Raw genomic sequence first — 234,495 nt, 5'->3', positions numbered from 1 at the left:
CGTTGTCACCCCCCCCCCCCCCCCCCACTGAACTCGGTGGCACTCCCCCTCCCCCGGACAATGAGACTTCCATTGGTGGGTGATGCACCTTTAAGGTGGCGTCACTTTTCCTGGAAGTCGGGGTGATTATTTTTTAATTAGTGGCTCCCATATATGACACAACCGGCACCGGCTCGGCTTCTTCTGATTGTACAGAAGTCTGATCACCATGGGAACGCGGAGAGTTCTTCCACATTTCCAGACGATCTTCTCTAGAAGGCGCCCTCACCTGCCTCCTCACTTATGGAACGCACTCCTGTCCTCCTCTTCATTAGAAATGGAGTTCTGTCATCTCTCGCTCATCTGTCGCCCGCACCACATGGCTCCCGCTAAGTGCGCCTCTCATTACAATCCGGCACAATCGGTGCCGTGAATCCCCGGGATTGCCCCCCACAAGTGCAGCCTGAACCCCCTGCTTCAGACAATTCACATCTTCACCCCGGCCTTCCCTTCAGTCCTGGACTGAAACGGCTTCCTCTGATTTCCCTGCACACTGTGAGCTTCTCACCATGTGCATTAGAACATGGAGACCCGCCCCATTTCCTGGCTGGAGAGCGCTCAGCATCATCTAGCCCTTACCTCCCCAGCCTGACTTACCGCCCCTTTTATTCATTGGATTTCAGTTCTTTCAATCATGGAGGCTCAGTGTCAAAAGTGGGCGTTACCTATTCAAATACAACCTGCCTAGGTCCGCCCACTCCTCCAGACTGACACCTGCCCATCATTGGTATTTGCGTAATGACTGCGAAGACCCAGCCCACTTCTTGTATGAGGACTCCGGAGAGGAGTGCTGAGGCGATGTACCGCCCCCTGCCGGCCCCTCCCACCAGCCATGATCTGCCAGCATTGCATAGAGAAGCAGTGTGTCCTGTGTGCCTCTAGATATTGGTGCCCCCCCTCCCCCCATTTCTTCAATGTGCCCCAGATTTCCCCCCTCGGGCCTTTGGTGGTCTCAGAGCGGCGAGGCTCACATAGCGGGATAAAATCTTCTCATTCTTCATCATTCTGTGTAATGTACAGCGGCACATTACCGCCGCACTCATTGACTCTTCCGTTTTATTCCCGCGGATCAGCAGAACGCTCTGATCATTGGAATGTCAGGAAGTAATTGTCGGTGATTTGCACATGAGATCCAAGAAATGTCCCGGCATCACACATCTCCGTATTTATAGACCGAGAACATCACAAGTCCCTAGAATAGGAACCCCTTCATGGAGGCGGGGTGACGTCATCGTCCGTGTCACAGAGGCGCTTTGTTCAGGCTCATGAATGACCCTTCTTCTTATCCTGACCCTCCCCCCCAGAGCACCACCAAGTCCTCTACCATGGAATCCGGAGCAGAACTCCGACCCAATAATGTCTATGAGATGCTCCAGAGAAGGTCTGGGGGGCTCAGTCACTGGTTAGCGAGTCATTGTCATTTTTTAGTGGGGACCCCCGGTGTCACTAGGCATGCTCAGCAATTAGTGGGGATCCATGGTGTCACTAGGCATGCTCAGCGATTAGCGGGGACCCCGGTGTCACTAGGCATGCTCAGCGATTAGTGGGGACCCCCGGTGTCACCAGTGATTGTCAACGATTAGTGGGGACCCCCAGTGTCACCAACAGTAAGTTGAGTTTATCTGGAGATGCGGCGTGATTGAGGTTTTCACATTGATGTGGCATTCATCTTGTAGTTCACGCGATAAATAACCCATTATGGTGCTTGGCCCACCAGAGTTTCATCCTGGGCATCTATTCTTTTACTTCATTTTTAGACTTACGATGACAGGGCGACCATCCAATTGGTGTCTCGCATACATCGTCCATAATGGTTTAATGGGCTACTATTAAACAGAAGCCGTTCTCAATGATAGGCAAAAATCTGTTTTATTGGGGGCAAAGAATACCACTTAATGGAAGACCACTTCATGGAAATTATGGCATGGAAGACCACTTTATGGAAGCGGGGGCATGGAAGACCACTTTATGGAAGCGGGGGCATGGAAGACCACTTTATGCAAGCGGGGGCATGGAAGACCACTTTATGGAAGCGGGGGCACGGAAGACCACTTTATGGAAGCGGGGGCATGGAAGACCACTTTATGGAAGCGGGGGCATAGAAGACCACTTTATGGAAGCGGGGGCATGGAAGACCACTTTATGGAGGCATGGAAGACCACTTTATGTAGAGTGGGTGGGGGCATGGAAAACTATGTTTTATGGAAGACCACTTCACGGAGGTGGGCGCATGGAAGAATGCTTTATGGAAGCAGAGGCATGGAAGACCAATTTATAGAAGCGGGTGGGTACTGTAGATCACTTTTTGGATGCAGAGGCATTGAAGACCACTTTTATGGTACTGGGGACATGAAAGAATTTTAAAGCAGGGGTATGGAAGACCACTTTCAGTGGTTCACTATCAGGAAATTGGGGTTCCCTGGAGGCACATAGTGTACCCTGGGTTTTTATGGTTGGGACATGCTCTGGTTTATTCCACAGATGATGGCTAATGGGCAGGCAGATCACCAAGGGAGGCAATGGCTGGCGTAGGAGGTGTTCACCAAGGCAGGCAATGGTTGGGGTAGGAGGTGTCCCCAAGGCAGGCAATGGTTGGGGTAGGAGGTGTCCCCAAGGCAGGCAATGGTTGGGGTAGGAGGTGTCCCCAAGGCAGGCAATGGTTAGGGTAGGAGGTGTCCCCAAGGCAGGCAATGGTTGGGGTAGGAGGTGTCCCCAAGGCAGGCAATGGTTGGGGTAGGAGGTGTCCCCAAGGCAGGCAATGGTTGGGGTAGGAGGTGTCCCCAAGGCAGGCAATGGTTGGGGTAGGAGGTGTCCCCAAGGCAGGCAATGGTTGAGGTAGGAGGTGTCCCCAAGGCAGGCAATGGTTGGGAATCAGGCCAGCAGGGGGAGCTGTTCACGTCTCCTTATCTCAGCTTCTTGGTTTACAGAGCTCAGTAGCTGAAGGAAAATGTGAGTTTATTTGTAATATTTGTCTTCAAATCATTACTATTTCCCTTTTACCTAGGAAAGCACACACGGGGCAGTATAAGGAAGTCTCTTGTAGTACAGACAGATGCCCTCCTGTAACATAAAAATACCTACACAGTAGTCTTCTAAAACATGACATCAGTCTCTGACAGTCTCCTGCAGAATGGCAGCAGCCTCTAGCAGCCTCCTGTAGCATGGCAGCAGTCCCAGGCAGTCTCCTGTAGCATGGCAGCAGTCCCAGGCAGTCGCCCGTGGCATGACAGCAGTCTCTAGCAGTCTCCTGTGGCAGGTTGTAGTCTGTGGCCTTTCCTCTGGCAGAACTCACACTTTCTCAGCATCTGAGGTCCTGCTGTGTCCTATTATTTCCTTCTCTCTCTCCCCCAATTACAGCTAATCGGCGAGCCGGCTTTATCTCTGATCAATACTTTTATTACTCGCCATATAAAGTTTATGTGTTAATCATTATGGGGAAGAGACCTCATCCTGCACTGTGACCACAGCCTTCCCTCCTCGTCTGAATGAATGGAGGGGGAAGTGAAGTCCTCAGAGATCTCTATGTACACAACGGTCAATGATTGTATGATACGGAGAGGCGAGGAAACGGACCAGTCATGTGACTTGTAGGACGTTTTGTAGAACGCCTCCGGACCCTGGGGGGAAGGGATCACGGTTCCTTTGGGTAATGGTGGACTTTTTGTCCATAGCGCAGTTGTGGCATCTCCTGAACAGCTGGCTCACTGATTTTTGGACCCACCTGTCATTCATATCAGTGTTGGAGGTTCTGTGGGGTAAATTCTCACAATGACCACTAGATGGCGCAGCGTGATCAGGGAGTGTATGTGTCATCACAGATGGGCCCCTGCCCGGACAGAATCCTAATAAGTCATCAGTTGTCAATCTTTGTGTATAAAATGGTCAATTACTCAGATATGACCATCCAGCACAGCTATTGGTTGGATTGGATGGGATTTCCTGCCAGGACGGTTCTCGTCCACAGCAAACAACTGATCAAGATGCCCACCTGGTGCGTGGCATATGGGATGGTTGTATTGCTGTGTGTTGGGGCAGCAATCCTCTTATAGTTCAGGCAATAACCAACCCATAATGTTTGGTCCGTCGTAGATTCATCCTGGGCATCTATTTTTTTTTATTACCCTTTTCAACTTACAATTACAGGCTGACCGTAAAATCGGTGTCTCATCCGGATTGATCATAATGAAGAAATGGGCTACCATTAAACAAAAGCTGTTTTTAACGACAGGCAAAAATCTGTGTTATTTGGGGCACAGAGGACCACTTAATGGAAGTGAGGGGACGTGGAGGACCACTTAATGGAAGTGGGGGCATGGAGGACCACTTAATGGAAGTGGGGGGGCGTGGAGGACCACTTAATGGCGGTGGGAGCGTGGAGGACCACTTAATGGAAGTGGGAGCGTGGAGGACCACTTAATGGAAGTGGGGGCGTGGAGGACCACTTAATGGAGGTGGGAGCGTGGAGGACCACTTAATGGAGGTGGGAGCGTGGAGGACCACTTAATGGAAGTGGGGGGCGTGGAGGACCACTTAATGGAAGTGGGGGGCGTGGAGGACCACTTAAGGGAAGTGGGGGGCGTGGAAGACCACTTAATGGAAGTGAGGGGACGTGGAGGACCACTTAATGGAAGTGGGGGGGCGTGGAGGACCACTTAATGGAAGTGGGGGGGCGTGGAGGACCACTTAATGGAAGTGGGGGGCATGGAGGACCACTCTATAGAACTAGGAGCGTGTAGAACCACTTTATGGAAGTGGGGCCGTGGAAGTACACTATATGTAAGTGGGGGAATGGAAGACCACTTTATAGAAGAAAAATACTTTTATGGAAGCGGGGGTATGGAAAATCACTTTAAGGAAGTGAGGGCATGGAGGACCCTCTGTCAGGGCTGGGCTCTCAGCCCTCCCTTCTTAGTGCTCAGCTGCCATCTAATTGCCAGTACTCATTGTTCCACAGCGCCTCACCTGGTGATCATTTCCTGTTAGTCAGTCCAACCTACAGCCAGCCCCTTCTGGCTATTTAAACTGCCTGGTTCATCTCTTCCATGCCTTCGCCTTGGTCATACATATCTGGAGACTCTGCTGTCTTTCTGTTGAAGACTTGCCTGGCTGACATTTCTTCTGGTTCCCGATCCTGTCCTACTGCCTCTGACTATGCTGATCTCTGGCTTTCTGATTTACTGGCTTGTTCTGACTACCCGCTTTGGCTACCATACCCTGGCTATGTTTTCACTAAGTTTTACTATTTGTACCATTTGTATCATTATATTAAAAGGTGTGTTTTTTTTTTTTTTTTAACTGAATTTTCTGTCTCCATCTAATTCATGGTTCCTGACACCCACTTTTTGGAAGTGGGGGGGTGTGGAAGACCACTTTATGGAAGTGGGGGCATGGAAAAATACTTTATAGAAGCGGGGGCATTAAAGACCACTTTAGGGGAGTGGGGAGGCTGAAGTCACCTTTTATGGAAGTTGGGTCATGGAAGACCACTTTAAGCGATTGTACACACGGTCAGACATTCCGACGGAAAATGTCCGATCGGACTGTGTTGTCGGATAATCCGACCGTGTCTCAGTGAAATATGGAGGGAATGCGGGAAGGAAAAGTAGCCGTGTATCTGCCAGCAGCCAGTGCTTGTACCAAATATAGCCAGCCATTTGCACACTGTAAGGGAAAAGGATTGCTGTTGTCTGACATTATGGATATGATACATGTGATTGGCCGTGGTCCACCACAGGAGATGTGTGCTGAGAATTCAACCAGCATTCAGCCCTAGGAAAAGAGGATAAAAGAAGATCTGTTATTTTATTTTTTTTCAATGTAGTGCCTGACACTCTTCGGAGTGTTGGAGTGTCTGCCTTGGTTGAAGCCAATAAAGTTACATTATCCTCACTGCCTGAGCATCTAGCGGGCTTCTTCGTCTTATGGAAAAAAGAAAACCTAGATAACGCATAAGAATGAGCACCCAGGGTTTGTGCGTTGCCGTTAATGGAGGTTTTATGAGATGCCAGGCCTGACCAAGGTCTGGTGACTTTTCATTTACCTCTTCTGGGCTACTAGAACCCACCCCTGCCCCCCTCCATTTTCTTTCCCTTTCCAATCCATGCCCATTCATAGCCTTTTTTTATAACACCTGCATGGAGATAGGGGGAGGGGAGTGCAGATAATATTCCTCAAGGGCCATGCAGCACGGCAGCTCTTCTTTTTTTTTCTTTTTTTCTTCCTTTATGTAAGTTACACATATAGAGATGGACAAAGCACAAATGTCCCCTATCCCATATGAGATTTAGGGATGAGCAAATTTTGAGAGATTTAATTTCCCTGAAATGTATGGGAAAATTTGGGTAAAATTTTGGCAAAATGCATTGGAGTCCATGGCTGAAGGAAAAATGGAAGGAGTTTTTTTTTTTTTTTTTTTTTTTTTTATAGAGGGTAATAAGCTTTTAAATGACTTCTGAAGGTTTCATTTATCATGGACTTGTTCTTGCTAATCCAAAGAACACCACGTTTCCGAGTGTGAACAAGGCTAAGGGCAACCTTGAAGCCCACACTCAAAACAAATTTTTAGGTCAAAATGAGAAATTATGGAAGAGGTTAAAAGAAAGAAAAGGATGAGAAGGGAAAGAAGATTTACCACCGATACCCACGCTCTAGAACACCGCCACCAACCCCCACGGGGACTGAATCTATCTAATCCTGAGGTTCCAGACCTTTTCAAATCAGTATTGTTGGTCGCGAAGGATTCTAGACAATTTTTTTTTCTTTATCATGATCCAGGAGATTTCGTTTTTCACTAATGCTAGATTTATCACCTGAGATTTCCATGCTCTCACTATGGTGATCTTAGTTGCCAGGAAAATGTAAAAAAGGTGAGAATCCTGGTATGTCTTAGTAACTCACTAAATTGGAAAATAGTGCAGTCTTGACACTTTTGGGAATATTCAGTCTGGTCACTGAATATACCAAATTGAATGTTCTTGTCCAATAACATTTTTTACTTTTGGGCACGCCCAGCAAAGGTGGAGCATGCTACCCACATGGCCACAGACCCTGAGACAGAGAGGCAATGCATCCGGGTACGTTTTGGCGAACCGTGTCGGAACAAGGTACCTTGTAATTTTGCCTCCAGTATTTAAAATTCCCTTGTGCACCACGGTCGACCACTTAGACCAAGCAGCCTCATCTATAGCGTCCCCCCAGATCCGCCTCCCAAGCTGGGTTGATAAGAAAGTTTAAAGAGGAAGTAAACCCTGATGGGTTTACTTCCTCTTTGATTCCCTGCAAAGGTAAAGCATAATGGATTACTATGCATCGCATCGCATTGCATCGTAGTCCATTATGTGTCACTTACCTGACACAGGAGCCAGCGATGTCACCGCTGTCCCCTGTAGTCCGGAGCCTCCATCTTCTTGGTGGGTCTTGCTGCTCCGGCGCTGTCATTCGTCGGAGCCGCGATGACGTCACTCCCGCGCATGGGAGCCGCCACTCACGGCATATCGCCGTTAACTGTGGCGCGCTCAGTGCGCCTGCACGCCGCTGTCTACGGCGCATGCGCCATAGACAGCGGTGCCTGTCTTTCAGCAAATATCTCCTAAACCATATAGGTTTAGGAGATATTTCTTGGACCTACAGGTAGGCCTTAATCTAGGCTTACCTGTAGGTCAAAGTGGTTTGTAAGGGTTTACAACCACTTTAAAACCCAGATCCGCAAAAAAAGTGTACAACTCTACTACCTTGCGTCCCCGGGCCACTCAAACGTTTATTTTCGTAGAAAGTCTGTGTGGTCACCCTGATCTTGACACTTCGTAATCCCTAATCTCATAATCTGGTGGAGTTGAAATGTCTCCAATGGAGGCATTTGTAAAGTCTTCAGAAAGTAAGAGGGCTTTCTAATTCCTTTTATGATCTATGAAATGGGTTATCCTGTAAAGGCCCTTGTTGATGTGAACTGTTGCAGGTGTTGCCCAGGAGGGAATTGTGGGTTTCTAAAAATGGGGGCCACAGAGGAAGGTATATTATTTTTATATATATATATATATATTCAGAGAATATACATTTTACACGCCATTTCCCAGAGACTTGAGGAATGTGAGAGGGAAGGACCTAGAATGTCTCTACTACGCTCCTTAGAGGAGATCCAGAGCAGAAGCTCAATGGGGATTGAGGTACTAGCTTGTGCCTCTAGCTTTACCCAATCAGGTTGGTAGGTCGTGAAAAAAATTTGATAACGCACCCTATCACGACCCTGCCTAATTGGTTTTTCACTTCCATCCAAATTTGGTGTGATCTCAGGCCTGAAGGACAGAAGAAACCTGGCGGCTCCTATACTAATGCAAGATGTGGGGGACTCCCAGACCTCCCTGCCATTTTCATAGTTAGTAAGGTTGAATAAAGACACCAGTCCATCCAGTTCAACCTGAGTGAGTGTCTACAATTGTCCCTATCCCTGTACATTGCACACTCACATCGGTCCCTACCCTCCAGGAGCCCCAATCCAAGGTCCCCATTCATATACTAGGGCCAATTTTGGACAGAAGCCAATTAACCTACCTGCATGTCTTTGGAGTGTGGGAGGAAACCGGAGTACCCGGAGGAAACCCACGCAGGCACAGGGAGAACATGCAAACTCCAGGCAGGTAGTGTCCTGGTTGGGATTTGAACCAGCGACCCTTCTTACTGCTAGGCGAGAGTGCTAACCACTACACCACTGTGTTACCCACTACACCACTTTGAGACAAAGAAGAGCGAGCCGCTCTGCAACTTCCCAGGCTCCAAATAAATGTAAAGACTATAGATTGCGATTCCCACAACATTTATCAAAAAACTTAAATCGGCAATGACCGGAAGTAGTAGAGAATTCTGGGGAGGGTCCTCATTTTGATCGCTCCCTTCCAAGAAAGTGAGTGGTTCTGCCAGTTCTTCAGATAACCTACTGTAGAGGAGAGGAACCTAGTTTGCCTTTATGTAGGGTAGAGACATCTGGGGTAAGTTTGATTCCTAGATAAGGGAGTGCCTACGTGCACCACGTGAAAGGAAAGGAGCCACGCATAAAGGTTTAGGGTTGAGGTTAAGAGGCGAATGGCCATCGCCTCAGATTTAGATTGGTTGACCTTCGGGCCTGAGATCACACCAAATTTGGATAGAAGTGAAAACCAATTAGGCAAGGTCGTGATGGGGTGCGTGAATAAGAGATCATCCACAAATAATGCGCATTTATGATCTCTGCCCGCCGCTCAACACACCGTGGAGGTTTGGGGTCGGACCCGATAGCGAGGGCCAATGTTTCTATGGCGACGACAAAAAGACGGGACGAAAGGGGACAGCCCTGTCTAGTTCCTGTTCAGATTTTGTAGTGATTGCGACTTTTATGTCCAAAAGCTACAATGTCAGTGGAAGGATTCGTGTACAGTACATTAGGAAGTGAAAGAAAAAATAAGAATAATAAAAACAAAATCTAAGTGAAACAAAATATAAATCAAATACCTTTTTAAATACATCCTCTAAATTTAAAATCGGAGTAACTTGCACATTTTCCACTAAACCGCTTAATAAATTAAAATGAGAATTTCAATTTTGGGAAAAATTTTTCCAAAATCATTTTGTTCTCCAATTTCTTATTATAGGAGGAGTGGCAATAAAATTGGGTGAGCATCGTATTGGGGCCACAGGGGTGGGGGGATGGGGGCAGACAGAGCAATGATATGCCGTTATGGGGAATGAGTTCTGTCATGGTGACAATGGGCTCCGTATTGCATAAAAGGTGGATCTAAATGGTTCTGTGGCGTCCCGGAGAACATTCAAAGATTGTGATCATATGGAAGGAAGATTTTCTCCTAGATATCTATCTCATCAGATATCAGGCAGGAGAATGGGCAGCCTGCATCGGAAGCGTCTGGCCCTGATAATAGGGACTGGCATATGGTTTTGACAGGGATGGAAAACAAAGCGAACAAAGGCAGCACCAGCCATCCCGGAGAGATACGACTCCAGTGCTACAGCTTCAAACCTACAGATTGCCATTTATAAGAAATCAGAATCTCCACTCTTAAAATGGTACTCCAGCCAAAACTTTTGCCTGAAAAGGGGGAATTTTTTTTTTTTTTTTTTAATGACCCTTTTAATACTATTTTTGTTTATGGAAATTTCCTCTTCATTCCAACAGGAAGTGGGGGAGGGCTGGGGGCATTCAGGGTGTCCCCATCAGAGGATTTTTTTCCCTTTTTCAATTCAGCTTCAGTGACACCTTATTTTATTTTTATTTTTTTATTCTTTTTTTTTTTTTTATGTTTAAATTTGTATCAATCACCAAGGTCAGGAATTGGGTCCAGCAATGCAAACCCTTCTCCATTCTACTCAAAGATAGAAAGGAAAAGTTCTGGGTGGAGTTGCACTTTAATTGGCGTCCACCACCGCCATTTTATTTCAGTATTGATGATTCCTGAGAACATCCTGAGCCATCCCCAGACACGCGGAGAATTATCTGGCAGACGGCTGGTGACAACCCTGAACCCCAGGAAGGGACGAGAAGGCCGTCCATTCCCATATTAATGTTTCATGTGATTATCATGCTTCCATGAATAATAAAAAGGAACACGGGGGAAACGCACTGAATATTCACCGTCCACGGAGCAGAAATAAATGACATCTCCCAGCAGAATATCATCATCGGCATCTCATGTACGGCTCCATGACGAGCGCACCGCCAGTCGTATTCTAATGAGCCGCCCCCGATCTCCGGAAGGTCCTTCGTTGTCTGGAAGGTGACCATTTTTTGTTTTTCCAGGGTTATAAAATATTGTTTTCCCTCCCTGTATCCCGGCATTCCATGATAGTCACCAGGTAGATGCACAGAAAAATCAAGCATTTTAAATGCTTACTTGCAGCGTTTTGTTTTTCCTTTCCAGATTTTATTTGTCATTCGCTGTCTTGCAATGTACCTCGGGACTTACTGGAAAATGTTACTACTCCATGTGGAGTCAGTTCCTGTCAAAGCCACCACAGGGTCTCTTTTAGGTTGAAGCAGGGGCGTAACTATAGGGGGTGCAGCAGTCGCGACCGCAACTGGGCCCTGTGATGCAGGGGGCCCATACAGCCCCCTCTACATATGGCCGGCAGCAGCATAGGCAGCTAGCACACACTATTACATACCCCTTCCATATCCCCCTGGGGACAGGAACCCCTTCTCACGTGGGGACAGGGACCCCCACCTCCCCTGGGGACAGGGACCCCTTCTCACCTGGGGGCAGTAACTTCATCTGCCCTGGAGAAAAGGACCTAATCTCTTCTGGGGAGGGGGACCCAATCCTGCCTAGGGACAGTCCCCCAATGGTGCACCTAAAAATGTAAAAAAAAAAAACTACTGATACCAGTGGTGGAACTACAGGGCTCACAAAGGTCATACCTGTGACAACGCCCTGGAGTTCCACCTGCCGGACTCGGAGGGAAGGGCTCTGGCTGGGGTTCAGGGGGGCCCTTCATGGTTTCTTGCATCGGGGCCCTGAAGGTTCTAGTTACGCCACTGGGTTGAAGGTACGATAATTCTAAAGGGAACTTAACAAGAAAATTGTATAATGTATGGCCAGCTTTACACATAATATAGACTAAGCACAAAGGTCCCAATTCCAATCCCATATGAGATTTGGAGATGAGCAAATTTTTGAGGTTTGATTTCCCTGCCATTTATGTGGAAATTGGAAAATTTGGGCAAAATGCATTGGAGTCAATGAGCGAAAGAAATGGAATGTGTTTTTATTTTATTTATTTATTTTTGAGAGGGTAGAGGGCTCCTTTTATCTACTGTGGACCTGTTCTCACCACTTGTTTGCCATTTTAAGACCATTTATATGATATAACATGGATCCTGTTTATACTCCATCATACAAAGACAATGTAGACCAGCCATTCTCAACTAGGGTTCCATGGAACCCCGGGTTCCTCCAGAGGTTGCTAGGGGTTCCTCCAGAGGTTGCTAGGGGTTCCTCCAGAGATTGCTAGGGGTTCCTCCAGAGGTTGCTAGGGGTTCCTTGAGCTGTGGCTGATGAACCACCTATTTGATGATGCCTACAGAGTTCAAGGTTCAGCACCACTTGGCAACGCCAGCAGTATTACACCAAATATCTTTTTAGCGGTCTTTAAGGGTGGCATTCTGAACACCACTTTAAGGGGGGACATTCTTCCTATTGACCACCAATATCAGGAGCATTGTTCCTATTGAGCCCTGATGATTTGGTTTTAGTAAGGGTTCCTCGATACATAAAAATTTATTTTTTGGGCTTCCTCTAGCAATAAAAGGTTGAGAGAGCCTGGTGCAGACAATTGTGCTCTCCCGGCCTTGTGGTAACCGTTTGGTGAAGACCCTTCTCTGTTCCAGCAGGATTGTGCCCCCGGCCTCCTGTGTACAAAGACGGCTCCATAAAGACATGGTGTGACCAATTTGGGGTGGAGGTACTCAAGTGTTCTACACAGAGCCCTGACCTCATTCCTACTGATCACCTTTGGGATGAAGTGGAACGTTGACTGCAAGCCAGGTCTTCTCGTCCAATATCACCTGACCTTACAAATGGGCACAAATTCCCACAGACACCATCCACAATCTTGTGGAAAATGTTCCCAGAAGAGTGGAGGCTGTTATGGCCACAAAGGTGGACAACTCTATAAAGACATGGTTTAACCGCCCCGGATGTGGAGGAACTTGAGTGTCCTGCACAGAGCCTTGACCTCGTCGATACTAAACACCCTTGGAATGAACTGATTGACTAGGTGCTCAGTGTAAGGCCAAATGTGTGGGCCAGGTTTTCTCATCCAACATTCGTTCCTGACTACAAACATGGGAACAAATTCCCACAGACACTCTCCAAAATTTTGTGGAAATCCTGTCCAGAAGAGTGGAAAATGTTTAAAGCCACAAAGGGGTTCCAAGTCTATAAAGACACGGTGTGACCAGTTCTGTGTGGAGGAACTCATGTGTCCTGCACAGAGCCCTGTCTTCAACCACACTGAACGCCTTTGGGTTGAATTGGAACGCCAGTTGATAGTCAGATCTTCTTCTCATTCAACATCAGTACCTAAACTCACAAATGGACACCAATTCCCACAGATGCCCTCCAAGATCTTGTGCAAAGTCTTCACAGAAGAGGGGAGGATGTTGGACATAAATTGGGCAACTCCATAATAGTTGCCATGGGGAGAACTCAATATTAATGGCTATGGAGAGAGGACAACTCCATATTAATGACTGCAGGTTCGGAACAGAGCGTTCAAGATCCTAGAGGTGTGATGGTCAGGTCTCTACCGATGTTTAACCTTCTAGTGCAGAAGTTTAGGTCAGAACGGGAGGCAAGAATATCCCCGAGTCCTTGTCGGGGATATTCACCATCTCGTCATTTCCATGGGACAGAAAGTGATGGAGAATCCAAAAAGTTGACCCATAGGGGTTTATTTACTAATGCTAGAGAGGGCAAAATTAGTAACAATTCTGCAGAAAAATGAACCAGCTTCCAAGTTTTATTGCTTAAGCTTAATTAACCAAGCTGAGGTTAGAAGCTGATTGGTTTCTCTGCAGAATTGTGATTCATTTTGCCCTCTCTAGCGTTGTTAAATAAACTCCTTGTGGTCAGAAGAGGAGGAAGTGATCTCTCCCACAGGGGAAGTTTGAACTTTAGATATACTCTCTTTGTCAAGTCTTTGCACCACCTATGGCCATTGGTGTCATGGCAGGTTCCGAAGCAGAGTTTGGTGCCGTGGCAGGTTCCGAAGCGGAGTTTGGTGCCGTGGCAGGTTTCCGAAGCGGAGTTTGGTGCCGTGGCAGGTTTCCGAAGCAGAGTTTGGTGCTGTGGCAGGTTCCGAAGCGGAGTTTGGTGCCGTGGCAGGTTTCCGAAGCGGAGTTTGGTGCCATGGCAGGTTTCCGAAGCAGAGTTTGGTGCCGTGGCACGTTCCGAAGCGGAGTTTGGTGCCGTGGCAGGTTTCCGAAGCAGAGTTTGGTGCCATGGCAGGTTTCCGAAGCAGAGTTTGGTGCCGTGGCAGGTTTCCGAAGCAGAGTTTGGTGCCGTGGCAGGTTTCCGAAGCGGAGTTTGGTGCCGTGGCAGGTTTCCGAAGCAGAGTTTGGTGCCGTGGCAGGTTTCCGAAGCAGAGTTTGGTGCCGTGGCAGGTTTCCGAAGCAGAGTTTGGTGCCGTGGCAGGTTTCCGAAGCAGAGGTTGGAGCTGTGGCAGGTTCCGAAGCAGAGTTTGGTGCCGTGGCAGGTTCCGAAGCAGAGTTTGGTGCCGTGGCAGGTTTCCGAAGCAGAGTTTGGTGCCGTGGCAGGTTTCCGAAGCAGAGTTTGACCCAACTCAGTTGCGTCTGACCCGTCCTTGGAGGGAATATCCAAGACATTTCAGAATTTCTCTCTTCTGTCAGAGAAATTCTCTCTTCATCTGCCTGGTGTAAACAGGAGATGACAGGAGAGGCGTATCAATTATGAATGAAGCTTTAATACAGCCTGCAGTGAGATGTCCTGTGCTCCCTGTATATTGGAGGAACATCTGGGCCCCCCTGCGGTGTACAGGGAGTCGCTGACCTTCGCCGTTTTTATCGCTTTGGATGTGTCATTCTTGGCGCTGTTGTTTTTGTCTTTTTTGTTGTCGGAGAGAACGGAATCTCCCCGGTTTCATTCCTGACAACAATACATGAAGAAAAGGCGGCCCTGGAGCCCCCCGCTGTGTGCGGAATACTGCTTAAATCCTGGTTACCATGACAACATGTAAATCCCCTCCTTGCCGGGGAGACACAACATGAAAACGCTCTGTTATTGGGAGATGGGAGGGGGAGTTCTGACATGCAAGGCATCCATAATAAATCGGAGTGCCAAAGGTTGGCCTGATTTGTGGCCTGGGCTCTGGGGTTGTGTCAGGTGGAGACATAGAGGGACCCCCATAATCACTGTGCAGCAAGCCAAGCACAGCCAGGGACATGCAACCAATTATGCATGCTGGCTCTGCACCCCAGGGTCTTCCGAGTCTTTTATTGAATGGTTGGGGCATGGCAGGGCAAAGGAGCAGGGGACTGCAACGTCTCCATTCCTGGGGGGGGCCACAAGATTGATGTGTTATAATGGAGAACAGGAGGTACGAGGGTCCTGATCATTACATCTAATAGACATCGGAAAGTATGAGGGTGCGGATCACTCCATTAAATAAAGAACAGAAGGTATGAGGGTCCTGATCATTACATCTCATAGAGAACATAAGGTATGAGGGTTCTGATCATTACATCTCATAGAGAACATAAGGTATGAGGGTCCTGATCATTACATCTCATAGAGAACAGAAGGTATGAGGGTCTTGATCATTACATCTCATAGAGAACATAACGTATGAGGGTCCTGATCATTACATCTCATAGACAACATAAGGTATGAGGGTCCTGATCATTACATCTCATAGAGAACATAAGGTATGAGGATCTTGATCATTACATCTCATAGAGAACATAAGGTATGAGGGTCCTGATTATTACATCTCATAGAGAACATAAGGTATGAGGGTCCTGATCATTACATCTCATAGAGAACATAAGGTATGAGGGTCCTGATCATTACATCTCATAGAGAACATAAGGTATGAGGGTCTTGATCATTACATCTCATAGAGAACAGAAGGTATGAGGGTCCTGATCATTACATCTCATAGAGAACATAAGGTATGAGGGTCCTGATCATTACATCTCATAGAGAACAAGAGTTTTGAGGCTCCAGACCATTAGATCTTGTAGAGAACAGAAGGTATGAGGGTCCTCTTATTTCAGTTCACATCTAATAGGGGACAGGAGGTATGGGAGGCCTTCTCATTATTGCTTACATTTAATAGAGGACAGGAAGTATGAGGGTTTGGATCATTTAAGCTTACGTCTAATGGAGAACTGGAGGTATGAAGGTCCGGATCATTATTGCTTATGCTTAGTAAAGAACAGGAGGTATGAGGGTCCTGATCCTAATGGAGAACAGGAGGTATGAGGGTCCTGATCCTAATGGAGAACAGGAGGTATGAGGGGTGTTTCTCATTACAGCTCAAGAGGGTAATTGGTAGACTGAACAGCAATGGGGGGGGACTGGTGGACCAAAAGTCAGTTTGTGACTTGAGGTCCGGTTTAAAGGTCCTTTTACGCAATGACCGATTACCTATCAGACCCAACTCCTTCCTCTGTTTCCAGGTAGGAATGTTCTGAGCCTTATACGAGTCATTGTGCTTAGTGGAGCGTTCCATCGGCACCGGCGATTATAGACGTAGGAAGTGACATGGGGACATTGAAGAGAACAGGAGGGAAGAGTGCAGAGAGATGTCATTCATAAATAAGTCAGAGAAGTGGAAGGAACGGAGTGCACACTGGAGATGAATATGAAGTGACGGAGGTAAGATGACTCGGACATATATCCCGATGACGTCTGCATCAATCCAAGGACCTAAGATAGGCAAATAGCTGTTGTAATTGCTGATTGTGATTCTGAAAGACCAAGTCATTGCCAAAATGGGGGCTGGGGTCCTCTTGTAGGGTGGAGCATACTTGGCTCTAGTGTCCTCCTTGTACAGTAGAGAGGGGAGCGTATTGAGGTTGGTATCCTTGTAAAGTGGGGAGAAATGGTGTTCTTCCTGTGGAGCGTCCTGGGGGATGATGTGCTTTTTGTAGGGTGGAGTGCAACTTACTGGGAGTTGGTGTTCCTCTTGTAGGGTGAAGTGGAGTGTACTGGGGGCCAATGTCCTCCTTTTGGCATGGAGTGTACTAAGGGTGTCTTTGGGGGGGGCGGGGGTGTGAGCATACTGGGGCTAGTGGAGGGCTGAGCAAAGTGGAATGTACTAAGGGCTGGTGTTCTTCCTGTAGAGTGGGGTGGAGTGTGCTGGGGGTTGTTGTCCTTGGGAAGCATGTTACATCATGGTATCCTTCTTGTAAAGCTGAGTGGAGCATACCTGGGCCCAATATCATTCCTGTAGGGTGAAGTGGAGAGTACTGGGGCCCGGTGTCCTTCCCGTAGGGCAGAGTGGAGAGTACTGGGGCCCCACGTCCCTCCTGTAGTGCAGAGTGAAGTATACTGGGGCCCGGAGTCCTTCCTGTAGGGCACAGTGGAGAGTACTGGGCCCCGGTGTCCATCCTGTATGGCAGAGTAGAGTATACTGGGGCCCGGTGTCCCTCCTGTAGGGCAGAGTAGAGTATACTGGGGACCGGTGTCCCTCCTGTAGTGCAGAGTGGAGAATACTGGGGCCCGGTGTCCCTCCTGTAGGGCAGAGTGGAGAATACTGGGGCCCGGTGTCCATCCTGTAGGGCAGAGTAGAGTATACTGGGGACCGGTGTCCCTCCTGTAGGGCAGAGTGGAGAGTACTGGGGCCCGGTGTCCATCCTGTAGGGCAGAGTGGAGAGTACTGGGGCCCGGTGTCCATCCTGTAGGGCAGAGTGGAGAATACTGGGGCCCGGAGTCCTTCCTGTAGGGCAGAGTGGAGAGTACTGGGGCCCGGTGTCCCTCCTGTAGGGCAGAGTGGAGAGTACTGGGGCCTGGTGTCCCTCCTGTAGGGCACAGTGGAGAGTACTGGGGCCCGGTGTCCATCCTGTAGGGCAGAGTGGAGAATACTGGGGCCCGGAGTCCTTCCTGTAGGGCAGAGTGGAGAGTACTGGGGCCCGGTGTCCCTCCTGTAGGGCAGAGTGGAGAGTACTGGGGCCCGGTGTCCATCCTGTAGGGCAGAGTGGAGAATACTGGGGCCCGGAGTCCTTCCTGTAGGGCAGAGTGGAGAGTACTGGGGCCCGGTGTCCCTCCTGTAGGGCAGAGTGGAGAGTACTGGGGCCCGGTGTCCCTCCTGTAGGGCAGAGTGGAGAGTACTGGGGCCTGGTGTCCCTCCTGTAGGGCACAGTGGAGAGTACTGGGGCCCGGTGTCCATCCTGTAGGGCAGAGTGGAGAGTACTGGGGCCCGGTGTCCATCCTGTAGGGCAGAGTGGAGAATACTGGGGCCCGGAGTCCTTCCTGTAGGGCAGAGTGGAGAGTACTGGGGCCCGGTGTCCCTCCTGTAGGGCAGAGTGGAGAGTACTGGGGCCCGGTGTCCATCCTGTAGGGCAGAGTGGAGAATACTGGGGCCCGGAGTCCTTCCTGTAGGGCACAGTGGAGAGTACTGGGGCCCGGAGTCCTTCCTGTAGGGCAGAGTGGAGAGTACTGGGGCCCGGTGTCCATCCTGTAGGGCTGAGTGGAGTTTCCTGGAGGTCGGTTGAGTGCAGTGTTAGCCAGGAGAGAGGTCGGAGTGCTTCCATACTCTGGGTATAATTCAGTGATGGGTTGTGTACATCCAATGCTGGATGTTGGGAGGAGGATCTCTGTATCTACTACTACCTCAGCCATAGCAACCCATGTGTGCAAAAATCCCTCTGCTCTGTCTCCAGGAGATGCAGAGATAAAACTGTTTGCTCTGCAGGGACATTCTCTGCTCTGTGTAACCCATGAGGTGCCAGGCTGCATTGATCTTTGTGTAACCCATGAGGTGCCAGGCTCTTTTGAGCTCTGTGTAATCCTTGTGGTGCCAGGTTGTATTGAGCTTGCTGTATCTCTTGTGGTGCCAGGTTGTATTGAGCTTGCTGTATCTCTTGTGGTGTCAGGCTGTGTTGGAATTGGTGTAACCATTGAGGTGCCAGGCTTTATTGGATTTGTTGTAACCCTTGTGATGCCAGGCTGTAGTGAGCTCTGTGTAACCCCTGTGGTGCCAAGCTGCATTAATCTTAATGTAATCCTTGAAATGCCACGCGGTACTGGATTTTGTGTAACCCTTGAGATGCCAGGCTTTAGTGAGCTCTGTGTAACCCCTGTGGTGCCAGACTGTATTGAGCTTGCTGTAAGCCTTGAGGTGCCAGGATGCATTGATCTCTGTGTAACCCATGTGGTGCCAGGCTGCATTGAGCTCTGTGTAACCCTTGTGGTGCCAGGCTGCATTGAGCTCTGTGTAACCCCTGTGGTGCCAGGCTGTATTGAGCTCTGTGTAACCCTTGTGGTGCCAGGCTGCATTGATCTCTGTGTAACCCATGTGGTGCCAGGCTGCATTGATCTCTGTGTAACCCATGTGGTGCCAGGCTGCATTGAGCTCTGTGTAACCCCTGTGGTGCCAGGCTGTATTGAGCTCTGTGTAACCCTTGTGGTGCCAGGCTGCATTGATCTCTGTGTAACCCATGTGGTGCCAGGCTGTATTGAGCTCTGTGTAACCCTTGCGGTGCCAGGCTGTATTGAGCTCTGTGTAACCCTTGTGGTGCCAGGCTGCATTGATCTCTGTGTAACCCATGTGGTGCCAGGCTGCATTGATCTCTGTGTAACCCATGTGGTGCCAGGCTGCATTGAGCTCTGTGTAACCCCTGTGGTGCCAGGCTGTATTGAGCTCTGTGTAACCCTTGTGGTGCCAGGCTGCATTGATCTCTGTGTAACCCATGTGGTGCCAGGCTGTATTGAGCTCTGTGTAACCCTTGTGGTGCCAGGCTGCATTGATCTCTGTGTAACCCATGTGGTGCCAGGCTGCATTGAGCTCTGTGTAACCCCTGTGGTGCCAGGCTGTATTGAGCTCTGTGTAACCCTTGTGGTGCCAGGCTGCATTGATCTCTGTGTAACCCTTGTGGTGCCAGGCTGCATTGAGCTCTGTGTAACCCTTGCGGTGCCAGGCTGTATTGAGCTCTGTGTAACCCTTGCGGTGCCAGGCTGTATTGAGCTCTGTGTAACCCTTGCGGTGCCAGGCTGTATTGAGTTCTGTGTAATCCTTGAGGTGCAACGCTCCATTGATCTTGATGTAACCCTTAAGATACCAGGCTGTATTGCATTTGGTGTAACCCTTGTGATGCCAGGCTGTAGTGAGCTCTGTGTAACCCTTGTGGTGCCAGGCTGTAGTGAGCTCTGTGTAACCCTTGTGATGCCAGGCTGTAGTGAGCTCTGTGTAACCCTTGTGATGCCAGGCTGTAGTGAGCTCTGTGTAACCCTTGTGGTGCCAGGCTATATTGAGCTCTTTGTAACCTTTAAGCCAGGCTGTGTTGTATTTGGTGTTTTCCTTGAGATGCCAGGCTGTGTTGTATTTGGTGTTTTCCTTGAGATGCCAGGCTGTGTTGTATTTGGTGTTTTCCTTGAGATAGAGTTGCCACCTCATCCCTTTAATCCTGAACACATATGAATTACACAGGTTCAGGGGCTGATTTATTGTAGATAAGGCACCAAGTGAGTTTAATTACCACCTTAATCAGCCACTGAACTCTTGTAATGTAATATAAGTTCGGTTTTAAAGGGAGAAGATGGCAACCCTACCTTGAGATGCCAGGCTGTATTGGATTTGGTGTAACCTTTGCGATGCCAGGCTGTATTGATCTTATTGTAAGCCTTGTGGTGCCAGGCTGTATTGGATTTGGTGTAACCCTTGTGATGCCAGGCTGTATTGGATTTGGTGTAACCCTTGTGGTGCCAGGTTGTATTGGATTTGGTGTAACCCTTGTGGTGCCAGGCTGTTTTGGCTTTGGTGTAACCCTCGTGGTGCCAGGCTATATTGGATTTGATGTAAGCCTTGCAATGCCAGGCTGTATTGGATTTGGTGCAACCCTTGCAATGCCAGGCTGTAGTGGATTTGGTGTAACCCTCATGGTGCCAGGCTGTATTGGATTTGGTGTAACCCTTGCAATGCCAGGCTGTAGTGGATTTGGTGTAACCCTCATGGTGCCAGGCTGTATTGGATTTGGTGTAACCCTTGCAATGCCAGGCTGTATTGGATTTGGTGCAACCCTCATGGTGCCAGGCTGTATTGGATTTGGTGTAACCCTTGTGATGCCAGGCTGTATTGGATTTGGTGTAACCCTTGCAATGCCAGGCTGTATTGGATTTGGTGCAACCCTCATGGTGCCAGGCTGTATTGGATTTGGTGTAACCCTTGTGATGCCAGGCTGTATTGGATTTGGTGTAACCCTCGTGATGCCAGGCTGTATTGGATTTGGTGTAACCCTCGTGATGCCAGGCTGTATTGGATTTGGTGTAACCCTCGTGATGCCAGGCTGTATTGGATTTGGTGTAACCCTTGTGGGGCCAGGCTGTATTGGATTTGGTGTAACCCTTGTGGTGCCAGGCTGTATTGGATTTGGTGTAACCCTTGTGGTGCCAGGCTGTAGTGAGCTCTGTTTCTGGTGTATGCCCCGTAAAGTGTCAGGTTGTACTTTGTCCCATCCGGCCTCCCACGGAGGTCCTCAGAGCGGTTTGGTAGACGGGTCTGTAGCCTGGCTGGGGGTCATCTGTTCAATTCATCCTTCCTCCCAGCTGGAAGGTATCGGGAGGAGTGGAGAGGCTGGGATGGAGGAGGGGAGGGTAGCAGCATCTTCTCTCTCCATCTCTCTCATCCGCAGGAGATGGTGAGGAGCAGCTGCAGGAGAGCTTGGCTGTCCTCCTACGATCCTCTCTCCGTACATTGGACGGCACACGGTCTCCTCCTCGTCTCCGGTGAGTACATGGCTGCTCCCGTCCCCCATGTCGGGGGCTTTGTGTATGGAGCCGGTGGGTGGCAGGTGATGGGCTTGGTGCAGGAAGGTTATACAGATGGTGGCAGGTCAGAGAATTGGGTTATTGACATCAGTTGGGGGGTCTCCCCTCCCTCCCCCGCACGTTGCGTAACTTGTACCCCCCCGTCATGTCATGTATGACCTTCTCCGGGGTGACGCGGCGTGCTGCATTGTCTGCGCTGCGGAGACAGATGTGCCGATAGGATGATAGGTGTCACCTTCAGCGGAGTCCTTCTGGTGACAAGTGACACCAGTGTGCTGGCACCTGCAGACCCCGGAGAATGGCGGTGACACGTGCGGATTTCACTACGCCGTGTCTGTCTCGCAATAATGAGAGCCGATAATAACCGCTCGCAGTATTCGGAGCACGTTTTGGGGTCCCCGTGCAGTAGGGATGACCGTGAGATCTTCCGCCGAGTGCACAGTACCGCCGTGACGCTCCTCGTTCCTACAATGTTACACGCTGCGCGTCCAGTCCCTCGTCCTGTCATCATAACATTTCCTGTGCAGCTTAGAGGCAGCACAGACAGTTCTTATTTCAGTCACGTTCACGAGGTCCGTTGCATGGCTGATGCTTCCATGGGTTGCTGCAATAGACAATAGCGCAGCGGAAGGTTTGCGGTGGTCTTTAATTCTGCGTATCTGACATATGACTCCAATGATGGCGGTGGCGACCTAGGAAGATGGCGTCTCCGGGCCATGCTAGCGTAAAAATTAAAATTTGCGATGTTGTCTTTCATCTTTTCCTTCCTATGGATTGTTCCTTTTACATTATTGCTGATTTCACCCTCGCTTGATCCCCTCCCCCCCACATACTGGGTTCAGTTTGTCCTTTTGCCAGTTTGACGTTTTTTTCGAAAATTGCGCACACGTCCAATTTTTTCATGGCCGGCGCTTCAAGGCAGACGCTAAAAGTCTGGCTTGGATCGTGCTGTCATATACTGCTGGCGGAATTCCTCCGGGTTACCCTATGGCTGGGCAGCTGGTAGAACGGCGATATGGACTAATAGATCTGCGCAGTGCGGTCTATATTGCGGTCTGTGCCCTGAATATGGGCGGCCATAGAGAATAACTGTCTCCCCATCCCCCACCTTCACCTTGGCACTGGGGCTGATGGCTTTTCTGGGAAAAATGCCGCCTTTTATGGTCTAGTTATTTTTCGTAACATTGGCAAGAACTCCCATTGTTTCCAGCCAAATGGCAACCCTACTTGGCACGTGTGCCAGACAGACGCCGGATATTCTCTGTGGCTGCCCCACTTCGGATTTTGGCTGAACTGCATGGCATTTTCTTTAGGCCCCCATTGGCTCAGCGTGGGACAACAGCAAGGGCCAGGGGTGAAGTTGGTATGGACCAGCAGTGAGGGTTTGGGGCAGTGGGGGGTTTGTGTTGGCCAGCAGTGGCTGTTTGGGGGGGTGGCCTGTATTGGCCAGCAGTGAGGGTTTGGGGGGGCTTGTATAAGCCAGCAGTGAGGGTTTGGCGTGGTGGGGCGCTGTGTTGCCCAGCAGTGAGGGTTTGGGGGGGCTTGTATCAGCCAGCAGTGAGGGTTTGGGGGGGCTTGTATCAGCCAGCAGTGAGGGTTTGGCGTGGTGGGGCACTGTGTTGCCCAGCAGTGAGGGTTGGGGGGGGGGGGTTGTTGACCAGCAGTGGATGTTTGGGGGGGGGGGGGGTCTGTGAGGGCTTAGTGAGGCTTGTATCGGCCTACAGTGAGGGTTTGGGGGTAGGGCAGTCTGTGTTGGCCAGCAGTGAGGGTTTGGGGGGGGTCTGTGTTGGCCAGCAGTGAGGGTTTGGGGGGGCTTGTGTGGGCCAGTGCTGGTTTGAGGCGGCGGGGGGTTTGGGTTGGCCACTAGTGAGTGTTTGGGGGGGAGGGGGGTGTTGGGGGGGGGGGTCTGTGTTGGCCAGCAGTGAGGGTTTGGGGGGTTTGTGTCAGCCATCAATGAGATTTTGGGGTGGCAATGGGTTTGTGTTGGCCAGCAGTGGAGGTTTGGGGGGGGGGGGGGGTTATGCTGGCCATCAGTGAGGGTTTGGTGGGGGTTTGTGTCGGCCAGCAATGAGGGTTTGGGAATATAATGATTGGAGGGAATTTTTAAAGTGAGCCAGCACTGAGGGGGTGGCAGGTAATTATTCTGGGCAAGCAGTGGGGACCTAAGGCAAGAGGGTGTCCCTGTTAGCTAACACTGAGGACACAGGGGTTATCAGTGTGCGGCAGCAGTGGGTGAAAAGAGGGTGCCATTGCAGTGAAGGGCTGGTGGGTGGGGGTATTGGTGTGGGGCAGCAGTGAGAACACGGGGGGTATCAGTGTGGGGCAGTAGTGAGGACACAGAGGGTATCCATGTGGGGCAGCAGTGGGTAACTTAGGTAAAGGGGGTGCATTTGTTAGCAGTGAGGTGCCTGGGAAGGGGGATCATTATATGAGTGGTCTAGCAGTGAGGTGTCTGGGAAGGGGGATCATTATATGAGTGGTCTAGCAGTGAGGTGTCTGGGAAGGGGGATCATTATATGAGTGGTCTAGCAGTGAGGTGTCTGGGAAGGGGGATCATTATATGAGTGGTCTAGCAGTGAGGTGTCTGGGAAGGGGGATCATTATATGAGTGGTCTAGCAGTGAGGTGTCTGGGAAGGGGGATCATTATATGAGTGGTCTAGCAGTGAGGTGTCTGGGAAGGGGGATCATTATTTGAGTGGTCTAGCAGGGAGATGCCTGGGAAGGGGGATCATTGTATGAGTGGTCTAGCAGTGAGGTGTCTGGGAAGGGGGATCATTATTTGAGTGGTCTAGCAGGGAGATGCCTGGGAAGGGGGATCATTATATGAGTGGTCTAGCAGTGAGGTGTCTGGGAAGGGGGATCATTATTTGAGTGGTCTAGCAGTGAGGTGTCTGGGAAGGGGGATCATTATATGAGTGGTCTAGCAGTGAGGTGTCTGGGAAGGGGGATCATTATATGAGTGGTCTAGCAGTGAGGTGTCTGGGAAGGGGGATCATTATTTGAGTGGTCTAGCAGGGAGATGCCTGGGAAGGGGGATCATTGTATGAGTGGTCTAGCAGTGAGGTGTCTGGGAAGGGGGATCATTATTTGAGTGGTCTAGCAGGGAGATGCCTGGGAAGGGGGATCATTATATGAGTGGTCTAGCAGTGAGGTGTCTGGGAAGGGGGATCATTATTTGAGTGGTCTAGCAGTGAGGTGTCTGGGAAGGGGGATCATTATTTGAGTGGTCTAGCAGTGAGGTGTCTGGGAAGGGGGATCATTATATGAGTGGTCTAGCAGTGAGGTGTCTGGGAAGGGGGATCATTATATGAGTGGTCTAGCAGTGAGGTGTCTGGGAAGGGGGATCATTATTTGAGTGGTCTAGCAGTGAGGTGCCTGGGAAGGGGGATCATTGTATGAGTGGTCTAGCAGTGAGGTGCCTGGGAAGGGGGATCATTGTATGAGTGGTCTAGCAGTGAGGTGTCTGGGAAGGGGGATCATTATATGAGTGGTCTAGCAGTGAGGTGCCTGGGAAGGGGGATCATTGTATGAGTGGTCTAGCAGTGAGGTGTCTGGGAAGGGGGATCATTATATGAGTGGTCTAGCAGTGAGGTGCCTGGGAAGGGGGATCATTGTATGAGTGGTCTAGCAGTGAGGTGTCTGGGAAGGGGGATCATTATATGAGTGGTCTAGCAGTGAGGTGCCTGGGAAGGGGGATCATTGTATGAGTGGTCTAGCAGTGAGGGTCCAGTGGGTGAGCCCACCATAGTCACAGCTCCGGTGTTGTATAATGACATGCGGCATGTTCGATGGCCTCCAGCGTTCTGCGCGGTGTGTGCGGGGTCTCCGGGTCCCCCAATCTGATGCTTTCTGAAGCTGCTGTTGGTTTTGCTCAGGTTGTCTTCTCTGATTGTTGGTGTCACTCTCTCTGTTTTTACATCTTGGTTGTCCTACAGGACATTTGTAGAGTCCCCATAGAGCGTACCAGGCAGGACAGTCTATTGTGGTGGCCGAGGATCTACAATACACCTTCGTTCTTCTTGGTAAATGGTCGATGTTGGATCAGTGCTGCTGACCTCCCCTCCTCCCTTCCCACAAAATTCTTTGTGTTTTTTTTTTTTTATGGTGATAAATATTCATATCCCACCCTTCTCAGGACATGATAATGAGTCCCAACTGACACAATGGGGGAAGTGTCCCTGGAAGGTCACGTTCCATCAGCTGTGTGTGTGGGAGATCCTCACCATGGTGGATGTGTCCTTCATATATGGCCTCCTCTGTCCTCCCTCCCTGGTGTGAGGCCTTCTCCTCCATATGTGGCCTCCTATGTCCTCCCTCCCTGGTGTGAGGCCTTCTCCTCCATATGTGGCCTCCTATGTCCTCCCTCCCTGGTGGGAGGCCTTCTCCTCCATATGTGGCCTCCTCTGTCCTCCCTCCCTGGTGTGAGGCCTTCACCTCGGTGTATACATATTTTTCTCTAATATCTGAGCCACACACAGAGGGGTGCAAACTTGCCTGGACTCCATCCTGCTGGAGACCCAATGAGAACCTGTATAGACTGGGGGCTCAGAATTGCATATATGTGGGTACAGTCCTGCTCCCATCTACCGTGTTTCCCCGAAAGTAAGACAGTGTCTTACTTTCTTTTTATCCCCAAAAGCCCCACTATGTCTTACTTTCGGGGTATGTCTTATATTGGAATAAAAAGTGTCGAATTTTTTGTTTTAACCTATGGAGGACTACAAGTCCAAGCATACAAAGCTGCTATGCTCAGCAGAGGAGAACTGTAAGCACACACAGCCCGGTATGTTGGGACTTGTAGTCCTCCTCAGCTGCATCTTGCGGTTACAAGAGCTGCAGAGAATCTCTTCACACCCCCCCTCCCCCTCCCCCTCCTTGGTCTCTCTCTGTATGCACTGACCTTTTTCCGGGAGGGCACAGAGCCAGTGACACCTGCGTCGCGCCGTTCTGATCAGTCTTGGGCAGCGGCTGTCACTCACAGCCGAGCAGAGTGAAGCCGCCTCCCCCTCCTCTTGTATGGCTACAAGCCGCCTCCCCCTCCTCTTGTATGGCTACACAGTGCTGTCCATGAAGGAGAAGGAGGGGGAGGCGGCTTCACTGAAGCCGCCTCCCCCTCCTCCTCCTCCATACACAGCACTGTGTAGCCATACAAGAGGAGGGGGAGGCGGCTTCACTCTGCTCGGCCGAGACTGATCAAAACGGCGCTGTCTCTTCAGTCGGAGGGGGAGGGCGCTGGCCTGGCACCCCCCCCAGGGTGCGGCCCGCACCCCCCGCCCCACTCTTAGTACCGTACGTCACTGGAGGCGGCAATACCCCCGTGTTTCCCCGAAAGTAAGACATACGTCTTACTTTCGGGGTACGGCTTATATTAGCCGACCCCTATGAAACTCCCGATACGTCTTACAATCGGGGGTGTCTTACTATCGGGGAAACACGGTATGAGAGTCCCCAAATTGGGAGGAGTATTGTGGGAGTCCCCAAATTGGGATGAGTATTGTGGGAGTCCCCACGTTGGGATGTGTATTGTGGGAGTCCCCACGTTGGGATGTGTATTGTGGGAGTCCCCACGTTGGGATGTGTATTGTGGGAGTCCCCACGTTGGGATGTGTATTGTGGGAGTCCCCACGTTGGGATGTGTATTGTGGGAGTCCCCACGTTGGGATGTGTATTGTGGGAGTCCCCACGTTGGGATGTGTATTGTGGGAGTCCCCACGTTGGGATGAGTATTGTGGGAGTCCCCACGTTGGGATGAGTATTGTGGGAGTCCCCACGTTGGGATGAGTATTGTGGGAGTCCCCACGTTGGGATGTGTATTGTGGGAGTCCCCACGTTGGGATGTGTATTGTGGGAGTCCCCACGTTGGGATGTGTATTGTGGGAGTCCCCACGTTGGGATGTGTATTGTGGGAGTCCCCACGTTGGGATGTGTATTGTGGGAGTCCCCACGTTGGGATGTGTATTGTGGGAGTCCCCACGTTGGGATGAGTATTGTGGGAGTCCCCACGTTGGGATGAGTATTGTGGGAGTCCCCACGTTGGGATGAGTATTGTGGGAGTCCCCACGTTGGGATGAGTATTGTGGGAGTCCCCACGTTGGGATGAGTATTATGGGAGTCCCCACGTTGGGATGTGTATTGTGGGAGTCCCCACGTTGGGATGAGTATTGTGGGAGTCCCCACGTTGGGATGTGTATTGTGGGAGTCCCCACGTTGGGATGTGTATTGTGGGAGTCCCCACGTTGGGATGAGTATTGTGGGAGTCCCCACGTTGGGATGAGTATTGTGGGAGTCCCCACGTTGGGATGAGTATTGTGGGAGTCCCCACGTTGGGATGAGTATTGTGGGAGTCCCCACGTTGGGATGAGTATTGTGGGAGTCCCCACGTTGGGATGAGTATTGTGGGAGTCCCCACGTTGGGATGAGTATTGTGGGAGTCCCCACGTTGGGAGGTGTATTGTGGGAGTCCCCACGTTGGGATGTGTATTGTGGGAGTCCCCACGTTGGGATGTGTATTGTGGGAGTCCCCACATTGGAATATGAACAGCAATGAACGAAGATCGGAGCACTTGGTGGTTTCTCCGCACCTCCTTAAAGGTACAGTGACCCATTAAAGATCAGGACTTGCACGGGGCAGCTGACTCTTCTCGGAGAACCAATCATGGCACAGCGGCGTCCTCGGCTCTGGTAATTGCCGCGTGTACATGACCGGTGCTCTTGGATAAGCCGCCTCCCCCCCTCAGCTGCCGGTGAAGTTGGCGGGTTTCTCGCAGTAAAGCCTCTTCGCTGCTCCGGAGACGGAAATCCTTTAAGTTAATTTGTTGAAATCGTCTAATTAAAGGGAATAATTCTGGAGACGATCGCCCTGATTGTGGATGAGACCATCAGACAGGAACCGCTTCACCGCGCCGTGACACCCAGCAGCTGTTCCTGCTGGAATTAGAGTGTGAGCTCCTGGGAACAGTCTCCTCACCCGCATGTCTCGTGTTTTCAGTTTCCGGGATCCACCTTTTGTACAAGCAGAGTTCCCCTTCAGGAATCCCCCGCTGTCCCACCCTTCGACCGGCAAGGTCCACCAATCAGCCGAGAGGGCCAAACCTGAAAGTTACTTTTATCTGATCCTCTCAATCTGTCTTTGTATCGGCTTCATCTCTGACTGGGTCGGGGCTGCACAGTGCTGTCAGTCTAACGCTGGAAGGAGGCTGACAGGAGGAGAGAGCAGAGAGCACAGACTGTTAACTTTGTCAACGTCGTCGGCTCTCTCGTTGTCCAATCAGCAGGGTAGGGGTGTGTCCTTGCTGGGGTCAGGGACCTTGCTATACTTTGTGACAGGGGTGTCTGTATCACAAGGCTGGCTGAACAGAATTCGATCTTTTGGCAGCTCACATATTTCAGCTGTCTGTGTGGGGTTCCATTGTAATCGGAATTGTAAGGGACCGTCCCCCTTCCCCGTGATTATTCCATAATATAAATGGTACGAGTTTTGTTCGGGCGCCGGGTCTTAAAGTCAATGGCTATAGAATTCTGCAGGAATACATTCTGACCGATCGCATCATCCGGCCGCGCCAATTATAACCCCCGGACCTTCCTCCATCACTAAGAAGCCGGCCGGGGGCCCCAGGGAAGTGACAGATTTTTCTGTCCATCCAAGCCTGCAATTTGCACAGCTCTGTCAGGGGAGGAGACCTCACTTTTCAGTTTGGTAACATTATCAGTTCTTGTCCCTCCCCCAGCCTGTGATTGGACAGTGAAAGAAGCACCAGCTGACTGACGAGCTCTTCTCTATGTCGCTCTGCTCTCTCCTCCTATCAGGGTGGTCCTTGGCACGAACACTACAGCACAACTGATTGGCTCCTTGTGCTGCTTCTCCCTCTCCCAGTCTGAGCTCTGCTGTACAGGGACTGCAGACGCTGATACCAGGTCATATTCAGGGACTTGCACTGCTTGGATTAAAAAAAAAAAAGGTTTAATTCTATCCCCCTTAAAGAACTGGACCTTCTCAGTGCAGCGATTCCACATAGTCGTGGGCCCAAGACGATGGCGCACGGTCCCTGGCACAGAGAATGGTTCTCAGTCATTGTGCTTAGGACTGAGAGCAAAGGGAATATTGTCATTGGTCTGCTGCGGGCAGGAGGCATTTCCTCAGTCTCCTCCTTCTGATCACTCGCTAGGATTGTTGTACCATTTGAATGGTGAATCTGTTTTCCTGACACTCGTCTTTCCCTGAGCGTCTGTTCCTGCTGGTAATTGTTTCTTATGCTTCTTCTCCTCTGACTAGTTGCTCTCTGGGCCTCTGTTCCTTCAGGTAGTTGCTCCCTAGGCCTCTATTTCTGCAGGTAGTCACTGCATGGGCCTCTGTTCCTGCAGGTAGTTTCCCCCTAGGTTTCTGTTCAGGCAGGTACCTGCTCCCTGGGCCTTTGTTCCTGGGCTAATTTACTCCATGGGCCTTTGTCCCTGGGGTTAGTTCCTCCATTGCTGGGCTTCTGTCCCTGGGGTTAGTCCCTCTATGGGTCTCTGTTCCTGCAGGTAGTTCCTCCGTGGGCCTCTGTTCCTGCAGGTAGTTCCTCCGTGGGCCTCTGTTCCTGCAGGTAGTTCTTCCGTGGGCCTCTGTTCCTGCAGCTAGTTCCTCCGTGGGCCTCTGTTCCTGCAGCTAGTTCCTCCGTGGGCCTCTGTTCCTGCAGCTAGTTCCTCTGTGGGCCTCTGTTCCTGCAGCTAGTTCCTCCGCGGGCCTCTGTTCCTGCAGCTAGTTCCTCTGTGGGCCTCTGTTCCTGCAGCTAGTTCCTCTGAGGGCCTCTGTTCCTGCAGCTAGTTCCTCTGTGGGCCTCTGTTCCTGCAGCTAGTTCCTCCGTTGTCCTCTGTTCCTGCAGGTAGTTCCCCAATGTCTGGGTCTCTGTTCCTGCAGGTCATTCCTCCGTGGTGCTCTGTTCCTGCAGGTAGTTCCTCCGTGGGCCTCTGTTCCTGCAGGTAGTTCCTCCATGGGCCTCTGTTCCTACAGGTAGCTCCCCAATGGCTAGGCCTCTGTTCCTGCAGGTAGCTCCCCAATGGCTGGGCCTCTGTTCCTGCAGGTAGTTCCCCAATGGCTGGGCCTCTGTTCCTGCAGGTAGCTCCCCAATGGCTTGGCCTCTGTTCCTGCCGGTAGTTCCCCAATGGCTGGGCCTCTGTTCCTGCAGGTAGCTCCCCAATGGCTGGGCCTCTGTTCCTGCCGGTAGTTCCCCAATGGCTGGGCCTCTGTTCCTGCAGGTAGCTCCCCAATGGCTGGGCCTCTGTTCCTGCCGGTAGCTCACCAATGGCTGGGCCTCTGTTCCTGCAGGTAGCTCCCCAATGGCTGGGCCTCTGTTCCTGCAGGTAGCTCCCCAATGGCTGGGCCTCTGTTCCTGCAGGTAGCTCCCCAATGGCTGGGCCTCTGTTCCTGCAGGTAGCTCCCCAATGGCTGGGCCTCTGTTCCTGCAGGTAGCCCCCCAATGGCTGGGCCTCTGTTCCTGCAGGTAGCTCCCCAATGGCTGGGCCTCTGTTCCTGCAGGTAGCTCCCCAATGGCTGGGCCTCTGTTGCTGCAGGTAGCTCCCCAATGGCTGGGCCTCTGTTCCTGCAGGTAGCTCCCCAATGGCTGGGCCTCTGTTGCTGCAGGTAGCTCCCCAATGGCTGGGCCTCTGTTCCTGCAGGTAGCTCCCCAATGGCTGGGCCTCTGTTGCTGCAGGTAGCTCCCCAATGGCTGGGCCTCTGTTCCTGCAGGTAGCTCCCCAATGGTTGGGCCTCTGTTCCTGCAGGTAGCAGCTCCCCAATGGCTGGGCCTCTGTTCCTGCAGGTAGCTCCCCAATGGCTGGGCCTCTGTTGTTTGCTGCTGGTCTTTTCCCAGATGTTGGATCTTCAGAAGTCCTCCACAATTATACGCAGGCATCTCGCTGTATTCATGGGAATGTAAATCTGGGCACGGAGCCGCCATCGCGGGGCCCCGCAGGTGAATTCCTATCCTGACATGACACTTCTGAGATGGAACATTTGTATAATTACAGCCTAATAAGATTTGCCGGCAGAATTCCTATGAATATTTCACAAGGTGCCGATGTGCTGTCAGGATTTGTAATGAGAAGAGAGTTTAGGATGAAAGAGATTGCGGAGGAGAAGGCGGGGCTGGATCACCAGTCGGGGGTCCCCTTTACCTGCCCCGCTCTCGGGGAACGCCAACCCCTGTGTACCGAAGTTCCGTAATGACGGCACATCGCCTGCCGGATACTTCACATCCCGAAATGTAGAACTCTTCCAAAACCCTGCACCCGCCTTCCCCTCCCCCACCGCTCCTTCGTTTTGGAATTAGTTTTGTTGAGCATTGAACAGATGTCCATAGGAGACCCGTTGGTGTCTGTACCTCCCGTACCAGATTACACCGGGACGGGGTCTATCTGCGATTTCCTAGCACACCAACATCTCAGCGACATCAGCCCCTTCCAATCCAGACTCTATTATTGGCGGGTGTCTACCGTAGTTGGACCTTCTGCCCCAAGAAAATGCTCCTTCTACCCCCTCCTAAAATAAAACAAAAAAAAAACAGCCTTCCAATAATTAGTGCTATGGATACAACCAACCCACAGAATTCAGGGAGAATCCAGGCCTGCACCTGTCACTGCCTGTACCGCTCAGCGCCTGGGTTCTGAGTTCACTTCCCACCGGCGAGGCCCTCTGCTTGTGCGTCACCTTTTGTTAGACTGACTGCAGTGGTCTGTGTGCTCTGTAAGGGGCCTTGGTATATGTCAGCACTATAGAGAAAAATTCCCAGTTCCTATTCTATGAATGCCTCTCCTGAGATGCGGGAGACGGACCCGGCCCCCTCCTCCCCCCTCCTCCGCTTTATTCTTTATTCTCAGGATCTTTGTTCCGTCTCATCAAAGACTCGCCGTCCCGTGACTCCGCCGCCGCAAACCGCTGGAGGACTTAAAAGCAATCGGACTTCAAACGGCTGAACTGCTTTTCACCTCCCAGCTGAAGTGCCTTGTGATTGCTGCCACTGGTGGGCAGGGGAGGGTTAATCCTCAGATAGCGGATGCATGGTCATGTGACTGCAGGATGAGCGGGTCACCCCACCAACAATTTACACCTTGGTTATTGGTGGAGCCTGGTGGGCCGAGTCACCTGCTGGAGTCTTGTATGTCTTTATTACCTGTACAGTTAGAGCTCCGCCATAATTCCCAGCTCTGCTCCTGTCCAAAGGGGAGTTTTGGGTGTTCACCCCTCCTTTGGGATTTCCCTCCCACCATGGCATGTTCCTGCTCCATGGAGTGCTCCTACCCACCCCTATCAGTCCCTGTGCCCATGGGGTGCTCCTACCCACCCCTATCAGTCCCTGTGCCCATGGGGTGCTCCTACCCACCCCTATCAGTCCCTGTGCCCATGGGGTGCTCCTGCCCACCCCTATCAGTCCCTGTGCCCATGGGGTGCTCCTACCCACCCCTATCAGTCCCTGTGCCCATGGGGTGCTCCTACCCACCCCTATCAGTCCCTGTGCCCATGGGGTGCTCCTGCCCACCCCTATCAGTCCCTGTGCCCATGGGGTGCTCCTGGCCACCCCTATCAGGCCCTGTGCCCATGGGGTGCTCCTGGCCACCCCTGTCAGTCCCTGTGCCCTTGGAGTGCTCCTGGCCACCTCCGTCAGTTCCTGTGCCCATGGGGTGCTCCTGCCCACCTCCGTCAGTTCCTGTGCCCATGGGGTGCTCCTGGCCACCTCCGTCAGTTCCTGTGCCCATGGGATGCTCCTGGCCACCTCCGTCAGTTCCTGTGCCCATGGGATGCTCCTGGCCACCTCCTTCAGTTCCTGTGCCCATGGGGTGCTCCTGCCCACCTCCAACAGTTCCTGTGCCCATGGGGTGCTCCTGCCCACCTCCAACAGTTCCTGTGCCCATGGGGTGCTCCTGGCCACCTCCTTCAGTTCCTGTGCCCATGGGGTGCTCCTGGCCACCTCTGTCAGTTCCTGCGCCCATGGGGTGCTCCTGCCCACCCCCAAAAGTTCCTGTGCCCATGGGGTGCTCCTGCCCACCTCTGTGTGTGTTCTTGCTCCTCCCCAATAATATAAACTAAATGATGTGTGGGATCCTGTACTGGCTCCTCTGTAGGAAATGTTGGGGAAGGGTTGGCACATTGAGCGCTGTGTCTATAGGCTGTGAGACACTCATACAAATGTCACATATAAGACCTTCCAATCATCAGAGGTGCCAACTGAAGCTCCCGGCAATAGTCCATAGACTGGAATATCTCTTCCATGGAAACAATGTAACTGTGTGGTGGGATTGGCTGCTTTTGTTTCTCTTTATATTCTACATCAGTGTTTCTCAACCTTTTTATTCTCCAGGGACCCTCCGCATTATGGACAGTCTCGAGGGGACCCTCCACATGATGGACAGTCTCGAGGGGACCCTCCACATGATGGACAGTCTCGAGGGGACCCTCCACATGATGGACAGTCTCGAGGGACCCTCCAAATTATGGACAGTCTCAAGGGACCCTTCGCATTATGAACAGTCTCGAGGGACCCTCCACATGATGGACAGTCTCGAGGGACCCTCCACATGATGGACAGTCTCGAGGGGACCCTCCACATGATGGACAGTCTCGAGGGACCCTCCACATGATGGACAGTCTCGAGGGGACCCTCCGCATTATGGACAGTCTCGAGGGGACCCTCCGCATTATGGACAGTCTCGAGGGGACCCTCCACATGATGGACAGTCTCGAGGGACCCTCCAAATTATGGACAGTCTCAAGGGACCCTTCGCATTATGAACAGTCTCGAGGGACCCTCCACATGATGGACAGTCTCGAGGGACCCTCCACATGATGGACAGTCTCGAGGGACCCTCCACATGATGGACAGTCTCGAGGGGACCCTCCACATGATGGACAGTCTCGAGGGACCCTCCACATGATGGACAGTCTCGAGGGGACCCTCCGCATTATGGACAGTCTCGAGGGGACCCTCCGCATTATGGACAGTCTCGAGGGGACCCTCCACATGATGGACAGTCTCGAGGGGACCCTCCACATGATGGACAGTCTCGAGGGACCCTCCACATGATGGACAGTCTCGAGGGGACCCTCCGCATTATGGACAGTCTCGAGGGGACCCTCCGCATTATGGACAGTCCTGAGGGACCCTCCGCATTATGGACAGTCCTGAGGGACCCTCCGCATTATGGACAGTCCTGAGGGACCCTCCGCATTATGGACAGTCCTGAGGGACCCTCCGCATTATGGACAGTCCTGAGGGACCCTCCGCATTATGGACAGTCCTGAGGGACCCTCCGCATTATGGACAGTCCTGAGGGACCCTCCGCATTATGGACAGTCCGTAGGGACCCTCCGCATTATGGACGGTCCTGAGGGACCCTCCGCATTATGGACAGTCTCGAGGGACCCTCCACATTATGGACAGTCCTGAGGGACCCTCCGCATTATGGACAGTCCTGAGGGACCCTCCGCATTATGGACAGTCCTGAGGGACCCTCCGCATTATGGACGGTCCTGAGGGACCCTCCGCATTATGGACAGTCCTGAGGGACCCTCCACATTATGGACAGTCTTGAGGGACCCTCCACATTATGGACAGTCTTGAGGGACCCCCCGCATTATGGACAGTCCTGAGGGACCCTCCGCATTATGGACAGTCCTGAGGGACCCTCCGCATTATGGACAGTCCTGAGGGACCCTCTACATTATGGACAGTCCTGAGGGACCCTCTACATTATGGACAGTCTCAGGGACCCTCCACATTATGTACAGTCCGGAGGGACCCTCCACATTATGTACAGTCCGGAGGGACCCTCCACATTATGTACAGTCCGGAGGGACCCTCTACATTATGTACAGTCCGGAGGGACCCTTCACATTATGGGCAGTCCGGAGGGACCCTTCACATTATGGGCAGTCCGGAGGGACCCTTCACATTATGGGCAGTCCGGAGGGACCCTCCAAATTATGGACAGTCCGGAGGGAGCCTCCAAATTATGGACAGTCTCGAGGGACCCTTCACATTATGGACAGTCCGGAGGGACCCCATTCTAAAATGTAAAAAGGTTTCTAATAGTTTTAAATAATGCAGCCACCCGTGACCCCAATGCTGATGGAGAGGGGCGGGGGAGGGTCACACAAGAATGCTGTGCAGGCGACTGATAGTTGGTCATTAGAAGGTCGGCAGCTAGAAGGTTGTAATGGTGCACAATGAAAACCTCTGGCTTTGCTTAAAGTGGAGCTCCACCCTAAAGTGGACCTTCTGCTCATTGGAATCCTCCCCCCCCGACGCCACAATTGGCACCTTTCAGTGGGGAGGGGGGTGCAGGTACCTGTACAGTACAGGTATCTGCACCCATTTCCGGCGTAGATTCTGCAGAAGCTACACCCCTTTCTGTAGATATCTACGCCCCTTTCCGAAGGTCCCCCGCTGCCTGCTGGGAAACACACGGATCCCAGAGACAGCGGGGACCATCCTCATTGCGCAGCGTGACTCGCGCATGCGCAGTAGGGAACCGGGAAATGAAGCCGAAAGGCTCCACTTCCTGATTCCCATACCCAAGATGGCGGCGGCAGCACCCGAGAGACGATCGAGAGATCGGCTTCGGGTGCCGACATCGCGGGCGCGCTGGGCGGGTAAGTGTCATTATTTTAAAAGTCAGCAGCTGCAGTATTTGTAGTTGCTGGCTTTAAAAAAAAAAAAAAAAAAAAATGGCGGAATTTAACTAAAAGGCTTCATCCACCCACCGCCTGTATACAAGTTGTGGCATTTTGTCAAGGTTCCTGAAGAAGCCTCAAGGTACTCTGCTCCACATACATTTTTATCATAGCCAGGCCGGTGACTGAGCTCTGCTGTATTGAAGACGGTAGATTTCTTAGACAGTTTGGCGGTGACTAGGCAGTGGACACCCGACCAAGCACCAGCATTTGTTGTAGAGGTGATCGTCTATTACTGGCTGAGCTCTGTGCTGATGGTGGATATTATATACAGTGCCTTGCGAAAGTATTCGGCCCCCTTGAACTTTTCAACCTTTTGCCACATTTCAGGCTTCAAACATAAAGATATAAAATTGTAATTTTTTGTGAAGAATCACCAACAAGTGGGACACAATTGTGAAGTGGAACGAAATCTATTGGATAATTTAAACTTTTTTAGCAAATAAAAAACTGAAAAGTGGTGCGTGCAAAATTATTGGGCCCCTTTACTTTCAGTGCAGCAAACTCACTCCAGAAGTTCAGCGAGGATCTCTGAATGATCCAATGTTGTCCTAAATGACTGATGGTGATAAATAGAATCCACCTGTGTGTAATCAAGTCTCTGTATAAATGCACCTGCTCTGTGATAGTCTCAGGGTTCTGTTGAAAGCACAGAGAGCATCATGAAGACCAAGGAACACACCAGGCAGGTCCGTAATACTGTTGTGGGGAAGTGTAAAGCCGGATTTGGATACAAAAAGATTTCCCAAGCTTTAAACATCCCAAGGAGCACTGTGCAAGCGATCATTTTGAAATGGAAGGAGTATCAGACCACTGCAAATCTACCAAGACCTGGCCGTCCCTCTAAACTTTCAGCTCAGACAAGGAGAAGACTGATCAGAGATGCAGCCAAGAGGCCCATGATCACTCTGGATGAACTGCAGAGAACTACAGCTGAGGTGGGAGAGTCTGTCCATAGGACAACAATCAGTCGTACACTGCACAAATCTGCCCTTTATGGAAGAGTGGCAAGAAGAAAGCCATTTCTCAAAGATATCCATAAAAAGTCTTGTCTAAAGTTTGCCACAAGCCACCTGGGAGACACACCAAACATGTGGAAGAAGGTGCTCTGGTCACATGAAACCAAAATCCAACTTTTTGCCCACAATGCAAAACGATATGTTTGGCGTAAAAGCAACACAGCTCATCACCCTCAACACACCATCCCCACTGTCACACATGGTGGTGGCAGCATCATGGTTTGGGCCTGCTTTTCTTCAGCAGGGAAGATGGTTAAAATTGAGGGGAAGATGGATGCAGCCAAATACAGGACCATTCTGGATGAAAACCTGTTGGAGTCTGCAAAAGACCTGAAACTGGGACAGAGATTTATCTTCCAACAAGACAATGATCCCAAACATACAGCAAAATCTACAAAGGAATGGTTCACAAATAAACGTATCCAGGTGTTAGAATGGCCAAGTCAAAGTCCAGACCTGAATCCAATCGAGAATCTGTGGAAAGAGCTGAAAACTGCTGTTCACAAACGCTCTCCATCCAACCTCACTGAGCTCCAGCTGTTTTGCAAGGAAGAATGGGCAAGAATTTCAGTCTCTCGATGTGCAAAACTGATAGAGACACCCCAAGCGACTTGCAGCTGTAATCGCAGCAAAAGGTGGCTCTACAAAGTATTAACACAAGGGGGCCCAATCATTTTACACACCCCACTTTTCATTTTTTTTATTAGTTAAAAAAGTTTCAAAAATCCAATAGATTTCGTTCCACTTCACAATTGTGTCCCACTTGTTGGTGATTCTTCACAAAAAATAAACATTTTATATCTTTATGTTTGAAGCCTGAAATGTGGCAAAAGGTTGAAAAGTTCAAGGGGGGTGAATACTTTCACAAGGCACTGTGTATATATATATATATATATATATATATATATATATATATATATATATACAATGAGGAACTGTCACCTTCCTTCTGCTATAAGCAGTCGTTGTTCTGTTGTAATTCCCACAGTGCAGACTCCCCTCCCCCGAGACCCAGAGAGCAAAACAACTAGAAACCTCCAGGGCCTAAACTCTGACATTGCCGAGTCTAACAACCACATTATAACGTATGTGAGGCGCGGAGCGCGCGGCTGGGCTGCAGCAGGAGGTGAGTGCGCCCCACATCATCAGAACCCCCTTATTATGGGTAATTCCTTGTATCCGGAGAGCAGTGAGGTCACTTGGGAAAGTTATCTTTTTCTTCTGAGTGATGTCACTGAGCACTGTGGTGTCATCTCCCTCCCTAGTGATGTCACTGAGCAGTGTGGTGTCATCTCCCTCCCTAGTGATGTCACTGAGCAGTGTGGTGTCATCTCCCTCCCTAGTGATGTCACTGAGCAGTGTGGTGTTATCTTCCTCAGTGATGTCACTGAGCACTGTGGTGTCATCTCCCTTCCTAGTGATGTCACTGAGCACTGTGGTGTCATCTCCCTCCCTAGTGATGTCACTGAGCACTGGTGTCATCTCCCTTCCTAGTGATGTCACTGAGCACTGTGGTGTCATCTTCCTCAGTGATGTCACTGAGAACTGTGGTGTCATCTCCCTCCCTAGTGATGTCACTGAGCACTGTGGGGTCATCTCCCTCCCCAGTGATGTCACTGAGCACTGTGGTGTCATCTCCCTCCCTAGTGATGTCACCGAGCACTGTGGGGTCATCTCCCTTCCTAGTGATGTCACCGAGCACTGTGGTGTCATCTCCCTTCCTAGTGATGTCACTGAGCACTGTGGTGTCACCTCCCTCAGTGATGTCATTGGTCTCCTGAGTGAGGTCATCTCCTTCCTCCATGATGTCATCTGCCTCCTCAGTGGTGTCATCTCACTCTTTAATTATGTCACTGGAGCACTGTGATGTCTCTTGCCTCAATTATGTAATTTCTCTTGTCAGTGATGTCACTGGAGAGCTGTGATGTCATCTCTGTTCTGTCATCTGTCTCCTCAGTGATGTCCTCCTTGCTCAATGCCCTTCCCCATCTCCCTCCACTGATAGTCCGGGATAGAAGACAGCAGACATTTATGGTGAAGCACTGGTAACTGGTACTGATCACTGGCAGTGGTTGGGAGGGGGGAAGACATTTATGGTGACGCACTGGTAACTGACACTGATCACTGGCAGTGGTTGGGAGGGGGGAAGACGTTTATAGTGAAGCACTGGTAACTGGTACTGATCACTGGCAGTGGTTGGGAGGGGGGAAGACATTTATGGTGAAGCACTGGTACTGATCACTGGCAGTGGTTGGGAGGGGGGAAGACATTTATGGTGACGCACTGGTAACTGACACTGATCACTGGCAGTGGTTGGGAGGGGGGAAGATGTTTATGGTGAAGCACTGGTAACTGGTACTGATCACTGGCAGTGGTTGGGAGGGGGAAGACGTTTATAGTGAAGCACTGGTGACTGGCACTGATCACTGGCAGTGGTAGGGAGGGGGGAAGACCTTTATGGTGAAGACTTGGCTGCAGGCTCATGTGTGTGTCTGTTATATAGAGAAGATCTTCATCCTGGGGAAGTCGCCCATCCCTATCCCTGTCCTCGCCAAGGTTGGGTGCAGTTACTGTTCTGCTCACTAGATGGCGCTCCTGAATCAGGCAGAGCTGTGCAGGTAGATTGATGCTACAATATCAGTCTGTCCGGTATTGTCTGTGCCACGTCCGGGTGACCCAGAGAGGGGTCCCCCTCCAATACCCCAATCCCATCATTACCCCTACTGAGTTACATTACAAGAGAGGGCCAGGGAGAGACTGCTGAGATAGAGACTAACAGGCCAGGGAGAGACTGCTGAGATATACAGAGACACTGACCGGCCAGGGAGAGACTGCTGAGATAGAGAGAGACTGAAGGGCCAGGGAGAGACTGCTGAGATGGAGACTGTCGTCCCAGGGAGGGACTGCTGAGATGGAGACTGAAGGGCCAAGAAGATACTGCTGAGATATAGAGAGAGACTAACCGTCCAGGGAGAGACTGCTGAGATAGGGAGAGAGACTGACGGGCCAGGGAGAGACTGCTGAGATATAGAGAGAGACTGACGGGCCAGGAAGAGACTGCTGAAATAGAGAGAGACTGACGGGCCAGGGAGAGACTGCTGAGATATAGAGAGAGACTAACAGGCCAGGGAGAGACTGCTGAGATAGAGAGAGACTGACGGGCCAGGAAGAGACTGCTGAGATATAGAGAGACACTGACGGGCCAGGGAGAGACTGCTGAGATATAGAGAGACACTGACCGGCCAGGGAGAGACTGCTGAGATATAGAGAGAGACTGATGGGCCAGGGAGAGACTGCTGAGATAGAGAGAGACTGACAGGCCAGGAAGAGACTGCTGAGATATAGAGAGAGACTGACAGGCCAGGGAGAGACTGCTGAGATATAGAGAGAGACTGACAGGCCAGGGAGAGACTGCTGAGATATAGAGAGAGACTGACAGGCCAGGGAGAGACTGCTGAGATATAGAGAGAGACTGACAGGCCAGGGAGAGACTGCTGAGATATAGAGAGAGACTGACAGGCCAGGGAGAGACTGCTGAGATATAGAGAGAGACTGACAGGCCAGGGAGAGACTGCTGAGATATAGAGAGAGACTGACAGGCCAGGGAGAGACTGCTGAGATATAGAGAGAGACTGACAGGCCAGGGAGAGACTGCTGAGATATAGAGAGAGACTGATGGGCCAGGGAGAGACTGCTGAGATATAGAGAGAGACTGATGGGCCAGGGAGAGACTGCTGAGATATAGAGAGAGACTGACAGGCCAGGGAGAGACTGCTGAGATATAGAGAGACACTGACCGGCCAGGGAGAGACTGCTGAGATATAGAGAGAGACTGACCGGCCAGGGAGAGACTGCTGAGATATAGAGAGACTGACAGGCCAGGGAGAGACTGCTGAGATATAGAGAGACACTGACCGGCCAGGGAGAGACTGCTGAGATATAGAGAGAGACTGACCGGCCAGGGAGAGACTGCTGAGATATAGAGAGACTGACAGGCCAGGGAGAGACTGCTGAGATATAGAGAGAGACTTCTGGGCCGGGGGGGGGGGTGTTGAGTTAGGAATTTGTACGGACCTCGGACTTGTTTCATACTGCTGTCATGGTCAGGTGAAGGTTCTCTTGTTATCAGCTGATGGTTCTATTTGGCTGATAATTTTATATAATACTGTAGTGCTGGAACTGGCACTTGGTTAGTTGCTTGGTTGTTTGTGTGGGTGGGTGTCTGGTTGGCTGGGTGGTTGATTGGTTGGGTAGCTGGTTGGATTGGGTGGCTGGGTAGTTGGTTGATTGTTTGTGTGGGTGGGTGTCTGGTTGGCTGGGTGGTTGATTGGTTGGGTAGCTGGTTGGATTGGGTGGTTGGCTGGGTGGTTGATTGGTTGGGTAGCTGGTTGGATTGGGTGGCTGGGTAGTTGGTTGGTTGACTTGTTGGTTGAGTGTCTGGTTGGTTGTTTCCAGGGATATCCTGTGAGAAAGGAGATCTCCCAGAGAAATCTGTGAATGGGGGGTGAATGAAGTTGGTGGCTCAGCTCAGAATATGGAATCCCCCTTTAAGAAGGGGACCCCCAGATCCGCCCCCCCCCCCCCCCCCCGTGTGAATGGGTATTGGGTACTTGGTACCCCTACACATTCACCAAAAATAGTGTTAAAATAGTAACAATTACAGTAGGCAGTTTGGGACAAATCTTTTATTTAAAAAAATAGACAGAAAGTGTCCTGTGATGTAATTCATGTTCGATGGCGGCGCCAACGACCTGGAAAAAATAAATGGAAACACTCCACTCCCACCACTGCAGGATTTTGGCAATGACAGCTATTATATAGCTGAGGCGGGGCCACCTGGTGATGCCAATGGGTGAGCCCGCCCCTTCTGACGTTAGGTGACATCACATGTTAGAAGGGGGCGGGGTCACCCATTTACATCACCGGGTGGCCCCGCCCTCAGATATATAACCGCAGTCATTGCAAAAAGCCTGCAGTTGCGGGACGTCTCCCATAGAGGCACTGTTTTACCGTTTATTTTTTGTCTCCCTCTCGGGTTGTCGGCGCCGTCATCGAAGATGGAGTTACATTGCGGGACCCTTTTTTTTTTTTTTTATAAAGGTTTTGTCCAAACTGTTTACTGTAATTTTTACTATTTTGACACTGTTTTTGGTGAATGAGTAGGGGTACAGTGTACCTGATACCCATTCACATAGGGGGGCCATGATCTGGGGGTCCCCTTGTTAAAGGGGGCTTCCAAATTCCAATAAGCCCCCCACCCGCAGACCCCCACAACCACCAGGCAAGGGTTGTAGGGAAGAGGCCCCAAAACACCCCCTCATGTTGAGGACTGTGGTCTGGTTCAGGAGGGGGTGCGCTCTTTCTTCACCCCCCCCCCTCCTTTCCCTGCGACCTGCCAGGTTGTGTGCTCAAATAAGTGTCTGGTATGGATTTTGGGGAGGGAGGGATCATTGGTTGGACAGGGGGATCATTGGTTGGACAGGGGGATCATTGGTTGGACAGGGGGATCATTGGTTGGACAGGGGGATCATTGGTTGGACAGGGGGATCATTGGTTGGACAGGGGGATCATTGGTTGGACAGGGGGATCATTGGTTGGACAGGGGGATCATTGGTTGGACAGGGGGATCATTGGATGGACTGAGGGCTCATTGGTTAGACAGGGGGATCATTGGTTGAATGGAGGGAGGGATCATTGGTTGGCTGGAGGGAGGGATCATTGGTTGGACAGGGGGATCATTGGATGGACTTGAAGGCTCATTGGTTAGACAGAGGGATCATTGGTTGGATGGAGGGAGGGATCATTGGTTGGATGGAGGGAGGGATTATTGGTTGGATGGAGGGAGGGATCATTGGTGGGATGAAGGGAAAGATCATTGGTGGGATGAAGGGAGGGATCATTTGTTGGATGGAGGGAGGGATCATTGGTTGGACGGAGGGATCATTGGTTGGACAGGGGGGTCATTGGTTGAATGGAGGGAAGGATCATTGGTTGAATGGAGGGAAGGATCATTGGTTGGGCGGAGGGAGGGATCATTGGTTGGGCGGAGGGAGGGATCATTGGTTAGGGGGAGGGAGGGATCATTGGTTGGGCGGAGGGAGGGATCATTGGTTGGGCGGAGGGAGGGATCATTGGTTGGGCTGAGGGAGGGATCATTGGTTGGGCGGAGGGAGGGATCATTGGTTGGGCGGAGGGGGGGATCATTAGTTGGACGGAGGGAGGGGTCATTGGTTGGGCGGAGGGAAGGGTCATTGGTTGGGCGGAGGGAGGGGTCATTGGTTGGGGCGGAGGGAAGGGGTCATTGGTTGGACGGAGGGAGGGGTCATTGGTTGGATGGAGGGAGGGATCATTGGTTGGGCGGAGGGAGGGGTCATTGGTTGGACGGAGGGAGGGGTCATTGGTTGGGCGGAGGGAGGGGTCATTGGTTGGACGGAGGGAAGGATCATTGGTTGGACGGAGGGAAGGATCATTGGTTGGGCGGAGGGAGGGGTCATTGGTTGGGCGGAGGGAGGGGTCATTGGTTGGACGGAGGGAAGGATCATTGGTTGGACGGAGGGAAGGATCATTGGTTGGACGGAGGGAGGGGTCATTGGTTGGGCGGAGGGAGGGGTCATTGGTTGGGCGGAGGGAGGGGTCATTGGTTGGCCGGAGGGTTTATTAGACATGCTGAGTGTTATAGAGGATTGGATGTGTAGGGGGTAGGAGAATTCGTCTAGCATTCTGGGAAATGTCTGACACCTGACCCTCATACACGGAACATCCCATTATATTTGGATGGGGGGTGGCGGCTGTGCCTGGCGGCTCTTCCTGGTTGCTGTGCCCGGCGCAGAGTTTGTGAAGGCGTTGGCACTGCTTACTTTGCATGTTGGCTTTTATTTGCATTAGATATGAGAATCCGGGAAGAGGTGAATACACAGAGAGTGCCTGTGTGTGAAGCCGAGGACTGAAGAGGGACGGCATCCCCGAGGGAGAAATATGGAGGCTGCCATTACTGTGCAGGTCCGGGGACCGTCATCCTCATCCTAGGGAAGCTGCATGCAGCCAGTGAAGTCTGGGAGGAGTGATCCTAGATTCAATTATAAATAAATGATGATTCCTTCCTATGGAGGACCCAGTGCTGTGATGAGGAGGAGGAATCCTCAGGATGATCATCACACCCAGTGATGGGGAGGAATCCTCAGGATGATCATCACAGAATGAGGGTCACACGGGGGATGATGATGATCTCAGGTGGCCCCTCCCCCCAGCAGTTACAATGTATCGGTACAAATATACAAACAGGATGAGGATATCCTGCAAAGGTGACCCGCCCCCATCCAGGTGTGATGCCCATTAACCCCCCGCACTCCGCACCGCCAGGACGTCACCCAGGATAGGAGGACACAGAGCAGCTCCGCCCCTTCTCAGGATCTGATTAAAGGAATCCTCCGCTCAGAGGAAGACTGCCCATCCTGTGCCAGGCATGCGTCCTTCTCCTCTGTGCCCATCCTGTGCCAGGCATGCATCCTTGTCCTCTGTGCCCATCCTGTGCCAGGCATGCATCCTTGTCTTCTGTGCCAGGCATGCGTCGTCCTCTGTGCCCATCCTGTGCCAGGCATGCGTCCTTGTCCTCTGTGCCCATCCTGTGCCAGGCATGCGTCCTTGTCCTCTGTGCCCATCCTGTGCCAGGCATGCATCCTTGTCTTCTGTGCCCATCCTGTGCCAGGCATGCGTCCTCCTCTGTGCCCATCCTGTGCCAGGCATGCGTCCTTGTCCTCTGTGCCAGGCATGCATCCTTGTCTTCTGTGCCCATCCTGTGCCAGGCATGCGTCCTCCTCTGTGCCCATCCTGTGCCAGGCATGCGTCCTTCTCCTCTGTGCCCATCCTGTGCCAGCTAGGGTCCTTCTCTGTGCCAGGCAGGCGTCCTCTGTGCCCATCCTGTGCCAGGAATGCGTCCTCCTCTGGGCCCATCCTGTGCCAGGCAGGCGTCCTTCTCCTCTGTGGTGAAGTTTCTGATCTGCGTTGTGTTTCTGTGGCACTTCCCTTCACTGAAGTGAGGTGCATTAAATGCGGGGGTGCGATGCGGGGCCCCGGCTGTACATGTATGATTGTGGGTGTGTTAAGGTGCCATCACTCCATCACATCACCTGCATTGGCACACCTGAGGGGGAAAGGGGTCACCTGCATTGGCATACATGAGGGGGGAGGGGTCACCTACATTGGCACACCTGAGGGGGGAGGGGTCACCTGCATTGGCACACCTGAGGGGGGAGGGGTCACATGCATTGGCACACCTGAGGGGGGGAGGGGTCACCTGCATTGGCACACCTGAGGGGGGGAGGGGTCACCTGCATTGGCACACCTGAGGGGGGAAGGGGTCACCTGCATTGGCACACTTGGGGGGTCACCTGCACTGGCACATCTGAGGGGGAGGGGTCACCTGCATTGGCACACCTGAGGGGGGAGGGGTCACCTGCATTGGCACACCTGAGGGGGGAAGGGGTGACCTACATTGGCACACCTGAGGGGGGAAGGGGTGACCTACATTGTCACACCTGAGGGGGGAAGGGGTCACCTGCATTGGCACACTTGGGGGGTCACCTGCATTGACACATCTGAGGGGGGAGGGGTCACCTGCATTGGCACACCTGAGGGGGGAAGGGGTCACCTGCATTGGCACACCTGAGGGGGGAAGGGGTCACCTGAATTGGCACACCTGAGGGGGGAAGGGGTCACCTACATTGGCACACCTGAGGGGGGGTGGTGTCACCTACATTGGCACACCTGAGGGGGGGAAGGGGTCACCTACATTGGCACACCTGAGGGGGGGAAGGGGTCACCTACATTGGCACACCTGAGGGGGGAAGGGGTCACCTACATTGGCACACCTGAGGGGGGAAGGGGTGACCTACATTGGCACACCTGAGGGGGGAAGGGGTGACCTACATTGGCACACCTGAGGGGGGAAGGGGTGACCTACATTGGCACACCTGAGGGGGGAAGGGGTGACCTGCATTGGCACACCTGAGGGGGGGAGGGGGTCACATCTCGTGTTTTTGCCACATTTGTATTTTATTGGTGAGGCCTGTCCACAGGAGCCCCCGAGGGGCCGTTATCGCGTCGCAGTGGTTGCGTGCATTGTGCGTCCATCGGTGGGTGTATTGGGGCGCTGTTCACAATGAATGACCCCCGCATTGCCCCAACGCTCATCGTCCTGTGTGGTGTCATTGGCCCCCCCATACAATATCTTTCAATCTTCAGTCAACTGACTCTCCTCGCTCCCATCACCTTATCAGCCAGGCAACAGGGGGGTCCGCGGGGGCCGGCCCAAGTTTACTTCACCAATAGAATCCACCCAGAACTGAGCATCAGTCTCTTCCATCCCCCGAGGATCTCCCACCATCCCTTCTGTGTGTGCTCTTTCTTTTATATCCTGGATTCTGCAGCAAGAGAAGTGAGACCACCCCAAGGTGGGCAGGGCCAGAGCTGGGAGTTTAACCAGGGACCTCCCACCTCTGGTTGTCCTCTTCTATATGAGTCCGCCTTCAACTGAGATCGAGTTCCATATTGGTGGAGTGGCCCTTTAATGAACACTGCTCTGAGGGGCCTCCTCCAAGCGTGACTCCGCCCACCTGCAGTGATCCGCGCTGCTGGCCGCCTCCGCATCACGAGGATTTGGATCTTCCCAGCAGGGGGGGTTGGCCATTATTATTGTTATTATTATTATTATAATTATTAATAATGTCGGGGAACGCTCACATGTTATGTGTGATCTCAGGACCGGCTCCGATCGAAGCTTCTCATTACCCCACAACTTCCAACCAATGGGGAGGGTGGAGCACAAACTGGACTTTAACCCCTTCGATACCAAATACCCCCCCAAATCACCCTCCAGTACAAATACCCCCCAAATCACCCCACCCCAGTATAAATACCCCCAAATTTCCCTCTAGTACAAATACCCCCCAAATCACCCTCCAGTACAAATACCCCCCAAATCACCCTCCAGTACAAATACCCCCCAAATTACCCTCTAGTACAAATACCCCCCAAATCACTTCACCCCAGTATAAATACCCCCAAATCACCCTCCAGTACAAATACCCCCCAAATTACCTCTCAGTACAAATATCCCCCAGTACAAATACTCCCCCAAATCACCTCTCAGTACAAATACCCCCCAGTACAAATACTCCCCCAAATCACCTCTCAGTACAAATATCCCCCAGTACAAATACCCCCAAATCACTCCCCAGTACAAATCACCCCCATTACAAATACCCCCCGAATGACCCCAGTACAAATACCCCCCAAATCACCCCATCCCAGTATAAATACCCCCAAATTTCCCTCTAGTACAAATACCCCCCAAATCACCCTCCAGTACAAATACCCCCCAAATCACTTCACCCCAGTATAAATACCTCCAAATCACCCTCCAGTACAAATACCCCCCAAATCACCCTCTAGTACAAATACCCCCCAGTACAAATACTCCCCCAAATCACCCCTCAGTACAAATATCCCCCAGTACAAATACCCATCAAATCACACTCCCCATACAAATACCCCCAAATCACTCCCCAGTACAAATACCCCCCAAATCACCCCCATTACAAATACCTCCCAGTAAAAATACACCCCAAATCACACACCCTCCAGTACAAATACCCCCCCCCCAAATCACACACCCTCCAGTACAAATACCCCCCAAATCCCCCCTCAGTACAAATACCCCCCAATCACCCTCTAGTACAAATATCTCCCAAATCCCACACCCCCAGTACAAATACCCCGAGTACAAATACCCCCAAATCACCCCCCAGTACAAATACCCCCCAAATCACCCCCATTACAAATACCCCCCCCCCCCCATCACTTCTCAGTACAAATACCCCTAAAATCACCTCTTTTTGGAAAGTAGACAGTCCGAGGTATTTAGTAGGAGGCATGGCAAGTTTTTGAAAGTTGTAATTTTTTTTTGTCACAATGGAAAAATTCTGCAAAATTAAAAAATGAAAAAGTTTTTTTCCCATATTCTCAGCGGTTTGCACCCCGCATCGCTTCTAACAGAGATCCCAGAGCACAACATAAACAAATACAAGGGTTTATGGCATCTATGGTAGCTGCGTCCATATCACCGGTACTTACCGTCAGTCATGAGGTATTTTTACCATGGGCCGCTCGGGAAGTGGCTGTACAAAGGCAACATATCATTAGTTGTCCCATATTTCTTTTTTTTAACGCACTGTGACCAGAGCAATCCAGTGTTGCCATAGTGACATCATACTACTCTGGGGAAGTGATCGGGAGGGTTTCTTTACACATTATCATTGCTTATACCAGTGAACTTCACTTTTACTATGGTGGATAGCTGTGATTGTCCCTGTCTGTAGCATGTGATCGCTGCGACCAATCACAGAGAAGAGGGTGGGGGGGGGGGATTGGATCGATTTCTCGGTTTAGTTTTGGTGTATTGAGAACATGGAAATCCTTCATGATGGCGATAGGCTTTCTATGGAGATCTCGGTGTGGGCGGGGCTATGACATCACCGCGCTCCCCTCTTTGGTCACTTGACAAATCGTTCTCCTTTTAACTTCCAGGCGGTATGACGGACAGAACCAGCTCATATCATACACTGTAGATCTATCCCGAGCTAACTCCACCCCCCTCGAAAGTGCGCCGCGATTTAAGGTAAGAGCTCCCCCATATCCTGCATGGCGCACTCCCCCCCCCCCCCCTTCGCTTGCCAACGCTTTGCATGCCGATAACGCACCACGCCTGGCTTCCTGCATGTCACCTCGCATGGAGAGATTAACATTGTATCAGATGCTGTGCTTTCTCTGTATTACAATGTAACTAACAGCACCATATATAGTGTTGGATGGAGTAGGGAGGGATTGGACCCCCCGGTTTTTATCGCTGTGTCCCCATTGGGAAGATTCGCCCTCTCTGTGTGTCCTGGTGACCAAAGTCCCAAAATTTGTGTTGTCCCCGGAATGGGAATAGAGGGGAAATCTTCCAATGGGGACACTGGTACAGGGATTGCCTTGTTTTCCAAGGGATTTTCTCTCACTTCCTGTTTTGGCTGTGGAACAGGAAGTGAAGGGAAATTTCCCCAGTGGGGACACCTGCCAGGGGTTCTAACACCCCCTTACTCCATCTAAAGTGGAAAAAAATCTGTTCATTTCTCCTCTAGGACATTTTTATCTGGAAGCAGATTTTTATTGGATAGAAATCTCAGCTCTCTGTGTGACATTATTGGTTTTGCTCCCTGTGGGAGGGGCAGATAATTACCCATCCAAGTTTTAGCCAATCAGGAGCAGTCTCGCTTTTTATTTTTAGTATTGAATTTGTAGATTGGTGTATATTTGCTTAGCCTGCTGAGAAGGTCAGCTGAAGTCTCCCAGCTCCTGAGTGTGCATGGTGGCCTCCGATATCAGGGGGGGGGGGGGTGCCCGAGGTTGGTGATCTGATGCCATTATGCATTGTCAGGAGGCGGGACACAGCGAGTGAGGGAAAGCAAAGGTGAGAAGAAAGCCTTCCCAGGCAGCACGGCAGTCATCCCTCCATATCCACCACATCATCTCTACACAGGCCAGGAGGTTCCACTTATCAAAGGAAAAATTGTAGCAGAACAGACAGTTTCTATTTCATGCGCTCTCACACCATTCTTTGGTTTCTGTTTGGTTGCTATGTGAGTCTCCCTGTGCCTGAAATAGAAACTTTCTGCATTGCCCTAGTAGCCAATGGGGTTCATTCTTTAATGATAGGTGAGAGGGGGTGGAGCCAGTACCAGAGAACGCACAGACTGTGATTTCACAGGCTGACCTTCTAGCCGGCATCCAGAGTCTAATTATAACCGACTAGACATTGCAGCCAATCAGGAGGCAGGGTTAGTTTAGTGTAAGGATCTGAGTTGGGTGTACCAATAATTAATGAGCTTTTGCCCCATCACCCTGCCTGGTTGGCTAAGAAACCCCACAGCTATGATCTGTACCCATTAGTTGTGGTGTGGTGGCGACCATTGTGCCGCCGGTGGCATGAAAGACCCAACAAAGGTCCAGTATAACCTTAGTGCTGGGACACGGCATGAAAGACCCAACAAAGGTCCACTTAGTGCTGGGGCACGGCATGAAAGAGCCAACAAAGGTCCAGTATAACCTTAGTGCTGGGACACGGCATGAAAGACCCAACAAAGGTCCACTTAGTGCTGGGACACGGCATGAAAGACCCAACAAAGGTCCAGTATAACCTTAGTGCTGGGGCACGGCATGAAAGAGCCAACAAAGGTCTAGTATAACCTTAGCGCTGGGACACGGCATGAAAGACCCAACAAAGGTCCAGTATAACCTTAGCGCTGGGACACGGCATGAAAGACCCAACAAAGGTCCAGTATAACCTTGGTGCTGGGACACGGCATGAAAGACCCAACAAAGGTCCAGTATAACCTTAGCGCTGGGACACGGCATGAAAGACCCAACAAAGGTCCAGTATAACCTTGGTGCTGAGACACGGCATGAAAGACCCAACAAAGGTCCAGTATAACCTTGGTGCTGAGACACTGCATGAAAGACCCAACAAAGGTCCACTTAGCGCTGGGACACGGCATGAAAGACCCAACAAAGGTCCAGTATAACCTTGGCGCTGGGACACGGCATGAAAGACCCAACAAAGGTCCAGTATAACCTTGGTGCTGAGACACGGCATGAAAGACCCAACAAAGGTCCAGTATAACCTTAGTGCTGGGACACGGCATGAAAGACCCAACAAAGGTCCAGTATAACCTTGGTGCTGGGACACGGCATGAAAGACCCAACAAAGGTCCAGTATAACCTTGGTGCTGAGACACTGCATGAAAGACCCAACAAAGGTCCAGTATAACCTTGGTGCTGGGACACGGCATGAAAGACCCAACAAAGGTCCAGTATAACCTTGGTGCTGAGACACTGCATGAAAGACCCAACAAAGGTCCACTTAGCGCTGGGACTCGGCATGAAAGACCCAACAAAGGTCCAGTATAACCTTGGCGCTGGGACACGGCATGAAAGACCCAACAAAGGTCCAGTATAACCTTGGTGCTGAGACACTGCATGAAAGACCCAACAAAGGTCCACTTAGCGCTGGGACACGGCATGAAAGACCCAACAAAGGTCCAGTATAACCTTGGCGCTGGGACACGGCATGAAAGACCCAACAAAGGTCCAGTATAACCTTGGTGCTGAGACACTGCATGAAAGACCCAACAAAGGTCCACTTAGCGCTGGGACACGGCATGAAAGACCCAACAAAGGTCCAGTATAACCTTGGTGCTGAGACACGGTATGAAAGACCCAACAAAGGTCCAGTATAACCTTAGTGCTGGGACACGGCATGAAAGACCCAACAAAGGTCCAGTATAACCTTGGTGCTGGGACACGGCATGAAAGACCCAACAAAGGTCCAGTATAACCTTGGTGCTGAGACACGGCATGAAAGACCCAACAAAGGTCCAGTATAACCTTAGTGCTGGGACACGGCATGAAAGACCCAACAAAGGTCCAGTACAACCTTAGCGCTGGGACACGGCATGAAAGACCCAACAAAGGTCCAGTATAACCTTGGCGCTGGGACACGGCATGAAAGACCCAACAAAGGTCCAGTATAACCTTAGTGCTGGGACACGGCATGAAAGACCCAACAAAGGTCCAGTATAACCTTAGTGCTGGGACACGGCATGAAAGACCCAACAAAGGTCCAGTATAACCTTAGCGCTGGGACACGGCATGAAAGAGCCAACAAAGGTCCAGTATAACCTTAGTGCTGGGACACGGCATGAAAGAGCCAACAAAGGTCCAGTATAACCTTGGTGCTGAGACATGGCATGAAAGACCCAACAAAGGTCCACTTAGCGCTGGGACACGGCATGAAAGACCCAACAAAGGTCCAGTATAACCTTGGCGCTGGGACACGGCATGAAAGACCCAACAAAGGTCCAGTATAACCTTGGTGCTGAGACACGGCATGAAAGACCCAACAAAGGTCCAGTATAACCTTAGTGCTGGGACACGGCATGAAAGACCCAACAAAGGTCCAGTATAACCTTAGCGCTTGGACACGGCATGAAAGACCCAACAAAGGTCCAGTATAACCTTAGTGCTGGGACACGGCATGAAAGACCCAACAAAGGTCCACTTAGCGCTGGGACACGGCATGAAAGACCCAACAAAGGTCCAGTATAACCTTGGCGCTGGGACACGGCATGAAAGACCCAACAAAGGTCCAGTATAACCTTGGTGCTGAGACACGGCATGAAAGACCCAACAAAGGTCCAGTATAACCTTAGTGCTGGGACACGGCATGAAAGACCCAACAAAGGTCCAGTATAACCTTAGCGCTTGGACACGGCATGAAAGACCCAACAAAGGTCCAGTATAACCTTAGTGCTGGGACACGGCATGAAAGACCCAACAAAGGTCCACTTAGCGCTGGGACACGGCATGAAAGACCCAACAAAGGTCCAGTATAACCTTGGCGCTGGGACACGGCATGAAAGACCCAACAAAGGTCCAGTATAACCTTGGTGCTGAGACACGGCATGAAAGACCCAACAAAGGTCCAGTATAACCTTGGTGCTGAGACACGGCATGAAAGACCCAACAAAAGTCCAGTATAACCCTAGTGCTGGGACACGGCATGAAAGAGCCAACAAAGGTCCAGTATAACCTTGGTGCTGGGACACGGCATGAAAGAGCCAACAAAGGTCCAGTATAACCTTAGCGCTGGGACACGGCATGAAAGACCCAACAAAGGTCCAGTATAACCTTGGTGCTGGGACACGGCATGAAAGAGCCAACAAAGGTCCAGTATAACCTTGGTGCTGGGACACGGCATGAAAGAGCCAACAAAGGTCCAGTATAACCTTGGTGCTGGGACACGGCATGAAAAACCCAACAAAGGTCCAGTATAACCTTAGCGCTGGGACACGGCATGAAAGACCCAACAAAGGTCCAGTATAACCTTGGTGCTGGGACACGGCATGAAAGACCCAACAAAGGTCCAGTATAACCTTGACGCTGGGACACGGCATGAAAGACCCAACAAAGGTCCAGTATAACCTTAGCGCTGGGACATGGCATGAAAGAGCCAACAAAGGTCCAGTATAACCTTAGCGCTGGGACACGGCATGAAAGAGCCAACAAAGGTCCAGTATAACCTTAGCGCTGGGACACGACATGAAAGACCCAACAAAGGTCCAGTATAACCTTGACGCTGGGACACGGCATGAAAGAGCCAACAAAGGTCCAGTATAACCTTGGCGCTGGGACACGGCATGAAAGACCCAACAAAGGTCCAGTATAACCTTGGCGCTGGGACACGGCAGTCGGTGTGATGGATGGGAGGAGTAATGTGCAGAACTTATCCCGGTCTTCATCGTGTTTTGTTCAGATGGGAATTCCACCAACTCGGCACACCTACTCTGGCAACAAAATCCGAACAATCATTTTTTCCTTTGCCGCACTGTTGGATCTCATCGGCTTTCATCTCCACCTATACTGGAGGAAACGACTGGCAAGACCTGGACTGGCCGAAAATGGCTGAACAGTGGTGTCACCTGGAAGAAAACGGTCTTCCCTGGATTCACCAAAAACATGGCAGAACATCTCTCATGAATTGGTGGAATCTGTCTAGAAATAAGAGCCTTCAGAGAACAGAGGAGGGATTTTCCGGAGAAACTTTATAAATGGAAGAACCTGTTGGAGCGGCCATGGAAGAAAAAGATATCCATTTCCTGCTCACTAAATGGACTCCAGCAAAGGCTGGGAGTGTGGAAACCACCGTCCTGCCTATTGGGGCACAGAATGAGAGGTCAGGAGGTCAGTGGTGGCAGGGTGTAGTGATCAGGTGGTGGCACTATGTGGAGTTTAGGCAGTCCACCGTGGCACAGTGTGGAAGTCAGGAGATTGATGTGGGGGCATAATCTATTGGGGAGTGGGGACATGCTGTTAGGGTCAGCTGGAGGTCTGTGAAAGTCAGCTGGTCTGCGGTAATACGTTGTGAAAGTCAACTGGGCAGTGTTTGCACCGTGTAAAGGTCAAAAGATTGAAGGCCATGGCTCAGTGTTGAGGTTAGGAGGTCCATGGTGGCATGGTGTTGAGGCCAGGAGGTGGTAAGTGGTGGGGCACAATGTGGAGCTCAGGAGGTATGGATAGTGGCAGCACTGTGTGGAGGCCAGTAGATCAGTGGTGGCATGTTGTGGTAGTTACTTGTGGTGCATTGTGGAGGTCTGTGATGGCATGGTGTGGAGGACAAGTTTTGGCATGGTGTGGATATGGTCAGTGGTGGTATGATGTGGAGGTCAGTAGGTGTCCAGTGGTGGTGTGTTGTGGAGGTCAGGAGATGATTAGTTATGGTACGGTGTTGACATCGGGGGGTGGTCAGTGGTGGTATGGTGTGGAGGTCAGTATGTAGTCGGTGGTATGATGTGGAGGTCAGTAGGTGTCCAGTTGGTGGGGTGTTGTAAATGTCAATAGATGATCAGTGGTGGTACGGTGTAAAGGTCAGGAGGTAGTCTGTGGTGGTATGATGTTGGGGGTCAGTAGGTAGTCAGTGGTGGTATGTTTGCAAGTCAAGAGGTAGTCAGTGGTGGTAGTGGCATGGTGTGTAGATCAGTAAAGACCCACAGTGCTGGCACAGAATCTTTTTTACCCTGTCAATGGTGTTTAAGCGCCGTCCTCGGTGAACCCGTCTCCATGGTTGGCAGCTTCTGTCGGCACCGTTCACCTTCACACATGATTTCCTCTGTTATCAGATCAATCGGATAATGTGCCATGTTTTCCTGTGCAGCCTCCACACAATACAGAGCATCTCCCTTCCACATATTCCCCCACCCACCTCACACCACCTCCCCTTAATGTACCCCACCACCCACCTCACACCATCTCCCCTCAATGTACCCCACCACCCACCTCACACCATCTCCCCTCAATGTATCCCACCACCCACCTCACACCACCTCCCCTCAATGTACCCCACCACCCACCTCACACCACCTCCCCTCAATGTACCCCACCACCCACCTCACACCATCTCCCCTCAATGTACCCCACCACCCACCTCACACCATCTCCCCTCAATGTATCCCCCCACCCACCTCACACCATCTCCCCTCAATGTACCCCCCCACCCACCTCACACCATCTCCCCTCAATGTACCCCACCACCCACCTCACACCACCTCCCCTCAATGTACCCCACCACCCACCTCACACCATCTCCCCTCAATGTACCCCACCACCCACCTCACACCATCTCCCCTCAATGTACCCCACCACCCACCTCACACCATCTCCCCTCAATGTACCCCACCACCCACCTCACACCTTCTCCCCTCAATGTACCCCACCACCCACCTCACACCATCTCCCCTCAATGTACCCCACCACCCACCTCACACCATCTCCCCTCAATGTATCCCCCCACCCACCTCACACCATCTCCCCTCAATGTACCCCCCCACCCACCTCACACCATCTCCCCTCAATGTACCCCCCCACCCACCTCACACCATCTCCCCTCAATGTACCCCCCCCACCCACCTCACACCATCTCCCCTCAATGTACCCCCCCACCCACCTCACACCATCTCCCCTCAATGTATCCCCCCACCCACCTCACACCTTCTCCCCTCAATGTACCCCACCACCCACCTCACACCATCTCCCCTCAATGTATCCCCCCACCCACCTCACACCTTCTCCCCTCAATGTACCCCCCCACCCACCTCACACCATCTCCCCTCAATGTACCCCCCCACCCACCTCACACCATCTCCCCTCAATGTACCCCCCCCCACCCACCTCACACCATCTCCCCTCAATGTATCCCCCCACCCACCTCACACCTTCTCCCCTCAATGTACCCCACCACCCACCTCACACCATCTCCCCTCAATGTATCCCACCACCCACCTCACACCATCTCCCCTCAATGTACCCCACCACCCACCTCACACCATCTCCCCTCAATGTACCCCACCACCCACCTTAGACCTTCTCCCCTCAATGTATCCCACCACCCACCTCACACCTTCTCCCCTCAATGTATCCCACCTCACACCATCTCCCCTCAATGTACCCCACCACCCACCTCACACCATCTCCCCTCAATGTACCCCACCACCCACCTCACACCATCTCCCCTTAATATATCCCCCCACCCACCTCACACCATCTCCCCTCAATGTACCCCACCACCCACCTCACACCATCTCCCCTCAATGTATCCCACCACCCACCTCACACCATCTCCCCTCAATGTACCCCCCCACCCACCTCACACCATCTCCCCTCAATGTACCCCACCACCCACCTCACACCTTCTCCCCTCAATGTACCCCACCACCCACCTCACACCATCTCCCCTCAATGTACCCCCCCACCCACCTCAGACCATCTCCCCTCAATGTATCCCACCACCCACCTCACACCATCTCCCCTCAATGTACCCCCCCACCCACCTCACACCATCTCCCCTCAATGTACCCCCCCACCCACCTCACACCATCTCCCCTCAATGTACCCCACCACCCACCTCACACCATCTCCCCTTAATATATCCCCCCACCCACCTCACACCATCTCCCCTCAATGTACCCCACCACCCACCTCACACCATCTCCCCTCAATGTATCCCACCACCCACCTCACACCATCTCCCCTCAATGTACCCCCCCACCCACCTCACACCATCTCCCCTCAATGTACCCCACCACCCACCTCACACCTTCTCCCCTCAATGTACCCCACCACCCACCTCACACCATCTCCCCTCAATGTACCCCCCCCACCCACCTCACACCATCTCCCCTCAATGTATCCCACCACCCACCTCACACCATCTCCCCTCAATGTACCCCCCCACCCACCTCACACCATCTCCCCTCAATGTACCCCACCACCCACCTCACACCATCTCCCCTCAATGTATCCCACCACCCACCTCACACCATCTCCCCTCAATGTATCCCACCACCCACCTCACACCATCTCCCCTCAATGTACCCCCCCACCCACCTCACACCATCTCCCCTCAATGTACCCCACCACCAACCTCACACCATCTCCCCTTAATATATCCCCCCACCCACCTCACACCATCTCCCCTCAATGTACCCCACCACCCACCTCACACCATCTCCCCTTAATATATCCCCCACCCACCTCACACCATCTCCCCTCAATGTATCCCACCACCCACCTCAGACCATCTCCCCTCCACATATCCCACCTCACACCTTCTTAGGTCTACGTTTCCCACCACCCACCTCAGATTGCCTATCCTCCAAATATCTCACAATCCACTTCAAACTGTCTCCCCTTCACATATCCCACCTCAGACCCTCTTCCCTCCTCATATCCCACCACTCACATCTTTATAGGGGAACTGCTGTGTTTTTTATGTAAACATTGGACTGGGGTGACTCAGAGACGGGGCGTGGACTCTGATTGTTGCATATTTCACCTCTCAGTTAAGATGGCTGTCATTAACTGATGACACCTTCTTGGATCCCCCAGACGTGTCGTGGTCTGGTAGATGAAACGCGTCGGTGTGTTTTCTTCCTCCTTATACACGAGGAGAGCCGCTCTACTGGATGAAACCGAATCATCTGCCAAAGTAGAACAAAGCCGGAGTAATCCGTATTTCTGTTGTGATGTGGAAGGCGGCGGTGAGTGGATGGAGGTAGGTGGACACAGAGGACATTCAACAACATCATCCGGCTGTAGCATTGCTTCTGGGAATTTTCCAGCATGCAGGACATTTTCCTCACAGGACTCCAATATTCTCCAGGTTGTGCCCAGGAGGAGAATCCTCTGCCGTCTGTGGACAGATCTCATATCACCGATAATGAACTCCACCCTAAACCGAGGAGCTGGCCTCCGGGTTCCGATCTCATGACAATGTTATTTCTTTTCGCTTTTTGACACACCCGCATTTCTGTTGGCCAACCTTCAGATCCTGCAGATTGTATTATGGATGCTGCCTGCATTGCACATCGCTTCAGACCAGAAGGGGTTAAAGCGGATTTGGTTTTGGATGGAGTGGAGAAGAGTTGGGGCCTCTTCTGATTTATTGGGGAGATTTCCCCCTCACTTCCTGTCAGGACAGGAAATGTCTCCACCGTGGACACAAAACTCCAAACACGTTATTGTTGTCCCCATTCCTCCCTGTACTGACAATGCGCCTTCCTGTCCCGGTGACAACCCCATCCCTCCTTTTCTTTATGGGTGTCACGGGGACAGGAAGTAGCTCCGCCCGGCATGGTATGGTAGGTCAGGATCACGCATGGTGGTGAGTGGCTGGCTGAGTGCGTTGGAGACCGTCAGAGTTCATTTTTCCTACACTAGAAGAGCGCCGGCAAGTACCTGGAACCTTCTCCCACCTGACTACCTGGAACCTTCTCCCACCTGACTACCTGGAACCTTCTCCCACCTGAGAACCTGGAACCTTCTCCCACCTGACTACCTGGAACCTTCTCCCACCTGAGAACCTGGAACCTTCTCCCACCTGACTACCTGGAACCTTCTCCCACCTGACTACCTGGAACCTTCTCCTACCTGAGAACCTGGAACCTTCTCCCACCTGAGAACCTGGAACCTTCTCCCACCTGACTACCTGGAACCTTCTCCCACCTGAGAACCTGGAACCTTCTCCTACCTGAGAACCTGGAACCTTCTCCCACCTGAGAACCTGGAACCTTCTCCCACCTGACTACCTGGAACCTTCTCCTACCTGAGAACCTGGAACCTTCTCCCACCTGACTACCTGGAACCTTCTCCCACCTGACTACCTGGAACCTTCTCCCACCTGACTACCTGGAACCTTCTCCCACCTGAGAACCTGGAACCTTCTCCCACCTGAGAACCTGGAACCTTCTCCCACCTGAGAACCTGGAACCTTCTCCCACCTGACTACCTGGAACCTTCTCCCACCTGAGAACCTGGAACCTTCTCCCACCTGACTACCTGGAACCTTCTCCCACCTGAGAACCTGGAACCTTCTCCCACCTGACTACCTGGAACCTTCTCCCACCTGACTACCTGGAACCTTCTCCCACCTGACTACCTGGAACCTTCTCCCACCTGAGAACCTGGAACCTTCTCCCACCTGACTACCTGGAACCTTCTCCCACCTGACTACCTGGAACCTTCTCCCACCTGACTACCTGGAACCTTCTCCCACCTGAGAACCTGGAACCTTCTCCCACCTGACTACCTGGAACCTTCTCCCACCTGAGAACCTGGAACCTTCTCCCACCTGACTACCTGGAACCTTCTCCCACCTGACTACCTGGAACCTTCTCCTACCTGAGAACCTGGAACCTTCTCCCACCTGAGAACCTGGAACCTTCTCCCACCTGACTACCTGGAACCTTCTCCCACCTGAGAACCTGGAACCTTCTCCCACCTGACTACCTGGAACCTTCTCCTACCTGAGAACCTGGAACCTTCTCCCACCTGACTACCTGGAACCTTCTCCCACCTGACTACCTGGAACCTTCTCCCACCTGACTACCTGGAACCTTCTCCCACCTGAGAACCTGGAACCTTCTCCCACCTGAGAACCTGGAACCTTCTCCCACCTGAGAACCTGGAACCTTCTCCCACCTGACTACCTGGAACCTTCTCCCACCTGAGAACCTGGAACCTTCTCCCACCTGACTACCTGGAACCTTCTCCCACCTGAGAACCTGGAACCTTCTCCCACCTGACTACCTGGAACCTTCTCCCACCTGACTACCTGGAACCTTCTCCCACCTGACTACCTGGAACCTTCTCCCACCTGAGAACCTGGAACCTTCTCCCACCTGACTACCTGGAACCTTCTCCCACCTGACTACCTGGAACCTTCTCCCACCTGACTACCTGGAACCTTCTCCCACCTGACTACCTGGAACCTTCTCCCACCTGACTACCTGGAACCTTCTCCCACCTGACTACCTGGAACCTTCTCCCACCTGACTACCTGGAACCTTCTCCCACCTGACTACCTGGAACCTTCTCCCACCTGACTACCTGGAACCTTCTCCCACCTGACTACCTGGAACCTTCTCCCACCTGAGAACCTGGAACCTTCTCCCACCTGACTACCTGGAACCTTCTCCCACCTGAGAACCTGGAACCTTCTCCCACCTGACTACCTGGAACCTTCTCCCACCTGAGAACCTGGAACCTTCTCCCACCTGACTACCTGGAACCTTCTCCCACCTGACTACCTGGAACCTTCTCCCACCTGACTACCTGGAACCTTCTCCCACCTGAGAACCTGGAACCTTCTCCCACCTGACTACCTGGAACCTTCTCCCACCTGAGAACCTGGAACCTTCTCCCACCTGACTACCTGGAACCTTCTCCCACCTGACTACCTGGAACCTTCTCCCACCTGACTACCTGGAACCTTCTCCCACCTGACTACCTGGAACCTTCTCCCACCTGAGAACCTGGAACCTTCTCCCACCTGACTACCTGGAACCTTCTCCCACCTGACTACCTGGAACCTCCTCCCACCTGACTACCTGGAACCTTCTCCCACCTGAGAACCTGGAACCTTCTCCCACCTCCGGCTGCTCCGCAGGTAGGTTGTCTTCTCCAGCTGTGTGCCAGTTGGTGATTCTCCACCCGGCTTTCTCCGCACACAGTAGTGCTGTGGAAACTGCAGGGGGGAGGGGGGAGGACACCTGATCCAGAGCTGGTAAATAAATAAAGGCAGGAAATGTGATCCGACCCGAGGACCAGCCGCTTCCCACAGGCAGTGCAGTCAGCGCTTCAGATGAACGGGTTCCACCCTGATATGGGGAGCCGCCCGGAGCTCTGGGGGGGGGGGATAATTGTAAAAACTTCAAAATTCTTCATTCAATCATTGACTATCGATCTCCCGAAAATCTTTGATTATCGATCCCCCAAAATTCTTCGATTATCGATCTCCCGACAAAAGTCTTTGATTATCAATCTTCTAAGAGTCTTTGATTATTGATTTCCCAAAAGTCATTGATTATCAATCTCCCAAAAGTCATTGATTATCGATCTCCCAAAAGTCATTGATTATCAATCTCCCAAAAGTCATTGATTATCAATCTCCCAAAAGTCATTGATTATCGATCTCCCAGCAATCACTGACTCCGAATCCTCTGGATCCAGTAATCATTGAATATCGATCTCTCAAGTCTGGTAATCATTGATACCCTTTTCACACTGAGGCAGTTTTCAGGCGTTTTAGCGCTAAAAAATTGCACCTGAAAACTGCCTCCCATGCCGCCCCGGGGTGAGAACCCGAGTGCTTTCACACCGGGGCGTTACATTTGCGGGACAGGAAAAAAAAAGTCCTGCAAGCGGCATCTTTGGGGCGGTTGGGGAGCCCATTGGAATGAATGGGCATCACTTCCAAAGCGCCTGAAAAGTGCTTCAGAAGCGCCAGTACACGGGCGCTATTAACCCCTTCTCTGGCCCGTAGTGGGGGTTAAAATCGCCACTTAGACAGCGGTGAAGCTCCACGATAACTAGCGGCACTTTACCGCTAATGGACCCGCCGCCCCAGTGTGAAAGCAGCCTAATGGTAATATCCTAAATCCCTAAACAATTGACTATTAATCTTCCAGGTCCAGTAACCATTGATTATCAATCTCCCAGTCTGGAAATAATTGATTATCCATGTATCAATCTGGAAATCATTAATTGTTGATCTCTTAAAGCCGGTACCATCGACTATATATATATATATATATAATCTCCTGAGTACAGATATTATTGACTGCCGATCTGCCGAGTTCAGTAACTATTGACTATTGATCCCGGGATCTGGTATCATTGACTATTGATCTCCCGGGTCTGGTATCATTGACTATTGATCTCCCGGGTCTGGTATCATTGACTATTGATCTCCCGGGTCTGGTATCATTGACTATTGATCTCCCGGGTCTGGTATCATTGACTATTGATCTCCCGGGTCCGGTATCATTGACTATTGATCTCCCGGGTCCAGTAATCACCAGTTGTTAAACTTTTGGCTCCATATTTCCCGTTTCTGTGACCTTGCTGGATTCTTCGTGGTTTCTGTCTCCTGGATGTCTCGTGTTGGCTCAGCATCTGTCTCTTCTCTGTGTCGGGGGGTCATCTGATGTCATTGTCACCGCCAGCCCCTGAGTGACATCCTGGACAGGTGTGCCGACCCCCAGCCACAAATCAGCTGCTGACCAGACTTCTGTCACTTGTCAGCTCACCCAGCCATGGGGGGGGCTTACTTGGGGAGGTTGGTGGAGGAAGATATCCATAAGGGCTGACTGGGAAGGGTTGGTGGAGAATGATAGCCATGGGGGGCTGACTAGGGGTTGGTGGGTGAGGATAGCCATGGAGGCTTACTGGGAAGGATTGGTGGAGGAGGATAGCCAAGAGGGATTGGTGGAGGAGGATAGCTAAGGGGGCTTACTGGGGGGGGGGGGGATTGGTGGAGGCAGATAGCCAAGGGGGCTGAATGGGGGGGATTGGTGGAGGATGGCCAAGGGTGCTGACTGGGGGGGTTGGTGGAGGAGGATAGCCAAGGGGGCGGACTGAGGGGGGGATTGGTGGAAGAGGATAGCCAAGGGGGCTGACTGGGGGATTGGTGGAGGAGGATAGCCAAGGGGGCTGACTGGGAGGGGGGTTGGTGGAGGAGGATAGCTAAGGGGGCTTACTGGGGGGGGGGGGGTTGGTGGAGGCAGATAGCCAAGGGGGCTGACTGGGGGGGATTGGTGGAGGAGGATAGCCAAGGGGGCTGACTGGGGGGGATTGGTGGAGGATGGCCAAGGGAGTTGACTGGGGGGGTTGGTGGAGGAGGATAGCCAAGGGGGCTGACTGGGGGGGGGGATTGGTGGCGGAGAATAGCCAAGGGGGCTGACTGGGGGGGGTGGTAGAGGAGGATAGCCAATGGTGCTGACTGGGGGATTGGTGGAGGAGGATAGCTAAGGGGGCTGACTGGGGGGGATTGGTGGAGGATAGCCAAGGGGGTTTACTGGGGGGGTTGGTGGAGGGGGATAGCTAAGGGGGCTGATTGGGGGGGGTTGGTGGAGGAGGATAGCCAAGGGGGCTGACTGGGGGGGATTGGTGGAGGATAGCCAAGGGGGTTTACTGGGGGGGTTGGTGGAGGGGGATAGCTAAGGGGGCTGATTGGGGGGGATTGGTGGAGGAGGATAGCCAAGGGGGCTGACTGGGGGGGATTGGTGGAGGATGGCCAAGGGGATTGACTGGGGGGGTTGGTGGAGGGGGATAGCTAAGGGGGCTGACTGGGGGGGGGGGATTGGTAGAGGAGGATAGCCAAGGGGGCTGACTGGGGGGATTGGTAGAGGAGGATAGCCGTGGAGGCTGACTGGGGGGGATTGGTAGAGGAGGATAGCCGTGGAGGCTGACTGGGGGGGATTGGTAGAGGAGGATAGCCGTGGAGGCTGACTGGGGGGGGGGGATTGGTAGAGGAGGATAACCAAGGGGGCTGACTGGGGGGGGATTGGTAGAGGAGGATAGCCAAGGGGGCTGACTGGGGGGGGATTGGTAGAGGAGGATAGCCAAGGGGGCTGACTGGGAGGGGGGTTGGTGGAGGAGGATAGTCGTGGAGGATAAGGGGTTAGTAGAAAACAGCAGAAATAGTGCTTTCTGGTGAGCAATTGTGGCGATTTTGGTTGCTGGAAACAATTGTGATTGAAAGGCATCAAATTGCCCTAAAATTGCCAATAAATTGGTGGCACGTTGCGATTTTTCTCCCCCAGTGCTGGGAGTACAGACATTTAAATGTCTTTTCCTTGTTCTCTTTTTCTTTTCTTCTTTTTTTTTTTTTATTCTTTTGTAGTTTTAAACATGACGATTGTAAAGTGAGAAGAACACAAAAAGAGGAAACGTAATAAAACCCACAAGAGTCGCAGAACAGGACAAGCGGCCGGCCAGAGGACCATCTCCGGAGAAAACCCACCACAAGAGAACGATTCTCTTTTCATAATAGAACTCTTCGCCTCGTTCTCCTCCTCGGTCCGCTAACCACACGGCTGTCAGAGCCCTTGGCTGTTGAGCAGGGAACGAGGGTTAGATTGTCAGCTCTTGGGCACACGTGGGGGTGTGTGTGTCGTGGCGATGTCCCCTCCCCTCACTGTCACTCCAGGAACAGCTGCTCCTCCGTCCTCCTCGCTGTGCACACAGCCCGGGGCCCCGGTCCCTGTACCTGCCTCCTTGGCAGCTGCCGTCCTCTTCTGGCTCTCTCCACCCATTCAGCACACATGTGAAGGCATGAGAGGCAGCCGGAGCCTCGCAGGGACATCGCGGCAGCCAGGCACCACTTTGCCAAGTTTTGGGACGCTCTGGCGAGGCGGGACAGCGGCGACATGTCCGGCGGTGACGGGGGCACGCCCTGCCGGGACCCCTCGGACTCCTTGGAGGCGTATTGTGTGAGTACGATGCTCTCTGTGTTTGTTATGATCGTCGCTGGGATGTTTTATTCTGTCGCCACCGCCGCCGCGCCAGATTTTCCAGAGGACGTTATTATTACTCATCGGCCGAGGGAATTGTCCCCGATCCCACCACCTGGAAATCCTGAACACCGTCCCCCCCACCGCCTGGAAATCCTGAACACCGTCCCCGGTCCCACCACCTGGAAATCCTGAACACCGTCCCCGGTCCCACCACCTGGAAATCCTGAACACCGTCCCCGGTCCCACCGCCTGGAAATCCTGAACACCGTCCCCGGTCCCACCGCCTGGAAATCCTGAACACCGTCCCCGGTCCCGCCACCTGGAAATCCTGAACACCGTCCCCGGTCCCACCGCCTGGAAATCCTGAACACCGTCCCCGGTCCCGCCGCCTGGAAATCCTGAACACCGTCCCCGGTCCCACCGCCTGGAAATCCTGAACACCGTCCCCGGTCCCACCGCCTGGAAATCCTGAACACCGTCCCCCCCACCGCCTGGAAATCCTGAACACCGTCCCCGGTCCCACCGCCTGGAAATCCTGAACACCGTCCCCGGTCCCACCGCCTGGAAATCCTGAACACCGTCCCCGATCCCGCCGCCTGGAAATCCTGAACACCGTCCCCGATCCCGCCGCCTGGAAATCCTGAACACCGTCCCCGATCCCGCCGCCTGGAAATCCTGAACACCGTCCCCGGTCCCACCACCTGGAAATCCTGAACACCGTCCCTCGGTCCCACCGCCTGGAAATCCTGAACACCGTCCCCGGTCCCACCGCCTGGAAATCCTGAACACCGTCCCCGGTCCCACCGCCTGGAAATCCTGAACACCGTCCCCGGTCCCACCGCCTGGAAATCCTGAACACCGTCCCCGGTCCCACCGCCTGGAAATCCTGAACACCGTCCCCGGTCCCACCACCTGGAAATCCTGAACACCGTTCCCGGTCCCACCGCCTGGAAATCCTGAACACCGTCCCCGGTCCCGCCGCCTGGAAATCCTGAACACCGTCCCCGGTCCCGCAGCCTGGAAATCCTGAACACCGTCCCCGGTCCCGCAGCCTGGAAATCCTGAACACCGTCCCCGGTCCCGCCGCCTGGAAATCCTGAACACCGTCCCCGGTCCCGCCGCCTGGAAATCCTGAACACCGTCCCCGGTCCCGCCGCCTGGAAATCCTGAACACCGTCCCCGGTCCCGCCGCCTGGAAATCCTGAACACCGTCCCCGGTCCCGCCGCCTGGAAATCCTGAACACCGTCCCCGGTCCCACCGCCTGGAAATCCTGAACACCGTCCCCGGTCCCACCGCCTGAACACCGTCCCCGGTCCCACCACCGGAACACCGTCCCCGGTCCCACCGCCTGAACACCGTCCCCGGTCCCACTGCCTGAACACCGTCCCCGGTCCCACCGCCTGAACACCGCCCCCGGTCCCACCGCCTGAACACCGTCCCCGGTCCCACCGCCTGGAAATCCTGAACACCATCCCCGGTCCCACCGCCTGAACACCGTCCCCGGTCCCACCGCCTGAACACCGTCCCCGGTCCCACCGCCTGAACACCGTCCCCGGTCCCACCACCTGGAAAGCCTGAACACCGTCCCCGGTCCCACCGCCTGAACACCGTCCCCGGTCCCACCGCCTGAACACCGTCCCCGGTCCCACCGCCTGAACACCGTCCCCGGTCCCACCGCCTGAACACCGTCCCCGGTCCCACCGTCTGGTAATCCTGAACACCATCCCCGGTCCCACCGTCTGGTAATCCTGAACACCGTCCCTCATCGTCCGATGCTTTCATTCGCCTTCACCGTTAAAGCTGCGGCGTACCTGTCGCCTGCGAGGACGCCGCTTCTGCGCCTTCCTTAGGAAGTGTCAGCTCTGCGGGAGGCGTCCTGTACCTCGTGCCTCAGAGCAAACTTCCCACCTCCATCATAAAATCCGCTTTATAATCCGAAAATTCCGCTCACCTGGCTGCAGGAAGCTGGATTTTGATTGGTTGGCAAGTTTTTATTTTTGTTTGTTTTTTTTATTTTGTGGAGATTGGTAAAAATAATAATTTAATGACTCGTTTTACGATGTGCTGACAGAGTCCAGGATTTGGGACCCCTCCGGGGCCAGGAGGGGGCAGTGAAGCAAAGGGGGCAAAAAATGGCTGCAGGGTGGTACATCCATTCTACAGCATATATTAATAGTGGGGGGAGGGGGGGGGGCGCAATTCTGCATCCTTATCTTGGGCTCCTGGATGACCCTGTCCCGGGGCTGATGACACTCTCAGCTCCAGCACAGTGAGGATAAGATGCGGCCGCACACAGAGGCTAATAATTCAAATCTCCCCAGGTGTGAATGAAGGATGGATCGGGGGATGGTGTCAGTGACATGGAGGAGACTCCCTAATGATGGACCCTGGATTCCCTGGTCCCTAGACTCCTCCCTGCACCCCCGAATTCCTGGAATTGTGGGAGGAGATCTTCGTGTGTGTGGTCACATCTGACGTCGGACCCTCTGCTGACCGGCCTCATCAATCATTTCCATGCTGAGACCGATCGATGAGGAAGAGAACCTGAGAGTGGAAAAAGGTTTTTTACACTAAACAGCCAATCAGATGCTTCCCGTCATATAGCCTCTCCGAGGAGAGTGAGAGCCCAAATCTGATTGGTTGTGAACAATGGGGAGGAGCAAAAAAAATTTTCTTACAAAATGTTAGCAAAAATGGAGAGGTGTTGGGGGTGAAATTTAAGGATTTTTGTTGTTGTTGTTTTTTTTCTTTTTCAGGCTGAAATAAGCTTTATAGGATATCAAAGAAGAAAAAAGTCCTATAGAGCTTCTCATTGGTCCTTAGGTGTGGCGGCTGCATTCGTTTTCTTTTTTCTATATTTTCATCTGATGATCCTGCCAGTATTGCACTCCTTATCACAGCGCTTCTCATCTCCCGTCCTCGGGATTCACTAACAGGCCAGGTTTTCATGATAACTGAAATACATCACAGGTGAGATCATTTGCTGCTCGGTGATTGCAGGATTCTAGTCTGCTTCTCCCCGGAGGTAATACATCAAATCTGACCTGTTAGTGGGCCCCGAGGACAGGAGATGAGAACCACTGCCTTATCACTAAGTCCATGGAGGGGCAGCGTTGTCACCCTAGGACTGGACTGCAAAACACCTCCCCCTCTCCTCATCTCCATTACATGAGGGGGGGGGGGGGTTCTGTAGTTCACATGGGGATTCATTAAAACTGGAGAGTGCAGAATCTGGTGCAGCTGTGCCTAGTAGCCAATCAGCTTCTCACTTCAGCTTCTTCATTGAAGCTTTGACAACCCGGAAGCTGATTTCTATGCAGAACTGCACCAGATTCTGTGTGCTCCGGGTTTAGTAGATCTCCCCCCATAACGTAGCTAGGAAAGCCGATAACATTGTTTGCAAGTTCCGCTCATGTATGGGAAGGTGTGGGGGGCACTACATTTCTGGCAGGATCAGCGGGATTCGTCCTGTACCTTCAGAAAATGTATGCAGCCTGAGAAAAGAAAACGAATGCAGCCGCTACATCTATAGACCAGTAAATCCTGCAGAAGGTTACAGTTTTCTTCTTGGGTTTGGATACACTTTAAATGTCTCCGGGGTCCGGCCTTGGACCTGTTTCTGCGCCCCTCATTCCTCTCATTATTTCACATTTTTTCACAAAAAAGAAAACTTTGACCGAATTCGAGAAAAAAATAATCTTTGTTCCAGAGTTGGACGGGTATTGGTGGGAGAAAGCAGAGATACAGTAGATGGATGTACAGTAGATGGATACATAGTAGATGGGTGTACAGTAGATGGATACATAGTAGATGGGTGTACAGTAGATGGATACATAGTAGATGGGTGTACAGTAGATGGATACATAGTAGATGGGTGTACAGTAGGTGGAGGTACAGCAGATGTATAGGTTGTACAGTAGGTGGATACATAGTAGAAAGATGTACGGTAGATACAGAGATGGATGTACAGTAGATACATAGATGGATGTACAGTAGGTGGATGTACAGTAGATGGATACATAGGATGTACAGTAGATATATAGTAGGTGGATGTACAGTAGGTGGATGTACAGTAGGTGGATACATAGTAGATGGGTGTACAGTAGATACATAGATGGGTGTACAGTAGGTGGAGGTACAGTAGATACATAGGTTGTACAGTAGGTGGATACATAGATGGATGTACAGTAGATAGGTTGTACAGTAGGTGGATACATAGATGGATGTACAGCAGATGTATAGGTTGTACAGTAGGTGGATACATAGTAGAAAGAAGTACGGTAGATACAGAGATGGATGTACAGTAGATACATAGATGGATGTACAGTAGGTGGATGTACAGTAGATGGATACATAGGATGTACAGTAGATGGATACATAGGATGTACAGTAGATATATAGTAGGTGGATGTACAGTAGGTGGATACGTAGTAGATGGGTGTACAGTAGATACATAGATGGGTGTACAGTAGGTGGAGGTACAGTAGATACATAGGTTGTACAGTAGGTGGATACATAGATGGATGTACAGTAGATAGGTTGTACAGTAGGTGGATACATAGTAGAAAGAAGTACGGTAGATACATAGTAGATGGATGTACAGTAGATACATAGATGGATACATAGTAGGTGGATGTACAGTAGGTGGATGTACAGTAGATACATAGGTGGATGTACGGTAGGTGGATGCACGGTAGATGGGTGGATGTACAGTAGGTGGATGTACAGTAGGTGGATGCACGGTAGGTGGATGCACAGTAGATGGATACATAGTAGGTGGATGTACAGTAGAAGGATACATAGTAGGTGGATGCACAGTAGAAGGATACATAGTAGGTGGATGTACAGTAGATACATAGTAGGTGGATGTACAGTAGATACATAGGTGGATGTACGGTAGGTGGATGCACGGTAGATGAATGTACAGTAGGTGGATGCACGGTAGATGAATGTACAGTAGGTGGATGCACGGTAGATGAATGTACAGTAGGTGGATGCACGGTAGATGGATGTACAGTACATACATAGATGGATACATAGTAGGTGGATGTACAGTAGGTGGATGTACAGTAGATACATAGGTGGATGTACGGTAGGTGGATGCACGGTAGATGGGTGGATGTACAGTAGGTGGATGTACAGTAGGTGGATGCACGGTAGGTGGATGTACAGTAGAAGGATACATAGTAGGTGGATGTACAGTAGAAGGATACATAGTAGGTGGATGTACAGTAGATACATAGTAGGTGGATGTACAGTAGATACATAGGTGGATGTACGGTAGGTGGATGCACGGTAGATGAATGTACAGTAGGTGGATGCACGGTAGATGAATGTACAGTAGGTGGATGCACAGTAGATGGATACATAGTAGGTGGATGTACAGTAGATACATAGGTGGATGTACAGTAGATACATAGGTGGATGTACAGTAGGTGGATGTACAGTAGATAGATGGATGTACAGTAGGTGGATGTACAGTAGATGGATGTACAGTAGGTGGATGTACAGTAGATGGATGTACAGTAGGTGGATGTACAGTAGATGGATGTACAGTAGGTGGTTGTACGGTAGGTGGATGCACGGTAGATGAATGTACAGCAGATGGATCCATAGTAGATTGCAGTAAGAGTGGGGCACAAAACAGCTTTTTTTATTGAAAGATCTGCAAGAATTGGAAATTCAACACATTTCGGGTCCCCCACCCTCTTCATCAGGGCTTCTGTGTTCCGTCACTTCAGGAATAGTGATGGCCGAACGGTTCGCCCGGCGGTCGTTTCGCGGCGAATTTCCGACTTTCGCCGTCCGCGGGTTCGAACGCCTTTTTCCGTCGTTCGCCCCGGCGGACTTACGTGTTTAATGTATACAAGAACTTTAACCTTTCGTGACACGTTTATCATGTGTTACAGGACAACCAATTGAGACATGACAGCTCATGGACACTTGGACATTCCCCCTAACCTATAAATACACCCGATCCGGTGGCCATTTTACATTCTTTCTTCTGTCACTGTAGGGAAAGGATCCTGTGTGGAGTAGGGACAGAGAAAACGCTAGCTATTTGGTACACAAAAGTTCTTTTCAGGACTGGTATAGGTGTTAGGTCAGCAGCCTGAGTTTCTTTTGTCAGTTTAGATAAAGGGACAGAGCGCTGTATGCTGCTATTTTAGGGACAGCTCAGCCAGATTAGTCTTTCTTCATCATCATCATCATCATCATCATTAGCTGTTACTATCAGGTCCACAAAAGAGCTGTTCCAGCTAATCGTTCCAGCCTACTCTTTTTTGCCAATTTGTATAGGGACAGGCAGGAAGCAGTGTGTCAGGCAGTGAGGATAATTTTAAAGACTTGCTGTTACTATTAGTTCCACAAAGGTTCTTTTCAGGACTGGTATCAGTGGTACGGTAATAGGCTTGTACACGTATAATATTCTTTCTTCCAAATATAGAAAGAATATTATACTTGACTGCTGCCCTTCTGCTGCAGTCTGCTAATCATTCACAACTCACTTGTTCCACAAAGCTCTTTATCAGGACTGGTAACTTGGTCTGTCTAGGGTGCTACGGTACATAGGCTTGGGTGCGGTACAGTCTGCTGTTCTGTAAGGACCGCTATCGGTCCACAATACATAGGGTTGCCGTGCACTACTGCTGACCGCTGCCCTATACTGCAGCAGTCCTTCAGCGGTATAGGGACTGACGCACAGTCTGCTAAACACTAATACACAACCTGCTTGGTCCACAAAAGTTCTTATAAGGACTGGTAACTTGGTATAGGGTGCTACGGTACATAGGCCTGAGTGCAGTACAGTCTGCTGTTCTGTAAGGACCGCTATCGGTCCACAATACATAGGGTTGCCGTGCACTACTGCTGACCGCTGCCCTATACTGCAGCAGTCCTTCATTGGTATAGGGACTGACGTACAGTCTGCTAATCACTAACACACAACCTGCTTGGTCCACAAAAGTTCTTATAAGGACTGGTAACTTGGTATAGGGTGCTACGGTACATAGGCCTGAGTGCAGTACAGTCTGCTGTTCTGTAAGGACCGCTATCGGTCCACAATACATAGGGTTGCCGTGCACTACTGCTGACCGCTGCCCTATACTGCAGCAGTCCTTCATTGGTATAGGGACTGACGTACAGTCTGCTAATCACTAACACACAACCTGCTTGGTCCACAAAAGTTCTTATAAGGACTGGTAACTTGGTATAGGGTGCTACGGTACATAGGCCTGAGTGCGTTACAGTCTGCTGTTCTGTAAGGACCGCTATCGGTCCACAATACATAGGGTTGCCGTGCACTACTGCTGACCGCTGCCCTATACTGCAGCAGTCCTTCAGCGGTATAGGGACTGACGCACAGTCTGCTAAACACTAACACACAACCTGCTTGGTCCACAAAAGTTTTTATAAGGACTGGTAACTTGGTATAGGGTGCTACGGTACATAGGCCTGAGTGCAGTACAGTCTGCTGTTCTGTAAGGACCGCTATCGGTCCACAATACATAGGGTTGCCGTGCACTACTGCTGACCGCTGCCCTATACTGCAGCAGTCCTTCATTGGTATAGGGACTGACGTACAGTCTGCTAATCACTAACACACAACCTGCTTGGTCCACAAAAGTTCTTATAAGGACTGGTAACTTGGTATAGGGTGCTACGGTACATAGGCCTGAGTGCGTTACAGTCTGCTGTTCTGTAAGGACCGCTATCGGTCCACAATACATAGGGTTGCCGTGCACTACTGCTGACCGCTGCCCTATACTGCAGCAGTCCTTCATTGGTATAGGGACTGACGTACAGTCTGCTAATCACTAACACACAACCTGCTTGTTCCACAAAAGTTCTTATAAGGACTGGTAACTTGGTATAGGGTGCTACGGTACATAGGCTTGAGTGCGGTACAGTCTGCTGTTCTGTAAGGACCGCTATCGGTCCACAATAGATAGGGTTGACGTGCACCACTGCTGACCGCTGCCCTATACTGCAGCAGTCCTTCAGCGGTATAGGGACTGACGTACAGTCTGCTAAACACTAATACACAACCTGCTTGGTCCACAAAAGTTCTTATAAGGACTGGTAACTTGGTATAGGGTGCTACGGTACATAGGCTTGAGTGCGGTACAGTCTGCTGTTCTGTAAGGACCGCTATCGGTCCACAATAGATAGGGTTGACGTGCACCACTGCTGACCGCTGCCCTATACTGCAGCAGTCCTTCAGCGGTATAGGGACTGACGTACAGTCTGCTAAACACTAATACACAACCTGCTTGGTCCACAAAAGTTCTTATAAGGACTGGTAACTTGGTATAGGGTGCTACGGTACATAGGCTTGAGTGCGGTACAGTCTGCTGTTCTGTAAGGACCGCTATCGGTCCACAATAGATAGGGTTGACGTGCACCACTGCTGACCGCTGCCCTATACTGCAGCAGTCCTTCAGCGGTATAGGGACTGACGTACAGTCTGCTAAACACTAATACACAACCTGCTTGGTCCACAAAAGTTCTTATAAGGACTGGTAACTTGGTATAGGGTGCTACGGTACATAGGCTTGAGTGCGGTACAGTCTGCTGTTCTGTAAGGACCGCTATCGGTCCACAATAGATAGGGTTGACGTGCACCACTGCTGACCGCTCACCTATACTGCAGCAGTCCTTCAGCGGTATAGGGACTGACGTACAGTCTGCTAATCACTAACACACAACCTGCTTGTTCCACAAAAGTTCTTATAAGGACTGGTAACTTGGTATAGGGTGCTACGGTACATAGGCTTGAGTGCGGTACAGTCTGCTGTTCTGTAAGGACCGCTATCGGTCCACAATAGATAGGGTTGACGTGCACCACTGCTGACCGCTGCCCTATACTGCAGCAGTCCTTCATTGGTATAGGGACTGACGTACAGTCTGCTAATCACTAACACACAACCTGCTTGGTCCACAAAAGTTCTTATAAGGACTGGTAACTTGGTATAGGGTGCTACGGTACATAGGCCTGAGTGCGTTACAGTCTGCTGTTCTGTAAGGACCGCTATCGGTCCACAATACATAGGGTTGCCGTGCACTACTGCTGACCGCTGCCCTATACTGCAGCAGTCCTTCAGCGGTATAGGGACTGACGCACAGTCTGCTAAACACTAACACACAACCTGCTTGGTCCACAAAAGTTTTTATAAGGACTGGTAACTTGGTATAGGGTGCTACGGTACATAGGCCTGAGTGCAGTACAGTCTGCTGTTCTGTAAGGACCGCTATCGGTCCACAATACATAGGGTTGCCGTGCACTACTGCTGACCGCTGCCCTATACTGCAGCAGTCCTTCATTGGTATAGGGACTGACGTACAGTCTGCTAATCACTAACACACAACCTGCTTGGTCCACAAAAGTTCTTATAAGGACTGGTAACTTGGTATAGGGTGCTACGGTACATAGGCTTGAGTGCGGTACAGTCTGCTGTTCTGTAAGGACCGCTATCGGTCCACAATAGATAGGGTTGACGTGCACCACTGCTGACCGCTGCCCTATACTGCAGCAGTCCTTCAGCGGTATAGGGACTGACGTACAGTCTGCTAAACACTAATACACAACCTGCTTGGTCCACAAAAGTTCTTATAAGGACTGGTAACTTGGTATAGGGTGCTACGGTACATAGGCTTGAGTGCGGTACAGTCTGCTGTTCTGTAAGGACCGCTATCGGTCCACAATAGATAGGGTTGACGTGCACCACTGCTGACCGCTGCCCTATACTGCAGCAGTCCTTCAGCGGTATAGGGACTGACGTACAGTCTGCTAAACACTAATACACAACCTGCTTGGTCCACAAAAGTTCTTATAAGGACTGGTAACTTGGTATAGGGTGCTACGGTACATAGGCTTGAGTGCGGTACAGTCTGCTGTTCTGTAAGGACCGCTATCGGTCCACAATAGATAGGGTTGACGTGCACCACTGCTGACCGCTGCCCTATACTGCAGCAGTCCTTCAGCGGTATAGGGACTGACGTACAGTCTGCTAAACACTAATACACAACCTGCTTGGTCCACAAAAGTTCTTATAAGGACTGGTAACTTGGTATAGGGTGCTACGGTACATAGGCTTGAGTGCGGTACAGTCTGCTGTTCTGTAAGGACCGCTATCGGTCCACAATAGATAGGGTTGACGTGCACCACTGCTGACCGCTCACCTATACTGCAGCAGTCCTTCAGCGGTATAGGGACTGACGTACAGTCTGCTAATCACTAACACACAACCTGCTTGTTCCACAAAAGTTCTTATAAGGACTGGTAACTTGGTATAGGGTGCTACGGTACATAGGCTTGAGTGCGGTACAGTCTGCTGTTCTGTAAGGACCGCTATCGGTCCACAATAGATAGGGTTGACGTGCACCACTGCTGACCGCTGCCCTATACTGCAGCAGTCCTTCAGCGGTATAGGGACTGACGTACAGTCTGCTAAACACTAATACACAACCTGCTTGGTCCACAAAAGTTCTTATAAGGACTGGTAACTTGGTATAGGGTGCTACGGTACATAGGCTTGAGTGCGGTACAGTCTGCTGTTCTGTAAGGACCGCTATCGGTCCACAATAGATAGGGTTGACGTGCACCACTGCTGACCGCTGCCCTATACTGCAGCAGTCCTTCAGCGGTATAGGGACTGACGTACAGTCTGCTAAACACTAATACACAACCTGCTTGTTCCACAAAAGTTCTTATAAGGACTGGTAACTTGGTATAGGGTGCTACGGTACATAGGCTTGAGTGCGGTACAGTCTGCTGTTCTGTAAGGACCGCTATCGGTCCACAATAGATAGGGTTGACGTGCACCACTGCTGACCGCTGCCCTATACTGCAGCAGTCCTTCAGCGGTATAGGGACTGACGTACAGTCTGCTAAACACTAATACACAACCTGCTTGGTCCACAAAAGTTCTTATAAGGACTGGTAACTTGGTATAGGGTGCTACGGTACATAGGCTTGAGTGCGGTACAGTCTGCTGTTCTGTAAGGACCGCTATCGGTCCACAATAGATAGGGTTGACGTGCACCACTGCTGACCGCTGCCCTATACTGCAGCAGTCCTTCAGCGGTATAGGGACTGACGTACAGTCTGCTAAACACTAATACACAACCTGCTTGGTCCACAAAAGTTCTTATAAGGACTGGTAACTTGGTATAGGGTGCTACGGTACATAGGCTTGAGTGCGGTACAGTCTGCTGTTCTGTAAGGACCGCTATCGGTCCACAATAGATAGGGTTGACGTGCACCACTGCTGACCGCTGCCCTATACTGCAGCAGTCCTTCAGCGGTATAGGGACTGACGTACAGTCTGCTAAACACTAATACACAACCTGCTTGGTCCACAAAAGTTCTTATAAGGACTGGTAACTTGGTATAGGGTGCTACGGTACATAGGCTTGAGTGCGGTACAGTCTGCTGTTCTGTAAGGACCGCTATCGGTCCACAATAGATAGGGTTGACGTGCACCACTGCTGACCGCTGCCCTATACTGCAGCAGTCCTTCAGCGGTATAGGGACTGACGTACAGTCTGCTAAACACTAATACACAACCTGCTTGGTCCACAAAAGTTCTTATAAGGACTGGTAACTTGGTATAGGGTGCTACGGTACATAGGCTTGAGTGCGGTACAGTCTGCTGTTCTGTAAGGACCGCTATCGGTCCACAATAGATAGGGTTGACGTGCACCACTGCTGACCGCTCACCTATACTGCAGCAGTCCTTCAGCGGTATAGGGACTAAGAGTTTTGTCACAGGGTCATTTAAAAAATGACATGCAGAGGAAGAGGCAGGCCCTTCCGCAGGGGTGGTAGGGGTAGGGCAGGAGCAACAGGCTTGAGCCAAAGTGGGAAGTTGCAGAAGGTGCGTTCAATTACTTTAAAGGATGCACCAGACTTGGTTGAGTGGCTCGCTCAGCCTTACTCTTCTGCACCCTCCTCATCCTCTCGATCTGCACCCTCTTCTTCACTCTCTGCTATGTGCACCCCCAAAGACACTACCACCAACAACACGACCACCACCACCACCACCACATACCTTCCGCTTGAGTCACTGGAATTATTTTCCGATCCATATCAAGAGGACATTTCTGATGCGCAGCCACTCTTGGTATTGGATCAGGAAGAGGAGGTAGCAACAAGCGCTACTCAGCAGTCTGACGCCAGTACCCAGATCAGCCCAAGGAGGAGGTTGGTCCCCGGTGTTGCTGCCTACTCTACTTATAGCGGTGGGGAAGGTGACGTTGATGATGACGTGTCTAGTGATGTCACGTGGGTGCCCACAAGAGAGGAAGAGGAGGGGAGTTCAGAGGGAGATATGGACCAGCAGATAGGGAGGAGAAGCAGCAATGACTTACATTGCACAGCAGGGACAAAGCAGACTGCAAATGTATCAGGAGCGAGTCATCGACCATGTACGGTCACATCTGGCGCTCCCAGGACACCGGCACATGGCTCCGCAGTGTGGGCTTTTTTTAACGTGTCCGCTGCTGACAATAGCGTTGCCATCTGCAATCTTTGCAGTCAACGCGTTAGTCGCGGTAAGCCCAATACTCACCTAGGGACGACCGCCTTAAGAAGGCACATGAGCAGCCATCACCGAGCCCAGTGGGAGCAACGGAACACACAAAGCCACACTGCAGGCTCTCACCGTCCAGCCTCGTCTTCTACTTCTCCTTCTCCTCTCTCCTCACAATTGTCCTCCACTCCACCTTCCATCACGCCAAGCTCACATTTTTCTGCAAAAAGGCAGGCTTCCGTGGGCCTAATGTTTGAGCGTAAAAAAATGATGACGCCGGATAACCCTCTTGCCCAACGGTTGGCGGCTGGCTTGTCAGAACTCATAGCCCGCCAACTACTGCCATATAAACTGGTGGACTCGGAGGCCTTTCGCAAATTTGTGGCCATTGGAACACCACAATGGAAGGTCCCAGGAAGGAAGTATTTCTCAGAGAAGGGCATCCCAGAGCTATATGGCCATGTTCAGCGGCAAGTGAATGTATCTCTGGCACACAGTGTCGGTGCCAAGATACATCTGACCACAGACACGTGGTCTAGCAAACACGGGCAGGGAAGGTATATCAGTTTTACTGCCCACTGGGTGAACCTTCTGACGGCCGTCAAGCATGTAACCCGTGGCACCCGTGTAGATTTGGTTTTACCGCCACGGATTGCATGCAGGCCTGACTCTTCTTCTCCTCCTCCTACTCCATCCTCCTCCCTCTCCTCCTCAGCTGCCTCCTCCTTTTCCGCTGCTAGCGTCTCTTCCACTGCACCGCCCAAGCTCCCCAGAACCTATTCCACATGCCAGGTGAGACGTTGCCATGCCGTGCTGCGTCTGTTGTGCCTGGAAGCAAAGAGCCACACTGGCCCGGCACTCCTTTCAGCTTTGCGTTCACAGGCAGATGAGTGGCTAACACCGCTCAATTTGACAGTTGGTAAAGTGGTGTGTGACAACGGTGCCAATCTGCTTAGCGCATTGAAACAGGGCAAAATCACGCACGTGCCGTGCATGGCACACGTCTTAAACTTGGTCGTGCAGCGATTCCTTGTCAAATACCCTGGGGTCCAGGACATCTTGCGGCAGGCAAGGAAAATCTCGGCCCATTTCAGAAGATCTTACACGGCCATGGCTCGCCTTGCTGACATTCAGCGGCGACACCATCTGCCGGTCAGACGTCTTATTTGCGATTGCCCGACGCGATGGAACTCAACCTTCTATATGCTTGATAGGCTGCTCCAGCAGAAACGTGCAGTTAACGTCTACCTGTATGAACTCTGCGAAAGAAACGGTTCTGGGGAGCTGGGTTTTTTTTCACCGCGCCAGTGGCTGCTCATGCGCGACACATGCAGACTTCTGCGGCCATTTGAGGAGATCACCAAACTGGTCAGTCGCAGCCATGGCGCCATCAGTGACATGGTACCTTATGCCTTCTTTCTGGAGCGTGCATTGCGTCGTGTCATTGATCAGGCTGTGGAGGAGCAGGAGCGGGAAGATGAGGAAGTCGCAATGCTGGATGAATTCCCAGGGGGGGCTACTCTATCTGAGACAAGTCAACAACAGGAGTCTGATGAGGAGTCAGAGGAGGATGGTGCCGGGGCGGATGAGCAGGAGCAAGAAGAGCATGCTTTAAACCTTTCTGGGATCCCTGTTGTGCGAGGATGGGGAGAGGAGAATGAAGAGGACGACATTATCCTGGATGATGAGCAGGAGCCAGGCCACCACACCGCTTCCACTTTAGTGCAAATGGGGGCCTTCATGCTCCAGTGTTTTAATAGGGACCCCCGTATAAAAAGCATGAGGGTCAAGGACCAGTACTGGGTGGCAACGTACTTAGACCCCCGGTACAAACACAAAATGGCGGAAATGTTACCGCCGTCGCAGAGGGCTGTCAGAATGCAGCACTTCCAGGCCTTGCTTCGAGAAATGCTGCATTCTGCTTTTGCGTGCGCTGGCAGAGGAGCAATTCCCACTCCCAGAGAAGGATTTGCGGGTACCAATCCAACAGCGCCTGCAAGAAGAGGCCGGTTTGAAGATGTGTTGGTGACTTCGGATATGAGGTCATTCTTTCAGCCGACCCATCGACAGGTGTCATCCGGATCCAGCATCAGGGAACGCCTAGACCGTCAGGTGTCCGACTACATTGGGTTAACGGCCGATGTGGACGCTCTGAGGAGTGATGAACCCCTAGACTACTGGGTGGGCAGGCTTGACCTCTGGCCAGAGCTTGCCCAATTTGCAATCGAACTGTTGGCTTGCCCCTCATCCAGTGTCCTGTCCGAAAGGACGTTCAGCGCAGCAGGGGGGATTGTGACCGATAAGCGTACTCGCCTAGCTCACCACAGTGTTAACTACCTCACATTTCTAAAAATGAATGAGGCATGGATCTCGGAGGAATTCAACACATGTGATCAGTAGACCATGTATATGTCTATAAACAATTTTTGGAATCAAGCACACAGACCTTCTTAATTCATTTGGCTCACTTCCCTGACCCAAAAAAGCACACCGTACTATATGCCCCTACCCTCCTCTTTGAAGAGGTTGAGCGGTGTCATATTTCTACTGGGGCTGCTTATTATGAGGGGTTCCCACCATCCCTGTGCTGTGCTGACTTCCTCCTGGGTGTTCTTATTATGAGGGGCTCCCACCATCCCTGTGCTGTGCTGACTTCCTCCTGGGGGTTCTTATTATGAGGGGATCACACCATCCCTGTGCTGTGCTGACTTCCTCCTGGGGCTGCTTACGGTGCTGCTGTCAGCGCTGTATGTCACGGAGCTGCTGTCAGCGCTGTATGTCACGGAGCTGCTGTCAGCGCTGTATGTCACGGAGCTGCTGTCAGCGCTGTATGTCACGGAGCTGCTGTCAGCGCTGTATGTCACGGAGCTGCTGTCAGCGCTGTATGTCACGGAGCTGCTGTCAGCGCTGTATGTCACGGAGCTGCTGTCAGCGCTGTATGTCACGGAGCTGCTGTCAGCGCTGTATGTCACGGAGCTGCTGTCAGCGCTGTATGTCACGGAGCTGCTGTCAGCGCTGTATGTCACGGTGCTGCTGTCAGCGCTGTATGTCACGGAGCTGCTGTCAGCGCTGTATGTCACGGAGCTGCTGTCAGTGCTGTATGTCACGGAGCTGCTGTCAGCGCTGTATGTCACGGAGCTGCTGTCAGCGCTGTATGTCACGGAGCTGCTGTCAGCGCTGTATGTCACGGTGCTGCTGTCAGCGCTGTATGTCACGGAGCTGCTGTCAGCGCTGTATGTCACGGAGCTGCTGTCAGCGCTGTATGTCACGGAGCTGCTGTCAGCGCTGTATGTCACGGAGCTGCTGTCAGCGCTGTATGTCACGGAGCTGCTGTCAGCGCTGTATGTCACGGTGCTGATGTCAGTGCTCTGTATTACGGTGCTGCTGTCAGTGCTCTGTATCTCCTGCACCCTCTTGTTTGCCTACCCTGGTCCCTGACCTTCCCTCTCCTCCATTGCCTTCATTAGCTCCATAGTCCTGAATTGTCAGAACAATTTCCCAAATAAAAAAAAAATGCTTGTAGTTATCGATCCCAAATTCACCTCATACATGTATTATGCTATTGTCCAGGTGGTGGGACTACGTGCTACCCCCTAATAATTACCCCGTGGCCGCAAATTCGACCTAAAGGTTTGCGAAATTCGCCTCCCATTGAAGTCAATGGAGCCCGCGGCGAACGGTCGTTTTCGCGAACGTTTGTGTCCGTTCGCGTTTCGCGTTCGCGAAACGTCCCGTCGGAAGTTCGTCCATCACTATTCAGGAATAGCTGGACTCGGAGAGGTGGGGAAGAGTTTGTAGACATCACATTAAGCTGTATGAATGCTGAATGACCTTCTGGTGGAAACATTCGATGTTCTATCATCAAACATTTCCAAACCTCCAGTCCAGGCGTTCCTGAATTGGCAGAACATTACGGGGGGGGGGGGGGGGGGGGTAGGTGAACCCGAAATATTTTGGCTTTCTTATTCTTGTTGATTTATAAAAAAAATAAAAAAACAGCTCTGGACTCACCATTGGTGGTCACCTTACTGTTATCTCCTGGACTCCCCTCAGGACCTCCTCCTCTGGGGGTTCTTTGTTGTAGGGAAGCAGCGAATCCGCTTCATTTAGAAACTATTATTCCCAATATTGGACCATTAGGAGATCTTTGTACATCTCATGTATATAAAGTAGATATAGAGGTTATAGTGAGAGAAGGTGGATACAGTAGATGGACAGATAGACGATAGAATAAAAAGAGAGGTAATAGAGTGAGAAGATGTATAGAGTAGATAGACAGATAACTGTGAGATGGGTAAGGACAGTTGAGGGACAGGGGAGGTCCAATAATGGACAGACAGACGGATAGGTATGAGTCAGGTGAGGACAGATGATGGACAGACAGACGGATAGGTATGAGTCAGGTGAGGACAGATGATGGACAGACAGACGGATAGGTATGAGTCAGGTGAGGACAGATGATGGACAGACAGACGGATAGGTATGAGTCAGGTGAGGACAGATGATGGACAGACAGACGGATAGGTATGAGTCAGGTGAGGACAGATGATGGACAGACAGACGGATAGGTATGAGTCAGGTGAGGACAGATGATGGACAGACAGACGGATAGGTATGAGTCAGGTGAGGACAGATGATGGACAGACGGATAGGTATGAGTCAGGTGAGGACAGATGATGGACAGACGGATAGGTATGAGTCAGGTGAGGACAGATGATGGACAGACAGACGGATAGGTATGAGTCAGGTGAGGTCAGATGATGGACAGACAGACGGATAGGTATGAGTCAGGTGAGGACAGATGATGGACAGACGGATAGGTATGAGTCAGGTGAGGTCAGATGATGGACAGACGGATAGGTATGAGTCAGGTGAGGACAGATGATGGACAGACAGACGGATAGGTATGAGTCAGGTGAGGTCAGATGATGGACAGACAGACGGATAGGTATGAGTCAGGTGAGGTCAGATGATGGACAGACAGATAGGTATGAGTCAGGTGAGGACAGATGATGGACAGACGGACGGATAGGTATGAGTCAGGTGAGGTCAGATGATGGACAGACGGATAGGTATGAGTCAGGTGAGGACAGATGATGAACAGACGGACGGATAGGTATGAGTCAGGTGAGGTCAGATGATGGACAGACGGACGGATAGGTATGAGTCAGGTGAGGACAGATGATGGACAGACAGACGGATAGGTATGAGTCAGGTGAGGTCAGATGATGGACAGACGGATAGGTATGAGTCAGGTGAGGACAGATGATGGACAGACAGACGGATAGGTATGAGTCAGGTGAGGACAGATGATGGACAGACAGACGGATAGGTATGAGTCAGGTGAGGTCAGATGATGGACAGACAGACGGATAGGTATGAGTCAGGTGAGGACAGATGATGGACAGACAGACGGATAGGTATGAGTCAGGTGAGGTCAGATGATGGACAGACGGATAGGTATGAGTCAGGTGAGGACAGATGATGGACAGACAGACGGATAGGTATGAGTCAGGTGAGGACAGATGATGGACAGACAGACGGATAGGTATGAGTCAGGTGAGGTCAGATGATGGACAGACGGATAGGTATGAGTCAGGTGAGGACAGATGATGGACAGACAGACGGATAGGTATGAGTCAGGTGAGGTCAGATGATGGACAGACAGACAGATAGGTATGAGTCAGGTGAGGTCAGATGATGGACAGACGGATAGGTATGAGTCAGGTGAGGACAGATGATGGACAGACAGACGGATAGGTATGAGTCAGGTGAGGACAGATAATGGACAGACAGACGGATAGGTATGAGTTGGGTGAGGACAGATGATGGACAGACAGACGGATAGGTATGAGTCAGGTGAGGACAGACGATGGACAGACAGACGGATAGGTATGAGTCAGGTGAGGTCAGATGATGGACAGACAGACAGATAGGTATGAGTCAGGTGAGGACAGTCGATGGACAAATGGATGGATAGTTGGGTTGCCACCTCATCCCTTTAAACCTGAACACATATGAATTACTCGGGTTCTGTGGCTGATTAAGGTGGTAATTAAACTCACTTGGCACCTTATTTGCATTTAATTAGCTTCAGAACCCGTGTCATTCATATGTGTTCAGGTTAAAGGGATGAGGTGGCAATCCTAACAGATGAGTATGATATAGGTGAGGTCAGATAGATAATAGATAGGCGAGGCCATATGATGGACAGACGGACGGATAGGTATGAGATAGGTGAGGATCGACAAAGATATGAGATAGATGAGGACAGACGGATAGGTAGATGAGGACAGATGGAAGAATAGGTATGTGATAGGTGAGGTCAGACGATGGACAGTTGGATGGATAGGTGTGAGATAAGTGAGGACAGATGATGGACGGACAGACAAATAGGAATGAGATAGGTGAGGGCAGATGGACAAGTAGGTGGACAGATAGGTAATGGATAGGTAAGGACAGATGATGGACAGACTGACTGAGAGGTCATGAGATAGGATGGATAGGAATGAGATAGGTGAGGGCAGATGATGGATAGGTAATGGATAGGTGAGGGCAGATGGACGGACAGATGACAGATAGGTAATGGATAGGTGAGGACAGATGACGGATAGGTAATGGATAGGTGAGGGCAGATGAAGGACGGACAGATGACGGATAGGTGATGGATAGGTGAGGACAGATGATGGACAGATGATGGATAGGTGATGGATAGGTGAGGACAGATGACGGATAGGTGATGGATAGGTGAGGACAGATGATGGACGGATGATGGATAGGTGATGGATAGATGACGGATAGGTGATGGATAGGTGAGGACAGATGATGGACGGATGATGGATAGGTAATGGATAGGTGAGGGCAGATGAAGGACGGACAGATGACGGATAGGTAATGGATAGGTGAGGACAGATGACGGATAGGTGATGGATAGGTGAGGACAGATGATGGACAGATGATGGATAGGTGATGGATAGGTGAGGACAGATGACGGATAGGTGATGGATAGGTGAGGACAGATGATGGACGGATGATGGATAGGTGATGGATAGGTGAGGACAGATGACGGATAGGTGATGGATAGGTGAGGACAGATGATGGACGGATGATGGATAGGTGAGGACAGATGACGGATAGGTGATGGATAGGTGAGGACAGATGATGGACGGATGATGGATAGGTGAGGACAGATGATGGACGGATGACGGATAGGTGATGGATAGGTGAGGACAGATGATGGACGGATGATGGATAGGTGAGGACAGATGATGGATAGGTGAGGACAGATGATGGACGGATGATGGATAGGTGAGGACAGATGACGGATAGGTGATGGATAGGTGAGGACAGATGATGGACGGATGATGGATAGGTGAGGACAGATGATGGACGGATGACGGATAGGTGATGGATAGGTGAGGACAGATGATGGACGGATAGGTAATGGATAGGTGATGGATAGGTAATGGATAGGTGAGGACAGATGAGGACAGATGACGGATAGGTGAGGACAGATGACGGATAGGTGAGGACAGATGACGGATAGGTGAGGACAGATGACGGATAGGTGAGGACAGATGACGGATAGGTGAGGACAGATGACGGATAGGTAATGGATAGGTGAGGACAGATGACGGATAGGTGAGGACAGATGACGGATAGGTGAGGACAGATGACGGATAGGTGAGGACAGATGACGGATAGGTGAGGACAGACGACGAATAGGTAATGGATAGGTGAGGACAGATGAGGGATAGGTGAGGACAGATGACGGATAGGTGAGGACAGATGACGGATAGGTGATGGATAGGTGAGGACAGATGACGGATAGGTGAGGACAGATGACGGATAGGTGAGGACAGATGACGGCTAGGTGATGGATAGGTGAGGACAGATGACGGATAGGTGAGGACAGATGACGGATAGGTGATGGATAGGTGACGGATAGGTGAGGACAGATGACGGATAGGTGATGGATAGGTGAGGACAGATGACGGATAGGTGAGGACAGATGACGGATAGGTGAGGACAGATGACGGATAGGTGAGGACAGATGACGGATAGGTGAGGACAGATGACGGATAGGTGAGGACAGATGACGGATAGGTGAGGACAGATGATGGATAGGTGAGGACAGACGACGAATAGGTAATGGATAGGTGAGGACAGATGACGGATAGGTGAGGACAGATGAGGGATAGGTGAGGACAGATGAGGGATAGGTGAGGACAGATGAGGGATAGGTGAGGACAGATGACGGATAGGTGAGGACAGATGATGGATAGGTGAGGACAGACGACGAATAGGTAATGGATAGGTGAGGACAGATGACGGATAGGTGATGGATAGGTGAGGACAGATGACGGATAGGTGAGGACAGATGAGGGATAGGTGACGGATAGGTGAGGACAGATGACGGATAGGTGATGGATAGGTGAGGACAGGTGATGGATAGGTGAGGACAGATGACGGATAGGTGAGGACAGATGAGGGATAGGTGACGGATAGGTGAGGACAGATGACGGATAGGTGATGGATAGGTGAGGACAGGTGAGGGATAGGTGAGGACAGATGAGGGATAGGTGAGGACAGATGACGGATAGGTGAGGACAGACGACGAATAGGTAATGGATAGGTGAGGACAGATGAGGGATAGGTGAGGACAGATGACTGATAGGTGAGGACAGATGATGGATAGGTGATGGATAGGTGACGGATAGGTGAGGACAGATGACGGATAGGTGATGGATAGGTGAGGACAGATGACGGATAGGTGAGGACAGATGAGGGATAGGTGAGGACAGATGACGGATAGGTGATGGATAGGTGACGGATAGGTGAGGACAGATGACGGATAGGTGACGGATAGGTGAGGACAGATGACGGATAGGTGAGGACAGATGATGGACAGATGATGGATAGGTGAGGATAGGTGATGGATAGGTGAGGACAGATGATGGACAGATGATGGATAGGTGAGGATAGGTGATGGATAGGTGAGGATAGGTGATGGATAGGTGAGGACAGATGATGGATAGGTGATTGATAGGTGAGGACAGATGACGGACAGATGACGGATAGGTGATGGATAGGTGAGGACAGATGACGGATAGGTGATGGATAGGTGAGGACAGATGACGGATAGGTGATGGATAGGTGAGGACAGATGACGGATAGGTGATGGATAGGTGAGGACAGATGATGGATAGGTGATGGATAGGTGAGGACAGATGACGGATAGGTGATGGATAGGTGAGGACAGATGATGGATAGGTGATGGATAGGTGAGGACAGATGACGGATAGGTGATGGATAGGTGAGGACAGATGACGGATAGGTGATGGATAGGTGAGGACAGATGACGGATAGGTGATGGATAGGTGAGGACAGATGACGGATAGGTGATGGATAGGTGAGGACAGATGATGGATAGGTGATGGATAGGTGAGGACAGATGACGGATAGGTGATGGATAGGTGAGGACAGATGACGGATAGGTGATGGATAGGTGAGGACAGATGACGGATAGGTGATGGATAGGTGAGGACAGATGACGGATAGGTGATGGATAGGTGAGGACAGATGATGGATAGGTGATGGATAGGTGAGGACAGATGATGGATAGGTGAGGACAGATGACAGATAGGTGATGGATAGGTGACGGATAGGTGAGGACAGATGACGGATAGGTGAGGACAGATGACGGATAGGTGAGGACAGATGATGGACAGATGATGGATAGGTGAGGACAGATGATGGATAGGTGAGGACAGATGATGGATAGGTGAGGACAGATGATGGATAGGTGATGGATAGGTGAGGACAGATGATGGACAGATGACGGATAGGTGATAGGTGATGGACAGATGACGGATAGGTGAGGACAGATGATGGACAGATGATGGATAGGTGAGGACAGATGACGGATAGGTGAGGACAGATGATGGACAGATGACGGATAGGTGAGGACAGATGATGGACAGATGACGGATAGGTGAGGACAGATGATGGACAGATGATGGATAGGTGAGGACAGATGACGGATAGGTGAGGACAGATGATGGACAGATGACGGATAGGTGAGGACAGATGATGGACAGATGATGGATAGGTGAGGACAGATGACGGATAGGTGAGGACAGATGATGGACAGATGACGGATAGGTGAGGACAGATGATGGACAGATGATGGACAGATGATGGATAGGTGAGGACAGATGACGGATGGATAGGTGAGGACAGATGACGGATAGGTGACGGATAGGTGAGGACAGATGATGGGTTTTCTGGCGGTTTATTCGCTCGGTGAATTTCTTGTTTGGTTTGGCTGTCAGGAAGTCTCTGCACATTTGTCCTCGTTGTCGCGGTGTTATATAATGCCCCCGGGCACTGCACAGCTGGCAGAACTGGTGTCACTGGTTTGTTGGTACACATTAGACTTCATTACACGGGACAGCGCTGCCAGCTGAACTGTGCAGGAACACCCAGCATCCAATCAGAGCTCAGCTGGCAGCACTATAGTGAAGCCGGAAAGCTGCTGTTATTGGCCATCATTGTTTCCTGGGGTGTCACCTGCAGATCATAAACAGACACTGGATGGGGATTTAAAGGACTTGTCCACCCAAAACCAATGTTGTAGTTTGTAGGTGGATTGTGGTTGAATAAGTGTGAAGTCATGTGACCAGAGTGATGTAACACTGTCAGTGTCAGAGATGCCATCATACGGGGTTGGGGAACCAGCTTCTGGGTGCGTCTTTGTTGTGCCAATGGCTGACTTCTGATGATTTGTATAAAGGAGAACGCCAGGCAGAAAAAATATTCTTCATTTCTGTCTCTCTGTACTCGGGTGTGATATAAAATTCCCATCATCCCTTTTCATGCTGGAAAATCTCCGACTCCAATCACTGGTGTGTAATGAAATGTTCTACACAATGCGGTGCGCGGGGGGCTATCCTCCAATCCTGAGGTCGGGAAGTCCTGTTCTTGGATAATAATTGGGGTCTTCTCCTGTGATGATGCGGAATCGCACCCCGAATGTTCTCTATACTGAACCTCCATTGGAGGACCGCCGAGTCCAGACTGGCAGCTGAATGGTTAAGTGGAGGGAAATTCACCATGTAGAGGACATCCCCGGCATCCCTCCAGTCAGTTTTCTCCTTGTTCTTCCCTCTCATTGGTTCTGCAGCTCCAATCTGAACATCTGAAGGGATGCTGGGAAATCCGTGTGGTCCAAAACAAAAAAAAAAGCCGGGGGGGTTCAGCAGGAGGAAGGAAAGGAAATGCATCTTCAAACTTGCTTGGTTATCCTGGGTACAGTGAAGGATCTGAGGTGTATTTAAAGGGTACCTGTATTTTATCATACGAGATCTGGAGACCTGACGAAGCCCAAGGTGGGCCTTTGAAGAAATCCTGGGGGTTCCAATGATAAAAGGAGGACCTTTTCTATATAGTGACCTGTCGGGATTCTCTTGGGGGGGTTCTCTGAGTTTCGGTGGGAATGGAACCTTTGGCACAGGTCGGGGGTGGTGCAGGAGATGTTCGGAGCGGTGACCCCCATCTCCTCTTTGGCTGTTCTCGGAGACGGGGGAAGGGAGGGTCTACACTTGTCAGGGGTCAGAACTTCGCTGCCCCGGTGTGAACGAGGACTGGGCTTTCTTATGAGAAATTCGGTGACTGAAATGTCCGCTTTGTGTGTCTGGCCCTTTAAGAACATATTTTCAAGGCTGGGCCGCTGCAATCCCTGAACATCTCCACATCTCCAGTGGGCGATATTCTTGTCATTTGGGTCCTTTTATCTTCACAAAGTGGGGATTTGTAGATAATTGTGTGTCCTGGGACTCTCATTATCCGGGATTAGGCGAGTCCTTCCCTCCGTCCTCCTCGGCACATTGCACAACCCAGCACATCGTGTCTCTGGCAAGACTTCACCCGACACCCGGCTGACCCGATTCATCAGATCACAGAAATATCTCCTTAATTATACATTCCCAGCCTGAGGAACGTTAATTAGCGGTAAATCACCTGGTCCTCATAGAAATGACACGATGATGAGGATATAGATTGAGATTTGTGCAGTCACCAGCCAGGTAAGCTGAGAGAACCAACATGAAGAGATCACAGGAGGACAGATCCCCCGGAAACAGGTCCCACGGATTATTCCACATGGACATCTTCAGGGAGAACGCATCCCACCTGAGTAGATCCTCAGGCCATGGCTCCCATGGAATATTCCACAGAGAGAACACGTACCACATCAGCAGATTCCCGGGGAATCAATCCAGTCTGAGCAGATCCCCGGAGAAAGGGGGCAAACCAAATGGACCCAGTGAGAGCAGAGCCCAGGGGTCTCCATCCCAGGAGAGCAGAGCCCAGGGGTCTCCATCCCAAGAGAGCAGAGCCCAGGGGTCTCCATCCCAGGAGAGCAGAGCCCAGGGGTCTCCATCCCAGGAGAGCAGAGCCCAGGGGTCTCCATCCCAGGAGAGCAGAGCCCAGGGGTCTCCATCCCAGGAGAGCAGAGCCCAGGGGTCTCCACCCCAGGAGAGCAGAGCCCAGGAGTCTCCATCCCAGGAGAGCAGAGCCCAGGGGTCTCCACCCCAGGAGAGCAGATCTCAGGGGTCTCCATCCCAGGAGAGCAGAGCCCAGGGGTCTCCATCCCAAGAGAGCAGAGCCCAGGGGTCTCCATCCCAGGAGAGCAGAGCCCAGGGGTCTCCATCCCAGGAGAGCAGAGCCCAGGGGTCTCCATCCCAGGAGAGCAGAGCCCAGGGGTCTCCATCCCAGGAGAGCAGAGCCCAGGGGTCTCCACCCCAGGAGAGCAGAGCCCAGGGGTCTCCATCCCAGGAGAGCAGAGCCCAGGGGTCTCCACCCCAGGAGAGCAGATCTCAGGGGTCTCCACCCCAGGAGAGCAGATCTCAGGGGTCTCCATCCCAGGAGAGCAGAGCCCAGGGGTCTCCATCCCAGGAGAGCAGAGCCCAGGGGTCTCCATCCCAGGAGAGCAGAGCCCAGGGGTCTCCATCCCAGGAGAGCAGATCTCAAGGGTCTCCATTCCAGGAGAACAGGTCTCCGGATTCTCCATCCCACGAGAACAGATCCCAGGGAATATTTCACATGGACATATTCAGGCAGAACACATCCCAGGAGAGCAGAGCCCAGGGGTCTCCATCCCAGGAGAGCAGATCTCAGGGGTCTCCATCTCAGGAGAGCAGATCTCAGGGGTCTCCATTCCAGAAGAGTATATCCCAGGGGTCTCCATTCCAGAAGAGTATATCCCAGGGGTCTCCATCCCAGGAGAGCAAATCCCAGGGAATATTTCACATGGACATATTCAGGCAGAACACGTACCACATCGGCAGATCCACAGGGAATGGACCCAGTCTTAGCAGATCCTTGGAGAAAGGAGGCAAACAGAATGGGCCCAAAGAGAGCAGATCCCAGGGGTCTCCATCCCAGGAGAACAGATCCCAGGGGTCTCAATTCCAGGAGAACAGGTCTCAGGATTCTCCATCTCACGAGAACAGATCCCAGGGAATATTTCACATGGACATATTCAGGCAGAACACATACCACATGAAGAGATCCCTAGGGAATGGATCCAATCTCAGCAGATCCCTAGAGAAAGGAAGCAAACTGAATGGACCCAGCGAGAACAGATCCCAGGGGTCTCCATCCCAGGAGAAGAGATTCAAGGCTGGTGAGAAGTCCACCCAGATTGGTCCTCAGGAGAAGCGTCCCCGTGATGGAAGACCTCAGCTGAAAGGATCCATTGAGATGTGGCCCAGTGTGGACAAATCCCCAGACTGTGGATCCGTGGGGTGCCGGTCCCCGGTGAGTAGGACCCCCCTCATTCAGGGGAACGCTCAGTTTTATATTTGTTTTCTGCTACAAAAATTTTCTTGAGATTTTAAACAAATTGTCTGATATATTCTGCGTGTTTGTAAATAGAGGGCTAAAGGGAACATTAGAATCCCGACCACAAATAATATAATATAAACGTAATAATATTAATATATAATAATAATAAAATAGATCCCAAATAATAATAACATATATAATAATAATATAGATCCTGAAAAATAATAATACAATATAATTTGGTGCTGATTGCACTGGAGCGCCGCGTGTTACAAAGTATAGAGGAGAGGACGGATTCCACTGAACAATGGTACTATGTGGATCCAGAATAAAACATTTTGTATCTTAGGGTTATATTTGGCTGTTACCCTTTTACTGTGGATCCCATCCCCCGGCTGATACAAAGGTCCCCGATCCTTGAAGGATAGCAGTGATTGGCTCTGCAGTCCTCCATTAGAGGGGTCACCTCCACTACTTTCATCATGCCTCAAACAAAGGGGTCTCCAAACTGCGGCCCAGGGGCCAGATGCAGCCCTTTGCTTGTTTTTAGCCAGCCTTTTGGGCACTATTTTATTCATGAACACCAATGATGGGGCACAATTCCTACCAATGACATCAATAATGGGGCACGATTCCTACCAATGACAACGGTGTGGGGGGGGGGGGGGGGGGCGGTGCCCAATGATAGGGCATTATTGCCATCAATGAAGAGGCACATTTCCTGTCAATGAGACCAATGATGGGGCACGATTCCTACCAGTGACAACAACAATGGGGAACAATAACATCAATGAAGGGGCACATTTCCTGTCAATGAGACCAATGATGGGGCACGATTCCTACCAGTGACAACAACAATGGGGAACAATAACATCAATGAAGGGGCACAGTTCCTCCCAGTGACACCAACAATGGGGCCCAGTGACACCAACGATGGGGCACACTTCCTCCCAAAGACACCAAAGATGGGGCACAATTCCTACCAATGAGGTGGGGCCAATGACACCAACTACGGGCCCTAATTCCTACCAATGACACCAACAATGGGGCCCAGTGACACCAACGATGGGGCACACTTCCTCCCAAAGATGGGGCACAATTCCTACCAATGAGGTGGTGCCAATGACACCAACTATGGGCCCTAATTCCTACCAATGACACCAACAATGGGTCCCAATGACCCCAACAATGGGGCCCAGTGTCACCAATGAAGGTGCACACTTCCTCTCAATGACACCAGTGATGGGGCATAGTTCCTCACAATGACCCCAAAGATGGGGCACAATTCCTACCAATGACACCAGCAATGGGGCCCAATTCCTACCAATGTGGCCCAATGACACCAACCATGGGTCACAATTCCTGCCAATGACACCAACGATGGGGCATTGTTTACTCCCACTGATGCTTGGACATTTTGTATTCACACTGGCCACAGTCTGGCCCTCCTAAAGTCTGAAAGTCTGTGAACTTTCCTTTTGTTTAGAGAGTTTGGAGACCCCTGCTCCAACAGGTTCACATTGCTTTTTTGTGTCTTGCTATGCATGTCTTCGGGGTCCCATGGCCCCCATTGTACGTCAAAGTGGTAGACAACACTGACCCTTCAGTGCATCACATGTCGGTGCCAACTGTCCTGGACTTACTGGGACAGTCCCACATCTTGCCCCCTATGTTCCACCGATGCTGAGTCCAGGGCCATGTCCTGGGATCACAGATTCAATCTAGTTGCCCAGGCTCCGTATCTTAAAATATGCATGGACTGCCCACGTGTGGCCCTGATCCCCACAAATAATGATTTGGGAAATCTTGGCCGCATGTGGGCAGTCCATGCATATTTAGAGGTGTGGCCTGGGCTGGACCAGCCCTGTTCAGTGGGGGTATTGGACGTTCTTTGCATATTTGCAGAGAACGTCGTGTGAATGGTCGTGATTTGGGTGCATCCCCTCAACTGGGCCAACAATGCACAGGGTGGGTAAAAGCACCGGAGTCTCTATAAAGTTGGTAGGTCCACAATGCAGAGATGTGAGTACACACATGGTGCGGTGCGGTGCGCTGCGCTGCGTTGTGACGTGGGGGGTGTGGTTTGGCCTGTAGCCATTGAGGTCCCATAGAGGATGTAAACGGTGGAAACATGAGTATGGCGTGGTGCCTTGTGAGGTTGGACATAAGTTTTGGTTCCTAGATGTGTGTTGAGGCCCCACAGATAATACATTGATAGACAGAGAAGGTTGTAAATGGGCCCCAGTATTGGTTGTGGCCCCTGAATGGATACATTGTACATTATATTGTCAAAAGTATTGGGACACCTGCCTTTACACGCACATGAACTTCAATGGCATCCCAGTCTTAGTCCGGAGGGTTCAATATTGAGTTGGCCCTTTGCAGCTATAACAGGTTCACCTCTTCTGGGAAGGCCGTCCACAAGGTTTAGGAGGGTGTCTATGGGGATGTTTGACCAGTGCTTTGTGCAGCCATATTGGAACAGGGATGGGCCATCCCCAAACTGTTCCCAAAAAGTTGGGACCATGAAATCGTCCAAAATGTCTTGTATGCTGATGCCCTAAGAGTTCCCTTCACTGGAACTAAGGGGCCAACCCCTGAAAAACACCCCCACCATAATCCCCCCTCCCCACCAAATGATTTAGACCAGTGCACAGAGTGTAGAGATGACATGTTCTCTCAGGAGATCTTCTCCCAGGGATGTGTCTACAGAGGACAGTTGAGATTTCCTGCGCACAGCACTTCCTGCGTGCGTCAGAGCGCCGTTCCAGGCCCGCACAGGGGATGATGTTTATGTAGAAGGAAGTCGGGCACTCATTGGACCGAGGATAATTTCCTCTGTATCGCCAGAGACGCTTCTTTTGGTTTCACACTTTAGCAGGGAGATCCGCAGAGCCCGCTGCGCGCTGCTGGCAGCGAAAGGCCGAGCCGCCGCCAGTCTCTGCGCTCAGCATACGCCGCTCAGACAGGATGTCACTCCCCGGGCCCCCGGCTCGCAGGCAGCGCCGGCTGATATCAGTGCGCTGCGCAATCTGACACATTTGTTCTGACACGGCCGGGACGCTCTGCGGAGTCACCGCGCCACCCGGGGCGTCTGTCACATCCGAGCTGGCGCACGGATTCCTCCACTCCCATCTGGAAACGTTCTGCTCACAGCGCCGGGGTGCCGAGACCTCTCCCTCCACACACTGTTCAATGTCACCCAATCAGATCTGTGGGCAAAAATTCTGACCGGTCACAATACAGGAAGTACATGAGGTGCAAAACAGGGAGGGCTGCAGTGGATTGTGGGAAGGCGCGGTGTTGCGGCCGGGGGTCTTCAGTGAATTGTGGGAAGGCGCGGTGTTGCGGGGGTCTGCGGTGGATTGTGGGAAGGCGCGGTGTTGCGGGGGTCTGCGGTGGATTGTGGGAAGGCGCGGTGTTGCGGGGGTCTGCGGTGAATTGCGGGAAGGTGTGGTGGCGGGGGTCTTCGGTGAATTGTGGGAAGGCGCGGTGCTGCGGCGGGGGTCTTCTGTGAATTGTGGGAAGGCGCAGTGTTGCGGGGGTCTGCGGTGGATTGTGGGAAGGCGCGGTGTTGCGGGGGTCTGCGGTGGATTGTGGGAAGGCGCAGTGTTGCGGGGGTCTGCGGTGAATTGTGGGAAGGCGTGGTGTGGTGGCGGGGGTCTGCAGTGGATTGTGGAAAGGCGTGGTGTGGTGGCGGGGGTCTGCGGTGGATTGTGGGAAGGCGCAGTGTTGCGGGGGTCTGCGGTGAATTGTGGGAAGGCGTGGTGTGGTGGCGGGGGTCTTCTGTGAATTGTGGGAAGGCGCAGTGTTGCGGGGGTCTGCGGTGGATTGTGGGAAGGCGCGGTGTTGCGGGGGTCTGCGGTGGATTGTGGGAAGGCGCAGTGTTGCGGGGGTCTGCGGTGAATTGTGGGAAGGCGTGGTGTGGTGGCGGGGGTCTGCGGTGGATTGTGGAAAGGTGTGGCGGGGGTCTGCGGTGGATTGTGGGAAGGCGTGGTGTTGCGGGGGTCTGCGGTGAATTGTGGGAAGGCGTGGTGTGGTGGCGGTGGATTGTGGGAAGGCGCAGTGTTGCGGGGGTCTGCGGTGAATTGTGGGAAGGCGTGGTGGCGGGGGTCTGCGGTGGATTGTGGGAAAGCGCGGGGTGGCGGCGGGGGTCTGCGGTGGATTGTGGAAAGGCGCGGTGTGGCGGCGGGGGTTTGCGGGGGATTGTGGGAAAGCGCGGTGTGGCGCTGGGGGTCTGCTGTGAATTGTGGGAAAGCGCGGTGTTGCGGAGGGGTCTGCGGTGGATTGTGGGAAGGCGCGGTGTTGCGGGGGTCTGCGGTGAATTGAGGGAAGGCGTGGTGTGGTGGCGGGGGTCTGCGGTGGATTGTGGGAAAGCGTGGGGTGGCGGCGGGGGTCTGCGGTGGATTGTGGAAAGGCGCGGTGTGGCGGTGGGGGTCTGCTGTGAATTGTGGGAAAGCGCGGTGTTGCGGCGGGGTCTGCGGTGGATTGTGGGAAGGCGCGGTGTTGCGGCGGGGGTCTGCGGTGGATTCTGGGAAGGCACGGTGTTGCGGCGGGGGTCTGCGGTGGATTGTGGGAAAGCGCGGTGTTGCGGCGGGGTCTGCGGTGGATTGTGGGAAAGCGCGGTGTTGTGGCGGGGTCTGCGGTGGATTGTGGGAAGGCGCGGTGTTCCGGCGGGGGTCTGCGGTGGATTGTGGGAAGGCGCGGTGTTCCGGCGGGGGTCTACGGTGGATTGTGGGAAAGCGCGGTGTTGCGGCAGGGGTCTGTGGTGGATTGTGGGAAGGCGCGGTGTTGCGGCGGGGGTCTGCGGTGGATTGTGGGAAAGCGCGGTGTTGTGGCGGGGTCTGCGGTGGATTGTGGGAAGGTGCAGTGTTGCGGTGGGGGTCTGCGGTGGATTGTGGGAAAGCGCTGTGTTGTGGCGGGGTCTGCGGTGGATTGTGGGAAGGCGCGGTGTTGCGGCGGGGGTCTGTGGTGGATTGTGGGAAGGCGCGGTGTTGCGGCGGGGGTCTGCGGTGGATTGTGGGAAAGCGCGGTGTTGTGGCGGGGTCTGCGGTGGATTGTGGGAAGGCGCGGTGTTGCGGCGGGGGTCTGTGGTGGATTGTGGGAAGGCGCGGTGTTGCGGCGGGGGTCTGCGGTGGATTGTGGGAAAGCGCGGTGTTGTGGCGGGGGTCTGCGGTGGATTGTGGGAAAGCGCGGTGTTGTGGCGGGGTCTGCGGTGGATTGTGGGAAGGTGCGGTGTGGCGGCGGGGGTCTGTGGTGGATTGTGGGAAGGCGCGGTGTTGCGGCGGGGGTCTGCGGTGGATTGTGGGAAAGCACGGTGTTGTGGCGGGGGTCTGCGGTGGATTGTGGGAAGGTGCGGTGTGGCGGCGGGGTCTGCGGTGGATTGTGGGAAAGCGCTGTGTTGTGGCGGGGTCTGCGGTGGATTGTGGGAAAGCGTGGTGTTGTGACGGGGTCTGCGGTGGATTGTGGGAAGGTGCGGTGTGGCGGCGGGGTCTGCGGTGGATTGTGGGAAGGCGCGGTGTTGCGGCGGGGGTCTGCGGTGGATTGTGGGAAAGCGCGGTGTTGTGGCGGGGGTCTGCGGTGGATTGTGGGAAGGCGCGGTGTTGCGGCGGGGGTCTGCGGTGGATTGTGGGAAGGCGCGGTGTTGCGGCGGGGGTCTGCGGTGGATTGTGGGAAAGCGCGGTGTTGTGGCGGGGGTCTGCGGTGGATTGTGGGAAAGCGCGGTGTTGTGGCGGGGTCTGCGGTGGATTGTGGGAAGGCGCGGTGTTGCGGCGGGGGTCTGCGGTGGATTGTGGGAAGGCGCGGTGTTGCGGCGGGGGTCTGCGGTGGATTGTGGGAAAGCGCGGTGTTGTGGCGGGGGTCTGCGGTGGATTGTGGGAAAGCGCGGTGTTGTGGCGGGGTCTGCGGTGGATTGTGGGAAGGTGCGGTGTGGTGGCGGGGTCTGCGGTGGATTGTGGGAAAGCGCGGTGTTGTGGCGGGGTCTGTGGTGGATTGTGGGAAAGCGCGGTGTTGTGACGGGGTCTGCGGTGGATTGTGGGAAGGTGCGGTGTGGCGGCGGGGTCTGCGGTGGATTGTGGGAAGGCGCGGTGTTGCGGCGGGGGTCTGCGGTGGATTGTGGGAAGGCGCGGTGTTGCGGCGGGGGTCTGCGGTGGATTGTGAGAAGGCGCGGTGTTGCGGCGGGGTCTGCGGTGGATTGTGGGAAGGCGCGGTGTTGCGGCGGGGTCTGCAGTGGATTGTGGGAAGGTGCGGTGTGGCGGCGGGGTCTGCGGTGGATTGTGGGAAGGCGCGGTGTTGCGGCGGGGTCTGCGGTGGATTGTGGGAAGGCGCGGTGTTGCGGCGGGGGTCTGCGGTGGATTGTGGGAAGGTGCGGTGTGGCGGCAGGGTCTGCGGTGGATTGTGGGAAGGCGCGGTGTTGCGGCGGGGTCTGCGGTGGATTGTGGGAAGGCGCGGTGTTGCGGCGGGGGTCTGCGGTGGATTGTGGGAAGGCGTGGTGTTGCGGCGGGGGTCTGCGGTGGATTGTGGGAAGGCGCGGTGTTGCGGCGGGGGTTCTGCGGTGGATTGTGGGAAGGCGCGGTGTTGCGGCGGGGTCTGCGGTGGATTGTGGGAAGGCGCGGTGTTGCGGCGGGGTCTGCGGTGGATTGTGGGAAGGCGTGGTGTTGCGGCGGGGGTCTGCGGTGGATTGTGGGAAGGCGCGGTGTGGCGGCGGGGTCTGCGGTGGATTGTGGGAAGGCGCGGTGTTGCGGCGGGGGTCTGCGGTGGATTGTGGGAAGGCGCGGTGTTGCGGCGGGGGTCTGCGGTGGATTGTGGGAAGGCGCGGTGTTCCGGCGGGGGTCTGCGGTGGATTGTGGGAAGGCGCGGTGTGGAGGTATCGGGGTTTGCTGTGAAGATCCTGCAGGAATAACACAGCTTTGCGCATCTTGTACTTCCTGTTACACACTTCAGCGCCCCCGTCTGGGGAATCGGCAGCCTGTAGTTTTCTGAAAATAGTTTTTGCTCCTAAGATTGCAGCCGGCATTCATTTCCGGGGGGGGGGGGGGGGGGGGGGGGTCATATCAGTGCTGAATTATGGATGATATGTGTGCAGGTGGTGGATGGAGTACCTGTGTGCAGAATTGTTCCGCTCTATTAAACCCCATCCCCCCATCACCAGGAACAGAGCATTGTGGGAAAAAGGAGGAAGACTCCAATCAGAATGTTTGTTCTTTTACATCAGTGATATATAAATAGCTCTGACATATACTGTAGTGCTGTACAAGTCTCTACAGCAGAAGAGCTTACACTCTAATGTCTGTTTATTCTGTACAGATTTCGGGGAGGTGCTGGGGGTAATAATAGAGATCACTATTTGTCTATTATCACTCCTCTGTGATATTGATAATATTGATAATATTGATATTGATGATTTTCTCTTTTCTTCTCGCAGAACTCTGACCTGTTTGAAATGATTGAAAAGATGCAGGTAAGTGTCCAACCTCCTCTGCCTCCATAGGGGCCCCTCGTTGCACCACCATACAGAGGAGACCCTGTCTGACCTTCATAGACCCCTGTGCCCCTGTCCAAACTCTATGCCACCTCCATGCCCCTGTCTGACCCCCATAGCCCCCCTGTGTCCTATTCTAATCTCCATGCCGCCCTGTGCTTCTTTCTGACTGCAATGCCTACTATGATGCCTAGTCTGACCTCCATGGCCCCCCTAGGTTCCTATTTGACACCCATGCTTCTCTCGTCCCCTGTCTGATCTCTGTGCCCCCCCCACCCCCTTTGCCTCTCTGACCTCCCATTGTTCATTCTGTGACCTCTCATGCCCCCCTAAGCCCCTCTCTGACCTCCATGTTCCTCCTGTGTCACAATCTGACCCCCATGGCCCCCCTCTGACCTCGAAGTCCCCCCTGTTCCTCCGTCTAACCTCCTTGGCCCCTCTGATACCCTGAGTCCTGATATGTACACATGTTGAATTTCCAGTAATGTCGCAGACCTTTTCAGTAGCGTTGTATAATGAGTGATTGTTACCTTTTCTGGCTCCATATTTCAGGGCTGCAGAATGGATGAACAGAGATACTCTATGCCTCCACCTCTGAAGGTGAGTCCGTGTTGGTGGGATAAGGATCAGGATGATGGTAGGTTGTTGCTGTGAATATTTTTGTTCGTATTTTTGTTTTCACTGACCAGCATTGGATGGAATTCACAGAAACTGCACCCCCCGCTGGTATTTAATGCCCCTTTCTGATCCCTCTGCACCATGGACCCCGTGTATGAACTGAGCTCTGCCATAGGCCATGGCGGTGTACTGTTGTCTCCTATTCCTTGTATTAACCTTCTACTATTTTCCTTCCTACTGCAGACAGAGGAGGACTACATCCCCTACCCCAGTGTCCATGAGGTAAGAACCTGCCAGCCAAGGCCCATACACAATCTTCTCTCTCCAATATCTCACTCAGGGTAATGGGGGTCATTAAAGTGGAACTTCAGGCAAACCATTTCATAACCTTTTGAGGAGAGGGAATGAGGTATAGAGGGTATCCAATGTCAGGTTTTGGTTACTGTTCCCCCCTCTGGAGAGAACCACTCTAATGTTCTGACCTTCGTGACCATCTAGGTCCCAAGCTAACCTCCATGACGCCTCTGTGCCTCCATTTGACCTCCATGGGTCCCCCTCTGCTTTAGTCTGACCTTCATGGTCCTCCTATGCCTCAGTCTTACCTCCGTGTTCCCCCTGTGCCTCAGTCTGACCTCCGTGGTCCCCTTGTGCCTTAGTCTGACCTCGTGGTCCCCCTGTGCCTCAGTCTGACCTCTGTGGTCCCCCTGTGCCTCAGTCTGACCTCCATGGCCCCCCTGTGCCTCAGTCTTACCTCCGTGGTCCCCCTGTGCCTCAGTCTGACCTCCATGGTCCCCCTGTGCCTCAGTCTGACCTCCGTGGTCCCCCTGTGCCTCAGTCTGACCTCTGTGGTCCCCCTGACCTCCATGGTCCCCCTGTGGGTCCCCCTGACCTCCATGGCCCCCCTGTGCCTCAGTCTGACCTCTGTGGCCCCCCTGTGCCTCAGTCTGACCTCCGTGGCCCCCCTGTGCCCCAGTCTGACCTCCGTGGCCCCCCTGTGCCTCAGTCTGATCTCCGTGGCCCCCCTGTGCCTCAGTCTGACCTCCGTGGTCCCCCCGTGCCTCAGTCTGACCTCCGTGGTCCCCCCGTGCCTCAGTCTGACCTCCGTGGTCCCCCCGTGCCTCAGTCTGACCTCCGTGGTCCCCCTGTGCCTCAGTCTGACCTCCGTGGTCCCCCTGTGCCTCAGTCTGACCTCCGTGGTCCCCCCGTGCCTCAGTCTGACCTCCGTGGTCCCCTGTGCCTCAGTCTGACCTCCGTGGTCCCCCTGTGCCTCAGTCGGACCTTGGTGGCCCTCCTGTGTCTCAGTCTGGCCTCCATGGTCCCCCTGTTCCTGAGTCGGACCTCCATGCACCCCCTGTGCCTCAATATGATCTCCATGGTCTTCCTCTGCTTCAGTATGACCTCAGTGGCCATCCTGTGCCTCAGTCTGTCCTCCATGGTCCCCCTGTGCCTCAGTCTGTCCTCCATGGTCCCCCTGTGCCTCAGTCTGGCCTCCATGGTCCCCCTGTGCCTCAGTCTGTCCTCCATGGTCCCCCTGTGCCTCAGTCTGGCCTCCACGGTCCCCCTGTGCCTCAGTCTGGCCTCCACGGTCCCCCTGTGCCTCAGTCTGGCCTCCACGGTCCCCCTGTGCCTCAGTCTGGCCTCCATGGTCCCCCTGGGCCTCAGTCTGGCCTCCATGGTCCCCCTGGGCCTCAGTCTGGCCTCCATGGTCCCCCTGGGCCTCAGTCTGGCCTCCATGGTCCCCCTGTGCCTCGGTCTGGCCTCCATGGTCCCCCTGTGCCTCAGTCTGGCCTCTGTGGCCCCTTTGTGCCTCAGTCTGACCTCCGTGGCCCCCCTGTGCCCCAGTCTGACCTCCGTGGCCCCCCTGTGCCCCAGTCTGATCTCCGTGGCCCCCCTGTGCCTCAGTCTGACCTCCGTGGTCCCCCCGTGCCTCAGTCTGACCTCCGTGGTCCCCCCGTGCCTCAGTCTGACCTCCGTGGTCCCCCCGTGCCTCAGTCTGACCTCCGTGGTCCCCCTGTGCCTCAGTCTGACCTCCGTGGTCCCCCTGTGCCTCAGTCTGACCTCCGTGGTCCCCCCGTGCCTCAGTCTGACCTCCGTGGTCCCCTGTGCCTCAGTCTGACCTCCGTGGTCCCCCTGTGCCTCAGTCGGACCTTGGTGGCCCTCCTGTGTCTCAGTCTGGCCTCCATGGTCCCCCTGTTCCTGAGTCGGACCTCCATGCACCCCCTGTGCCTCAATATGATCTCCATGGTCTTCCTCTGCTTCAGTATGACCTCAGTGGCCATCCTGTGCCTCAGTCTGTCCTCCATGGTCCCCCTGTGCCTCAGTCTGTCCTCCATGGTCCCCCTGTGCCTCAGTCTGGCCTCCATGGTCCCCCTGTGCCTCAGTCTGTCCTCCATGGTCCCCCTGTGCCTCAGTCTGGCCTCCACGGTCCCCCTGTGCCTCAGTCTGGCCTCCATGGTCCCCCTGGGCCTCAGTCTGGCCTCCATGGTCCCCCTGGGCCTCAGTCTGGCCTCCATGGTCCCCCTGGGCCTCAGTCTGGCCTCCATGGTCCCCCTGGGCCTCAGTCTGGCCTCCATGGTCCCCCTGGGCCTCAGTCTGGCCTCCATGGTCCCCCTGTGCCTCGGTCTGGCCTCCATGGTCCCCCTGTGCCTCAGTCTGGCCTCTGTGGCCCCTTTGTGCTTCAGTCTGACCTCCCGGGTCCCCCTGTGTCTCAGTATGACCTCCGTGGTCCCCCCCCCCCCGGTGCCTCAATCTGATCTCCATGGCTCCCTGTGCCTCAGTCTGAGTTCCCTGCCACGTTTAGGTTTTCTTATCCCCATGCTGTGTTCTCATTAAAGGTAAAGAACGTGTATATGGTATTAAAACAGGATCTGTCCCTTGTTCTCTGCAGGTCCTGGGCCGGGAGGGGCCCTTCCCTCTTATTCTACTGCCGCAGTTTGGGGGTTACTGGATCGAAGGGACCAATCATGACCGCTCCTCGTTGCTGGATCCCGAGAACATTCAGTCTCCTGGTGGGAAGGTGAAGCTGGAAAGTAACCACATGGCACGCCTGTACCGCAAACACTTCCTAGGGAAGGTGAGTACACACCAGGAAACGGGGAATGTGATCTTGGGGTTAGGTAGGCACAAACAGCAGGGAGGCAATGGAATCTTCTAGACTGAACTTGACTGCTGCATAAGCCTTGTGTGAGGATAGAGATATGGAAGGCGCCATGTGTGAGGATAGAGATATGGAAGGCTCCATGTGTGAGGATAGAGATATGGAAGGCGCCATGTGTGAGGATAGAGATATGGAAGGCTCCATGTGTGAGGATAGAGATATGGAAGGCGCCATGTGTGAGGATAGAGATATGGAAGGCTCCATGTGTGAGGATAGCGATATGGAAGGCTCCATGTGTGAGGATAGCGATATGGAAGGCTCCATGTGTGAGGATAGAGATATGGAAGGCTCCATGTGTGAGGATAGAGATATGGAAGGCTCCATGTGTGAGGATAGAGATATGGAAGGCTCCATGTGTGAGGATAGAGATATGGAAGGCTCCATGTGTGAGGATAGAGATATGGAAGGCTCCATGTGTGAGGATAGAGATATGGAAGGCGCCATGTGTGAGGATAGAGGTATGGAAGGCGCCATGTGTGAGGGTAGAGATATGGAAGGCTCCATGTGTGAGGATAGAGATATGGAAGGCGCCATGTGTGAGGATAGAGATATGGAAGGCTCCATGTGTGAGGATAGAGATATGGAAGGCGCCATGTGTGAGGATAGAGATATGGAAGGCGCCATGTGTGAGGATAGAGATATGGAAGGTGCCATGTGTGAGGATAGAGATATGGAAGGTGCCATGTGTGAGGATAGAGATATGGAAGGCTCCATGTGTGAGGATAGCGATATGGAAGGCTCCATGTGTGAGGATAGAGATATGGAAGGCGCCATGTGTGAGGATAGAGATATGGAAGGCTCCATGTGTGAGGATAGAGATATGGAAGGCTCCATGTGTGAGGATAGAGATATGGAAGGCGCCATGTGTGAGGGTAGAGATATGGAAGGCTCCATGTTTGAGGATAGAGATATGGAAGGCGCCATGTGTGAGGATAGAGATATGGAAGGCGCCATGTGTGAGGATAGAGATATGGAAGGCGCCATGTGTGAGGATAGAGATATGGAAGGCGCCATGTGTGAGGATAGAGATATGGAAGGCTCCATGTGTGAGGAGATATGGAAGGCGCCATGTGTGAGGATAGAGATATGGAAGGCTCCATGTGTGAGGATAGAGATATGGAAGGCGCCATGTGTGAGGATAGCGATATGGAAGGCTCAGTGTGTGAGGGTATAGATCCGGAAGGCTCTATGTATGAGGATAGAGATATGGAAGGCGCCATGTGTGAGGATAGAGATATGGAAGGCTCCATGTGTGAGGATAGAGATATGGAAGGCGCCATGTGTGAGGATAGAGATATGGAAGGCGCCATGTGTGAGGATAGAGATATGGAAGGCTCCATGTGTGAGGATGGAGATATGGAAGGCGCCATGTGTGAGGATAGAGATATGGAAGGCGCCATGTGTGAGGATAGAGATATGGAAGGCTCAGTGTGTGAGGATAGCGATATGGAAGGCTCAGTGTGTGAGGATAGAGATATGGAAGGCTCGGTGTGTGAGGGTATAGATCCGGAAGGCTCCATGTGTGAGGATAGAGATATGGAAGGCTCGGTGTGTGAGGGTATAGATCCGGAAGGCTCTATGTATGAGGATAGAGTGACCCAAGGTTTTTCAGACTCTGGACCCCCATATGTGACTTTTATTTTATAGATGGACTCTGGACCCCCACCTGTACTGCATATATTGGGGGGCCACATCCCCCCCCCCATATCATGTGACCAGCAGTCATTAGTCGACTTTGCTATCAGTTTAGTTTCAGGATGTTGGATTTGGGGGTGACACGCTGATACAGAAGCTCTATGGCTGTGGTGTCATGCCGGTCCCCCGTCTTCATACAGACTCTGTGGCTTTGTCTTGCAGGAACACTTCAATTATTACTCGGTGGATTCGGCTCTGGGTCACCTCGTCTTCTCCATGAAGTATGATGTCATCGGAGACCAGGAACACCTCCGCCTGCTGCTCCGGTACCCATTACATAATGTGTCTTCCCGACTACGCCCTGCGCTGCGTGCCAGATGGGGCCCCGCTGGGGGGGGGGGGGGGGGCATATACTGTATCAGCCTTAAAGGGAACCTGTGTGAGAAGGCTCAAATGGAAGCTTTTAGCTACATACTAGTTCTGTCTGTCCTGAGGAACTACAAGTCCCAGCCTGTGGGATGATTCCAGACCGGACAATGTGGAAGGATTCTCTCGGGAGGAATATAGAGGAGCCGCCATTGCTGGATCCTTTTACAGGTTCATCATTTCGATCCTTGGCTTCCCTACTTTATATGGAAATGACCTGGAACAAGCATGCTGCCAGTGAAAGCTGGAACGTCTAAAATCCTGTTCTGTATGAGGAAGATGGGGATCAGGATGACAAACCTGGAGCCTGCACCTTTAAAATCGGAGTCGACAATGGCCCCCGCCCACATTTCAGTCCTCACAGGTTTCTTTAAAGGGGTCCTCCACCTGACTACTGCTCTGTGCTCAGCTTCCATCAATGTCTTTTAGCCTGGCTTATCGTCCATTCTTTGGTGTCTTTTGGCCATCTCATTCAGCCACGTCGTTCCCCCCCCCTCCCCCGCTCAGCCACGTCGTTCCCCCCCCTCCACTGTTCATCCACGTCGTTCCCCCCTCCACTGTTCATCCACGTCGTTCCCCCTCCACCGTTCAGCCACGTCATTCCCCCTCCACCGTTCATCCACGTCGTTCCCCCCTCCACCGTTCATCCACGTCGTTCCCCTCTCCTCCGTTCATCCACGTCCCCCCCCCTCCCCCGCTCAGCCACGTCGTTCCCCTCTCCTCCGTTCATCCACGTCCCCCCCCCTCCCCTGCTCAGCCACGTCGTTCCCCCCTCCACCGTTCATCCACGTCGTTCCCCTCTCCTCCGTTCATCCACGTCCCCCCCCTCCCCCGCTCAGCCACGTCATTCCCCCCCTCCACCGTTCATCCACGTCGTTCCCCCCCTCCACTGTTCATCCACGTCGTTCCCCCCTCCACCGTTCATCCACGTCATTCCCCCCTCCTCCGCTCAGCCACGTTGTCCCCCCCCCCCTCCACCGTTCAGCCATGTCGTTCCCCCCCTCCTCCGCTCATCTACGTCGTTCCCCCCTCCTCCGCTCATCCACGTCGTTCCCCCCTCCTCCGCTCATCCACGTCGTTCCCCCCTCCTCCGCTCATCCACGTCGTTCCCCCCTCCTCCGCTCATCCACGTCGTTCCCCCCTCCTCCGCTCATCCACGTCGTTCCCCCACTCAGCCACGTCGTTCCCCTCTCCTCCGTTCATCCACGTCGTTCCCCCCCCTCCTGCGTTCATCCACGTCGTTCCCCCCCTCCTCCATTCATCCACGTCGTTCCCCCCTCCACCGTTCATCCACTTCGTTCCCCCCCTCCTCCGTTCATCCACGTTGTTCCCCCCTCCACCGTTCATCCACTTCGTTCCCTCCCTCCTCCGTTCATCCACGTCGTTCCCCTCTCCTCCATTCAGCCACGTCGTTCCCCCCTCCACCGTTCATCCACGTCGTTCCCCCCCTCCTGCGTTCAACCACGTCGTTCCCCTCTCCTCCGTTCAGCCACGTCGTTCCCCCCTCCTCCATTCATCCACGTCGTTCCCCCCTCCACCGTTCATCCACTTCGTTCCCCCCCTCCTCCGTTCATCCACGTTGTTCCCCCCTCCTCCGTTCATCCACGTTGTTCCCCCCCTCCTCCGTTCATCCACGTTGTTCCCCCCTCCACCGTTCATCCACGTTGTCCCCCCCCCTCCTCCGTTCATCCACGTCGTTCCCCCCCCCCCTCCTCCGTTCATCCACGTCGTTCCCCCCCCCCCCCCTCCTCCGTTCATCCACGTCGTTCCCCCCTCCACTGTGCTTTACAGCCAAGGCTGTTTATCTTCTGTATAGTCATTGTCTATATTCCTGATGTCATCCCTGTCCTCGTCTTCCTTCTCCAGGACAAAGTCCCAGACGTACCACGACGTCATCCCCATCTCCTGCCTGACCGAGTTCCCCAATGTGGTGCAGATGGCCAAGGTGAGTTGTCTGATCTCTGGGGGAGGGGCTGAGATGGGAAGCTCCGCCTCTAATCAGGAGTGGGAGGGGTCAGCTGCAGGACAGGAAGTGATGGGAGATTAAAAAGATACATGTGGGGGAGGAGTCAGAACTTCTGATGTTTTACTGATCTCAGCGTCTTCCTGTCCTGGTGACCACACCCCCTCTGTTTCTATAATGGTGTCACAGGGACAGGAAGTGAGGGAAAACCTCCCCAGGGGGGTCACAGACAGACAGAAATAAAACCTGATGGAATGAGGGGATTGGTTGGTGAAGATGGGACGGGGGGGGGGGTAAAGTATGGGGGGAGGGGGTGTTGGACAGATTTTCTCACACGGCTCCATGTTTGTTTCCAGCTGGTGTGTGAAGATGTGAATGTGGATCGATTTCACCCCGTCCTCTACCCGAAGGTGAGACCACGGCGAGGTAACCCGACCGCAAGGATGAACATGATACATTGTATCACACAATGCCATCCTTTGTATCCCATTCTACACACAGGAGAACCCGACTCCCTGGAGAGACATTTCATACCTCGTGCCTCACACCCCTCCGTGACGTCATCACGCCATGTGCGAGGATTAACCCCCCGCTCACCATACCGGACACGCCAGGGGCATTCATGGGCGAGGATTAACCCCCCACTCACCATACCGGACACGCCAGGGGCATTCATGGGCGAGGATTAACCCCCCGCTCACCGTACCGGACACGCCAGGGGCATTCATGGGCGAGGATTAACCCCCCACTCACCATACCGGACACGCCCCCCCCCCCCCGCTCACCTACCGGACATGCCGGAGTCATTCATGGGCGAGAATTAACCCCCGCTCACCATACCCGACGCGCCGGGTTCATTCATTGGCGAGAATTAACCCCCGCTCACCTACCGGACATGCCGGGGTCATTCATTGGCGAGAATTAACCCCCGCTCACCTACCGGACATGCCGGGGTCATTCATTGGCGAGAATTAACCCCCGCTCACCTACCAGACATGCCGGGGTCATTCATTGGCGAGAATTAATTAACCCCTGCTCACCTACGGACACGCCGGGGTCATTCATTGGCGAGAATTAACCCCCGCTCACCTACCGGACACGCCGGGGTCATTCATTGGTGAGAATTAATTAACCCCTGCTCACCTACGGACACGCCGGGGTCATTCATTGGCGAGAATTAACCCCCGCTCACCTATCGGACACGCCGGGGTCATTCATTGGCGAGAATTAACCCCCGCTCACCTACCAGACATGCCGGGGTCATTCATTGGCGAGAATTAATTAACCCCCGCTCACCTACCAGACATGCCGGGGTCATTCATGGGCGAGAATTAACCCCCGCTCACCTACCGGACACGCCGGGGCTATTCATGACGCAGTGAATGGGACTTTCTCCGGTGGTGAATCAATCTGTCATATAATAGACATGGAAGATTCCCCTGCAGAGAATATTTGATGGATGACACATTCACTGTGTGTTAAATATGCCCTGTAGTGTCACCTATCACAACGTAGGACAGGCCAACCAATCACAGCAAGGCGATCCCCATCAGATCCCTCCCACAGAGTATTATGAGAAGACAATATGAGAATAGACCTCAGGTAGTCGTGTGTCTTTTCTTCTATCTGGATACATTGTATATAGAGAGAAATTAGGAATAAGAAGGTGTGGGGGGAGGGGAGGCCACGTGGGCTGCCATTACCCCTGCTTAGAAGTACAGTATAGTGACTGCACTTTGCTGCTCCTCTTCCCTCAGTCTCTACGGGTCGGATCAGACGGACGGAATATTGTACTGTGTATGGATCTTCATATGCTCTGATTGGTTCTTCATGAAATCCTAAATCCTCGTCTTTATCCTCCTCCCTCCAGGCCTCGCGTCTCATCGTCACATTTGATGAACACGTCATCAGCAATCACTTCAAATTTGGAGTCGTCTACCAGAAACCGGGACAGGTCAGGAGTGTGATTGTACGGTTATTGTCATGTTGGCTGGTTTGGGGGGGCAGTCAGGGATTTGTGGTCTGTGATATAATGTGCCGGTACTGTGGAGGTCACCATAGCCGGGGATTATGGGGAAGATCAAGCTTTACTCTCCAGTAGAGGTTCATTGGACTGTCTAACATTTTTAATAGCTGATTGCACAATCGGTATTTGAGGTCCACTGACATCACCAACCATCATCGTGATGGTGATAGAGGGACTGAACATCAAGTCCCATCACCCACCCAGGACCAGTCCTCATTTCTAAGGCTCAAAGTGTCCCAGTGATCATTAGATGGGTGTTGGTGATGATAATAGTGGGGATAGATGATGGATGATGGTGATGATAATGGTGGTGATAGATGTTGATGATGGTGGTGACGTGTCAGGGGTGGGTGTTGGTGATGATAATGGTGGTGATAGATGTTGATGATGGTGGTGACGTGTCAGGGGTGGGTGTTGGTGATGATAATGGTGGTGATAGATGTTGATGATGGTGGTGACGTGTCAGGGGTGGATGTTGGTGATGATAATGGTGGTGATAGATGTTGATGATGGTGGTGACGTGTCAGGGGTGGATGTTGGTGATCATAATAGTGGTGATTGATGATGGATGATGGTGGTGACGTGTCAGGGGTGGATGTTGGTGATGATAATGGTGGTGATAGATGTTGATGATGGTGGTGACGTGTCAGGGGTGGATGTTGGTGATGATAATGGTGGTGATAGATGTTGATGATGGTGGTGACGTGTCAGGGGTGGATGTTGGTGATGATAATGGTGGTGATAGATGTTGATGATGGTGGTGACGTGTCAGGGATGGATGTTGGTGATGATAATGGTGGTGATAGATGTTGATGATGGTGGTGACGTGTCAGGGGTGGGTGTTGGTGATGATAATGGTGGTGATAGATGTTGATGATGGTGGTGACGTGTCAGGGGTGGGTGTTGGTGATGATAATGGTGGTGATAGATGTTGATGATGGTGGTGACGTGTCAGGGGTGGGTGTTGGTGATGATAATGGTGGTGATAGATGTTGATGATGGTGGTGACGTGTCAGGGGTGGGTGTTGGTGATGATAATGGTGGTGATAGATGTTGATGATGGTGGTGACGTGTCAGGGGTGGGTGTTGGTGATGATAATGGTGGTGATAGATGTTGATGATGGTGGTGACGTGTCAGGGGTGGGTGTTGGTGATGATAATGGTGGGGATAGATGTTGATGATGGTGGTGACGTGTCGGGGGTGGATGTTGGTGATGATAATGGTGGTGATAGATGTTGATGATGGTGGTGACGTGTCAGGGGTGGATGTTGGTGATGATAATGGTGGTGATAGATGTTGATGATGGTGGTGACGTGTCAGGGGTGGATGTTGGTGATCATAATAGTGGTGATTGATGATGGATGATGGTGGTGACGTGTCAGGGGTGGATGTTGGTGATGATAATGGTGGTGATAGATGTTGATGATGGTGGTGACGTGTCAGGGGTGGATGTTGGTGATGATAATGGTGGTGATAGATGTTGATGATGGTGGTGACGTGTCAGGGGTGGATGTTGGTGATCATAATAGTGGTGATTGATGATGGATGATGGTGGTGACGTGTCAGGGGTGGATGTTGGTGATGATAATGGTGGTGATAGATGTTGATGATGGTGGTGACGTGTCAGGGGTGGGTGTTGGTGATGATAATGGTGGTGATAGATGTTGATGATGGTGGTGACGTGTCAGGGGTGGATGTTGGTGATGATAATGGTGGTGATAGATGTTGATGATGGTGGTGACGTGTCAGGGGTGGATGTTGGTGATGATAATGGTGGTGATAGATGTTGATGATGGTGGTGACGTGTCAGGGGTGGATGTTGGTGATGATAATGGTGGTGATAGATGTTGATGATGGTGGTGACGTGTCAGGGGTGGATGTTGGTGATGATAGATGTTTTTGGGTGATGTTGGGGATGGATGGATGTTGATTATTGCTGGTGGTAGATGTTGGTAATGATAGGTCTTAGTGATAGACGTTATTGATGGGTGGATAGATGTTGGTGGAGGTAGGTGTTAATGGTGGCTGTTGGTGATAATAGTGGTGATAGATGTTGATGATGGGTGGATAGATGTTTGTGGTGATGGATGTTGATGGTGGTAGAAGGTGGTGGGTGGATGTATGTTGGTAATGGATGTTTGATATGGGTGTTGGTGGTAATCGTTGTTGGGATGAGTGGTGGTGGTGATAGGTATTGGGATGAGTGTTGGTGGTGGGTATTGGGATGAGTGGTGGTGGTGATGGGTATTTGGATCAGTGGTGGTGGTGATGGGTATTGGGATGAGTGTTGGTGATGGGTATTGGGATGAGTGTTGGTGATGGGTATTAGGATGAGTGTTGGTGATGGGTATTAGGATGAGTGTTGGTGATGGGTATTGGGATGAGTGTTGGTGGTGATGGGTATTGGGATGAGTGTTGGTGGTGATGGGTATTGGGATGAGTGTTGGTGGTGATGGGTATTGGGATGAGTGTTGGTGGTGATGGGTATTAGGATGAGTGTTGGTGATGGGTATTAGGATGAGTGTTGGTGATGGGTATTGGGATGAGTGTTGGTGGTGATGGGTATTAGGATGAGTGTTGGTGATGGGTATTGGGATGAGTGTTGGTGGTGATGGGTATTAGGATGAGTGTTGGTGATGGGTATTGGGATGAGTGTTGGTGGTGATGGGTATTAGGATGAGTGTTGGTGATGGGTATTAGGATGAGTATTGGTGGTGATGGGTATTAGGATGAGTGTTGGTGATGGGTATTAGGATGAGTGTTGGTGGTGATGGGTATTAGGATGAGTGTTGGTGATGGGTATTAGGATGAGTGTTGGTGGTGATTGGTATTATGATGACTGATGGTGGTGGGGGGTATTGGAATGAGTGTTTGATGGTGATGGGTATTGGAATGAGTGTTGATGGTGATGGGTATTGGGATGAGTGTTGATGGTGATGGGTATTGGGATGAGTGTTGGTGGTGATGGGTGTCTGTGGTGATGGGTGTTGGGGGTGAGTAGTGGTGATGGTGGTTTGTGGTGATGGGTGTTTGGGATAAGTGGTGGTGGTGATGGGTGTTTGGGATAAGTGGTGGTGGTGATGGGTGTTGGGGATGAGTGTTGGTGATGAAGGGTGTTGGGATTTTCAAGATGGGATGGGTGTTGGTGGTGATGAGTGTTGGGGGTGAGTGTCAGTGGTGATGGGTGTTGGGGATGAGTGTTGGTGATGAAGGGTGTTGAGATTTTCAAGATGGGATGGGTGTTGGTGGTGATGAGTGTTGGGGGTGAGTGTCGGTGGTGATGGATGTTGGGGGTGAGTGTTGGTGGTGATGGATGTTGAGGAGGAGTGTTGGTGGTGATGGATGGTGGTGATGGGTGTTGGGGGTGAGTGTCGGTGGTGTTGGGGATGAGTGTTGGTGGTGATGGGTGTTTGGGATGGGTGTTGGTGGTGATGAGTGTTGGGGATGAGTGTCGGTGGTGTTGGGGATGAGTGTTGGTGGTGATGAGTGTTGGTGGTGATGGGTGTTGTGGTGATGGGTGTTGTGGTGATGGGTGTTGTGGTGATGAGTGTTGGTGGTGATGAGTGTTGGTGGTGATGGGTGTTGGTGGGTGTTGGTGGTGATGGGTGTTGGTGGTGAGTGTCGGTGGTGTTGGGGAGGAGTGTTGGTGGTGATGGATGGTGGTGTTGGGGATGAGTGTTGGTGGTGATGGGTGTTGGTGGTGATGAGTGTCGGTGGTGTTGGGGATGAGTGTTGGTGGTGATGGGTGTTGTGGTGATGGGTGTTGTGGTGATGGGTGTTGTGGTGATGAGTGTTGGTGGTGATGAGTGTTGGTGGTGATGGGTGTTGGTGAGTGTTGGTGGTGATGGGTGTTTGGGATGGGTGTTGGTGGTGATGAGTGTTGGGGATGAGTGTCGGTGGTGTTGGGGATGAGTGTTGGTGGTGATGAGTGTTGGTGGTGATGGGTGTTGTGGTGATGGGTGTTGTGGTGATGGGTGTTGTGGTGATGAGTGTTGGTGGTGATGAGTGTTGGTGGTGATGGGTGTTGGTGGGTGTTGGTGGTGATGGGTGTTGGTGGTGAGTGTCGGTGGTGTTGGGGAGGAGTGTTGGTGGTGATGGATGGTGGTGTTGGGGATGAGTGTTGGTGGTGATGGGTGTTGGTGGTGATGAGTGTCGGTGGTGTTGGGGATGAGTGTTGGTGGTGATGGGTGTTGTGGTGATGGGTGTTGTGGTGATGGGTGTTGTGGTGATGAGTGTTGGTGGTGATGAGTGTTGGTGGTGATGGGTGTTGGTGGGTGTTGGTGGTGATGGGTGTTGGTGGTGAGTGTCGGTGGTGTTGGGGAGGAGTGTTGGTGGTGATGGATGGTGGTGTTGGGGATGAGTGTTGGTGGTGATGGGTGTTGGTGGTGATGGGTGTTGGTGGTGATGAGTGTTGGTGGTGATGGGTGTTGGTGGGTGTTGGTGGTGATGGGTGTTGGTGGTGAGTGTCGGTGGTGTTGGGGAGGAGTGTTGGTGGTGATGGATGGTGGTGTTGGGGATGAGTGTTGGTGGTGATGGGTGTTGGTGGTGATGGGTGTTGGTGGTGATGGGTGTTGGTGGTGAGTGTCGGTGGTGTTGGGGAGGAGTGTTGGTGGTGATGGATGGTGGTGTTGGGGATGAGTGTTGGTGGTGATGGGTGTTGGTGGTGATGGGTGTTGGTGGTGATGGGTGTTGGTGGTGAGTGTCGGTGGTGTTGGGGAGGAGTGTTGGTGGTGATGGATGGTGGTGTTGGGGATGAGTGTTGGTGGTGATGGGTGTTGGTGGTGATGGGTGTTGGTGGTGATGAGTGTTGGTGGTGTTGGGATTTTCAAGATGTAGAAGTGCAGGCGCTGTCTTTTAATGTCTATTGGAGAGTTTGAATGTTGGTTTTCAGTGTCTGCTGTTGGTATTCTGCTGACGTTCTGGAATCTCTTTGCCTTTTAGACAACAGAAGAGGAAATATTCAGCACCATTGATGAGAGTCCAGCCTTTGCGGAGTTCCTGGAGCTGCTGGGGGAGCGGGTTCTCCTGCAGGACTTTAAGGGGTGAGCCGGAGAGGACTTGCCAGATGACTCACCAACACTGACACCCCAGAGTCAGAGATTAGATGATTGGTCAGTCACCCTTAATGGAAAATTCAACTCAAGTTGGCTCTGGGCATGGAGACATCTTCTGCAACAACCAATCAGTGTGCACGCTGGGAGGAAGGGGTGTAGGGAAAACTCAAGCCTTTAATTTTCTACTGTCTATGTGTGTAACAAATATGGTGGGTCACTGTAATGGTGGATCATGGTAATGGTGGGTCATTGTAATGGATGGTCATGGTGGTTCATTGTAGTGGTGGGTCACTGTAATGATTGGTGGGTCACTGTAGTGGTGGATCATTGTAATGGTTGGTCATTATATTTGGTTGGTCATGGTGGATCATGGTAATGGAGGGTCACTGTAATGGTTGGTCATGGTGGGTCATTGTAATGTGGGGTCATTATAATGGTTGGTCATGGTGGATCTTGGTAATGGTGGATCATTGTAATGGGGGTCATTGTAATGGTTGGTCATGGTGGGTCATTGTAATGTGGGGTCATTATAATGGTTGGTCATGGTGGATCATTGTAATGGGGGGTCATTGTAATGGTTGGTCATGGTGGATCTTGGTAATGGTGGATCACGGTAATGGGGGGTCATTATAATGGTTGGTCATGGTGGATCATGGTAATGGTGGATCACGGTAATGGGGGGTCATTATAATGGTTGGTCATGGTGGATCTTGGTAATGGGGGGTCATTATAATGGTTGGTCATGGTGGATCTTGGTAATGGGGGGTCATTATAATGGTTGGTCATGGTGGATCATGGTAATGGGGGGTCATTGTAATGGTTGGTCATGGTGGATCATGGTAATGGGGGGTCATTGTAATGGTAGGTCATGGTGGATCATGGTAATGGTGGATCACGGTAATGATGGGTCACTGTAATGGTTGGTCATGGTGGGTCATTGTAATGTGGGGTCATTATAATGGTTGGTCATGGTGGATCATTGTAATGTGGGGTCATTATAATGGTTGGTCATGGTGGATCATTGTAATGGGGGGTCATTGTAATGGTTGGTCATGGTGGATCTTGGTAATGGGGGGTCATGGTGGATCATTGTAATGGGGGGTCATTATAATGGTTGGTAATGGTGGATCATGGTAATGGGGGGTCATTATAATGGTTGGTCATGGTGGATCACGGTAATGGGGGGGTCATTATAATGGTTGGTCATGGTGGATCATGGTAATGGGGGGTCATTATAATGGTTGGTCATGGTGGGTCATTGTAATGTGGGGTCATTATAATGGTTGGTCATGGTGGATCATTGTAATGGGGGGTCATTATAATGGTTGGTCATGGTGGATCACGGTAATGGGGGGTCATTATAATGGTTGGTCATGGTGGATCATTGTAATGTGGGGTCATTATAATGGTTGGTCATGGTGGATCATTGTAATGGGGGGTCATTGTAATGGTTGGTCATGGTGGATCTTGGTAATGGTGGATCACGGTAATGGGGGGTCATTATAATGGTTGGTAATGGTGGATCATGGTAATGGGGGGTCATTATAATGGATGGTCATGGTGGATCACGGTAATGGGGGGGTCATTATAATGGTTGGTCATGGTGGATCACGGTAATGGTGGATCACGGTAATGGGGGGTCATTATAATGGTTGGTCATGGTGGATCATGGTAATGGTGGATCACGGTAATGGGGGGTCATTATAATGGTTGGTCATGGTGGATCTTGGTAATGGGGGGTCATTATAATGGTTGGTCATGGTGGATCTTGGTAATGGGGGGTCATTATAATGGTTGGTCATGGTGGATCATGGTAATGGGGGGTCATTGTAATGGTTGGTCATGGTGGATCATGGTAATGGGGGGTCATTGTAATGGTAGGTCATGGTGGATCATGGTAATGGTGGATCACGGTAATGATGGGTCACTGTAATGGTTGGTCATGGTGGGTCATTGTAATGTGGGGTCATTATAATGGTTGGTCATGGTGGATCATTGTAATGGGGGGTCATTGTAATGGTTGGTCATGGTGGATCTTGGTAATGGGGGGTCATGGTGGATCATTGTAATGGGGGGTCATTATAATGGTTGGTAATGGTGGATCATGGTAATGGGGGGTCATTATAATGGTTGGTCATGGTGGATCACGGTAATGGGGGGGTCATTATAATGGTTGGTCATGGTGGATCACGGTAATGGGGGGGTCATTATAATGGTTGGTCATGGTGGATCACGGTAATGGTGGATCACGGTAATGTGGGGTCATTATAATGGTTGGTCATGGTGGATCACGGTAATGGGGGGTCATTGTAATGGTTGGTCATGGTGGATCTTGGTAATGGGGGGTCATTATAATGGTTGGTCATGGTGGATCTTGGTAATGGGGGGTCATTATAATGGTTGGTCATGGTGGATCTTGGTAATGGTGGATCAGGGTAATGATGGGTCACTGTAATGGTTGGTCATGGTGGATGTTGGTAATGGGGGGTCATTGTAATGGTTGGTCATGGTGGATCATTGTAATGGGGGGTCATTATAATGGTTGGTCATGGTGGGTCATTGTAATGGTGGATCATGGTAATGGGGGGTCATTGTAATGGTTGGTCATGGTGGATCATTGTAATGGGGGGTCATGGTGGATCATTGTAATGGGGGGTCATGGTGGGTCATTGTAATGGTGGATCATTGTAATGGGGGGTCATTATAATGGTTGGTCATGGTGGATCATTGTAATGGGGGGTCATTATAATGGTTGGTCATGGTGGATCATGGTAATGGGGGGTCATTATAATGGGGGGTCATGGTGGATGTTGGTAATGTGGGGTCATTGTAATGGTTGGTAATGGTGGATCATTGTAATGGGGGGTCATTGTAATGGTTGGTAATGGTGGGTCATTGTAATGGTTGGTCATGGTGGATCTTGGTAATGGTGGATCTTGGTAATGGGGGGTCATTATAATGGTTGGTCATGGTGGATCTTGGTCATGGTGGATCACGGTAATGATGGGTCACTGTAATGGTTGGTCATGGTGGATCATGGTAATGGGGGGTCATTATAATGGTTGGTCATGGTGGATCACGGTAATGGTGGGTCACTGTAATGGTGCGTAATTGTAAATGGTTATACAAGAAGAGTTTGAAGACCATCTCGTTGATTTCCGAAGGGTCTCTTCACCTAAATCTGATCCTTCCGTATTTGGTGGGTGCCGGAGAGGTAACGCCCCCTGATGGGCACTTCTGTATCTTTGGGAATCTATTGGTGGGATCTGCTGTGCACATTATGGGGGGTTCCCACTATAACTGCTGAATTTTGAGAATATGCCAGGAGGAGGCGGGATGCACAAAGGTGGGCAGGAACAGAGATGGCGCTATGATGGGAGATGTCACTTTTGGGTGGACTCCAGATGACCCCTCCCCCATATTGTATTTCTATTGCAGTTTCCGGGGCGGTTTGGACGTCGCTCATGGACAGACGGGAACAGAATCCATCTACTGCAACTTCCGTGGGAAGGAGATCATGTTCCACGTGTCCACCAAGCTGCCATACACTGAGGGGGATGCCCAGCAGGTAGCGCACTTCCTGTGCCCACTGTGTACCCCATGTGTGTTGCCCCCTCCCCACATCCTCACCTCTTCCTTCCTGTTCAGCTGCAGAGGAAGCGGCACATCGGGAACGACATCGTGGCCATAGTCTTCCAGGACGAGAACACGCCCTTCGTCCCCGACATGATCGCCTCCAACTTCCTGCACGCCTACATCGTGGTGCAAGTCGAGGAGTCCGGCACCGCCAACACTGTGTACAAGGTACCCCCTCCCCCCAAACCCACTAGACCCCAACAGACAGGCAGACCAGATCTGACAACATATTACCTGCAATCGCTGGTCTCCGCCTCTCCGGGGCGTTATCAGAAATGCACCGATCGACCACGGCCAAAGAAACGCTCTCATTGGATGACAGTAGTCTCATCCCAGGATGTGCCGGGTCATGTCATATACAACGGGCTGAGGGCCGAGGCTGCTGAGCATGCTGGGACTTCTAGTTCCTCACTCACGGGGATGAGCAAAGATGGGGGTTTTCTCAAAAATGTATCGTCATCGGGGGTGACATTAAGGTGACTTTTTGAATCACATGAAAAACATACAAGGGGCTGTTTTACCTGCCAAAGCATTGAAATCTGTCCATCCAGTCCTAAATTTTACACAGCATCGTTGGATTTTTCTCTGCTGCAGTTCAGTAACAGTTGCAGCTTTTGTCCCTCCCCCAGCCAGTGACTGGACAGTGAAAGGAGAAGTAGCTGACTGATGAGCTTCTCTCGGTCACTCTGCTCTCTCCTCCTGTCTAGATGTCACTTGTTAGCACTGCGGCTCACCTGATTGGCTCCTTGTGCTGCTTCTCCCTCCCCCTGTCTGATCTCTGCTGTACAGGCCAGGACTGTAAGGGGCCCGATGCCAGGTACCTGCAGGTCTTGTATATAAAAGAACACATTGTATGAAGTATTAATAATTGATGTGGGAGTTTTATATCAGCTCTCAGTTCAGTTTTTAAGGTTCTCTTCAGACATTGGCGTCCCGGAGCGCTGCATTACCCGCATCTGTCTCTGCAGCGCACCACAACGCATGGCGGTGCATTACCGGGCAATGTGCTGGGAGGCAAAACGCTGGCGCTGCATCGCCATATTATATACAGTGCCTAGAAAAAGTATTCATACCCCCTGACATTCCCCACATTTTGTTACAACCAAAACCATAAATGTATTTTATTGGGATTTTATGTGATGGACCAACACAAAGTGTCACATAATTGTGAAGAGGAAGGAAAATGATACAAATAAATATGTGAAAAGTGTGGGGGAGGGGCATTTGTATGGCGCCCCCTTTACTCTGATACCCCTAACTACAATCTAGTGGAACCAATTGCCTTCAGAAGTCACCTAATTAAGAAATAGAGTCCACCTGTGTGTCATTTCATCTCAGTATAAATACAGCTGTTCTGTGAAGCCCTCAGAGGTTTATTAGAGAACCTTAGTGAACAAACAGCATCATGAAGGCCAAGGAACACACCAGACAGGTCAGGGATGAAGTTGTGGAGAAGTATAAAGCAGGGTTGGGTTATAATAAAATCTCCCAAGCTTTGAACATCTCACGGAGCTCTGTTCAATCCATCATCGGAAAATGGAAAGGGTATGGCACAACTGCAAACCTACCAAGACATGGCCGTCCACCTAAACTGACCGGGCCGGGCAAGGAGAGCATTGATCAGAGAAGAGCCAAGAGGTCCATGGTAACTCTGGAGGAGCTGCAGAGATCCACAGCTCAGGGGGGAGAATCTGTCCACAGGACAACTATTAGTCGTCTCTCCACAAATCTGCCCTTTATGGAAGAGTGACAAGAAGAAAGACATTGGAGAAAGAAAGTCATAAGAAGTCCTGTTTGTAGTTTGTGAGAAGCCATGTGGGGGAGGGGGCAGCAAACATGTGGAAGAAGGTGATCTGGTCAGAGGAGACCAAAATTCTACTTTATGGCCTAAAAGCAAAACGCTATGTGTGGGGGAAACTAACACCGCCCATCCCCCGAACACACCATCCCTACCGTGAGACATGGTGGTGGCAGCATCATGTGGTGGGGATGGTTTTCTTCAGCAGGGACAGGGAAGCTGGTCAGAGTTGATGGGAAGATGGATGGAGACAAATACAGGACAATCTTAGAAGAAAACCTGTTAGAGTCGGCAGAAGACTTGAGACCGGGGCGGAGGTTCCCCTTCCAGCAGGACAACGACCCGAAACATCCAGCCAGAGCTACAATGGAATGGTTTACATCAAAGCATATTCATGTGTTAGAATGGCCCAGTCACAGTCCAGACCTAAATCCCATTGAGAATCTGTGGCCAGACTTGAAAATTGCTGATCACAGACGCTCTCCATCCAATCTGACAGAGCTTGAGATATTCTACAAAGAAGAAGAATGGGCAGAAATGTCCTCTCTAGATGGGCAAAGCTGGTAGAGACACCCCCAAAAAGACTTGTAGAGAAAGGGGGTTCTACAAAGTATTGACTCCGGGGGGCGCCATACAAATGCCCCTCCCCCACACTTTTCACAGATTTATTTGTATCATTTTCCTTCCACTTCACAATTATGTGACACTTTGTGTTGGTCCATCACATAAAATCCCAATAAAATACATTTATGGTTTTGGTTGTAACAAAATGAGGGGAATTCCAAGGGGTATGAATACTTTTTCCGGGCACTGTAAAGTGAATGGCACCGCGGGGCACTAACCTGCGGTAATGGGAACGGTGCATTTCATCTCTCACCCTGGAGGTTCCAGAAGCTCCTCCCACCTCTCCTGGACCCCGATAAACAAGGTCATGTGATCGCTGTGATAGTCATCACATGACTTCTTTGGTAAACAATGTAGCCTGGTGAAATCCGAGTCTGAATCCAATTTGGGTAAATCTGCGGCTCAGTAGGTTTTTTTCCGGTGACCGCCTGACGCTAATCAGTGGTGATGGGAGTCAGCGGCGGGTCACACCCCTGTCTGCCCCCATTAGCACTGATGGCGGCTGAGCGGTCCCCGCTGGTGCAGCGTGTTCAGGGGGCCTGACTGCCGCCATTGCTGTCTTTCAGGTCTCGGTGACGGCTCGGGACGACGTGCCTTTCTTCGGTCCACCCCTCCCAGAGCCGGCAGTTTTCCGGAAGGTAAGACCCAGGGTCGTGTGACCAGAGGTGGACAGCTGCCCCTCTGCTGGTAAAAATGACTGTCGCCTCGGCGAGTTTCTGGGCCTGAGACATCGGACTGTCAGTCCTGAACGCTCGGACCGCAGAGAATCCTTCCATCACCGCTCCCTTCTCTTCTCTCCCTCAGGGGTCAGAGTTCCAGGAATTCCTCCTGACCAAGCTGATCAATGCGGAGTACGCCTGTTATAAAGCCGAGAAGTTCGCCAAGCTGGAGGTGAGAAGTAAACCCGCCCCCGAGGAGCACATAACCTCTCAATGGGGGAGATTCCCGGGGTTAGACCCTCTGTGGGAATTGTACGGCTGTGGAGGAACTCCGGCTGAGACTGTTCTGTAGGTCTTCTCTGGAGTTCCTCGGTCTCTGATAGCGCCGCCATTCATGATGTGTAGTGTATACTGTTGCTGGTGTCACCTTCTGATTCCTGTCATGTTAGGAACGCACGCGAGTAGCGTTGCTGGAGACGCTCTACGAGGAGCTTCACATTAACAGCCAATCCATGATGGGCCTGTGCGGGGACGATGACAAGATGGAGAACGGAGGGGGAGGAGGAGGTGGCTTCTTCGAGTCTTTTAAGGTGAGAATTAGGGATATTCTGTTCACACCAGAGCATTGTATTCGTACAGTGCGCCCTCTAGTGGCTGCCTTTATAACGGGCAGTGCTGTCAGTACAGGAGATGAGGGTGGTCAGCCATACAGCAATGTGCATCATCGCCCAGCGAATGTTCAGTGAATGGCGGATTGTAGAGACTGAGCGCTCCTCAGGCAGCGTCTTTGGTTGGACGAATGTGAAGTCGCAGACTGTATTGAGTTCAGTCGATTTATTACAGCTGAGCAGATATCCTCCAAGTGCAACGCCCCCTCCCTCTGCTGCCTTCTCGTACACTGTCATATACTGACACCTGGTGGCTGAAGAGCAGTACTGCATAGATACTATTGTTCTTACCAGAAGGGGCATCGTCCTTACAAGTTAACGGAGGGGGCATGGTCCCTACACGTTCCCAGAGGGGGGCATGGTCCCTACACGTTCCCAGAGGGGGGCATGGTCGCTACACGTTCCCGGGGGGGGGCATGGTCGCTACACGTTCCCGGGGGGGGGGGGCATGGTCCCTACACGTTCCCGGGGGGGGGGCATGGTCGCTACACGTTCCCGGAGGGGGCATGGTCGCTACACGTTCCCGGGGGGGGCATGGTCCCTACACGTTCCCGGAGGGGGCATGGTCCCTACACGTTCCCGGAGGGGGCATGGTCCCTACACGTTCCCAGAGGGGGCATGGTCCCTACACGTTCCCAGGGGGGGCATGGTCGCTACACGTTCCCAGGGGGGGCATGGTCGCTACACGTTCCCAGGGGGGGCATGGTCCCTACACGTTCCCAGGGGGGGCATGGTCCCTACACGTTCCCAGAGGGGGCATGGTCCCTACACGTTCCCAGAGGGGGCATGGTCCCTACACGTTCCCAGAGGGGGCATGGTCCCTACACGTTCCCAGGGGGGGCATGGTCCCTACACGTTCCCAGGGGGGGTATGGTCCCTACACGTTCCCAGAGGGGGCATGGTCCCTACACGTTTCCAGGGGGGGCATGGTCCCTACACGTTCCCAGGGGGGGCATGGTCCCTACACGTTCCCAGGGGGGGTATGGTCCCTACACGTTCCCAGAGGGGGCATGGTCCCTACACGTTTCCAGGGGGGGCATGGTCCCTACACGTTCCCAGGGGGGGTATGGTCCCTACACGTTCCCAGAGGGGGCATGGTCCCTACACGTTCCCAGAATGGGACTTTACATGTGCCTCCAATAGTAACTCAAAACTCAGTTAAAAGAGTAATCGTTACATTTTATTGGTGTACCTTAAAACCATATTAACAAATATTAGAATGCATATTAGAGATCACAGATGTATCAACAATCACTTCCTGAAAAACCCAGATGTGGTGTCTAGGCCGCCACTGAAACAAAGTTGACGCGTTTTGAGGAAAAACCCCACTTCCTCAGGACCTTACAGACTGAAAATAGAAAACAAGGGACAAAAGTGGGAAAAAAATAATGAGCAGAACAGGGAACAATAATAATACATTACTATAGGACAGGTAACAATAATACATGAACACAGAGTAGATGGCAGTGACAATACATGAATACAGGGTGGGTAGCAGTTATAATCCATGAATACAGAGTAGGTAGCAGTTATAACACAAGAATACAGAGTAGGTAGCAGTGATAACACATGAATACAGAGTAGGTAGCAGTGATAACACATGAATACAGAGTAGGTAGCAGTGATAACACAAGAATACAGAGTAGGTAGCAGTGATAACACAAGAATACAGAGTAGGTAGCAGTGATAACACAAGAATACAGAGTAGGTAGCAGTGATAACACAATTTCTCTCTCAGTGGTGACCCACACTGGTCCTCTGGAATATTTATATCTCCTTTTCTCTCGGTCTTTCTCTCTGCAGCGCGTCATCAGGAGCCGCAGCCAATCCATGGATGCCATGGGGCTCAGCAATAAGAAGCAGAACACCGTCTCCACCAGCCACAGCGGCAGCTTCGGACACAACAACCCCGAGATGCCCAAACCTCCGGGAATAGTGAGTGTTCAGTATAACGGGGATCTCCTGGGATTGGGGGAGGGGTGTATGGGGTCCCCGACAATATCACAAGCTTGAACTTTGTATCACAGCTCACCGCCATCTTTATTTAAAGGGGCCTGTGCAAGGGAAAGGAGTGGATTGTGGAAGTTGATTCCCAAGTAGCTGATTGGAAGGTCTAACCTCAGAAAGTTTTTTTATTTTCTGGATATCAACATTCTGGGGAGATTTCCCTCATTTCCTGCCCCAGTGACACCCATACAAGACATAGAGGGTCACCGGGACAAGAAGACAAAGATCCTGCCTCTCCACCAATAAGGGTTTTGTCTTGGTGACTCCATTAGAGAGACTTCCTGCCATGACAGGAAATGAGGGGGAATCTCCCTGAGGACGCTCCTCCACTCCATCCAAAATGAAATCCGTTTTGCCGGAGTTGGGCGGTGTGGAGCAATTCAGATCCGATATCAGAGTCCACCAGCTTTCCAGCAGGCTGCCCAATCACTAGGCGGCTCTCCTGGAACATAGCAGGTTCTGGTACTATGTAGAGAGCTAAGAACAATGAATTGGAGATATTCAGTCATCCATCCTTCACCTCAAGTGGCTGATAGTTAGGCCTTCATTGAGGGGTTCCCAGCCCATGGAGGGAGACGTTCCCAGTCCATGGAGGGAGGCGTCCCCAGTCCATGGAGGGAGGGGTTCCCAGTCCATGGAGGGAGGGGTTCCCAGTCCATGGAGGGAGGGGTTCCCAGTCCATGGAGGGAGGGGTTCCCAGTCCATGGAGGGAGGCGTTCCCAGTCCATGGAGGGAGGCGTTCCCAGTCCATGGAGGGAGGGGTTCCCAGTCCATTTCCCCAGTCCATGGAGGGAGGCGTCCCCAGTCCATGGAGGGAGGCGTTCCCAGTCCATGGAGGGAGGCGTCCCCAGTCCATGGAGGGAGGCGTTCCCAGTCCATGGGTTCCCAGTCCATGGGGGGAGGCGTCCCCAGTCCATGGGTTCCCAGTCCATGGGGGGAGGCGTCCCCAGTCCATGGGTTCCCAGTCCATGGGGGGAGGCGTCCCCAGTCCATGGGTTCCCAGTCCATGGGGGGAGGCGTCCCCAGTCCATGGGTTCCCAGTCCATGGGGGGAGGCGTCCCCAGTCCATGGGTTCCCAGTCCATGGGGGGAGGCGTCCCCAGTCCATGGGTTCCCAGTCCATGGGGGGAGGCGTCCCCAGTCCATGGGTTCCCAGTCCATGGGGGGAGGCGTCCCCAGTCCATGGAGCGAGGCGTTCCCAGTCCATGGGTTCCCAGTCCATGGGGGGAGGCATCCCCAGTCCATGGAGCGAGGCGGGCTGAAGGTGTTCCCAAATGGGTGGTGTTCCCAGCCCATATAGCCAGGTGTTCCTCAATGGAGGGTGTCCTCAGCCCATGGTGGTAGGTGTTCTCAGATGGGAGGTGTTCCCATGGAGGAAGGGGTTCTCAGTCCACGCAAAAGGTGTTTCCAGCCAATAGAGGGAGATTTTCCCAGTCTAGAGTTGTTTGAAGCCAATGGAAGAAGGTATTTTTAGCCAATAAAGAAATGTTCCCGGTCCATGGAGGGTAGTGTTCCCGGCCCATGCAGGGAGGTGTGCCCAGTGGGTAGCTGTTCCAAGCTAGTGGAGGGAGGTGTTCCCATCCCGTGGAGGGAGGTGTTCCCAGCCCGTGGAGGGAGGTGTTCCCAGCCCGTGGAGGGAGGTGTTCCCAGCCCGTGGAGGGAGGTGTTCTCAGCCCGTGGAGGGAGGTGTTCTCAGGCCCGTGGAGGGAGGTGTTCCCAGGCCCGTGGAGGGAGGTGTTCTCAGCCCGTGGAGGGGGGTGTTCCCAGGCCCGTGGAGGGAGGTGTTCCCAGGCCCGTGGAGGGAGGTGTTCCCAGTCCGTGGAGGGAGGTGTTCCCAGCCCGTGGAGGGAGGTGTTCCCAGCCCGTGGAGGGAGGTGTTCTCAGCCCGTGGAGGGAGGTGTTCTCAGCCCGTGGAGGGAGGTGTTCCCAGTCCGTGGAGGGAGGTGTTCCCAGGCCCGTGGAGGGAGGTGTTCCCAGGCCCGTGGAGGGAGGTGTTCCCAGCCCGTGGAGGGAGGTGTTCCCAGCCCGTGGAGGGAGGTGTTCCCAGCCCGTGGAGGGAGGTGTTCCCAGTCCGTGGAGGGAGGTGTTCCCAGCCCGTGGAGGGAGGTGTTCTCAGGCCGTGGAGGGAGGTGTTCCCAGCCCGTGGAGGGAGGTGTTCTCAGGCCCGTGGAGGGAGGTGTTCTCAGGCCGTGGAGGGAGGTGTTCCCAGGCCCGTGGAGGGAGGTGTTCCCAGCCCGTGGAGGGAGGTGTTCCCAGCCCGTGGAGGGAGGTGTTCTCAGGCCCGTGGAGGGAGGTGTTCTCAGGCCCGTGGAGGGAGGTGTTCTCAGGCCCGTGGAGGGAGGTGTTCTCAGGCCCGTGGAGGGAGGTGTTCTCAGGCCCGTGGAGGGAGGTGTTCCCAGGCCGTGGAGGGAGGTGTTCCCAGGCCGTGGAGGGAGGTGTTCCCAGGCCGTGGAGGGAGGTGTTCCCAGCCCGTGGAGGGAGCTGTTCCCAGCCTGTGGAGGGAGGTGTTCCCAGCCTGTGGAGGGAGGTGTTCCCAGCCTGTGGAGGGAGGTGTTCCCAGCCCGTGGAGGGAGCTGTTCCCAGCCCGTGGAGGGAGCTGTTCCCAGCCTGTGGAGGGAGCTGTTCCCAGCCCGTGGAGGGAGCTGTTCCCAGCCCGTGGAGGGAGGTGTTCCCAGCCCGTGGAGGGAGGTGTTCCCAGCCCGTGGAGGGAGCTGTTCCCAGCCTGTGGAGGGAGCTGTTCCCAGCCCGTGGAGGGAGCTGTTCCCAGCCCGTGGAGGGAGGTGTTCCCAGCCCGTGGAGGGAGGTGTTCCCAGCCCGTGGAGGGAGGTGTTCCCAGCCCGTGGAGGGAGGTGTTCCCAGCCCGTGGAGGGAGGTGTTCCCAGCCCGTGGAGGGAGGTGTTCCCAGGCCCGTGGAGGGAGGTGTTCCCAGCCTGTGGAGGGAGGTGTTCCCAGGCCGTGGAGGGAGGTGTTCCCAGGCCGTGGAGGGAGGTGTTCCCAGGCCGTGGAGGGAGGTGTTCCCAGGCCCGTGGAGGGAGGTGTTCCCAGCCCGTGGAGGGAGGTGTTCCCAGCCCGTGGAGGGAGGTGTTCCCAGCCCGTGGAGGGAGCTGTTCCCAGCCCGTGGAGGGAGGTGTTCCCAGCACATGGTGGCACTGGTCTACACGCCATCATCCCGGTTTAGTCCGCCATCACAACCATAAGCTCCCACCATACAGTATCTGGCACGGTGATTAACCATATCTGACGACAGACAGTCCATTCTGTGCATGACTGGTTTTCTCTCTTTTTCTCTCCCGTCTCTCTCCTGTCCGGTTCCTTTTCGTTTCATCATCCGGTTCTGTCTCCTTAACTAACGCTCCATTTTTTTCCTCTCCATTAACCCTTTTCTGCCCACATTTCATCTCCTCTGTGTCTCTGTGCCACGCTCCTTCCTGCCCACTAGTCGTTGCTTGTGCCAGGGAAAACGCCCAACCGGCATGGACGCCGCGGAAGTGCCATAGGCATAGGAACCATAGAAGAGGTGGATGTTTTCTCCTGCTCACCGAAGGGTTGTATTGGGGGGGGGGGGGGGGGGGGAGTTTGTGCTGGAAATGATTTTGTCTGTATATTTACCACCCAGCGAGACGCAGGTTCCCGCCCACAGCCCCTCGGCCACTGCTGCCTGCGACACCGTCCGACACAACCCGCAACAAAAACCCATTATTATTACTTTTTATATTGTGAATGCACATCGTGGAAAGATTTCAGGGAGGTGACGCCCCCTGCTGGTAATAACCCAACAAAAGACGCAACGCGTTCAACCAATAGACAATTAATAATTAGAAGATCTCCGTCTACAGAACCCGCACCCACCGTAGATCCAGAGGAAAGCACAACAACCCCCCATATAGCATGGTCCAATGTACTACAACCGGAGCGAACCCCACCCCTCCCCCCCCCCCCGAGGTGATCTGATATTCCCGGGATCAGCAATCTCTCTTCCCATCACTGACATACAATTTCCTATCAATAATTAATCAATGATTTCCCTCCGCGGAGTTGATATTCCTTTAATATTAGTGTTGAGGAGACATATGAGACCTCCCTGTGCCGCGATCTGATTGGATGAATATCGGTAGAACAGGCAGTGGTGCCCCGCCCCCGCCCCCTCCCCCGCTGGTTGATAATGGACATGGATTATATTTCTGGGAAGTGACGACATTTCATCTCTTCTAGTCTCTCATCGTTCCGGGAAAAAGTCCCACCAGGAAGAAGTCCGGACCGTTCAGCTCCAGGCGGAGCAGCGCCATCGGCATAGAGAACATACAGGAGGTCCAGGAGAAGAGGTGAGGGGCCAGATCTATAGGGATCCATTATACACAGGGGCCCAGGGATCTCAGGGGAGAGTTGATCTGGAGGGATCAGTGACTTCTCAGAGCTGATCTCTCAGGATCCCTCTAGGATAGTGGATCTGGAGGGATCACTGATCACTCACTGCAGAGTGGATCTCTTGGGCTCCATCCAGGATAGTTGAGCTGGAGGGTTCACTGATCACTCAGTGGGGAGCTGATCTCTTGTGATCCCTCCAGGATAGTATATTTGGGGGCTTACTGATTGTTTAGGGTAAAATTGATTTCTAGGGATCCCTCCAGGGATAGTGGATCTGGAGGGATCAGTGATCACTCGGGGGGGGGGGGGGGGGGTTGATTTCTTGGGATCTCTCCAGGATAGTGGATCTGGGGGGATCAGCGATCACTCAGGGGGGGGGGTTTGATTTCTAGGGATTTCTCCAGGAAGGATAGGATCTGGAGGGATCAGCGATCACTCGGGGGGTTGATTTCTTGAGATCTCTCCAGGATAGTTGAGCTGAAGGGATCAGTGATCACTTGGATCAGGGATTGTTGAGAATTTACAGAGATCCCCGGGACTAATCGGTCATTGCTGTAGATTTACATTACGTAGAGGAAAGTGTGGGTGTCCCCGTACACAACCCGCCCGCTACCCTGTTGTTTCCATATGCCCGGCACAAGAGTATAGAAGAGGAATATTCCGCCTCTCAGCAACAACACAAAAATTTTTATATTTTACAGGGAAAGCCCAACAGGACCCCAGGAGACCCCGGACAGCGGCCACGCCTCCCCAGGAGCCCAAATCCGACGAATCCTCCAATCACAGCTCCCCGGAGATGCCGACCACCAAGAACAGGTACTGTCCCCCTCCCCCTCATCCCCGCCTCCCAGGATCCCTGGAGCTCTCTGGTCATGTGACGGAATCTCCCTCTATTTTCCCAGGATGGAATCCACTTCCCGGATGGAAAACCAGCGAGATTTCTCCCGCTCCTCGTCCAGCGCCAGCAGCTTCGCCAGCGTAGTGGAAGAGAGCGAGCTGCTGGATGACGAGGACGACGACGGGATGGTAAGAAGAGAAACGTTTCTGGGATGTCTGGAGGGCCTGAGAGTTATCCGGACTCTCCCGGGGGGTTCCGTGTCTTCTGTGCTCTTTTGTATAGAACAATTCTAAAGTCTGACATAGAAAATGACAATGTGCAGACCGAGAGAGCGGAGGAGAAAGGGCAAACTGCAGCAGACTGAGATGATGTCATCGGTCTGCTGCAGGCAGGAGGAAGCATTTCCTCAGTCTCCCCTCCCCCGGTGATCAGACTGTACATTGTAACTTTGGGGAAATGATTCCTCCTCCTCCTACAGTCTCCCCTCCCCCGGTGATCAGACTGTACATTGTAACTTTGTAGAAGATAATGAAAATTCTGTTTCTCCTCCTCAGGAAAGTGTTTCGGCTTCGGGAAACTCCCACAAGCGAGATTCCTTTATATACAGCACCTGGTTGGAGGATAGCGGCAGCAGCGTCAGCACCGCCAGCGGAGCCAGTTCATCAGGTGACCATCCCACATCTTATACAGAAATGTCACCGTTTACAGCGATCTCTGCGTGGGGTGCCCCTCCCCCCTTTGGGCGGCCATTGCTCAGTGTAGTGTGGGGTGAAGGGTGATGATGAGTCGCTGCTCCGTTATAGACGCAGATTTCCGCCTTGATAGCCGTGTCGCCTTCTCTCCTCCAGGGTTCCCGCGCTCCCCGCAGCCGGATGTCCGGAAAGTGGGCGGAGACTCTTATCCAGAGATTAAATCCAGCTGGAAGAGACGGAACAGCACACAGCCAATCAGGTGAGACTCGTATCAGGCAGAATTCCGATTGGTCATGGTCAGTCCGGGGTAAAGGAAATCCTCCCAAAGGGTGACTACACACATCACAATCTTATTGGATGATCTCCTTTAAATTTCCCAGGACTGAGTAATCTGAAGAGATGAAGCATTTATCCAATCACAGGGGTGTAACTAGAGCCTTCAGGGGCCCCCGGTACAAGAAATCAGGACCCCTCCCCCCCCTTCCATCTGAGCCCCGGGCTTCCATGGATGTCCTCCCAAAACCCTGCCTCCCGCGTGCCCCCTGGGGTGTGCATCCAGCATCATCACAGATCATGGTAAAGGGCCAATCACAGCGGCCCTTTACCATGCGATCAGCTAATCACATGTAAACAGACTTTTCTCCCACACTGTGTGTGAGGAAAGGAGAGCCATTAATCTGCAAGACTATCAGTACATTGTTTACACTGATTATTACTGCCCATCACTGCCCATCAATGCCACCTATCACTGCCCATCAATGCCACCTATCACTGCCCATCAATGCCGCCTATCACTGCCCATCAATGCCGCCTATCACTGCCCATCAATGCCGCCTATCACTGCCCATTACTGCCCATCAGCAGGGCTCTGAGCTAAGAGCGTCTCTCTCATACAGTCCAGAGTCTGCACTAACAGTCCCCCCTCCCCCATCCCTTGCATGGATGGGAAAGCTGATCTGCTCCTCCTCCTCCCGCCCCTCTCTGTGTTGGTGACGTCACATCCAGCGCACCACCTGACTACGCCAGCTGCATCCTCCAACGGTTTGGAGTCCAATGTCTGGTCTACTGGGGACCTCTCCACATCAGTGACCCTTATGGGTTCCACCAGTGGTCTGTCATCTCTTCCATTGGGTGGATGCCCATGTGACATCTGGCACCTGCACACCTTGTGGTTGCCCCCAGCACCGGCCTGGACATGCCCAAGTCAGCCCACCGAGGTTTGGGTGAGATGGAAGTTCAATATCAAGCATGATTGTCAGCCATGTTTTACACAAACCGCGCCACAGACCTTTTTAGGTCTTCCCTGAGCTTTGCCTCAAGTGGTTTGTAGCCATCGCCCCCCTCCCCTCTTCTCCCCCCTCCCCCACTCACCCCCTCCCCCACTCACCCCCTCCCCCACTCACCCCTTCTCCCCACTCACCCCCTCCCCCACTCACCCCCCAGGCACTGGATTAAGAGGAATACTTTTGTTGTTTGTATTTTGCACAACTCCATCCCCCGAGTTTTGGTTCCCCTCCAGCTGCAGAAGGCTAAACTTTATTACACAGACCGCCATATGCTGGTTCTCCATACAGAGGCTGAAGGTTTTAGGAGAACACTTCCCACGGTGCAGGAGGAGGAGCGGGAGGAGGAGGAGGAGGAGGAGCGGGAGGAGGAGGAGCGGGAGGAGGAGGAGGAGGAGCGGGAGGAGGAGGAGCGGGAGGAGGAGGAGGAGCGGGAGGAGGAGGAGGAGGAGGAGGAGGAGGAGGAGGAGGAGGAGGAGGAGGAGCGGGAGGAGGAGGATCAGATCAGCTCTCTCTCTTCCATCCGTGATGGTAGATCTAAAGGAGATTGTCCAATCAGCTTGTATAGTGTGTGTGATTTATGGGGCTCCATTGCTGAACCCCCCTCTCCTCTCTTCTAAGAATGCCAGTTAATTGGTTGTGCTGATCTCCCGGAATATCTGAGTCAGACAGAGGATGAACATGACAGCCAGGCAGCCGGCATTTGTCAGCAATGGGCCCCCGATGTGTCCCATAAGATGTCGTGTTTCTGTTCTATTGATGTGAGTGATGATCTCTGCTGTTCTCTTCTATGTGTCTCCCCCCCAGCGCTGCTAGCCCCCCCTCGTCACTTCTTGGTGGAGTTCCCTCCGTCATGGCAGGTCAGCACTCCCTCCGTCTCTCCCCCCCCCCCCCGGTCATGTCTGTATCTGTCCTCCCTCCCAACCCCCAACACTCTGTCCTCCCTCCGGGTCTCCCCTCCCCACCCCCAACACTGTGTCCTCCCCCCCTCCTCATCCCCAACAGTGTCCTCCCACCCCACCCCCAACACTGTGTCTTCCTTCCGAGTCCCCCATCCTCCTCCCCACCCCCAACACTGTGTCCTCCCCCCCCCTCCTCATCCCCAACAGTGTCCTCCCATCCCCAACACTGTGTCTTCCTTCTGGGTCCCCCCTCCCCACCCCCAACACTGTGTCCTCCCCACCCCACCCCCAACACTGTGTCTTCCTTCCGAGTCCCCATCCTCCTCCCCATCCCCAACACTGTGTCCTCCCCCCCCCTCCTCATCCCCAACAGTGTCCTCCCATCCCCAACACTGTGTCTTCCTTCTGGGTCCCCCCTCCCCCACCCCCAACACTGTGTCCTCCCACCCCCAACACTGTGTCTTCCTTCCAGGTCCCCCTCCCCACCCCCAACACTGTGTCCTCCCTCCCCCCCGGTCATGTCTGTATCTGGCTGCTCTGCTCCCTGTGTCCTCCCTCCCAACCCCCAACACTGTGTCCTCCCTCCCAACCCCCAACACTCTGTCCTCCCTCCGGGTCTCCCCTCCCCACCCCCAACACTGTGTCCTCCCCCCCCCTCCTCATCCCCAACAGTGTCCTCCCATCCCCAACACTGTGTCTTCCTTCTGGGTCCCCCCTCCCCACCCCCAACACTGTGTCCTCCCACCCCACCCCCAACACTGTGTCTTCCTTCCGAGTCCCCCATCCTCCTCCCCATCCCCAACACTGTGTCCTCCCCCCCCCCCTCCTCATCCCCAACAGTGTCCTCCCATCCCCAACACTGTGTCTTCCTTCTGGGTCTCCCCTCCCCCCCTCCTCATCCCCAACAGTGTCCTCCCACCCCACCCCCAACACTGTGTCCTCCCTCCCCCACCCCACCCCCAACACTGTGCCTTCATTCCGGGTCCCCCCACCCCACCCCCAACACTGTGCCTTCATTCCGGGTCCCCCCACCCCACCCCCAACACTGTGCCTTCATTCCGGGTCCCCCCTCCCCACCCCCAACACTGTGTCTTCCTTCCAGGTCCCCCCTCCCCACCCCCAACACTGTGCCTTCATTCCGGGTCCCCCCACCCCACCCCCAACACTGTGCCTTCATTCCAGGTCCCCCCTCCCCACCCCCAACACTGTGCCTTCCTTCCGGGTCCCCCCTCCCCACCCCCCAACACTGTGCCTTCATTCCGGGTCCCCCCTTCCCACCCCCAACACTGTGCCTTCATTCCGGGTCCCCCTCCCCACCCCCAACACTGTGTCTTCCTTCCGGGTCCCCCCTCCCCACCCCCAACACTGTGCCTTCATTCCGGGTCCCCCCTCCCCACCCCCAACACTGTGTCTTCCTTCCGGGTCCCCCCTCCCCACCCCCAACACTGTGCCTTCCTTCCGGGTCCCCCCTCCCCACCCCCAACACTGTGCCTTCATTCCGGGTCCCCCCTCCCCACCCCCAACACTGTGCCTTCATTCCGGGTCCCCCCTCCCCACCCCCAACACTGTGTCTTCCTTCCGGGTCCCCCCTCCCCACCCCCAACACTGTGCCTTCCTTCCGGGTCCCCCCTCCCCACCCCCAACACTGTGCCTTCATTCCGGGTCCCCCCTCCCCACCCCCAACACTGTGTCTTCCTTCCGGGTCCCCATCCTCCTCCCCACCCCCAACACTGTGTCCTCCCTCCCCCACCCCACCCTCAACACTGTGCCTTCATTCCGGGTCCCCCTCCCCACCCCCAACACTGTGTCTTCCTTCCGGGTCCCCCCTCCCCACCCCCAACACTGTGCCTTAATTCCGAGTCCCCCCTTCCCACCCCCAACACTGTGTCCTCCCCCCTCCTCATCCCCAATACTGTGTCCTCCCACCCCACCCCCAACAGTGTCTTCTTTCCGGGTCCCCCATCCTCCTCCCCCTCCCCAACACTGTGTCCTCCCTCCGGGTCCCCCCCCCCCTCATCCCCAACACTGTCTCCTCCCACCCCACCCCCAACACTGTGTCTTCCTTCTGGGTCCCCCATCCTCCTCCCCCTCTCCAACACTGTGTCCTCCCTCCCCCACCCCTCCCAACCCCCGACACTCTGTCCTCCCTCCCCACCATTGTGTCCTCCCCCCGGGTCCCCCATCCTCCTCCCCCCGGGTCCCCCATCCTCCTCCCCTCCCCCGACACTGTGTCCTCCCTCCCCCCCTCCCCACCATTGTGTCCTCCCTCCAGGTCCCCCATCCTCCTCCCCTCCCCCGACACTGTGTCCTCCCTCCCCCCCGGTCATGTCTGTATCTGGCTGCTCTGCTCCCTGTGTCCTCCCTCCCAACCCCCAACACTGTGTCCTCCCTCCCAACCCCCAACACTCTGTCCTCCCTCCGGGTCTCCCCTCCCCACCCCCAACACTGTGTCCTCCCCCCCCTCCTCATCCCCAACAGTGTCCTCCCACCCCACCCCCAACACTGTGTCCTCCCTCCCAACCCCCAACACTGTGTCCTCCCTCTGGGTCTCCCTCCCCCCTCCTCATCCCCAACAGTGTCCTCCCACCCCACCCCCAACACTGTGTCCTCCCTCCCCCACCCCACCCCCAACACTGTGCCTTCATTCCGGGTCCCCCCACCCCACCCCCAACACTGTGCCTTCATTCCGGGTCCCCCCTCCCCACCCCCAACACTGTGTCTTCCTTCCAGGTCCCCCCTCCCCACCCCCAACACTGTGCCTTCATTCCGGGTCCCCCCACCCCACCCCCAACACTGTGCCTTCATTCCGGGTCCCCCCTCCCCACCCCCAACACTGTGTCTTCCTTCCAGGTCCCCCCTCCCCACCCCCAACACTGTGCCTTCATTCCGGGTCCCCCCTCCCCACCCCCAACACTGTGTCTTCATTCCGGGTCCCCCCTCCCCACCCCCAACACTGTGCCTTCATTCCGGGTCCCCCCTCCCCACCCCCAACACTGTGTCTTCCTTCCAGGTCCCCCCTCCCCACCCCCAACACTGTGCCTTCCTTCCGGGTCCCCCCTCCCCACCCCCAACACTGTGCCTTCATTCCGGGTCCCCCCTCCCCACCCCCAACACTGTGTCTTCCTTCCGGGTCCCCCCTCCCCACCCCCAACACTGTGCCTTCATTCCGGGTCCCCCCTCCCCACCCCCAACACTGTGCCTCCCTCTTGGACCCCCATCCCCGACACTGTAATCCGCACTCCCCTCGAGGGGGTTAAGGGACTATCGGGGGGGGCATTCCACCTCTTATTATATGTAGGGACCCTGTCACTCTGGGGCCTCGTATATGAAGGGTTGGGAGGTGCCATTCCCCCTTTAATTATATTTAAGGGCCCCATATAGAGACTGTTGGGAGGGGTCATTCCACTTATAATTATATGTAGGGGCCCCAATCTAGGAACTGATGGGGGAACTGATGGGGCTGTTCCAGCTCTTATTATAGGTAGGGGCCCCAATATAGGGACTATTGAGAGGGGGACCCTATTAATCTTGCATAGGGAACAATCAGAAGGGACTATTCTCCCCCAATCATACTTAAGGGCCCCATCCTGGGATAAAATGATAGAAGACCAGCGGTAGCTCCGGGGCCTTCACTGGGGATGGGATTTGAGTGATGTCTGTATTGGGCACCCCAAACAGTTCCTATTTCAGGCACTCTTCATACAGGAGGCCAAGTCTCAGCTTTCCCCTAATATTACGATGTTATTGAACATTAGTGGCCCCGGGAGAAGCTCAGACCATCACTGATGGGGCCACAGTGCAGGAGGATGAAATGTCTCCTAAAATCCCATTATTGACCCCATGAGCTGCACTACCGCAAAACTCAACATGGCCAGCAGTTGGATAATTCGTGTAATACGGTGAAAGTCTATTGGCTAGGATGGACAGACGCTGCTGTCTGATTGGACACGTACAGAGATGGGTTGTATGATTGGCGCAGAGCACAGGTGATCATCGGGGGTGGGTGGGTGGGTGGTGGGACTCCATCCAATCAGTTGAGTTGTAGGTGGACGGATCTCTTGGGTTTCCTCCTCACTTTGCTCTCTCCCTCTTCCAGAGACCTCAGCGTAGACAGAAGTTGAAGGATTTGCACCAATCTCCAGCCTTCGATTCAGCCAAGTGAGACTTACCGGCACTCCCGCCTTGGATGACCCCCGAGGACCCGACTCCTCCCAGAGGAGTTCTTTATTTTTCACCATGAAAAACACTCGACTAACACGGCCCCTGGCTTTCCGACCAAGGCGGCGCTGCACCAGACCCCCGGCGACGTCTCCCGACCGGCAGTCTGAGGACTTGTGATGACGCAAAATTTTGGAGAAGCTGCTGAGAGTCCGCGACATTCCGACATCGTTATTGGAAACTCGTGAAGACGGGAAGTCTTCGGGGTAATCCCATTCTGCAGGAAGGTGGTCGGATCTGACTATATTGTCTCCTATAGGTCAGACGCGGAGAACGTATTGTATATACAGTGCCGGGCGGTGGAATTATTTATCTCAGGATTTCCAGCCATGCACATATAGTCCCGCCCCTGAGGAGCGGACTAGAGGCTCCTCGGCCATACAAAGTTTTCTGTATATGGATCCGTCTCCCTGGCATGTCCTTGTCACGGTAACCTGTCTTTGTATGTCCTTTATGGTCACCGTACTACGAGATCCCCCCCTCTGTACGATCGCCGTACTACGAGATCCCCCCCCCCCTCTGTACGATCGCCGTACTACGAGATCCCCCTCCCCCCTCTGTACGATCGCCGTACTACGAGATCCCCCCCCCCCTCTGTACAAGATCCCCCCCCCTCTGTACAATCGCCGTACTACGAGATCTACCCCTCTGTACGATCGCTGTACATACTCCCACATGGTACTACAAGATCTCACCCCCCTTCTGTACAATCGGCGTACACACTCTTACGAGATTTCTCCCCCCTATGTACGATTGCGGTACTACCAGATCCCCCCGCTCTGTGTACGATCGCCGTACACACTCCCACGCGGTACTACCAGATCCCCCCCCCCCCTGTACGATCACTGTACACACTCCGATGCGGTACTACCAGATCTCTTCCCCCCCCCTCTGTATGATTGCCGAACACACTCCCACAAAATTTCTCCCCTATGCACGATTGCGGTACTACCAGATTCCCCCCCCCCCCCGTACGATCGCCGTACACACTCCCACGCGGTACTGCCAGATCTCCTCCCCCCCTGTACGATCGCCGTAAACACTCCCACGCGGTACTACCAGATCTCCCCCTCTGTACAGACTCCGTCACTCTACACTGGATTGCTGATGTCTCTTTGTGACGCTTGTAGGATGTAATTCCGACATGTAACTCTCCATCCCGGACCGGCCCCGATAAACGTCGTAGTGTGTGGGGGTGGGGATTATATATATATGTAGAGAGCACACGCCGTCATTACACGCGGGATAGTTCACCCCATAGCCAACCACAAACCGCCTCCCCCTCCTCCACCCGCCCGCAGGTGCACTGCATTGTGGGTGATATGGGGCCTCTCATTGTCTGTGGACACAGTTCCATCTGGTGGAATGTTTTACCTGTGTGTGCAACATGCACTTGTCGTTGGCATGAAGTGAGCGGGAGGGTCTCACCCCCCTCGCTGCAGTCTGCATGTCTAAAGTCTTTTTACTGAACATGTATATTATGCAAACCTTTTTCAGCGTCTTGTTGGAATGATGTCACCCAAACATCCCCACTTGCTCTCCACCCCTCTGTCCTCTGCCCCGGCGAATCCCCTCGGATCCTCTCTGCCCGGCGCTCCCCTTGGGTCCTCTCTGCCCGGCGCTCCCCTCGGATCCACCCCGGCAATCCCCTCGGGTCCTCTCTGCCCGGCGCTCCCCTCGGGTCCTCTCTGCCCGGCGCTCCCCTCGGGTCCTCTCTGCCCGGCGCTCCCCTCGGGTCCTCTCTGCCCGGCGCTCCCCTCGGGTCCTCTCTGCCCGGCGCTCCCCTCGGATCCTCTCTGCCCGGCGCTCCCCTCGGATCCTCTCTGCCCGGCGCTCCCCTCGGATCCTCTCTGCCCGGCGAATCCCCTCGGGTCCTCTCTGCCCGGCGCTCCCCTCGGGTCCTCTCTGCCCGGCGCTCCCCTCGGATCCTCTCTGCCCGGCGAATCCCCTCGGGTCCTCTCTGCCCGGCGCTCCCCTCGGGTCCTCTCTGCCCGGCGCTCCCCTCGGGTCCTCTCTGCCCGGCGCTCCCCTCGGATCCTCTCTGCCCGGCGCTCCCCTCGGATCCTCTCTGCCCGGCGAATCCCCTCGGGTCCTCTCTGCCCGGCGCTCCCCTCGGGTCCTCTCTGCCCGGCGCTCCCCTCGGATCCTCTCTGCCCGGCGCGCCCCTCGGATCCACCCCTCTGCCCCGGCAATCCCCTCGTCTCCTCTATGCCCTGACAATCCCCTCTGAGCCACCTGTCTCCTCTCTGCCCAGCAATCCCCTCGGATCCACCCGTCTCCTCTTTGCCCGACGCTCCCTTCGGATCCACCCCTCTCTCCTGTCTGCCCCCAGCAATCCCCTCGTCTCCTCCCGTCTCCTCTCTGCCCGGTGCTCCCCTGTGGTCCACCCGTCTCCTCTCTGCCCCGGCAATCCCCTCAGGTCCACCCGTCTCCTCTCTGCCCAGCGCTCCCCTTGGGTCCACCCCTCTGCCCTCACTCCACCCAGTGCACCCTTTGAGTCCGCCTGTTTGCTTTCTGCACAGTGCACCCCTCTGCTTTCAGTCTAGCACATCCCTCGGGTCCATCTCTCTGTTCAGGGCACGCCTCAGGTTCACCCCCCTGACCTCACCTTCCCAATTGCACCCCTTGGGTTCACCCATATGCTCCCTGCCCCACCCTACCCAGCGCATCCCTCGGGCCCACCCCCTCTGTCCCCACCCAGCGCATCCCTCGGGTCCACCCCCTCTGTCCCCACCCAGCGCATCCCTCGGGTCCACCCCCTCTGTCCCCACCCAGCGCATCCCTCGGCCCCACCCTCTTTTGTCCTGACTCCACCCGTTTCCCGTGAAGCAGAGGACACAGATAACACTATTTTTCCATGGAATCAGATGACGTCTTGATGTGTATTTTGTCTTTTATGTGTTAAGAGAAATTTATTGTATTTATCTGAATGAGAAGATTATTTTATTTGTAAAAAGGATTTATGAAAGTTTTATGGGATCAGCAGAATAAATAGAATTCTTGTACAGTTCTCAGATCTGCCATTGTGAGATATATTGGTATAGGGATCGCGTCCCGCCCCGCCGCGATCTCCAGAGCTGAACGATTCCGGGCAAAATGAGAATCACCATTTTTTTTTTTTGCGTAGAATAAAGATCACGATTCTCGCGGCGTAAAATCTTTCACATTATACAAAAAAAATTGAGCTGACTTTACTGGTTCGTTTTTTTTTTTTATTCATTAAAGTGTAATTTTTTTCCCCAAAAATTGCATTTGAAAGACGGCTGCGCAAATACAGTGCGACATAAAATATTCCAACAACCATTTTATTCTCCGGGGTCTCTACTAAAAAAAAAATATAAAAAATGATATATATATATATAATGTTTGGGGTTTCTTAGTAATTTTCTAGCAAAAAAAAATAATTTGAACTCAAAACCAACAAAATGTCAGAAAATGGTTTAGTGTTTAAACTTCCCTCATTTACACACTGAAGTTTATTCCTGTGATCTAAAGGACAAATCGTTACAATGTTTATACTTCAGTTCCGCTGCTAAAGAATGTTGTGATTCTTAGTGGACTGCCCGCCTTTTTTTTTTTTTTTTTTCTTTCTTTTGACATCTTTAGCAGAGCAGAGAGAATTCTCTGCATAGAAAGAATCGGGAAATCCTTTGTCAGGATCGCAACCCGGGAAAAAATTGCGATAATGATTCTTAACGATTAATCGTGCAGCTCTACCACCCAGGTACCGGGGGTGGGGCACAATCAGATACAACAACCTGGAGGAGAGGTAAGTGTCTGCGTTGCCCACGGCAACCATAATTAAACTGTTTTGGGAAGGTAACAAAGTATGTGGTTGTTATTTCCTGTGTGATGATGGAGGAGGACGGATTATGCCCTATTGTCAGTGGCCGGGGACAAGCATGCGTCCAGTGATGTCAGAATTCCCGGCTGCCATATTTGTTCAGATCAATATTGGAGCCAGGCAAGCAGAATTTTTCAGTGTGAGTAATAGCAGCCGATTGCATTTCCTTGAAGTAAATTGAATTGGACGACATTTTTGTATATTATAAACTATTGCTGTGATTTCCACCATTGTTACACTTCAGTGCTGCTGATCTCCTGCATGAAGATGCCACTTCCTGTTGAAGGGCGACAACGGCCCGACCTCCAATCATAATCCTGTGTTGTCGCCCTGTCACATGGGCTTCTGATGGAGACTACATTTCATCGTAGTAATATGCAAAGAGGCCGCATGAGATCAGCAACACGGAGATGGACAAAATAATGATAAATATTCATATACAGAGAGCAACTAAATGTCGTCCCGTTCAGGTCCCATCTACCTCAATGAAGGTAAGTGACAGCCGGGTCTTCAAATCATCACAAAAGTGACAGAATTGTTGGGTTTTGGTGTATTTTGACATTTTTTCATCAAAGCCAAGTTCTGTATATAATGCGGAATCTTTAGGAGAAACTCCGCAACAAATTACGGCAAAAATCAGCTGAAATCATCCCGGGAACCATGAGGGGGGGACCCCCTTGTAGCTCTGTGAACCCCCCCCCCCACCACTACCATGGGGAGCCCCCTTGTAGCTCTGTGAACCCTCCTCACCACCCCCCCCCCCCCCCCACCATGGGGAGCCCCCTTGTAGCTCTGTGAACCCTCCTCACCACCCCCCCCCCCCCACCACCATGGGGAGCCCCCTTGTAGCTCTGTGAACCCTCCTCACCACCCCCCCCCCCACCATGGGGAGCCCCCTTGTAGCTCTGTGAACCCTCCTCACCACCCCCCCCCCCCCCACCACCATGGGGAGCCCCCTTGTAGCTCTGTGAACCCTCCTCACCACCCCCCCCCACCATGGGGAGCCCCCTTGTAGCTCTGTGGACCCTCCTCACCCCCCCCACCACCATGGGGAGCCCCCTTGTAGCTCTGTGAACCCTCCTCACCACCCCCCCCCCACCATGGGGAGCCCCCTTGTAGCTCTGTGAACCCTCCTCACCACCCCCCCCCCCCCACCACCATGGGGAGCCCCCTTGTAGCTCTGTGAACCCTCCTCACCACCCCCCCCCACCATGGGGAGCCCCCTTGTAGCTCTGTGGACCCTCCTCACCCCCCCACCACCATGGGGAGCCCCCTTGTAGCTCTGTGGACCCTCCCCACCATGGGGAGCCCCCTTGTAGCTCTGTGGACCCTCCTCACCACCCCCCCCCCACCATGGGGAGCCCCCTTGTAGCTCTGTGGACCCTCCTCACCCCTCCCCACCATGGGGAGCCCCCTTGTAGCTCTGTGGACCCTCCTCACCCCCCCCACCACCATGGGGAGCCCCCTTGTAGCTCTGTGAACCCTCCTCACCACCCCCCCCCACCATGGGGAGCCCCCTTGTAGCTCTGTGGACCCTCCTCACCCCTCCCCACCATGGGGAGCCCCCTTGTAGCTCTGTGGACCCTCCCACCCCCCCCCACCACCATGGGGAGCCCCCTTGTAGCTCTGTGAACCCTCCTCACCACCCCCCCCCACCATGGGGAGCCCCCTTGTAGCTCTGTGGACCCTCCTCACCCCCCCACCACCATGGGGAGCCCCCTTGTAGCTCTGTGGACCCTCCTCACCCCCCCCACCACCATGGGGAGCCCCCTTGTAGCTCTGTGAACCCTCCTCACCACCCCCCCCCACCATGGGGAGCCCCCTTGTAGCTCTGTGGACCCTCCTCACCCCTCCCCACCATGGGGAGCCCCCTTGTAGCTCTGTGGACCCTCCCACCCCCCCCCACCACCATGGGGAGCCCCCTTGTAGCTCTGTGAACCCTCCTCACCACCCCCCCCCACCATGGGGAGCCCCCTTGTAGCTCTGTGGACCCTCCTCACCCCCCCACCACCATGGGGAGCCCCCTTGTAGCTCTGTGGACCCTCCCCACCATGGGGAGCCCCCTTGTAGCTCTGTGGACCCTCCTCACCCCCCCACCACCATGGGGAGCCCCCTTGTAGCTCTGTGAACCCTCCTCACCACCCCCCCCACCATGGGGAGCCCCCTTGTAGCTCTGTGGACCCTCCTCACCACCCCCCCACCATGGGGAGCCCCCTTGTAGCTCTGTGGACCCTCCTCAAACCATGGGGAGCCCCCTTGTAGCTCTGTGAACCCTCCTCACCCCCCCACCACCATGGGGAGCCCCCTTGTAGCTCTGTGAACCCTCCTCACCACCCCCCCACCATGGGGAGCCCCCTTGTAGCTCTGTGGACCCTCCTCACCACCCCCCCCCCCCCCACGGACTGAAATACAAATAATGAGAGGACACCATTCACTGATCAGTGGAGTTTATTGGAGGAATTGGTGATAGAACATCCATAATACTCAGACTTCTCCTCCTCTCCGGATCAGTTCTTACTGATGATCTGCAGAGAAATGTGAAATATGTTACCGTCATATCTGGGTGATGCCTAAACCCCGACTCCGCATTCCCGTCCCTTTACTTAGTGTCAGACCCCACACACACACACACACTATTAGATTTTCTGCAGATTTACGGAAACCACGTAGTGGGGCCTGTCTGATCGCACACACATTGAAAGGCTTATCCCGCGTACACGCGGCCGGACTTTCCGCCAGAAAAAGTCAGACGGAATCATTTCATCAGATATTGCGATCGTGGGCGGGGCTTCAGCTTTTTTTTTTTTTTAGAAAATTCTGACGGACCTAGAAACAGAACATGTTTTAAATCTTTCCAACAGAATCAATTCTTATCGGGAAAACCGTTCGCATGTGCGCGGGTCCGACGGACCAAAAACCACGCAAGGGCAGCTACTGGCTACTGACCTTCCTTTTTCTAGTCCCGTCCTACGTGTTGTACGTCACCGCGTTCTAAACGATCAGACTTTGGTGTGATTGTGTGTAGGCAAGTCCGTTTTAGCAGAATTCCGACAGAAAAACCAGTCGTGTGTCACGGCATTAAGGTGTGACCTCATATTAGACGGTTTTGGTAAATCCAAAGACAAAAATCTGCAGAAAATGTAATAGTGTGTATGGGGCATTAGTTGCAATAAAGATTGTTTGGGCCAGCTTGGCCCAACAGGTGTGCTGTATAAACTGTATGGAGCCTCAGCTATATATATATGTGTGTGTATGTATAATATATATACACACACACACAGCGCTGTGTTCCACCCTCGGCTCCATACACCCTCCTGTTCTGTCCTCAGTAATAAACAGCGATACGTTTCGTCCTTCGCCATCTACAGTATACAGCACTGTGTTCTGTCCTCAGCTATATACAGCGCCGAGGGATTGGGACTTCTGGTCTAATTCCTGGAACAAAATAGGCTGAGCACCTCTCAGACATTCACAGGAAGCTTTGTATTCTATGAAGGAATACAAAGCTTCCTGTGATTGTGATGTCATCCACCAACCTCTCCACCTCAGCCAATCACAGGAATTCCCCATCCCACCTGCCACAACCCAGTGCTGTATACTGTGTATATACAGCTGAGGCCGGAACAAGGCGCTGTATACTATATACAGTGGAGAAAATACTGATTGGCTCCCCTGCAGATGGTGTAAGTTTTGCCCACATACATAGAAATGAAGGTCTATCATTCTTATCAGAGGGGTATTTATATGATGGAGACAGAAGATCAACCAAAAATCCAGAAAAATCACACAATACAAATGTTATAAATGGAGTTCAGTGAGTAAAATAAGTATTTGATACCCTTCACAAAACATGACTTAGTGGAGAAACCCTTGTTGGTGATCACAGAGGTCAGACGTTTCTTGTAGGTGGTGATGAGGTTTCCACATCTCAGGAGGGATTTTCTCCTCTCTTCTCTACAGATCTTCTCTAAATCCTGAAGGTTTCTTGGCAACTCGAAGTTTCATCTCCTCCATAAATTTTCTATAGGATTAAGGTCTGGAGACTGGCTGGGCCACTCCATGACCTTAATGTGCTTCTTCTTCTGCCCCTCCTTTGTTGCCTTGGCGGTATGTTTTGGGTCATTGTTATGCTGGAAGACCCGTCCATGACCCATCTTCAGTGTTCTGGATGAGGGAAGAAGGTTCTCCTCCAAGATCTTACAATACATGACCCCGTCCATTGGCCCCCCAATGCAGCAAATCCGGTGGGTACCTTTATCAGAGAAACAGCCCCAAAGCCTCATGTTCCCCCCTCCGTGTGTGACTGTAGGGATGGTGTTCACGTTCCCCCCTCCGTGTGTGACTGTAGGGATGGTGTTCACGTTCCCCCCTCCGTGTGTGACTGTAGGGATGGTGTTCACGTTCCCCCCTCCGTGTGTGACTGTAGGGATGGTGTTCACGTTCCCCCCTCCGTGTGTGACTGTAGGGATGGTGTTCACGTTCCCCCCTCCGTGTGTGACTGTAGGGATGGTGTTCACGTTCCCCCCTCCGTGTGTGACTGTAGGGATGGTGTTCACGTTCCCCCCTCCGTGTGTGACTGTAGGGATGGTGTTCACGTTCCCCCCTCCGTGTGTGACTGTAGGGATGGTGTTCACGTTCCCCCCTCCGTGTGTGACTGTAGGGATGGTGTTCACGTTCCCCCCTCCGTGTGTGACTGTAGGGATGGTGTTCACGTTCCCCCCTCCGTGTGTGACTGTAGGGATGGTGTTCACGTTCCCCCCTCCGTGTGTGACTGTAGGGATGGTGTTCACGTTCCCCCCTCCGTGTGTGACTGTAGGGATGGTGTTCATGTTCCCACCTCCGTGTGTGACTGTAGGGACGGTGTTCTCAGGGTCATAGTCACCATTTTTCTCCCTCCAAACATGGCGAGTCGAGTTGATGACAAAGAGCTGAATTTTGTTCTCATGACAACAGAACTTCCTCCCCCGATCCTTCTCTGAATCATTTAGATGTTCATTGGCAGATTTCAGACGGACCTGTCCATGTGTCTTCCTGAGGAGGGGGACCTGTACATGTGTCTTCCTGAGGAGGGGGACCTGTACATGTGTCTTCCTGAGGAGGGGGACCTGTACATGTGTCTTCCTGAGGAGGGGGACCTGTACATGTGTCTTCCTGAGGAGGAGGACCTGTACATGTGTCTTCCTGAGGAGGGGGACCTGTACATGTGATTTCCTGAGGAGGGGGACCTGTACATGTGTCTTCCTGAGGAGGAGGACCTGTACATGTGTCTTCCTGAGGAGGGGGACCTGTACATGTGTCTTCCTGAGGAGGGGGACCTGTACATGTGTCTTCCTGAGGAGGAGGACCTGTACATGTGTCTTCCTGAGGAGGGGGACCTGTACATGTGATTTCCTGAGGAGGGGGACCTGTACATGTGTCTTCCTGAGGAGGGGGACCTGTACATGTGTCTTCCTGAGGAGGGGGACCTGTACATGTGTCTTCCTGAGGAGGGGGACCTGTACATGTGTCTTCCTGAGGAGGGGGACCTGTGCATGTGTCTTCCTGAGGAGGGGGACCTGTGCATGTGTCTCCCTGAGGAGGGGGACCTGTGCATGTGTCTTCCCGAGGAGGGGGACCTGTGCATGTGTCTTCCCGAGGAGGGGGACCTGTGCATGTGTCTTCCCGAGGAGGGGGACCTGTGCATGTGTCTTCCCGAGGAGGGGGACCTGTGCATGTGTCTTCCCGAGGAGGGGGACCTGTGCATGTGTCTTCCCGAGGAGGGGGACCTGTGCATGTGTCTTCCCGAGGAGGGGGACCTGTGCATGTGTCTTCCCGAGGAGGGGGACCTGTGCATGTGTCTTCCCGAGGAGGGGGACCTGTGCATGTGTCTTCCCGAGGAGGGGGACCTGTGCATGTGTCTTCCCGAGGAGGGGGACCTGTGCATGTGTCTTCCCGAGGAGGGGGACCTGTACATGTGTCTTCCTGAGGTGGGGGACTCAGTGTTTGGAGGAATAAAAATGCTGACTATGACCCCAAGAACACCATCCCTACAGTCACACACGGAGGTGGGAACATGAACACCATCCCTACAGTCACACGGAGGTGGGAACATGAACACCATCCCTACAGTCACACACAGAGGTGGGAACGTGAACACCATCCCTACAGTCACACACGGAGGGGGGAACGTGAACACCATCCCTACAGTCACACACGGAGGTGGGAACGTGAACACCATCCCTACAGTCACACACGGAGGTGGGAACATGAACACCATCCCTACAGTCACACACGGAGGGGGGAACATGAACACCATCCCTACAGTCACACACGGAGGGGGGAACATGAACACCATCCCTACAGTCACACACGGAGGGGGGAACATGAACACCATCCCTACAGTCACACACGGAGGTGGGAACATGAACACCATCCCTACAGTCACACACGGAGGGGGGAACATGAACACCATCCCTACAGTCACACACGGAGGTGGGAACATGAACACCATCCCTACAGTCACACACGGAGGTGGGAACATGAACACCATCCCTACAGTCACACATGGAGGGGGGAACATGATGCTTTGGGGCCGTTTCTCTGATAAAGGTACAGGCCGACTTGTGGGCCCAATGGACGGGGTCATGTATTGTAAGATCTTGGATGAGAACCTTCTTCCCTCATCCAGAACACTGAAGATGGGTCATGGATGGGTCTTCCAGCATAACAATGACCCAAAACATACCGCCAAGGCAACAAAGGAGGGGCAGAAGAAGGTCATGGAGTGGCCTAGCCAGTCTCCAGACCTTAATCCTATAGAAAATATATGGAGGAGATGAAACTTCGAGTTGCCAAGAAACCTTCAGGATTTAGAGAAGATCTGTAGAGAAGAGAGGAGAAAATCCCTCCTGAGATGTGGAAACCTCATCACCACCTACAAGAAACGTCTGACCTCTGTGATCACCAACAAGGGTTTCCCCACCAACTACTAAGGGGGTCAAATACTTATTTTACTCACTCAACTCCATTTATATCCTGTGTGTGTTTTTTGGGTTGATCTTCTGTCTCCATCATATAAATACACCTCTGATAACAATGATAGACCTTCATTTCTATGTAAGTGGGCAAAACCTCCACCATCTGCAGGGGAGACGATCGTTATTTATATTGTATACACACAGTGGGGAAAATATCTCTCTCTCTGAGGCTCCATACAGTTTATTCAGCACACCTGGTAGTGCGGTGGATGTTTTTTGGGGCCGGTTTGGCCCAATTGAATGAATAAAAGGGACATTAAATGTGGGGATCGGCTTTATAGGTAAAAGTTAATCTTTTCACAAAAGTGTAAAAATATCCCAACCCCCCCCTTCAGACCCCTCTGCATGTAGCGGCTGTGGGTGTCCGTGGTGCTGGCGGAGTGGTCCTCACACCACAACACGCACAATGCCAGCCACTCATTGGTCAGCACAGTCACATGAATGCACTGACTGATATGAGGCACTTCTGGGACCCCTTCCTGGAAGAAGCCACCTCAGATGCGGCTCATTATATATAGATATATATATATATCTATATATATCACATGGCCCAGCACTGACATACGTTTTACTAACACATCACAGCGCCCCTTCACACGCATTCCATGTACCTGAAGAGGCGCCGTGTGGTGTGGGTGACCCCCGGAACACTTTCCTGCTGCGTTGTGTAACATGGAATGTACTGGGCACGCTGCGGGCCATTCCTGACGGGTGAAGTTTTTTGGGTGCTCTGTGATCGGCGCCCATCATACTAGGACAACGCAGGAGAACCCTCCGCCGTGCATTGTTGGGGTGCCGTGTTGCTAGAATCGATGCAGGTCCGTGTTCTGGACGCTGCGGCGAGTTGCCGGCCTATTCAGGTTGCGGCTGTAATGTAGTTGGACATTGAAATACAAAATAATGTGCATTCACACAACGCATCAGGGGTGCCAGGGTCTGACTGGGCCCCAATGCTTACCTTTCCTATTGGGGGGTCTGATCTCTGCTCTGAGTATACTGGTACCAGATATGTGAAAGGACCTCCCCCGCTGTGCTCTGAGGTTCCCCCTACTGGCCAGTCCATCATTACAAGATAGGAGTAAGTAGTGGCTGGTGGGAGATACCACTGTGCACATCAGGGGGGTGTAATATCTGGCACACCTGGAAGGGTCACCTAGCACCACCCGCTGGAAAGACAATCGATCGTCTTCTTCTGCAGGGTGAGGGGGGGGGGGGGCAGTTTTGCACCCCAATAAACTCTTCAGCACAATATGGAGACAATGTAGCGGAGTCGCCTCATTCTACAATACTCACATCGTTGACCCAGTCGTTGAAGGCGGAGACTCGGGTGAACACGGTGGGCTTCTTCAGGGCGTTGCACCCCAGGGAGGACACAAAGCTGGCGATGCCGTGGACGTGCCATCTGCCGTCACTGTCCTGGCAGTTCAGGGGGCCGCCGGAGTCACCCTGCAAATCAGAACAAAGAGAACCATCAATGGTCACCAATCACATGGCAGAGGCTTCTGGTTGGATACTTTGGGCGGTACAATCCTCCACTCCAGCCAATCACACGGTTAGAATTGGGATTTCGGTCTCTGACGGGTACACGTCACTGGAGGAAAGTACACAAAACCTAAACACCTGTGTGAAAAGCCTCCGGTAGGAGCCGCTGTCCTCTGACTTCCTGGGTGGTGCTCAGCTCCAGGAAAAGCTTTGTGTGTCTTTGAGAATGAAGCTTCCATCAGAAGGTTCACACACAGGTATTCCGGGGGGTGAAGGGAGGGATTGGCTGATCTCGGTACTCACATTGCAGCCGGCTTTGGTGTCTCCTCCGGCACAAACCATGGAGGTCTTCACAGTGCTGCCCCACCAATCCCGCTGGCTGCAGGTGGCATGATCCGCCACGGGGAGGAGAGCCTGCTGGAGGACGCTGGGGAGGTTTCCACCGGCTGTCCGGGAGAGAAGACAGAGGGGCCATCAGCCAGATACAAACTACTGCGGGGAGGGGGAGGGGGTCCAACATTGGAACTAATTTACTAAAGAAGTACAAACTATACACTTTACAAGTGTTCCCGACTTTAGTACATAGGCATTAATCAGACCCCTCCTCCATATGAACACAGTGACACCCCCCCCCCCCCATTTATACTGATCAACCCCCCACCCCCCCCCCCCCCCCCAATTATACCGGTCAGACACCATATAGACACAGTGACCCCCCCATTACATACTGGTGAGGCGGCCCCATCCGCTGATATAACAGGGGTACTGGTTGGGGAGGATTTGTCCGGCGGGGGGCAGACAGGCCAATTGCACCTCATCATTCAGCAGAGCAACTCGAGACAACTTGATGAGAGCGATGTCATTCCTGGAGGGGAGGAAGAATAAAGAGACCCCGTCACCGACAAACTGCAGATAAATGTACAGATCATTGTCCCCGAGACCACCCAGAGCTGCACGGAGGACGGTCCCCAAGACCACCCAGAGCTGCACGGAGGACGATCCCCGAGACCACCCAGAGCTGCACGGAGGACGGTCCCCGAGACCACCCAGAGCTCCATGGAGGACGGTCCCCGAGACCACCCAGAGCTCCATGGAGGACGGTCCCCGAGACCACCCAGAGCTGCACGGAGGACGGTCCCCGAGACCACCCAGAGCTCCATGGAGGACGGTCCCCGAGACCACCCAGAGCTCCATGGAGGACGGTCCCCGAGACCACCCAGAGCTGCACGGAGGACGATCCCCGAGACCACCCAGAGCTCCATGGAGGACGGTCCCCAAGACCACCCAGAGCTCCATGGAGGACGGTCCCCGAGACCACCCAGAGCTGCACGGAGGACGGTCCCCGAGACCACCCAGAGCTGCACGGAGGACGATCCCCGAGACCACCCAGAGCTCCATGGAGGACGGTCCCCAAGACCACCCAGAGCTCCATGGAGGACGGTCCCCGAGACCACCCAGAGCTGCACGGAGGACGGTCCCCAAGACCACCCAGAGCTGCACGGAGGACGGTCCCCGAGACCACCCAGAGCTGCATGGAGGACGGTCCCCGAGACCACCCAGAGCTGCACGGAGGACGGTCCCAGAGACCACCCAGAGCTGCACGGAGGACGGTCCCCGAGACCACCCAGAGCTCCATGGAGGACGGTCCCCGAGACCACCCAGAGCTGCACGGAGGACGGTCCCCGAGACCACCCAGAGCTGCACGGAGGACGGTCCCCGAGACCACCCAGAGCTGCACGGAGGACGGTCCCCGAGACCACCCAGAGCTCCATGGAGGACGGTCCCCGAGACCACCCAGAGCTCCATGGAGGACGGTCCCCGAGACCACCCAGAGCTGCACGGAGGACGATCCCCGAGACCACCCAGAGCTGCACGGAGGACGGTCCCCGAGACCACCCAGAGCTGCACGGAGGACGGTCCCCGAGACCACCCAGAGCTCCATGGAGGACGGTCCCCGAGACCACCCAGAGCTCCATGGAGGACGGTCCCCGAGACCACCCAGAGCTGCACGGAGGACGATCCCCGAGACCACCCAGAGCTCCATGGAGGACGGTCCCCAAGACCACCCAGAGCTGCACGGAGGACGGTCCCCAAGACCACCCAGAGCTGCACGGAGGACGGTCCCCGAGACCACCCAGAGCTGCATGGAGGACGGTCCCCGAGACCACCCAGAGCTGCACGGAGGACGGTCCCCGAGACCACCCAGAGCTGCACGGAGGACGGTCCCAGAGACCACCCAGAGCTCCATGGAGGAAGATCCCAGAGACCACCCAGAGCTCCATGGAGGACGGTCCCCGAGACCACCCAGAGCTCCATGGAGGACCACCCAGAGCTGCACGGAGGACGGTCCCAGAGACCACCCAGAGCTGCACGGAGGACGATCCCCGAGACCACCCAGAGCTCCATGGAGGACGGTCCCTGAGACCACCCAGAGCTCCATGGAGGACGGTCCCCGAGACCACCCAGAGCTGCACGGAGGACGATCCCCGAGACCACCCAGAGCTCCATGGAGGACGGTCCCCGAGACCACCCAGAGCTGCATGGATGATTACTGGAAGTGATAACCGTAGAATCTGCAACATTTTCTTATATAAAATATTTCCAGATCTCAAAGGCCAATCACAGTCATTTATGTCCATTATATTGTAACATCAAAAGGACCCCAACACAGACTTCTGATGGCACAAGACCCCAATGGAGACCTCATCCAGCACCCCCAGATCCCAATACAGACTCCTCCTTCACCCCCAGACCCCATAACAGACTCCCCCTACGCCACAACACCCCCCAGGATAGACTCCTCCAACACACACTACATGACCCCCAGTATAGACACCAACACTACAAGACCCCAATACAGACTCCTCCTACACCCCCAGAACCTGATACAGAATCCTTCAACACCATAACACCCAAATACAGAGTCCTCCTACACCCCCAGACCCACTATGCAGACTCCCCCAACACCACAGGACCACCCATATAGACTCCCCCAACACCACAGGACCCCCAGTATAGACTCCCCCCACCACCCCAGGACCCCCAGTATAGACTTCTCCAACACTACAAGACCCCAATATAGACACCACCTACACCTCCAGACCCACTATGCAGACTCGCACAAGACCCCCACTAGAGACTCCCCCAACACTACAAGACCCTAATGCTGACCTTACCCAACATTGCATGACATTACAGACGCCTCTGTTCGTGCCACAAGACACCAATACTGACTTCTCCAACGTCACAAGACCCCCAATACAGACTCCTCCAACACTACCAGACCCCCAGTATAGACTCCTCCAACACCACCAGACCCCCAATACAGACTCCTCCAACACCACCAGACCCCCCAATACAGACTCCTCCAACACCACCAGACCCCCCAATACAGACTCCTCCAACACCACCAGACCCCCCAATACAGACTCCTCCAACACCACCAGACCCCCCAATACAGACTCCTCCAACACCACCAGACCCCCCAATACAGACTCCTCCAACACCACCAGACCCCCAATACAGACTCCTCCAACACCACCAGACCCCCCAATACAGACTCCTCCAACACCACCAGACCCCCCAATACAGACTCCTCCAACACCACCAGACCCCCAATACAGACTCCTCCAACACCACCAGACCCCCAATACAGACTCCTCCAACACCACCAGACCCCCAATACAGACTCCTCCAACACCACCAGACCCCCCAATACAGACTCCTCCAACACCACCAGACCCCCAATACAGACTCCTCCAACACTACCAGACCCCCCAATACAGACTCCTCCAACACTACCAGACCCCCCAATACAGACTCCTCCAACACTACCAGACCCCCAATACAGACTCCTCCAACACCACCAGACCCCCAGTATAGACTCCTCCAACACTCGAATACAGACTCCTCCAACACTACCAGACCCCCAGTATAGACTCCTCCAACACTACCAGACCCCCAGTATAGACTCCTCCAACACTACCAGACCCTTAGTATAGACTCCTTTGATGTTGCAAGACCCCAACATAGACTCCAACTACTAAAATCCTCCCATAAAGACTCCTCCAAACAGACTCCTCTGATGCTACAGACTCCTTTGGCTCTAATAAGGACTTTGCAGTATCTGATTGGACGTGGGTTGAATGAATGGTTTAGGCAGCTCCTCCTCGTACTACATGTTGGTAAATCTAACAGGGATTGTACAGAAAGATTGGAGTTTTGGGTTAGACAATTTGATTGAAATATTTTTGATTACCAGCAAGAGCATCGTCATGTAAAATGCATCACCACACCGTCCACACATTGGTGGTAGGTCCCTCTATGACACCCGGGCTCACCACCCATCCTCCATGACTACCAGTCTCCAGTCCTGATCAGGACTGGGGTAAGTGACCTCACTGTCCTGCTCCAAGCTAGGGTTACCCGGACCCCAACCCGAGACTGATCTCTACACCAACCAGGTCATTGTCTACCATCCAGACATCCTACATTCTCCGATAAGGGGGACAGGAAAGGACGGAATGAAGACTCACCCATTGGACACAGAGGAGCTCTTCCATCCCTCATGGACAAAAATGTCTCCTTTATTTATGGAGACGATCTGCTCCTGCCCCTCTGCCACACTCCGATCGTGTTCCCCGAGCACCACCTGGTAGGTACGGCTGGATCTGCGGGAAGGAGAATGAATGGTTATGGTGGAACTCTTCTGAGAAGATCAATAACACGGAACCATCCGGAACAACGTTCCTTCACCAGGCAGAATCTAACATACATAATACAGGAGATGATCAGAGACTGCAGGCATAGTACAGGAGATGGTCAGAGACTGCAGACATTGTACAGGAGATGATCAGAGACTGCAGACATAATACAGGAGATGGTCAGAGACTGCAGACATAGTACAGGAGATGATCAGAGACTGCAGACATAGTACAGGAGATGGTCAGAGACTGCAGACATGGTACAGGAGATGATCAGAGACTGCAGACATGGTACAGGAGATGATCAGAGACTGCAGACATGGTACAGGAGATGATCAGAGACTGCAGACATGGTACAGGAGATGGTCAGAGACTGCAGACATGGTACAGGAGATGGTCAGAGACTGCAGACATGGTACAGGAGATGGTCAGAGACTGCAGACATGGTACAGGAGATGGTCAGAGACTGCAGACACGGTACAGGAGATGATCAGAGACTGCAGACATGGTACAGGAGATGATCAGAGACTGCAGACATAATACAGGAGATGATCAGAGACTGCAGACATAATACAGGAGATGATCAGAGACTGCAGACATAGTACAGGAGATGATCAGAGACTGCAGACATGATACAGGAGATGATCAGAGACTGCAGACATAGTACAGGAGATGATCAGAGACTGCAGACATAATACAGGAGATGATCAGAGACTGCAGACATAATACAGGAGATGATCAGAGACTGCAGACATAATACAGGAGATGATCAGAGACTGCAGACATGGTACAGGAGATGATCAGAGACTGCAGACATAATACAGGAGATGATCAGAGACTGCAGACATAGTACAGGAGACACTTACGATATGCAGTGAGCGGCGGTCATCACCCAGTTTGGGGCAATCAGACTTCCTCCACAGGTGTGATAGAAGGAATCTCCGCTCTTATATTGCAGGGAGATCTATGAGGAAAGGAAGGTAGGTCGGTGAAGGTAGGTTGGGGAAGGTAGGTTGGGGAAGGTCAGAGAAGGTAGGTTGGGGAAGGTGGGTCGAGGAAGGTAGGTAAGTCAGAGTAGGTCGGGGAAGGTAGGTCAGTGAAGGTAGGTTGGGGAAGGTAGGTCAGTGAAGGTAGGTCGGGGAAAGTCTCACATCTACAGACATGGAGGCCCCTCAGATCTTCTGAACTGACTGGACAGATTCTGATGGAAGAACGGAGGGAGGGATTCTGGGATTCTCCTTACACACAATATCGGGATCGGGAAGAGATAAATTGTCAGATATTCTCCATCATTCCCTTTATCTGGATCAGCGCTGTAGAAGAGGCTGAACATGGCGGGGTGTGTGATGTCCGGACCAGCATCATGGCACATACATATAGGTAGACGGTACTGAGAGATCAGACGGAGTATTTCACAACTCCCCAGTGATCATAAACAACCCCACTGTGCCTATACCTGTCCTCCTATGGGGCCCTTACCTGCCAGCATCTATACCTGTTCATCTATGGGGCCCTTACCTGCCAGGGCCTATACCTGTCCTCCTATGGGGCCCTTACCTGCCAGCATCTATACCTGTCCTCCTATGGGGCCCTTACCTGCCAGCATCTATACCTGTTCATCTATGGGGCCCTTACCTGCCAGCATCTATACCTGTCCTCCTATGGGGCCCTTACCTGCCAGCATCTATACCTGTCCTCCTATGGGGCCCTTACCTGCCAGCATCTATACCTGTCCTCCTATGGGGCCCTTACCTGCCAGCATCTATACCTGTTCATCTATGGGGCCCTTACCTGCCAGTACCTATACCTGTCCTCCTATGGGGCCCTTACCTGCCAGAGCCTTTACCTGTCCATCTACGGGGCTCTTACCTGCCAGGGCCCATAGCTACCATGTCCTACTTCTGTCCATCTACAGTACCCTTACCCATCAGGGCCCATAACTATATCTACAGGGCCCTTAGCTGGAAAGGTTTATACCTCTCTGTCTATTTACATGCCAAGGCCAATACTTGTCCATCTACGGGGCCCTTACCTGCCAGGGCCAGCTGTGAGGTCTGGCATCTTCCCCATTCACCACACGGCTGTTGGGGGCGTAGGTGGGAACTCCACACCCATTGGCTGCAAATGAGAAAAATACAATTTTTATTCTTTTCATCAAAAAAACAAGAGAACCGAGAAATACATTTCCCATCCAAAGCCAACTACATGTACCAGGATAGCACTGAGTATACCCCTGATGTGTACTTACCACCAGTCATCAGAGGACACAGCATAACCCTGATGTGTACTTACCTCCAGCCATCAGTGGAGGACACAGTATGTAACTCTGGTGTGTACTTACATTCAGCAGACCCCTGTCACATGGAGAAGACACATGGTACATCACCCCAGTCAGTAAGTGGGTACTTACCAGCAACCGCCAGCAGTACAGTGATAAGTAGTTTCAGCATTGTGACAGAGGAGGTCTCCTCGCCCAGCCAGCTTTAATACTCACCTTTATCAGGTGCCGGGAACAGGTGGTGGGCAACCCACAGGAACAGTTGGGATTGGGCACCGTGCCCAAGGCTGCCCTGTATGAGCCAAACCTTTCCTGGATCCCGGCCACTGATAATGACAAGAAATCAGCACTTCAGAGGGGGGTTGTAGGGGGGTTGTAGGGGGGGTTCCAGGTGGACCAAGTTCTGCCAAACAGAAATGACTTGGTACATTTGTGTAGGTCTGGTCAGGACTGTATGAAACCATTTCCTCGAAACCAAGCTCTTCTCTTTCTTCTAGGACCCGGAGGAAGGTCAAATCCCTGGATCACTTAGTGGCCCCCCTGACCAGTCTAGCTGGAGCTATTCATGTCCCAATCCAAGGATAGAACATCCCACATACTCAGGACCATCACAATAGGCACAAATATGGTGTACTACACCCTCGTCCTACAGGGACATGAGGAGCTTCCAACATGACAATGTCTACACCACCTCTCTGAGGCCAATTCATGGCTGTCCCCACTCCATGGCTGTCCCCACTCCATGGCTGGCTGTCCCCACTCCATGGCTGGCTGTCCCCACTCCATGGCTGTCCCCACTCCATGGCTGGCTGTCCCACTCAATGGCTGGCTGTCCCACTCAATGGCTGGCTGTCCCACTCAATGGCTGGCTGTCCCACTCAATGGCTGGCTGTCCCACTCAATGGCTGGCTGTCCCACTCAATGGCTGGCTGTCTCACTCAATGACTGTCCCCACTCCATGGCTGGCTGTCCCACTCCATGGCTGTCCCCACTTTCCTTCTCCCAGGTTCCATGATTGGGTAACATGAGGAGCCTCCATCTTGACATTCTGTACACCACCTCTCAGTCTTCTCCTTGGCTGTCCTCACTCTACGACTGTCCCGCACTCCTCCCAGGTTCCATCATCCAGTAAATGTTCTCAACAATGGAAATGTCCAAACCAGAATGTCGGTAAACAAGCTATTTACTTAGATTTGATGCCTACACGGCAATGAAGAGCACCCTCTAACGAAGAGCACGTCTCTCTTCCACATAGAGTTCTTCATGGTGTCAATACAACCACCAGGAGGAGAGTCTTAGTAATCACACCTGGCTACAAACATGAAGTCCAATGTCCCTGGAAGATCATAAGAGCATCCCATCTCCTTTAGGATGAAGCTCCTCCATTTCTCCTAGAAGGGACGTGTACACGGTGGGGCAGTTCTCTTCAACCTACTAATACAGAAGCTCCTTATTCACAGAATGCCTCCTCCTCCTCCACCAACCAACCACTATGCCTCTCAAACAGGGCCGTAAATACTAACCTTAAATCTGGAACGATGGGCGTTCCAGGCCCCCTAACCATATACTGAGGGGACCTCCCCATAAAGGGCGATATGGGGAGTCTCATCTCCAGCTGAACAGAAAATACCCAAAAAACCATCAAACAGGAGGACAAACAAACAGGGACACCAAGAGGAAGAGGGGGATGGCAGGTAGAGTGAAGGGGTAACACCCCGTGGGCAGGCAGACCAGGCTGTGTGATGGGACAGCAGAGGGCAGATAATCTCCTCTCCTCCCCTGAGATCACTTCAATCATTGCTATGGGTGGGGGCGAGGTGACATCATTCCATGTTATATTATCCGTGTCCATACAGATGGGAAGGGTAGGAGAGCGTGGACCATTCACCCCACAGGGCGAGGCTTTGCGTGCGTGTTACAGGAAGGTGGACCATTCACCCCAGGGAGAGGCTTTGCGTGCGTCTTATGGGAAGGTGGACCATTCATCCCAGGGCGAGGCGTTGCGTGCGTCTTATGGGAAGGTGGACCATTCATCCCAGGGCGAGGCGTTGCGTGCGTGTTACGGGAAGGTGGACCATTCACCCCAGGGCGAGGCGTTGCGTGCGTGTTACGGGAAGGTGGACCATCCACCCCAGGGCGAGGCTTTGCGTGCGTGTTACGGGAAGGTGGACCATCCACCCCAGGGCGAGGCTTTGCGTGCGTGTTACGGGAAGGTGGACCATCCACCCCAGGGCGAGGCTTTGCGTGCGTGTTACGGGAAGGTGGACCATTCACCCCAGGGCGAGGCGTTGCGTGCGTGTTACGGGAAGGTGGACCATTCACCCCACAAGGCGAGGCGTTGCGTGCGTGTTACGGGAAGGTGGACCATCCACCCCAGGGAGAGGCTTTGCGTGCGTCTTATGGGAAGGTGGACCATTCACCCTACAGGGCGAGGCGTTGCGTGCTACGGGAAGGCGGACCATTCACCCCAGGGTGAGGCGTTGTGTGCTACGGGAAGGCGGACCATTCACCCCAGGGTGAGGCTTTGTGTGTGTGCTACGGGAAGGCGGACAATTCACCCCAGGGTAAGGCTTTGCGTGCGTGTTACGGGAAGGTGGACCATTCACCCCAGGGAGAGGCTTTGCGTGCGTCTTATGGGAAGGTGGACCATTCATCCCACAGGGCGAGGCGTTGTGTGCGTGTTACGGGAAGGTGGACCATTCACCCCAGGGCGAGGCGTTGCGTGCTACGGGAAGGCGGACCATTCACCCCAGGGTGAGGCGTTGCGTGCTACGGGAAGGCGGACCATTCACCCCAGGGTGAGGCGTTGCGTGCTACGGGAAGGCGGACCATTCACCCCACAAGGCGAGGCGTTGCGTGCGTGTTACGGGAAGGTGGACCATCCACCCCAGGGAGAGGCTTTGCGTGCGTGTTACGGGAAGGTGGACCATTCACCCCAGGGAGAGGCTTTGCGTGCGTCTTATGGGAAGGTGGACCATTCATCCCACAGGGCGAGGCGTTGTGTGCGTGTTACGGGAAGGTGGACCATTCACCCCAGGGCGAGGCGTTGCGTGCTACGGGAAGGCGGACCATTCACCCCAGGGTGAGGCGTTGCGTGCTACGGGAAGGCGGACCATTCACCCCAGGGCGAGGCGTTGCGTGCTACGGGAAGGCGGACCATTCACCCCAGGGTGAGGCGTTGCGTGCTACGGGAAGGCGGACCATTCACCCCAGGGTGAGGCGTTGCGTGCTACGGGAAGGCGGACCATTCACCCCAGGGTGAGGCGTTGCGTGTTACGGGAAGGGGGACCATTCACCCCAGGGTGAGGCGTTGTGTGCATGTTACGGGAAGGTGGACCATTCACCCCAGGGCGAGGCGTTGTGTGCGTGTTACGGGAAGGCGGACCATTCACCCCAGGGTGAGACGTTGTGTGCGTGTTACAGGAAGGGGGACCATTCACCCCCGGGGCGAGGCGTTGCGTGCGTGTTACGGGAAGGTGGACCATTCACCCCAGGGCGAGGCGTTGCGTGCGTGTTACGGGAAGGTGGACCATTCACCCCAGGGCGAGGCGTTGCGTGTTACGAGAAGGGGGACCATTCACCCCAGGGCGAGGCGTTGCGTGTTACGGGAAGGTGGACCATACACACCAGGGCGAGGCATTGCGTGTTACGGGAAGGTGGACCATTCACCCCAGGGAGAGGCTTTGCGTGCGTGTTACGGGAAGGTGGACCATTCACCCCAGGGCGAGGCGTTGCGTGTTACGAGAAGGGGGACCATTCACCCCAGGGCGAGGCGTTGCGTGTTACGGGAAGGTGGACCATACACACCAGGGCGAGGCATTGCGTGTTACGGGAAGGTGGACCATTCACCCCAGGGAGAGGCTTTGCGTGCGTGTTACGGGAAGGTGGACCATTCACCCCAGGGCGAGGCGTTGCGTGCGTGTTACGGGAAGGTGGACCATTCACCCCACAAGGCGAGGCGTTGCGTGCGTGTTACGGGAAGGTGGACCATCCACCCCAGGGAGAGGCTTTGCGTGCGTCTTATGGGAAGGTGGACCATTCACCCTACAGGGCGAGGCGTTGCGTGCTACGGGAAGGCGGACCATTCACCCCAGGGTGAGGCTTTGCGTGCGTGTTACGGGAAGGTGGACCATCCAGGCGGACAATTCACCCCAGGGTGAGGCTTTGCGTGCGTGTTACGGGAAGGTGGACCATTCACCCCAGGGAGAGGCTTTGCGTGCGTCTTATGGGAAGGTGGACCATTCATCCCACAGGGCGAGGCGTTGTGTGCGTGTTACGGGAAGGTGGACCATTCACCCCAGGGCGAGGTGTTGCGTGCTACGGGAAGGCGGACCATTCACCCCAGGGCGAGGCGTTGCGTGCTACGGGAAGGCGGACCATTCACCCCAGGGTGAGGCGTTGCGTGCTACGGGAAGGCGGACCATTCACCCCAGGGTGAGGCGTTGCGTGTTACGGGAAGGGGGACCATTCACCCCAGGGTGAGGCGTTGTGTGCATGTTACGGGAAGGTGGACCATTCACCCCAGGGCGAGGCGTTGTGTGCGTGTTACGGGAAGGCGGACCATTCACCCCAGGGTGAGACGTTGTGTGCGTGTTACAGGAAGGGGGACCATTCACCCCCGGGGCGAAGCGTTGCGTGCGTGTTACGGGAAGGTGGACCATTCACCCCAGGGCGAGGCGTTGCGTGCGTGTTACGGGAAGGTGGACCATTCACCCCAGGGCGAGGCGTTGCGTGTTACGAGAAGGGGGACCATTCACCCCAGGGCGAGGCGTTGCGTGTTACGGGAAGGTGGACCATACACACCAGGGCGAGGCATTGCGTGTTACGGGAAGGTGGACCATTCACCCCAGGGAGAGGCTTTGCGTGCGTGTTACGGGAAGGTGGACCATTCACCCCAGGGAGAGGCTTTGCGTGCGTGTTACGGGAAGGCGGACCATTCACCCCAGGGCGAGGCGTTGCGTCTTATGGGAAGGTGGACCATTCACCCCACAGGGCGAGGCGTTGTGTGCGTGTTACGGGAAGGGGGACCATTCACCCCAGGGCGAGGCGTTGCGTGCGTGTTACGGGAAGGCGGACCATTCACCCCAGGGCGAGGCGTTGCGTGCGTGTTACGGGAAGGCGGACCATTCACCCCAGGGCGAGGCGTTGCGTGCGTGTTACAGGAAGGTGGACCATTCACCCCAGGGAGAGGCTTTGCGTGCGTCTTATGGGAAGGTGGACCATTCATCCCACAGGGCGAGGCGTTGTGTGCGTGTTACGGGAAGGTGGACCATTCACCCCAGGGCGAGGCGTTGCGTGCTACGGGAAGGCGGACCATTCACCCCAGGGCGAGGCGTTGCGTGCTACGGGAAGGCGGACCATTCACCCCAGGGCGAGGCGTTGAGTGCGTGTTACGGGAAGGTGGACCATTCACCCCAGGGCAAGGCGTTGCGTGCGTGTTACGGGAAGGTGGACCATTCACCCCAGGGCGAGGCGTTGTGTGCGTGTTACGGGAAGGTGGACCATCCACCCCAGGGCGAGGCTTTGCGTGCGTGTTACGGGAAGGTGGACCATTCACCCCAGGGCGAGGCGTTGCGTGCGTGTTACGGGAAGGTGGACCATTCACCCCACAAGGCGAGGCGTTGCGTGCGTGTTACGGGAAGGTGGACCATCCACCCCAGGGAGAGGCTTTGCGTGCGTCTTATGGGAAGGTGGACCATTCACCCTACAGGGCGAGGCGTTGCGTGCTACGGGAAGGCGGACCATTCACCCCAGGGTGAGGCGTTGTGTGCATGTTACGGGAAGGCGGACCATTCACCCCAGGGTGAGGCTTTGTGTGTGTGCTACGGGAAGGCGGACAATTCACCCCAGGGTGAGGCTTTGCGTGCGTGTTACGGGAAGGTGGACCATCCAGGCGGACAATTCACCCCAGGGTGAGGCTTTGCGTGCGTGTTACGGGAAGGTGGACCATTCACCCCAGGGAGAGGCTTTGCGTGCGTCTTATGGGAAGGTGGACCATTCATCCCACAGGGCGAGGCGTTGTGTGCGTGTTACGGGAAGGGGGACCATTCACCCCAGGGTGAGGCGTTGCGTGCTACGGGAAGGCGGACCATTCACCCCAGGGTGAGGCGTTGCGTGTTACGGGAAGGGGGACCATTCACCCCAGGGTGAGGCGTTGCGTGCTACGGGAAGGCGGACCATTCACCCCAGGGCGAGGCGTTGCGTGCTACAGGAAGGCGGACCATTCACCCCAGGGTGAGGCGTTGCGTGCTACGGGAAGGCGGACCATTCACCCCAGGGTGAGGCGTTGCGTGTTACGGGAAGGTGGACCATCCACCCCAGGGCGAGGCTTTGCGTGCGTGTTACGGGAAGGTGGACCATTCACCCCAGGGCGAGGCGTTGCGTGCGTGTTACGGGAAGGTGGACCATTCACCCCACAAGGCGAGGCTTTGCGTGCGTCTTATGGGAAGGTGGACCATTCACCCTACAGGGCGAGGCGTTGCGTGCTACGGGAAGGCGGACCATTCACCCCAGGGTGAGGCGTTGTGTGCATGTTACGGGAAGGCGGACCATTCACCCCAGGGTGAGGCTTTGTGTGTGTGCTACCGGAAGGCGGACAATTCACCCCAGGGTGAGGCTTTGCGTGCGTGTTACGGGAAGGTGGACCATCCAGGCGGACAATTCACCCCAGGGTGAGGCTTTGCGTGCGTGTTACGGGAAGGTGGACCATTCACCCCAGGGAGAGGCTTTGCGTGCGTCTTATGGGAAGGTGGACCATTCATCCCACAGGGCGAGGCGTTGTGTGCGTGTTACGGGAAGGTGGACCATTCACCCCAGGGCGAGGCGTTGCGTGCTACGGGAAGGCGGACCATTCACCCCAGGGCGAGGCGTTGCGTGCTACGGGAAGGCGGACCATTCACCCCAGGGTGAGGCGTTGCGTGCTACGGGAAGGCGGACCATTCACCCCAGGGCGAGGCGTTGCGTGCTACGGGAAGGCGGACCATTCACCCCAGGGCGAGGCGTTGCGTGCTACGGGAAGGCGGACCATTCACCCCAGGGTGAGGCGTTGCGTGCTACGGGAAGGCGGACCATTCACCCCAGGGTGAGGCGTTGCGTGTTACGGGAAGGGGGACCATTCACCCCAGGGTGAGGCGTTGTGTGCATGTTACGGGAAGGTGGACCATTCACCCCAGGGTGAGACGTTGTGTGCGTGTTACAGGAAGGGGGACCATTCACCCCCGGGGCGAGGCGTTGCGTGCGTGTTACGGGAAGGTGGACCATTCACCCCAGGGCGAGGCGTTGCGTGCGTGTTACGGGAAGGTGGACCATTCACCCCAGGGCGAGGCGTTGCGTGTTACGAGAAGGGGGACCATTCACCCCAGGGCGAGGCGTTGCGTGTTACGGGAAGGTGGACCATACACACCAGGGCGAGGCATTGCGTGTTACGGGAAGGTGGACCATTCACCCCAGGGAGAGGCTTTGCGTGCGTGTTACGGGAAGGTGGACCATTCACCCCAGGGAGAGGCTTTGCGTGCGTGTTACGGGAAGGCGGACCATTCACCCCAGGGCGAGGCGTTGCGTCTTATGGGAAGGTGGACCATTCACCCCACAGGGCGAGGCGTTGTGTGCGTGTTACGGGAAGGGGGACCATTCACCCCAGGGCGAGGCGTTGCGTGCGTGTTACGGGAAGGCGGACCATTCACCCCAGGGCGAGGCGTTGCGTGCGTGTTACGGGAAGGCGGACCATTCACCCCAGGGCGAGGCGTTGCGTGCGTGTTACAGGAAGGTGGACCATTCACCCCAGGGAGAGGCTTTGCGTGCGTCTTATGGGAAGGTGGACCATTCACCCCAGGGTGAGGCGTTGCGTGCTACGGGAAGGCGGACCATTCACCCCAGGGCGAGGCGTTGCGTGCTACGGGAAGGCGGACCATTCACCCCAGGGCGAGGCGTTGCGTGCTACGGGAAGGCGGACCATTCACCCCAGGGCGAGGCGTTGCGTGCGTGTTACGGGAAGGTGGACCATTCACCCCAGGGCGAGGCGTTGCGTGCGTGTTACGGGAAGGTGGACCATTCACCCCAGGGCGAGGCGTTGTGTGCGTGTTACGGGAAGGTGGACCATCCACCCCAGGGCGAGGCTTTGCGTGCGTGTTACGGGAAGGTGGACCATTCACCCCAGGGCGAGGCGTTGCGTGCGTGTTACGGGAAGGTGGACCATTCACCCCACAAGGCGAGGCGTTGTGTGCGTGTTACGGGAAGGTGGACCATCCACTCCAGGGAGAGGCTTTGCGTGCGTCTTATGGGAAGGTGGACCATTCACCCTACAGGGCGAGGCGTTGCGTGCTACGGGAAGGCGGACCATTCACCCCAGGGTGAGGCGTTGTGTGCATGTTACGGGAAGGCGGACCATCCACCCCAGGGAGAGGCTTTGCGTGCGTCTTATGGGAAGGTGGACCATTCACCCTACAGGGCGAGGCGTTGCGTGCTACGGGAAGGCGGACCATTCACCCCAGGGTGAGGCGTTGTGTGCATGTTATGGGAAGGCGGACCATTCACCCCAGGGTGAGGCTTTGTGTGTGTGCTACGGGAAGGCGGACAATTCACCCCAGGGTGAGGCTTTGCGTGCGTGTTACGGGAAGGTGGACCATCCAGGCGGACAATTCACCCCAGGGTGAGGCTTTGCGTGCGTGTTACGGGAAGGTGGACCATTCACCCCAGGGAGAGGCTTTGCGTGCGTCTTATGGGAAGGTGGACCATTCATCCCACAGGGCGAGGCGTTGTGTGCGTGTTACGGGAAGGTGGACCATTCACCCCAGGGCGAGGCGTTGCGTGTTACGGGAAGGGGGACCATTCACCCCAGGGCGAGGCGTTGTGTGCATGTTACGGGAAGGTGGACCATTCACCCCAGGGCGAGGCGTTGTGTGCGTGTTACGGGAAGGCGGACCATTCACCCCAGGGTGAGGCGTTTTGTGCGTGTTACAGGAAGGGGGACCATTCACCCCCGGGGCGAGGCGTTGCGTGCGTGTTACGGGAAGGTGGACCATTCACCCCAGGGCGAGGCGTTGCGTGTTACGAGAAGGGGGACCATTCACCCCAGGGCGAGGCGTTGCGTGTTACGGGAAGGTGGACCATACACACCAGGGCGAGGCATTGCGTGTTACGGGAAGGTGGACCATTCACCCCAGGGAGAGGCTTTGCGTGCGTGTTATGGGAAGGTGGACCATTCACCCCACAGGGTGAGGCTTTGCGTGCGTGTTACGGGAAGGTGGACCATTCACCCCACAGGGCGAGGCGTTGCGTGCATGTTACGGGAAGGTGGACCATTCACCCCAGGGCGAGGCGTTGCGTGCTACGGGAAGGCGGACCATTCACCCCAGGGCGAGGCTTTGCGTGCGTGCTACGGGAAGGCGGACCATTCACCCCAGGGTGAGGCGTTGTATGCGTGTTACGGGAAGGTGGACCATTCACCCCAGGGCGAGGCGTTGTGTGCGTGTTACGGGAAGGCGGACCATTCACCCCAGGGTGAGGCGTTGTGTGCGTGTTACAGGAAGGGGGACCATTCACCCCAGGGTGAGGCGTTGCGTGTTACGAGAAGGGGGACCATTCACCCCAGGGCGAGGCGTTGCGTGTTACGGGAAGGTGGACCATACACACCAGGGCGAGGCATTGCGTGTTACGGGAAGGGGGACCATTCACCACAGGGCGTGGCGTTGCGTGTGTTATGGGAAGGTGGACCAATCACCCCACAGGGCGAGGCGTTGTGTGCGTGTTACGGGAAGGTGGACCATTCACCCCAGGGCGAGGCGTTGTGTGCGTTACGGGAAGGTGGACCACTCACCCCCGGGGCGAGGCGTTGCGTGTTACGAGAAGGGGGACCATTCACCCCAGGGCGAGGCGTTGTGTGCGTGTTACGGGAAGGTGGACCATTCACCCCAGGGAGAGGCTTTGCGTGTTACGGGAAGGTGGACCATTCACCCCCGGGGCGAGGCGTTGCGTGTTACGGGAAGGTGGACCATTCACCCCAGGGCGAGGCGTTGCGTGCTACGAGAAGGGGGACCATTCACCCCAGGGCGAGGCGTTGCGTGCGTGTTACGGGAAGGTGGACCATTCACCACAGGGCGAGGCGTTGCGTGTTACGGGAAGGTGGACCATTCACCCCAGGGAGAGGCTTTGCGTGCGTGTTACGGGAAGGTGGACCATCCACCCCACAGGGCGAGGCGTTGTGTGCGTGTTACGGGAAGGTGGACCATTCACCCCAGGGCGAGGCGTTGCGTGCGTGTTACGGGAAGGGGGACCATTCACCCCAGGGTGAGGCGTTGCGTGCGTGTTACGGGAAGGGGGACCATTCACCCCAGGGAGAGGCTTTGCGTGTTACGGGAAGGTGGACCATACACACCAGGGCGAGGCTTTGCGTGTTACGGGAAGGTGGACCATTCACCCCAGGGCGAGGCGTTGCGTGTTACGGGAAGGTGGACCATTCACCACAGGGCGAGGCGTTGCGTGTTACGGGAAGGTGGACCATTCACCCCAGGGCGAGGCGTTGCGTGCGTGTTACGGGAAGGGGGACCATTCACCCCAGGGTGAGGCGTTGCGTGCGTGTTACGGGAAGGGGGACCATTCACCCCAGGGCGAGGCGTTGCGTGCGTGTTACGGGAAGGGGGACCATTCACCCCAGGGAGAGGCTTTGCGTGAGTCTTATGGGAAGGCGGACCATTCACCCCAGGGTGAGGCGTTGCGTGCGTGTTACGGGAAGGTGGACCATTCACCCCAGGGCGAGGCGTTGCGTGCTATGGGAAGGCGGACCATTCACCCCAGGGTGAGGCGTTGCGTGCGTGTTACGGGAAGGGGGACCATTCACCCCAGGGCGAGGCGTTGTGTGCGTGTTACGGGAAGGCGGACCACCCGTTTGTCCTGTAGTGTGGCAGGGTGACAACACTGCTGGTAACAGGGAGGTGGCGGCTTAGTGTTGTCTGCCTGAAACAGGAAGTAAGGTTACTGGCAGGATCTCCGGGGAAGGAATTTTGTAAGAGTCACAGAAAACGATATGTTATAAATATGTATACATGACACCAACACACCGAATATAGATTTGGGGTTTCTATCCATCTATGAAGGTTCTTCTTCCTCAGTCCCGGGAACTTTCCTGTTTTTTATTTTCAGTTTCCAAATTTATTATTATTTTTTTTTGTCGGTCAGTTTTATCCACTTTTCTTGTACAGCACTATGCCGTATGCTGGCGAGATCAGCGGACCTCTCAGAACTGGGGGGGGAGGGGCAGACAGTTCTGGGTGGAGCTGTCAGTGTCACCTGTCTCAGGTATGAAATTTCCCAGCCGCACCTGACAGGTAAGTGATGGATGATGTACACAGAGTTATCTGTAGGTGTTCATGACCCATGTGATCACCCGCTGATAGAATGTGGCCGGACCCCAACTGCCCTGCCGCCTGCCCACCAACCAACATCTGTCCCTGTGCTGAAACTTCTCATCACTGTACTGCTGGAGGTAAGTACTCACTAGGGTGATGTATTGTGATCATGGCCTGCTGGAGGTAAGTACACGGTGGTATATATACAGTATCCCCTCTAATCATTGGAGGTAAGTACACGGTGGTATATACTGTGTCCCCTCCGATTGCTCTGATTGAAGGAGGGATGGGGATGAGGAAGATTCAGCCCGGAACATGACCCGATCCCAGACCAGTACCGGCCCCTTCTCCACCCAACACTGACCCGCTGTGATAGGACGGGGACCAGTGTACCCCCTCGTACCATACCCTACCCTTCCTGTACCCCACAACCATGGAGACTGCCACTGCTGAGCAGATGGAAATGCTGAATTCCTGGCTGTCATGCTGATCCAATGACTTCAGTACTTCATATCATGACTCAGAACAAAGTACTGATCCAGAGATAGCCTGGCAACCAGCATGTTCTCAGAAGGGGGGGGGGGCACATCTCCTGGCATCATCCTTGCCAAAATGGATGCCACAGGGTGAACACTCCACTCCGTTCTACAACCTTCATTCTAGGACATCTGGATGGAGAATATAACCAGGAATGCCGACCCCCCCCCCCCCCCCAAATCTTCACCCCGTCCCTCCAGAACAACATCCCACCACCCCAAACACTTCACCCCTACCAAGGGCAAGACTTCCTACCCAACGCTTCACCCCTACCAAGGGCAAGACTTCCTCCCCAACCAACGCTTCACCCCTACCAAGGGCAAGACTTCCTCCCCAACCAACACTTCAGACATACCAAGGGCAAGACTTCCTCCCCAACGCTTCACCCCTACCAAGGGCAAGACTTCCTCCCCAACACTTCACCCCTACCCAGGGCAAGACTTGGTCCCCAACACTTCACCCCTACCCAGGGCAAGACTTCATCCCCAACACTTCACCCCTACCAAGGGCAAGGCTTGGTCCCCAACATTTCACCCCCTACCCAGAGCAAGACTTCCTCCCCAACGCTTCACCCCTACCAAGGGCAAGACTTCCTTCCCAACACTTCACCCCTACCCAGGGCAAGACTTCCTACCCACCACTTCACCCCTACCAAGGGCACGACTTCCTTCCCAACACTTCACCCCTACCCAGGGCAAGACTTCCTCCCCAACACTTCACCCCTACCAAGGGCACGACTTCCTTCCCAACACTTCACCCCTACCCAGGGCAAGACTTCCTACCCAACACTTCACCCCTACCCAGGGCAAGACTTCCTACCCACCACTTCACCCCTACCAAGGGCACGACTTCCTTCCCAACACTTCACCCCTACCCAGGGCAAGACTTCCTCCCCAACACTTCACCCCTACCAAGGGCACGACTTCCTTCCCAACACTTCACCCCTACCCAGGGCAAGACTTCCTTCCCAACACTTCACCCCTACCCAGGGCAAGACTTCCTCCCCAACACTTCACCCCTACCCAGGGCAAGACTTCCTCCCCAACACTTCACCCCTACCAAGGGCAAGGCTTGGTCCCCAACGCTTCACCCCTACCCAGGGCAAGACTTCCTACCCAAGACTTCACCCCTACCCAGGGCAAGACTTCCTACCCAACACTTCACCCCTACCCAGGGCAAGACTTCCTACCCACCACTTCACCCCTACCAAGGGCACGACTTCCTTCCCAACACTTCACCCCTACCCAGGGCAAGACTTCCTCCCCAACACTTCACCCCTACCAAGGGCACGACTTCCTTCCCAACACTTCACCCCTACCCAGGGCAAGACTTCCTTCCCAACACTTCACCCCTACCCAGGGCAAGACTTCCTCCCCAACACTTCACCCCTACCCAGGGCAAGACTTCCTCCCCAACACTTCACCCCTACCAAGGGCAAGGCTTGGTCCCCAACGCTTCACCCCTACCCAGGGCAAGACTTCCTACCCAAGACTTCACCCCTACCCAGGGCAAGACTTCCTACCCAACACTTCACCCCTACCCAGGGCAAGACTTCCTACCCAACACTTCACCCCTACCAAGGGCAAGACTTCCTACCCAACACTTCACCCCTACCAAGGGCAAGGCTTGGTCCCCAACGCTTCACCCCTACCCAGGGCAAGACTTCCTAAACAAGACTTCACCCCTACCAAGGGCAAGGCTTGGTCCCCAACGCTTCACCCCTACCCAGGGCAAGACTTCCTCACCAACGCTTCACCCCTACCAAGGGCAAGACTTCCTTCCCAACGCTTCACCCCTACCAAGGGCAAGACTTCCTCCTCAACGCTTCACCCCTACCAAGGGCAAGACTTCCTCCCCAACACTTCACCCCTACCAAGGGCAAGACTTCCTCCCCAACACTTCACCCCTACCCAGGGCAAGACTTCCTCCCCAACGCTTCACCCCTAACAAGGGCAAGACTTCCTCCCCAACGCTTCACCCCTACCCAGGGCAAGACTTCCTCTCAAACCAACGCTTCACCCCTACCCAGGGCAAGACTTCCTACCCAACGCTTCACAGCTACCAAGGGCAAGACTTCCTTCCCAACACTTCACCCCCTACCAAGGGCAAGACTTCCTTCCCAACGCTTCACCCCTACCAAGGGCAAGACTTCCTCACCAACACTTCACCCCTACCAAGGGCAAGACTTCCTCACCAACACTTCACCCCTACCCAGGGCAAGACTTCCTCCCCAACACTTCACCCCTACCCAGGGCAAGACTTCCTTCCCAACACTTCACCCCTACCAAGGGCAAGACTTCCTCCCCAACCAACGCTTCAGACCTACCAAGGGCAAGACTTCCTTCCCAACACTTTAGACCTACCAAGAGCAAGACTTCCTCCTCAACGCTTCACCCCTACCCAGGGCAAGACTTCCTCACCAACACTTCACCCCTACCCAGGGCAAGACTTCCTCACCAACGCTTCACCCAAAGGGCAAGACTTCCTTCCCAACACTTCACCCCAACCAAGGGCAAGACTTCCTCCCCAATCAACGCTTCAGACCTACCAAGGGCAAGACTTCCTCCCCAATCAACGCTTCAGACCTACCAAGGGCAAGACTTCCTCCCCAACGCTTCACCCCTACCAAGGGCAAGACTTCCTCCCCAACACTTCACCCCTACCAAGGGCAAGACTTCCTCCCCAACCCTTCACCCCCTACCCAGGGCAAGACTTCCTCCCCAACCAACCCTTCAGACCTACCAAGGGCAAGACTTCCTTCCCAACACTTTAGACCTACCAAGAGCAAGACTTCCTCCTCAACGCTTCACCCCTACCAAGGGCAAGACTTCCTCCCCAACGCTTCACCCCTACCAAGGGCAAGGCTTGGTCCCCAACATTTCACCCCTACCAAGGGCAAGGCTTGGTCCCCAACGCTTCACCCCTACCCAGGGCAAGACTTCCTAAACAAGACTTCACCCCTACCAAGGGCAAGGCTTGGTCCCCAACGCTTCACCCCTACCCAGGGCAAGACTTCCTCACCAACGCTTCACCCCTACCAAGGGCAAGACTTCCTTCCCAACGCTTCACCCCTACCAAGGGCAAGACTTCCTCCTCAACGCTTCACCCCTACCAAGGGCAAGACTTCCTCCCCAACACTTCACCCCTACCAAGGGCAAGACTTCCTCCCCAACACTTCACCCCTACCCAGGGCAAGACTTCCTCCCCAACGCTTCACCCCTAACAAGGGCAAGACTTCCTCCCCAACGCTTCACCCCTACCCAGGGCAAGACTTCCTCTCAAACCAACGCTTCACCCCTACCCAGGGCAAGACTTCCTACCCAACGCTTCACAGCTACCAAGGGCAAGACTTCCTTCCCAACACTTCACCCCCTACCAAGGGCAAGACTTCCTTCCCAACGCTTCACCCCTACCAAGGGCAAGACTTCCTCACCAACACTTCACCCCTACCCAGGGCAAGACTTCCTCCCCAACCAACGCTTCACCCCTACCCAGGGCAAGACTTCCTTCCCAACACTTCACCCCTACCAAGGGCAAGACTTCCTTCCCAACGCTTCACCCCTACCCAGGGCAAGACTTCCTCCCCAACCAACGCTTCACCCCTACCCAGGGCAAGGCTTGGTCCCCAACGCTTCACCCCTACCCAGGGCAAGACTTCCTCACCAACGCTTCACCCCTACCAAGGGCAAGACTTCCTTCCCAACGCTTCACCCCTACCCAGGGCAAGACTTCCTCCCCAACACTTCACCCCTACCAAGGGCAAGACTTCCTCCCCAACACTTCACCCCTACCAAGGGCAAGACTTCCTCCCCAACGCTTCACCCCTACCCAGGGCAAGACTTCCTCTCAAACCAACGCTTCACCCCTACCCAGGGCAAGACTTCCTACCCAACGCTTCACAGCTACCAAGGGCAAGACTTCCTTCCCAACACTTCACACCCTACCAAGGGCAAGACTTCCTTCCCAACGCTTCACCCCTACCAAGGGCAAGACTACCTCACCAACACTTCACCCCTACCAAGGGCAAGACTTCCTCACCAACACTTCACCCCTACCCAGGGCAAGACTTCCTCCCCAACACTTCACCCCTACCCAGGGCAAGACTTCCTTCCCAACACTTCACCCCTACCAAGGGCAAGACTTCCTCCCCAACCAACGCTTCAGACCTACCAAGGGCAAGACTTCCTTCCCAACACTTTAGACCTACCAAGAGCAAGACTTCCTCCTCAACGCTTCACTCCTACCCAGGGCAAGACTTCCTCACCAACACTTCACCCCTACCCAGGGCAAGACTTCCTCACCAACGCTTCACCCCAAGGGCAAGACTTCCTTCCCAACACTTCACCCCAACCAAGGGCAAGACTTCCTCCCCAATCAACGCTTCAGACCTACCAAGGGCAAGACTTCCTCCCCAATCAACGCTTCAGACCTACCAAGGGCAAGACTTCCTCCCCAACGCTTCACCCCTACCAAGGGCAAGACTTCCTCCCCAACACTTCACCCCTACCAAGGGCAAGACTTCCTCCCCAACCCTTCACCCCCTACCCAGGGCAAGACTTCCTCCCCAACCAACCCTTCAGACCTACCAAGGGCAAGACTTCCTTCCCAACACTTTAGACCTACCAAGAGCAAGACTTCCTCCTCAACGCTTCACCCCTACCAAGGGCAAGACTTCCTCCCCAACGCTTCACCCCTACCAAGGGCAAGGCTTGGTCCCCAACATTTCACCCCCTACCCAGAGCAAGACTTCCTCACCAACACTTCACTTCTACCAAGGGCAAGACTTCCTTCCCAACGCTTCACCCCTACCAAGGGCAAGGCTTGGTCCCCAACCAACGCTTCACAGCTACCAAGGGCAAGACTTCCTTCCCAACGCTTCACAGCTACCAAGGGCAAGACTTCCTACCCAACACTTCACTCCTACCCAGAGCAAGACTTCCTCCCCAACCAACGCTTCACCCCTACCCAGGGCAAGACTTCCTTCCCAACGCTTCACAGCTACTAAGGGCAAGACTTCCTCACCAACGCTTCACCCCTACCCAGAGCAAGACTTCCTCCCCAACCAACGCTTCACCCCTACCCAGGGCAAGACTTCCTTCCCAACACTTCACAGCTAACCAGGGCAAGACTTCCTCCCCAACCAACGCTTCACCCCTACCCAGGGCAAGACTTCCTTCCCAACACTTCACCCCTACCAAGGGCAAGACTTCCTTCCCAACGCTTCACCCCTACCCAGGGCAAGACTTCCTCCCCAACCAACGCTTCACCCCTACCCAGGGCAAGACTTCCTTCCCAACACTTCACAGCTACCAAGGGTAAGACTTCCTTCCCAACACTTCACAGCTACCAAGGGCAAGACTTCCTTCCCAACACTTCACAGCTACCAAGGGCAAGACTTCCTTCCCAACGCTTCACCCCTACCCAGGGCAAGACTTCCTCCCCAACATTTCACCCCTACCAAGGGCAAGGCTTCCTCCCCAACACTTCACCCCTACCAAGGGCAAGGCTTCCTCCCCAACACTTCACCCCTACCCAGGGCAAGACTTCCTCCCCAACCAACGCTTCACCCCTACCCAGGGCAAGACTTCCTACCCAACGCTTCACAGCTACCAAGGGCAAGACTTCCTCACCAACGCTTCACCCCTACCAAGGGCAAGACTTCCTTCCCAACACTTCACCCCTACCCAGGGCAAGACTTCCTACCCAACACTTCACCCCTACCCAGGGCAAGACTTCCTTCCCAACACTTCACCCCTACCAAGGGCAAAACTTCCTCCCCAACGCTTCATCCCTACCAAGGGCAAGACTTCCTTCCCAACACTTCACCTCCTACCAGGGGCAAGACTTCCTTCCCAACGCTTCACAGCTACCAAGGGCAAGACTTCCTCACCAACGCTTCACCCCTACCAAGGGCAAGACTTCCTCCCCAACACTTCACCCCTACCAAGGGCAAGACTTCCTCCCCAACCAACGCTTCACCCCTACCCAGGGCAAGACTTCCTTCCCAACACTTCACAGCTAACCAGGGCAAGACTTCCTCCCCAACCAACGCTTCACCCCTACCCAGGGCAAGACTTCCTTCCCAACACTTCACCCCTACCAAGGGCAAGACTTCCTTCCCAACGCTTCACCCCTACCCAGGGCAAGACTTCCTTCCCAACACTTCACCCCTACCCAGGGCAAGACTTCCTTCCCAACACTTCACCCCTACCAAGGGCAAGACTTCCTTCCCAACGCTTCACCCCTACCCAGGGCAAGACTTCCTCCCCAACCAACGCTTCACCCCTACCAAGGGCAAGACTTCCTTCCCAACACTTCACCCCTACCAAGGGCAAGACTTCCTCCCCAACACTTCACCCCTACCAAGGGCAAGACTTCCTCCCCAACACTTCACCCCTACCCAGGGCAAGACTTCCTCCCCAACCAACGCTTCACCCCTACCAAGGGCAAGACTTCCTTCCCAACACTTCACCCCTACCAAGGGCAAGACTTCCTCCCCAACACTTCACCCCTACCAAGGGCAAGACTTCCTCCCCAACACTTCACCCATACCCAGGGCAAGACTTCCTACCCAACGCTTCACAGCTACCAAGGGCAAGACTTCCTCACCAACGCTTCACCCCTACCAAGGGCAAGACTTCCTCCCCAACACTTCACCCCTACCCAGGGCAAGACTTCCTCCCCAACACTTCACCCCTACCAAGGGCAAGACTTCCTTCCCAACACTTCACCCCTACCCAGGGCAAGACTTCCTTCCCAACGCTTCACCCCTACCAAGGGCAAGACTTCCTCCCCAACACTTCATCCCTACCAAGGGCAAGACTTCCTTCCCAACACTTCACCCCTACCCAGGGCAAGACTTCCTTCCCAACGCTTCACCCCTACCAAGGGCAAGACTTCCTCCCCAACACTTCATCCCTACCAAGGGCAAGACTTCCTTCCCAACACTTCACCTCCTACCAAGGGCAAGACTTCCTTCCCAACGCTTCACCCCTACCAAGGGCAAGACTTCCTCACCAACACTTCACCCCTACCCAGGGCAAGACTTCCTCACCAACACTTCACCCCTACCCAGGGCAAGACTTCCTCACCAACACTTCACCCCTACCCAGGGCAAGACTTCCTCACCAACACTTCACCCCTACCAAGGGCAAGACTTCCTCCCCAACCAACGCTTCAGACCTACCAAGGGCAAGACTTCCTTCCCAACACTTTAGACCTACCAAGAGAAAGACTTCCTCCTCAACGCTTCACCCCTACCCAGGGCAAGACTTCCTCACCAACACTTCACCCCTACCCAGGGCAAGACTTCCTCACCAACACTTCACCCCTACCCAGGGCAAGACTTCCTCACCAACACTTCACCCCTACCAAGGGCAAGACTTCCTCCCCAACCAACGCTTCAGACCTACCAAGGGCAAGACTTCCTTCCCAACACTTTAGACCTACCAAGAGAAAGACTTCCTCCTCAACGCTTCACCCCTACCCAGGGCAAGACTTCCTCACCAACACTTCACCCCTACCCAGGGCAAGACTTCCTCACCAACACTTCACCCCAAGGGCAAGACTTCCTTCCCAACACTTCACCCCTACCAAGGGCAAGACTTCCTCCCCAATCAACGCTTCAGACCTACCAAGGGCAAGACTTACTCCCCAATCAACGCTTCAGACCTACCAAGGGCAAGACTTCCTCCCCAACGCTTCACCTCTACCAAAGGCAAAACTTGGTCCCCAACGCTTCACCCCTACCAAGGGCAAGACTTCCTCCCCAACGCTTCACCCCTACCAAGGGCAAGACTTCCTCCCCAACACTTCACCCCTACCAAGGGCAAGACTTCCTCCCCAACACTTCACCCCTACCAAGGGCAAGACTTCCTCCCCAACACTTCACCCCTACCAAGGGCAAGACTTCCTCCCCAACACTTCACCCCTACCAAGGGCAAGACTTCCTCCCCAACACTTCACCCCTACCAAGGGCAAGACTTCCTCCCCAACACTTCACCCCTACCAAGGGCAAGACTTCCTCCCCAACACTTCACCCCTACCAAGGGCAAGACTTCCTCCCCAACACTTCACCCCTACCAAGGGCAAGACTTCCTCCCCAACACTTCACCCCTACCAAGGGCAAGACTTCCTCCCCAACACTTCACCCCTACCAAGGGCAAGACTTCCTCCCCAACACTTCACCCCTACCAAGGGCAAGACTTCCTCCCCAACACTTCACCCCTACCAAGGGCAAGACTTCCTCCCCAACACTTCACCCCTACCAAGGGCAAGACTTCCTCCCCAACACTTCACCCCTACCAAGGGCAAGACTTCCTCCCCAACACTTCACCCCTACCAAGGGCAAGACTTCCTCCCCAACACTTCACCCCTACCAAGGGCAAGACTTCCTCCCCAACACTTCACCCCTACCAAGGGCAAGACTTCCTCCCCAACACTTCACCCCTACCAAGGGCAAGACTTCCTCCCCAACACTTCACCCCTACCAAGGGCAAGACTTCCTCCCCAACACTTCACCCCTACCAAGGGCAAGACTTCCTCCCCAACACTTCACCCCTACCAAGGGCAAGACTTCCTCCCCAACACTTCACCCCTAACAAGGGCAAGACTTCCTCCCCAACACTTCACCCCTACCAAGGGCAAGACTTCCTCCCCAACCCTTCACCCCCTACCCAGGGCAAGACTTCCTCCCCAACCCTTCACCCCCTACCCAGGGCAAGACTTCCTCCCCAACACTTCACCCCTACCAAGGGCAAGACTTCCTCCCCAACACTTCACCCCTACCAAGGGCAAGACTTCCTCCCCAACACTTCACCCCCTACCAAGGGCAAGACTTCTTCCCCAACCCTTCAGCCCCTACCCAGGGCAAGACTTCCTCCCCAACACTTCACCCCCTACCCAGGGCAAGACTTGCTCCCCAACCAACACTTCAGACCTACCAAGGGCAAGACTTCCTCCCCAACACTTCACCCCCTACCCAGGGCAAGACTTGCTCCCCAACCAACACTTCAGACCTACCAAGGGCAAGACTTCCTTCCCAATACTTCATGCTTCAGACCTACCAAGAGCAAGACTTCCTACCTAACACTTCAGCCCCAGAGCAAGACCCCCCCCCCCCCCCAACACTTCACCTCCACCCAGCAAGATCCTCAACACTTTTTCCCCACCCAGTGCAAGATTCCATCCCCAACGATTCTTCCCCACTACCCCGCCTACAGAAACACCCTCAACACTTTACCTCTACCCAGAGCAAGACTTCAACAGCCCCCCTCCAGCAAGATCCTCAACACTTCTTACCCACCTAGAGCAAGATACCCCCCCCCCACCAAGACTTCCCCACCTAGAGCAAGATACCCCCCCACCAAGACTTCCCCCCCATTACCCCCCAACAATTATTCCCCACCCAGAGCAAGATCTGCCCCCTCCCCCCAAGAACCTCACCCACAGCAAGACCCCCAACACTTCACTCCCACCCAGAGCAAACCCCCCCCCCACACCCCAGATAGTAACATTGTATATAGACAGTGACGTGTACAGACAGATGGTGACTTTGTATACAGAGGGGTGCTGACAATTTAGGGTTCATACAGACAGGCCGGTGTTCCTGTCACACGGCTCGGCACATTCTAGAACTTTCCAATGTACAGAACATTCTCACCCGCTTTGTTGCATTCCTTTGCAGGTCACATCGCTCTTCACTGCATTCCAACATTCCTCGCAGGTCTCCTCACCACCTATTAACACAGATTTCCATTCTTACATTCTAACACGTTCAAAATTTGCTGCATTTCATATAAAAGGCCGGGGCTGACCACATCGCTATACACACGGGGGGAGGGGGTATCGCCGTACATATACACATGGGGGGGGGGGTAATCTACCCATACAGTGCTTTGAAAAAGTATTCATACCCCTTGAAATTCCCCACATTTTCTCATGTTACAACCAAAAACATTTTATTGGGATTTTCTGTGATGGACCAACACAAAGTGTCACATAATTGTGAAGTGGAAGGAAAATTATAAATGATAAGAAATATGTGAAAAGTGTGGGGGAGGGGCATTTTTACAGCGCCCCCTTTACTCTGATACCCCTAACTACAATCTAGAGGAACCAATTGCCTTCAGAAGTCACCTAATTAGTAAATAGAGTCCACCTGTGTGTCATTTCATCTCAGTATAAATACAGCTGTTCTGTGAAGGCCTCAGATGGTTAGAGAACCTTAATGAACAAACAGCATCATGAAGGCCAAGGAACACACCAGACAGGTCAGGGATGAAGTTGTGGATAAATTGTGGAATGCCCCCCCCCCCCACCCTGTGGGATAACACACCCCACATCGATTGTTATCCCTACAGAGCCGACCACTCGCTATAAAAAACGGTTCCGGGATGATGCCTGCAGCTGCAGATCACTCCGGTATAACCCCTGAAAGCCATGTGGTGTGTACAGTCAGTGCTAAGGGGTTAATGACCCCCCAGTCTTAGTCCGGAGGGTTCAATATTGAGTTGGCCCTTTGCAGCTATAACAGCTTCACCTCTTCTGGGAAGGCCGTCCACAAGGTTTAGGAGGGTGTCTATGGGAACGTCTGACCATTCTTCCAGAAGAGCATTTGTGAGGTCAGGCACTGATGTTGGACGAGAAGGCCTGGCTCGCAGTCTCCACTCTAATTCATCCCAAAGGTGTTCTATGGGGTTGAGATCAGGACTCTGTACAGGCCAGTCAAGTTCCTCCACCCCAAACTCGCTCATCCATGTCTTTATGGACCTTGCTTTGTGCACTGGTGAGCAGTCATGTTGGAACAGGAAGAGGCCGTCCCCAAACTGTTCCCACAAAGTCGGGAGCATGAAATTATCCAAAATGTCTTGTATGCTGACGCCTCAAGAGTTCCCTTCACTGGAACTAAGGGGCCAACCCCTGAAAAACAACCCCACCATAATAAAAACATGGATGGGGTGAGTTTGGGGTGGAGGAACTTGACTGGCCTGCACAGAGTCCTGACCTCAACCCCATAGAACACCTTTGGGATGAATTAGAGCGGAGACCGCGACCAGGGGGTGCTCACCATCCCCCTCTACTGACCACCAAGTGACAAGACATGGAACACACAATCCCTCTCATTCATGACTGACTGCTGAGCTTTCCAGAATAAATAATAAAATCATCAATGGCCCCAATTCTAACCAGTCTAGTTACTTACTGGGAGACGACACCGAGAACTCCTAATGATGGCTCAGCTCATCCATCAAATCCCAGCAGGTGAGAAACCCCTCCCCCAATCAGGTGTACAGGAGAAACTCTATCCCCTCCCCCAATCAGGTGTACCTCTATCCCCTCCCCCAATCAGGTGTACAGGTGTACCTCTATCCCCTCCCCCAATCAGGTGTACCTCTATCCCCTCCCCCAATCAGGTGTACCTCTATCCCCTCCCCCAATCAGGTGTACAGGTGTACCTCTATCCCCTCCCCCAATCAGGTGTACAGGTGTACCTCTATCCCCTCCCCCAATCAGGTGTACAGGTGAGGGGACTGACAGGAAATAGTAAATAGGATACATGAGAAATAGAATTTCTCATGTATGGGGGTGGGGTGATAACATGAAAACCTTCCGTCCCGGACACTCGGATTATCCGGATTTTGGTTCCATTGTTAGGACTCGGAGCTGCTCCGCGCTGACAGTAAAGTGGCGCTTGTTTACTGTTGAGTTAGCGACGCTTTTCTCGGCCGCTTTTACCCCCCCAGTAGTAGCCGATGAAAGAGTTAAAAGCGCCCGTGTTGCGGCGCTGCCCATTCATTGCAATGGGCGGGGGCGGTTTACAAGCGCTGTATACACGGCACCCGCCACAAAGACCCCGCTCACAGGACTCCTTCTCCTGGCCCGCAAGCGCCCCGCCCCGGGGGGACACCACTCGGACTTTCACATTGGGGGGGGTGGGGGGGCACGAGAGGCGATTCTCAGGTGCAATTTGTGGCGCTAAAACACCTGAAGAGTCCCCCCCCCCCCCCCCCCCCCGTGTGAAAGGGGTGATGATGCTTCTGCCAAAAATAATTCTCACCAATGAGACAAAAATGTGGGCAGCCCAGACAGGGAGGGGTGGTCACAGGTAAGGAGGGGGGATGGTCACAGGTAAGGAGGGGGGATGGTCACAGGTAAGGAGGGGGGATGGTCACAGGTAAGGAGGGGGGGTGGTCACAGGTAAGGAGGGGGGGTGGTCACAGGTAAGGAGGGGGGGTGGTCACAGGTAAGGGGGGGATGGTCACAGGTAAGGAGGGGTTAATGGGGGGTGGTTAGGAAAATGCCCCCCCTGGTTTAGTTCTCAGGACCTTCAAGAGAACCCGTCACTTCCATTGATTAACCCTGGAAGTATGGGGTATATTGAAGAAGAATGGAGGTGGGGGAGGTATTGGTGGGTGGGGGGGGGCAGGTTACACCCCTTCCTGTCCAGGACATTTCCCCCATTTTCAGCACTGTGATACTTTGACTGACAATGACTCCGCCATGCGATGCTCCACACACAATACTTATATTTATTTCTTTAGTCAGAACTTTCTATTGTGATATTAAATCCCCACAGAGATTCTTTTATAGTGGAAGGAAAACAGTATGAACTCCGGGAACGCCCCTTTGTGGGAGGAGGCAACCCCGGGAACGCCCCTTTGTGGGAGGCGGGGAACCCCGGAAACAGCCCCTTGGTGGGAGGCGGGGAACCCCGAAAACAGCCCCTTGGTGGGAGGCGGGGAACCCCGGGAACAGCCCCTTGGTGGGAGGCGGGGAACCCCTGGAACGCCCCTTTGGGGGAGGAGGGAACCCCGGGAACGCCCCTTTGTGGGAGGAGGGAACCCCGGGAACGCCCCTTTGTGGGAGGAGGGAACCCCGGGAACGCCCCTTTGTGGGAGGAGGGAACCCCGGGAACGCCCCTTTGTGGGAGGAGGGAACCCCGGGAACGCCCCTTTGTGGGAGGAGGGAACCCCGGGAACGCCCCTTTGTGGGAGGAGGGAACCCCGGGAACGCCCCTTTGTGGGAGGAGGGAACTCCGAAAAGCCCCTTTGTGGGAGGAGGGAACTCCAGGAACGCCCCTTTGTGGGAGGAGGGAACTCCGAAAAGCCCCTTTGTGGGAGGAGGTAACCCCGGGAACGCCCCTTTGTGGGAGGAGGGAACCCCAGGAACGCCCCTTTGTGGGAGGAGGGAACCCCCCCTTTGTGGGAGGAGGGAACCCTGGGAACGCCCCTTTGTGGGAGGAGGGAACCCCGAAATGCCCCTTTGTGGGAGGAGGGAACCCCGGGAACGCCCCTTTGTGGGAGGAGGGAACCCCGGGAACTCCCCTTTGTGGGAGGAGGGAACCCCGGGAACTCCCCTTTGTGGGAGGCGGGGAACCCCGGGAACTCCCCTTTGTGGGAGGCGGGGAACCCCGGGAACTCCCCTTTGTGGGAGGCGGGGAACCCCGGGAACAGCCCTTTGGTGGGAGGCGGGGAACCCCGGGAACAGCCCTTTGGTGGGAGGCGGGGAACCCCGGGAACAGCCCTTTGGTGGGAGGCGGGGAACCCCGGGAACAGCCCCTTGGTGGGAGGCGGGGAACCCCGGGAACAGCCCCTTGGTGGGAGGAGGGAACCCCGGGAACAGCCCCTTGGTGGGAGGAGGGAACCCCGGGAACGCCCCTTTGTAGGAGGAGGGAACGCCCCTTTGTGGGAGGAGGGAACCCCGGGAACGCCCCTTTGGGGGAGGAGGGAACCCCGGGAACGCCCCTTTGTGGGAGGAGGGAACCCCGGGAACGCCACTTTGTGGGAGGCGGGAACCCCGGGAACGCCACTTTGTGGGAGGCGGGAACTCCCCTTTGTGGGAGGAGGGAACCCCGGGAACACCCCTTTGTGGGAGGAGGGAACCCCGGGCAACGACCTCTTTGTGGGAGGAGGGAAACCCGGGAACAGCCCCTTGGTGGGAGGCGGGGACCCCGGAAACAGCCCCTTGGTGGGAGGAGGGAACTCCGGGAACAGCCCCTTGGTGGGAGGCGGGGACCCCGGAAACAGCCCCTTGGTGGGAGGCAGGGACCCCAGGAACGGCCCCTTGTGGGAGGTGGGAACCCCGGGAACAGCTCCTTGGTGGGAGGCGGTAACGCCCCTTTGTGGGAGACGGGAATGGCCCCTTTGTGGGAGACGGGAATGGCCCCTTTGTGGGAGGCGGGAATGGCCCCTTTGTGGGAGGCGGGAATGGCCCCTTTGTGGGAGGCGGGAACCCCGGGAACGGCCCCTTGGTGGAAGGCGGGAACCCCGGGAACGCCCCTTGGTGGAAGGCGGGAACCCTGGGAACTGCCCCTTGGTGGGAGGCGGGAACCCCGGGAACGGCCCCTTGGTGGGAGGCGGGAACCCCGGGAACGGCCCCTTGGTGGGAGGCAGGAACCCCGGGAACGGCCCCTTGGTGGAAGGCGGGAACCCCGGGAACGGCCCCTTGGTGGAAGGTGGGACCCCCGGGAACGGCCCCTTGGTGGGAGGCGGGAACCCCAGGAACGACCCCTTGGTGGAAGGCAGGAACACCCCCCCCCCCCCCCCCCCGAGATGACCGTTAGAAATGAAGAAAGCTGCCAGTATTGAGGGGTGACACCACAGAGGAGGTGAAGGGGTTAATGTTCAGGATAAGGCAGGTGAGGGGTTAATACGGAGGTCAGACAGCGGGCCCCGGTATCTACAGCGGTAGGCGGGGCCAAGAAAACGTCATCCTTGGGTCCCGCTGACAGGCCTCTGGTCTTAATTTCCGTGTCGGTCCCCAATTCCCTGAGGGGGGGGAAGATAAAGTATACAGTTCACATATCATACCCAACACTTCGCCATCTAGTGGCCAAACTGAGAATTGTACTAACACCCCCTTACTTGGGGGGGCATACCCACACCGGGCCAGGGGAGGTGCGGGGGATGGACGAGGTCCACCACATTCAGATTGTGCAAATCCTAATCTAACAGAAACACAAAGAAACATTCAGGATTGAAGATTATTTTATTTCCAACATTGAAGGGGGGCAGACTTGGTGGTGGTGGGGGGGGGGTGGGGGCAGACATGGTGGTGTCAGGGGTGGGGGCAGACGTGGTGGTGGGGGCAGACGTGGTGGGGGGATAAACTCCTCTTCTTAGGATCCAGGAGATGATGAATGGTTGATGATAACCTAAGAAATGATATTCAGATATAAGATGATGGGGGTGATATTTATAGAGCCGCACTTCTCCAATGTAATAAAGTATCAAAACCGTATCCTGAGCTTCCTCCTGTAACTTCATATCATATATATACACACACTGCATTACCAAAAGTATTGGGACGCCTGCCTTTACACACATGAACTTTAATGACCCCCCCAGTCTTAGTCCGGAGGGTTCAATATTGAGTTGGCCCTTTGCAGCTATAACAGCTTCAACTCTTCTGGGAAGGCCGTCCACAAGGTTTAGGAGGGTGTCTATGGGGATGTTTGACCATTCTTCCAGAAGAGTATCTGTGAGGTCAGGCACTGATGTTGGATGAGAAGGCCTGGCTCGCCGTCTCCACTCTCATTCACCCCAAAGGTGTTCTATAGGGTTGAGGTCAGGACTCTGTGCAGGCCAGTCACATTCCTCCACCCCTAACATGCTCATCCATGTCTTTATGGACCTTGCTTAGGGCGGAGCCTAAGACGGTGACGTCATCGCGTTTTTTCTCAAGATGTTGATGGGCAGACGGATTAGGAAGTGAACGGAAGTCTGAGGAGACGCCGCCGACCTCACTGAGGGGACACTTTGCTGTACCGCCTCTGATACATCACTCACCTCACTTATTACATTGGACTTTTAATCGATGGCTCTTTTCTTGTGTATTTTCGGAGTGACGTCTCCCATGCTGTGCTTCCAGACACCTCCAATGGTCCTGGGAGACGGATTTCCCTGCACTGGCTGAGCTCTGTAGCCGGTAAGCCGGATATTCACTCACTCGGGTGTGGAGTTGGATGTCACGATTTTCTACAATTTCACATGGATGGAGGTTTTTTTTTTTTCCTTTATTCATCGATTGATTTTCTCACTGGGACTCTGCCTTAGTTTTCCCTTTACATATTTTTTTCCACTTGCAAATTTGAAAAATTTGTTTTTTTTTTTCCCCTTCATTTATGGACTAAATTTCTCACTTGGACTCGGCTTTAGTTTTCTTTTTACATATAATTTTTCACTTGCAAATCTGAAAAATTTGTCACGTTATTTTTTTTTTTGGACACACTTTTTATGCATATTTATTTGGAGTTTTTGTATTAGACTTTTTAGTGCTGCCAGCTTGTCACATTAACGAATATATATATATATATATATATAAATTATTGCTTTTCTAGAGCAAGGTGTTAGCCCCCCTGGGTGTCTTTTATGCCATCATATAAAACACACCTGTGATAAAAATAATAGACCCTTCATTTCTATGTACACAGAGAAACCTACACCATCCATCTGCAGGGGAGACGATCGTTATATCCCCCCCTCCCCCCACACTGTATATGTGGAGATATATATATATATATATATATATATATATATAGTCTTGGAGGGGTGACACAGATCAGGAAAGTCGGGGGAGGGGAGGGAAGGGGTTCTCGGTATGAGTACTGACCTCGTCTATCCAGCTGATGAAGAGGGGCACTCGGGTGAATATTGTGGGTTTCTTTAGGGCGCCGCACCGAGACGAGCCGAAGCTGACGATGCCATCGATGTACCATCTACCATCCTCCGCCCGGCAGTTCAGGGGTCCTCCGGAATCGCTCTACAACCATCGGTATTACAGATCAGCATCACATACACAGAACAATCCTCATACACAGGCAAAAGTCTGAGGACCCCTGACCACCCCACCCCCAATGTAAGCTTGTTGGACACCCCATACCACAACCATGGCCAATAATATGGAGCTGCCAAAGTCCCCCCCCATGGCAAATAATATGGAGCCCCCCCCCCTTCTCCCTTGACTATTAATATGGAGCTTCCAACACCCCCCCCCCCCTCCAATGGTCATTTATAGGGGTTTGCCCCCCCACCCCCCCCCCCCCCCCCCCCCCCCCGTCTTCCCCGGCCATCAACATTGATTTGCCCCTTTTATAACACCCTCCACTCACCTGAGAAGACTTTCTACAAGATTTTGGAGGGTGTCTGTGGGAATTTGTGGCCACTGGTGAGGTCAGGTGCTGATGTTGGATGAGAAGACCCGACTCATATTGGGCCTCACTTTGGGCACCAAAAAAAAAGAAAAAAGACCCGGCCTGCAGCCAGCTTTCCAGTTCACCGCAGAGGTGTTCAGTAGAGATGAGGTCAGGGCTCTGTGCAGGACACTCGAGTTCCTCCACCCATGACACCGATATGGACGTGTTGGACATCCATTACAAGCCTATGGCCATCGTGGAGTTGTCCCCCAAAAGGCCATCAATATGGAGTTGGCCTCCTCTGTGGCCGATACATCCTCCACTCTTCTGGGAAGACTTTCCACAAGATTATGGAAGGCTTCTCTAGGAATTGGTGCCCAATAGTGAGGTCGGGTACTGATGTTGGATGAGAAGACCAGGCTTGCATATCAGACCTCACGTTGGGCACCAAAAAAAAAAAAAAACCTGGCTTGCCGCCAACATTCCAATTCACCCCAAAGGTGTCCAGTAGGGATGAGCTCAGGGCTCACAGTCATGAGAGAAATAGAAAAGGGTCTTCACCAAACTGTTACCCCAACGCTGGAGGAGCCCAATTGTCTACAATGTCTTTGTATGATGGAGGATTACCAAGACCTGAACTCCATCATTGGGGGGGGGTTCACATACTTTTGGCCATATATAGTGTGAAGGAAAAAAAAAAGCTCTTTTGGGTGGGGGAAGGGGCGGCTCCTTTGGGTAGGGGAAGGGGCGGCTCCTTTGGGTGGGGGAAGGGGCGGCACGTTGGGGAACTCACACTGCAGGCTTCCTGGCCGCGGCCTCCAGCACAGAGGAGAGATGGAAGAATGAGATCCCCCCACCAGTCCGGCTTGGTGCATTGTTCATGGTCCACCACCGGGAGGACGGCTTGCTGCAGGACGATGCCCTGAGGACCACCAGCTGTACACAAAGACAAACCATTAATATGGACGGAAACCTTCATTACGAGATCCCAGGACTACAATCCCCCTCCCTCATCTCCCGCATCCCGTCTGACGTCCCTCTGTACAACCTCAGGAAACGCCAAGTGATTGATGACTTCAAACTGATTTGTGTCTTTCAATACAAAGCCCAGTGCTTCTCCCCAACTATCTGCTGCAGCTCTTCCAGTGCACCCCTCATCATCCTCCGTCTGTGCACCCCGAGACTTCAGTGCACCCCTCAGCATCCTCCATCTGTGCACCCCGAGACTCCAGTGCACCCCTCATCATCCTCCCTTATCTGTCCCCCCCCCCCCCGAGACTCCAGTGCACCCCTCAGCATCCTCCATCTGTGCACCCCGAGACTCCAGTGCACCCCTCAGCATCCTCCATCTGTGCACCCCGAGACTCCAGTGCACCCCTCATCATCCTCCCTTATCTGTCCCCCCCCCCCCGAGACTCCAGTGCACCCCTCATCATCCTCCCTTATCTGTCCCCCCCCCCCCCCCCCCGAGACTCCAGTGCACCCCTCAGCATGCTCCGTTATCTGTGCACCCCGAGACTCCAGTGCACCCCTCATCATCCTCCCTTATCTGCCCCCCCCCCCGAGACTCCAGTGCACCCCTCAGCATGCTCCGTTATCTGTGCACCCCGAGACTCCAGTGCACCCCTCATCATCCTCCCTTATCTGCCCCCCCCCCCGAGACTCCAGTGCACCCCTCAGCACCCTCTGTTATCTGTGTTTCCCCCCGAGACTCCAGTGCACCCCTCAGCATCCTCCCTTATCTGTCCCCCCCCCCCCCCGAGACTCCAGTGCACCCCTCAGCATCCTCTTATCTGTGCACCCCAAGACTCCAGTGCACCCCTCAGCATCCTCCCTTATCTGTCCCCCCCCCCCCCGAGACTCCAGTGCACCCCTCAGCGTCCTCCATTATCTGTGCACCCCGAGACTCCAGTGCACCCCTCAGCACCCTCCGTTATCTGTGCACCCCAAGACTCCAGTGCACCCCTCAGCATCCTCCCTTATCTGTCCCCCCTCCGAGACTCCAGTGCACCCCTCAGCATCCTCCATTATCTGTGCACCCCAAGACTCCAGTGCACCCCTTTGCATCCTCCATTATCTGTGCACCCCAAGACTCCAGTGCACCCCTTTGCATCCTCCATTATCTGTGCACCCCAAGACTCCAGTGCACCCCTCAGCATCTAAGCATCCGCTTATCTGTACACGCCATGACTCCAGTTCACCCCAATGCTGTAGCCGCCGGTGCCAGCAGTGTGTGTGGTCTGTAAAGCGGGTGTAGTCTGTTGGAGGGCGGGGTGTACAGGATGGGGGTGTCGGGGGAAGGTTTCCACCTGTAGGTAGGTAATGGTGGCAGTGCGGACATCAGTGGGTGGTGTTTTCAGCTGTTTGCTGCGTCTGGATTGGGGAATTTGGATTCTTGTGATAACGTCACATTCTGGGGATGGGTGACGGGCTCTGATAGGTTGTGCAGCCTCCCTCCCCCTCATATACCCTCCAATTAGACACACCCAGGGTCTACTAATGACCCCCCACTGTGACACTATAGAGATTTGGCCTTGGAGGGGAAATAGAGATCCGGGGGTCTCGGGTGGGATGTCTGCGTTGTCACACGTATCTAGACACCAGCAATGGTCACTTACCATAGAGGAGCCCCCACCCGGTGGAAAAGCACCGCTGGTCATTGTAGAGAGTGCGGCTTGCAGGGGGGAGGCAGCCCAGCTGGACCTTGTCATTCAGTTCAGCTTCTCCTGATAACCTGAGGAGGGCGATGTCATATCTGGGGGGAGAGGAGAGGAGAGGAGAGAAGGGTCACCATCACACAATTCACATTCATGTACCTCACCCCAAACATGTGAACACGGCCTAAAAATTTCCCCAACACATCTCCAGCATCCTCGGGACACCCGATATACAGACTGTGGCAAAGTAAAGAGAAGAGAACTTACCCGCAATCCGGACAGAACTGGTTCCAGTTGGGGTGAATAAAAATGTCATCATTATTGATAGGGAAGTATTGCTCCGCCCCCTCCTCCACGCTACGATCGTGTTCTCCCAGAACCACCCGGTACGAACGTGGAGAACTGCAATACAAAACGCGTCAGGGCGAGGGATAGGAAGGGGAGAAGAGAGGGATGGGAGGGGAGAAGAGAAGAGAGGGATAGGAGGGGAGAGAACAGAGGGATAGGAGGGGAGAAGAGAGGGATAGGAGGGGAGAAGATAAGAGAGGGATAAGAGGGGAGGGGAGAAGAGAGGGATAGGAGGGGAGAAGAGAGGGATAGGAGGGGAGAAGAGGAGAGAGAGATGGGAGGGGAGAAGAGGAGAGAGAGATGGGAGGGGAGAAGAGGAGAGAGAGATGGGAGGGGAGAAGAGGAGAGAGAGATGGGAGGGGAGAAGAGAGGGATAGGAGGGGAGAAGAGGAGAGAGAGATGGGAGGGGAGAAGAGAGGGATAGGAGGGGAGAAGAGGAGAGAGAGATGGGAGGGGAGAAGAGAGGGATAGGAGGGGAGAAGAGGAGAGAGAGATGGGAGGGGAGAAGAGAGGGATAGGAGAGGAGAAGAGAAGAGAGGGATATGAGGGGAGAAGATGAGAGAGAGATGGGAGGGGAGAAGAGAGGGATAGGAGGGGAGAAGAGAGGAGAGGGATATGAGGGGAGAAGATGAGAGAGAGATGGGAGGGGAGAAGAGAGGGATAGGAGGGGAGAAGAGAAGAGAGGGATAGGAGGGGAGAAGAGAAGAGAGGGATAGGAGGGGAGAAGAGAAGAGAGGGATAGGAGGGGAGAAGAGAGGGATAGGAGGGGAGAAGAGGAGAGAGAGATGGGAGGGGAGAAGAGAGGGATAGGAGAGGAGGGGTGAGAAGAGGGGGTGTTGAGGGAAGAGAGTAGGGGGAGAGAAGAACATTTATGACACATAACAGTCCATGGAGAGGAGTCTTCGCGGGAACTCACTCCACGCAGTGGGCGGCGGTCAGGACCCAGCGGGTTGTGATGAGGCTCCCCCCACAATTGTGTTGGAATCTTCCCGGAAGTTCCACCTGCAGAGACACCTGAGGAAGAGAAGATTGTATGAGAGACGGCCGCAGACAACAGATCACCACCCAATCCACCCTTCTGGGAAATGAGGATCAGCCAATCAGAGTGGAAGGTAGGAGGGTCAGATATGGAGATCTCATCTGCCCCAATCTTCACACATCGCCCCCATAGAGGGGAATGAGACTGACCCCTCCCCCCCTCCTCTCTTATTTCTTCACAATTATGTGACACTTTGTGTTGGTCCATCATATAAAATACATTTACGTTTTTGGTTGTAACATGAGAAATGTCGGGAATATCAGGGGGTATGAATACTTTTCCTAGGAGCTGTAAACAATCTATCCACTGTATACAATCGTTCTCCATTCACACATTGACTTGGGGGGAGGGGACAATGGAGAACGTTCAGTATAAAGCAGAATAAGAGAGATTGGTACAGCTGGACTAACAGCAATGATTTCTGGGGGCGTGGCCTCCATTCCCGGGGACCTGAGGGACACTTACCTGCCAAGGCCAGCTGTATGGAGCCGCATCCACTCCATTTACAATACGGGAATTGGCCGGGTAGGTGGGCACCCCACATCCAAATGCTGGAAGAAGAGAGAAGAGATTGAGCTCTATGGAGGACAGACACAGAATAAACCGCACAACCATCCCAACAGATCCGTTACCGAGAACCTTCCAGTGCTATGATTGGCCGAATTCTGAAAAAGCAAAACAACGGCACCCACCAACGAGGCCGGTGCTCCTGGACGGTGAATGGAGAGATACCAAAAGAATACCGATAATGGAAGGTCTGATGACGCTCCCAGGGTATAGTGACTGACAATGCAGGGATTAGATTGTAAGCTCCATGGGGCAGTCTCATCAATTAGTTGTAAAGCCCTCTGGATCATATTGGTGATAAATACTAATCATCATCTTAGTAATATTAATAACGATCGATCACTCACCCCCAGCAGCCAGTAGAAGGGAGACCACCAGTCGCAGCATGTTGTATGAGACAGAATGGAGGAGATGGGAGCATTATATAGGGGGCAGGAGGCGATGACATCACGGGAAGCGCCCATCTGGTGTCCGGTCATCGCCATCAGCTCACACATTGTCTATATATAAAACTTACACAACTCTCATTTTTCCTGAAGCTCTGATGTCACAGAGAAATGTGTTAGAATTCCCATCATCACATGATTATTGATTTTTACTTTATTGGCCAATATCTACCTGGAAAACTTCCACCACGCCGGGAAACCCTGTGCGATGAGCGAGCTCGGCGGGAAACCCGTGCGATGAGCGAGCGCGGCGGGAAACCCGTGCGATGAGCGAGCCCGGCAGGAAACCCTGTGCGATGAGCGAGTTTGGCGGGAAACCCTGTGCGATGAGCGAGCCCGGCGGGAACCCTGTGCGATGAGCGAGCTCGGCGGGAACCCTGTGCGATGAGCGAGTTCGGCGGGAAACCCGTGCGATGAGCGAGCGCGGCGGGAAACCCTGTGCGATGAGCGAGCTCGGCGGGAAACCCTGTGCGATGAGCGAGCTCGGCGGGAAACCCTGTGCGATGAGCGAGCTCGGCGGGAAACCCTGTGCGATGAGCGAGCCCGGCGGGAAACCTGTGCGATGAGCGAGCCCGGCGGGAAACCTGTGGGATGAGCGAGCCCGGCGGGAAACCCTGTGTGCGATGAGCGAGCTCGGCGGGAAACCCTGTGCGATGAGCGAGCGCGGCGGGAAACCCGTGCGATGAGCGAGCTCGGCGGGAAACCCATGCGATGAGCGAGCTCGGCGGGAAACCCTGTGCGATGAGCGAGTGCCCCGGGAAACCCGTGCGATGAGCGAGTGCCCCGGGAAACCCGCGCGATGGGCGTGCGCCGCAAAATCTGTGCAATGAGCACGGGCGGCGGAAAACCTGTCCTATGAGCGTGCGTGGCGGGAAACCTGTGCGATGAGCGCGCACAGCGGAAAATACTCTCATTACAGACGCCTACAACTTCCATCACATTTCATTTATAGGGAAATTTAGTGTGGTTTACGTGTGTGTATATATTTATATATATATATATATATTTATTACACACGGTATATACTCTGCAATAACTATTAAAACTAATTTTATATCACTAGTATATATACAGAGTGTAGCCATGACACCGGTGTCACAGAGCATCATCGGTGTCATGTAGCGAGAGCAGAAGCTGTTTGAATTCAGACCGTCATTGAAAAGAATACCTAGGGCTGTATAGAGGGGAGGAGGAGCGTCAGTGCACAGCCATTCTCAGATCTCTCCAGAGATGTTCAATCGGGTTAAAGTCCGGGCTCTGGCTGGACCATACACAGAGTTGTCACTCCTTTGTTCTCTTGGATGTGTGCTTAGAGTTGTTGTCTTGTTGGAAGATGAACCTTCACCCCAGTCTGAGGTCCAGAGCGCTCTGGAGAAGGTTTTCATCAAAGATGTCTGTACATTGCTGCATTCATCTTTTGCTTGATCCTGACTAGTCTTCCAGTTCCTGCTGCTGAAGAACATCCTCACAGCATAATGCTGCCACCACCACCATGCTTCACAGTAGGGATGGTATTGGTCAGGTGATGAGCGGTGCCTGGTTCCCTCCAGACATGACACTTTCCATTGAGGCCAAAGAGGTCAATCTTTGTTTCATCAGACCAGAGAATTTTGTTTCTCTAGTCCTTTAGGTGCCTTTTGGCAAACTCCAGACGGGCGGTCATGTCCTCTCCCTCAGTGGGCCCCTCCCCACCCCCTTCACTCCCACATCATCCTAGAAGAGAAGTGAACCCAGGACCCGGCGCTGCAATATGAGGCGGGCACATGTCCCCCTCCTCAGTAATTTATACATCGCCAATAACGCAATCATCGTACCTTCCGAAGAGGACAATGTGGGGATGGGGGGGGGGGAGGAAAAGTGGGGGGGGCACAGGGAAGGGGTGGGGAGAAGGTAAATATAATTTTGGTAACATAAAATCCCAATCAGCGTATATCGATTGGTTTGCGCAAAAGTTATCGCGTTTACAAACTACGGGATAGATTTATGGAATTTTTATTCGATTTATTTTTTATACTAGTAATGGCGGGAATCAGCGACTTATAGTGGGACTGCAATATTACAGCGAACAATTGACACTTTTTGGGAACCAGTGACACCAATACACAAAAATGCACTGTCACTGTACTAATGACACTGGCTGGGAATGGGTTAACATCAGGGGCAAAAGGTTAAAATGTGTGCCTAGCCAGTGTTTATGTGTATTCTGAGGTGACTTCACTAAGGGATGGTGCTTTGCAGGGAAACAAAATCCATCACATCCCCACCGACTGCTTTGTTTACATATGCAGAGCCCTGTCCTGTATCTCCTCGCTGATCAGCGGGTGGCGGTGGACATCCATTGGTCGGAACCCGCTGATCGGCTTCTGCTGTGATCACAGAAGTGGCACGCTGGTGCCACCTACCCGGAAAAGCCAGATCACTTACTAGGTAAGTGTCAGGGCTGGGCTCAGCCCTTCCTTCTCTGAGCTGGCCACTCAGCTGTCAGCTAATTGCCAGCTCCTCTCTCTCTCTCCAGTGACTCAGCTGTTGATGATATCCTGCTCGTCAGTCCTGCCTACTTAAGCCGTTCAGTGGAGCTCTGCCTTTGTCTTGGTCACATCACAAGAAACTATCTCCTGCGTTCCTGTTTAAAGACTGGCTTTACTCTAGATGGCCTACCCTTGGAGTTCTATGAAACACTCACTCCGAAACTTAAAACTTTATACCATTCTATATTGGAATTAGGCATACTTCCCTCCTCAATGCAGGAAGCACAGATTATGGCTCTCCCCGAACCTGGCAAAATTCCCCACTACCCAGAATCGTGCCGTCCCATATCCCTACTACCAGCGGATATCAAAATTTTAGCTTCACGATTGAACACAGTTTTGGTCAGGGTTGCGACGAAAAGCCAGTGGTGAATGTGCCCCTGAAGGGGTGCCGTATATTCACTGTGATGGAGGTCACCGAGTTATGGCATCATGGTCACTTCACCACAACACACGTTTTTCACACCGGGCTCTACGTTTTGTCAGATGAGTTGGGTGTGGGTCCTCGAGTCAACCCTGAAAGTCTTGGGATGGGGGTGGACATGGTCTTCTGGCTTAATTCGCCTTCTCTCATGGGGTCTCCCTTCGGGGGAACCCCACCTAGTACTTGGATGGGTCCGTGTCGGCAGACCCTCCAGGGATGGGGGTGGACATGGTCTTCTGGCTTAGTTCGCCTTCTCTCATGGGGTCTCCCTTCGGGGGAACCCCACCTAGTACTTGGATGGGTCCGTGTCGGCAGACCCTCCAGGGATGGGGGTGGACATGGACTTCTGGCTTAATTCGCCTTCTCTCATGGGGTCTCCCTTCGGGGGAACCCCACCTAGTACTTGGATGGGTCCGTGTCGGCAGACCCTCCAGGGATGGGGGTGGACATGGTCTTCTGGCTTAGTTCGCCTTCTCTCATGGGGTCTCCCTTCGGGGGGAGCCCCACCTAGTACTTGGATGGGTCCGTTTCGGCAGACCCTCCAGAGAAAGGGGGTCCATCTGTTTTTGGCCATGTGAAGTACCTCAGTCCCCGTCTGGAGCCCAATGCCCCGGGGATCAGGGTAAGGTCCTTCCCTAGTGGAGGACAGTGTAACAACCGTTTTGTGTCACTATGTATGTGCACCTTTTTTGGCACCGGGTGGCGTTTTTGGGTGTTTCACATGTCACTGGCTTTTCCTCAAAAATAAATAAATAAAAGATTGAAGACGGTTATACACTCCCTGATACACCCGGACCAAACAGGGTTTATGCCGGGAAAACACAGCAATAAATATTAGGAGATTGCTTATGAATATCCAAGTGCAACATGATAATGCAGGAACCAGAGTAGTGGTGGCCCCTGACATGGCCAAAGCATTCGACTTGGTCGAGTGGTCATACCTACGGGTATATACCTTTGGGTATGCCTACGTTGTTACAGACTTTGGACCCAACTTTATTAAATGGGTGCAGCGCCTATATCAGACACCTATAGCGCGGGTTTTCGTAAGCGAGTGGTTGTCAGACCAAATCTCCCTTGAAAGAGGCACTAGGCAAGGATGCCCCCCCCATCACCAATACTTTATGCCCTTGCAGCAGAACCTTTGGCTATAGCGATTGGAGCAAGCCCGAATACAGTAGGATTATAAGACGAGGAAACTCCTGGGAGAAAATAGGTCTATCCGCAGATGATACCATTCTTTATCCGGCGGATCAGGACCCTCACTAAGGGCAGCATTAAATATAATAGAGACGATGGTTGGATACTCAGGGCTTAAAATGAATTGGGACAAATCTCAATCTCTTCTGCCATTGGATCACTTCCCCCACCCCTTGGGACCCCTGAACAACGGTTAACTAGAGCGGCGATGATTAGGTACTTGGGAGTGATGGTCACCAGAAATCTTAGAGATTACATTTTACTTACTATAGAGCCATTATTTGCAATCCTCAAATCCAAAACTCAGACCTGGGCAAAGCTACCCCCCCTAGGGGTGATGGGAAGAATTAACTTAATCAAAAACGATTCTACTACCCAAAATCTTATATCTGGTCTGGCATGCCCCCTTCTATATTCCGCTCAAGTACTTTACACAGATGGAAGCCATCTGAAATTCTTGTGTGGGGGGTCCGGGTAGACACAAACTAGCGTGGCGTATTCTTAAAAATCCCGCGATAGAAGGAGGAGGAGGAGGGTGCTCCCTTCCAGATATCCAAGAATACGATCTAGCTCCACAACGTTCACATCTGTATTATTACAATACCACAGAGGCTCAACTCTATAGATCCTTAGTATGTGATAAACATTATACGAAAAGGGCCACATAGCAACAACCCTCCCGCTATAATACAGGGAAGCTCTCTCACCATCGAGTTTGGGGAAATCACATTGAAAAAGAAAAAAACAGGTCACCGATCCACTCCCATACCCCACTAAGGCTTAACAGTCAACGACCCGAGTTGAATAAGGCGCCAGACCCGATGGTGTGGGCATCGTATTGGTATACTAGATTTGTCTCAAGTCCTGACAGAAACCGGGCCAAAAAAATTTCCAGGAATTCTCCCTTCAAATAGCTTACTGTTCAGATATCTGCAGCTCAGACACGCAGTTCGGAAGCAATTCCTTAGTATTGCCACTTGATACCCCCCCTCAATATCATATTTGTGGCGGAACCAACTGAGCTCATGTCTAATCTCTACTACTACGTGCTTAGACTCCACGGGAGGACCAAAGTTATCCAGACAGCCAAGACAGCATGGGAGCAAGAGGTGGGACCCATATAGAGGATTCGGACTGGAAGGAAATATGAGTCGTCAAGACAGCATCCCCCCAAGATCGCCGACAGATTAACACCATTATATATTATACATCGCGCATATTTACCACCACTGAGGTCGGCCAAATTCCCACACACGAGAAGCCCACTGTGTCCTGCGTCCTCAGGCTCCTGCTTCATTTTACCATTTGTTATGGAGTTGCCCAAATATACAGACCTACTGGATGCCGGTGATCCGGTTCCTCCATGACAATATGGGCTCCCCCCTTGGTTCTTGGCCCAAAACTATGCCTAGTAGGCTTAATACCTGATACAGAAGTGGAAAAATATCAAGCCATATTTATATACGAGAGTCTATTCGTGGTGCGAAAAGTTGTTGCCGAGGTATGGATGCAGGCATTACCCCCTACAATCCAGAGATGGAAATAAATAAATGATACCCTTCCATTTATGAAAACTATATACATTAGCAGAGGTTGTACACAAAAATACTCCAGAGTACAGGAGAGATGGCTGGAGGACGGTGAAAGGTGCACCTAAAAAACCTGCTCCCAGATGGGTGGAATGTCTGTGGTACAAATACTGTATTTTATACATTGTTACATCTAATGTGCATAATCTGTAATTTAACATTAATACGGTGAATGCATCTATGGTTAACTTGTTGGCATCGCAAGAATTTTTTATTTTTTGGGGAAAAATCAAGAGGCTAGCTTTGCCGACATCCCTTCTGGCTCCAGATCCTGCTTGCTGTTCTACATTGATCCCTGACTTCTGGCTTGGCTGACTATCTGTTCCGGTTACTGAACTTTGGCTATGTTTTGACTAAGCTTGTTCTTTTTTACTTTTATTATTAAACAAGTGCGATTTAACTGTACTTCTGTCTCGGCCTGATTTCATGGTTTCCGACAGTAAGTGACCCGGCACAGGAGAGCCACTTTGCCACCGTATAACGGCATCATGCAGTCCACAGGTTACAAACAAGATCGGTTCTGTAGGTTTGTTCTTAAAAAGTGAGAGATGATAAAAAGGCAAAATTATTTTATTTTAAACAAACATGTCATACTTATCAGATCTGTAATGGCTTCTTACCGGATCTATGGCACCCAATACAGCCAGAGGACCTCTGTGGGTAGATACGGTGCTCCCTCTGTGGCATGCATGTGGTACACTCATTGAAGAAATTACCAACTTGGAGCAATCCTCATAGCTTTCCTCTCAAGACTCTCTTATCCAGGGCAGGGATATCCACCCCTCACCGTTCCCACAGTCTGTCCAGCTTAGAAGACGCCATACCAAGACGTGTCGAATAAAGTGCGGACGGGGGTTTGGTCTGAGAATGCTGCGAGAGAAGATCCTCCATGGGATCAGTCCATAAAACAGAAAGGGTTGGGAAACCAGGAAGGAGCAGCAACTGGTGGTAGCAGAAATACATCTATCGGGGGGTAGACCAAACCGAGAGGACAGCTCCCGAACATTCAGTGATGTCCCCGATGGGAGGTCTCATACCTGGCCCAGACCCAAGGGTCACAAAGCATCCTACAATGAGGGAGGGAAAGATTTTCCCCCATAAGAGGTGGTAAGGGGACCAGCAATTGGGTTAACTAAAAACGCACCCCCGAGCTGTGGTCCAAACCCGAAGTGTAACGCTAATGGGAAGTAAGACGGAAGGGTGGGCCCTAGAGCCTCGATTACTGAACTCCATAACAGATGCCAAAAGAGTACCCATAGCTTAGTGGGTACGGTGTGCCAACACAATCTGCCTTCAGGAAGAGGAGATTTCCAAGTGTACCACACACACATATATATATATATAATATTTTACACACACACACACACATTATATATATATATATATATATATATATATATATATATATATACATACATACATACATACACACACACACACACACATATATACACATACATATATATACACACACACACACACACACACATATAGTTGTGCTCTTAAGTTTACATTCCCTGGTGATTTTGGCCTGATAACATGCACACAAGGTGACACAAAGGGATTTGAACGGCTGTTAAAGGTCACCATCCTCACCTGTGATCTGCTTTGTAATTAGGGTGTATAAAAGGTCAATGAGTTTCTGGACTCCTGACAGACCCTTCCATCTTCCATCCAGTGCTGCACTGACGTTTCTGGATTCTGAGTCATGGGGGAAGCAAATGAATTGTCAAAGGATCTGTGGGAAAATGTAGTTAAACTGTATAAAACAGGAAAGAGATATAAAAATACATCCAAGGAATTGAGAATGCCAATCAGCAGTGTTCAAACTCTAATCAAGAAGTAGAAAATGAGGGGGTTCTGATGAAACCAAACCACGGTCAGGTAGACCAACTAAAATTTCAGCCACAACTGCCAGAAAAATTGTGGGGGATGCAAAGAAAACCCACAAATAACTTCAGGGGAGATACAGGACTCTCTGAAACATGTGATGTGGCTATTTCAAGATGCACAATAAGGAGGCACAGAAAGATGGGCTGCATGGTCGAGTCTCCAGAAGAAGCCATTACTACACAAATTCCACAAAGTATCCCGCTTACAGTACGCCAAACAGCACCGAGACAAGACTCCAACCTTCTGCCACAAAGTAATTTGGAGAGATGAAACCAAAATTGATCTTTTTGGCCACAACCATAAACACTACATTTGGAGAGGAGTCACCAAGGCCTATGATGAACGGTCCACCATCCCTACTGTGAAACACGGCGGTGGATCGCTGATGTTTTGGGGATGTGTGAGCTACAAAAGGCACAGGAAATTTTGTCAAAATTCATGGCAAGATGAATGCAGGATGTTATCAAAAAATACCGGAGGAACATTTCATTCCTCAGCCAGGAAGCTGCGCATGGGACTTACTTGGACCTTCCAACATGACAATCATCCAAAACACAAGGCCAAGTCCGCCTGTGATTGGCTACAGCAGAATAAAGTGAAGGTTCTGGAGTGGCCATCTCAGTCTCCTGACCCCAATATCATTGAGCCCCTCTGGGGAGATCTGAGACGTGTCGTTCATGGAAGACAGACCAAGAATTTCCAGGAACTGGAGGACTTTTACCAAGAGGAACATCTGAGAAGATAAAGAGCCTCGTCCACAAATACAACAAAAGACTTCAAGCTATCATTGATGGTAAAGGGGGCAATACACGGTATTAAGAACTGGGGTATGTAAACACACACACATATATATATATATATATATATATACACATACACATACATATACACATACACACACACAGGATGGGTAGAGTTCAGAAACTTGGATCCTTCTAGAAATCGGTCACTGACCTGACCTCACAATAATCGTATTGTAACTAAAAGCCGGTCATAGACATTTCAGCAGAACCGGCTGAGGTTTGAACCGTGTATGGGCAGGCTGAATGTACCCACGTTGATGGATACAGTCTGCTGGATTTTACATTCGATTATTACTAGCAGCAATTACACTGAAAAACAAAAAAAGCGATGGATGACAGAAGAAAACTCATTAATTTTTTTTTATTTGAATGACTTTGAAGCAGGCCAGAAGATGTCAGCACAGTAATTGTATATTACAGACAGAAGCCGCTGCGGGGATACATTACACAGAATGTAAACAAGATCTCTATACATATATATATGTGCAGACGGCGGACACACCCATCACCAGCGTCTTTATTTACATATAAAAAGTAGAGTACTTCCTTCTATATAAGCAGTCCTTCAGTGCAATCTGCTATCTTCATTGTAAGGCAATATTCGGAGTAGAAGAGGGGCCCGGGGCCCCCTGGAAGAGCCAGAATCGGGGTTCTCTGTGGCATCGTCTTCCAGGTTACAGCAACCACTGCGGGGGGGTTAGCAGCGTTAATGTCCCAGGAGACCCGTTCCTGACAACGACAAACCGCGAGAACGATTAAAACATGGAGAGCGATACATTCTACAAAGCGGAGTACAGTAATCTGTCACACGGTGCGTGGTACAAAGCGGGGTACAGTATTCTGTCACACGGTGCGTGGTACAAAGCGGGGTACAGTATTCTGTCACGCGGTGCGTGGTACAAAGTGGGGTACAGTATTCTGTCACGCGGTGCGTGGTACAAAGCGGGGTACAGTATTCTGTCACGCAGTGCGTGGTACAAAGCGGGGTACAGTATTCTATCACGCAGTGCGTGGTACAAAGCGGGGTACAGTATTCTGTCACGCAGTGCGTGGTACAAAGCGGGGTACAGTATTCTATCACGCAGTGCGTGGTACAAAGCGGGGTACAGTATTCTATCACGTGGTGCGTGGTACAAAGCGGGGTACAGTATTCTGTCACGCAGTGCGTGGTAGAAAGCGGGGTACAGTATTCTATCACGCAGTGCGTGGTACAAAGCGGGGTACAGTATTCTATCACGCAGTGCGTGGTACAAAGCGGGGTACAGTATTCTATCACGCAGTGCGTGGTAGAAAGCGGGGTACAGTATTCTATCACGCGGTGCGTGGTACAAAGCGGGGTACAGTATTCTATCACGCAGTGCGTGGTACAAAGCGGGGTACAGTATTCTATCACGCAGTGCGTGGTACAAAGCGGGGTACAGTATTCTATCACGCGGTGCGTGGTACAAAGCGGGGTACAGTATTCTATCACGCGGTGCGTGGTACAAAGCGGGGTACAGTATTCTATCACGCAGTGCTTGGTACAAAGCGGGGTACAGTATTCTATCACGTGGTGCGTGGTACAAAGCGGGGTACAGTATTCTGTCACGCAGTGCGTGGTAGAAAGCGGGGTACAGTATTCTATCACGCAGTGCGTGGTAGAAAGCGGGGTACAGTATTCTATCACGCGGTGCGTGGTACAAAGCGGGGTACAGTATTCTATCACGCAGTGCGTGGTACAAAGCGGGGTACAGTATTCTATCACGCGGTGCGTGGTACAAAGCGGGGTACAGTATTCTATCACGCAGTGCTTGGTACAAAGCGGGGTACAGTATTCTATCACGCAGTGCGTGGTACAAAGCGGGGTACAGTATTCTATCACGCAGTGCTTGGTACAAAGCGGGGTACAGTATTTTATCACGCAGTGCTTGGTACAAAGCGGGGTACAGTATTCTATCACGCGGTGCGTGGTACAAAGCGGGGTACAGTATTCTATCACGTGGTACAAAGCGGGGTACAGTATTCTGTCACATGGTGCGTGGTACAAAGCGGTATTGTTAGTGTAGTTAAAGGTAACACGCTCTTTCCTTACCTTTAAATCCTTCCTCAGGCATACAGACTGCGGGGGAAATAACAGAACAGATTATTAGATGAAGATTTGGATCTCCTGATGATAAAAGTGGAAGTTCTCTAATAAATGATTTATCAGTTTAAATAACACATCCCCCTCCCCCCTCTATAGTGTGGAGTACGGGAGGAGATTTGTCGATCATTAGGGAGATTTGCCGTCACTTCCTGTACACAAGGGAAAGGATCTCCCTCCAATGTGAGGGGGATTTCCGATTAAGGTCAGGGGTCACACCGCAAGCCGACTGAAAAACGCACAGGACCCTTTTCACCACCGCCCCGCACAGGTGTGACCCCGCTCCACTGAAAGCCGTTCACATTCATGCGATTTGGATGGGGGGAAAAAACTCATCCAATGTGATTCCGGTCTGAGAAAACGATGTCCCCGACACAGGAAGTCCTCTATTCTCAGCATGGAGACAGCTGAAGGGTGTGGATGTCCCGCCCATCGCTCACTCCCCTATATTTATCATTATACCGCTCATTACCGTTATATATCATTGTACATCACTCTCATTATATTGATTATTTCTCAATCTCATATTTAAAAAATATAATAGGAATGAGAGGGAGGTATAAAAAAATACAATAATAATAATAATAATATTTGGAATGTATAACAATAAATATAATGGGAAGGAGGAGGGGGTATAATATGAGCGAGGAACAATAAAAATAATATTATAATTATACCTCGCTCTCATTACAGTGAGTGGGGGGGGGGGGGGGGGAGTATTCGATTGGCTGATGATTTTGTTGGTTTGCCCCCACTGAAAGAAACGATCATCTATCATTTTATTGGTCGGTTTACTATAACAGAGAGAATCACAAAAATATCCAGAAAAACACATTTTAAATTGATTTGCATTTTAATGAGTGAAATAAGTATGTGAACCCTTCATAGAACATGACTTAGTAGTTGGTGGAGAAACCCTTGTTGGGGATCACAGAGGTCAGACGTTTCTTGGAGTTGGCCTCCAGGTTCGCACATCTTAGGAGGGATTTTGTCCTCTTTGCAGATCTTCTCCAAGTCCTGAAGGTTTCCAGGATGAGGTTTGGTAACTCGAACCTTCAGCTCCTTCCACAGATTTTCTATGGGATTAAGGTCTGGAGACTGGCTAGGCCACTCCAGGACCTTCATGTGTTTCTTCTTGAGCCACTCCCTTGTTGCTTTAGCTGTGTGTTTAGGTTCATTGTCATGCTGGAAGACCCATCCATGACCCATCTTCAATGTCTTGGCTGAGGGAAGGAGGTTCTCACCCAAGATTTAATGGTGCATGGCCCCGTCCCCATCCATCGTCCCTTTGATGCAGTAAAGTTGTCCTGTCCCCTCAGCAGAAAACCACCCCCAAAGCATAATGTCTCCTCCTCCATGTATGACGGTGGGGGATGGTGTTCCTGGGGTCATAGGTCCTCCATGTATGACGGTGGGGGATGGGGTTCCTGTGGTCATAGGTCCTCCATGTATGACGGCGGGGGATGGGGTTCTTGTGGTCATAGGTCCTCTATGTATGATGGTGGGGGATGGTGTTCCTGGGGTCATAGGTCCTCCATGTATGATGGTGGGGGATGGGGTTCTTGTGGTCATAGGTCCTCCATGTATGACGGTGGGGGATGGGGTTCTTGTGGTCATAGGTCCTCCATGTATGACGGTGGGGGATGGGGTTCTTGTGGTCATAGGTCCTCCATGTATGACGGTGGGGGATGGTGTTCTTGGGGTCATAGGACCTCCATGTATGACGGTGGGGGATGGTGTTCTTGGGGTCATAGGACCTCCATGTATGACGGTGGGAGATGGTGTTCTTGGGGTTATAGGCGGCATTCCTCCTCCTCCAAACACGGCGAGTTGATGCCAAAGATCTGGATTTCGGTCTCCTCTGACCACAACCCTTCCCCCGGTTCCCCTCGGAATCATTCGATGTTCATTAGTGATCTTCAGACGGACCTGTACATGCGATTTCCTGAGCGGGGGGACCTGTACATGTGATTTCCTGAGCGGGGGGACCTGTACATGTGATTTCCTGAGCGGGGGGACCTGTACATGTGATTTCCTGAGCGGGGGGACCTGTACATGTGATTTCCTGAGCGGGGGGACCTGTACATGTGATTTCCTGAGCGGGGGGGACCTGTACATGTGATTTCCTGAGCGGGGGGACCTGTACATGTGATTTCCTGAGCGGGGGGACCTGTACATGTGATTTCCTGAGCGGGGGGACCTGTACATGTGATTTCCTGAGTGGGGGGGACCTGTACATGTGATTTCCTGAGCGGGGGGACCTGTACATGTGATTTCCTGAGCGGGGGGACCTTGCGGAGGCTGCAGGATTTCAGTCCCTCGCGGTGTGTTACCGATGGTTCTCTTGGTGACTATGGTCCCAGCTGAGATCATGGAGAAGATTCTCCGGTGTAGTTCTGGGCGGATTCCTCACCGTTCTCCTGATCATTGATCCTCCACGAGGTGAGATCTTCCATGGAGCCCCAGACCGAGGAGATCCATCGTTATTTTGTGAATAATAATCCCACCAACTGTTGTCTCCTCTCACCAAGCTGCTTGGCGATGGTCTTGTAGCCCATTCCAGCCTTGTGTAGGTCTCCAATCTTCTCCCCGACATCCTTGGACAGATCTTTGGTCTCCATGGTGGAGAGATTGGAATCTGATTGCTTCTGTGGATATTTATACGTTTATATATTTCTATTATCCCTAGTGCTCCTAATCTCAGCTCATTGCCTGTATAGAAGACACCTGGGAGGGAGAAATCTTGCTGATTGTTGGGGATCAAATACTTATTTCAATCATTAAAATGCAAATCAATTTCTGACTTTTTGGGAAATGTGTTTTTCTGGATATTTTTGTTGTGATTCTCTCTCTGTTATAATAAACCGACCAATAAAATTATAGACGATCGTTTCTTTGTCAGTGGGGCAAATGTACAAAACTGGCACCAGATCAAATACACCCCCCCCCCACATTACTATTCCTCACTCATCCCCATTAATAAGGTAAACAGAACAGTTGGGAGAGAATCTCCCAACAGACAGCAATAAAACACAACAGGGGGTCTAACCCCTCACCTCTCCACCTCAGTGTAAGAGAGAAAGGTTTTGTTTTTAAACATAAAAAAAAAAGAAGGATGAAGAGCACACCGCCGGCCCAGCTGTGCAATTCCGTCATTCAATACTCAGATCTGCTGACCTTTTCCCCCACTCACTATATAATGTCCTTTCATAACCCAGCTGGATAACATCTATAAAGAGCTGCTGAGACAACAGGTCAGGGGCCCCTCACAGGGTAGGTTCGGGAATCCCGGGCCCCTCACAGGGAAGGTTTCGGGAATCCCGGGCCCCTCACAGGGAAGGTTTCGGGAATCCCGGGCCCCTCACAGGGAAGGTTTCGGGAATCCCGGGCCCCTCACAGGGAAGGTTCCGGAATCCCGGGCCCCTCACACACACACACACCTCATCATTGACTCACCTTGCATGACATCATCCATCGCTGAGTAATCTGCAATCGGCTCGTCGGCCTGACAAGAAAACAAAGCGGACTCATTACTGCCCATCAATCAGCTTTACAGCATCCAATCACAGAGAGACCTCCGCAGCTTTTATTACAGGATAGAAGACAAAAGGGGTTTAATACCTTCAACACAATGACAGATTCCGGAACGATCCCCAGAGCCCCCAGTGTGGAGCAATCGTCATTCAGCACTCTCCCATCAATGGACAGGTTCTGATCAAACGGAGCCACCGAGAAGGCGTGCATGATCTGCGGATGGAGGAGTTCTGTTATCACATAGATTCACACACACACACACACATTATATATATATACCGTATTTTCCGGCGTATAAGACAACCTTTTACACCTAAATTACACAGCCAAAAAGTGGGGGTCGTCTTATACGCCGGGTATGAAGTGGCCGCAATGGATTTCAGCCCGCCGAGTGCTCGGTAATACTGTATACATACAGTATGCACCGATCAGCCAATCCCGGCGGCCGATGCACTCTGTTGATGAATACAGCCTTGCTAAGCCTGCTCGGATTGGAGTAGCAACCTCTGCCAATCCGAGCAGGATACAGTACAATGAGTCAGAGCGGCGCGGGCTGATGATGTCACAGCCTCTGCCAATCCGAACAGGCTTTGTATAATCAACAGATTAGTAAAATACATTGCCTACCATGATTGGCTTAGCGGTGCACATTGTATTCACACTGTATTCTGCAGAGTTCCTGGCCCTACTGTACTAACACAGCATCATATACTGTGTACCTGGCGATCTGCATATTAACAAAGCATCCTGTACTGCACATCCAGCTCCAGATCTCCCCAAAAATACAGGTATGATTTATGGGGCTTTGGAGGAGAGGATTCATTGTTGCTGCCTGACAATTGTGGGATCTCTGGGACTTGTAGTTCACAAGTTTTTTCTGATGTTAAGTCTGATGTGTTTTTTTGTTTTTGTTTTTTTTTAAATGGTGTTGCCTCCGAAGGGTGGTAGTCTTATATGGTGAGTATAGCCCAAAACCTAAGTTTTCACTGACAAAATAGGGGGTCGTCTTATACGCTGGCAAATACGGTATATATATATATATATATATATATATACACACACACACACACACACACACATACACACACATATATACATACATTATATATATACATACATACATATATATATATATACACACACACACTGTATATTCACATCCACCCCTCACGCAGAGGAGCTGACAATCTAAAGCCGCGTACACACGGGCGGACTGTCTGGCCAACTTGGTCCGCCGAAACACATTTCAGCGGACAGTCCGCTCGTGTGTGGGCTTCAGTGGACTTTTTCAGCGGACAGTCTGGTGTACTAAGTATTTCGGAATTTCCGTAATACTGTCCGTCCAACTTTGGTTTCAGCGGACAGTCCGCTCGTCAGTAGGCAAGTTGGACGGACTAAGTATGGCGCATGCTCAGAAAGGATTTACACGGCGGAAGGTTGCTTTGCTGTGTATTGGACTTCCTATTTCTAGTCCCGTCGTACGTGCTGTACACGTCATCGCGCAAGCTTTCGACGGACTGTCTGTGCATCCGTGTGTGGTCAAGTCCGTTCATTTGAAAGTAGGACGGACTGTCCGTCGGATTGTATGACGGACTAAGTTGGCCAGACAGTCCGCCACGTGTGTACGCGGCTTAAGATCCCAATCTCACATACTACGCACAATCTGGACTGGAGACAATTAAACTCCCTGCATGTCTTTAGAGTGTAGGAGGAAACCCACACGGGGAGAATATGCACACTCCATGCAGATATTGTCCAGGATGGGGCGGAGCCGAGGACCCCATATAAAGAGTCACGTCTCCCAACCACTTCCAGACTCGGACTTTTCTGGTACTTTTCATTTACAAGTAAAAATCCGGCATTTTTGATATAAAATGACTTTGAACCTCCAAACATTACATACAGTGACTACAAATCTCCATAGACGACGCGTTAAAAATGTTTCCAATTTAGAGTTACAGAGAAGGTCTCGTGCGATAATTATTGCTCTCGCTATAAACGATCACAGCGGACGCCGTTTATGTATACGAGTGTTTTCACTTCTTATCGCGAGGGGGGGGGGGGAGGAACAAGGGGGGGGGGGGGGGGGGGCGCTTTTGTTGTTGCACTGTTCCTTTCATTTTTTGATCACTTTTATTTCTAATACAAGGAAGATCCCTAGTGATAGAAATAAGAGGACGGGTCCTCTATGGAGAGATCCGGGTCTATAAGAGCGCCAATCTCTCCTCTACTTTTGAAAGCATCAAATCAAAATAAATAAAAAAAACTCCTTGATTTGTTTTCTTTTAGTAAAATTGTTTACGTCCGCCCTACACAAGAAGTGACGTCACTCCGGTCCTCAGGATTCTCCAAACTACAGAGTTTCGTCAGATTAGACGACTCGTCAGAATTTGTAATGGAAGTGACGTGCCGCCACCGCCATCTTGCTACACCCCACACTCATCCACAGTAAGGATACAGTGAGAAGGCGGCAAGCGCCCATCTTGTTACACCCACCAGAGTTTTGCATTTCACACTTATTTTTACCAGATAGCTGATATAAAATATGGTAAAAAAAATTAATAAAAAATAAATAATAATAAATATATATATATATATAATCTCAATGGGCGTATATTGATTGGTTTGCACAAACGTTATAAACTATGGGATACATTTATGAAAAAAAAAAAATTCTACTAGTAATGACGGTAATCAGTGATTTTTAGTGGGACTGCGACATTGCGGCAGACAGATCGGACACTAAGGCCCCTTTCACACTGCCGCGATTTCAGGGAATGCCTGTGTAAACTTGGAGGTCTATGGGCCTCAACTTGTATAAAAGTCGGACCAAAGTAGTGCAGGGACTACTTTGAAGTGGCACAGATATGAATGGGAATCATTGGGTATGACTTGTCATGTGACTCTAATGTCCAAAGACGCAGGAAAAGACACACAAGTGTGAAAGGGGCCCAACTGACACTTTTGGGGACTGGTGACATTACAGTAATCAGTGCGGAATAATATGCACTGTCACTGTACTAATGACAGTGGCAGGAAAGGGGGTTAACATCAGGGGTGATCAAAGGGTTAGGTGTGTCCCTAGGGGGAAGTGAATGGTTGGGGGGGGGGGGATTTTTTTTTAGGGGTCAGGGCAGTACGGAGGCTGATAAAAGCCAGAGATTTACTAAAACTGGAGGATGCAAAATCTGGTGCAGCTCTGCATAGAAACCAATCAGCTTCCAGGTTTTATTGTCAAAGCTTCATTGAAGAAGCTGTAGTTTGAAGCCGATTGGCCGACATGCACGGCTGCACCAGTTTTGGTAAACACAACCTTTTCAGAAGGTGCACAATTCCTCCCAGTGAGGTCAGCAATGCGGACCCCCTCCCCCACCCCTCACCAGGAAGGACAGTTATCTTTTATATCTTGGGGCCCCTCTGTGACCAGGAACAATCAAGGCACCGGGGCCCTCACAAGGAGCCCCACACTAAGCGGCAGGTGGTAGGATGAAAGGGGCAGCACACTGGGCATTGTTCCTGAGGGTTTTATTACCTGCTGGGTGTCTGGAAATTTTACAAGGAGATAACGGTCATTCAGCAAAGCCCTATAAATATCTGACATTTCCCACAATCCCCGGAGGTCAGCGGGCTGGAGGGGGAGGGGGAGGTATGTCACCTGGATCTTGAGGTCCTTCAACGTCTGGTTAGCAGAGACCAGCAATGCCTTCTCTCCTCGCACCTTCCTGTGCCGCGTGCTCCGCCGAATTCCCTGCTTCTGGAAGGACATTGCCTGCCCCTGGGTGGAGACCTTCTGTCGCTTCGCTGCACCGTTCGCCTGAATCAATAGAATATGATGAGTTTGTGGTTCACAGAGAAGTCCTAATCTTTCCACAAAGCAAATCAGCATGGCGGTGCAAACTGCCGCCTCCGAACAGAAGTAGAATAAAAACACACAGAGATATATAGCAGCCGCCGGGCCTTTCCCCAGTCACAGCGCCGCAGCCGCCGGGCCTTTCCCCAGTCACGGCGCCGCGGCCGCCGGGCCTTTCCCCAGTCACGTGGCTCTGCGCAGTCTCTCTGCCACTGTAACTGGTAGGACTCAAGTGATCCAGTGAATGGATGACACGGCTGTGGAGGCCAAAGAAAGCCACAGTGAGTCATCCTGTGATAGGCAAGGGGGGAAGTTGGGCTTTGGGGGGGTGTATGTGAACATGCTTCATCGTACACCCAGAACATACCTGAAACATGCAGAGCCATTCACACCACAGAAACACAGTCCAAGTGCGTTCACATGCGTTTCTTCAAATGTGTTTTTTGATGCATTCCAGTCATTTTTATATTTTTTCCCTCTTGTTTTGCAGTTATGTATTCTGGTGCATTTTTGATGTGTTTTATCACATTCCAGTGCAGTTCCTTGCAGAAAACTTTACAGCAGGGCCTTTCCCTGGCCACGGCGCTGCGGCAGCAGGGCCTTTCCCCCGGCCACGGCGCTGCGGCAGCAGGGCCTTTCCCCCGGCCACGGCGCTGCGGCAGCAGGGCCTTTCCCCCGGCCACGGCGCTGCGGCAGCAGGGCCTTTCCCCCGGCCACGGCGCTGCGGCAGCAGGGCCTTTCCCCCGGCCACGGCGCTGCGGCAGCAGGGCCTTTCCCCCGGCCACGGCGCTGCGGCAGCAGGGCCTTTCCCCCGGCCACGGCGCTGCGGCAGCAGGGCCTTTCCCCCGGCCACGGCGCTGCGGCAGCAGGGCCTTTCCCCCGGCCACGGCGCTGCGGCAGCAGGGCCTTTCCCCGGCAGCATTATCAATTATCAATATGGAAAACACACAACTTGCACATATATAAAGCACAGCGATGTGCGCAGACCTGCACCCTCCCCTTGCTGGTCACTTCCGATGGATTCAGCAATCCCAAGCAAGTCTACAGGAAAGCAAAACCCACTTGAAGGAGGTCAAATGCAGGTCAGGAGGAGGTCAGGAGGAGGTCATCTGCACCCGACCCGGATCCATGGAGTCTCCCAAACCCGACATCCATCAATGAAAGCCCAAAGTCTGCCGATACTGATCCGTATAGATGTGCTGAGACGGTGTTCTGGCAGATAGCGTCCTACCATCATATAGTGTCCGCCCCGTGCATGCGCAGTACGGAGCAGACCAAGCTTCGGAAAATCTCCGAAGATGAACACCGCCTGGGCGGTGAGTGGAGGCGGTAGCCCCACCATCCAAGCGGACATAGGGTTGGGAAAATTAGAGGGCCACGCTTCGGGCTCAGCCTCGCTGCGCTCGGCTCTTTTATATAACAACTCTATATACACTCGGATGGTGGGGATAGAATCTGGACTCATGGCGCAGGCGCCGTTCATCTTCGGGTATTTTCGGAATCTGTGTGTGCTGTGTACTGGACACTATCCGATGGGGGACAGTATATGATAGGACACCGGCTGTGACTGGTGGTGGAGGGCTATTACTGAACAGAGGGGGCTCAAGAAAAAAAAAAAAAGAAAAAAAAAACTGTCCATGTAAACAAGGCAGGTGGCTGTTCTGTCAGTAGGGAAGGCCTGGATCCTGCGTTTCTGCAAAGCACGGAAGTGGATCCATATCTTTCCGTAGAAAAAGCACCTCCCCCACACTACACACACAGGTTAGGCAGAGTTGACCCTTCGATTGCCCCCATTTAACCTCTTCTCAGCCATTGGCATTAATACAGCGGCACCGATCACTGTATTGGTGTCACTGGTCCCCACAAAACGTCAAAAGTGTCCGTTAGGGTCAGACTGTCCGCTGCAATATAGCAGTCCCTGATCATTGACATTACCAGGAAAAAAATAAAAATAAAAAAAGCCCAGTTTGTAGACACTATAAATTTTGTGCAAAGCAATCAATATACATACGCTTCTTGTGATTTTTTTTTTTTTTTTACCAAAAATGTAGCAGAATATATTCTGGCCTAAATCTATGAAGAAAATGTTATTTTTTTATTGAATGTTTTCCAGCAGAAAGTAAAAAAATATTGTTTTCAAAATCGTCACTCTTGTTTACAGAGCAAATAAAAAAAAACGCAGATGTGATCAAATATCACCAAAAGAAAACTGGGGGGGAGACATCGATTTTATTTGGGTACAGCGTCGCTCGACCATCCAATTATCAGGTAAAATAATGCAGTACCGCATCGCCAAAAATTCCCTGGTCGGGGGGGGGGGGGGGGGGGGGGGGGGCGGGGGGGTTCGGGGGATTGTAAATCTTCCAGAAGGCAAGTGGCTTATGCTGGTTCAAATCCCATACAGTCCAGTGCATTTTTTTTCTGCATCAAAAAGCGCATGGACAACGGGTTACATGGATTTCATAGGCAAAGTCACTGCAGTCGGTTCCAGTGAAGGTTTCTGCAAGGAACTGCACCGGAATGTGACAAAACACATTGAAAATGTACCAGAATACAGAACTGCAAAAAAAAAAAAAAAAAATGACTGGAATGCATCAAAAACACACTTGAAGAAACGCATGTGAACGCACTTGGACTGCGTTTCTGTGGTGTGAATGGCTCTGCACGTTTCAGGTATACGATGAAGCATGTTCACATACACCACCCCCTCCCCCCCCAAAGCCCAACTACCCCCCCTTACCGATCACAGGATGTCTCACTGTGGCTTTCTTTCACCTCCACAGCCGTGTCATCCATTCACTGGATTGTTCGAGTCTCACCAGTTCCTGTGGCAGAGAGACCCTGCAGAGCCACACCGGTGATCCCCCAACCCCTCCCCCGTAGTCCAGTCGCACTTCCTCCTCGAGTGCAGATCCCCACCTCTATATCAGTGGCTCTCATCTCCTGTCCTCGGGACCCACTAACAGGCCAGGATTTATGTATTACCTTGGGGGGAGGTGCAGACTAGAATCCTGCAATCACCGAGCAGCAAATGATCTCACCTGGGATGCATTTCACTTATGAAAACCTGGCCTGTTAGCGGGTCCTGAGGACAGGAGATGAGAGCCGCTGCTGTATACGGACCTGAAGTCGGAGGTGCTCAGGACACATCTCTGTAAAATACATCAGAAAGGACGCAGCCAATCGATTTACTAGAAATCCGGCGCATCACTCTCAATTTTTGGAAGCAATGAGAACTCAGACAGACAAGGATCGGGAAATTCCACGTTATAAATATGCTGGTTCTGACCTGGTGGAAGTCCGGATCGTTCTCCCCTTCTGGTCTGGGCTCTTCTCTTTCATCCTCCGGGTCAGAACCGCTGACATTCAGTTCTGGTGCCGCCTCCTTCATGACCTGCAGAGGGAGGAGGATGGGGGAAGGGAGGGGGTCAGAGATCAGGAAATTCTTCTCAGGAGAAGAAGATCTCAGGAAGTCACGTCTCACCTTTTTATTATCCACCACTTTATGGATGTAGATGGTGGCCTGAGCGTATTCCCGCAGGTCCCGCTCCTGCTGGCACAGCAATCCTTCCCGGCACTCCGGACAAAGCTCTGAGAGAAGACGACACACAGCCCGAGATAAACCCAACGTGACAACTACAGCCCCCCGGGGGGGACACAGCCCGACATAAACCCAATGAGACAACTACAACCCCCGGGGGGGGGGACAGCCCGACATAAACCCAACGTTCAGCTGGGACCCTACTACATGACAACTACAGCCGGGGGGAGCGGACAGACAGCCCGACATAGACCCAACATGACAACTACCGCCCTCGGGGGGCGGCGGGCACACACTCCGACATAAACCCAACATTCAGCTGGGACATAACTAAAGGGAATGGAGTGACCAGGCCATAATTTGCTATTCAGCACTGCGTTACCCTAACTGGTAATTGCGCGGTCATACAACGCTGTACACAAATTACATTTGTATCATTTTTCACACAAGAGTTTTCTTTTGGTGGCAATTGATCAACACTGGGGGGGGGGGGGGGGGAGTTGTTTTTTTATGTTTGTGATAAACGAAAATTTAGAAAAAATAAAAAAGATATTTTCTATTTTGTTATAAAACATATCCAATAAAAATACAAAAAACATGAATTCTGCTAAATTTTTTATTTTTTTTATAAAATCTCAATAAGAGTATATGGATTGGTCCGTGACAGTTTTATCGTCTACAAACTATGGGAAATATACTGGAATTTTTGTTGTTATTCATTTTTTTTTATTTTAAATACTAGTAATGGCGGTGATCAGAGACCGATAATGAGACTGTGATAGTGCAGCGAGAAATCTGACACTGACTGACAACACCAGTGACACCAATACATTGATCACAACTAATACTATACACTGTCACTGTACTAATGACACTGGCTGGGAAGGGGTTCAAGTAGTTGTAAACCCTCATGGTTTTTCACATTCTATGTATTGAAGGTGAAAAACCTCTTGTAGTGCACCAGCACCCCAGAGCCCGATCGTTCCTGCGCCGGAGACCAGCACACCCACTGCAGCCAGTGTCTCAGAAAATGTGCGTGCCCCAAACCCTGAAGCAGGCAGTGATGTACGGGCACCAAGTGGGTAAAGAAAGTTTGGTAAGAAGTGACAGGTGAAGAGAAGGCCGTACCGGGATTGGAGACGTAGACGGTGCGCTCCGTGTTCTCCTCTGTCATCACCGTCCGCCTGGCAATTCTGATGGAGTGATCGACCATGAAGAATTTCTGAATGATGTCCCACTCAGCAGGCCAGAGGAGAGCTATACTGTGCAGAGGAAAGTCACGCCGTTACTCTTGCAAGCATATTATTATACAGGATATATATTTTATTATTCAGGAGATATATATATAAAAAATACAGGATATATATTTTATTATTGTACAGGATGTAGATATTGTACAGGATGTAGATATTATTGTACAGGATGTATATTAATCGGCAACAGTTTGCGCAGTGCTTTACAATGTATATTCCATAATGGATCAGGCCAATGAGCGCCTTCATGTGAATGACCCCCATTAATAGCAATCACTACCGTATATACTCGAGTATAGGCCGACCCGAATATAAGCCGAGGCCCCCAATTTACCCCCAAAAAACTGGGAAACTTATTGACTCGTGTATAAGCCGAGGGTGAGACATGCCTGTCCATCCCTGTGTGTCCGTCCATCCCTGTGTGTCCATCCATCCATCCCTGTGTGTGTGTCCATCCATCCATCCCTGTGTGTGTGTCCATCCATCCATCCCTGTGTGTGTGTCCATCCATCCCTGTGTGTGTGTATCCGTCCATCCCTGTGTGTGTGTATCCGTCCATCCCTGTGTGTGTGTATCCGTCCATCCCTGTGTGTGTGTCCATCCATCCCTGTGTGTGTGTCCATCCATCCATCCCTGTGTGTGTGTCCATCCATCCATCCCTGTGTGTGTGTGTGTCCATCCATCCATCCCTGTGTGTGTGTGTGTCCATCCATCCATCCCTGTGTGTGTGTGTGTCCATCCATCCATCCCTGTGTGTGTGTCCATCCATCCATCCCTGTGTGTGTGTCCATCCATCCATCCCTGTGTGTGTGTCCATCCATCCATCCCTGTGTGTGTGTCCGTGCAGCCTTGTGTGTCCAGCCTACCTGTGTCCCGAGCCTCCATCCCGAGCCTGTGTCCCGAGCCTCCATCCCGAGCCTGTGTCCCGAGCCTCCATCCCGAGCCTCCGTCCCGAGCCTGTGTCCCGAGCCTCCATCCCGAGCCTGTGTCCCGAGCCGCCCTCCGTCGTCCCGTGCCGCCCTCCGTCGTCCCGTGCCGCCCTCCGTCGTCCCGTGCCGCCCTCCGTCGTCCCGTGCCGCCCTCCGTCGTCCCGTGCCGCCCTCCGTCGTCCCGTCCCGAGCCTCCGTCGTCCCGTCCCGAGCCTCCGTCGTCCCGTCCCGAGCCTCCGTCGTCCCGTCCCGAGCCTCCGTCCTTCAGCCATGCCAGGATCGCCGCTCTTCGTCGGCGCCTCGGCGGCCATTCCTCTGTTCAAAAGCCGCGCCTCCGTCTGTGATAGGCGGAACACTCAATTTCCCAGCAGTCTGTGTTCCGCCTATCACGGACATCCTCTCATCCTCGTCCGTAGTATGAGGATGAGCGGATGTCCGTGATAGGCGGACCACTGACTGCTGGGAAATTGAGTGTTCCGCCTATCACAGACGGAGGCGCGGCTTTTGAATAGTAGAATGTCCGCCGTCTGTCTGCTCGACACGCTGATCGGGCAGGCAGACGGCGATGACTCGAGTATAAGCCGAGGGGGGCACTTTCAGCCTCAAAAAAGAGGCTGAAAATCTCGGCTTATACTCGAGTATATACGGTACTTCTTTTGGCATTTGGAAACATGTGCAAAAAGCCACACCCAGTGTGGACACGGCCTCAGCCAATCACTCATCAGCACAGACTCCACCTCCCACCCTATAACCCCTCCCCCAATATAGTTACATAGTTAGTCAGGTTGAAAAAAAAAAAAAAAAAGACAAATCCATCCAGTTCAATCTTAAAAACAATAAATAAAATAAAAAATATCATACAATCCCATATACCCAATTTTATACCCACAGCTGATCCAGGAGGAAGGCAAAAAAAAAAAAACAAAAAAAAAAAAACAGCAGAGTATGATCCAATATGCTACAGCAGGGGAAAAAAAATTCCTTCCTGATCCCCTGAGAGGCAGATTTCCTCGGATCACCTTTCCCTATAAATGTCACCCCGTTATATTCTGTACATTCAGGAAATAATCCCGACCTTTCTTATAGCAATCTACAGAGCCGACCAGATCCACCTCTGCAGGGAGTCTATTCCACATTTTCACAGCTCTTACTGTGAAGAAACCTTTCCGTATTTGGAGATGAAATCTCTTTTCCTCTAGATGAAGAGTCCCCCCTTTATCCTCTGCGATGACCATAAAAGGAATAACTCAATAGCAAGTTCACTATATGGACCCCTTATGTATTTATACATGGAGATCATATCCCCCCTTATGTATTTATACATGGAGATCATATCCCCCCCTTATGTATTTATACATGGAGATCATATCCCCCCTTATATATTTATACATGGAGATCATATCCCCCTTATATATTTATACATGGAGATCATATCCCCCTTATATATTTATACATGGAGATCATATCCCCCCCTTATGTATTTATACATGGAGATCATATCCCCCCCTTATGTATTTATACATGGAGATCAATATCCCCCCCTTATGTATTTATACATGGAGATCAATATCCCCCCCCTTATGTATTTATACATGGAGATCATTATCCCCCCCTTAAGTATACCACGTCCACCCCTCTGTCCAAGTATACCACGTCCTCCGCCACCCCTCTGTCCAAGTATACCACGTCCTCCGCCACCCCTCTGTCCAAGTATACCACGTCCTCCGCCACCCCTCTGTCCAAGTATACCACGTCCACAGCCACCCCTCTGTCCAAGTATACCACATCCACCACCACCCCTCTGTCCAAGTATACCACATCCACAGCCACCCCTCTGTCCAAGTATACCACATCCACCGCCACCCCTCTGTCCAAATATACCACATCCACCGCCACCCCTCTGTCCAAGGTTTTACTTACCACCTCATAAAAAGAAATCAGATTTGTCTGACAACTTCTGTCTTTCATGAATCCATGTTGTCTGTTGCTTAAAATATTTATTTCCTGCAAGAACTCGTCTATGTGGTCTTTTATTAATCCCTCCAGTATCTTCCCAACTATAGAAGTTACACTAACAGGTCTATAGTTACTTGGTAAAGACTTTGTTCCCCTTTTAAAATATAGGCACCACGTTCGCCCTGCGCCAATCCAGTGGTACTATTCCTGTCATTAATGAGTCCCTAAATATTAGATACAATGGCTTTGAAATTACAGAGCTCAATTTTTTTAGGATCGGTGGGTGGATGTCATCAGGTCCCGGTGCTTTATCCACCTTTATTCTGTCCAAATATTTCTGGACCAGATCACTTTTGAGCCATTGTGGATTTGGGGCTGCGTCACTACCACCCCCACAGAGCTGAAGAAAGTATTTAATGAATTAGCCTTCTCTTTGTCCCCGGTCACCCACTCCAGATTATTGTGTAAAGGGCCGACATGCTCAGACTTAACCTTTTTACTATTAATATATTTGAAGAATTTTGGGGTTTTTTTCCTACTATATTTTGCAATCTGTCGTTCATTTAGAATTGTTGCATCCTTGATTTCCTTTTTACATATTCGATTATATTCTTTGTAACATTTAAAGGACACTAGTGTTCCTTCATTTTTATAATTTTTTAAAAGCTCTTCTCTTATTGTTTATAGCTTTAACCGTGAGCAGGGTTTTATTTTTAGCCTTTTAAACTTATTGCCCATGGGAATATACTTTGCCGTGAGGTCACAAACAGTCTTTTTGAAGAATTCCCATTTCTGTTCTGTGCCCATTGGTGCCAATATTCTCTCCCAGTCTAGGTCCTGGAGAGCAGCCCTCATCTTTGGAAAATTTGCTCTCTTGAAATTAGGCGTTTTTATCTTTCCCGTATGTGATTTTTGCTTACAGCTAACATCAAATAAAATCATGTTATGGTCACTGCTACCCAGATGTTCCTTTATCTGAACATTAGTAATACGTTCTCCATGGTTTGAGATTACCAGGTCCAACAGAGCATCATTCCTAGTTGGGGCCTCAATAAACTGGACCATAAAATTTTCCTGTAATAGGTTTATACATTTTTGCCCTTTAACTGTCCCAGCAGTGCCATTACCCCAGTCCATTTCTGGGTAGTTACCATCCCCCATTATTATCACTGCCCCAGCCCTTGCAGCCCTTTCTATCTGTGCAAGGAGCTGAGTCTCCACCTCCTCATTCACATTGGGTGGTCTATAACAAACTCCAACGATTAACTTTGAACTACGCGCATCTGTATGCAGTTCTACTCATAATGCCTCAGACTCATCACACTCTCCATCCACCAGGTCCTCTTTCTCACTCGCTTTGGGATCACTTCTCACATACAGACAGACCCCTCCACCTTTCCTCTTTACTCTGCCTTTCCGAAAGAGCACATAGCCAGGAATATTAATAGCCCAGTCATGTGAGGAATGAAGCCAAGTTTCAGCAATACCCATTACATCATAGCTCTCCTGATGCACCAGAGCTTCCAACTCACCTATTTTGCTTGGCAGACTTCTGGCATTGGTGAACAAACACTTTAATGGATTAATATATTTTGCTCTGGTGTTTTTCATATCATTTTTAGTAGTACAAATAGCACTATAGTTTCCAACCAAAAGGGCACTCACAGTTTGGAATCTTCTTTCGTCATGTTGGAGAAGGAGAACATGAGGCCGCCATGAGGACAGAGGAGGAAGCCGTTCCCCACGGAGGAGACGGGGCCACTCTTGGTAGGCCGCCTGCAGACACAGCACATATGAGGAGGCAGAACAAGTCACAGACATTCAATGGATCTCATTATAGAGAGAGGACCTTACCTGATAAATTTCCTCCATTCTTCCACAAACATCTGAGACACTATATACAGCTCCGACGTCTCCTGACAAAACAAACAGAAGAGTTACCTCCAGGACCCCGACACCTCAATGACAGACCAACCAGCAGAAGTTGGATGTACCTGAGGCCACACCCCTCCGGTGGGCCGGTTCTTGTCCAGGAAGAGGTTAGGAAGGGCCAGCTTCTGCTCATTGGCCATTCTTTTATGAAGAGCGTCATGCTGCTCCCCTTCTTCCTCCAGAATCTATAAAAACATTTTGCCACAAATCAGAGAACGCCAATCACACATCTCAGGCCTTCTGTGTGGGGGAGGGGGAAGAAGGCCGTCTAGAGTTACAGAGGTTATTCCAAAACCAATTAAATTAAATTAAAAACAACGGCGTTCAATACTGGTGAAGATTTGTCACCACAGGTGTGACAGACTCACCGGGGCACAGGATTCTGGAGGGGACTGAATGCTGGCCTCTAGTTTACGGACTATGGGCCCCAGAGGACCCCGATACACGACTTTGGGCGCCGGATACACGACTATGGGCCCCGGAGGACCCGGATACACGACTATGGACGCCGGAGGACCCGGATACATCCTGCATGCCGTACCTCGCACTGTGTGCTTGCCTTGTATGTGTGCTTGCCATACATAGCACTGTGCGCCTGCCTTGTATGTGTGCCGTACCTCGCACCGTGCGCCTGCCGTACCTCGCACTGTGTGCCTGCCTTGTATGTGTGCCGTACCTCGCACTGTGTGCCTGCCTTATGTGTGTGCCGTACCTGGCACTGTGTGCCTTCCTTGTATGTGTGCCGTACCTCGCACCGTGCGCCTGCCGTACCTCGCACTGTGTGCCTGCCTTGTATGTGTGCCGTACCTCGCACTGTGTGCCTGCCTTATGTGTGTGCCGTATCTGGCACTGTGTGCCTGCCTTGTATGTGTGCCGTACCTCGCACCGTGCGCCTGCCGTACCTCGCACTGTGTGCCTGCCTTGTATGTGTGCCGTACCTCGCACTGTGTGCCTGCCTTATGTGTGTGCCGTACCTGGCACTGTATACCTTCCTTGTATGTGTGCTGTACCTTGCACTGTATGCATGGCTCCTGGTCGTTTTTGAACTCGGGAGCGGCAGGGAAATACTCCTTCAGCTTGTGCCAGGCTGTGTCTGATATCAGCCGTCGCTCACCCTCTGACAAGCACAATCCTCCTGCAATCAGAAAGAGAAGTAATCGTCAGAGACGCACACATCCAATCTATGACTACACATGCTGCAACGGGCGCTCCAACAACCTACCATGCTGGCAGACCAGATCTTCATTGAAGGCCACTTCTGTGTCATCTTCCCTCTTCTCCTCCAGGATTTCCTCTGTATGATACAAGGCGGCTGCTATAAGTTCTGTCCGGCCAGTTCAGGCCCCCCAACCCTCACATACAGGGATTTACCTTTATTGGGGGTACTTCCATTCACTTTCAGATCTCCTTGCTCAAACTCCTCCTCATGCTGGCCCAGCTGCTCTGTTGCTAGTTGCCTCCAGCGTCGCAATGATCCTTTCCCGATCCAATAACCTTCATCACTAAAGAGGAGGAGACAGCGTTACTTAGGCTCTGAAAACCAATCAAAGCTCCAGTCACTAAATAAAATGGTCATCCTACAGTCCTGGTCAGATTGTTGCATTCACAAATTATCCCCCATGTCACATCAAATTGTCTCCAAAGCCTCCATAGAAGTCTATGATCATTCTCACTGAAGCCTTAGCTTTGCTCTGGAGGTATTGCAGGTATGATATATCAGCACACGGGGAATGTGCAAATCTTCACTAAAGCAATGCAGCAGTTAGGTGCTATGGACAGAGCAGATCTCCAGCAGCAGGCACAAGCCAAAACCAGCACCGTCGCTACTAATACAGGGGGGGAGGGGATGTCAGCTCTACCCCATCTGAAGACACACAGGAACGTTATGTCAGCCTGGCTGGCACACTCTCCATACAGCCAACCGGGCTTAGCTGGAGCTCCGCAATAGGAACCGGAGACCGATCCCCGCTCACAGGCAACGGTGGGTTTGATGGAGGACGGGTCGGCATTTCTTACCCAAAGCAGAGAAAATTTACAAGGGACCCAAGAGCCCGGCAGGTGATCTTTTATACCTCATGACAAACTTCTTTAATGTGGCTGTAAACCCACGGGAAAAAAAACCTACAGCATACTAGCTCATTATGAAATACCTTAGATGGGAGACCCCACAGCAGTCCCGGCACACCGATGTGACTGGCGACGTGTCTCCCGGAGTGATTTACAGGTATCGCGGGCTCCAGCGCTGTGATTGGCCGGGGGTGCAATGACATCACTCCCTCCGGAGCCGCAGAGCAGCTGAAAAAACGGCATGAGCGAGCCATTTCTTCAATGCACATGTGCCAATGACGCCGGCACATGCTGATACAGGGGAGATCTCCTAAACGGTGCAAGTTTAAGAGATATTCACAGTACCTTCAGGTAAGTCCTTACTAGAGGCCTTATTATAAACTTACCTGTAGGTAAAAGCGATGTGTAAGAGTTTACAAACACTTTAATCCCACAAGCCTTATATTCTCAACTCCGCCCACCCCCCAGGACCGCTCCACCACGATACCCAGACATCCAATAGCGGACACCATATTAGCCAAAAGAAGACCAAGGCTGCGTACACACGGGCGGACTGTTCGCCCAACTTTGTCCGCTGAACAGTGTTTCAGCGGACAGTCCGCTCGTGTGTGGGCTTCAGCGGACAGTTTCAGCGGACAGTCTGACGAACAAAGTTTTTCGGAATTTCCGTAAGACTGTCCGCTGAAACTTGGTTTCAGCGGACAGTCCGCCCGTGTGTAGGCTTGTTCGACAAACTAAGTCTCGCGCATGCTCAGAAAGAATTTACACGGCGAAGGTTGCATTGCAGTGTATTGGACTTCGAATTCCTCGTCCCGTCGTACGTGCCGTTCACGTCATCGCGCAAGTTTTCAGCGGACTGTTCGTTCATCGTGTGTGGTCAAGTCCGTTCATGCAAATTTTGAACGGACTGTTTGTCAAACTGTTTGACGAACCTAGTTGGGCGGACAGTCCGCCCGTGTGTACGCGGCCCAACTGCTACAATCAGGCGCCGGCTCCCTATGACGGGTGACTTCAATCTGAGGAGAGCGTTTGATCCCGCCAATCTATCAGGAAGGCGATAGACTGTAAAACCAGCCAATGATGGAACATCAGAGACGTTCCCCTGTAATACCCGTCCAGCCTCCTTCCAGGTTAAAGTGGAAGTAAAGTACTCACAAGTCAGCCTATGATCAGACTTACCTGTAGGTACAGTGAACACCTCCTCCTAAGCTTGGCCTCTTTAGGAGATATTCACACAGGATGCAGCCGGTGACATCCTGACACATGCACTCTGAAGAGCCAGCATACCCATCTTGCGGCACCTTCAGAGCTCCGTGCCAGTGCTGCCACATGCATGGACGGAAGTGATGTCATCGCGGGCCCTGGCCAATCATACAGCTGGAGCCCGTGAACCCGGAAAGGAACACAGAGTAAAGATAGAAGCACTGGAGAGCTGTGACAGCGCTGCCCTGGAGTACAGCGCCATGTACAGGTAAGTGTTATAATGTGCTAGTATGAGGTGGTGGATTTCTTCTTTATTTTTGCTGCAGTTTACCACAATCTTTAAGGCTTTTTTTTATTTAAGTGATAAAAGTTTCGTGTTTTTTGGGGTTTTAAAACAACAGACATGTCACACTTACCTGCTCTGTAATGGATTTGCACAAAGCAGTCCCGATCCTCCTCTTCTTGGGTCCCTCACCAGAGCTCCTGGCTCCTCCCTCTTGTTGAGTGCCCCCCCCCAAAGGAAGCGGCTTGTTATGGGAGCACCAGAGCCGAGTCACAGCTCCCTGCGTCCAGTCAGACATGGAGCCAAAGTTCAGCCCCACCCCTCTCTCTCCTGACTGGCTGACTTTAAATGCCAGCAGCGGGGCTAATGGGGCTCAGCCAATCAGTCACTAGAATATTGGAAATGGTGCCAACACTACCATGTTTTGCAGTGCTGCTCCTCCTCCTGCCTCAGGCATTTAACCACCTGGGTGTCTCTCAAGACACAATTATTCCAAACCCCTCCCCCCCGGACCCTTCAGGCCACCTAATAGCTTGGTGCGTCCCCCCCTTTCCTAGTTACCTGTTTACAGTGACCTTCACCAAGTTCGCAATGGTTTTGTGATCCTCATTTAACTGATTCTTCAGCCGTAACACTCGACATCGTTCCACCACACAGTCCTCACACAGAGAATCCGCTGCAAGGACACAACAGGGACACCATGAGCAGCAGGAGGAGACCCTCTCACCACCTTCTGATCAATGTCACAGTAGGCAGTGTACACATCGTATTATTAGACAATCTGCTTTATAAAGGTCATCGGGGGGAAAAAAAACAAACACTTTATGCAGCTAGATCCTCCCTATTATACAATTATGTGACACTGTGTTGGTCTATCACATAAAATCCCAATAAAATACATTTATGTTTTTGGGTGTAACATGAGAAGATGTGGGGAATTTCACGGGGTATGAATACTTTTACAAGGCACTGTAAAAGAGACTGCTAGAAACGATGTTATAACTCATAGACTCCGCCTCTTTCTAAAGGATTATAAAGACCTCCGGCGGCTATCAGTGCTCAGATCCTATGGAGGGCCTCCGAACACCTGTGTGTGAATCGGGTCCAACCCCACAGGAGGACACCTGGTGGGTGTACGGGATGGGCAGGGAACGGGCACAGCCATGGTTTTCTACAGCTGGGTCCATTGCAGCTTCAAAGGATACCAAGGACAGCTTCAGGGCTCCTACTGGTAGTTTCCAATGACCTGATTGCTATGAGAACATCTGATTGGCTACCACAGTGATCAGTCACCACGTCCTGAGAGCAAGGCATGATGGGAAACACAAATCCTATAGACACAATAAAAGGCTCCCTGTGCTTATAGGAGAGATGGAAGAGAGAGGCAGCGTTTCCAAGGCGCTCACCTTTCAGCCGCGGTCCTCCGCCGTATCTCTGATAAAAGACCTCGGCTGAGAACTCGGAGATTCTCTTCATGTGGGAGATCTTGTCGGGGTGCAGCTTGCTGTGGGCACACTGGTATTTGGAGTTGTCAATGGGTTTTGCTGGTGTGGACTCATCCAGCCATTTCTGCAGCCATTCCAGAGGAACAAACTCATATTTATCATCTGCAGAAAGAGGAAGCACAAAGGACGGGACATGTAGTAATGACCCCAGGAGGAGGGAGGACAATCAGCCTGTTCTGTACTCCACTTCTATACTGACAGACACCCCATATCCCCACACACCACCCAATTATAATCTACTAGAAGCTGGGGAGGACCTTTCCTAAAAGTGGTCCTCAGAGGAAGGACAGAGGGCGGGAAGGCAAAGGGATTCTGGAGGAAGAGCGGGAAGGCGAAGGGATTCCGGAGGAAGGGCGGGAAGGGGAAGGAATTCTCAGGACAGAGGGCGGGAAGGTGAAGGATTCTCAGGACAGAGGGCGGGATGGTGAAGGATTCTCAGGACAGAGGGCGGGATGGTGAAGGATTCTCAGGACAGAGGGCGGGATGGTGAAGGATTCTCAGGACAGAGGGCGGGATGGTGAAGGATTCTCAGGACAGAGGGCGGGAAGGTGAAGGATTCTCAGGACAGAGGGCGGGATGGTGAAGGATTCTCAGGACAGAGGGCGGGATGGTGAAGGATTCTCAGGACAGAGGGCGGGAAGGTGAAGGATTCTCAGGACAGAGGGCGGGAAGGTGAAGGATTCTCAGGACAGAGGGCGGGATGGTGAAGGATTCTCAGGACAGAGGGCGGGATGGTGAAGGATTCTCAGGACAGAGGGCGGGAAGGTGAAGGATTCTCAGGACAGAGGGCGGGAAGGTGAAGGATTCTCAGGACAGAGGGCGGGAAGGTGAAGGGTTCTCAGGACAGAGGGCGGGAAGGTGAAGGGTTCTCAGGACGGAGGGCGGGAAGGTGAAGGGTTCTCAGGACGGAGGGCGGGAAGGTGAAGGATTCTCAGGACGGAGGGCGGGATGGTGAAGGATTCTCAGGACAGAGGGCGGGATGGTGAAGGATTCTCAGGACAGAGGGCGGGATGGTGAAGGATTCTCAGGACAGAGGGCGGGATGGTGAAGGATTCTCAGGACAGAGGGCGGGAAGGTGAAGGATTCTCAGGACAGAGGGCGGGATGGTGAAGGATTCTCAGGACAGAGGGCGGGATGGTGAAGGATTCTCAGGACAGAGGGCGGGAAGGTGAAGGATTCTCAGGACAGAGGGCGGGAAGGTGAAGGATTCTCAGGACAGAGGGCGGGAAGGTGAAGGGTTCTCAGGACGGAGGGCGGGAAGGTGAAGGGTTCTCAGGACGGAGGGCGGGAAGGTGAAGGATTCTCAGGACAGAGGGCGGGAAGGTGAAGGATTCTCAGGACAGAGGGCGGGAAGGTGAAGGATTCTCAGGACAGAGGGCGGGAAGGTGAAGGATTCTCAGGACAGAGGGCGGGATGGTGAAGGATTCTCAGGACAGAGGGTGGGATGGTGAAGGATTCTCAGGACAGAGGGCGGGAAGGTGAAGGATTCTCAGGACAGAGGGTGGGATGGTGAAGGATTCTCAGGACAGAGGGCGGGATGGTGAAGGATTCTCAGGACGGAGGGCGGGAAGGTGAAGGATTCTCAATTAATCAGCTCTGCATTTACGATTGTGAGATCCATTACAACATATATATTTTTTTTATTTTTATTGTTCATTAACTTATTAAAGGGCAACTCCGGGGAGTAGTACTTTTCACGGAGTGCCCCACCCACCAAACATGCAGGAAAAGACGTAACCTGTAAATTGTGAAGGATTTAACAATCATATTTTTATAGACAAAGATACATAAAGGAGCCCAAATGATTTCACAAAGACGCATTTCTTCTTTAAGCAGCAGCGATAATATTATTCAGGAACCTTTACCCACCATAGTCCTACATATTTAGCACCTTGGGAGTCCCTAAACACGGGTGGGGGTTCCAAAATGATATATTCTTTGTATGTGAGGACTGGTAATACGAACTATTGCAAAAGTCAAGGGGTGGATTTTACATCCAATAGGGAGTCACATTAGAAGGGTGGTGAAGGATTCAGGATTTCGAGGGTGCCAAATACACACGACTAGGGCATGTTATCTACAGGCAACGTTACAAGTCCAGCCAGGACAATAATAAGGACCGGAGAAAACGCTGCTCCCCGTCACTGACCAGTACAAGGTGCGGCGTTCTGACTTCCCTGCCAGCATGCTTGTTCCAGGTCAGTGACTTCCATCCTTACATCATGCCGGCCAACTATCATTCTAGGAAGGATCTCAGCAACTGCAATCCCAACACCGGTGACCTTGGCACTTCCATCATAAAATGTATGCTTCAGAAAATGAACGGCCAATCCAAACTCTGATCCTCCCCCCCTTCAGCAGAGATCACATGACCAAGAGCCTAGGCCTTCAGAGATGTGAGCAGTACTGAAGGGAGCCTGGAGCAGCAACATATTATTTCAGCCTCAGTCTTCACTCAACTTAAAAAATAAATAAAAAAAAGTTATTTTAAAAGCAGACCTACCACTGACATTTACAGATTCCACATGAATACATTTCATACAAATTATGTTTTGATCCCCTTTCTAGTCACATGACTCACTGCCACGGCAAAGGTCACATGGTCTGACCCCACAGCTCTCTGAATTCAGGCTTCAGCTCCATTTATGTTAATCCAATGCAGGGTGCACACAGAACATTGTACACATGCCAGGCAGCTAATGAACCCCAGGCAACGGCCACGCGACCCGCACCTCGGCAACGGCCACATGCCTACTGGGACGTGGGTAAGCAGTCTTACTTTGGCCCCTGTTCATATTAATGTTTGTTTGATTGACATATTGTACTAAACACTGTTACCCTTTATGTAGTTGCTCAATTATATCGTCATTGATCATGTGCCACTCAAATTACGGATACCCTCCTGATGAAGCAGCATTAGTCCGCGAAACTAGTTGAGATGTTATCCATGATCAACTATCCCACTGTGATCTTCCCCGTTTGGTGAGTATTATCTTGGTGATACACATGCATTGTTACCAATGTTTTTAATTTGTAACTAATTGCGTGTTATGTGTTATTAATCATGTATCAATAAACTCTTGTATTATTTATGCGTTTATATATCTACATCCACCTTCTTTGTACTGTACTGAGATAGTCCACTCACCCTATTTTTTTGGGGGGGGAGGCCTGGTTGGTGACCAGGCTCCCGATGTCTTTATCTCAAAGGACCGATGCCTAGACAAGGGTCATGTGACTGAGCACCACAGCAATGTGGTCTTCCCATTGTTGGCTTCCCCTTCTGAATATACAAATAATGAAACATCCCATCTCCTGCAACCCCTCATTGCCGGCTCCCGCCAGGTGTGTGACACGAGTCCCGATCATGTGATCGCCGATTGGCCATCACAGGGAACACAAGCCCATACTATTGGCTGTGAAGTGTCAGTGGGAGTGGTCAATGCTGGAGGTGGGCGGTGAGCTGCTCCCAGTGGACTCATACATGTGGCAGCACATAATAAAGCCCACCTCCGGTCTACCACCATGCCATGCGTACAGCCGGCAGGAAGGGGTTAACACAACCTTCATTTAAACAGAAGAGAACAATGTGAGCATTGAATGGATATGTGAGATAAAAGATCTTACAGACCAGCTCCAGCTGGTAACCTCTGGTACAGCTCCTTCACCTCTTCGTGTTTGGCCTTCCCTTTGTCCACACTCTGTTTACGCATTTCAGACATCTCCACGCACCACTCCTCAAACTTACAGTTATCCAGCTCCACCAGTTTCTGGAGGAAACCTGCAACACACCAGCAGAGGGCACTAGTACATAGACAAGGGGCACCCAGGAAGGTCACACTTAGGGCCACCATTAGAAGTCATGGGGCCCCGTACAGCCTACAGGACAGGGACCGCCCACCCCGGGGCCTCCCAATACACTACTTGGTTAGAGACGATAGGTCTCACCCAAATCCAGCAGTCACCATTACTGGTCGTGTTCTGCTAAACTTTACAGAAAGTCTGATGAATGGAAGGTGACGGAATGACGTCTCACTTACCTGGAACCTCAAACTCCACGTTGGGTTTCTCCTCCGTCTTCAGCCTGTACACCAACATGTAGGCGTTCCGAGAACAGTGAAAGCCTTTCGCACATTTGGGTTTGCGGGCGATGGCTTTAGAAGGTTCTGGTGAGGAAAGAAGAGAAATGCAGAGAAGACGACATCAGTAGATTATGGAATACAGGAAATATCACTTCATATCTAGGTGTATACCGATCAGTCAGAACATTATGACCCCCCATCCTAAATATAGAGAAGGTCCCCCTTTCCCTGACCTCCCCCCCACCATGGACTCCACTAGACCTCGGAAGGTACGTTGTGGTATCTGGCACTAGTTGGGAGGTGGGGCCTCCATGGACGGGACTTGTTTTTTCCAGCACATCCCACCGATCCTCGATTGGACCAAGATCTGGAGATCCCACCCACTTTCAGATGTCATTGTAACCAGACAAATCCATGCAATTGCTTCACCTGTCAGTGGTCAGATTGTACTGGCTGATCGGTGTAGGACATGACCGTACTGCATGGAAGGTGTACACATCTATAACACCATCATTCCTCCTATCACCATAATCAGATATCCAAATCCTCCCAGGACCTTCCAACATTCTCACTAACAATTTTAAGCACCGATGAAGGGGACCAGTGAACCCCAAAAACTTCAATTTATGAAAGAACTCTTCATGAGCTCATCATTTGGTGTGGGGGATGCCGCCTCTTGTATTTCACCTAAAGAGCCCCCCTAGAGGGTCCTTCATGTCCACAGGTGGCCAACCAGAGCCCTTCTAACCTTCCACACAGCTTAGATCTGGTCTGCGAGATCGATCTGCATCCAGACTCCCTGAAAACCATTGGATGTCAGATGTGATGTGTATGGGGGGGGCGCCCCTCCCACCCCCCTCAGCTATGACAGCAGAGGAGGAAAGGGGAAAAAAAAAAAAATATATAAACTTTCACCCAAACATCCGCTGGAGGAAACGATCGCCGTCGCAGAATGGTTACTTTTATGAATTCCCTTACTCTCAACATTTTATATATAAGCAGAGGCCCTAGAGAACAAAATGGCAATTGTTGCAATTTTTTTGTGTCAAACAGTATTTGCGCAGCGTTTTTTCAAACGCAACTTTTTGTGAAAAAAACACTTTAACCACTTCCCGCCTGCGGAATAGTAAAACGGCGGCGGGCAGGACTCAGCCTTGTTCTGGGACATCATATGACGCCGCTCTCAGGGCCCAGGCACACGGCACGACCCCCGTCTCAGTAAAGAGCCGATAACGCGGCTCTTCCCCATGTGATTGGCTGTGTCCAATCACATGTAAAACAAGGAAGTGCCATTTATCGGCTCTCCTCGCCGCACACTGACAGAGCCTTTAGGAGAGAAAAGCCGATCATCAACATCTCCTCGCAGGGAACACCTGTATATGTAATCAGGGCCCTGATCATCAGTGACGCCAACCTGTGCCCACCCGCAACACCAGCCAGTGCCCGTTTTTGTCGTCATTTTATTTTTTTTCCTTCAAAATTTTCGGCTTTTTTTAAGCAAAAAATAAAAACCCCAGTGGTGATAAATACCACCAAAAGGAAAGCTCAGAGTGTGAAAACAATAATAAAAATGTCATATGTGTACAGTGTAGCAAGACTGCACAATTGTCATTTAAAGTGTGACAGCGCTGAAAACTGGCCTGGGCAGGAAGGGGGTGAAAGTGCCCAGTAGGCAAGTGAAAATATTATATATAATTTTTTTTATTTAATATATATATATATATATTAATAAATAAAATATATATATATCCATCTATCATCTCCCCCTTTTTTTTTTTTGGTAAAATATAAAAGCTGTTATGCTGAGTAAATAGATACCCAACATGTCGTGCTTTATAAACGACGGCACTTCATAGGCGATGCTTTGACATTTTTTACAGGTTATCAGTTTTGGATTTAGAGGAAATCTGGAGCTAGAATTATCGCTCTCACTCTAACGATCGTGGCGATACCTCACAGTGTGTAGTGTGAGCACCATTTTTACATGTGTGTGCATACCCTCGGTATACTTTTGCGTCTGTGTGTGAGCTCGGAGGGATGGGGTTGCTTTAATTTTATTTTTCACCGTCCCTTTAATTTTATTTTTTTAATCATTTTTATTCCCATTACAAAAAAATAAAATAAAAATTTAAACATCACGTGTAATAGAAATAAAGGGATGACAGGTCCTCTTTATGGACAGATCTGGGGGGTCAAAAAGATAAAACACCACAAAATAAAAAAGCATTTTTGAACTTTTGCTTTAACAACTTGCCCTCCAGAAGATTTACCCCCCCCCCCTTTCATGACCAGGCCATTTTTTGCAAAATGGCACTGCATTACTTTAACTGACAATTGCAGTCATGTGACGCTGTACCCAAATAAAATTGGCCTTTATTTCCCCACAAATAGAGCTTTCATTTGGTGGTATTTGATCACCTCTGCGTTTATTTTGTGCTCTATAAACACAAAAAAATATTTTTTTTTTAACTTTCTGCTATAAAAAAAAAAAAAAAAAAAAAAAAAAAAAAAAACAAATTTAGGCCAAATTTGTATTCTAAATGTTTTTGATAAAAAAAAAAAAAAAATTATATAATAGATAGATATATATATATATATATATATATATATCTATCTATCTCCCAATAAGCTTACAGCATATTGATTAGTTTGCTAAAAATGATAGCCTCTACAAAACGATCAGATTTTTTTTTTTTTTTTTTTTTACTAGTAATGGCAGCGATCAGCGACTTGTAGCAGGATGAAGATATTGCAGCGGGACACTCGGACACTGACACTTTGTGGAAACCAGCAACATCAATACAGTGATGAGTGCTAAAAATATGCACTGTCACTGTATTAGTGACACTGGCTGGGAAGGGGTTAACATTAGGGGTGATCAAAAGGGTTAAAAACGTGTGTACTGTGTGCTGTTTTCACACTGAAGCAGCTAAAGCGCCAGTAGTTTTTGCGGTTCAGTTTTCTTTAAGGTCATGTGACAATGTGACCTTAAGAATTTTTTTTTTTTTCTTTTTAAAAAAGGACCCGTTTTGCGGCGCTGCCCATTCATTTCAATGGGCAGGGGGGATATCGGGAGCCCTCCCAAACCACCCCAAAGATGCTGCTTGCAGGACTTTTTCTAACATCCCACAAGCGGCGCCTGAGTGTGAACGCTCCCATTGCAATGAATGGGAGGCGCTTTTTCAGGGGGCATTTCTAGAGCTGAAAACTGCCTCCGTGTGAAAGGGGCCCAAGAGACGTCCATCACATCCCCGCCGACAGGACGGAGCTCTGCGCTGGTTACATAGAGCTCTGTTCTGCGCCTCTCCTCCATGATCAGCGGGTGCCAGCGATCATCCATGGGCCGGCACACACCGATTGGCTTCTGCTGTGACCAATGACAGCAGAAGCAGCGTACGCCCCCTACCAGGAAGTGCAGAATTACATCCATATGTGCAGAGATCCGGAAAGTTTTCACCGAGGGTCACTTCTTCCACATTTTATGTTACGGCCGTATTCCAAAATGGATTCAATTCATTATTGTCCTCAGAATTCTACAAACATCCCATAATGACAGCGGGAGAGAAAAGTTTGTTTGAAATCTTTCCAAACTTATTAAAAAGGAAAAAAAAAAAAAAAAACTCCTACGTACGGAAGAATCACAGGCTCCCCCGCAGACACGCGCAGGCTTCCCCCCCCCCCCCTCCGCAGACACGTGCATCGCAGGCTCCCCCCCCCCCCCGCAGACACGCGCAGCGCAGGCTCCCCCCCCCCCCCGCAGACACGCGCAGGCTCCCCCCCCCCCCGCAGACACGCGCAGCGCAGGCTCCCCCCGCAGACACGCCCAGCGCAGGCTCCCCCCCGCATACACGCCCAGCGCAGGCTCCCCCCCCGCATACACGCCCAGCGCAGGCTCCCCCCCCCCGCATACACGCCCAGCGCAGGCTCCCCCCCCCCCCGCATACACGCCCAGCGCAGGCTCCCCCCAACCCCCCCCCCGCGCATCGCAGGCTCCCCCCCCCGCAGATACGCGCAGGCTCCCCCCCCCCGCAGACACGCGCAGCGCAGGCTCCCCCCAACCCCCCCCCCCCCGCAGACACGCGCAGCGCACGTCCTTCCCCCCCCCCGCAGACACGCGCAGGCTCCCCCAACCCCCCCCCGCAGACACGCGCAGCGCAGGCTCCCCCCAACCCCCCCCCCGCAGACCACGCCCAGCGCAGCCCCCCCCCCCCCCCCCCCGCAGACACGCGCAGCGCAGGCTCCCCCCCCCTGCAGACACGCGCAGCGCAGGCTCCCCCCCCCCCCCCCCCCGCAGACACGCGCAGCGCAGGCTCCCCCCCGCAGACACGCCCAGCGCAGGCTCCCCCCCCCGCAGACACGCCCAGCGCAGGCTCCCCCCCCCCGCAGACACGCCCAGCGCAGGCTCCCCCCCCCCGCAGACACGCCCAGCGCAGGCTCCCCCCCCCCCGCAGACACGCCCAGCGCAGGCTCCCCCCCCCCCGCAGACACGCCCAGCGCAGGCTCCCCCCCCCCGCAGACACGCCCAGCGCAGGCTCCCCCCCCCCGCAGACACGCCCAGCGCAGGCTCCCCCCCCCGCAGACACGCCCAGCGCAGGCTCCCCCCCCCGCAGACACGCCCAGCGCAGGCTCCCCCCCCGCAGACACGCCCAGCGCAGGCTCCCCCCCCCCGCAGACACGCCCAGCGCAGGCTCCCCCCCCCCGCAGACACGCCCAGCGCAGGCTCCCCCCCCCCCCCGCAGACACGCCCAGCGCAGGCTCCCCCCCCCCGCAGACACGCCCAGCGCAGGCTCCCCCCCCCCGCAGACACGCCCAGCGCAGGCTCCCCCCCCCGCAGACACGCCCAGCGCAGGCTCCCCCCCGCAGACACGCCCAGCGCAGGCTCCCCCCCGCAGACACGCCCAGCGCAGGCTCCCCCCCCGCAGACACGCCCAGCGCAGGCTCCCCCCCCGCAGACACGCCCAGCGCAGGCTCCCCCCCCCCGCAGACACGCCCAGCGCAGGCTCCCCCCCCCCCGCAGACACGCCCAGCGCAGGCTCCCCCCCACGTAGACACGCCCAGCGCAGGCTCCCCCCCCCGTAGACACGCCCAGCGCAGGCTCCCCCCCCCCCCCGTAGACACGCCCAGCGCAGGCTCCCCCCCAATCACACCCTCCAGTCTTGGTGAGTATGATGCTACAAGCTCGGCACTCCTATTTTTTGGACAGTTTCTCCCATTCCTCTCTGTAGGACCTCTCAAGCTCCATCAGGTTGGATGGGGAGGGTCAGTGTACAGCCATTCTCAGATCTCTCCAGAGATGTTCAGTCGGGTTCAGGTCCGGGCTCTGGCTGGGCCACTCAAGGACATTCACAGAGTTGTCCCGGAGCCCCTCCTTTGTTCTCTTGGCTGTGTGCTTAGGGTGGTTGTCCTGATAGAAGATGAACCTTCACCCCAGTCTGAGGTCCAGAGCGCTCTGGAGAAGGTTTTCATCAAGGATGTCTCTGTACATTGCTGCATTCATAGTTCCCTCCATCCTGACTAGTCTCCCAGTTCCTGCCGCTGAAAAACATCCCCACAGCATGATGCTGCCACCACCATGCTTCACGGTGGGGATGGTATTGGCCAGGTGATGAGCGGTGCCTGGTTTCCTCCAGACATGACGTTTGCCTTTCAGACCAAAGAGTTCAATCTTTGTTTCATCAGACCAGAGAACTTTGTCTCTCATGATCTGTGAATCCTTCAGGTTCTTTTGGTAAACTCCAGGTGGGCTGTCTGACCTCCCTGACTATCGTCCTTCTCCCCCGATCGCTCAGTTTGTTTGGGCGGCCCGCTCTAGGAAGAGGTTTGGTGGTTCCAAACTTCTTCTATTTATAGATGATGGAGACCACTGTGCTCACTGAGACCTTCAATGCTGCAGAAATGTTTCTGTCCCCTTCCCCCGATCTGTGCCTTCATACAATCCTGTCTCCGAGGTCTACAGACAATTCCTTGGACTTCATGGCTTGGTTTGTGCTCCGACATGCACTGTTACCTGTGGGACCTTCTATAGACAGGGGTGTGCCTTTCCAAATCATGTCCAAGCAACTGACTCTACCACAAGTGACCTCCAATCAGGTTGTAGAAACATCTCAAGGATGATCAGTGGAAACAGGAGGAACCTGACATCAATTCTGAGTGTCATGGGAGGAGCCTGCGATACTCATGTACATGGGAGGAGCCTGCGATACTCATGTACATGGGAGGAGCCTGCGATACTCATGTACATGGGAGGAGCCTGCGATACTCATGTACATGGGAGGAGCCTGCGATACTCATGTACATGGGAGGAGCCTGCGATACTCATGTACATGGGAGGAGCCTGTGATGGGAGGAGTCTGTGATATTTATGTACATTGCAAATTTAAAAAAAAAAAAAAAAAACGCCAAATATTTCACACAATCTTCTCTCACGTTGTCATTATTGGGGGATGTTTGTAGAATTTTGAGGAAAATAATGAATTGAATCCATTTAGGAATAAGGCTGTAACATAACAAAATGTGGAAAAAGTGAAGCTCTGTGAATACTTTCCGGATGCTCTGTATACATCTCTCTATGAGATTCTGCACGGATCGGCCGCCCTGTAGCAGGAAGTCTGATATAGGGCGGTCATTAGTTATAATCTGATATTACATATCTATAAGACCACCTCTGACTCTGGCTATAACCAATACATGAAGGGGGAGGGGTGTGAGTACACCGGCCATAGTAAAGTGAGAGGTAAAAGGGCACTCACAACGTAAAGCCTTTACCTAGATCCTCCTCAATCCCCAGCTGGAGTTTCTTCCCCTCCATCTTCTCGATCTCCTCATCGTTGAACTTGTACCACTCGGAGGTGTGCGGGTCGCGGACGTGGGCGATGTAATGCCCGGAGTAGGCGCTCACTCCCCGGTGTATGAGGACCGCCGTCAGCTCATAACTAGAATTACTGCCTGAAAAGAAGAGGAAAGGTCAGGAAAGTCCCGGACTCGGGGCTGGAGGACCAAAGGAGTCCCTAGAAACGCGTCACCAACCTGCCTGCTCTACAAAGGGCCCCATGTCCAGGGTCTCGGAGAAGGCGATGTAGGTGTTCAGCTTCTTCTTGTGGCCGGTTTGTCTGCAGAGAGAAGATAGGAATGTTTAGAGATCGCGCACTACGCGGGTCAATGAAAACCATACTGCTCCAAGCAGTCAGCTTCTGGTCGCTATTGGCAACGCATTCTGGGGAGGAGCTTGTCAGTACCCCACCTGTCAAAGACGAATCGCATGAGCTGGAGGTTGAGGGTTGGTGGCAACTTGACCAATCGGATTTTGCGGGTGGCGTTCTGCTTGGTCTGACAGGTCTCACAGAAATAACGATTGTCTCCCTCCAACTTCTCTTCCTGCAGAGAAAACAAACGTTCTAACACCGCAAGGAAGGAACAAGATGGCGGCTGTGAATGGGGGCGGGGAGGAGACCTACCTTGAGGAACTCTGTGACGCAGTCCGTCAGCTGCTTGTGGCCCTGGATGTTCAGCTCCAGCTCATAGAACTTCGACACCAACTTGGACTCTCGGCCACAGTGGCTGCAACTGGAAGAGAGGGCAGAGAGTGACACCAACGCGCCACACCGGGCAGAGCGTGACACCAGCGCGCCACCCCCCATCACACCGGGCAGAGAGTGACACCAACGCGCCACACCGGGCAGAGAGTGACACCAACGCGCCACACCGGGCAGAGAGTGACACCAACGCGCCACACCGGGCAGAGAGTGACACCAACGCGCCACACCGGGCAGAGAGTGACACCAACGCGCCACACCGGGCAGAGAGTGACACCAACGCGCCACACCGGGCAGAGAGTGACACCAACGCGCCACACCCCATCACACCGGGCAGAGAGTGACACCAACGCGCCACACCGGGCAGAGAGTGACACCAACGCGCCACACCGGGCAGAGAGTGACACTAACGCGCCACACCGGGCAGAGAGTGACACCAACGCACCACACCCCCCCCATCACACCAACACTGGGCAGAGCGCGCCACACCGGACAGAGCGCGACACCAGCGCGCCACACACGCCCCATCACACCGACACCGGGCAGAGCACGACACCAGCGCGCCACACACGCCCCATCACACCGACACCGGGCGCACCGCACCGGGCAGAGCGCGACACCAGCACGCCGCACACACCACATGACACAGAGTTACACCAAAGCACCACACATCCTATGGCAGCTCTTTATACAGGACTATGTTGAATTTATGACAATATAAGAGAATGTGGGATAATTAGACCTTGTAACAATATGGGGTCTGGTGAGGACCACGTGTAGCGGGCCGGGTAACGGCGACGTGTACCGGGTAACAATCTGAATTCCTAATTTTTCTTCCCCACGTTCAGCATTTTTCTACCTAAATAATAAATAAAATCCAGACACACGTGGCCCCCCCGGCTGCGTGTTGCCGTACTGCGGCAGTGGTGGGGTGACGGGCGGTATCCAGGGAACGCACAATGAGAACGCAGCAATGCTCGCCGGCACAGTGGGAGGTCACATGACAAGATTTACTGATGTAATAATATCAGAGTCCTCCGTGAGACTTCACACAACTAATCTTTGCTATACGTGGCTTCTCACAGAACTGCCTGAATCCCCCCCCCCCCCCTCACCAAGACCACCCACTACCCGGGCTCTGACCCGCAGGAGGAAAGATTTCCTCACACTGCCCCTGAATGATCGCCGCAAATCACCACCCTGCAAACGGGAACTAAAACATCTATTGGCCATCGGTGTGGCCATTAATTGCACAGCGCCCCCCCCAGGACTCACATGGTGACGTAGGCGTACTGCCCGCAGAACTGGTCCTGGATGATGTTCCGGACATCCGGGTTCTTCTGTTTGATTAAAGTATTTTCCAGAAGAGTCATAAACAGCTTGGAGAACTCCTGAGCGTCCTAAATACAGGAACAGAGGGCAAAGGTCAGCACAACAAACACTCCTCCCCCCTCCCCCCCGGATACCCAACTGACAAATACATCAGAGAAATCCCCCCATCCCGATTATATATATATATAAGAAAAAAAAATAAAAAAAAAAAGGAAGAAGGAGAAGGAGAAAGAGAGAGAGACAGAGAGAGTATTCTTAATGAGAGAGAATCAATACCAATTATTGCATGAAATGGGTTGCTGGTGTCCCAATAAAAGAAGGTGGTCACAAGTAGATGTCCCAACATGTTTCGCCAGTGATGGCTTCCTCAGGGGATGGTTTCCGACCACCACAAATAGCCCAGCTCTAGCATAAAAAAT

The 234,495-nt window shown here is 52.8% G+C and overlaps 4 protein-coding genes across 4 annotated transcripts; 1 reads left to right on the top strand and 3 right to left on the bottom strand.

Moving 5' to 3' along the window:
* Window positions 1-21,402: 21,402 nt before the first annotated feature.
* RAP1GAP (RAP1 GTPase activating protein) lies at window positions 21,403-135,721 on the top strand. The gene is given in 25 exon segments (XM_077456000.1): window positions 21,403-21,485; window positions 48,835-48,925; window positions 98,500-98,535; window positions 99,109-99,156; window positions 99,418-99,456; window positions 102,062-102,247; window positions 104,189-104,292; window positions 106,259-106,337; window positions 106,712-106,765; window positions 108,226-108,309; window positions 113,324-113,424; window positions 116,875-117,004; window positions 117,085-117,240; window positions 120,061-120,132; window positions 120,299-120,385; window positions 120,603-120,743; window positions 122,625-122,756; window positions 127,040-127,149; window positions 127,894-127,942; window positions 127,944-128,008; window positions 128,095-128,218; window positions 128,585-128,696; window positions 128,879-128,981; window positions 130,813-130,865; window positions 135,004-135,721. Coding segments are annotated over 23 exon segments (2,061 nt in total). The 5' UTR covers window positions 21,403-21,485; window positions 48,835-48,925; window positions 98,500-98,517; the 3' UTR covers window positions 135,018-135,721.
* Window positions 135,722-141,399: 5,678 nt separating this feature from the next.
* LOC143933055 (chymotrypsin-like elastase family member 3B) lies at window positions 141,400-154,620 on the bottom strand. Its single transcript, XM_077456016.1, has 8 exons — window positions 154,581-154,620; window positions 154,203-154,288; window positions 153,037-153,134; window positions 152,003-152,137; window positions 148,196-148,332; window positions 147,771-147,913; window positions 147,279-147,431; window positions 141,400-141,494 (listed from the first exon to the last, which is right to left on the bottom strand). Exons 1-8 carry the CDS (start codon window positions 154,618-154,620, stop codon window positions 141,477-141,479), a joined length of 810 nt encoding a protein of 269 aa, XP_077312142.1. The 3' UTR covers window positions 141,400-141,476.
* Window positions 154,621-181,296: 26,676 nt separating this feature from the next.
* Window positions 181,297-188,542, bottom strand: LOC143933054 (chymotrypsin-like elastase family member 3B). The gene is made up of 8 exons (XM_077456015.1): window positions 188,420-188,542; window positions 187,971-188,056; window positions 187,383-187,480; window positions 186,386-186,520; window positions 186,080-186,216; window positions 184,255-184,397; window positions 182,939-183,088; window positions 181,297-181,481 (listed from the first exon to the last, which is right to left on the bottom strand). Exons 1-8 carry the CDS (start codon window positions 188,457-188,459, stop codon window positions 181,446-181,448), a joined length of 825 nt encoding a protein of 274 aa, XP_077312141.1. The 5' UTR covers window positions 188,460-188,542; the 3' UTR covers window positions 181,297-181,445.
* An 8,755-nt stretch (window positions 188,543-197,297) lies between these two features.
* Window positions 197,298-234,144, bottom strand: USP48 (ubiquitin specific peptidase 48; the record flags this gene model as incomplete). The annotated part of the gene is given in 23 exon segments (XM_077455977.1): window positions 197,298-197,684; window positions 199,027-199,053; window positions 202,534-202,582; window positions 202,699-202,824; window positions 206,267-206,425; window positions 209,751-209,855; window positions 209,946-210,052; window positions 211,131-211,264; window positions 215,806-215,916; window positions 215,995-216,056; window positions 216,135-216,257; window positions 217,083-217,207; window positions 217,295-217,366; window positions 217,444-217,574; window positions 220,187-220,301; window positions 221,032-221,232; window positions 224,762-224,911; window positions 225,171-225,296; window positions 231,978-232,157; window positions 232,239-232,321; window positions 232,453-232,586; window positions 232,667-232,775; window positions 234,020-234,144. Coding segments are annotated over 23 exon segments (2,577 nt in total), but the record flags the coding sequence as incomplete, so codon positions are not given.
* Window positions 234,145-234,495: the final 351 nt, after the last annotated feature.

The sequence above is a fragment of the Lithobates pipiens genome, unplaced genomic scaffold (genome assembly GCF_037356315.1).
Source record: "Lithobates pipiens isolate NorthernLeopardFrog02 unplaced genomic scaffold, aLitPip1_a1.2 Scaffold_27, whole genome shotgun sequence".
NCBI lineage: Eukaryota > Metazoa > Chordata > Amphibia > Anura > Ranidae > Lithobates > Lithobates pipiens.
The sequence above is the reverse complement of the archived record's forward strand: the minus strand, read 5'-3'. Positions and strand labels throughout refer to the sequence as shown.

What these genes read in the sequence shown, in the direction of transcription:
- LOC143933055 (XM_077456016.1), bottom strand. Translation starts at nt 154,620, where the DNA reads ATGCTGAAACTACTTATCACTGTACTGCTGGCGGTTGCTG. An exon ending in ACCGCCGCTCACTGCATATC is followed by an intron (nt 152,138 to 153,036) that starts GTAAGTGTCTCC and finishes TCCTTCCCGCAG; the next exon opens with ATCCAGCCGTACCTACCAGG. An exon ending in ACACCAAAGCCGGCTGCAAT is followed by an intron (nt 147,432 to 147,770) that starts GTGAGTACCGAG and finishes TCTGATTTGCAG; the next exon opens with GGTGACTCCGGCGGCCCCCT.
- LOC143933054 (XM_077456015.1), bottom strand. Translation starts at nt 188,459, where the DNA reads ATGCTGCGACTGGTGGTCTCCCTTCTACTGGCTGCTGGGG. An exon ending in CATACAGCTGGCCTTGGCAG is followed by an intron (nt 187,481 to 187,970) that starts GTAAGTGTCCCT and finishes TCTCTTCCTCAG; the next exon opens with GTGTCTCTGCAGGTGGAACT. An exon ending in GCGGCCAGGAAGCCTGCAGT is followed by an intron (nt 183,089 to 184,254) that starts GTGAGTTCCCCA and finishes CGATGGTTGTAG; the next exon opens with AGCGATTCCGGAGGACCCCT.